General features: G+C 41.6%; 1 protein-coding gene and 1 long non-coding RNA gene across 13 annotated transcripts; both read left to right on the top strand.

Moving 5' to 3' along the window:
- The first annotated feature begins 148,457 nt into the window (after positions 1 to 148,457).
- Positions 148,458 to 150,111, top strand: LOC120400164. Of its 2 annotated transcripts, none has more exons than XR_005595573.1 (4): positions 148,458 to 148,579; positions 149,034 to 149,126; positions 149,801 to 149,841; positions 150,041 to 150,111. It is a non-coding gene; the product is annotated as an uncharacterized LOC120400164 (long non-coding RNA). The 2 variants fall into 2 exon arrangements; XR_005595574.1 differs by lacking the exon at positions 148,458 to 148,579 and adding an exon at positions 148,851 to 148,932.
- Positions 150,112 to 164,155: 14,044 nt separating this feature from the next.
- On the top strand, positions 164,156 to 288,098 carry PRDM1 (PR/SET domain 1). Of its 11 annotated transcripts, none has more exons than XM_039532884.1 (9): positions 164,156 to 164,205; positions 164,662 to 164,754; positions 165,431 to 165,471; positions 260,221 to 260,469; positions 267,701 to 267,820; positions 272,609 to 272,858; positions 282,978 to 284,056; positions 284,659 to 284,787; positions 285,060 to 288,098. In XM_039532884.1, the coding sequence occupies exons 4-9, from the start codon at positions 260,287 to 260,289 to the stop codon at positions 285,633 to 285,635; spliced, it is 2,337 nt and encodes a 778-aa protein (XP_039388818.1). In that variant the 5' UTR covers positions 164,156 to 164,205; positions 164,662 to 164,754; positions 165,431 to 165,471; positions 260,221 to 260,286; the 3' UTR covers positions 285,636 to 288,098. The 11 variants fall into 11 exon arrangements, with proteins under 11 accessions (XP_039388818.1, XP_039388817.1, XP_039388822.1 ...); XM_039532883.1 differs by lacking the exon at positions 164,156 to 164,205 and adding an exon at positions 164,479 to 164,560; XM_039532888.1 differs by lacking the exons at positions 164,156 to 164,205; positions 164,662 to 164,754 and adding an exon at positions 165,233 to 165,338.
- The last annotated feature ends 260 nt before the right edge of the window (positions 288,099 to 288,358 follow it).

Here is a 288,358-nt window from a genome sequence, read left to right as displayed (position 1 = left end):
GGCCCCGGTGCCAGGTTAGGATGCAGCCCAGAGATCACAGGGGGAGGTACCATGCAGCTCACAGGCTCCCATCACCCCTGCTCTCTGTGGAAAGCCACAGCATTTATGTTGTTGACCCCCTCCCCCTTACTGTCCTCGTAGGACAGGGGCCTCAAGAAAGGGCCAGATCCTCCCCTCTCAGCCCACAGTGCTGGGACTCCCACCTTGGGTGGATGCAGGCATCCCAGCATGTTACCTCCTGTGCAGGAGGTGGGTCCCTGGCCAAGGGGCTGCTGTCTTAGTCATGGCCAGGAGGGGAGGTGGCAGCTGTGTCTCTGCTCAGAGCCAGCCAAGGTGTGAGCCCTGGGCCTCTACCTCTGCCCCCCACAGTATTCCTTATGGAAGCATGGTTAGTGCAATTCTGTTCCTCACTGACACCTTTCAGTCTGCAACCCTCCATAACCAAAACAAGGCCCTATGAAGTGAGAAATATTGTGCTAATTCCAGTTCCATGAGTACTTTCTCCAAGCAAATGGAGCACAGTAGGAAGTTGGAGTCCTTGGGGATTATGAAATAAAAATTATACAAAGGAAAGAAGGTCACATATCCATTCATTTACTGGGCATTACAGCACTGAGTACAATAATAAGCACTGGCAGACAAACAGAGGGCCAAATTCATGGGTGATGTAAATGGTGATAAATTACATACCAGTAAATTCTTGGGAGTTCAAGTTGATATAATTTACTGTGGGGGCGGAACAGCAAGGTTACAATAAGAAAAGCAACCAACAAAGGGGGTAGAAGAAAGTGTATGAGAAAGCAAGGCCTTCTGTTTTACGTTCTTACACCTTCCTATTATTTGCTTTTCCTACTACAACCCTAATCTTTTCTCCCTCAGTATGTAAGTGACACTCACAGTGACTTTCTGGGATTCTGTGTACACCACACCTGAATTTGCTCCAAAGGTTCCATTAGTGCCTAATGATCAAATCAAACAAAGCATTTTACAGGTTTAGGCAAGCAGCTAATGCAGCAGAACAAATCATATTTTGAAAAGTATTTTAAATATATTATAAACAATTTAATTGTTAATGATTTAGCAATTTTAAAACATCTTAGAGACATCATCTAAAAAAACCTCTCACCTGTAAACATCTTAACTGGCACATGGGCTCGCATAAATGCTTGTTGTAGTTCACAAAGTTAAATGTAACCAAACTGTATGCCACTGGAACCTGCTTCACACAGCATAGACTGAATAAAATATTCTTTTAAAAGAGAATCAGGAAGAAAAGTTGTTGCACGTGCCAGACCCTGGCACTTTCTCTTGTGGAAATCTGGGTGGTAACACGCTAGCACGGTGGCTTTTACACTAGCACCCGCTTCCAGCCCCTGTCACAATGGGCATGTCAAGGAAAGGGGAATGGCTGAAGTGGTCTCTATGCCCTGAAAATCCCTGACTACTGAAATGTCTCTTTAGGGCTATGGGCTGTTGATATTAGTTAGAGCAGTGTCTAATTTACAGTCTGGCTGGCCCCAGGATCAGAGACCTGCAAAACTGGTTTAATTGATTTTTGCCCCACACCCCTTCTGCTGTGCCAAGCACAACTCAGATGCAAGCCTTCAACCTCTGTACCTATGGCAAAAGAAGTGGAGTTGTTGTGTGGCTGGAGTTTATAGTATGTGAAAAATAGGGAAAATTATGGAGTTGCACTGTGGGTTAGATTACATCTCTCACTAATCTAATATTTTACGGAACAGGCACAAATACCAATATCCAAAAAACTCAATTCATCTGACAAACTGTACCAAACTACTGGCTCCAGCCATTTCTATAGCAGGCCTTATTCAGGCAAAACTACCACTGCATTGAACTCAGAGTTCTGCATGAATTAAGACTGCAGGTTCCATTTAGTTTAAGAAAACAGGACTGTATTTTTTAAAGCTTTTTTACTACATTGTCTTCAAATGTGTCACTTTCCAGCCTTGGCCATAAAACCTAGCACGCATGCCTTAATGAAAAAAGCATAAAGAGCCATTGTTATTAAATATGTCATGTTACAAACACACATACATTGGACAAGATTCTGGTTTGCATTCTAGTCCCTTTGTACTTGGGTGGTACAAAGGAGCTAGAATCTGGTTGCAGCCTGTCAGCAGGGAGTTTCTCTGGCATAGAAGAACTTTCCACTAGCATAAAGCCATCACAGCCAACTCCTGTGCCAACTGCCTTTTACTCCCAGTATGGAGGGGCGTGTCAGAGCTATCCTATACCAATGCTTGATTGGGGTAAGTCAGAGAAACCCTTAGATTGCTCCATTTCACATGAGGGCCAGCACATATTGGCTCTCTGGTGGGCCCTCCCTCTTCCCTGTAACAGTAAGTTGAGACAGAGCGAGTGAATCTGGCACATTATATGTACCTGTATAATGGATAGCAAAGGTTTGGATCCACCTACACAAAACTGCAGTACACAGGACCAACAGGTATTTTCCACCCAGTAAAACTTTAATTATGAAACTAAAAGTACAAGTTACACAACTAATTTTCAACATCATCTGACTTTCCTGCTCTGCTTACTTTAGTCTTTAGTTCCCTCTTTTTAAAGGGAAAATTTCTTTGGTAAGCAGAATAGACAACTACATAAAATCTTTCAAAAGTACAATGGTATTTGACCTACTCTCAACTGTGTTTAAATGGACCAAATGTAAAAGAGTGGTTTTAAACGTTGCAGATTTTTATGATTACTTCTGCACAATACTCACCTTGCCTTGTTACTCCTGGGTTCAACTCCTAATACCTTTAACTGTGCACACACTGCGATCAGGGATGGGCAAATGAGTTTGGGATAAAGTAATCTAACCCCTCTCCCAAGAAAATTGTTTCAATTCAGATGAGAAGACAAATATGCTAGGCCAAATCTTGCTCACCTTGCCATGCGACCAATCTCACTGATTTCAGTGGTAATGCCCAGATGAATAAAGTGAGCAGACTGAGATCCCTGCTATTTAACAATCCTGCTTGACTCCAGCAATTATCCTTTTCATCCTATAATAAGGACTGGACCCATTAGCCAAAGGAATCAACTTCTTACAACACAGCCTTTGCCATCGGACTTACATCTAGCTTTCTTTTCCTCCCCCAAATCCCAGTCCTGACCACCTCCTTTGATCCTTTGATAAAAATACTTTGCTGCCCTGGGGACAGCTGTTGTTCCAGGCCAAAAATCCCCTTCTACCATGTCTTCAGGTAGCAAAGCACTATGACTTACTCTATAAAATAAGGGAAACTTCCAGCTTTACAGACCATCTTTACTTGTATAAACTGTTTGTTCAGATCCAAATTTAGTTCCTTTCCGCACCTTGCCAAAACTCTGAACTTTCAATTTTTGACCTAAGGGATGTTATGCCAACTCACCACCTCCTGCTCCTGCCCTAGCTGGGTGGGATGAAAGCATGCCTGCAAATGCAGTGTTCAATTGACTATCAAGCTCCACCCTCGATGTTTTCCAATTTCAGTCATTAAGAGACTCTGCCTACCTGGGGAAGGTAGGTGACAGAATCCCTCTCTTTCTCTGACTCAGACACACACGTGCATGCACTTAAAGCTCTAAATAGTGGAGTGGGGAAGGTTCCCATGTGGGGCTTCTAGAACATTAAATTTAAAATGTGTCACAACATCAGCTCAATGCAACACTACAAATGAGATCTCTTGTTATTGGTTGGAGTTTTCAGTGCTACAGATGGTCAAATAAATTTGAATTTTCAAAATTTCAGTTAAAATATTTGCACAAAAATTATCACTTTTTATCTAACCTATATCCTCATTTCCTGCTTTACACAATAACAGAACCAGAGGCTGCAGAAAGTCTCAATCAATGCAGGCCCTTCCATTTTAATGAGGTTATGTGAGGTTTATTTTTAGTTTATAAAATGTGTTTTGTTTTGTGGAGGAAAAAAAGTGCTTCTCACACTCTGAATATTTTACAAATGTCCCTCATCATGATACCTGAGAATTGCGCACTGCCATCATCAAACTGTGTGAGGAGCATTTCTTTGACATGTAGACTCATCAATATTTATTCATTCATATCATACTGGTTACCCAATACACTGCATAGTCTATCATTGCTGATAATTGGTTTCCACATAAGATCAGTAGCACAGTCACATACATCATACACTGAATGAAGTTGTTGTACATGAATGTGGAGGCCCTCTGCTGAGGCAAATCGTCTTTTATATACTTAGCATTAAATTCATTGGTACCTTCCATTTTCCCAGGACTGTGTCTGCATCACCAGCCTAGAAACTCTCTCTAGTCGTCAAACTGAAGAGAGCAGTTGAATTCTGGTTGTTCTTGTCACAGGGTATTATTTATTTTCCATGTGATGACTTTTTACTAGAGCTGAGAGAATAACTAGTGTTTTCAATTCAGTGGCCGAAAAGAAAATTCCAGGGAAAAAATTGAAACTGGATTTTTTTTGTTTTTTCTTGTCAAAATAAAAAAACCCAAGACATTTTGTTTGGGTCAAATGAAATGTTTTGAATGTTGATTTGAAATGACATTTTTTAAAGGAAACGTCAAAACAGTTCATTTTTTAAAAAGTCAAAACAAAACATTTTCACATTCTGATTTTTTTCGTTATTTTTTCAGCTGAAACTATTTGACCTAAATTCACAAATAGTTTCAGTGCCCCCCCTCCATACGCATTTTTCAGCAAATTTACTAATAGCCGGGAAAAAAAATATCCTACTCTATTTTTAACATGAAAAGACCAGAGTCAGATTTTTACAAAATCCTAGAAATTGGAATGAAACTACACCTCCATTATCAGGTCATTCAGATCCTCCTCCTGACAATGCAAGATTGTTCCCCAAAGTATAGTCTCGAGTGCTGTGTCCAGTTAAATTTTAAATTATTGTATTAATAAAGTTTCCACTTCCCTTTGGAAAATATCCTACAGTATAATAGATTTCACTATTAAGAAATTTGCCTTGATTAATCATCCTAAACTTCCTTGTGCTTAATTTTGTCACATTATTCCCAATTTGTTTTGCTTAGGCAAAGGCCTCTTTGTTAAGTTTGCAGAATTTGTTTGATGATTAGGGTGTTGCTGCTCCACCTTTAACAAAACTGAATGAGACTGTCCCAGTGGTGTGCTGTGCTGCCACATACGGTATCAAAATGAGACATTATGGGTGTGTCTACACTGCAATGACACACCTGCGGCTGGCCTGTGTCAGCTAACTCGGGTTCATGGGGCTCAGGCTGGGGAGCATAAAATTGCAGCAGAGATGTCCAGACTTAGTCTGGAGTCTGGGCTCTAGGACCTCATAAGGGAGGAAGGTCCCAGAATCCAGGCTCCAGCCCAAGCTTGGATGTCTACGCTGCAATTTTATAATTCCGCAGACTGAGCCCCCCGGGACGGAGTCAGCTGACACAGGCAGGCCATGAGTATTTTACTGCAGTACAGACATTCCCTAAGGGTCCACACCCATTGAAATCAATGGGAGAAAGATAGGGCCTTACCCCCATAAATCATACTTGCTCATTATCCTAAGACAACTAACCCTAACTAACCCTTACTGCTCTGTTGTTAAGCATCTGAACTGTGAAATATCCTGTTGTTCTGCTGCCAATACAATGTACTACCTCCCTTCCACCACACACACACACACACACACACACACACACACACACACACACACACACACACACACACACTTCTCCTTATGTAACCTTACTAAATAAAAACTTGAAAGACTTAAGAATCCTAAACTGCACAAGTAAAAACAAGCCAAGGATTTAAAGCAGGGGTGGGTGATATGGTTCTGTCAAACAAGTCTTCCCTCACTAGAATCTCAGGGGCTTTATTAAACAGAAGAACCTTCTGTCCTTATTGTTTCAGCACAGCGTTCCCAGTAATAAGCACTTTCATCTGTAAGTGTCAAAATCTTAATATATGACAAATAAAACAAACTCTGCAGCATTCTTCAATGAGAGATTTGTTCATTTTGGTTTTGAGAACATTGTGTAATACTCATTATATTGCAGCTTATTCCATTACATCTTCACACACTCTTCCCTCTCCCACAAGAAACACAGTGCTGTGACATGTCCCCATGGAGATACATCAGACACATCAGCAGCACCTGTGACATGATAGACCTGAACTGTACAGCTGAATAAATGGTGTAGGTAATAATCCAAACCTAACTGAACATGTGGTAGTCACTCCTACTGGACTCAACCCTCTATATCAGTGGTGGGGAACCTGCAGCCCGCGGGCTGCATGCAGCCCGTCAGGGTGATCTGCTGGTGGGCCACCAGTTTGTTTACATTTGCATGGCTGCCTGCAGCTCCCAGTGGCCCTGGTTCACCATTCCCAGCCAACGGGAGTAGGCCGCAGGTTGCCCATCACTGATCTGTATGTTGAGGTTGGTCAGATATCCTCATACCATCCCATTTTACATGCTGCAGGACCTCAGTGCCCTGCAGAAGGAATTATCTCCTGAGAGGAGGGAAGCAGACTGCAGGTATGTGAAGGACACAGACCATGTTCTGGCTATCCCTCTTCAATGTGCAGTCAGACAGCAGATACTGGCCTCAGGAAGCATTAGCCAGAGGACTCCATGCTCTGATGTGCAGGCAGAAGGAAGAGTCAATGTTTGGGTTCAAGTTCTGAAACTGTCGTTTTGTTAGTGTATTGTGGTCAGCAGTAGAACCCGAATTAGTAATTGATTCTCATTTACAGTGAAGCCCTCCTACTGGGTTTTATAATGGGTGTAAATGTACCCACATTAAGCACCCTTTGCACTGCCAGAGTGGTGTAAAGAAGCCTTAGTGTAAAAGAGAATCAGGCCCTTTAGAGAGGTAATACGTCAACCATAATATTTTGAACTCAGAGCATATAGCTCTTCTCATATTTAAAGCACTTTGCAGATGCTTAATCAGCCTCACAACACTCTGAGATGTTGACATGGATGTGCTGTTATACACCTGGTTTACAGAAAGAGAAACCAAGGTAGAATTTGTTATGTGACTTTCCCTAGGCCGCTGGAGGTATGTCTATGCTACAATGTAAGCCTGAGCTCAGATTCAGGCTCAAGCCTAACTCCCCCTTCTGACCACACACAAATCACGCTAACCCAGGTCCTGGAAATCCTTCAAAAAGTATCCCACAATCCCATGGGCCATCTTCCTTTGTCCCCTCTAGTGCAAAAAACTTGATTCTACTCTATTGAAAATGGAAGCAACAACCCTGGTGTTGCAGCAGCTCTGTGAATCAGCGTTATCTGCTCTATTGTCTTCTGAACACCGAGCTGCATACATCCCATCTGAGAGCTTTTTGTCTCTGCAATGAAGACTGAACCGAACAAGCCTTTTCCAGAGCTTCATGGTCACAGAAGCACAGCCAGATTTTGGTGAATCTCTGATGTGAGGCCAACAATACTGTGGACTTTAGTAAGAAGACCAGGAATGACCATGTGTACCAGCAAATAGTGAAGAACCTGGCAGCTTTGCAAATTTACTGGACTGGTGACCAGTGCAAGGAGCAGATTCAGCATCTCAAGAATAAGTACCAGAAAAACAGGAACCAGAACTGCTTCTTGGGCAATTCACTGACATCATGCCTATTTTACAAGGAATTTGATCAGGTGCTGGGCACTGTGCCCAGCCCAAAGCTAACCATGGTACATGATGACCTGGTCAGGCAGGATGGTGCCCTGCTGGTTCCAGAATCCAGCACAGGGACTGATGGGAGCTGGCAGCAGGAGGGACAATGAAGTCACTCAGTTGCTGAAACTGGTTCCAGAGCAGACTTTGGAGCAGGAACAACAGCAGCAAGTTCTGGGTCCAGATGCAGAAGAACTGATGCTTCCCCCGAGGAACAGCCTGCTGCGTAGCCTGCAGCACTCACAAATGGGGCAGAAGCCACCCCTAAATCCAGTAAGTTTCTGGCTCCATTTTAATTTTTATTAATACAGGAATTAGAGGGATTTCTGCTCTATGAACCGTGCAAAAGTTATGAGAAGCTACAGCTAGTAGGGTGTATCCACTAATGGCGGATTGTATTCCAGCAGTGTGACTACTCCACACACAAACACCTGGGGTTTAAAGTGGTGACTGGGAAATACAAACAGTAAAGAACACCTTTCAAGGGTTTTTTTGCTGGAAAGGCACAGATTTGTGTTGGGCCATTCCTGTTTCTTAAAAATAATAACCTTTTATTGCCATCTCTCTAAGTATGCCTCTCTGTAACCATTCTACATCTATTGAGCTACCTGGAAACAGTGAACTGTGTGTGTCTGGGAAGGGGCAATGCGTTCCATTCACAAATCTAGTCCATTTCAGTTAGAGGTAGTCCATAGGTGACAAAAATCATTTGTCCCAAATATGAATGTGGTTTGAAATTTTGTGCAGAAATGTGCCAGGGTGGGGAGGAAGAAGGCTGTGGATTTTTGTGTGTTTGCATGAAGCCATAATGAAGCTAAGCCAGGTGAAAACTAACAAAGCATCCTGTTGATTCCATCATGAATTCTGACCTAATCCTGAGTGCTGATACTTTCAAACTTTTCCTGAAGCAGGAACTCCAGATAGGTAGTCACATTGCAGGGAAGGGCATATTTTCCAGAGCCAGCTCAATAGCTGACAAGCCCATGCCAGTCACAGATGTGCTATTCATTCACTATATGTTTGAATATTTCTGTTGAACACTCTGCAGGTTTCCCACCAGCAGCTTGGAATAACATCTCCCTTTGCCAGTCAGGCTGCACACAAGAACTGTTATGTCCTCCAGAATGTGGAAGGCCTGAAACAATAAAAAATCCTTTTGCCGCACAGCCACTGATGGCAGCGCCCTCCTCCCCGCAAACCCAAGTAGTTTTTCAATTTTCTAAAATCAAAATTTTAATTGTTAAAATTCTTTGATTCTTTCACTGCAATGAACCAAGCGGTGTCCAGGGAGCTTCTGTGGTCTGAGGTTCAGATTGTAAAAGTAACATTTTATGTCCTTGAAATGCGGCAGGGATTTTTTCTGTGCTCCTGCACTGAGCTCTTTGAGACAATAACCTCTGTGTCTTGTCCTGTTCCAGGCCGCACAACCTCTACTGGCTGCAATACCTCCACAGCTTGCCCACACTGCAGCACAAGCCTGGCTCATTGTAACTTCACTGGCAGTTCCAAGAGGAAGCAAACCATGATGAACTTATGTTTGAGGTTATGGACAAGGCCTACAAGCAAATCCAGTACCACAGACAGAGGGACGTGTGGCTAGAGGAAAGGCATGGCCAGAGGCAAGAGGAAAGGCTCAGGCTGGCTGCACAGCTTGAGGACATTTTGAGGACACGCTGTACAACTTGAGTGCAGGAGAAGGTGCTTGCTATGCAGTTCCAGGAAGAGGAACAGAGGCTAAGGGAGGAGGACAGAGCTCAGCAGAGAGAACTGTCTGAGTAGTTGATATCACTAGTGACTACAAGAATAGTGGCTCTTGCTCCTGCATCACCCACACTGCAGCCTGAATCCTCTGCGCACAACCCTGTGCTGCAGTCCAAATGCAGCGTGGAAGACTCCTTGGCAGGGTGGCCCATGCAATCAGGCCCCATTATCGGCTGAGCAGGGCAACCTTGGCCCCATGCAGCCCTCCATATTTACCCCCCTACCCTATGAATGCCTCCACCTCCCTCCTACAGCACCGCATGCATGGCAAACCGAGAACGAAAGAAAAGGAGAATGGGTGCCCAGTGGATATGCCATGGTAGGGGGCTTCTGTCTTGTGCATGGTCTCACTGTTTGCATGAGTTTATATATATTGCTTTTATTGTTGTTGGTTTTTTTCCCCTGTAAGATTCTGATGTTATTAGTATGTTGGTGTGGCAATGGCCGCTGGTCTGCTTGGGAATGGATGAATGTTGTACTTTTCTAATACAGGTTTATAAATATTTTTTTTATTTCATCAAGAATATTTCTCTCTATCACTTTTCACACCATATGACATGGATTCAAAATAATAAAGGTAAACACGTGATCAGTGACAATTAGGAATTCGCATGCAAAGACTATTCCTCAGTATAGTTATCTATAGCAATTACATCCTTACACCATCCACACTGTGATAACCGCCTTTCCACCCTCTCCATTTCATAAGTGGTCATGGCATTTATAAGTACACTGTATGGCCCTAAAACTCCACACCCCTTCCAACAATCAGCGAGTCCCCATACCACCCCACAAGCATATTCATAAAGGTACTATTTCCCTGGGGCCATTCAAGTCCATAATGTGACAGGACAAAGCATCCCTAACTTCTGTTACTTGGGTGCATCCAGCTTCAGCAGTGGTAGGTGCACTTTCTGGCTGAGTATACTGATTCAGTGGCCTCTCGTGGTCATAAGCCCATTCAGGGGGAAATGGCTCACCTCTGGCTTCACAAAGGTTGTGAAGAGCACAGCAGGCCACAGTACTGCAATCAGCACTGATGACACTGGCATCCAAACGAGTCTCCAATGGGATTTCCATCTGCCAAAAGCACAGCAACCATTCTACACCTGGTGAGAGTGTAATTGAAGCATCTTTTTCCGGGGCCTCTGAAATCAGGGTATGGTTTCAAAAGCCAAGGCAAAAAGAGGTATGCAGGGTCCTCCAGAATAACCGTGGGGACAGTAACTCCATTTATGATGTCATTTGGTGGGAGTAGTGTTTCAGCCTGTCCATGAATGTAGACTTCTGATTGATGGAAAACATCATGAACTTTCCCAGTACAACCCACATTGACATTCATAAATCATCTTCTGTGGTCCACAAGGGTCTGCATAACAATGGAGTAGTACCCTTTGAGATTTATCTGCTCCTTGAGGAGGGCAAACTATGGGCACATGAGTCCCATCAATGGCCCTTGCCACTTTTGGTAAGTCACACACCTGATTATCTCAGAAACCTCAATACCACTTTACTCACCATTGACTTTCCAACACCAAACTGATTTGCAATGGACCAGTAGCCGTCTGGGCTAGCCAGCTTCCAGACAGCTATAGCAACCCTCTTCTGGACTGGCAGGGGTGCCCCCATGTGTGTGTCTTTATGCTGGAGGGTCAGGGAAAGCTGCTCACAACACTCTAGAAATGTAGCTTTCTTCAGGTGAACATTTAGGCCCACTGTTGGTCATCCCAGGTCTACATGATGATGTGATCCCACTAGTGTTTGCTTGTGGTCCTGTTCCAGAACACCAGTCTACAGATGGGGCATCAGAAGCTGAACCAAGTGTACTGAGAAGCATCAGCCAGTTTATCTGCCATGCCTGGGTACTCCTCATCCTCCTCCATCATAAGCTGTGTCAGGCTTTTGGTGGGTAAGAAAATGCCGCTGAAATGTCTGCCAGCACCCTCACGGAAGCTCGCCCATTTCCTGATGCAGGAGTGAAAGTGCAAGCAAGAGAAGTTCTTCAAAAAGTGTCTCCTCCATATAGCTGGCTCCAGTAGCTGGGAGTGCACAGACCAAAATGACTGCTGGGCAGGATGTGTTGGTGGTTGTTCAAACTGCCTGTAATGTTCACGATGGACAGACAAGTTTTCCCACAGTGCATCACACTCAAAGGACTAAAGCAGACATTTCAGGTGGGTACTAGGAGTCTGAGATATGATTAGTTTGACTCAGGTCTGCTTGCTGCAATGTGGATGCCAGAGGCCCAGTTTAGGAAAAATTTTAATCTAGGGTGTACAATCAGTGTAGATGCTCAAGCCCCAAGTTCTCTAATGCAGGGTCAGCTGATTCAAGTCCCACTAACCCAGGCTCACATTGTAGTGTAGATATATCCAGAGGGAATCCATAGGGGAGTCAAGATTAAATTTCAGGAATTCTTTGCTCCCAGTCTTATGCTTACACAATACTAAAGCATGCCTTTGTGTAAGAGCACCTTGAAAATTTCCTTCATCTTCAGAGCACAGCAAAGAAAACTTCAGGCCCATGACTAATATTCCAACAAAATGGATGTCAAATCAGGCACCTGCATGCTAAATATAGGGAAGAGGTATACTTCTGTGTCTTTGAACTGTTTTTGGTTATCACTGCATCCTAACAGGCAGGCTTTGACATCTGCAGGGCATTAGGATATCTTGCAACATTCATGAGCAATGTAGTGGAGTGGTGAAAAGCTGTGAATAGTTACCTCGAGACGTGGGAATGATTTCATAATTATCTGTGACGTGCTAGCCAGAATGAAATGGCAAAATGCCCATGGAGAGGACCAAAAGTAATGTGTGTTCCTCTTCATTCATCCCAGCTTCTCTCATTCCTGCCAGCTGTCCTGGTTTCAGAGTCATCCTCTCTCTTATGCCATTTTTCTACTCTATCACTCCAATTGCAGTTGATATAATCTAATCCATTTTAATGGGGTTCAAAGCAGAGCCAGATCAGTTCTCTAAATGATCCTAATAGCTTTCAAATGTTTGTATCTATGTTCTATGTCTTCAGTAACAAGAATGTAGAAGTATTTGTAGTCTGTAAAAATAAAAGGGAAAATTGGCTTCAGACACTAGGTTTATTGCCAATAAAACTGCATATAACCATTTCCTCATTTATTAACAAAGATTCTCAGTAATACAATATGAGACTTAAGTGTTAAAGAATCTTAGTTGTGTCCACTTGCCACCTTTGTTTCCTATCATGCTAAGGTGAAGACGATTGATGTTCTTCACTGACTACCGAGACCCACCTCTTTTGCTGTCCTCCTATTTCATTGAGAATCACATTCATCTCAGCATCACTTCTTGGTAAATCAGCCACAAGCCTTTTCACATGGTTAAAGAAAATGACAAGCACCAAACTCTGAATTTACTAGTCTTTCTCATTTTATAGACTAATCAGACTCATAGAATCATAGAATATCAGGGTTGGAAGGGACCTCAGGAGGTTATCTAGTCCAACCCCCTGCTCAAAGCAGGACCAATTCCCAACTAAATCATCCCAGCCAGGGCTTTGTCAAGCCTGACCTTAAAAACATCTAAGGAAGGAGATTCCACCACCTCCCTAGGTAACCCATTCCAGTGTTTCACCACCCTCCTAGTGAAAAAGTTTTTCTTAATATCCAACCTAAACCTCCCCCACTGCAACTTGAGACCATTACTCCTTGTTCTGTCATCGGGCACCACTGAGAACAGTCTAGATCCATCCTCTTTGGAACCCCCTTTCAGGTAGTTGAAAGCAGCTATCAAATCCCCCCCATCCTTCTCTTCTGCAGACTAAACAATCCCAGTTCCCTCAGCCTCTCCTCATAAGTCATGTGCTCCAGTCCCCTAATCATTTTTGTTGCCCTCTGCTGGACTCTTTTCAGTTTTTCCACATCCTTCTTGTGGTGTGGGGCCCAAAACTAGACAGTACTCCAGATGAGGCCTCACCAATGTTGAATAGAGGGGAATGATCACATCCCTCGATCTGCTGGCAATGCCTCTACTTATACAGCCCAAAATGCCATTAGCCTTCTTGGCAACAAGGGCACACTGTTGACTCATATCCAGCTTCTCGTCCACTGTAACCCCTAGGTCCTTTTCTGCAGAACTGCTTCCTAGCCATTTGATCCCTAGTCTGTAACAGTGAATGGGATTCTTCCGTCCTAAGTGCAGGACTCTGCACTTGTCCTTGTTGAACCTCATCAGGCTTCTTTTGGCCCAGTCCTCTAATTTGTCTAGGTCCCTCTGTATCCTATCCCTACCCTCCAACATATCTACCACTCCTCCAGGTTTAGTGTCACCTGCAAACTTTCCATCCTCCAGATCATTAATGAAGATATTGAACAAAACCGGCCCCAGGACCGACCATTGGGGCACTCCACTTGAAACCGGCTGCCAACTAGACATGGAGCCGTTGATCACTACCCGTTGAGCCCGACAATCTAGCCAGTTTTCTATCCACCTTATAGTCCAATCATCCAGCCCATACTTCTTTAACTTGCTGGCAAGAATACTGTGGGAGACGGTATCAAAAGCTTTGCTAAAGTCAAGGAATAACTCTTCTGAATCTGGATTAGAACCGAATCAATTTTTAATTCTGACTAATTTGTCTGATGGATTTAGCTTCTTTTTCTGATCACAGAACATCTACAGCCAAATAATGATGTCCTTGAATTTATTAAATATTCAAAATTATTTATTCAACTTTGTGGATGGATCACAAACAGCCCTGTGTGAGTATTCATTATACACCACTCAAGATTTGTGTTAGGGTATATCTACACAGCAAGGAAAGGTGTGACTGTAGCATAGGCAGGCATACCTGTGCTAGCTTTAATCTAACTAGCATGGGTAACAATAGTAGTTTAAATGTTGTGGCATAGGCTTCAGTGCAGGTTAGCCATCCAAGTAGGGTTACCAACTTTCTACTCGCATAAAACCAAACACCTTTGCCTCGCCCCTGCACTGCCCCTCCTCTGAAACCCCGCCCCTTCTCTGAGGCCCCGCCCCTGCTCACTCCATCCCTCCTTCCTCTGTTGCTCACTCTCCCCACTCTCACGCACTCACTCATTTTCACGGGGCTGGCTCAGGGGGTTGGCTTGCAGGAGGGGATGAGGGCTCTGGGATGGGGCCAGAGATGAGGGGTTTGGGGTGGAGGAGGGAGTTCTGGGCTGGGGGTAGAACTGAGGGGTTTGGAGTATAGGAAGGGGCTCTGGGCTGAGGCAGGGGGTTGGGGTGCACAGAGGGTGAGAGTTCTGGCTGAGGGTGCAGGCTCTGGTGTGGGGCCATGGATGAGGGATTTGGGGTACAGGAGGGGGCTCCAGGCTGGGGCAGGGGGTTGGAGTGAAGGGGGTGTGTGAGGGCTCCAGCTGGGGGGTGCAGAGTGCAGACTTTGGAGTGGGACTGGGGCTGAGGGGTTGGGGGACAGGAGGGTGCTCTGGGATTGGACCAAGTGAGTTGGAGGGAAGGAGGGGAATCAGGGCTGGGGCAGGGGGTTGGGGCGTGGGAAGGGATCAGGGATGCAGGCTCCAGGCTCCAGGCTGCACTTACATCAAGCAGCTCCCGGAAGCAGTGGCATGTCCCCTGTCTGGCTCCTACGTGGACACACAGCCAAGCGGCTCTGCGTGTTGCCCCGTCTGTAGGCATCGCCCCCGCAGCTCCCATTGGCTGTGGTCCCGAGCCAATGGAAACTGTGGAGCCAGCGCTTGGGGTGGGGGCAGTGTGCGGAGCCCTTTGGCTGCCCCTATGCATAGGAGCCAAAGGGGTGACATGCTGCTGCTTCTGGGAGCCATGCAGAGTCACAGTAAGCAGGAAACCTGCCTTAGCCCTGCTGGTCCACCGACTGGACTTTTAACGGCCTGGTCAGCGGTGCTGACAGGGTCCCTTTTTGACCAGGTGTTCTGATAGAAAACCGGACACCTGGCAACCCTACATCCAAGTCTATACCCAGGGTCCCTAGCAGGCTTGTACTCTGCTGGAGCGAGGGATTTGAACCTAGATCTCCCACTCCGGGATGAGAGCTCTAATCACTGAGATAAAGGTTATAATGATGCCACCAGCTCACGGGGGGTTGGGTTTTTTTGGTTGGTTGTTGTTGTTTTTTTGGCGGAGGGGGGGTGAGAAAGGGCTTAGTCACTTAACTCCAGCAGAGGGTTCATGGCTGTGCATCCCAAGCAGAGATAGATGCCTCCCTCCAACCCAGAATTGGGCACTTAGATCTTTTTGAGGGATGGGGCTGTTCCCATATCCCTCTCCTCGGTATTTCCAGTTGCCTAGCTTAGGCGGCTTACGGCTCAGTTTGCTGGCTTTTTTGGATCCATTCTTAGGCACCTAATTCTTCCCTTGTATTGTATAACTCAGGGCTGTGGATTACATTAGGCAGCAAGGTGATGTAGTTAAACCAACCTAAGTCCCCATTAGACAGCACTAAGTTGATGGATGAATTCTTCTGTATGACTTAGGGTATGTCTACACTACCAGAGTAGTTCGATTTTACTTAACTCAAATTTGTGGAACCGACCTTACAAAGTCGAACGTGTGTATCCACATTAAGGACAGTAATTCGACTTTGTGAGTCCACACTAACGGGGCAAGCGTCGACATTGGAAGCGGTGCACTGTGGGCAGCTATCCCACAGTTCCCGCAGTCCCCGCTGCCCATTGGAATTCTGGGTCGAGCCCCCAATGCCTGCTGGGGGAAAATATGTGTCGACTGTCATCATTCAACCGTCACTCCCGCCCTCCCTCCATGAAAGCGCCGGCGGGAAATCTGTTCGCGCACTTTTCTGGTCAGTGACAGCGCGGACGCCACAGCACTGCGAGCATGGAGCCCGCTGCGATCATCGCTGCAGTTATGGCCGTTGTCAACTCCTCGCACCTTATCATCCACCTTTTTCACAGTCAGATGCTGAGTAATCGGGCGAGGAGGCTCCGGCAGCGCAGTGAGGACATGAAGTGTGAGAGTGGCACAGACCTCTCACAAAGCACGGGACCCCGCGCCATGGACATCATGGTGGCAATGGGTCATGTTCATGCTGTGGAACGGTGATTCTGAGCCCGGGAAACAAGCACGGACTGGTGGAACAGCATAGTGCTGCAGGTCTGGGATGAATCACAGTGGCTGCGAAGCTTTCACATGCGTAAGGGCACTTTCCTTGAACTGTGTGAGTTGCTGTCCCCTCTCCTGAAGCGCAAGGACACCCGGATAGGAGCAGCCCTGACTGTGCAGAAGCGAGTGGCCATAGCTCTCTGGAAACTTGCAACGCCAGACAGCTACTGCTCAGTAGCCAACCACTTTGGTGTGAGCAAATCTACCATAGGGGTTGCTGTGATGCAAGTTGCCAACGCAATCGTTGAGCTACTGCTCTCAAAGGTAGTGACGCTGGGAAACGTTCAGGTCATCATAGATGGCTTCGCCGCGATGGGATTCCCAAACTGCGGTGGGGCTATAGATGGAACTCACATCCCTATCCTGGGACCGGACCACCAGGCCAGCCAGTATATTAACCGAAAGGGCTACTTTTCAATGGTGCTGCAAGCACTGGTGGACCATAGGGGACGTTTTACCAACATCAAAGTCGGATGGCCGGGCAAGGTTCATGACGCACATGTTTTCAGGAACTCTGGTCTGTTTAGACGCCTGCAGGAAGGTACTTTCTTCCCGGACCACAAAATAACTGTTGGGGATGTGGAGATGCCTACAGTGATCCTCGGGGACCCAGCCTACCCGCTAATGCCTTGGCTCATGAAGCCCTATACAGGTGCCCTGGACAGTGACAAAGAACTCTTCAACTACCGGCTGAGCAAGTGCAGAATGGTGGTGGAGTGTGCTTTCGGACGTCTCAAGGGGAGATGGCGAAGCTTACTGACTCGCTCAGATCTCAGTGAAACCAATATCCCCATTGTTATTGCAGCTTGCTGTGTGCTCCACAATCTCTGTGAGAGCAAGGGGGAGACCTTTATGGCAGGATGGGAGGTTGAGGCACATAGCCTGGCTGCTGATTATGCCCAGCCAGACAGCCGTGCGATTAGAAGAGCCCAGCGGGAAGCGCTGTGCATCCAGGAGGCTTTGAAAGCTAGGTTCCTCAGTGAGCAGGGTAATCTGTGACTATTAAGTTTGTTTACAGAGAAGCTGAACCTGCCCCCGTTTCTTTACCCAGTTAATGTTGACTATCCTCTGCAGTTACATACCCCGTTCACCCCGTTCCTCCCCTTCCAACACACGTTTAAAAATAAAATACATGGAACTTTGTTAATAAACACCGTTTTCTTTAGTACTGATTTCGCGGTAAAGGGTTAAAACTGGGACGCAGACTGTGGTGGGTAGGGTGTGTAGTGCTGCAAAGACCGCTTCTAAACTCGAGGAATGACAGGCTCCTGCTCCTAGAGCGGTGCGCGGTGGCGGACTGCTTGTTTCAACGGAGCCTGCCACCCCTCCTTCTCGGGACTCTGTGTGGGGGGGCTATGTGACTTTGTGGCGGGGGAGGACGATTACAGATCAGCTGCTACGTGGCTCTGTGATCCAGGATAAGGACTGCTGCATAAGATCTCTAACCACCCTCCCCTGCCACAAAGTCACATAGCACCCCCAAAACAGAACATGAAAACAACCTCCCAGACTGACCAGGGTGCCTAGAGACTGCACTGTGTGTGTGACCTGCTGCTGAACCTGCCCCCGTGTCTGTACCCTGGTAAAGGTGACTGACCTGTCCAATTACCAACCCCCTTCCCCCTTGAAACACAGTCTCCTCTAAAAGAACATGACAGAAACAGTAATTAACAGAAAACTCTTTTTTATTATCACCTAGATAGTTAGGGGATGAAACTGGGATGGGGGCTTGGGTGAGGCAGGAAGGAAAGGACTTCTCAAAATTTAGGGAATGAGAGCCTTCCTGTAATTGAGCACTGTGCAGGGGTGGAGTGACAGTTTTTACGGCCCCTGGCGCCCCTCCTTCTTGTTACTTTGGGTGAGGAGGGTATGGGACTTTGTGGCGGGGGCGGGCGGTTACAGATACACTGCAGTGGGGCTCTGTCCTCCTGCCTGCGGTCCTGCAGAACATCCACAAGGCGCCGGAGCGTGTCCGTTTGCTCCCCCATTAGTCTAAGCAGCGTTTGAATCGCCTGCTGGTCCTCCTGCCGCCACCTGTCCTCCCGTTCACTGTGTGAGCGCTGGTACTGAGACATGTTCTCCCTCCACTGGTCTGCTGTGCCGCCTCGGCTCGGGAGCAGCCCATAAGTTCTTTGAACATCTCGTCCTGTGTCCTTTTCTTTCGCCGCCTAATCTGCGCCAGCCTCTGTGAGGGGGATGCCGGGGCAGGTCGGGAAACAGTCGCAGCTGTGTGATGGGAAAAAGGGAGTGAATTCCTTACAAAGATACATTTTTGTGAATAATGAACATAGTCTAGTCTGTCTCTGTGAACAAGACCATGCACAGCACCTATCTCATGCGCACTCAGGACAAGTTCGAATTTTCAGCCTTCGCATTCATTGCCTGGGGTCTTGCACTGGAGATCAGACAAGCGGGGCAGGACAGCAGAATTCATGGAGCAGGCACACATGGTAAGCCACAGACTTTTGGCTGCTTAAACCTTAATGTATAGCAGTGCCCTCCTTTCACGCTCAAAGCAATGGTCATAGCGTTTGCAAGTTCCTGCTGCCGGCAATCCGGAAAGCATGAACTCTGCCCCTGTTCCACCCCCTCGCGGCTGTCCCCGGGAAAGATCTCTGTATGCTGCCCCTCTACCGCCTCCACCACGTGGCTGTAAACCGACGCTTATTGTAATGTAAAGGAACAGTCAAGCATTCCCAATACTAACATTCCCCTAATTCAAAGCAGGACGTCCTGAGCGAGATCACCCTGAGGAGGATCACTGACAGAGATAGAGACCGCATGCTGCGTGAAAGCCAGCACAAACCAGGGGCCTATGCCGCCATGCTCGTCGAGGCAATGCTCCCAGAGTACCTGCTCATAGCCTGGCATGGAAAAGTGTCCTACCAGGGAGGACCCAATAAGGCCGCTCTCCCCAGGAACCTCCTGCGGAGGCTTTTTGATTACCTCCAGGAGAGCTTCGTGGAGATCTCCCAAGAGGATTTCTGTTCTATCCCCATATATATTGACCTTCTTTTCACATAGTTAATATTCCTGCTCTGTTAAAAATAAATGTTTACATGTTTAAAGCACGTACCGACTGATCCTTCCCCTGATTCAGGGTCCGGGTTAACGGCTGGGGAGGGTTGGTAGGGGATCTCAGTGAGGGTGATGAAGAGATCCTGGCTGTCGGGGAAATCAGCGTTGTAAGCGCTGTCGACTGCCTCGTCCTCCTCATCTGCTTCCTCATCTTCCCCGTCCGCGAACATCTCCGAGGAACCGGCCGTCGACACTATCCCATCGTCAGAGTCCACGGTCAGTGGTCGGGTAGTGGTGGCGGCCGCACCTAGAATGGAATGCAGTGCCTCGTAGAAGCAGCATGTCTGGGGCTGGGATCCGGAGCGTCCGTTTGCCGCTTTGATCTTTTGGTAGCCTTGTCTCAGGTCCTCGATTTTCACGCAGCACTGCGTTGTATCCCGGCTGTATCCTCTCTCTGTCATGGCTTTGGAGACCTTCTCGTAGGTCTTTGCATTCCGTTTTTTGGAGCGCAGCTCCGAAAGCACAGACTCATCGCCCCACACAGCGATCAGATCCAAGACTTCCCGGTCAGACCATGCTGGGGCCCTCTTTCTATTCTGAGATTGCATGGACACCTCTGCTGGAGAGCTCTGCATTGCTGCCAGTGCTGCTGAGCTCGCCACGATGTCCAAACAGGAAATGAGATTCAAACTGGCCAGACAGGAAAAGGAATTCAAATTTTCCCGGGGCATTTCCTGTGTGGCTGGTCAGAGCATCCGAGCTCGGACTGCTGTCCAGAGCGTCAACAGAGTGGTGCACTGTGGGATAGCTCCCGGAGCTATTAACGTCGAATTCCATCCACACCTAGCCTAATTTGACATGGCCATGTCGAATTTAGCGCTACTCCCCTCGTCGGGGAGGAGTACAGAAATCGAACTAAAGAGACCTGTATGTCGAACTAAATAGCTTCGTTGTGTGGATGGGTGCAGGGTTAATTCGATTTAACGCTGCTAAATTCGACATAACCTCCTAGTGTAGACCAGGCCTTAGCTACTACCTCTCAGGGAGGTGGATTACCTATGCTGACAGGAGAATCCCTCCCGTTGGCATAGGAAGTGTCTACACTGAAGCACTACAGTGGCACAGATTTGTTGTTGTAGCATTTTAAGTATGGACAACCCCTATATCCCCTTTGTGGATCTAGCCATTGGTATTGTTTCTGTTTCCTGACTGAGTGAGCATGGAAGCACTTCTGGCATGAATTCTCACAAGTACAATGTTCTCATCTTCCTTTCTATGAATGCTTTCAAGGAATATCTATTCCAGGAAGGACTTGTCTAAACAGAAAGATTGAACTGATTTAACTACATCACTTCAGAATCTGATTTAGGTACATTGGTATAGACACCTTCTGTGAACATCCTTGTATTCTCATGATTGCCCTCTGTCAATGTGGATTAAATTGGGTTTTTTTAAAATGGTTTAAACTAAATTGAAATAAGGCACTCAGTTCTAAAAAGAGTGCCAGGTAAGGAGTTTGCACTGATTTAACAAAATCATGTTCTATACTGATTTCATTAAATATGTGCTCAAAGTATATGCATAAACCAGCCCTAAAATGTGATTGCTTTCCAGACACATTTAGCAAATACAAAAGGAATATGAATGTGGACAAAGCCAACTCATGATAAATATTTAAACAAATATTTGTGGAAAGTTTGTATATGATTTGCTCACCACCTATTTAGAAATAAGGCATTTTCAATCTCTTTTTAGAAAGAGGCTTGCTGTAGAGATAGTCCCAAGCTGCTGTGTTGGAATTTGACTCCAAGTCCAGTCTATCCCAAAGTTTAAGTTTGGATCCAGGGTTCTGATTGGGGCTCCTCTCCAATGTAAACAGGATATTGTCTTTGAATACACCAGCTGCAATGGGGCAAGAGTCAACCTCATAGAACATCATGCAATTTGTTGTTTCTCCTTAGTCTGTTAACAGAAGCTATTATCATTGCCCCTGATTAGCTCTGGCTAGCAATCACATTGGGATCTCAGAGCCATAGAAATGCCTGATTTATCTCAGTGAGGGCATTCCATTGTGCAAAGCTGAGATTTTCTGTTCGAAGTATAAAGTGTCAGAGGATAGAAAGAATGTAATGCCACCAATTAAATCCTATAAGAACAAGCATTCTTCACACTTTTGCTGGGAGAAGTCAAAGTGTCAAATACCACAGGACTGATTTTTCACTGAGATTCCACTGAAATTCAAATGGCAGCTCTACATACATTCCTGCCGTACACATACATAATCTGCACACACCAATGTCATTCACTCCGTGGACTAACTGAAACCACTCTTGAGACATGTGGATCTTTGCTGCTTTCCCAGCTAAACATCATCATTACAACATGATTAATACTGGCCTAATGGCACGTAAATTCTGCTTCCTAAGATTGGGATCAGACCACCAACCTGACTCTGTATTATAAATCAATGCTCCATAACAGTCAACAATTCCAGTGGAAACTACTTGGCTCCATTAGAGCACAGAACAGTTTAGATTAATTCAGGCTAGTTGTTCTTTATGTAGTTATTTTCCTTTCATCTGTGATTTTAAAATGAATAGACTACAGTATACTGTTTTGCTTATTTATTTTAGCAAAGACTCTTTCATAATCTGAACAAGCTGCTTTAGGAGCAGGGATTTGCCATTGTACCTTTAACAAAACCCAACAGGGATTGTGCTGGGGGTCAAAAGGTATTGTACTGCCCTACCAATGGAGGGATGGGAGACAGAGAGTGAGAATAGAAGATTAGAAACCATAAATCAGATGTGCTTATTATTCAAAGGCAGGTAAACCTAAATAACCCTCAGTGCTCTGTGTAAAGAGCCTAAACACTGACAGATCCTGTTCTAGCCCCAGGCCTACCTTGCTGCCTCCTCCCAACTTGTCCTTATACAACCTAGTAAAGAAGAAAAGACTTGAAAGACTAGAGCATCCCAAACTGATCTCCAGCAAAAGCAGGTGGTGAGTGTGAGCTGGCTTTAATAAATCATAACAGATTGTAACCTTCTGCTCTGATGAACAGGAGGATGAGGAGATAGCTATCTTGCCATAAACATTTGGGCTTTTAAACACCTTTTACCTGAACTTCATGTGTATTTATTATTTGTATTGCAGCAATGCCTAGGAGCCCTAGTCATCAACCAGGACCCCTCTGTGGTAGGTGTTGTACAAACACAGAACCAAAAGACAGTCCCTTCTCCCAAAAGCATACAGTCGAAGTATAAGCCAAGAGACAAGAGATGGCTACATTTTCAGCCTCCAGAGATTATTTTTTAAAATATTTCTTAAATAGTTGTTACATCTTTAAAACTTTAACTCCACTTTAACAAACCTTTTCCTGTGTGAAAATACATATTTGAGAACTGTGCCATTCTTCGGTGTCTGATTAGTTTAAAACTAGCTCGGCAACAATAGTGTTTTCTTCTTGACATTTGTTTTACTGTTAATGATAACATTGGAACCTGTGACATGCCCACATCCAGCTGCATCAGACACATCAAAATCAGTGACAGGATGGAACCAAATTACTAGGCCTTTTTGTGGCTGAGGAACCATGTGATGCACCACAATGCAAGATGACAACTGAAACATTTTCAAACTGCAATTTAACCACAGCAAAGAAAACCTCAGGACTCAAGATCAGAGAAAGAGAGAGGTGTTTGCAAACTGTAAAAGGGGAAGGGATTTGTTTTTTTGCCTCTTCACAGGTTCAACATCTGACTTTTTGCCAGTTGCAAAAGGGTTTTGACATCTGCAAGGTATTATAAAAATCTTGTAGCATTCAGGAGCAATGGAGGAAGGGAGCAAAGGGGTGGGGATTTAGTTCCAGTGGTTGGCAGAAATAACTAGCAGAGGAACAGAGAACTAGGAGTATGTCTACACTGGAGCCACATTTTTGGAGGGTGGTAGGAAGGCTGGGATATGGGTGGTTGGACTCAGACTTGCGTAATGCAGTGTAGACACTGGAGCCCAAATCGGGACCCAGGGTTCAATAATTCCTAATCTGAGATTACCAATGAGTTATAGGTTAACAAGCCCAGGATCTCCCAGCTTGTGTTCTACTAACCCTAGGCTTAAAGAGTAGTGTAGACATATGCTAAGGGAACACACTGAGATGTGCTTGTTGCAGACAAGAGAAAAGGAGTGTGAGGCTAATGTCATAGAAGAGGAGTTGAGCCCACTGGCCCCTGCATTGTCAGAACAATAAACAAGGATCAGGCATTGGTGTAAACTAGACCTTTAAAATATATGTTGTGACAAAATTCCTCCTCTTCCTTGGTGGGTCCTGCACTTATTGGCGGATTTGCTTATCTCAGAGATTCATGGCAGCCCTCAGTTTGGCCACTTTTGCTAGCGGCTCAAACCTGCTGTTCACTCAGCTAACCTCATCACTGGCCAGCATGGGGAAAGGGAGGAGAACAATCCCCACAGTATCTACTGGCCCACCTAATAGGTCGAGGGACAGACCAGAGACCTTCCCCTGTGGTGGGACCCACAGTCCAGGTCACCTCCTCTTGTCTCAAATAGAGAGTTGAGGGGATGGGGGGAACCCGGGCCTGCCCTCTACTCTGGGTTCCAGCCCAGGGCCCTGTGGATTGCAACTGTCCATAGTGTCTCTTGTAACAGCTGTGTGACAGCTACAACTCCCTGGGCTACTTCCCCATGGCCTCCTCCCAACACCTTCTGTGTCCTCACCACCAGACCTTCCTCCTGATGTCTGGTAACGCTTGTACTTCACAGTCCTCCAGCAGTAAGCCTACTCACTCTCAGCTTCTTGCACTTCTTACTCCCAGCTCCTCACACACGCCCCTCACTGACTGAAATGAAGTCCTTTTAAAACTAGGTGCCCTAATTAGCCTGCCTGTCTTAATTGATTCTAGCAGCTTCTTAATTGGCGCCATGTGTCCTAATTAGCCTGTCTGCCTTAATTGGTTCCAGCAAGTTCCTGATTGTTCTGGAACTGCCCCTGTTACCTTACCCAGGGAAAGGGGACCTGCTTAACCTGGAGCTAATATATCTGCCTTCTATCACTCTCCTGTAGCCATCTGGCCCGACCCTGTCACAATGTATAGACATACCCATTGTTTCCTTCCATGTTCCTCCCCAACCTCTCTGTTCCAAATAGAATTCCAGCCTTCATGTCCTCCCTCATATCTCCCTTCCTCCATGCTTTCGTCCATGCTGTCCCCTACACATGGAGAACTCTCCCTAAACCTCTTTACCAAACCACCTGTCTCACCTCATTCAACTCCTGTCTAAAAACTCACTTCTGGACTCATCTCCTTTGTGAAGGAAGCAAAATAAAACAACAGAACCATAAAGATGTGTTCATGCCTTTCTGAATGACTGTGTTAGCTCATTGTGACCCTTGACTTTTCATTTCTTTGTATTGCCTCGCTTATGTCAAATTTGGACCCCAAATCCTGCAAACACTTACTCACATACTTTACTTTACTACTGCATGCAGTCCCATTGATTTTGATCGAACTAAAAAGAGTAGTAAAGTTAAGCACATTGTGATGAGTTGGATCACAGAAACCACTTTGGGAACTGCCAACCGATGTGCCAAGACTATTTCTGCCCCTGCTTTCCTGCCCTGGCAGCTTAGGACTCCAGCTCCCTGTCTTGCTGAGCCAGACATGCCAGTCTGCTCCAACACAGACCTCAGGGTCTGAACCATGTGCCCCAAAGCCACAGACTTAACCTGAAAGCAGTTTACAGAAGTGTTCCTATTTTTAGCACTCAGATGCCCAACTCCCAATGGGGTCTAAACCCCAAATAAATCTGTTTTACCCTGTATAAAGCTTATACCGGGTAAATTCATAAATTGTTCACCCTCTATAGCACTGATAGAGAGATATGCACAGCTGTTTCCTCCCCTCCCCCCCCCCCGGTATTAATACATACTCTGGGTTAATTAATAAGTAAAAAGTGATTTTATTAAATACAGAAAGTAGGATTTAAGTGGTTCCAAGCAGTAACAAAATAAAGTGAATTACCAAGTAAAATAAAATAAAACACGCAAGTCTATGTCTAAGAAAACTGAATAAAATCTCACCCTCAGAGATGTTTCAATAAGTTTCTTTCACAGACTGGACGCCTTCCTAGTCTGGGCACAGTCCTTTCACCTGGTACAGCCCTTGTTCCATCTCAGGTGATAGCTAGGGGATTCCTTCATACTGGCTCCACTTTTTCTCTGTTCCACCCACTTATATATCTTTTGCATAAGGCGGGAATCCTTTGTCCCTCTGGGTTCCCACCCCCCCTTCTCAATAGAAAAGGTTAAAGATGGATTCCAGTTCAGGTGACATGATCACATGTCTCTGTAAGACTCCATTACCCACTTGCCAGCACGCAAGTATACAGGAAAACTTACAAGTAGAACAGAGCCATCTGTAGTCAATTGTCCTGGCTGATGGGAGCCATCAAGATTCCAAACCACCCTTAATGACCCACACTTTGCATAATTACAATAGGACCTCAGAATTATATTTTATATTTCTAGTTTCAGCTACAAGAGTGATACATTTATACAAATAGGATGATCACACTCAGTAGACTATAAGCTTTTCAATGATACCTTACAAGAGACCTTTTGCATGAAGCATATTCCAGTTACATTATATTCATAATCATCAGCATACTTTCATAAAATTATATAGAGTGCAACGTCACACACATAAATAAGTATTTTCAGGATTGGGGCCTTCCATTGCAAGTTTTTAGGGGGTGGATCTGTATCCTTACACTTTCTATGATGAACCTACCATACCTTTGGCTGATCAGAAATAATTACTAATAATAACAACTCTCTTCATACTCTTGTCTGAGTTACAACTGACCAAACTCATTGACTTTATATCATGCCCACCATTCCACCCCTGGAAACCCACTGTAACCATGGGCAAGCCAGGAGCCAAGGTTCAAGGTAGTCCCCAATCCAATATGTGCTTACGTGATTTGCTGGACTGAAGCCTTAATTAACAATTCTGATGTTGTGAGATCCAAAGGGAATCTATTTCATTCTCCCAGAGTCTCTTGGTTTTGCAGGGCTAACTGGAATAAAAAAAGTATGTTAATGTTTGTTCCTAGCAGAGATGATCCTGACAACACTTAGAGAGCAGGCCTATGGGCACAAAGGTGGGATTTCTTTTCATAGTCACTTTTTGGTGCAGAACCACAATTTAAAGTTTAATTTTGAATTTGCAACCATCTGTTTCAAGGACTAAGATCCATATAAATTATTATATAATCATTCTGAAGAAGAAAAAATAATAGTCTTGTTAGATAGTGTTGCTGACACAAAATGTTGCTGAGTTCCACCTCCGAAACAGTGATAAACAATTGAACCCAAATGTAGGCAGTGTGGCAGAGTTTGGGAGCTCTTACAATGCAGGATGTTATGTAAAGTTATTATTTTGGTCATTTTATTCACTCACGGGACAGAGAAGGATAATATGGTTCCCTTTTCTGACATCATGGCTGATATCTATGAGTTGCATGATTTCAAGGGTAGGAAGTGTGAATTCCCACACTTTTATGTATGTAATTTTCAGTTGATTTGCTGTCTGGCTTTGTGTTAATAGAGATGGAAGATGGCTTCGTGTGGGTGTAAGTGATTGGCTGGGTGAATTTAATGGGGAAAGCAGCTGAGCTAGCAAATTTGAAGTTCTCTCTTAAGCTGACTCTCCACTGGAGGTATAAGCCTTGGGGGTGCGCAAAAAGACACGTTGTTTTAGGCTCTTTTCCTGTTGAAGAAGGCAATCTAGTCCATTATTAATTTTCATCTCATTATTTTTGTAGCACCATAGGTACTACGTTCAGCATCCACCTTCATTACACTTTTTGTTTATTTTGCTCACTGTATTTCTCTGTATTTTTTTATCAAGATGAACATAGAACTTCAACAAACCCATAGTTCAATCTCCAGCCTGGAGGACCAGCGGACTGCTTTTCATCTGGTCCCTATTCTTTGATCCATCTGGCTTGGGTGGCCCTACCAGGAGTTTAAGCTCTCAGGGTCACTGAAACACACACGACTTCCCACCGCATCAATGTGCAGTCCCCAAGCAATGGTATACAGTAATACACACAAAACAAATAATAATAAATGGAAAAGCTGAATGTATCTTAATATTACTGTGTCTTTTAAGGTGAAATTTACTCCTGTGCAGAAGGTCAGCATCACATCTATGCGCCACTTAAGTTCTATTTTAAGAGCTTAAGTGGGCTGTGGGCTTTGTGCAGGCCCTCTGCACAGGGGTGAATATCACCTGTAAGAAATAAGCCCAAAGGGGGCCATTAGCTCATGTTGTTCACTGCAATGAAGTGATTTTTGTGCATACTGCATGTAGTCATAGATAGCAATCTTTGTTAAAAAAAATCAGCATGTCTGATTATGATCTCATTTACACCAATGTAAATCAGGAGTAATGCCACTGAAGTCTGGAGTTAAACTACAGTGAAAGCAGAGCTGGCCATAAAACATTTTTTTGGGCAAACACGTTTAAACTATAATAATGTTACTTGGTCATGGATGCTGGCAGATCTGAGCAATTCTTACTGTAAATCTTACCAAAGAAATTTGCTTGCTTGAGAAATACATCAGGTAGTTCCCGACAAGTTTGACGATATTGCAGATGATAAAGTCTTTCCATACAGTGGTTGTATTTTTTTTTTCTTCTGGCAATCAAATGAACTAAGGGATGGTTTTAATTCAGAGTCTGGAGCAGACACTGGGCTCACGCAGTGTCTTCAAGGGCCTCATCCAAAGCTCATTGAATTCAATGGGAAGACTCCTATTGACTTCAATGAACTGTGGATCAGACCCCAAACAAGCCCTTCTGATGCCAGACAGTAAATAAACAAAAAGCTTCAATATTTTGCTTGCATGCAAAATAGATCAAATAATCAACAACATGATCTCATGTGGGTGACTGGATGGGTCCTGCCAACACTTTATCTCTTGTCTCCCCTGTTTGTGTCCTACTTTTCACCAGCTGGGTCAAGCTTGACTGTCCCCTACTCTTCTCCCACAAGCAACTCCGCCCCTTTCCTTACCCCTATGGCTGGAATATCCTCCCAGATCCTATGTGCCATGCAACCTTGCTCTCTTCCAGCAACCCTCTTCTGATTCTCCTTTCAGGTAGCCTTTAAAGAGTGATTGAAACAACGCAGTTCCTCTGTGTAACAATAAATGATCTAACGTGACACTTATGTAGCATGAGTATATTTCATGATCTTTTACTGTTGCAAGAACCCTTGTCTTTCCCTCGCATAGACACCACACCCTTCGTTTATTGCCCTCCTTCGCTCTGTTATCTCTGCATTAGATAATGCAGGGGAGGGGCATGGCTAATCACTTGCTCTGTAAAGTGTCATGCACACCTATGCTGCTGTATTAATAATAAAGGAAAAGCTGCCAGTCAGCATATTACGCTACCAATCAGACTGAAAGGCCTCTGGCCTGTACGCTGTCATGTAACAGCCCTCAAGGAGTCCTTCTGAAAATTTCAAATCATTATGCTCCAGCAAAAGATGTTTGTCTGTATCGTTTAAGTATGGGACCCTACACAGCCAGACATCTAAAAGGTTCAGCCATCCATACCCGATCCCTCCTTAATGCCCACCAAAGGAGGATTTTAGGCCTAATGTTCTTATCTCCACTCTATTTTAACTCCTGTTACATTCCAGCTGCCAAGCATTTCCCAGGGCTTTGAATGTTATGTCGACCAATTTAAATATATGTGTATTTATGTATGTGTTTATACAGTTCCTAGTGCAATGGGGCCCTGATCCTTGACAGGGGCCCCTAGGTGCTACCATAATTCAAATAATAAATATGAATAATTATCAAACTACAATGTAAATAAGGGACCAGCTTCTCTTCTGCATTCTACCCTTTTGTGCCAGCTGATGGACTGGGGAGCTCTCATCAGGTACAGAGTCAGCACATCCAACACCTGCACCACTACTCCATCAGGCCCAGGGTAGGAGGCGGGGAAGGGGCATGGCCAGAGAGCTCTGCATTCCTATCCTTACAGACTGTTGCTACCGAGTGTAAAAGAAAGCAGCTTTAGGTTGTGTTAACCTGTTCTGGGGCCAGGCCAGTGCAGATGCTCCATGAGAATCAGTGAGTTGTTACCAGCCCCTGCACAGACCCTTTCCTTAGTACAAGAGAGAATTTGGATCACAATGTCCAAATATAAATCACATTTTAAGCTATAGCTGGTAAAGCAAATGGCAGACCACAAAATGTTAGTTATTTCCTTCCCCTACACTTTTATTGGCATATATGCAAATTAGTAAGCACTGAGTTAGTGAAAATACAGATAAAAAAATTATTCCTGCTCATTTGCATATATCCAAATAAGGATGTGATAGTTATTGCTCTATTTGTTTTAACTCTTTAACTTGTAAGAATGGCATGTTAAGTATATGCATGTTGTAGGAAAGAATTCGGAGAGGGACTTACTCATTTCATATTAAGAGGCCTTAATGTTGCAAAGTATTTTGAGATCATTGCATGAAAAGTCATACATAAGGGTAAAATTCCTGTGGTGGACCCAGAATGCAACAAGGTTTTGCAGGCTCCAGGTGTGGAGTAGGTAGGCAGCCATGAAACAGGCATAGCATTGGACTCCACACGTCCTGCATGCCATTGAGTGGGATTGAAAACTAGCTCTGTATAGGAGAGCATAGAATGAGGGGACAATAGGGAGCAGGGAGATTGTGCCTGTGTTGGAATTGTGTGGATAAAGTGCTAGGGATGGTTGAAAATTTTCTGTTGGAAATGACTTCTTTGACTAAAAAGAACGTTTTCCATTTCTGTTGAAAATGTTCCGTTTTTTGTTAAAATTAAAAAGCAAAATTCCCCAAAACAAAATTTTTAATCAGTTTAAAACTGGAAAAAAAAATAATGGTTTGGCAGGTTTTCAATAAAAACCTGAAAGTTTTCAAGGGGAAATGTTTTTTTTTCTTTCCCTTACCGCTGTATTGAATGCCCCCAAACCCTCCAGCAAGGGCTGGGATAATAGCTGTGGAGGACCTGCTCTACACCTTCTTTGCTGTTGTTGGATCCCATCACATTTTCCTGGGCTTTTTGTATGCAGGATATATGTCTTTCTAAGCATGATTATGACAAGCAGTTTGGATGGACCTTCAGGTTGGAGTCTGACTTTAGGTACAGCTATTGGCAGGTTGACTGTCACCCAAAGCAGAATCTAGTTTGACCTAATTTTGAGGAGGGAACAGAACTTCCCCACTGAAGTGCCAATGCTTTTGGTAACTACATGGTGTAATTTCAACCTATTTATGTAATTTCTAGCTGCAAAATTCACAGCACACCATCAAGACTCATAAAGTGACCTAAAATGATGATGTGGTTCAGCTCTCTGTTTTGATTTCCAAAGCGATGTTTTTTCAGCAAGGTCTCTGACAGGGACATGTTTTTTGCCGTCCCAAGCACGGCAGTCAGGCCACCTTTGGCAGTCAGACCGGCAAGCTGCGGGGGGCATCATGCCCTACCGTGAGGGTGGCAGTCAGGCCACCTTTGGTGGCAAGCCTGCAGGAGGTCCGCCAGTATCGCGCCTTTGGCTTACCCACCGCCAAATTGCAGCCGAAGCCGTGGGACAGGTGGATCTCCTGCAGGCACGCCGCCAAAGGCGGCCTGACTGCCGTTCTCACAGCGACCGGCACGCCGCCCCCGCAGCTTGCCACCCCAGGCACACACTTGTTGCGCTGGTGCATGGAGCCACCCCTGGTCTCTGAACAGAAATACCCAGCATTGCAGATGGTTACAATTATAGGCAACTGGAGCAAAAGGGCAGGCTTCATTTATCAGTTGGGATTTTGTTTTTGTTTTTGTTTGGTGCGATACCTGCTTGTGAGCCCTTCCATGCAGTTGCACAATAGCAGCTTTTTGAGATTATGTTTCATAGTCACGGAAGACCAAAAAAAATGTTTTAATAGGTTTTTCACAATCTTATTATCTACTTAACCTTCCAACATCATTACTCACTTAATTGCAAGTCCTCGCAAAAAAAAATCATAGGGTATGGTCTATGCTGTGAGTTCATTACAAAAAACTTTGTAATGATAACTGGGGTTACTCCAAAGCAAGCAGTAACCCTGATAATTCTAGCTGACTCCTGTCAAAAGATATCAAACTACAAAGACTTCTGCTTTTTTTTTTAATAAGAGGACTCTCCTCACATCCCATTTTTCCTCTTACATGTCTAGCATATAGGTTCCATCCTGCAAGATGATGAGTAACTCAAGAGGCAAAAGGCTCCCCTTGACTTCAGTGAGAGTTGAGGGTGCTTAGCAGCTCCTGGATTTGCTCAGCACCATGCAGGGTCAAGCCTTTCAGAGCAAAAAAAATTATTGATGAATTAAAAATGCACAGCAACCCAGGTAATCAGCTGGTGTAAATCAGTGTAGTTCCACTGAAGTCAAAAGGGTTGCACCAATTTACACCAGATGAAAATCTGGCCCTACCTGTGGAAATAGTTGTGACTGCACTAAAGCAGCAGTGCTTAGTGGTGCCAGGGTTGCTGTAATTTTTCCTTTAATCTGGGCACCTTTTTAAGGAGACTTCATCCCCTGGTGTCAAGATGTTTTTGTTATGATCCTGCCCCTAAGAGAGCCCTGGAGCTAACTGTCTCTCAAATCGAGATCTATAGAGGGGGCTTCTCCAGCCCTAGTGAGTGGAGTAAGTCCTCCATGCTGCACTGGTGCAGCACTGGGAGAAAACCAGGCTGAGACTAGGGAGCAGTGCCGCTTAAGAGGTGCGCTCCTTTTTCTTTATCAAGCTAGCCAAGGAAGGCTGCCTACCTGCAGAGTCAGGATGGTGACTAGGAGAGGGAGAGCACAAGCAGCCTCCTGAGACCTGTTACTGTTATAGTCCCTGCATTCAAAGGAGGATAGGAGTTGATTCCTTTGTGCAACTCCTGAGCACAGTGTCTCAAAGTGGGAACCGAAGGAGGAGGTAAAGCCATGGTTCCTCTCCCTACACTAGTTCATGGAGTAGCCCAGCTCACACTGGGAGAGCTGGCTTCTCTAAGGGTGAAGGGTGCTGCAGCCTGTGTGGTTACCATTGCACAATAGGTCACACCGGGAAAGACTGTGCCTTCTTGAAGTACAGCTCCTCTCCTAACTACCACAATTTGGACCCCTGTGTCCATGGATATCTAGTGCTTGCATAGTTCAGAAGACCTTAGGGCTTATCCTGCATCAATCCAATAAATCAGGAAGTAATTTTCAATGGGTTTGTGGAGAAACTTGCACTACCACTGCCTATGCGTCACCTATGGTTAGAGGGGTTCCGTCTCCAAGGCTTCTTTTACTTCGCATTTGTATTTAAATATATATATCTGTATTCCTAATTGTAAAATGTGAGAAAGAAGATGAAACAACCTTACAGAGTCAGGAGGGTGTGCTAAAGTCAAAAAGAAAATCAGGAAGGCAAAAAAAAAGTTGCCTTCCTTCTTTCCCCTAATACAGGAGGCAAGACATGCTTATCTGAACATTGATACATTTTTTAGTTATCTTTAGAAATAAACCCTAAACTCTTTATAAATCCCAATTAGCAGTTGAGGCAGAGCACAAATTAATCCTAGCTTGAGAACAATATAGAAAAAGTCAGAGCATGTTGGAATAATTACATTTTTCCATGTTGTCATCCTATCTGAAATGCACTACAAGGAGAACATGCAGTAGTAGGCAGTCTTCTTTCACGATGAACTGGGGCCATTTCAACGTTAAAAAATAAAAGGGTACCTTTTTCACCACGGAAGCAAAGGACCCAGGGCCCTGTTTATCGCACAAGTGAAAATGAGTTTGATTGGGCCTGATTCTACTTTCATTTACACCAGTATAAATCAGGAGTAACTTCACTGGAAGTGTTAGATGTGAGACCAGAGCCAGGTTTTAACATGGCATTCTCAAACCTAGTTTATAAATCAACTTGATAGGCAACTTCTGCTTAGGAGCTATCCATGGATCTTGCACGTTGGAACTGAAGTTCATTAGTACTGGATGGGTCAGATTTCACAGGGTCTGGCTACCTCCATTGGGTCACATGCTTTCCTGTGCCGGTGCAACCCACTGGTAAGTGTGTATTACAAGCCCCATTTGTGCCTGAGCCACAGAGGATGTGAGTCTGTTCCAACTCTTAGCAAGAGACTCTGGCTCCTCTAGCTCAAACTGTAGCTCCTGCTTTTAGCCCTGGAGGTCCCTGTTTCAAACCCTGCTATGTCAGTCAAGATGGCGGACAGCACACTGGCAGCAGCAGCACAGGGACAGGTGGCAAGCAGCTTTTTCAGGAGGTGTGCAAGGGGCCAGTGGAGCCTTTGGTGCAGACTGAGGGTTATGCTACCACGTGCCATTAGTGTAATGTCACATTTCTAACACAAATGTAAAGAGAGACACATTCTGATTCCATTGAAATGAATGACAAAACTCCCATTGACTTCAAAGGACCAGGATTTAACCAGTACTGTCTCTTAGTCTGGCCACAGAGTTGTTTGTTTGTTGAAAAAACTTAAAATAAAACAAGTTGTAAGCAATTTAAAAAAAAATTTCTCAGCTTGGTCAGAAATTGTGTGCTAAGAATTGATTAAACTATCAAATTCAACCTGACAGGACAGTGCTGGAAAAATCTGCATAAGAGAACTAGTAACTGTCTTCTGATAATAGGGAGATGAGGTACATGAGGTAATATCTTTTACTGGACCAACTTCACCCGCCTTGTCTCTCTAATATCCTGGGACTGACATGGCTACAACAACAACACTGCTTAAAATAGGAAATGTATAATGCATTCTGTGATGGGCTGGGTCACGGAAACCCCCTTGGGACCGTCACCTGATGTGCTGAAACTACCTCTGAGCCTGTTTTTCTGCCAGTTTGGGCCTCCAGAACCCTGTCTTGTTGAGCCAGACACGCCAGTCTGCTCCAACAGACCCCAGAGTTTGAACCATGCTCCGAAAGCTGCAGATTTAACTGAAAACAGCTTAAGAAGTGCTGCTGTCTCCAGTAACCAGACACCCAGCTCCCAATGGGATCCAAACCCAAATAAATCCATTTTACTCTGTATAAAGCTTATACATGGTAAACCCATAAATTGTCTGCCCTCTATAACACTGATAGAGAGATATGCTCAGCTGTTTGCTCCCCCAGGTGTTAATTACTTACGCTGGGTTAATTAATAAGCAAAGGTGATTTTATTAAGTATACAAAGTGGGATTTAAGTGACTCCAAGTAATAACAGACAGAACAAAGTAAGTTACAAAGCAAAATAAAACAAAACACACAAGTCTAGGCTTAGTACATTAAGAAAATGTTTACAGGTAAAAATCTCACTCTCAGAGATGTTCCAGTAAGCTTCTTTCACAGACTGGACACCTTCCTAGTCTGGGCCCAATCCTTTCCCCTGGTACCATTCTTGTTAGCTCCAGCTCAGGTAGTAACTAGGGGATTTCTCATGACTAGAACCTCCTTTGTTCTGTTCCACCCCCTTATATAGCTTTGGCACAAGGCAGGAATCTTTTGTCTCTCTGGATCCCCACCCCTCCTTCTAAATGGAAAAGAACCAGGTTTAAGATGGATTCCACTACCAGGTGACATGGTCACATGTCCTGTGAGACCCCCCAGCCTTCATTTTTCCTGGCCTGACTCACAGGAAGGCTTGCAAGTAAACAGAGCCATTTACAACCAATTTCCTAGTTGATGGGAGCCATCAAGATTCCAAACCACCATTAATGGCCCACACTTTGCATAATTACAATAGGATCTCAGAGTTATATTTCATATTTCTAGTTTCAGATACAAGAATGATACATTTATACAAATAGGATGACCGCACTCAGTAGATTATAAGCTTTGTAATCAGGGCCGGCTCCAGGCACCAGCTTATCAAGCAGGTGCTTGGGGCGGCCACTCCGGAGCTGGGCGGCACTTTTAGGTATTCAGCGGCAATTCGGCGGAGGGTCCCTCACTCCCGCTTGGAGTGAAGGACCTCCCACTGAATTGCCGCAGATCGCAATCGCGGCTTTTTTTTTTTTTTTTGGCTGCTTGGGGCGGCAAAACCCCTGGAGCTGGCCCTGTTTGTAATGATACCTTACAAGAGACCATTTGCATGAAGCATATTCCAGTTACATTATATTCACACTCATTAGCATATTTTCATAAAATCATATGGAGTGCAACATCACACATTCATTCACAGTGGCCCTGATCAGAAGTAAGAGTCAATAGTCAAAAATGAGGAAACTGTCATTTTAGGGTCTAAACGGAATTCACACTTCCTTCATTCTGCAGATTTCTTTCTTCTTCTTTTGTGATGATTCAGCCATCTCACAACCCTTCCAGCCAAACACCTGCAGGATCCCTTCCCCACCCTTTTCTCCTCAAGGAGATATGTGCTACAAACTTTAATAGAATCATTTAATAACTAACATTACCATACACAATACATTTATTTCTTTTTCTTCTCCCCTCTTCTCTTTTTCTTTATAAATAACCAAGAATATTAAATGTAAAACAGTGGGCTAGATTCACTCAGGCTGTAGGAGGTATAATATATAATTCCTTATCTAAGCTGTCTTGTAAGGCACCTATAACAATGCCGGCCATGCACCTGGTGACCACCCTGTTTCCCAATGGTATTTGCCCCAGGCACTGCAGTGCTATGAGTGCTCTCTCTTGGGCTTTTCTGCTGGCAGGAGGGAAATTTTAAGTTTTGCTAAGTATCAGAGGGGTAGCCGTGTTAGTCTGGATCTGTAAAAGCAACAAAGAATCCTGTGGCACCTTATAGACTAACAGACGTTCTGCAGCATGAGCTTTCGTGGGTGAATACCCACTTCTTCAGATGCAAGTGGTGGAAATATCCAGGGGCAGGTTTATATATGCAAGCAAGAAGCAAGCTAGAGATAACGAGGTTAGTTCAATCAGGGAGGATGAGGCCCTGTTCTAGCAGTTGAGGTGTGAAAACCAAGGGAGGAGAAACTGGTTCTGTAATTGGCAAGCCATTCACAGTCTTTGTTTAATCCTGAGCTGATGGTGTCAAATTTGCAGATGAACTGGAGCTCAGCAGTTTCTCTTTGAAGTCTGGTCCTGAAGTTTTTTTGCTGCAGGATGGCCACCTTAAGATCTGCTATTGTGTGGCCAGGGAGGTTGAAGTGTTCTCCTACAGGTTTTTGTATATTGCCATTCCTAATATCTGATTTGTGTCCATTTATCCTTTTCCTTAGAGACTGTCCAGTTTGGCCGATGTACATAGCATGCTCCTCTGCTATGTACATCGGCCAAACTGGACAGTCTCTAAGGAAAAGGATAAATGGACACAAATCAGATATTAGGAATGGCAATATACAAAAACCTGTAGGAGAACACTTCAACCTCCCTGGCCACACAATAGCAGATCTTAAGGTGGCCATCCTGCAGCAAAAAAACTTCAGGACCAGACTTCAAAGAGAAACTGCTGAGCTCCAGTTCATCTGCAAATTTGACACCATCAGCTCAGGATTAAACAAAGACTGTGAATGGCTTGCCAATTACAGAACCAGTTTCTCCTCCCTTGGTTTTCACACCTCAACTGCTAGAACAGGGCCTCATCCTCCCTGATTGAACTAACCTCGTTATCTCTAGCTTGCTTCTTGCTTGCATATATAAACCTGCCCCTGGATATTTCCACCACTTGCATCTGAAGAAGTGGGTATTCACCCACGAAAGCTCATGCTGCAGAACGTCTGTTAGTCTATAAGGTGCCACAGGATTCTAAGTTTTGCTAGGCATTCCACAGGAGTCCTCCCAATGGCAGCTGCTGAGAAGATGTGAGGAATCAGTTTGAGGATGTTCAGCAACACTCAGTTTTGGGGATAATCAAGATTTCTACAGACCTTCCATCTGAAAATGGTATAGCTCCTCTCCTATCTCCTAGTATACTAACATCCCTCACAATGATGGCATTGGGTAGGGATAGCTGGGTGGTTTGAGCATTGGTCTCCTAAACCCAGGGTTGTGAGTTCAATCCTTGAGGGGGCCATTTAGGGATTGGGGCAAAAATCTGTCTGGGGATTGGTCCTGCTTTGAGCAGGGGGTTGGACTAGATGACCTCCTGAGGTCCCTTCCAACCCTGATATTCTATCTCTGCCCGCCTCAAATATCTACAAGACAATGGACAACCCTCAGATATCTACCCCAAACACATTCTCAACAAACACTTTGTCCAAATCATCGGTACAGCTATGGGTACTAGGATGGCTCCCCAGTACACCAACCTCTCCACAGGCCACCTTGACAAAGAATTTCTGGACAAATGTACCACAAAACCAATGATATACCTGAGATAAATAATGGTATTTTCATCCTCCAGACCAGTGGTTCCCAAACTTGTTCCGCCGCTTGTTCAGGGAAAGCCCCTGGCAGGCCGGGCCGGTTTGTATACCTGCCGCGTCCGCAGGTTCAGCCGATCGCGGCTACGAGTGGCCGCGGTTTACTGCGCCAGGCTAACGGGAGCTGCTGGAAGCGGCGCAGGCTGAGGGATGGCAGAACAAGTTTGGGAACCATTGCTCCAGACAGATGACCTGAAGTTGCTTGTAGATTACAACTTCAACAACCACCACCCACCCATAAAACTCTTTAGAACTCTCCCCACACTAGCATCAACTTCCTAGGCACTGCAATGGGCTTCAGCAATAGAATCCTACAGACAATTATATACAAGGAACCCACAGATCACCACACCTATTTCACAGCTACAGGAACCACCCCAAACACACCAAGAAATCTATTATTGACAGCCAGGCACTCAGATACCACTGAATATGCTCTGAGGAGAAAGTGCTTTAACACACTTATAGCCACCTTCACTAAACAAGGCCATTCTACCAGAGAAGTAGATCGCATCATGGAACGGGCTGCCCAAATACCACAAGAGAATGTGATTCAATACAGAAATAAAAACCCTTCTGACTGCACACCCTTAGACAAGTTATCACCTACCACCCCACACTGGAACTCATACAGGATATCGTTAAGTAATTACAACCAATACTTGATGTGGACCACATCCTGAAAGAAATCTTTCCTGAACACCCTCTTCTGGCCTTCAAAACCCCAAACTCTCCAAGCTCATCATCAGAAGCAAGCTCCCCACAGATCACGACATGCCAACTGAAAGCGGCAACTGGCCCTGCCAGAACAACAGATGCAAAACCTGTAGACATATCTCCATCTCATTGCTACAATGATCAAAACACACTTTTCAAGATCCATGGGTTCTACACATGTCCATTATAACATGTGGTATACATCATTGTAGCAGGGTGGACCCTGCTCCTGCTGTGAAGAGGTTTAAAAAGTGGCCTGGCAGGGCTTGAGAGCAGTGGCTCTCAAGGCTGAGTTGATTGGGGAAGTGGCTGCAGCTGGGGGCCACGCCCCAAACAGAGCAACAGGGCCTTATAAGAAGGCAGGGAAGCCAGAAGCCAGACAGTCTCTCTCTGCCTTCAGAGAGAGAAGGGCCTGGCTGCAGGGAACTGAGACTGGATACCTGGGTGAAGCGGGGCTGGGGAAAGGCTGAGGAGCTGGGAAGCTCCAGCCTAGAAAACCCCAGGCTGTGGCCTAGCATAGGGTAAAAGGTACTGGGGGTTGCCGGGGGCAACCTAGGGGTAGGCCAAGGCAGCAGGTCCAAACCCCCTTTGCTGATGATGAGTACTGGATACTGCAGTCTGCCCCAGCGAACAAGGGCTAGATAGAGACTGGGCAGTAGCCACTACTGAGGCAAAGTGGGGATAGTGGGGTGGGGGTTCCCCTGGGAGGGGGAGACCCAGTCAAAGGGGCACCGGGGTCCTGGGAGGGACATGGGGGCCAATAGTAAACAGGTGGATCACCGGCCTGCAGAGGGCGCTCCGGGCTGGAACAGAGTTAATTCCCCAGAGTCACCAGCAGGAGGCGCCGCAGGGGTGAGTCGACCCGTTTACAATCATACAGTGCATCAACTGCCCCAATAACAACTAGGTGGGTGAAACCAGACAATCACAATCCTCTCCAGTGAACTCACAAAGAACAATGATAAAAGATAAAAGCACCATATGTCACTTGTGGATGAACATTTTTTGCAAAGTGATCACTCCATATCTGAACTTTTAGTCCTCATTCTGAAAGGAATTCTGCACAACATCTTCAAAAGATGAGCCTGAGAGCTTAAATTATTATCTTTACTAGGCATTGAAAATCATAGTCTAAGTAGAGACCCTGGATTTATGGTTTATTACAACAATCTGTAACCCACTAACAACCCCCCTGCTAGTTACCTCCCCTCCTCACCATCCCTTCCTTTCCTTCCCTCTGACTGAAGCGGTGTTAATGGGCCACTTCACCTTGAATGGTCCCTTAAACTATATGTTAACTACTTGTGCTAAACAATCCACCTTGTATTTAGCTATGACATGCTGAGTTTCCCAGACCTGAAGAAGAGCTTTGTGTAAGCTGGAAAGCTTGTCTTTCTCACCAGGAGAAGTTGATCCAATAAAAGATATTACCTCACCCACCTTGTCTGTCAGCCATATTCAGGCATTTCTCCTATGTACATGTTTTAAGTTGATATATTTGTAGTATGTAACTCAAGAAACAGTCAGGTATAATTAACTGATTTATCAATTGCTAGTGATTTATATAATAGGCACATATGATTATTTATTCCCTAGGAACAGTGAGTTCAGAACTCTCATTATGAAAGTGTCACAAAAGCCCTGGGAAAGCAGCCGGTGTGCAGACCGCAAAGGAGTTACTAATGGAACCATCAAGGTTGGAATAAAGTTAAAGACAATGAGCATTGAGAAAACTTCTGCTCTTTTTTAATTGTCCTGGTAGGAGGGGCAGTAAACATGTATCAACATCCAGCAATTCTTTTTTCTTTTCTTTTCTTTTCTTTTTATTAAGAAAAGCTGCTAACATGCCAGATTACCTCATTTTCACATACAGCATGCATATGTCTCTTACAAAAGTGTAAACACAGATGCAAGCCATGAGTTGTTTGGCTCTGCCCACTGGTAGTGACACCCATGCACTTACTGTAGCTAGAGAGAGTAGTTTTCTGAAGCAGGGGTAAAGGGTGTGTCAGAAGAAACTGTTTCCATTGGGAAGCAGAACTGAAACAATTCCGTATTTCTTATTTCTTTATGTATTTTGTGTACTGTAGACTGTGTAGGAGGTCAGGATAGATTGGTTCTTTCTGGACATATGCCAGCTTAAGCTGCCAGCAAGATTAATTGAGCCTGAGGTCAGTCATAGGCTTCTGTGTGTCTGTTAGTAAAAATTCAGACAATTACTATAGTTCTTCTGAGAACACATAAAACAAGCTTTTCTCCTCCTTCCTGTTCCCATTAGGTGCAAGAGTTGTGCCAAATACTTCACAGCACTGTCAAATCAAGATGAAAAAGTCACATTTTTGCCAAATTAAATATATGAAAACCATCTATTTGACAAATTAATGTTTAAAAAGTGAAAATATACTTTCACTTTACATTTCTCAGTATCGCAAAAGGGAGTTCTTGAAGGTAAACACTACTAATGATCCTCTTCTACAACTTTTAGAAGAGAAAAAAACTGCCACTGGCACTTGGAATCCTCCCGACTCTCTGCTGGTCTAGTGGGTTGTCCTGTGATGTGCTGCTCACTGATACTTTGCACAGGTTAAAGTTATACCTGATACACCCCGTTCCACAGCAGTCACCCCTGCTTCCTTTTTGCTTCAGTACGTGTTACTTTAAAAATCCTACTCAAGTATAAACTCAAACTTTCTGAAATAGAAGTAGGCTAATGGGGAGGTTTTCTGGTTGGTGTACTGCTGGAATGCAGTTGTATGGTAATGTGCTACAAATTCCGGCAGCTGCTGACGCTGACTTTACCTTCCACTTGTACTTGAATTATATAGCTCATGCATGCAAACCTGTTTACTTCAAATTTGGCCCCTGAGTGTTTAACTCAGAGCTCATATTGATTTAGCAAGTACAATGCTGGTAAAGCTTACTAGGAACTTTTAAAAAACTCTTGGCACCTCAATGGATGCTCCATTGATGTCTCCTACTATCTGAGGGGACAGCTTGTCTCCTTTCCTCTCCAACTAGCCTGTGCTGGCCTAGTTCTCAAATCCTTTCCCCACCTCTGCATTATCAGGCCACCACTCCACGCCTCCAGAGACAGCACAAATATCTTTGGGGAGCTTAATTGTTTCAAAACTAGAACTCCAATCTGGGTGGAGTGCTAATTGGAAGGACACTATAGATCACCACTCTAGCTGACTAGGTAGTCAGAGTGCTCCAAAAGTAGGTAATAATTACCTTTAGTTTTGCCTGTAGATGTTTTTACCAGTAGAAGTACAGTGTGCTGTTTGAGTTGATACGGTTTTCTTTTCTAGCTATTGCATATTTAAATTTCCAGAAGTCTGCCTTCTACTTCCAGCAGCTACCATTTTGTCTTCAGTTCAGGTACAGAGTGTTCTGGAGGAGATGTGGAGAGTTGATTTTAGTTCTTTAATGTTACACTGTTTTTTCTCAGTCTAAAATAAGTGGAAGTGCACAGTTGCTTTTTATGTGCAGAAAATATAACACAGGGCATTAGGAAACTGCAGGAGTAATTCAGTGAGACAGAGAAATGTGACTACTAATTGTCATATAATCATTAAGGATATGATTTGGTCACAGAAGTCACAGAATCCGTGAATCACTTTACTGGACCTCCGTGACTTCAGCTTCAGCTATCAGTAGTGGAAGTAGAGGGAGGGCTGTATGTCCCCGGCCTGTGGCTTCAGCTGGGGCTGTGTGCTCCCCCACCTCCCCCCAACGTCTTGAGCCAGGGCCAGAGCTCAAGCATGGGCTTACATTACAGTGTAGACATATCCTTCGACTGCTCTTGTGATAGAAATACTAAAACTAGCAGCTTTATCACATATGCACATATACCCCACAGGTTGCAGCTGTAGCCTAGTGGAGTGAAAGGGGTTCCAGAAGTTCCCAGCTGGTGAAGCAGGCTCTTGAAGATAAGGGCAGAGGTTATCTCAGCCTTTGGGCTGCTCTGTCTAACACTTGCTGCTGAGCCAGTCCTTGGAATCCCTGCCTTGTCCCTCCAACCACAGTGTGCACTAAGTTCAATTCCCCTTCATTCAAGAAATGGGACCTTTATCCTGTTTCTTTTTGATTGCACAGCAGCATTCCTCTCTAGAACAAAGTCCTGTGAGCTAAGCATTTCTAGTGTTTTAAAGCTGGACAGGTATAATAAGAAGTTTTGTCGTGGATTTCGGAGGCAGGGGAGAGTCCTAAGACAACCTTCTTCTGAAGAAGGTATCTTTTGTAAAGAAAAATCTTTGATGCTTACCTTCCTCAGTCCATCTTAACTGATTTCATTGTTTGATTTAAAGGTGGTGATTTCTCTTTAGAGCAGTTATCCTGGTTCATGCAGTACAAATATCTCCTAAAGCTTCCAAAACCAAAATATAATTCCAGACATAAGGACAATAAGGAAGAAAGAAACAGACATGCGTGCATTTACATGTAACGTATAGATTTCAGCCAATTAACATACACTGTATACATACCTAGACATTGGTGTCATGTAAACGTACGATATAAAGGAACACCCTAATTAAAGGACTACATCTGCAGTTATATTAATTCTATCCAACTTTTGCACTCATACTGTAATTTTATAGTCTTATGAAGCAATTCCATATGCACAATGAACCAATGCCCAACATTCTTCATATGCATATACAGATTTCCTAGCCCTTGATCTCAAGTCCTTCTTTCCTGTGCAGTGTGTAGGAAGGAAGCACCATAAGGAAGCAAAGGTAAACTTTAAGCTTATAGCCACCTTTGCAACATGTATCTAGCAATTTTAGGATGACAAGGTCTACTCTAAATTAGGTTTCAGCTGCTTGTTGCCCCCAGGGGACCATGGGCTGATGGAAATAGGCTCTCTGGCCATATTGCATCCCTCTTCATCCTACAACATGCCCTCTGTGCTATAGCTGTAACAGTGGCTGTGATGGTGCCTGATCCAAATCCAGTGAAGTCAAAGGAAAACTTCCCAGTGTCTTAAATAGGCTTTGGATCAGGCCCCAGGATACAGTTTTCTGCCAGCTCTGTGCCAGCAAGGGAACCCCCTTAAACCAGGGGTGTTCTGACCTGAGAGAGTCATAGTTTTTATTCCTCCCTGGTTGGCATAAATAGGGTGACCAGATGTCCCAATTTTATAGGGACAGTCCTGATATTCGGGGCTTTTTCTTATATTGGTGTCTATTACCCCCCACCCCATCCCAATCCCAATTTTTCACACTTTCCATCTGGTCACCCTAGGCATAAAGGGTCCTTAAAGCAATGGAGAATCAAGCCCTCTTTGTTTTCTCACTGGTATTCAGTTCAATCATACAAGAGAACAGTTTTATAAAAATGTTGGTCAAAAAATCTCCTGTCTCAGTTGGCAGCTGGTAATTTGGAAATGGGAAGAGTCTACAGCTGGGGGGGATATTGGCACTTTAACCAAACCATCCTCCCTTTCCAAACCTGCTGTGATAAAAGGGAGAAACAAGAGGAGGAGGGGCAACAGGGAAAAAGCAAAGACCTAAAGATTCCACAGGGCAGAAACAAACAGACAATGAAAGGGTGTGTTCCTGCTGCTGCAGAAATCCTTCACAGGGTGTTAACTCTTACAATAATAACACCAATACCTCCCCTTCAGATAATTGTTCATCTGGCTCTGTGCCTTATTAAAGTGTAAACTGAAAGAGCCAAACTCATGCCTGGAGTCGTTCCACACAAGTCCATGGAGTGACACCTGTGACGACAATGGCCCGGTATTCTTGATAGGCCAAAATACAGCGTACACTACAAAAATAGTCATGTTTACATACATTGTGAAATTTGATTATGGCCCAACCATGTTTTACTATGGTATTTCCTTGCGTGTGTGGAAAAAAAACGTTACAGCCAAATTAGGTATAATTGTGTATCAGTGTTAGAACAAGGTTCACTAATAAAGGGCAAGGTCACCCCTTCTGTGGAGAAACTTGAAGAAGGGATAGGTATATCTTGGTATCTTTTCCTTATGTGTCTGCTTTCTGTTGCTTCACTCTGGCTTTCTCCTTCCTTATACATGCACTACTTGGCAAGGAATTGGCCTGTATCTGGAAGGGAAACATCTCCAGTGAAAAGAAAGGCTGATGGGGATATGCCCTCTTTATTCCCTACACTAAGATGTTGCACCACAATTTTTCGTAAGGGCAGTTTCCCCAAATTGTATTTGAAATGCAGCCACCTTAAGGATTAGAAGCGATTTTCTGCTGTGTTAGTACTTAGTCCTTTGCCTGCGATGTAAAATGGAAAACAATGACTAGCCTGCATGCTCAGAGAGACATTTGGGGGAGGGAGGGCTGTATCTAAAGTAAAGTTGTAGTTTGTTTGAAGCTAACAAAATTTAATGGGAGAGTGCAGCTAGAATAAAAGACCATTGTACCAATAGTTAAAGTTGAAACAGGGCCAAAAGCAGCAGGTTGAGAATAGCTTATGCCCCTGGAGACATACTGATGTCTGAGAGTTTTTAGCAGGATACCTGCATCAAGTCCCAAACCACCCCCTTTGTTTCCAGAGAGAGAAAGAAGAAACTGGTTCTGTGCGTTGCTGGTTTTGGCTTCTGAGATCAGAACCAAATGCTGCCAAGGACTAGATGTTTAGAGTGGTGAATTGCTTGGAGAATTGTACTTGTTTGATGCTGTTCCATTTCTAATAGGTTTTTCATTGTTGTTCTTTTCACTTTTTTTTATTATTTTTATTTTATAAACAAAAGTTCAAGCTCGGCTGAAACTCTGGGAGTGGATGTCGTGTGGGGGTGGGACTTTCTCTGCAGTGTGTCCTAGATTTTCAGAGATGATTGCGTTCTGCAGACATGGAGCCAGCTCACACTTTCATGTCAGAATGCTGACTCATGTCCTTGCCTGCAGGGCAGCAGCAGGGGCGGCGGGGGGGGGGGGGCGGTGGTCTCTGGGCACTGACTTATGTAAATGAGTCTATGGGTTCTCATGGCTGTCACAGATCCCATCAACTTCTCCTATTTCTTTAAAGCCCTATGAAATGTTAATGTACCCTTGTCTGATTCTGCGTAAGACTGGTATTTTCCAATTCCCCTGGCTCCTGCAGATCTTTATAAAACGAGAATTTTTTCAACAGAATTCCCTGAAAGAAGCACCAAAGGGATTTATGTCTGAATTTTAGAGACAGTCAAAATGGGTTATGCAAAAAATGAATGACCCCCATGGCTAAAGAAATGTTGCCATATGTAATGATGTAACAATTATGATTTCATTTTCTCTGTAATGCACCTTTAAATTTCTACACAGTCCACTGCCATTTTATGAGGCACGATTGCTGCAGCTTGTGACAAATGAAATACTCACTGATTGCATACCTGCACACACATTGTCAAACACCAGCAACTTTGTTAGTCTCCACGGGGCCTGTCTAAGATTAGGAAAATGAAGTGCACTTAACAAATACCTTACCTAACATATGTTAATTAACATGTTTTGAAACATCACTTAAGCAAAAAGACATCAGTGTTTACAAAGACTTTGCACCTACTAAAAAGAACAGGAGTACTTGTGGCACCTTAGAGACTAACAAATTTATTTTAGCATGAGCTTTTGTGAGCTACAGCTCACTTCTTCGGATGCATAGAATGGAACACACAGACAGGAGATATTTATACATACAGAGAACATGAAAAGGTGGAAGTATGCATACCAACAGGAAAAGTCTGATCAATTGAGATGAGCTATCATCAGCAGGAGGAGAAAAAAAAAACCTTTTGAAGTGATAATTAAGATGACCCATAGAAGGTGTGAGGAGAACTTAACATAGGGAAATAGATTCAATTAGTGTAATGACCCAACCATTCCTAGTCTCTGTTTAGGCCAGAGTTAATTGTATCTAATTTGCATATTAATTTGAGTTCAGCAGTTTCTCTTTGGAGTCTGTTTTTGAAGTTTTTTTGTTGCAAAATTGCCACCTTCAAGTCTGTCACTGAGTGGTTAGAGAGGTTGAAGTGTTCTCCCACTGGTTTTTGAATGTTATGATTCCTGATGTCAGATTTGTGTCCATTTATTCTTTTGCGTAGAGACTGTCCGGTTTGGCCAATGTACATGGCAGAGGGGCATTGCTGGCACATGATGGCATATATCACGTTGGTAGATGTGCAGGTATACGAGCCCCTGATGGCATGTATGATGTGAGTAGGTCCTATGATGCACCTACTGTAGACACAGTTTAGAATCTTTAAAAATGTGTTAGCTGGTAATGGTCAACCCTAGACTCCTCTCTACAGCTGACCACACCCAGCTACCATGTTTTAAAGGTGTTAATCCCAGTCTATACTAAAACTCAATCTATAAGATCTACCCCACAGTGGCCTGCCATGGACTAACTGTCCACGTTCACTCTGGTAATACACTTTAACAGTTCATTAATGCACACACTTGGTGGTTCTAGTGAATACATTTTTTTAAAACCCACCTTTTTTTCTTAGCCTAGACAAAACTTTAAGGTGACAGGTTGCACTGTATTTTTCTGTCTTTGGCTCAGTCAGTTTTAAATAACCCTTGCCTTTCAGTAGCACTTAATGGAGTAAATGAGACAATAATCAATGAGATGTGCTTTTAGGAATTACGCATTATTGAAGGCCTTAATGATATCAGATTTTCATATCAAAGGGGTTTTGTTTATGTTTTACACCTATGGGTATGTCTATATTACAGAGACTATACCAGCACACAGTGATGTTGGTATAGCTATGCCAGCATAACTCTGCAGTGTAGACGCAGCCTTTTAAATTGACAGAAGGTTTTTTTCTGTTGATGTAGGAACAACACCTCCTCTGGGCCTGGCCTACACATAAAACTTAAATTGATGTAGCACTGTAGCTATGCCAACCTAACCCCCAATGTAGATGCAGCTAGGCTGATGGAAAAACACTTCTGTTACTCTAGCAATCATCCCTTGGGGAGGTGAAGTTGCTACAGTGATGGAAGAATCCTTCCATTGCTATAGGCTGCATCTACACTATGGGGTCACAGCAGCAAAGCTATGGCACCATAGCTAAGCCACTGTAGCACCCATACTGGAGCCATGGCCTGAATGAATTGACAGAAGCACTCTTCTGTTGACATAGCTGTGTCAGTCAGGGGGCTGGTTTTTTCACACCTGTGGCCAACGCAGCTATGCTGATGTAACTTTTCAGTATAGACCAGGCCTGTGTTTAAAACTAGAAACATGACTATGGCATTCTGTGATTTCTCACTGCCTTGTAGTCATGTAGAGCTGTGCAAAGTGGGCATAAAATCATACCAGATGAGAGGGATAGTGTTTTACATGCACTTTGCACCAGGGCTTTGGAGTGGAGTCCGGAGCTGGAGCGCAGAGCAGTAGGTTTGTGCCTGGAACTGGAGTGGAGCCGGAGCGGAGCAACTGAAAAATTTGATTGCTCCAAATCCCTGCTTTGCACAGATATTAGTGACTGCACAAGGTGTCAGGAGACATTGGTGAATTATGTCCTCTCTTTTTGCACATACAACACTAGCGTCAAGCACCTTTCAACTGAGTTGTACCTTATTCTTCAATTAATTTCATTTAAATCTGGCCCATAGTAATCTTAAAAATTTATATAAACCATAATCCTGCATTTCTGCAAAGGGAGTTTTGGGTGTGCCATAGTAATGAAATGCTGTTAAAGAATGGGCCTTACCTCTTTCTTGTACTCCTATCTCACAGAGGAATCTTTTGGCATCATTGCTTAATATTGTTGTATAATCCTGCCAGTGTCTTAGGGCTTTACGTGTTCTCAAAGGTCACGTCCTTTTTTCAATCGATTGTCATAGCCCTAAGTAACACAAGTTATTGAGCTCATTACAGTGGGAACTGGTCAAAATGTAGTGGTCTGTGATATATAGGAGGTCAAGCTAGATGATCTATTGGTCCCTTCTGCCCTTAAACTCTATGAATCTATAGTGTTAATTTACAAGTTAAGGGTTAATACTTCAAATCTTTCTCCAAGTGAACAGTCCTATTGGAGTCAAGAGTACCACTCAGTTGTATAAAGGCTATACACAGAAGTAAGTTTTTGTAAGATGCAAATGGTAAATCTTTAATATCTGAAATATTCTTTAGGCTTTTCCCCTTATATTTGGTAACGTTATTATTTTATGCTCTTTGGAAGTCCAAAGATATGACCTGAATGTTCATACAGCAACACTTGAAACAATATCTATCCATGCTACAGCGTTTTAAGTTTACAAAGCACTTCTCAACAACCCATGAGGTAGACTATTGTAAATATTATTTTTAGAACTGGAGAGTCTGAAGCAGAGAGATTAAGTGATGTGCCAAAGGCTACACAGTAAATCCATGCTAGAGCCAGGATTAGCACTCAGCAGTGTCTGACTTCTAGCCCAGTGCTCTAACTCCAAAATGCATGTCTACTTTTTTACATGTCCATTTTGCAACTGCCACAATGTGCACACACAATGACTATATGTACATATATAACCCAATTTACACACACAGAGCTGGAATTGTAAACCTTAATCGGACACATGCTAAAACATGTCCATTTGACAGTCTGGGTCTAACAGTCTATCGATCCATACAAAATGGGAACCATTCAGCCAACTCGTAAACACTTTATATGACTAAAGAACCACTTCAAACAGAATAGTACAGCCTTGAAGGCAAAATGCTTTGTGTTCTGCCAACACACATAAAGAAGGATATTTTTTTAATCAGTGTTTTCTTGTTCATAATTTGCTTTCTGAAGAAATACATAGACTGACATCTCTTCAAGAATAGACAAAACTCCTGATTATACTATGAGTTAAGAGAAATATCCTGGGAAGGGAGACAAGTTGCACCAGCCATTTAAAGAAACACAACTTTTAGGCATTCAGTGAACCAGGCTGAACACCTGTTGATGACACTGTTTATTTTTGATTGGTTTGGTTTTGGACAAGGTAAATAAAGTGACACCTTTAATTGATCCAGTGGCATTTGGGACTATTTTTTTCTCTGGGATTTGTTGAGTTCTCTTTTACTAGTTCTTCATTCAAAGCCCAAATCACAAGAGCCAATCACCTTCCACCACCTCATAGGGAAAGCACAGCTTCACTGTGGCTCTCCTGGCAGTACTTGCCAAAGAATTCCCCATAAAAGCCAATCCCAAGGATGTTTGTATTTATACAGGTGATATTTATTCTGTGCGTATTCATTCATTTTCAGTCACTAAACAGTGTTATGAGATCGATGTCTCGCCTACAGGAAATGAAATGTTTCATTTCCCTGTTTTCTTCAGATTTTGCACATAAGCTATTACAGGAGCACACTGAAAAAAGGCAAAGGTGAATGGAAGTGGCAGTGACAGGGAAGGCCTTGGACCATGTTTGCCTTCTTACTTTATAATTGGTTCTCCCTTTTCCTCTCTTCACTATCTCCCACGTAATCCTCTGTGACTTAAACTTCTATAACTTCCATCAGACCCTTTAGCCTCCTGCCTCCTCATTTGATTTCCAGCGCTGATTCTCTCTTCCCGCTCAGCAAAATGGCTACTTACTTACCCACATCTTAACTAACATAGGGCTGTTTCTCTGAGCTGTCAATATCCAAGTTCCCTCTGTCTCGGACCAGAGCTGTGTCTTCTTTAACATTGCCCACTTCCCTCTCACCCAGCTGTTCCGTGATTTGCAATTCATTATTTTCCAGTGGTATAAACACATGAAAAAAATGAGAGGTGGAATTGGGTACCAGAAGTGAGGAAATGGATGGGGATTGGTGGGGGGAACTTCTCTGGAAAACTTGGAAAAAGTAGAGGCAATTTTCTGCATTTCAGCTGATTTTAGGATATTTCAGAATATTTTGTACACAGTATATAAACATTTATCTACTAAAATAAGCTGTCATTGGCAAGTTATAAAGTTTTAAAAATAAAAAGTAGATTACACTCACCAAGCACCAGTGGCACTCGGGTATTTTCTGTCAGACACACAGGAGTATTGATACAAAAACATACAAAAGAAGGTTTTAAAAATTCAATATCATTTTTGCAAACACACATAAAAACATTTTATTTTAAGCCAATAATGACCCTTCTTTTCTTACTAAAGCAGGTTATCCTCACCAATAGCCATAATACTCAACCCAACTCATTGATTAGAACTATGTCTCTTGGCATCTTCTGAGAAAGTCAAATATTTACTTGTATTTTATTGTACATTTGAACACCACACACACTGTAAAACAACAGAACAACTTATTATGGTTTCTCTGCCTTATTTTTCCATTCTTCCTTCCCTTTCCTATTTACTTTCATTCACTCTGGGATTTCCTCTCTTTCTTCTTGCTGTATATCTTTTCTTCCTATCTTTTTCATTGTGTTTTCTGTTGCTTTCCAATCTGTAAAAATCTTGGGATATCCTGGCAGAAACAAAGCAAATTTTAGCAACAGAGCCCCTCATGAAGCCACATTGCATTTGACTAATAATCCTACTGAAAACACACTTTTTATGCAAAGTTTTCAATGGTAATCCATGTCTTTTTGTTTATTTGTTTGTTTTTGTTAAATGCACTGCTTAAGGCTGTGCCCTCAACCTGTTTCTGAGATGTATTGTCCATGTCTAATTTCAATTGTGAACTGTTTAAGGGCAGAAACTGCTTTTTCTTTGAAGTTTGTACAGAACAAAGCACACTATAAAACCTAATAAATAATACAGTCTAAGGTGTTTTAACACAGTCTAAAGTGTTTAGCTTGGGGAGATGGGATATCTGTTTTATATATATACATCCAAGTAAAAGCTAATCAGTTCTCAGAAGTCGCAAGTTATACTGCCCTGAAGATCTCTATTAGCCCATGACACTCGGCCCTGATAATTTACAGTAACATTAAGTTTTAGTGCACAGTGATCACCTGGTTAGATGGCATGGATCACAAATTAATTTCCAAAACCAGTCTCCAGCTGGTGCTGTTGCATTTGGCCTCCATCATACAGACTGGAGATGTAACCAATGGTAAGGATCACATGAAATAATTTATTTGATTTCCTCTGATGTTTTCAAAGATAAGAACCTCACACCTTTTTGAATGTCACTCATCAGAATGAGAAGAATGTTACAGTCTGTGGGAGTGCCAATTAAAGTTAATTATTACTTGACTGACCTGATTTGGCATTAAATGTCTGGTAGAACTTGCTCTCTTCTTGCGAAAGGGAGATTTTGCTTCTCTACACCTGTCTGATTTTGATTGATCGTCCAACTATAAGATTCAAAATCCAACACAGGGTATGTGTCCAAATCAATCCTTACAACAAAATACAACTTTCAAGGCTCTGCCCTGGTATGTCATTGGTTAGACATGTTACCAGAAGGTGGATCCCTTCTGGTGGATCTCTGGTGTCTTGAGTATCCTCATCAAAATAGTCTTTCGCTTTCCAGCCTGCTTTCTGGTTTCCATTAAGTTCTTTGGAATTGACTGCTCTGATTAAAGCAGTTATTTTTCTAACTTGCCTTCAAACACAATGAAAATAAGTCAGATTCTGAGTTGGGTGAGTGTGGGAAAATGGAGTAAGGAATGACGTCTTGGTGATAAGAAAAAGCACCAGAAGTAGTGATGGATTTCAAGAGAACCTAGGCCCTGTTCCCAAAAGCACTTTAGCAGTGCTGTGCTGAATGGAGATAGGATAGTCATGTGCTTAAAGTTAAGTGTGTGTTTAAAGGGCTTAGTTGAATCATACCTCTAAGCCTGGCAACTAGAAGATGGAAATAGAGACAAAATATAGTAGAAGTTATATATCCAAGAATAAAAGAAATGAATATGCCTGTGCCAAAGTTGTTTTGCACTGTCAAGACACAGTTTGCCAAAGTAGTGCCAGGTGAAAGTAGTAGTACTGTGAAAACCATAGGTGGTGCCAGTTCTCAGGGTGCGGCTGGTGCCCGCAGAGTCCATTGAAAGGAAATGTTATTTTACCATGCAGTCTTTTAAAAAAACAATCACCCACTTCTTTCTTTTGTACGGTTCATTGTACTGTCCCCACCTGGGCATCCTTGTCACTATCACTGTCCATCTTCCTTCTGCTGTCATTATTTTAGTACTTCACTCTTTATTTTGCTCATCAGTGTGGCTCTGGGAGGTAAGCCTCTGAGCATCCTTTCTCCGTCTCTTAGTTTATATTCCCAGAAATGCAAAAGAAAAAAGGAATGTTCCTTTCAAACATTTCTATGTAGTTCTGAAAGCAGCAAGGTCTGTGATCATTTTTGGTGGGAGTTCTGCAGGGGAGATCAGGTTCTTATGGAAGTTCCATCTCCTGCATTCTTGACCATGCCCATTATTCTCTTTTATGTGGCATCTCCATTACTGGAGGTTTGCAACCATGGTAGCCCATTCTGTACAATCTTCTGCTAACCTCTTTATGGATGAATAGTCCTTTCAATCCACCCACAATGCCACATCACTCATCCAAGATCTTCTTTTTTTGCCTCCTGTTCTTCTAGTATCAGCTTTCCCATAAACATGCATCGCTCACTGAAACTCTTAAACTGTGCCCTGCGAATCAAATCTTCCTTTTCATAGGATCCCTGACTAGTGATTGCTGAGTTCCAATCATCTCCAATACTTCTTTGTTGGTTACACAATCTATTCGTGATAGTTTCCAAATTATTTTATAATACCATAACTCAAAGAATTGTAGTTTCTTTATCAATTGTTTGAATGTCCATGTTTCACAACCATAATTTAACATAAACCAAATGTAAGTTTTTAGGCATCAGAAATTAGTCTTCAGATTTATGTCCTTTCTCATCAGATGTGTATTCTTCCACAGTGTCTCTTGTGCTCTTGATACTCTGGTGCTGTCTTCAGAATCTGGTCTTCCGTCTTCAGTAATGATGTTTCCTACTGTGATAAACTCAGGACAGACAGTTGCAAGGGCGGGGTAAGAGTCAGTCCCAGAGGGTTAAAAGGCCCTCCTCCTTATCAACTGAGAGACAACTACAGGTCAATCAGGTTCAGCTGAGAAAGGGTTACCAAGGTAGCAAATTAGAATCAGCTGAGGGGGAGCTACCTGAAGGTAATTAGGACCAGGTGATTCCAACTTGGGGCTACCTGAGACCTTTTTAAACCCCTTCCTGGGAGGAAGGAGGAGGGGAAGCAGAGAGAGAGAAGGAGCCTGGCTACCAGGAGTGTTGGAGCAGCAAGCCTCCCCAGGAGGAGTGGCAGTACGCTCTCCCACAAGGCAGGAAAAAATTACTTTAAATAAGGCTGGTGGGAAGACAGGGAACAGACTTCCCCTGAGTCCTAAGGGGGACTGCAATTGCCCAAGCCTGTCTCCCCAGGGCTAAAAACAGCAGAGGCTGGGGAGACTGAGAAGGCACTTTGCCACACTACACAGCAATGATTTCTCACTTGCTGTATGGCTGTGTCATTCATTGGAATCTTGCATGTGTATACCATCATGGTGTTTGTTTTGTCCACATTCAACTCTAAACCATATTCTTTGCCATATTCATATATAATCTCCACTAACTTCATCAGACCTTTTTTAGAATCAGCCAAAAGCACCGTGTCATCCGCATAGCGAATGTTATCACCCATTTTCCATGCATCTTAATATATTTTTCTGTTTCTTTAATTAATTTAATCAAACACCATAAATGTTGAATAAAGTTGGTGTCTGACTCCTCTCTTATCTCTGTTACATTTTCATTTTCATCTTCTATTATATCTCCTACTTATGTCAGTAGAATTGTGCAGAGTTCATACCCCTCAATCACTACAGATCTTAATATGCTGGCCAATTTGTAGTGGTAGATTCTATCAAATGCTTTTCGGAAGTCAATAAAACATCAACAAATATTGTTTGTCCCATTTCATCTGATATTTCCAATAGGAGTTTCAAGTTCATAATGGTGTTTATCATGCTTTTCCACGTTCAAACCATATTGTTGTTTGCTTATTTCCTTATCAATATTTCCCTGGTATTTGGTCTTGAACAACTCACAGAAGTATCTTAGAGGCATGCAATACTTTGCTGATTGTTCTGTAGTCTTTACAGTCAATTTTTTGGGGGGGAGAAGAAGGGGGAGCAGAATGGTGGATACATAGTGGGTTTATAAAGTCTTCTGGCAATTCTCCTGTCTGAAACATATTATTTATTATCTCCGACAGAGCTTTCAAGCCTTCATCCCCTATGCTTTGTAATAATTTAGCCAGTATTCCATCACAACCCAGTGCCTTCCTACCAGGAAGTCTTTTTATGTCTGCCATGATTTCCTTATCCATTATTGGTGGGCTTACTTGATTAATCTCTAATTGAGGTCTTCCAGGTATATCATCACTATATAGTTCCTTCATATATTCTCACCATCTCTCGTTGTTGTATTTAGGGTCTGCCAAATTTTATCCATTTTTGTCTTTAAGGCTCATATTGGTCACCTTTCATCAGTAATTGAAGGCTCCTATCTTTTGATACCTCTCACTTTCTTTGTTCTCCATGGTTAATTCATATAAAACTCAAGAACATATAAAAGAAATACAAGTCAGTAAAAAGTACTGCAGGGCATCATCACTTTGAAACCTCCAGCTGGCAGAGATTAAATGGGATATACCTAAAATACCCTCCCTCTTTTAGCTTTATTGTCATGCACCTTTTTGCCTTGAAAACATGATTAAGTTTCATAGAGTTTTCATAGAAAAACAATTCAAAGCATGGGCCCCGTAAAGTTTGTAGGCCTGGTCCTGAAGGAAAAAATCTTCTCTTAGTCCCCTTATATTCTCTAAGATGTCAAATATTTCCATCACCCATCTTTTACCTTGTCACATAATTCACTCTTTGTACCTTGTGAGGGTACAAAAGGTTCCTGCTAGGATTCCAATTTTCTTCAGATGGAGTGAGTATATTGCTTCCATTGAGGCTCAGGCACACTTACTGCTGGTTCAGGTCCCATATTATTGTAGCATCCAGGTACTTTCCTTAACCTACATAATACCCTTTGTAATTATGCTCTATTGCATCAATATCTCCCTCATTCAATCATCTTTACAACCATCTGAGTTCATGTTGTGCTAGACATACATGTTTCATCATTATCTAAACATGCTGATTTGGTTGGTCATCACTACAACCATTTAGTCCAGTGTGGAATTCTATGCTAAGAGAAATTGCCACTCGCTCCTCATATCCTAATGAGAGACTTGCCTATTATGCTTGCCACAGCACACTCTGTGTCATTAAATCATGGCACATGTTTTATGAAATGCTTTAAGTTGTCTTGGCATGATAATGAAACTCTTTGTAAGTTGAAGCTGCTGGTGGTGATGTCATTACAATCAAATAAAAATCCCCAAAGCGAACATTGAAAACCCTCTATCTACTATTCCCCAGTTTATTAATAACGTTATAAATAAGGAAATAGTAGTTGTCTCAGTTTCAGGGTAACAGCACCTGTATTCTCCCTTCATGGTCCCTATAAAGACCTTAAAGGTTTCCAGTTCCCAGCTGCCACCTCTCTTTGGCAGAGATCTGTGTCTCACTCCCTCCTGACCAGGGACAGCTAGCTAGATTTACACTGGATATCCCCAGCAAGCAAGACTGCCTAAACAGGCCAGCATCTGTGCTTTGCTTTCACTCCAAAGGCTGTGTATTGCCCACAGCTCCTTCTAAGCAAGCACATTTATTCTTAAGGTAAAAGCATTACAGAGAAAACATAAAACCAAAAAAAGTTCCTATACACATGATAAAAGCTGACTAGAAGCAACCCATCAGTATTATGAGGCTCTGGAAGTTGAAGTCCTTCCAACTTTTCTACAAGGATTGGGGCTCCCCCTTGACCAGAAAGAAGGTCAGTTTAAACTCAGGCTATTTATCCAAAAGTCCTTTCTTTGTCTATTGATCTCTGAAGACTCCAGTTTGAACTAGTATATGCATGCATTCCCAGGAGGTAGAACCTCTCTGGGATCATTACAACCTGGCCAATTTGTTTTAATCACCACCTACAATTTTTAGTTCCTGGAGGAGCTGTGATGGCCCTCCACCAAGGAGTAGACACAATCATACATAAACCATTCATTTAAAACAAAGAACTCCAAAGATATTGCAGGAAGTTGCCCTATCTATCACAGTAGTACATTAGAGAGTGCATTACTGCGAGACCCTGAGAATACCAGGCCTAAAGTGAAGTTGGTCCAACTTCTATTGATTTGTACTCAAATACTGGATTCCATTTTGGATACATGGACTGATAAATGTATTGAGTCAGATGCCTTTGCTTTATCTGCTCCCATAGTGTTATACTCAACATTAAAGGACTCAAAACAATATGACAGAGCAAGAGTGGCCAAAACTATTTCACAAAATCTTTCTTTTCCTATTATCTATATATAGTGTAACCCTGACAGCAATGTATATTCTGTAAAAATGGAGCTATGTGAAGACCGTGCTTGTGGTTATTATTTCTTGCCTTCCTAATTGCAAGAACATGCAGAGAGTAATGGCGGTGGCACAAGAACAACAATGAACGTTTGTCTGGGAACATTTTGACTGAGGAAGCAAAAATATTCCAGCCACAACATTAGCAGAAGGAGGAGAGTCTGGCTCATTGCAAGTCTGCTGATTACATGGTAAGTGGGCTGACTTCTGGAATAATGGAAAGATGACTGAAATTCTAGCCAAGTTTGGCCATGCAGATGTAGCCCTGGCTTCTACCTACTGGAATGTGATAGCCAGCTTCAATAAGGTCATTAGGGAAATTGGTTTTGATGATGCATCTTGAGGACAGGTGTTACAACATAACAGGTATCTACATCTTTTTCCAGAAGAAACAGTAAGCCACTAAGAAAACAATTACAGCATTACTGTGTAAGCATTACAAGAATACAAAATGACAGAGAAGAGTATTAACACAGCAATATCCAATAGATCACATTCTAACCTCCCCTCCAGTTACAAGCAAAAGTGCACAGAGACAGTCAGAAATTGTGCAGAATATGAGCCAGTTCCATGGAGCTGAGTCTAAAAACACACCAACAAATGAGAGAGAGGAGTACATATAACAGGGAAGTGCACTGGGCAAACTAGAAGGTTGCAAGTAGCCAGGGCAATATTTTCCACACAGACCAACCCTTCTCTCCCAATTCCTTTACCCCATAACCATCAAACTCTCTCTCCCATCCTATTCCCAGTAACTCCACACTTTTCCTTTCCTCCTTAAATCTCTCCAATATTTTCAGTCTCTCTCCACTTCCTCATTATTCACTCATTTCTTTCCTCAACTCTTATTCCACTAACTTTCTACCACTTCCCCATCTCATTCACTTACTTATTCATTCTCACCCTATTTCCTCACTTCTCCTTTCCTACCCCAGTCACTCACTCCTCCTGCCTCATCATTTGCTCACTAGTCCCTGCCCTCCAAACACTTAAACCCTTAGGGCCTGATCCAGACCAGCCCTCATCAAAGCTGCTCTACCTTGTGCCAGTGAATGGTAGCTCCCAAACAGCTGTTCCACAGACCAGGATCACTAGGGCACATACCAGTTTTACTCTGCCTCCTCCTGCCTCTGCCCCAGGCAGGCATGCCCTTTACACTTGTGGGGGATATTGGGCATAGGAATCCTCAGCTTCTGCCTTAAGAGAGCTGTGCAAAGGAGGACTTACCGGGGCTGATGATTTGACCCGTCATTTGGCAGGTGGGTAGAGATATGATGTTTTCCAACTCACGGAGAAACCACTGACGGTGTCATTTATGGGAGGGATGCATCCAAAAAATTTCTCCTATCCCACCCATTGAATGTGTGGTGAGCCATGACATGAGTTGAGAGAGAGTAAATGACTCTGGAAACTGCAGGAAGAGACCCCCATTATTCTTATTAAGAATAAGCATTGTCTCATGGCACAGGAGATGTGCCATTCTCCAAAAGGCGAGCGACAGCAGCAGATAGTGGGGGAAGTGGAAAAAGTAGTAAAATTCACATACATAGAAACACATCCTGGGTCCAAATTATATAGCACTGAATCCCATTACTTCTCAGGGCACCGAATATTCAAACTGTTACCTTATAGTCCCTTATAAATGGACAATATTCAAGAGTCTGTGCTTCCATATAGTCAATTTTATATAAGGAAAAGCTTCAAGGAAATATACAGTAATTTCATGAAAAGATCAAACAAAAGGACTTGCTTTCTTAAAATAACAGAAAAAAATTTCCTGATTATAAGTCACCAGATTTTCCCATCTATGGAAAGAATGAGCTGGAAGTTGACCACATTGCAAAAGCACTTGTAGAAGTCAAACTTCAATGAGTTAGTCTTTTACATATTCCTAAGCACATTGTGTGAATCAGTGAGGGGTGCAGTATATTTGTGTGCAGGTGTATTTCCCCAATAAACACTCCTCCTGAAGAAACTGGTGTATTGTGCATATGGAGGTGTGTGCTGATTCATCTGCGGTTACTGAGATATTGAAAAGAGTTTCTCTGAGGTAGATTAGGAGAGTGTCTAAATCCTTGTCCCACGTTCCCCATTCTGACTGGTAACTAAGACACACAACATCATTTGGTAAACAAATATATCAGTGTTGTTGCAGCATTGCACAGCCAAGTGGCAAGGTTAAAGTTAGAGACCAGAAGGCCAGGACTAGAATCTGCACTAAAGAGCCCAGCCTGAATGTGCTTCAGACTTTTTCAACTATGATTTCCCATGAGTGCAGCTTTACTGGTGCTAATGTAACACACTGATCAGTGTATATTAGGTATCCCCATCTGGTCCTGATCCACAGAGCATGTGAGTCTCTTTCAGCTCATTGCTATGGAATATGGCTTTTTTTCAGTTCAAGCTTTTAATTCTGGAGATCTTTAGTTCAGTCCCTGGTGTCAACCAAGATAGCAGCTGTTACAATTGCATGAGTCCTCATGAGTACTGGAAACAGGCTAGGCAGCGGAGAAAAGGAGAGGGTCGGGAAACTGAGTGTTGGGGAATACCTAACAATACACATTGGGTCTGAGAGCTGAGACTTCTGGGACCCTAGCAGCAGAAAGTTGGTCCATGAAACATGTAGCATGCTGCCTAAGGCCCTGATTCAGTGAAAGCACTTAAGCATGTGAGTTATCCTTTCCCTATTCGGGAAAGCACTTAATCATCTGCTGAAAGTTAAGCATGTGCTTAAGTATCTGATGAATTGGGGCTTATGTGTGTCATTTATCCCTCTCATAACAAGACCCCATAGAGCAGGCCTGCACAACTCGTAAAGCAGCGAGGGCCATATTACTCTAAAGAAAACAGCTCAGTGCCGAACCCCCCCGGCCCCGCCGAACCCCCCCCCCCAGCACCACCAAGCCCCCCCAAAACACAACACCCCCCCCCAGCGCCGCCCAGGCCCCCTGAAATACTCCCTCCCCCCCCCCCCCCAGCACCGCCTGCCCCACGGAAACAAATACTCCTTCCCCAGCGCTGCCCTGCCGAAACAGCGGTATTGAACCTTGGTAATATGTTATAGCGGGCCCCTAAGGTAGTATAATTAAGGTAAAAGAAAAATGTCTTTTTGCTATTAGTAGAACAAGCTCTTCCCCCCACTTTGTAATCAATTGCCCTGTTGAATGAATGAGGTGTGAATGAGGAAGGCATGGAAGGCAGGCACCTCAGGACAGCTACAACCCTTGGAGAGGGGATGGGAGCCAGATCAGATCAGTAGAACAGGTCAGCCACTGACTCCTCGCTCGCCTCCTCAGCCCTCTAACCCCCCCCCGGCTCGCCTACTCACCCCCTCCCCACTGCCCGCCCACTCGCCTCCTCAGCCCCCCACCTCCCCCCGGCTCGCCTACTCAGCCCCCGCCACTGCCCGCCCGCTCGCCTACTCAGCCCCCCACCTCCCCGGCTCGCCTCCTCATCCCCCGCCACTGCCCGCCCACCTCTTCAGCCCCCCCCCCGTCACCTGCCACTTGCCTACTCACCCCCCGCGGGCCGCACAGTGAGTCCACACGGGCCGCATGTTGTGCAGGTCTGCCATAGAGGATAAACACAGCGTAGCTTTAACTCAGGTCGTTGAGGCCTCTGACCCTGGTAGGGAAGACCTCAGGCTCTCTTCCTATAATTAACTCATGTTAGCTTGTTACAAAAGTTGGGAAATGTTAAGGCTTAATAAATTCCACAAGGGTTGTAAATATGAGGTTTTTTGTTTTGTTTTGTTTCAGTTTTTCATGCCACAACACATCATTTAATCTACAAATTTATCTTCAAATACATTCTGAATAACTGGATATTTGTCAAATAATTCTACACTTCATTAGCAAAAAGTCATTATTTCTCTGGGTGCTACTCCTTAGACAGCTCTAAGTTATTGTTTTATAGTGGGTTTAAAACTGTGAGAAACATTCTGTATTGACTTCACAGCTATAATTTATAAGAAACATAATGAGTCACTGTCACAGGCTGCTTGTCTTTGTTCTCTTCTACTTCCCTCTTTTCTAAAGGGAATTTTCTTAGAAAAAAATGTTCATTTTTATAGATAATTTTTGGACTGCTTTTGGAAAACAATATGAATCAAAAGACAGTTATATCAAAGAACAAGTATTTAATTGTATGCGGCCCTGTTCTTAACATACTAAATAAGATTGTTATAAAAGGGCACTTTACATTTCTTACAATCACAGCCCCCCACCCACACATACACAAATACCCATTGCCCAACAATAGCTTGATTATTCTAGCAGTGAAAGTAGCAAAATACTGCAGCTCACAGAAACCTTTGTACTTCTCGCAGTACTTGGAGTTTGACTATTAAATTCACCTTGAAGAACAATTCAGTAAGTGCGTTCATCTGTCTAAATAGGATTATTTTTCTCTTAATGCATTTCTGACTTTGTTTCCAAACATACAGATTATTGAGGGAAAACTGGATAATTAGGCTTGTGTTTGAAAAACAAGCAAGACAACATATAGGCAACCAGCTTCACAGTGGTAGTAACCTGGTAATTATTTAGATCACTTAAAGCCCATACAGTGACATGTAAACCTGTAGCCATACAATAAATATGGCATTTTTTTCTTTCTAATTTCATCAAGGGACAGATATTTTTACTTCTTTCTTTTCTGTCCTTTCCCTCAGGTGCTTTGTGAAAGAAACCAGAGTAATATCTTGGGGTCTGAACCTGGAAACTCTTCTTTATGCAGGTTCTACTCATATTTCCAGTGGGGCTACTCAAATGCTGGCCGATGGGACCATGGGCCCACACTGCAATTCACATGTTGCACTGGCACTGAGCCCCCTCAAAGTCAACTGCAGTGAGACTACCTGGAGGCAAAGTTCTGGAGTAATGAGCTGGGTCTGAACCAATGCCCATTGAAGTCAGTGGGATCTTTCTATTGAGTTCTATAGATCACATCTTTAGGCCCCAATTCAGGAAAGCACATAAGCACATTTCATTACTTTAATAAGACTTAAGCATATACTTAGATAACACATATTGATTAAGTACTTTCCTGAATCGCGACCTTGCAGAATAACTTGTATATGTGCACAGTAAACACCACATTCTTCCCTAATTCCCAGGACTGATTTTATATATGTGTGTGTATATATAGATATATATATTCAATGTGATCATGGGTTTATGGTTAGCTGTTGCTGACTATGTGACTGAAGATGACAGAAGAGTGAATCACTACCAGAGCATACCAGAGCACAAGCTGCTCAAGGTCAGACTTGTTTTTCATTTTCTTTTGCAATGATACTTCTGTTCAAGGTTATCCACTTAAAATATGAAGAAACAGAAATAACTTGGAAAATCATACAAGTGTTTAATTTGCATAAATGGAAAAGTAAATTTTCTTTTGCTGAGAAGAATTAATCAATATTATTTATTTGGAGACAATTTTACCTCTTCTTGTGTCATTCCAGCTCCCTTCTTAAGATGTACAACTTTATCATGTGACACAAAGAATTCTACAACATACGCCACTTAAATTGTAGACTTTCCTATTTAACATAAATGACATGTCAGACACACACTACATGACTTGCATGTCATATTATTTAGAAATCTGAAATACACAGCATGCAAAAGATGGCAGAATAAATCCCCATGAGGATGATTCTGACCTCATCTTGCTAGCATAAATCAGGAATACCTCTATGGAAGTCAATTTACACTAGCAAAAATGCTATGTAAATAAACCCAGAATCATGCCTCATATGTTCAGTAACATCTATGTTCTGAAGTACATGGTATGTACTTCAGATGTGACATGTGTAGTGGTACTAATTAAAAAAAAAACACTGCAAGCATAAATACTATCTTCACTGCTAAGACAGGGTAATGGGGGTTAATAGCAAGGGTTGTATATAGGAATAACATCCACTGAAGTCAATGGTACATCAGAAGCCCAGAAAATATGCCCTTACAATAACACCATATAGAAGTTTCTATAGACAGCTGATATCATTTACAAATATATCTCCAGTGGTTTCCTTAAAGAAAATGTATCCATAATCACTTGCGTAAAGGCACTGAATGCCCTGAAGTTAGACTAGACCTACATCCGCAGCTGAAAGTGATGAGGCTATTTAGCAAAAAAACAAAATGTTTGGTTTCCCGTCTTCTCAAAGCAATGACCTCTAGTATTTAAGGAACCAGCATCTCTTAAAAAATTTGGAGCTATTTTTCTCATGCAAGCCATGGCTGCTGGTCACCCTCAACTAGATGCGCTTCAATGGTTTGCTGAATTTGGGTTAAGGTGCTCAGAACTGTGCAGGATCAAGCAATCATGTTACCTTTCTTCATGGTACTAACACATTGTATACATTTATAGCTTTTAAAGGGCAAAGCGATAACAGTTTGCCATCAATTGACTTGTGCGGTTCATCTCATGGTAGTTATGCCCTGGATCTGAAGAGAAATATTGCTGTCAGGCAAAATTTCAGCTCAAATGGTTCTGTCTTTGTTGAATTTTCTCTAAATTCTCTAATGCATTATGACAAACCCATCAACACAACACAAACAATTAAATAAACCATAACTTCTGATGTCAGAAGGAATTAACTAAAAATGTACAGGCACTTCTGGTGTTCCATCTCCAGAAATATTTATAATGATCTTTCAATTCCAGTTTTTTTTAACTAAAATTGTTACCACCACAAGGAACCAAATAGTCATTGTTGACAGATTTGTTAAGACTGCCTTTGTTCCAAAATTTCTTTTAAATCAAGTGAAGCTGTTAAAAAATGTATTCTATTAAAAACTCATCAGATCAATCAAAACACACACACATAATGGCGAAGTTAAAAATGAGGTGTTTAATTCAGATTGAAAATAATTGTAAATTTTATCAGTTATAATTACAGTACAGATATATGTCCTGCAAAGACTTATGCAAGTAAGTAAGTTTACACAGATGAGTAATCCCATTGAAATTATTTTATCAATTATACTTTCTGATACAATCCAACGGTACTACTCAGATGCATAAAGTTATTCACATATGTGTAAGTCTTTGCAGAATTGGGGCCTTATCTTATATAGTATCTTTCATTCAGACTTTCTCAAAACAGGTTAAGGAGCCAAATAATGCAGCAAGCAAAGTTAAAATTGAAATAATAAAAATAATAGCAGAAGGAGAGAGAAAATAAATGGTAGATGGAAAAATGCAGAATTGACATAAATAATGGATTCAAGCCAGTTTTTCTCAGTCACTGGTCTGTGGACTGGCTCTGGTCCCTGTGATCTCCCTGACACAGATTAGGAAGGCAGCAAACCTGTCCCTGGTATTAAAAGGGTTGAGAAACATTGGCTTAAGCTATACCTCAGTAACTCAGAGTAAGCCAATGTCAGTGAGTGTAAACTAGCAAAATCCTGAACTCTGATCTCCCTCAGGAGACTGTTGTATAGTAAAACTATAATGTTAAGATTGGAAATCTCAAATTATGTAAAAATAAAGGAGCTCCAAGCCCGTGATGGGGGAATTCCAGACTGTAGAACTAGTAGCCTGGGGTAAGAAGGCTATTGCCAGGTTCTGATCTCACACTATTTTTATATGCAGTGCTGTTGTAGCCGTGTGGGTTCCAGGATATTAAAGCGACAAGGTGGGTGAGGTCATATCTTTTATTGAAGCAACTTCTGTTGGTGAGAAAGACAAGTTTTCGAGTTACACAGAGCTCTTCTTCAGGTTTGATACTCAGACAACTCTGTTGACTTAAGAAGTAACTCCTGAATTATACTGGGATGACTGAGATCAGAATTGCCTATGCCTATGATTTCCCTTGTAATCCTATTATAGGTTATAATGTGAGGACAAATACAAATCCTAGTGCAGTTTCCAGTAATGAGGGAATCATAAGATTCTAAAAGGTACTTTTAGGCCTTCATATTTTTTAACATGGCTCAGAGACAGGTCAGCAAATACAGCCTTTCCCTCTGGGAAAATGAGTGAAAAGAGCTTCTGTCAACCTTCATTAGGATATGGCTCTTAGCTAATTAGAGACCCAGAAGAAATACAATGCATGACTTCCAGTCATAACCAAGACTTCTAGTCATAACCAACTCTGCTTGAAACTCAACATGCCCTGTGAAGAGTTGTTCCAAAATGTGCTTAGGCATTCAGAGAATGAAATAATGTCTACGATCAACTTCAATGAAAGTTTCACAGAAGTTAAAAAAAAAAAAGATATCTAACTAACCCCTGCACATTTGCAAATGCAGCTCTGACTCCAGCAAAGAGTGACTTTTGAGTATCATGTAATTCACTTATTACAGCTGCCATGCCAGGATACCATCCAACAATCTTTAGTAAAGCTGTGCACCTGTCCAGGTGTTCTTTGTATAAGACAGTAACAACAAATATCACCTGCATAGCTAGAGAGCTGTTACAGTTCCACAAGATGCTTAATAAAAATACTTTGTGATCAACAAAATTATTTCGTCTTTGAAGAACTTGTTGAAAGTTTTCCTTGATATCAGATTAGGCACTAGTAGTTTGACAAGTGATGGCATTTGACATATTTTCATTTGGGTGTGTGTGATTCCTATTTTATAACCTTCCAGTCACCCTGAAGAAGCTGACATTTTCTCCCACGTTAGTTCGCTTGCTGCATGTTAATCTAAACATAAACCTCCAAGGACTTGTAAAGGTAGATACATTGCAATTATGTGGGAGGTCTGCATGTTAAAATGAGGTAGCTGCTTAACATAAAGAATAAGAACCCACCCAAACAAGAACAGGGTATGGCTGGAATCTTTCTCTTTGAAACAACAAGAGGAAGCACCTTTCTCCATGGTTGTTTCTTTTTGAGAAATGGGTTCAGTCCACTTTTAAAACTGAGTGACTTTAAACCATTTAATTATGTTTGTGGCCTACATTTGAATTTTTAAAATTGATCTAACTTACCCTGCCTTGGATAAGTGTTATTTTAAAGGAATGTGATTGAAATAAGTGAAAGATTATAGTTCTGGTTTCATTTAAGCATAATTACAGTAGGAATTTAAGCCCAGATGCTGCTGCCATTGACATCAATGAGAGTTTTGCCAGGACCAGGGGCGGCTCTAGCTTCTTTGCCACCCCAAGCATGGCAGGCAGGCTGCCTTTGGCAGCTTGCCTGCGGGAGGTCCCCAGTCCCACGGATTCGGCGAATCTGCGGGACTGGCGGACCTCTCGCAGGCAACCCGCCGAAGGCAGCCTGACTGCCGCCCTCACAGTGACCGGCAGGGGCCCCTCACAGTTTGCTGCCCCAGGCACGCGCTTGGAGCGCTGGTGCCTGGAGCCGCCACTGGCCAGAACTGTTACAGGATCAAGCATTTAAAAAGCTTCCACTAACTGTTCTGCTAGTGCTTCTAACTTGCGACACCCCTGCTACTCGAGTCCTAGATTTAATCACACACAGCAAACACATAATACAACAGACACATGACATGGAAAAATGTGTAGAATGAAACTATTAAAAGCTATTTTCTTGTTCTGAGTATGAACCAAGAATTCCAAAGGTGAAAGATCAACACATTGCACCATAGCCAAATCCACAAATTACAGTGTTATACTTCTAGCGATAGCTTATTTGGGATCAGGAGCCCTCCTATGAGCAGTGTTGATCCATACCTGGTGTGTTCTACATCCACTTGTCAGATCCTTGTTTTACCCCTAGGCTTTTTCTGGCAGAGTCTGAATCTTAAATTTTTTCAGTGAGTTTTTGTGAATGTATGTGACATAACATTATGCAATGATGAATGAACAACATTTCACAAGCACTACAGTGCAAAATCAAAGCACAGCAGCTACCACGCAGGGCAAATGGCAAAAAAGAGCGCTACAAAGAAACCAGAAAAAGCACATCTAAAGTCCACTAAGATACTTTCTCATTCCTCCTGAGCTGCACCTCCCAAGAACAATAAAGTAAAATTTAAAGAAAGAGAAAAAGGTCAGCTGTCAAAAAAAAATATTAAATCCTTTCCCACACACACACTTAATTTGTGCATATTGCATAAGGCTGTACGCCACCGAGTCTGGCTTACTTGTCTCTAATTCAACTCTGTGCCACCACTGACTCAACTAAAAAATCTACATTGCAAAAAGATATGCCACCATTGAAATCCAAAACAGTTATTTTCACACACTGCTTTTATTTAGCAAATTGTAACTTTTAAAAAATGATAATTCCTCACATTTCAAAGGAGCATCATCTCAGCCACTAAATTAGCACCCAAGTATGGGCTACACAAGCAATTTCTGTTTGCATGTCTAAATGCAAATGTTTGCCCACATGAAATAACTACTTGTGCTAAACAATAGATGGGAATGCAGAGGATGCCCTGTATGTGTATGTAAACACCTGTGTGATGGTGATCCAGAGTGTTCATGTACCTATCTTGCATATTCAGTACGGGATATTGCATTGGGTTTTATTCAGATCCAGTAGAGTACAGATGGGCCAACACTGAAGTTTAGATCTAGAATCAGATCCAAAATTCCTCAAAGTCTGATCCAGTGTGATTGTTTAAAGCCCATCTCTAATATGAACCATACAGATACAGGGCCTCTCATTTATGCTAGCTTTACAATGGTGTAACCCCACTGAAGTCAATAGAGCAGGGGTTCCCAAACTTGGTTCACGGCTTGTTCAGGGTAAGCCCCTGGCTGGCCGCGAGATGCTTTGTTTACCTAAGCGTCTGCAGATACGGCTGCTCACAGCTCCTAGTGGCCATGGTTCGCCATTCCTGGCTAATGGGAGCTGCAGGAAGCGGTGGCCCAGCCCGTGCTGCTTCCCGCAGCTCCCATTGGCCAGGAATGGCAAACCACAGCCACTGGGGGCTGCAAGCTGCCGTACCTGTGGACACCCAGGTAAACAAAGCGTCTCACGGCCAGCCAGGGGCTTACCCTGAACAAGCCGTGAACCAAGTTTGGGAACCTCTGCAATAGAGTAATTCCTGATTTATACTGGAGTGAGAGGAGGATTAAGTCCACAGAATTCCAAACAGCCTCAGAAAGCTCATAAAGAAAGAAAAATATTTCCTTCCTCAAAACTAACAACTAGAATCAATTAGCCAAATATAGCTATGACATTTAGGAGAGATTTTGAAGGCATGCAAGCTGGAAATAGGGCCATATGCTCTCTTTCACCAAGTTTATGCAAAGTGAAACCACCTACAACTTCCTGATTCTCTGCCCAGCCCTCAGAGAAGTTTGAGCAGCCTTGGGGCTGTTTTAACTTGGGCCAACTGGCCAGGGCCGGCTCCAGGTTTTCTGCCACCCCAAATGGCGAAAAAAACAAAAAGAAAGCCGATCGACGGCAGCTCAATCGCACCACTCCATTCTTCAGCGGCAGTTCAGCAGCAGGTCCTTCACTCCCTCTCTTCCTCTTCGGCCGCACTTTGGTGGCAGCTCAAAGAGGAAGAGAGGGACTGGGGGACCTGCCGCCCCTTTGTATTGGCCGCTCCAAGCACCTGCTTCCTTAGCTGGTGCTTGGAGCCAGCCCTGCAACTGGCAACAGCCCCCATGGGCCTTCCACTAGCTGCGAATAGCTGGAGCACACTGTGTTCATCCACTCATCCTCCTCCGCCTAAAGACACACCTCTCTGTGCCAACATGCGTCTAGGGCAGAGGTGGGCAAACTACGGCCCACAGGCCACATCCGGCCTGTGGGATCATCATGCCTGGCACCCGAGCTCCTGGCCTGGGAGGCTAGCCCCCAGCCCCTCTCCTGCTGTCTCCCCTCCCCTGCATCCTCAGCTCACTCGCTCCACCGCCGGCGCAGTGCTCTGGGTGGCGGGGCTGTGAGCTCCTGGGGCAGTGCAGCTGCAGAGCCCAGCCTGATCCAGTCTCTGTGATACATGGTGGCAGCGGTGGTGTGGCTTGACTCCAGCCGGGTGGTGCAGCTGTAGCGCCGCCAGCCACTGGTGCTCCAGGCAGCGTGGTAGGGGGGCAGGGAGCGGGGGGGTTGGATACAGGGCAAGGGAATTCAGGATGGTGGTCAGGAGGCAGGGGTGTGGATAAGGGTCGGGATGGTGGGGGGTACAGGGGGTTGAATGGGGGAGGGGTCCCAGGGGGCAGTCAGGAAGGAGGGGGGTTGGATGGGGCAGCAGGGGGCAGTCAGGGGCAGGGGTTCCTGGGGCAGACAGGCAGGGCCACCTTTAGGCCTATTCTACCAATTCCCTCCGAATCGGGCCCCGCGCCTAAGAGGGCTCTGCGCCCAGTGAGAATCCCTTCCCTGGCTAGAGGCGCCTTTTTAATTTTTACCGACCTGGCGGTGCTTCGGGTCTTCAGCGGCACTTCGGCAGCGGGTCCTTCAGTGCCACCGAAGACCTGGAGCGAGTGAAGGATCTGCCGCCAAAGATTCAGAGCACCACCGGGTGAGTACAAGCCCCACGTGTTTTTTTACATGTGTGTGGTTGGTTGTTTTTTTTTAGTCATCCCTGCTGGGGCCCCGTCGAAACTGTTCGAATTGGGCCCCGCACTTCCTAAAGCCGGCCCTGCAGTCAGGGGACAGGGAGAAGGGGTGGTTGGATGGGGCAGAGTCCCAGGGGGGCTGTCAGGAAATGGGGGGATTGGATGGGGCAGGAGTCCCGTGGGGGCAGATAGGAGGTGGGGGCCGGGCCACGACCCCCTCCCCTAACTGGCCCTCCATACAATTTATGAAAGCCGATGCGGCCCTCAGGCCAAAAAGTTTGCCCACCCCTGTGCTAGGGCCATCCTGTCTCTGCTCCATTTGTGGTACCTAGGAGTGCAAAGAGAGCAGAGTGGTACAGAAATTCTGCCCCTGTATTTTTAAGTTGAAATAATATCACACTGTATGGGAAAATTTTCACTGGAATTATTAGTATGAAAATTGTTGGCATTTGATTCATATTCAGGGTTTGTTCAGAAAAGAGCCCAAAACATACACCATATAGAAGGAGCATTCTGATATATGCAGCGGCGCTCCATATAAGGAATGTGCAGTTAACTGGAGAGAATGCGTGACTAAAAATGACTGCAAATAGCCTCCAAAAATCAAAGTATAAAATTAGTGTACAGTGAATTTACAATCACAACCATAACTAAGTCCACAAATAGATGTCATTATCTTCCAGATTAACTGCATGATGATGGCTTCAGTCTTGCAAAATGGAGCAACTTTTCTCATGCATTAATAGGCATGCAGATCACAAACACAATCTGGGGGGGGGGGAATGAAATCCATTTCAGATGTGCGTTATCCATTCTCTGTGTGAGGAAAATGTGCCTGATTTAAGATCCAAAAATATACTTTCAAGTTCCCTTTAGCACTTCTGCATTTTCAGACATTGTACTTTACTATTTCTACCCAGTGGAAAACTTCCTTGAAGAAACATTTTTGGTCACCTAATACTGATTTGTTTTACCTTAATTATTATTGGTATTAGATTAAAACTCAAACTTAGATATAGTCTTAAATATTCACCAGATACAAGGTCCTTCTTTAGGAGCACCTCAAATTTACTAACAGACAACTCAGCACATTGAAGAAACCTCTTCATATATAAATGATAATGAAATTATTGGTATTAAAAGAGCACTTTTAATCAGGTTAAAAATCCTATAATTTAAATAAATACATTTCCCCACCTGTGTTACTAACATTCCAAGTTGTTAAAAAAAACTAAATTTGATTTTCACCATTTATGCTGCTTATTTACTATTTGCCTTTCAATCAACTTAGATCATTATTATGATCAGTTATTCACAGTAGTTCCTACTATGTGCTTTCCAAACACTCAAGAAGAATGATTCCTCCCCCAAGAAGCTCACAACCTAAGGCCCAGTCTGCATGCAAAGTTGCATTGGTTTAACCAACTTAAGCTAAATTAATGTTACATCAAAACAAATTGTCAAAAGAATGTTAAAAATCTTAAAGTCTAGTACTCAAAATGTTAGGAATTGCCAGATTTAAGGTTGCCTGTTGCCTTAATTTAACCCCTTTCTGTGTATGTGTTTTGATACAGTCTTTACATCATCACATGCTATTTTTTTCCATAGGAACCTGCCTCATTCAGCGAATGGGTACTTATTCAATTTTTCCTTTTATCCTTCTCATTCATTGTGTGGCCTCATGACTTATTTACCACACACCACTCAAACTCTGAACTGTTACAAAATATTAATTTCCTCCTGGGGATTTTTCTGGTGGTCTCTGGCATAAATGAGCATTTTACAAATATTAATAGTTTTACCTTCAAAACATCCCTGTGAGATATGAGGGTGGTATTATCCCCATTTTATAGATGGGGAACAGAGGTATAGCGAAATTAAGACTAAAATTGTCTAAAGTGTCCACTAATTTTGGGTGCCCAACTTGAGAGACAAAGGCCCTGATTTTCCAGAGGACTTAGTAGTATGTGTTCAAAGCACAACTCCAATCAACTTCAGTTGCACTTGCGAGTGCTCAGCACTTCTGCGAATCTGGCCCCAGTTGTCTCAAGTTGGGCATCCAGAAAATGAGGAACAGACAATTGGAGGCTATCTATAAACCATTTGGTTTAAGTGACTTGTCCAGCATCACATAGGAAATCTGAAGCAGGGATATAATCCAATTCTCAAGGACAGGAATCAGGTGATCCTTTCTCTTCCTGCACTCTCTTTGTCTCGTTCATTACCACCTCAATCGCTACCACTACACCTTCCAACTTCTGCAACAGGTGAGGGAGGAGTGCTACAGACCACCTCCTCCCTCATGACATAACCCTGAGGCAGTCCCAGAGCAGGTTCAATCTGTGCACTGAATGAGGCAGGGGTTCTGTGGAAAAAATAGTCTGAGTCTAAGATCATGTAATTCAAGACTGTATAATAATGCAGACATACAAGGGGATGAATTAAGGTTATATAAGCAATATGAGAGCTTGATTTGCAACTTTAACATTATTTTAATGTAATTTCCTAATTTTTTTTTAAGAGAACCTAAAATATACATTCCATCACATGGGACTAAATTGACCCCCCATCTTGGGTCATCAGAATGGTTTGGACCTTTAGATCCACAGCACAAACCTCTAAATTACTTGAGCTAATGAAGTAAGTGGTAGCAGTAGGATGTTGAGTATGCAGATCAGGCACCAGAGAGGGTAGAGTCACACTCTTTGACAGTGGGTTTCATACATTTTTACTGGCAGCAGAAGAATATAGAGACTCTAGACTCTGGGGTTTTATTCCAGTTCTGGAAGATACTGTGTTCTACTGATTATAGGCCTTTCTGCCCCTTGTCTCCACCTCCCCCGTCCCTCCAGCCTGTATTTGTTCTGCTCTCTTCCTATTCTCCCTGCACTTCCCTGTAGGGTGACCAGACAGCAAATGTGAAAAATCAGGACAGGGCATGGGGCGTAATAGGAGCCTATATAAGAAAAAGACCCAAAAATCGGGACTGTCCCTATAAAATTGGGACATCTGGTCACCCTACTTCCCTGCCCCATATACAGTTCCCTGTTCCTGCCCCATCTCATTCTGCTCTTATCCTTCCCCCATCTGCACTCATATACTACCAGAATCCTCTTTCTGCTTCATCCAACCTCCTTCCCCCCTCAAATCCTGCCCCCTTCTGCTACCCCCACACCACCTCCTGTCTCTCTGACTGCTTTACCGCCACTTCTACTATCCCCTCTCAGCCTCTGCCTCTCCCAGTCCTCGGGCTCCCTTAACCCTTCCACCCCATATTCTCCTTCCCATTTCTCACCCCTCTGCATTTTATGTCAGGCTTCTTCCTCCTTCTTTCTGCCTGGGTGCCAGCAGCAGGGGAGCACTGAGAGCACAGGAAAGACAGTCTCCAGCTCTCAGTTCTGTGCTTGACACCGTTTGGCATGGAGCAACAATTGCAGGGAAAGTCCTGCCCAGCTGCTGCAGCCCAGGGAACTCAGTTGTTCTGTGTAGATGGCACATGTACAGTCTGGTCTCAGTAGGCCTGGAGCACGCTTAGTGCAGACAGAATGTCTAGAGAACTTAGCTACCAAATTCTAAGAAATCTCTACTGAGTAGGTGCAGAGATTTTTCAGAAGCTCATGACTCGGCCAAACTTGAGTGATTTTTTACAAAAAAAAAAACATCCCTAACACAAGAGTGACACCACCCCAACCCCAACCCCATGCTCAAATTTTAATTCCCTGCTCCAAAGCATGGAAGCCTTAATTCTTCTAAAAAAAATTTACAGCCCATTAATTTTCCCCAATTTCATTCTTGGAAAGGGCTGCACAATTCTTTGTTGGAACTTTCAAATCTTAGAGAAAAACTTAAATGTGGCCAGTATAATCTGGACTTGAATCTAGCCCAGTTACTTCATATATACAGCAGGGAAATGGAGATCAGAAATTGCTCTCTACCAGTGAAAGCTGCAAATAAACCCATTAATATTATTAATGCTTATGAGTGTGGTAGCTTTTTAACAGCTTACAGCCTTAGTCTTTCTGAGAAGCTGGATAAGTTCCAGAATGCAAAGAAAGTCTATTAGAAGAGATAGGTGAAGTGGATCAGATAAAATAAAAGGTGGCCTGATCCTGATTTATTCCTGGGGTTCAAAAAAGCTTTGCTGTGTCCCTTTATTCCCCTAGTTTTATCCAGCCCTTGTAGTGAGAGTACAAAAACCATGAGAGAAGCAATTTTCTCATTGCATCTCCTGTCAAACACAAGATATACTAGAAATCTTCTGGGAGACTTTGATCACAAGAGATTTCCACACCAAAGAGGTTGGGTAGGTTTAGATAAACTATAGAAAAGCATGTACATTTTTGCATAGGCTGAAAATGAAGATCCAGATATAGATTTTAATATCCCCGAAGATCAGGAAGTTTGAATCAAGGGGTTTGGTCCAGATGCATGTCTTCTGAACAAAACCAGATCTCCATGTCCTTCTCTTATTTGCCTGTCACTAGTAATTTTCATCCTCCTACAGCTTTTTCCATATTTAATAGGACCAAAGGAAAAATTTGAAGCAGACAAAGATTTGTTAGGTTCTTCTGTAGTTCCTGACAGTTTTCTCTATTTTTAATTAACCTAAATAATTTTTTTAACCTCACTGTAAACCGCTTTCTCAAATAGGAAATAAATATATTAAACAACATTGGTCCTTGTAACCTACAATCGAATCTAGTGCCCACATTGAAAACTGATCTTTTCTACATTTTGTTTTAGCCAGTTTCTTAAAGGCTTTAAAAGTCCAAATAAATGATATCTACAAGCTCTCCTTTATCAACTATTTTGCAGACATTCTCCAAGAATTCTTGTAGATTGGTGAGGCACAATTTTCCTTTATGAGAGATGTGCTGCCTTGTCCCTATCATAGCAAGATAATCTAAGTGTTATATAACTCTACCTTTAATTAGTGTTTCAACCAATATGACATGCTGCTAGCTAAGGGTGAAATTCACTCTTTGCAGAGGCCTGGCATGAAGCTTAAACACAACTTTAGTCCACTAAAACCCTCAAGATAGGGTTTAAGTGGTGCAAAAGATTTCTACAAGGGATGGATTTCATTCTAAAAGAAAGTATTTGCTCATGGGCAGTTATATGTTGCATTAAGATGTGTTCTTAATTAGATGGGCTAATATTGGGATGTTAGTGGCAAAACACTGGAATAGAGGAAATAGCCTCATCCCACATGCTATAAGTTGAGTACTTCTGCATTATTTAGTCAGGCACAAACAATAATGATTTTAAAATACTTATAACAACCTGTTTGCCATTTTGACAGGTTTTTTTACAATTACGGTGCAGTTATTTCACTCAATTTTGGTTTTACAAAACATCAGGTTGTTGTTAGGCTGAAAACCTGCATATCAACGCTATAGGTACAAAAATCCCTTTATTTAACTAAGGTTCCTGCCTTCAAACAGAACCAGATCATGTGGCAACATTGGAAGATCAGCACTAGATGAAGGTGAGTAATGATCCACAGGCACTGACGTTGATACAAACGTCTCACCATCGGGTGGACTTTCTATTGGTAGTAAATAACTTGGATGCAGCTTTGGTAAAATGTGGAGCTGGTAAAAGGAAAAGAAAAAGGAATCGAAAGCATTACTAAATAAAATGAGAGGGGTCACAAGTCTACGGCCACAAGCGTAACAATAACCATGGTAAGCTCTTGGGCAATCAGCCACATTGTTTCTTTACTCCCCTCCCTCCTTGACTGCTTTCTGCTTGGTGACAGCTGCTGGACTGTGGGAATACATTCTTTCTGGAACCTCCCCAGTTGTGTTTCTGAGCACTGAGATATTGTTGGTCTGCAAGCTAGTCATTGTCCCTCTGACACATATTTATTGTTTATTATACAGAAACACTGCTCTTACGTGCTTACCCTACACATATGCAAAGATGTCAGGGGCCAGGCCAGCTAGGAACAGCTGCAGGCCTGCTCCCTTGACTAACTTTGCTGCTAGGGAACCAATAAGCCCAGCTGCACTGCTTTGGAGCAAACAGAGTAGCCACAGCACCTGATTGGCTGCTGGATCAGCAGTCCTGCTTATAAGCCTGGCATCCATACCAAAAGAGCGGCTGCTCAACATGTACTACACCCACAGCTGCGCTCATCCTACTCCCGGTTCCAGCCTACTTCCAGTCCTAGCTCCCACTGCCGGTCCAGCCTGTACCTGTTCATGTCCCAGCCCCAAGCTCTGTGCTGGCTTTGGACTAGGGTGACCAGATAGCAAGTGTGAAAAATCGGGACAGGGTGAGGGGTAATAGGCGCCTGTTTAACACAAAGCCCTGGATATTGGGATTGTCCCTATAAAATTGAGACATCTGGTCAGCCTACTTTGGACTCCCAGCTCTAACCCTCAGCTTTGCCTCCTGACTATGACTCCAGTTAACCCTTTGGCTTTAGCTTCTGGCTCCTGACTTCAACTCTTGGCTATGCCTTCTGACTCCAACTCTGGTTTACTGGCTTCAGTCCCTCTGGCACTGACCCACCACTTGTTCCTGGACTCTCCCCTGCTAAATCCAGCTCCAAACAGCAGGCTGAACTCTTGTTTTAACCACTGGGTCTGACCACCCAGGCCTGGTACCCTACAGTTTGAGCATTCCATACAAAGGTTAGGGGCCAACCTCATCAGCATGGACCCCATTGAGGCAAGTTTTTCTTTGGCTGATGGGACGTGCAGAGTGGCAGGCACAGGTGTACATCCAGAAGGTGCAAAATGCAATTCTACAAGCCCAGGTGGCTTCCCTGGCAGCCGTGGCACCAGCCTCCTGGGAGCTGAAGGTCCCACTCCTAGACAAGTTTAATGGTCATTGTGGTCAGTTCCGAGGCTTCCTAAACCAATGCCAGCTCCTATCCTTGCTACATCTCCAATCATTCCCTAGAGACAGCGCCGTCCCTTGGGAATAGCGAATCGGGGCAACGACTCCAGGCCCCGTGCTTTGGGGGGACCCCATGGGCCACCGGTGCAATTGGCTGGTGCCGAGCACAGTCGATCCCAGAAGTGACGGTTCGGTCCTGGAAGTGAAGGATTTGTCACTTCCGCCCCAGACCCCACATCCCCCTTGGGATGGGCTGCCCACAGACCAGGCCCAAGAAGGTGTCATCATTAGTCTGCTCACTGGGGAGGCCTTAGCCTGGGCCTCCCCACTCTTAGAACAGTCTAGGCCCTCCTGGGCCAGTTGGAGCAGTTCATTCAGGCCATGTTGGTTATTTTCGGTCATCCCCACCAACCCAAACCTCTGAAGCTGCCCTACAAATGTGTTGGGAGGGATGTTGAATAGCTGCTAGGGTGACCAGACAGCAAATGTGAAAAACCGGGACATTATTATCATCACAGAACTTGTTGGGATAATACGCATGACAGGAATATTGGTATAGAAGGGAATAGCTTGCTCAGGAATGACAGACCGGGAAAAAAGGGAGGAGGTGTTGCCTTATATATTAACAATGTATGCACTTGGACTGAGGTTGAGATGGAAATAGGAGACAGACTTGTTGAAAATCTCTGAGTAAGGATAAAAGGGGTAAAAAACAAGGATGATGTAATGGTAGGGGTCTACTACAGCCAACCTAACCAGGAAGAAGAGGTGGATGAGGATTTTTTTAAACAATTAACAAAATAATCCAAAGCACAGGATTTGGTTGTGATGGGGGACTTCAACTACCCAGACATCTGTTGGGAAAATAACACAGCAAAGCACAGATTATCCAATAATTTCTTGGAATGTATTGGAGACCATTTTTTATTTCAGAAGGTGGAGAAAGCTACTAGGGGAGAGGCTGTTCTAGATTTGATTATGAGACATAGGGAGGAACGGGTTGAAAATTTGAAAGAGGAAGGTAACTTGGGTTAAAGTGATCATGAAATGGTAGAGTTGATGATTCTAAGGAATGGTAGGAGGGAGAACAGCAAAATAGAGACAATGGGTTTCAAGAAGGCAAACTTTAGCAAACTTAGGGAGTTGGTAGGTAATATCCCATTGGAAGCAGCAAAGAATCCTGTGGCACCTTATAGACTAACAGACGTTTTGCAGCATGAGCTTTCGTGGGTGAATACCCACTTCTTCGGATGCAAGTAGTGGAAATTTCCAGGGGCAGGTTTATATATGCAAGCAAGAAGCAAGCTAGAGAAACCTCATTTTTTCAAAGAGACATTATTAAAGGCACAAGAGCAAACTATCCCACCACGTAAGAAAGATAGGAAGCATGGCAAGAGACCACCCTGGCTTAACCAGGAGATCTTCAATGATCTAAAACTCAAAAAAAAGTCCTACAAAAAGTGGAAACTAGGTCAAATTACAAAGGATGAATATAAACAAATAACACAAGTATGTAGGGACAAAATTAGAAAGGCCAAGGCACAATATGAGATCAAACTAGCTAGAGACATAAAGGGTAACAAGAAAACATTCTACAAATATATTAGAAGCAAGAGGAAGGCCAAGGAAAGGGTAGGCCCGTTACTCAGTGGGGGAGGGTGGAAACAATAACAGAAAATTTGGAAATGGCAGAGGTGCTTAATGACTTCTTTGTTTCAGTTTTCACCAAGAAGGTTGGTGGTGACTGGACATGTAACAGTGAATGCCAGTGAAAATGAGGTAGGATCAGAGGCTAAAACAGGTAACAAAAAAGTAAAAAATTACTTAGACAAGTCATCAGGGCCTGATGAAATGCATCCTAGAATACTCAAGAAGCTTACTGAGGAGATATCTGATCCATTAGCAATTTTCTTTGAAAACTTATGGAAGACAAGAGAGATTCCAGAAGACTGGGAAAGGGCAAATATAGTGCTAATCTATAAAAAGGGAAATAAGGACAACCCGGGGAATTACATACCAGCCAGCTTAACTTTTGTACCCGGAAACATAATGGAGCAAATAATTAAGCAATCAATTTGCAAACATCTAGAAGATAATAAAGTGATAAGTAACAGTCAGCATGGATTTGTCAAGACCAAATAGTGTCAAACCAACCTGATAATTTTCTTTGACAGGGTAACAAGCCTTGTGGATAGGAGGGAAATGCTAGACATGATATATCTTAACTTTAGTAAAGCTTTTGATACTGTCTCACATGACCTTCTCATAAACGAAGTAGGGAAATGCAACCTAGATGATGCTACTGTAAGGTGGGTGCATAACTGGTTGGAAAATCATTCTCAGAGAGTAGTTATCAGTAGTTCATAGTCATGCTGGAAGGGCATAACGAGTGGGGTCCCGCAGGGACCAGTTCTGGGTCCGGTTCTGTTCAATATCTTCATCAATGATTTTGATAATGGCATAGAGAGTACACTTATAAAGTTTGCAGATGATACTAAAGTGGGAGGGGTTGCAAGTGCTTTGGAGGATAGGATTATAATTCAAAATTATCTGGACAAACTAGAGAAACAACCTGAAGTACATAGGATGAAATTCAATAAGAACAAATGCAAAGTCCTCCACTTAGGAAGGAAGAATTAGTTGCACACATACAAAATGGGAAATGACTAACTAGAAAGGAGTTCTGCGGAAAGGGATCTGGAGGTCATAGTGGACCATAAGCTAAATATGAGTTAATAATGTAACACCATTGCAAAAAAAGCAAATATCATTCTGGGATGTATTAGCAGGAGTGTTGTAAGCAAGACACAACAAATAATTCTTCCACTCTATTCCATGCTGAGTAGGCCTCAATTGGAGTATTGTGTCCAGTTCTGGGCACCACATTTCAGGAAAGATGTGAACAAAATGGAGAAAGTCCAGAGAAGAACAACAAAAATCATTAAAGGTCTAGAAAACATGACCTATGAGGGAAGATTGAAAAAATTGGGTTTGTTTAGTTAATGCAACTCTGAAAAGAGAAGACAGAGGGGACATGATAACAGTTTCAAGTACATAAAAGGTTGTTACAAGGAGGAGGGAGAAAAGTTGTTCTTCTTAACCACTGAGGCTAGGACAATGGGCTTAAACTGCAATAAGGGAGGTTTAGGTTGGATATCAGGAAAAACTTTGTTACTGTCAGCGTGGTTAAGCACTGGAATAAATTGCCTAGGGAGGCTGTGGAGATTTTTAAGAGCAAGTTAGACAAACACCTGTCAGGGATGGTCTAGATAATACTTAGTTCTTCTATGAGTGCAGGGGACTGAACTAGATGACCTCTCAAGGTCCCTTCCAGTGCTGTGATTCTATGATCTAAAAGATGAACTAGTGTGGGCCAAACTACACCACCTCGAAGAGCTAATCAACCTAAGTATTAGAATTGACAATCACCATACCAAGCAGCACCATGAATGTGGCCCAGCCCCTCTAGCTCCGATGCCCCAGTCTCTGACCCCTAAATTGCGCACTCCACTCCACTCCAGGACCCAGAACCCATGCACATTGACCATGCCCACCCACACCTGTCTGAGGCTGACAAACACCAACACGGAACTTCTAGGCTGTTTCTGTGTTACGGCGATATAAAGGGGCATGCCCTGACTCTAGTAGAGAGGAGGATAATGAGGTCTTCTGGACTCAGGCAGCATTAACGAGGTTCACCTGTAAAGCTTGTTATGCCTGGAGTGGGGGAGCTTAAAAGGGAGAAGCCTGACACTGGAAAAGGCAGTGAACAGGAACAAGACAGATTAACCTAGAGGGAAACTATCGCAGGCCTCATTGCCCTGAGACTGCATAGACCAGGTATCAAGTGGGGCACCACAAAGGGAGGGGCTGGAGGCAGACCCTAACTGAAGGCACTGTACCAGCTGCTAAGCCAAGCCCCAAAGGGGCAAGCCCAAAAGACTGCCTAAGTGACAGACCATCTTTGCCTTTCTTTTCTTTTACTCTGATTCTGCTCTCTCTCTCTCAAGAAAAAGAGAGAAAAGGACCTTTGTTTGTTTCCTTGGAGAACCCCTCACCTGGTGTGCTATGAAGAGGGACACTGTAAACAACTTGAGTAGTGGTCTGGCAGGGAATCAGGGATGTGCCAAACCCACCCACCTCCACCGGGGCCATGGACACTTTGCTTGACATGCCCCACAAAGGCCAGACCAGCTTTGGGATGGGGAAACGCTAAGCCTCATCCCTGATATGGGGGTCCACAATGGGCTGGTCTCATTCCTTGTCCAGAGACTCTCTACCTCCACGCACTTCTATCAGGATGGCAGCAACTGCAAGCCCACCGTTAATGCAACTCTGAGTGCAATTGCAGCTCCTATTCCTGATGAGGCCAGCGGTCCACCTGGAGGCTTTGATCAACTCGGGAGCCTCAGGTAATTTTATGAACCAGGATGTGGCTAAGACCCCTGGGAATCTCCGCTGTGTGTAAGAATTCCCCAGAGGTGGTGGAAATCATCGATGTGTCACTTCTGGCCTTGGGGCCTGTCACCCGCCAGCTCATCCCCTCAGGGGCACTGGGAAACCCTTCAGTTCAGATTGATTGAGGCCCCCAACTCTCCAATGATCCTGGGAATGCCCAGGTTTGCTGCCCATGAAACCCTATATCCACTGGCAAAAAGGGACAGTATGCTTTTTCTCTCAGTGCTGCCAATGATTTTGCCTTCCCAAGGCCACAGAGAAAATCGATATCTTCTGCAGCTCATGTCATCATCTGGGGAACCATTGCTGTGGGGGAATGGGCCCATGGCAGCTGGACACACCCCTGACTATCCCACCTGCCGCCACTGAAAAACCTTTCAAGCACAATGACCTTGCAGATGCATTCAGCAAGGGAAATGGTAATACCCTCCCTCTGCACTGCAGATACAACTGCTCAAATGACCTTCAGCCAGGCACCAAAATTCCCTTCAGCCACATATTCCAAAACAGAGCTTCAGGTCCTTCTACAGGAGAATCCACAGAAAGGGTTTATCTAGCTGTCTAGCAAGGGCTCCAATCTTCTTTGTTAAAAAGAAGGATGGTTCCCTGAGGCCCTGCATTGACTACCAGGCCCTCATCAAGGTGATGGTTAGGAACCATCACCCACTCCCCCTCATTCATGAACTCCTACATCAATTACACTCTTCCTGAATTTTACAAAGGCCTCTGCAGGGCCTATAACCTGGTGCTAGTGTGAGATGGAAATGAGCAGAAAACTGCCTTCTGCACCCAGTATTGATTCATTTAGTCTGTGCAGTGCTCCAGTGACCATTCAGCATTTTGACATCTTCTGGGACATGGTGAATTGGTTCATTATTAACTATCTTGATGACATTCTTACTTTTTCCAACAACTAGGCACAGCATGAACAGCACATATGGAGTGTCTTAGGAAGGCTTCAACAATATTGCCTGTATGCCAAGCCAGAGAAGTGCCAGTTTTACCAAGACACAGGAGAGTTTCTTTGCTACATCATCTCCCCTGAAGGACTGACCATGGACCCACACAAAGTGATAGTCTTCACCAACTGGACAGTGCTCAAGAATGTCCAAGGGATAAAACATTTTCTGGGCTTTGCCAGTCTCTAGAGATGGTTCATCCAGGGTTTCACAGGGTTGGTTGTCCCTCGATCCCCAGAGGCACAAGTGGCTTTTGAGCATCTAATGCAGAAATTTCTCACAGCCCCCATTTTGCCTCACCCCAGCCTGGGCCAGCCAGTCATGGTAGAAATGGATGCCTTGAACTTCATGCTGGAAGCAGTCCTCTCCCAAATAGCTGCCTCCAATGGTCTGCTTCACTCCTGTACCTTTTACATATGCAAACTCACCCCAGGAGAGCAAAACTACAACATCCTCAGTAAGGAGCTACTGGCCATCAAAGCAGCCTTGGAGGAATGGCAGCATCTCCTGGAGGGGGCTAAGTTCCCATTGCAAATCCTCACCAATCCCAAGAACCTGGAATTCCTTAATATGGCTCGGCAACAGGTCCACTGGTCCCTCTTCTTTATATGATTCAAGTTCATAGTGACCTACCACCCAGGGACCAGGAATGGTAAGGCAGATGCATTGTCTCAAACAGGGGTGTATTGGGAACCTGAACAAGAGACTCCATCCACGATCCTCAAGCCATCAAATTCATTTCAGGTACCACAGTCCGGGACTTGCTACCCTCCACACTTCCTTGCTGCCAATGATCCCTTCACCATTCAGAAACACCAAGCCCTAGATAATGACAATGCCCAGACTGCCTCGACCTTCACCCTTCATGATAGAAGCCTGTATCAGAAGGGGCACATACCCCCAGGCTGCAAGTCCTACAAATCTGCCATGAAGTTCCTCTAGCAGGTCACTTCAATCAATTCAAGACCCAGGCTGAGGTGTCAAGGGGTACATCTATACTTACCATCCGGGTCGGCGGCTAGTGTTCGACTTCTCGGAGTTCGATATATCGCGTCTAATCTAGACGCGATATATCAAACTTCGAACGCGCTCCCATCGACTCCGGAACTCCACCACCACGAACGGCGGTGGCAGAGTCGACGGGGGAGCCGCAGACTTCGATCCCGTGGTGTCTGGATGGGTGAATACTTCGAACTAAGGTAGTTCGAGTTCAGCTACGCTATTCACGTAGCTGAACTTGCGTACCTTAGTTCGACCGCCTCCCCCCTTAGTGTAGACCAGGCCAAGGCGTTTCTTTGGTGGCCAGCCCTGCATGCTTTGGTAGCAACTTACATCCAACCTGTGTCCTCTGTGCCTGGAGTAAGACCCCCTAGGAAAAACTGCTCTGTCTCCTCCAGTCCTTGCCCACTCCACCTCTGCCTTGGGCCATTGAGTCAATGGACTTCATTGTGGAGATACCAACCTCCCAAGTTTACACCATGAGTCTAGTGGTAGCTGATCACCTGACAAAGATGGCACATTTTATACAATATTGTGGCCTCCCCACTGCCCAGATCTGTTAGAAGACAGCATATTTTCAGCTTTATGGGTTTCCCACGAGCATAGTATCTTTATTGGGTTTCCCACGAGCATAGTATCTGAAGGTCAAATTCTGCACCTCCTAAATATTAAACCTCGTACCTCAACTACTTGCCAACCTAGTACCAACAGTCAGGAAGAGAAAGTCAATCAAGTCCTGGAGCAGTATCTATGCTGCTTCCCAAATTACTATCAAAATGATTGGCTGCAACACATTCCCCATCCTGAATTCACCTACAACAACTCCATACACACCATGACCCAACAGACCCCATTCTTCACAAATTATGAGTTCCACCCTCGGTATCACCTGGAAATTCCCCTCAGCTCATCAATGCCCACCATCGCTGACCTCGCCACACACATCCACCAAGTACATCAGGAACAGAGGTGACAGTTAGAAGTAGCTAATATAGAATGCAAGTTCCAGGCTGACCAATACCATCAGTCATCTGCCAACTTCACCTTAAGGGACAAGGTCTGGCTGTCCACCCAAAGTTTCCATTGTCCCGGAACACTGAACTGGAGCCGTGATCGGCCGAACCTGCGGACGCAGCAGGTACACAAACCAGCCAGGCCCGCCAGAGGCTTTGCCCAAACAAGCGGCGGAACAAGTTTGGGAACCACTGTTCTAGGATATCATTATTTTTATTGTGCAGCCTCCTTGATCCTGCAGAAGTTTGGATCACTCCAGAACGTAAAAGGTGAAAGAAAATCTGACTGCATGCAAGTATCTATTGCCTTAGGAGTGGAGAGGCCCAGCCTCAAATCAACTGGAAAATATACAATAAAACTGAAAATAAGATCTTCAATGTATGATAAAATAGCGATCTTAATTTTAATCAGTCATTCGGGTTTAAGTGAGGAATATTATCAACAGAAGGACCAATTCTAATACATAAGTGACTAAGTGCTATGTTACACATGGTCTTCAATGGAGTTACTTTAGGTGATTGAAACCTATGTAAGTAAGAGCAAAATTAGGCCCTAAATGAGCAATTGCGTTAATAAATCAGTGATCAGTAAGTTAAAAAAGGTGGAATTAGGAAGATATTTCTAACTGATCATGAAAAGACCAGAAAACTGAGACCATTCTAACAACTGATGTTTTAAAAGACACTCTTTCACAGGTAAAAGGTACAATTAATCCCTATGTTGTAATTATTTCATTGTTGGAAAATCTAGAGGTTCCAGTCTCAAGGATAAGGGTCCTATTATGCTAGGCACGGTACCCGCATGTAACAAAAAAGCATTCCCATCCATTCCCTATTCCAAAGACATTACAGTGTGAGACTGTCTATGCTCCAATGGGAGGTGTGACTACAGCTCATCTAGGTATACTCTCATTAAAGCTAACATGGGTATGCCCTCCTGAGCTGCTATCACACCTCTGATTGCAGTATAGATATACGCTTAATATAAAATGAAGCAACAGTTGAATATAACTAACAGTTGGGGGGAAGCACAAGGAATCAGCGAGATCATAAAGATTAATATAATAAACAACAAACACAACACATCAGGGGTCTAGCCACTGTCAAGTGTTTTCTAAGTATCACAGCATAGGTAAGTTGTAAGGAGAGATTTGAATCCAGAGGGCTACTCATAGGTGCAAAGTTAAGCAAGTGTCTATGTTTTTGCAGGATTTGGGGCCTTCTTACATCTTTCCATTGATTCATTTGATTAATTTAGCTATTAGTGACCATTTCTAGCTGTTTTATTATTGTTGTTATTATTATTTATTTATTATTATTAGGGAATTCATTATATGTTTTGAAAGGAAAGAAACCTTATTTTACAGTAAACACAAAAAAATTTCTGACAGAAAGTGTCCTTATTACATGTTTTTGTTTGTTTTTTTCCTTGGTCCCAAGCCAAATCTTTATCAGCTCATTTTTACTACAGCTAATGATGCATCAAGCAAAACGTAAGCAATCACAGAGTGTTCTTTAAACAGAAAAGAAAAATCAATATTCTTAGAATTGATAACAGATTGCTTCTCAGTTGAAAAAATTGTTTCATGTTGAGGATTGTTTTACAAGGAAAATAAGATTATGTTCGTCTGTAAAATGAGGAACTTTCACAAACAGTGAAAACCAAAAGTGCTGACACAAGAGAGGAAGAATGTCACCACAAGTGAGATACAAGGAAAAAAGTTAAACAAAAACAAAACAAAAAAATACACTTTCAACCCCATACACACACGCAAACCCTTACTCTCTCTCTCTTTCTTTTTCTGATGTGACTCAGGTTTTGCAAGAACAAACAAGAAATCTCTTCCTGCCCAGTTGGAATGAGCTGGTTCACACAGACCTTATTTTATATGTGCAAATAGTCAAAAATTCACTTTCTGGCTCATACTATTTCTGATCTTTGTTTCTGCATATTTGTTTCTATTAGCAATCAAACACCAACCTTGTACCTACAAACTGTGTACACAGTTAGTGTATGCAGAAATATTCATATTACTGTCTCCCTTTCTTCCTTCCCACCTTCTTTGTTTCACTCACCATTTGGATTTGTCTAAAATCAAGATTGGGAGCTCTTTGGGGCAGGTGCTATATTTTTCTATGTCTGTATAGCACCTAGAACCTGACTTGGTTGGGGACTTTAGGTGCTCCAGTAAGACAAATGAATAATAAAAAATAATGACAAGAGGGAAAGGCTTTTCCCAAAAATTCATCTCCCTTCCTACCCCCACCCCACCCTACTTAGAGAAAGTAACCTTTCCCTCCACCCGCCCCCCCAAAAGATGGACATTTAAAATAACTCCATGATATTCTTGAATAGGTCCTTTGTAGTAAAGAAATATTCAGCCATGGTTCTGAAAATCCTCACGAAAGAAACCAGTGCAGGTGGTACAAATTAAGATCTTGTGCAAGATGCAAACATTCCTCATTATTAGAAGTAATGGGTGAAAATGAAGTAGTGTGAAATAGTCTCTGTCATGTGAGACTTTTACTTAACAATTTAAAGAAGATGAGCAGCAGTACTCTCTGCTCCCCTGATCACTAGGATGCTTTTGAAGGATGCCTTTAAGCACAGTCACTGATTTGCCCTGCTGTTTCTTCAATAAATATACTGACACTTTTTCTGTTCTTCCTCCCTTCCTTTCTCAGAAAGATGCCTTCTTTAATTTGGCTTTATTTCTGCATTTATGGCTCAATTGTGCTCCCATTGACTTCAATGACAGTTTTACAATTAACTTCAACTGAAGCAAGATCACCCCTCAATGTCTTATTGTGACTTCCTCTACAAAATTTCAGTTCTGTTTGCATGCCTCCTTCCTGCAAAAAGAACAGACCTTTATATTCTCATGCCACCCACTGTACTGGGAGAAATGCAATCAGAGAGAGGACATCTGACTGGATGGTTAGATCATCAATAATAATCTGTCTCAAAGTAAACAATTACCCTAAATATCTGTGGAAAGCTAATTTTCAAAGGTATAAAGACCCCTGAAAGAAATCTCAAACACTTTCACACCAAAAATGTCCCTATTTTTGCATAGCTGTACTTCATACATGTTACATTGCCATATGCCCACAAATAGAGGAAACGTAGTGGAATTAGGAGCTCTGATACACATGGTAGAGGCCTGAGGAAATGGCAGTGCTGCAAAAGTTGGTTATGGGTCTATAATTGTGGCACATACCTCGTGCAGAGTATCTGAGTAGTTGACAAAGAGGAGATTAATTTAGGCCTCTTCATATAGTTAACTGTGTTAAATGAATGAAACAACTTTGGCCATTTGTGCATATGTCATAACCTCTGGTCATCAGTAGGGCTGGCTGGAAAGCAAGAATTATGTTTCAGGGGGAAAAATTGAGATTTAACATTTGGTTCTGTTCTGCCTCATTACAAAGCCAAGACCTTTTGCAATTTTCCAAGGGGGGTGGGGGAGGAAAAGAGAGATCCTCCCTAGAATAGTCAATAATATGGTGCCCTAAAATCTCTCCTGTTGGAACTGTTCCACTTTATATAATAATTCAAATATTCATTAGGCCAGAGAGAGACTGACTCTATATCATTCTGAATCAGTCAGAACCTTGAGATTTAAACAGCTCCCACAGCCCACAGCCCTAATCAGTGTCCTAACCACCCGGCTACTGGCTATTCTTGTGGGTTATTCTCTGATTTTGACCAAGATTTCATCCTGGATCTGAGAAACCTTCCTAACAAAAGTGTTGTCAGACTGATACATTTCTGCAAAAGGTTTTGATTTTAACTACCTGGCATTTTCTGTAGAAAAATTCCCAACCAGCTCTAGTCATGAGATATTAGTAAAAAGGGCGGTCAGATGAAATTGCTATGTAAATACTGGGACTTCACTGATAGTAAGGAGTCTTTCCACTGACTTATGTGGGTGTTAGTTCAAGCTGTTATATAAACACCATATAGAGACAGTTGGACAAACTCTTCTAGGTGATTTCAATGGGATCCTGATCCAACACCCAGTGAAGTCGATAGAAGCCCTTCCATTGACTTCAATGCATGTTAGATTATTATAACCCAGGGTATCCACTTTAAATTGTGATTCCAATGATACTCTTTTAAACAACACCAGGAGAGACACTACTTCTTCTCTAGATAATGAACTGTTGAAACACCAGTACCATGAGCTTTTATGGAGCCAGCCAGAACTAAAGAACATGCAGCTGGTGGTACAAGTCAGGCATAGAGTTCTCTGCTTTTGGGAATAAGAAGAAAAGAGAAGAAAATTAAACAGTGACTCAAGTAGGACAGGTGTTATTTTTTTAATAGTAGTAATAATAAATATTTATATTATCGCGGCACCCAAAGGATGCATTGATTTCAATGGGAGTTAGACTCCTAAATTCCTTTGAGGATCTGGGCCTTGGATGCCTAAGATTAAATATTTTATGTATTGCCCGGTTCCTTAGAGAAATCTGCATTAAATATGATAATAAGGTTAATAATATCTATCTCCTTCTTATGTCCTTCTTGCTCACCTTTTTGTTTTGAATGTCAAAAAAATGGGATAGTATGCAGAAAAGAGACACAAAACTGATTTGAGGGTGGAGAAAATGCCTTAGAGTGAAAGACTTAGAGCTCAGTTCAGGTAGTTTATCCAAAAGAAGATTGAGAGGTGCATTGATTACAGTGTGTAAGTATCTTCATAGGGAGAAAATATCAGGTACTCGTGGGATATTTCATCTCATGGAGAGAGGCATAACTAGACCCAATGGCTAAAAGTGAAAGACAAAGAAGTTCAAATTAGAAAGAAGACACAAATATTTAATTGTGCGGGAGATTAATCACTGGAACAAACTACCCAGGAAAGTTTTGGAGTCTCCACTTCTTGATGATTGCAAATCAAGACTGGATGTCTTTCTGGAAGATATGCTTTAGTCAAACACAAGTTATTGGGCTCAATACAGGGGTAACTGGGTGAAAATCTATGGCCTGGGTTAAACAAGAGGTCAGACTAGATGATCTAGAGGTCCTTTCTAGCCTTAAAATCTATGAATCTGTGACTGATCCCTCTCTGCTCAACTTGTGTGACTTGACTGGCCAATGTCCTGTCTACAAACCATACAACCATAAGAGCAGAGGCAGAGATGGTTCCTTAGTTACCTGTACATCTTCCATTTTCTCCACCCTAACCTGTGAAAAAATCTAGATCTCCAATGTAGCTGGGATTTCCTACATCCCTTTCTTACATACCATTAGTAGCTTGTGGAGTTTAATGTTGGTCAGGACTCTCTGTTGTCAACATATAGGATTCTCCATTAAACCTTCTAGATCTATATTGTGGTTGTAGTACCTGGAGACCATTTTTACCAGCAGTACCATTTTATGTTATGGTAAGCTGAGCTTCCATATGAATTTGTTCAAAGAATGGCTGTGGTTCTAGAAGCTGAATCACTAGAATCTCCCAAGAAGAACAGCCAAAGTAGAAGATGATTAGTAGCAGCAATGGCAGTAACTTCAGAAGCTTGAAGAGTCTGCAAAAAGTCATCAATGGGATTATTCTTTTGCAAGACTGTGTGTTATTAGACAGTACAAGTTTTCACCTCTGTGTCCATGTGAATATGCAGTTTCCTTAATTTGAAGTTACCTTATGACTGTATAAGACACACCTGGTAAAATGTGTACCATAATAAACATCACCTTGGGTAAAAATCACCCCAGTGAAGAGTGCCAGCACAAGACCTATGGCAATTTAAGCCTAATTTGAGAGGGTAAGTGGGACTCAAGTTATACATATTTTTTGTAGATGGGAGTAAAGTGCACCCTTGTGAACTTAGTGTAATTGGTCTTGCAAATTAAAACATAACAACTCATCTACAAGCATTAAAAAACTGCAAGGAGAATTAACTACACCTCTACCCTGATATAACGTGACCCGATATAACGTGAATTCAGATATAACGCGGTAAAGCAGTGCTCCAGGGCGGGGCTGCGCACTCCAGTGGATCAAAGCAAGTTTGATATAATGCGATTTCACCTATAATGCAATAAGATTTTTTGGCTCCCGAGGACAGCATTATATCGAGGTAGAGGTGTATATGCACATAAATTTAAAATGTCAAAAAACAGATCTAAATGGCTACACCTGTCTTGCAAAGCAAATCATAACCGCAGACAAGAATTACACTGGAACAGAGGTTTGGATGAATAGAACATATTATAAAAAAATTAGGCTTCCCGAACATGAACATAATTAATAACAGATTTTACTTTGACAGGAAACCACTTCTAAAATGCACCAGATTGCAATATTTTCCATGTCCGCTATTTAAAGTGTTCCCAAGGGAGCATGCCCTTTGCCTACCCTCCAAACTTCCTTCTCCCCATTGAGCGTGGAATGCCATTATAACTGATCAAATCCAATTTTTGCTTAAACAACTTACCCCACTGGCAGTCACTACCCAGTGATGAAGCCTCATATGAAATGATTTTGTGAAACTGACAAAAATGGAATTTGATCTCCCAAGCAGGTCCATGCTTTCCTACACATTCTGGTAAAGCGTAGAAGAGGGTGCATCATCATTAATTTTTTTCAACTCTACATTAGACTTTGCATACAGTAAGTTCATACACAGTACTGACTGAAGTTACTCTAAAAGTCCTGTTTCCTTCATCGTCGCAAGGTGGAATTAAAAACACTTGGCCAAGCTAGGCAGATAGACAGCTGCTTGCAATTAGATGAAGCATTACATCCATTCTCTTAACTAACTTCTCAACTGGATAACTACAGTATGAGCAACATACCATGACAACTTGCCAGCATGTTTAACTTATCTCCATTTCTAGTGGTTTCTAATACCTTCTCTGATTGCCCAACACTGTCTGGCTCGCAACATTCCCCTCCTGTTACAATATGGCTACTAATAATCCTACTTTGAGTCAAGTTGTTGCCACTCTACACAGAGGTGCAGCTCTATGGCAGATGGCTGTTTGCAAAAATGACGCAGTTAATCATTGAAAAAATAGCAGGAGCCTCTTCACAGAAATCCAGTGATTTTTTTTTTAACACTTCAATTCCATTTCCCTTATTAAACAGAGGCCAAATCCTACTAGTCTTACTCACACAAATAGTCTACTTGGCATGGCCTTTGGCTAAAACAATGAGAAACCATATTCTCATGGTTTATTCACAGTTCAGGAAAGGTGAGAGGGATGAGGGAGTGATATCATTTCAATGGGAAGTGGTAATACTAAATGGCTATGAAAGATTTCACAAACTAAAACAGCATTTACTAATAGAACAACACATTTGATACATGTTAGAACTAAGGTAATGGAAAATGCACCAGAGTTTATGTTCTTTATTCATGTTAAATAGTCCCTTACTACATGAGAGAATCAGGCTCTAAAATAGAGCCTATGAAATACCAAACCTATATAATTTCATTCTTATTTGCTTTTCTTGTTCTTACTTGTGTAGGGAAAAAAGATACAGCCCATGTCCTGAAGATTTTATAATAAAAAAAAGACACGCAGGCAAGTGGTCAAGATGAAGGTTGGCACACCTCTTGTTCATTCCATGCATCTGGGGGAAGCACCTTGGCCATGGTGTATCATGGGAGATGTAGTCCAACCCATAAAGACATACATTCTAGTAATACCTATAATGAACTACAAACATTGCTTATTTTGTTTAGCTGTATCTGAAAAGATTCGTCCTTACTTTAAACACACCAGTAAACTATTGGCAATTATTGAAGGTTTAATTTACTAGCCAAGTGGTCTGGCTTCAGGAAGATATCTATAGTGAGTATGAGGGAAGAAAAGAAGCAAAGCAGCCACTAGAGAGGACTGAGAGATTCAATGGGTCAGATCAGTTGCACTTGTGTAAATCCAGAGTCCCCACAGACTTAAATAGAATTATTCTGAACTTCCACCAGTTTAGCTGAGATCTGAATCTGGTCCATTTGGCATCTCTGTAGATTTCTTAGAACTCTGGACCTAGTTTTAAAACTGAAGTCACATGAAGGGGCTTTGAAGTCACCTTTGATACAATATTCTCTGTGTCAAGCATCAGACTTTTACCACAAAATGTGTGATGTCTGTCAGTGACAGGAAAGCTTTTATCTCCTCATGTGATGTGACACAAGCTTAGGCCCCAGACTTCAAACATACCATGTCAACACTTTCACCTTCCACTTTCTAAAATATTGCTGATGAGACCAAGTTTCATTTCACTGAAAAGGCCACTTTCCTTGAGAGTGGGGCTGAAGAGAGAACAACTCAAGAGGATCTAACTTTGAAATGTCAGTATAGGCTGAGGTTGCATCCTTGGCACATTTGAACTGAACACTTCCCTAAATCAAACAAGCCACAAGATAATATGCAAAGCAAAAGTGCAGACAACGCTCCACTTCAAAACTTGCCCTTGATGTTCAGGTGTCATTTCTAGTGCCATGATTAAATATTTTTAACCCTCTCACCTTTCCTAGTTTAGACCCAGTTTGTCAAAAAATATACTCATGAAAAGAACGGGAAAAGGAGGGGGGAAATGATTTGCAAGCCTTTTGATGAACTAAACATTGAATTTCAATATGCAATGTTCAGATTTCATGAATGTTCATGTGAGTAATATCATCCTTGTGCAAGGATTCTCGATAAACACATTTTTGGCCTGTATCGAAAACTGAGTTCTTGGCAGTGCTAGATTGTCTTTTAGGTTGTCTGTTTGCTAAGTACTGGCTTCCTGAGTACTGTTCTCTCTTATCCTATCAAAAGTATTTATGTGCCCCGCCCCTCATCATAACTCACACACTCTCTTTCTCTATGCACACACATGAATACACCCTCCGCTTATCAACTAAGTGAAGTCAGAAAGTTTCCAGAACAAACTTTCTCTGCTCCTCCATTTTCTGTTTTTTCCTGTTTTGATTCTCATATGCCTCCTTCTCTTTCTTGAGTTACTGGCACTGAGCTAGCATTGACTTGAGCCAGCACCATCTATGGTCTAAGTTCCTGTTCCAGCCCTCATGAAATCAATGGACAAACTCCAATGATCAAGCCTTAGGACGTAAACCATAGGAACAGTAAAACCTGAGAGAAGGATTGCACTGGAATCTATATTTAATGTGTTATTTTTATTTACCTTGTTAATAAAGCCAACCCCCCCGAAAGAAGGAGGTGAATTTGACCTTTTGCAGAATGTGCAGGTTTGTCTGGAGCAGGGTGAGAGAGCTACCTTTTCCCAGGTGCTTAGCTAGTTCAGTAGAATTGCACAACCGGATAGCAATATACATAACTCTTTGAAATATACTATGAGGAAAATCATTTGATTGTCAAAGAAAAAATGAAAAGGCCTCCTAGGATTCTTGTTATTTGCACAGTAATTCAGGGAATTTTTAGGAAACATCTATATCATGCTTTGCAGCTAAGAACAGCTTTTCAGGTTACTATTTTATAAAATTTATTTCTACACTTCTGTGGTCTCTCACTGAAAGAAAATTACTTGTGCTCAAAGGAAAGAGCAATAATGAATTACAAAAATAGACAGCAAGGGAGCATATTCATTAATTAAATCCTAAACACATGACAAACAGGTAGGACGTTGAATCAAGACACATGTTGGGGTCTACCTATTTATCTCTCATGCATTTTTCCATAGCTCCTCATCACTGTAGCATCTAAGGAAGGAACAGGTAAATTATATTTTGTATGTATATATTGCTTCTATTTAATGCTGTCCTTCTATGAGATCTTCATTAAATACAGTAGAACCAAAGTCAATAATGAGGGGAAGTAGTATGGATTTTTCAATTTTGCAAATTTGCAAGTCAGCAAACAACCAATAAATAAAGATCCAGGACACTGCATCACAATATGTGCTTTATTCATTTGTTTTGTCTAGTACAGTTTATTTGTAACTGCTCATGATATTCCTTCATAGTATACTAGTTAATGTGCTGAAGATTTATGTTTTGTTCTTACCCTAAAGAAGTCTTAATAATATGAGCCCTGCCCACTGCACTCTGGCCCTGCTTGCTCTCTCGTGTGGGGAAAATCCACAGAACAGACCCAAAGGGAGGAAATCTCAGTGAGATCCCCCTCATGGAGTTCCTTATGAATTGTTTTGTTGGGGAACCAGGGTTTCCCTCACACATCGTGGGATATACAAGCTATAGGTCTGTCCCACAAACCTCATGTATCTAAGGACGATCCAAGAGCAGACCATGTACCTCTGTACCAGCAATGGGTACCTGACCTTTCTTCTTCCTGGTAGCAGGGTCTCCACTGTTCTATCTGAACAGCTGTCCCTGGAATCCTCTTTAAAGTTGGGTTCCCTGCAGTGAAGTGGTGGCTATGGTGGTAATACAGCTTGGGCTTTGTTACCTTTCCATCAAGGACTCTGTAACGTCATCTCTTGCTCCATTCATTGAACACTTCTTCCCACTACATAAATCCCAGGCCTGCAGAAAGTTGAGTTTTGAGGATGCAGGGAATGCTGTCACAGAAGCAATTACGCCTCCTCTTTTCATGTAGCAGGGGTAAGACCAATGTACAGCTAGTCCCCTCCCCGTGCAGATTAAGGAGTAAAATTGGGCTCTCTACTGTTAAATCTTTGCTGAGAGGTGATGTGATGGCACTATTTTATTTTAGTAAGAGTCATCAGGAATGTAGACCAACAAAGTGAGATTTAGCAAGGCCCTGAAGCTGTAGGTAAGTGAACAGACAGACAGAACATCTATGGGTTATTGTAGCAGGGTGGTTACCCGCTCCTGCCCTGGGGGGCTTGAAATAGCCCAGGAGAGGGCTGTGGCTGAGGCAAGAAGCCTGGGCTGATTGGGGAAAGTAGGCTCAGCTGTGGCCATGCCCCAATCAGGCCCAGCTGGCCCCTATAAGAGGCTGTGAGCCAGGAGCCCAGTCAATTTCCCTCTGCTTGTACAGAGAGAAGGGCCTGGCTGCAGACACCTAGATTAGGAGTAGGGATGGGGAAGAGCCAGAAGAGCTGGGAGCTCTGGCCTGGAAAGCCCCAGGCTGTAGGCCTGACTACAGGCTGAATAGGTGCAGGGTTGCAATGGAGCAGCCCATGGGTAGGCAGAGGCAGCAAGTCCAAACCCCTTTGCCTGTGATGAGTGGCTTATACTGCAGTCTGCCCCAGTGAAGGGGGGCTAGTAGCCAAGACTGAGGCAAAGTGGGGATAGTAGGTGGGGGGGTTCCCTGGGAGGGAGAGACCCAGAACTGTGGGGTTACTGCCAGAGGGCAGCACCCAGTTAAAGGGGCATTGGGGTCCTGGGATGGACATGAGGGCCAGAGTGAGGTAAGGGGGATCACTGGCCTGCAAAGGGTGTGCCTGGCTGGAAAATGAGCTAATTCCTGAGGATGACCAGCAGGAGGTGCCACAGGGGTGAGTCTGTACCCTTAGTTATATATAATAGAGTGTAAATATTACCTCCTTCAAATGCTCTTAAAAGAGCAATACATAAATGACACTGTCTTTTCAAAGAGAAAATGCTGATTTCATTTAGTGCAAACTATAAAAAAAATTACTAATAACTTCAGAAACACAATGGAAAGTACATCCCATTATATCTCACAAATATCTAGAGCTCCTTTGCAAAATAAACAGTGATCTCCCCACATCCCTCCCCACAGTACTACTAAAATAACAGCGGTCTTGCTTCATTACAATGTTCAAGTCTAAAAAGTATTTATTTTGTATCATTTTTGGACATTATTTCCTATGATCATGTACCTGTGTGAGTGCTGGTGTAAAGCTTACCCCCAAAGCAATGGATATTCCTCTCCAAAAATGTGACCAAGCAGGCCTTTTCTAAGCAAAACACTAACTGTAAAATCTTCCCTAAGGACAGGGGAGGGAAGGCTTTCTTTGAAAGGGGGCTTCTTGGTAAAACTTAATTGAACAGAAAATAAAACTAACTCTAATTAAGGTCTAATGGCCCCTTGCTGGCCCTAGGAGAATTGTTTCAATTATAGTGTGACCAGTGTCACTGCATATCAATAGCTGGAGCCTCTAATAATGCCAATAAACTGTTTTCTTTGTTTCCTTTGTTAAATTGTTTGGTTTGAAGTTATAAATTAATCAGGATTGGAAACATCAGTTGTCATCCTAAATTTTGGGGCTATTATCATGAAAACATATGGTTCAGAGTTTTCCAAAGTCCATTTCCACTACCACGTTTTTAAATCCTTGAAGTACTGTCTACTATTTCTCCTGTTGTTTCAAATATTCACACTGTAAGAAGAAGCAGAATTAAAAGATTAGCAATTTCACATCTAAATTGAACACACTCCCTCAGTCATGTGGGTCTGACTTTGAATCCAGAGTCTAAGCATTAAATAGAATTTGTATGTTGGCTTTATTTTGTTAGTGACTAATTTATGAACAATGTTGCCAATCAAACATTTCTGGACCAGGTATCACATCTCAGCTGGACTGTTTTAAATGCTTCTCATTTGCAATGTTGATTTACAAATAATTAAAGTCCTGTGAAATCAGTAATTCTTGATCAACTATCAGAATGAATAAGGATAAACATACATTAGTAGTGCAACTTACACTTGTGTATAAGAATAACAGTCTGTTTTCTTATATTTCATTGTTCCACTATGAGTGTAAATGAATTAACACCTGCAGGTAGTATGAAAATAATATAACATCTTACCTGTAGCAGGATCTTCCTGATTTTAGCTTGCAGTGCTTATAGAGAAGAGTGAAAATATTGTGCTATTGCAAAATGTATGAGAAACTGCTGTAATTTCACAGACTTAAGAGGAGATACACCAGGACTGAATCTGATTTCTAGTAATAAAAAAGTGAGTTAAAACTTTGAAGAAGAACCACTTGTTAGTTTCTCTCTGTTTTCAAGAGTGAAATCATTTAGTCCACTATTAGAGCCTGTTGAAGAAGCCTTGTTCTTGTATTAATTGTCTTATGTCATGACACATTGCCCTGAAACTCTAAATGCCCTTTACATTACCAGGGTTCTTACTAATAGGAAAATCTTGGTTGACTCTGGTTCTGCTCTGATAATCTGGCTGAATTGATTAAATGAAAATGACATGTATTGAATGTTTGTAACCATGCCTTTAATTAAGAACACATTTGAACTTATAATGTACCTTACTACAAACATTCATTCATTCATTAATCTTCATAACACTCCTGTGAGGTACTGTTATATCCATTTTACAGAAGGGTAAACTGAGCTTTCCTGGATCAAGTACACTTTTTAAAAAAAAAAGATGTGTGGGTGTCTGTACTTTGTCCTGGCCTGTGTCAAGATTCCCTCTCACTGCCAGAACTTCTGAGGTTTGGCCTCTTAGAATTTGGCAGGTCTCTAGACAAGACTGGGGCAAGGGATCAGCTGCTTTTCATGTATATTCCCCTTCACCTTACTAATTTTATTATTGGAAATCTGATCAGGCATGAATCTACTGTGCAGACATGGGGTTATCAGTCAAAGATAGCCCGGTTCCTGAAGAGTCTGTGCTGCAGAGGGAGGAGTTGTCAGCTGTGCAGAGGCACAAGTTCTCCCTGGGTCTCCCAAGGAGATCTTTCTGGATACTCTGGTTATAGGTGCCTTAGAAACACCACAATCAATCAGTTTTGGAGGGACAGAACATCTGCCTATGCCACTGGAGGGGTAAACTCTCTATCTCCTCAGTGGATAGATGAGCAGAAAACATGCAGGGTGTTTTGATTACTATGAGGGACAAATCCCTGCTGCAGGGATATAGTCCCAATGTTAAGAAATAGCACACATGAAACTATTGCAGAGTAGAGTACCAGTCCATGTGAGTAAAGATGGAAGAATCAGGCCCACATTTCTATTTGTTCTGTACTTTAGTCTATTTGCTGAACCCTTAGTATAAAAACTTAAACCATTACAACTTTACTTTACCCAGTACTTCAAATACTAGAGTAGCAACAATACAACACAATGTGTTTGAATGGAGCACCTTGCCTACAAAAGAATCATAAAATGTCTTCCAGTTTACTACAGACCGTAAATGATTGTTACAGGTCCTAGGAACAGGCAGAACAGGTGTGCTGTATCTTAACTGGAACCCCACCCAATCTCCACCCCTTGTGTGGACCCTAGATCCCAGGAGAGGACTCCATCTTATCTATAGAAGTCAAAGAGACAGTGCCACAGAAGTGGCTGGCCTTCTCCCGATTTCTGAAAGAAAAATGGAGATTCAATTGTGGAGGATACCATCTGTATACAAGCCTCAGGTGAGGATGATCTGGACCATTAGTACCAATGGTGCTGCTCATCCAAGTCAAATAGGACCAGCCCAATTGAATTACTTGAGTGATCAATGATTGACTTCAAAGGAGTGAGGGTTTGCAGTATTGAGTCCTGTATCTGTGAGTTGTTTCTAACCTGAATTATTCAACCTAGTTTTTTTATTAGAATGGATTACGCAAGCAAGCATTCACTTCCTCCACAAAGATTCGCCTCATTTAAAATTCATTTGAAGAAGAGGTGATTAAAATGAGGATTAAAAGTGACTTCATTTTTCCAAGAAAATCTGAACCAAGGTTTGAAACTTTGCATGTTCTTCACAGTTAGGTTTTTACAAGCACTCAGATACTGCAGTGATTTTTTTTCTTCATGTTCCTCGTGATTTATTAACAAACAAACCCAGCAACCAGCAAAGGGTGCTGACAGGGACAGTTAAAATGGCCGAGCGGCTGATGGTGCCCAGGGGGAGGCCCAAGGCAGAGGCCAGGGCATCCTGAGGGGAGGGTGGGGACCAAAGTCCCCAGGCCCTGACCATGGCATTGGGGGGGGCAGGAGCATGGGCCCCCCCCCCAGCAGTCTCCCCGTTATAGCCACAAGGCAGCCTTGCACCCTGGGCCAGGAGGGGTGGGCAAAGCTACCCCCATGCCTGGCACTGCCACCACTTCAGCTCTGGGAGGGCCTGAGCGGCTTCTCGGCCAAGCTGAGGCGCCAGGAGAAACCAGCGAGGGTGGAGACGCCCTTGGGGGAGGCCGTGGGGGAGACAGGGCCAGCCTACCCTTCAGCCCCCAGGGAGGGGGCCTTCTTACGGAAGAGGCTGGGGAAAGGGCGGGAGGGTGAGGTGTCGAGGGAGCAGCCCACGGCCTTTGGCGAGGCCCCAGGGGACGGGAGCCGTTCAGGGAGCCAGGACATGAGGCCCCCTTTCATAGAATCATAGAATCTCAGGGTTGGAAGGGACCTCAGGAGGTCATCTAGTCCAACCCCCTGCTCAAAGCAGGACCAAACCCAACTAAATCATCCCAGCCAGGGCTTTGTCAAGCCTGACCTTAAAAACCTCTAAGGAAGGAGTTTCCACCACCTCCCTAGGTAACCCATTCCAGTGCTTCACCACCCTACTAGTTAAAAAGTTTTTCCTAATGTCCAACCTAAACCTCCCCCTCTGCAACTTGAGACCATTACTCCTTGTTCTGTCATCTTCTACCACTGAGAACAGTCTAGATCCATCCTCTTTGGAACCCCCTTACAGGTAGTTGAAAGCAGCTATCAAATCCCCCTCATTCTTCTCTTCTGCAGGCTAAACAATCTCAGTTCCCTCAGCCTCTCCTCATAAGTCATGTGCTCCAGCCCCCTAATCATTTTTGTTGCCCTCTGCTGGACTCTCTCCAATTAATCCACATCCTTCTTGTAGTGTGGGGCCCAAAACTGGACACAGTACTCCAAATGAGGCCTCGCCAGTGCTGAATAGGGGTGGCAGAGGGCCCTGGCAGGGGGACAGGCGCTGGGCCCAGGGAGTCCTGGGGCTCGGGGTGGGCTGGGAGGATGGCGAGCGTGTGGCGCCGGCATACACACTTGGATTGGGAAACAATCTGATTTGAAATTAAATGTCACTTTCCATAAATGTAATTTCAATAATGATAATTAAAGGTCTACTCCAAGACATGTTTATAATAAAACAAGACCGTGTAAAAGCGTTAATTAGGGCTCTCAAATTTCTCTTTGTCCTTTCAGTGAGGTGTTTTCTTCTCTGAAATTACAAATGTAGCTCCCATGATTATTAAGGTTAATAGGAAGGTATGCATATGTATTGTGCAGAGAACTTACTCTATGTATATCTTTATAAAAACACGTATAAAGCATTAAAATACTATTTTGGGTCCTCTTCTCCTTTCTTCCTCAGTCTCTCGGATGATTTGAAGAGGGAAAAATATCACTTATAGGAACTGTTTCCACCAGGCCTCTCTCTGGTCTTTATGTTGACTCTTTGAATGCAAAGAAAGAAAGATTTATTGTAACCTAGCAGCTCTGTGTTCTTGGGGAACCAGGGTGCAGTATCCATCCTGTCTGTCTCTCGAAAGACCTTCCCCCCAACTCAGCCTCTGCTTGAACCAAAGCGGATCAAAAGAAAGACTTACAAAAAGCAATGAAAAGGCAGTGGAAGACCCACCTAAACCCCTCCAGAAAAGGGTGACAGGATTAAGGAAGCCTCATTTGCCTCAAATATGGGACAGGGAGGCATCTCCATTAGCATACAGAATGGAGAACAGAGATTCCAAGGCAGGAACCGCACTGAACTCTGGGACCAGAAAAGCAGGAAAGCACTGCATGATGGGGGAGCTCTGCTCCAGATGTTAATGAACCAATGCCTGCACACACCCAGATCAGTAGTTATCAGACCAACTTTAGTAATGAATCCTTCATTGGTATCCAAAATATTGAAGCTGCCTAATTGCTTTGTGAGCTCCCTCTGAAGGAACACCACTCATAGCCAGAAATGATCATATGTTCTTTCCCTACAAAAACCCCTGCCCACACCAAGTGTTCTAATGCCTAAATCCAAAATCTGCATCAGTTCCATCAGGACCAGGGGCGGCTCTAGACCCCAGCGCGCCAAGCAGGCGCTTGGGGCGGCCGTTTCCCGGGGGGGCGGCATTTGGCTCCGGTTGAGCTCCCGCCGGCATGCCTGCGGCAGGTCCACCGGAGCCCGGAACGAGCGGACCTGCCGCAGGCATGACTGCGCGGGTCCCGCTTCCCGGCTCGGTTGAGCTCCCGCAGGCATGACTGCGCAGGTCCGCTCGTCCCGGGCTCCAGTGGACCTGCCGCAGGCATGCCGGCAGGAGCTCAACCGGAGCCGCGGGAAGAGGGGACCCGCCGCGGGACCGGAGAAGGGCGGCGCAGCGCTCCGCGCTGCTTGGGGCAGCGTCATTTCTAGAGCCGCCCCTGATCAGGACTTTATCTTCTCCTGACTGATCGTGCTGGGGGCTCTGCCTGACCCTCACTCCAGACCCTCAGCTACCACCTCCACCTGGGAACCCCGATCAATTCAAGCTTCATGGAACCCAGCTCTCTCTCTCAGTATCACCTTCTGACCCTGACTTGTGTGATCAGTTAATTTTCTAAACCTGACTTTTATAATCAATTTCAGTTAGATTTAATATTATAACTGTTTTGTTTGTTTGGCTCCCCTTGTATGGTTATTACCTGGCAATAAATAACTTTCATGGTTAAGCAGGTTGCTTCTCTCTCTCGCTCTCCCCACCCTTCGTGGGTGTTTTTTGTCTTCCCCATTCGCTCTGCATCAATGCTCCTTGTACCTAAGCTAAAGATCCCTGCAGCACCCAAAAATCCTGTGGGGTTTGCTCATCAAATGGGTTACTACCAGAACAATTGTAACATGAAAGTGGGGATAGGGATGTGCTGAACCTGGCACATATGAGGGTGGCAGCTTGGAAGTGCTGCTCGATCTAACCTGCTCAGGCGTACTCTATTCCAGTGCGGTGCCCATGGCATATGAGGGTGGCAACTCAGAAATGCTGTTCGACCCAGTCTGCTGAGTCCAAAGGGCATATAAGGGTGACAGCTTGGGAGTGCTGATTAACGTGGTCCTCTCACACTCTGTTGATGTGTGTCTGTGTGTTCATCTAATTTTGGGGCTGGAGGACCACAGCCCTGGGGAACCTAGGTCCTGCAGGACAGCTCCATTGGGAGGGAACTTGCAGAAGGGAGAAGTAGAGCTCCGCATGAGAACACAAGTGACACAAGCAGTACATTGATAGAATTACAGAACCCCCACCCCAGAAGAGTAACCCTAAGAAATGAGCGTACCCCAAAGTAACAGGCAAATCTGGTAACACTATCTATCAATTGATTAGTATGTCTACTACAGGGAGACAGTCTCATGCTAGTGAGGCTCAAGCTAGCACACTAAAAACAGCAGTGTAGATTTTGAGGCTTGGGATTTCAAGCACAGGGGCAAGGGTGGGCTTGAGCCTGAGTCGCAGTGTCCACATTGCTATTTTTAATGTTCTAACTCAAGCTTCATTAGGGTGAGTCTGTCTACCCAAGCTGCTCCCAGCTGCAGTATAGATATACCCTTAGGGTTTTATATTGCCACCTTTTGCCATAGTATCTGAGTGCTTTCCACTTAAAATTATCAGTAATAGTTAAGTCCCCAGTGGACTCCATGGATAGTCTGGCTTGTCTCCGTTTTCAGGGTCAGCTCTGCTTGGAATGAGATTTTTTTGAGATTTTATTAATTTTTGCTTGCTTGCTTGGGTTAATTGGGGAGACGAGACTGTCAGTATTGTGAGTCAAGGTGGGTGAGGTAATATCTTTTATTGGACCAACTTCTGTTGGAGTGTTGTGTAGTATCCATGTGTTAGGTCCTGGTGCCATGATTTCTCCTGGAGTTGTTGCTCTGTGGGTTGTGGAGTTGTTCTACTTGGTTCCACTTTTTGTTTTTCTGTTGTGTGGCTGTTATCAGGTTTTTTTGATAGTTGTTTGGGATTCCTTGCATGATTTCCAGATTGGTTTCCTGATTTTTTTTTTCTTCCAGAGTATGGGAGCACATGATGGTTTCTTGTTTGAGATGGTCCCTTCTGGAGTACGTATGGTGCAGTAAGTGGTTCTTCAGTTTTTCTGAAGTCCTTCTGCAGAACTGTTCACCATATTTAGAGTTGTATGTAGTGGTCAGAGAGGTATAGATGGGGATTATGTTTTGTTTCTTGCACTTGCTTAGTAAGCACATATTGTTAAGTTTTGCTTCCTTTTTCCTCATATTGTGGAGTTTCCATTTCACATGGCAAAATTCAATATCTTCTATTGTTGTATGCAGTGTTGTTGTAGCCATGTTGGTCCTAGGATATTAAAAAAGACAAGATGGATGATGGAACATCATTTATTGGACCAACTTCTGCATAGTATTGTGAGTGACATTCTTAGGGTGGGAACGCTTTTTTTGAAGAGTAAAGGTTTGCAGCATTTTCTAAAAATTGTTCAGACTCTGAATTCTCCTGATCTCCCCTACAAGTTTTCTGCTTATCTGTCCATTGAGGGGAGAAGGAGTTTACTGTCTCCCTCCAATGGCATAGGCAAGTGTTCAGTCTTTCACACACTGATTGTTTGTGGTATTACTAAGGCGCCTATAACCAGAGTATCTAGAAGGATGTCCTTGGGAGACCCAGGGAGAGCCTGTGCCTCTACACAGCTAGCCACTCCTCCCTCTGCAGTACAAACTTTTCAGAAGCCAGGCTACCTTTGGCTGACAACCCCATGGCTGCACAGTAGATTCATGCATAATCAGATTTCCAATAATCAATCAGTAGAGTGGGGAGGAATATACATCCCATGAAAAGCAGCTGTTCCTGAGCCCCTCTCTTGCCCAAAGACCCACCAAATTCTCATACAGGCCAAACCTAATAATAAGCTCTGGTAGCAAGAGGGAAGCATGCGGCTGAGCCAGTGCTCCTTGCCTTACATGAGGGGACTTATTTTCAAACTTGTAAGATAGCATCAGTAAATACTCACGTGAAAGAATGTTTTTTTAAAAAGATGTGTGGGTGTCCTTACTTCCAGCCTCTGACTCAACAATAACGCATGCACATTTCTCACTGCAGAGGATTCTTTCCAGGAACTTGGGGTCCGGAATGAGCATATTATAAAACGTGGGACAACGTTCACTTGAAACAAAAGAACAGTTTTGTTAGTCTCTGCACTGGTTCAACTTTTCAGTTCCAGCACCGTTCAGCACAATGACCACTCATTCCACTGGACTGTTTGTTGCCTGGTGATCATGGAGCAAATTGTCTTCAGTTGGGCAATATGTCTTGAACAAACATTTTGTACTTCTAAAAACCCAAATGCTGTGATGGATTAAATGAAAAACCAGGACTTTGCATGTGTCCCAAAAAAGAAGTTCCTGGGACATCATATGGAAAACATGACATATGAGGCAAAAATCCAGGCCCCACTGAAGTCAATGAATGGCAAAAGAAGAAATTCACTCACAATCACTATACCCTCATATCGCCTCCCTATACATAAACACACACACTCTCTCTCTCTCTCACTCACTCTTCCGATTTGGCTTATTTTGTGTCTCCTCCACTCAAAGAGACAGAGAGGAGAATATTGTCCTTTGTCTACACTGCGTCCGTGGAATATGAAGTGCTGCTGTGAAATGTACCAGAAATACAGATGCATTCCCTTACAGAGATTCAAACCTTCTCTGAAAGCAAAGCTGCAGAAGATTAAGTCCATGACAGTCCTACCAAGTGATCTGTATTATACGCAGCCTCTAAGTTTTCAAGGCTTTCTGGGCTATCTTGACTATGCCCGTAATACTATGAATCCATCCTCGAGTCATAGAAACTAGTAGATAATCACTTTTTTAATTATGAAGGCCCTACCTTTTTCATTGCTATATATATTTAAGAGTATAGTTACATCAGTTATTTCATAACTTCTAGAACTTTGTCTACATAATGATAGTCCTTCAATAAATGTGTATCAGAAAGTTCAAACTTATCAATCAGGGTGACTAAATCACTCACGGTAGGGCAAGCAAAATACAGATGAAAGTAACCACCTACCTCAGAAATGTGTTCCTCAAAATTATACTTGTTTAGTAACTCACTTTGGATCATATGATGCAATCACTCTGGAGTAGATCAGAATGGAAAAGGGCTATGTATGGCAAACCTTACACTGAGTGAACAAAACCTGCTTCAGCATGCTCATAAAAAGAGAACAGTACTTATCATTGGAGAGAGCACTGGGCCTGGTTTTGTAAAGCCATGGAGGTATCCCTCCCAAAGGTCATCAGGATCACAGACTGTCTGTCTGTAAATCAGCAGTCAGTTCCTGCCAATTTCCTTGGATGCTCATATTTCTTGATACCTTATAACTCAGGATTCGATTTTCTTCTGGTGAATAAATGAGAAATGAAAGAGAATGAGTGAACAGCAGTGGTGTTTGTTATGATCCTAGAAATGAAGGTATCTAGGGTAAAATGATGACCTTGTTGAAGTCAGTAGGAGTTTAGCAATTGACTTCTCAGGGCCAGGATTTCACCCTTTATCTGTACAAGTTGATAAAGAATGTGACATTTGTATTGATCTTGAAAGTTTTATTGTTGTTCAGAATATTTTCAGTCATTTTTAAAAACCATAAAAGGTTGGTGGGTTTAAACTGCAGAAAATAGGACACAGATACCCTATATAACAATGTCATGAACCTACAAATTCCCTATGATTCTGCTGTTCAAAGTCTACACAACCAACCATCAAGGTAGATCTGCAATGAAGGAATTGTACGAACCCACCACTGGAATTTGCAAAGTAATCAAGAGACAAAGAGAAGCATAGACCAGTCATAAGCAAGATCTGCTGGTTAAGCAGCCAATTTGTTATTGCATTACCCCTCATCCCCTGCACTCCTTTCATATCATATCTAAAGATAGGCTTGCTTGGACCAGCAGTAATTTGCATTTTCCCCTCTGTTTTTACATGGATTTTAGGACGTATTATATAGCTCAACTTTTTCATTCCCATCTGACTATGCTCCCCTATTGTGGCATTTCTGTCTGTCTATCTGTGCTATTTATATTGCACCATCCCCACAGTACATACTATGGACACACTGTGACGGGATCCAGGGGCGGCTCCAGGCACCAGCACACCAAGTGCGTGCTTGGGGCGGCAAGCCACGGTGGGCGCTCTGTCGGTCGCCGCGAGGGTGGCAGGCAGGCTGCCTTCGGCGGCTTGCCTGCGGAGGGTCCACTGGTCCCCTGGCTTCGCAGACTTCCCGCAGGCATGCCTGCGGGAGGTCCACCGAAGCCGCGGGACCAGCGGACCCTCCGCAGGCATGCCATGCTTGGGGCGGCAAAATGCCTAGAGCCGCCCCTGACGGGATCCCCGACACACACACCCCGGGGTGCAGCCTGGGACTGTGGGACCACCGTGCCCCCTTAACTCTCTGTAGCCTGGGCTGTCTCTCACAATGCCTTGCTAGTGACAAGCAGCAAGCCCCTCCAGGTGCTGTGATCACTCAGCACAACAGCATGTGAAGCACCACACCCAGTTATATTGCATGAATGCTCCCAGAGCCACTTATAAATCACCCTGAGAAAGGCACCAGCCAAATCCCCCAGCTCCCAGCACTGCACTTCAAGAATATACCATCTTGCACTGCTCAAGATGGGCAGCACAAATTTATTAAATGGTTCACCACTTCAACAATGGAAAGTTGATATACACCTGCCTTTGTCAAACCTGAGTAGATTTGCCCCACACTTCATACAAATTCACTGGTAAAGATAAACAATTAAACAAATTTCATCATCATCATCATGTTCCTATTACGCTTCTGGCCTTTAGGGCAGTGACAAAGCTCCTCCACTCCTGTCTGTTTCTGGCAAGTCTTTCAGTGGTTCTCCAGCTGTGCCCCAGGTTTTTCAGCTTGGCTTCCACAGCTCTTCGCCATGTTGTTTTCGGGCAGCCTCCTTTTCGCTTGCCTTCAGGTGTCCATCTTATTGCTGCTCTGGTGATGGAATCAGTTTCATCCAAAACACATTGACTGATCCATCTCCAATGCTTCCTGGCAATGATGGTGCTGTCTTCATTCCAATTAACCTGCCTCAGAAAAATCCTCCGTATCTTTTGGCCTAGAACAATCTCAAACCACGATCTATTCACACAGTGCAGCCAAGAGGATCTAAACAAATTTATTGACCATAAAAGGTAGATTTTAAGTGATAGGCAAAGTCAGAGTTAGTTACCAAATGAAATAAAATATAAGCATGCAGTCTAAATTCTCAACTCTATTAGACTGGGCAACATCTAGATAAAGCAGTTTTTCTCACTGCAGTGGATATTGCAGTCCATAGTATACAGATTTCACCTTTGAAATCTGGGCCAGTCCCCTCGGTTGGAATCTCAAGTCTTCAGCATGCTTGTTGCTTGCAGTGTAGGTGGGTGAAGGAGAAAGGCCAAGCTTGCGACCCCTGTGTTCAGTTTTATACCCTCAGTCCATGTGCTTGTAGAACACAAGTCCAGGCATGTCTGGGGGGCATTGCTGAGTGTTCAGGCAAAGTTGAGCAATTCCCCTGGTGTGGCCTCATGCAGGTGAGTCACTGAATCGTAGCTCCCGTGCTGGAAAATGGCTGTTGATTGGTTGTTTCACACCCCACCCAGGCATTGGTTACTTTCCTTGCTGGTGCCTCTGGGGAGCTAATATCTGACTGATTCCCCAACTTGAAGCATGTTTTAGTGACAACCATACAACACAATTCTCATAACTTCACATGCATTAATGATATACATATATGGATAGAGAAATGACTTTCAGCAGATTGTAACCTTTCCCCGATACCTTACAAGGCATGCTTTATATGTAATATCACAATTATATACAGATGAGGAATATGTGGGCGTTTCAGAGTGCTTCCCCAAGGCACAGAATGTCTCACACACATTTTAAGAACTCTTGGGGATGTTATATGCTGTTACCTTACTGCATTGGAAACATGGCAGCATTGTCACTTAGACACATGCAGTCTCTTTGGGCAGTAATTTATAATGTCTTTCTTCATTCTTCATATGGCCTCTCTTGTCAGTAAAGAACAAGTATTTTATGCAGGTAACATTTCTTTCTGTGTAAGAGTTTAAAGAGTTAAGACAGGTATTTCCTAACTTATAGAATATTGTCTACATAATGATAGTCCTGATTTGGGGATCTAATCCTTCAAGCATTCCACTCCTGCCACTCCCATTGTCTTGCCTATTTCTGTAGGTAGAACACTTAGAAGAGAAGCCCCTTTCAACTGTTCAGCCTACTTTTAATACAATTCCTCCCTCTCCTATCTCTTCATACATACCCAAAACACCTGATCCTGCTTCCATTGAGCTCAATGGCTAAGATCCTATTGACTTCAGCGAAAGCAATAGCAGACCCAAAAAGGGAACTTCCAAAATAGCTTGCTCTCTAAAATATTGTTTCCATTTTTTAAAAGTATTCATTATGTGCCAGCACTTAGTGTGAGTGCCTTTTTATTATTTAAATTACCATAAACATTGAACAAAAATATTTACAAGCTGAAATATAAAGAAACTAAGTGGGGGATCTCAGAGATTGATGTGCAATTCCAGGTGACCTGGGAATCCCCTATTAATTTTATCAGCTTGGAAACAACAGGTTAACAGTTTTCAAAATAGCTGAACAATATAAACAAACATTTGCTTTGACTGAGCTGAGACCCTCCATTGCCCTGGGATCAGCTCCAGGACATTTTCAGAAAGGCTTTCTTTATCTTCTGCCAGTGTGAAAGACTTTACCTGCAAATTGACTTGTGTGTAAAAGGAAGCCATCATTCATGCTAATGGACCCCATCAGCTTGCTTTCACTGTACCATGATACCCTGGAGCAGAAATGTGAAGCCTGTTAAGCCCAGGGCTTAGCGAAAGGATTTAACAACTCTAAAATGCCTACCTTCCCCTGCACACGTGCTATCCCACACATTTCTCTCACAGCTGGTCAGTGTAAACCAGCTCTTAAAAGATTTTGTGTTGATTTTTATGCCTTATGAGCTGTTTGTTTAAAATGAATCTTAAAACCAAAAAGCAAAAGCACAAGAAGGCAATACAGAGTGTGAGACGAGAATTGCCCTACAGATATTTCTGCAGAGTAGCACTTTTCATTATGAAAGTTACTCCTGTGCAAAAAACGAAATGTGACACCCGTGAATCATTTTCTTTCTTCATTGAACTTATGCTATAAATTCTGGGTAGTTACATTCTAAAAGAATTAGAGGAAGTATAAAATGTATGGAATTTGAAGGCTGGGAAAGGGTTAATCTATGCCCAAGGACAGACAACACGTGGAGTAGCTGGACCCAACTGCAGCTATAGAAGGACTTTGATCAGGACACTCAGATGAATAAAGACACAGTGCACAAAAGATGGGTTTAAGTGATGCGATGCAATTGCATTAAAGATAATTTAACAGCCAGGGTTCACAGTTTCCCAGTGCGGCCAGACAATGAATGGGTTCAGTGTGGGCAAATGGCAAGTCAGACACCCCTCAGCCTTGTCTCCTGAAGTCTGGATTCAGTCCCACTTCTAAGATCTCACACACCCAACCTCATGCAAGAGAATGAGGGTAAAGATCTGGGTTTGTTGATATGCACTGAACCAAAGACCTTTCACCCTCTACCCATAAGCACTGGCTATAAGCCTCTGGGTATCCTGGTCAGATTTACCCCAGAGCTTGTGCCCGTCATCTTCCTATCCCACACAGGACATAGACCAAACCTATGATACCACTAGCCTTCCCCTAGCCAAATCAAGCTTGCATGGTGCTGTGGGAAAATCAAAAACCTTTCAGGGCATCAGTCAGTTTTTTACTTGAGAGAAAATTCCTTCCCAACTCTGCCGGGGAGGGGGGCCACGGATCTGGCCCAGGGTGAGTGGACAGCACTTACAGAGCTGCCCAAGAGGGGGGCTTATGAGCTGGAAAGGAGGACAAGTAAACGAATCAGGTCCACTACCTTCTTCAAACTGGACAATGGCAAACGAGAGGGTGGGAACAACATCCTGCTGTTACCCGTACAAAATTATCTGTTACACACACTCTAAAGCATCCAACTTTACCCTAAATTTGTTGCCAGCACACTCTAGGACAGGGGTCGGCAATCTTTCAGAAGTGGGTGCTGAGTCTTCATTTATTCACTCCAGTCATACATTTTAACGTTTTTAGAAGGTCTCTTTCTATAAGACTGTAACATATAACTAAACTACTGTTGTATGTAAAGTAAATAAGATTTTTAAAACGTTTAAAAAGCTTCATTTAAAAAATTAAATTAAAATGCAGAGCCCCCCGGACTGGTGGCCAAGACCAGGGCAGTGTGAGTGCCACTGAAAATCAGCTCACGTGCCGCCTTCGGCATGTGTGCCATAGGTTGCCTACCCCTGATCTAGGACATCCCACCTCTACCTAGTTCCTAGGGCTCAAGGCATAACCTGATTGATTTAGGTCAGGGGCAGCTCTAGGGATTTTGCCGCCCCAAGCACGGCAGGCAGGCTGCCTCCGGCGGTTTGCCTGTGGAGGGTCCGCTGGTCCCGCAGCTTCGGCGGACCTCCCTCGCGGCGCCAGCAGAGCGCCCCCCGCGGCTTGCCGCCTCAAGCACGCGCTTGGCGTGCTGGGGCCTGGAGCCGCCCCTGATTTAGATACCCACACCCATTCCCAGTTCCTAGGGCTCCAGGCGAAAGGCACCTAACTTTACTCCACTGTGGGTTCCAGACTCCACTCCTCTGTGTGCTCTGAACTCCACTCCTCTGTTGGCTCTGGGCAAACACCCTTTCCCTGTGGACTCAGAGCAAACACCCATTACTTGTGGATTCAGGGCATAATCTTTTGAGGGTTTATGGGGTCTTTTTACCAGTGAAAGAGCCTTACACAGTAATATCCTACTTAACCTCTATTTATTATCAAACACCAAAACGAAATGCACACTCTATGCATACAGTGCTCACTGCTCCCAATAAAGCAAATGAACTTTTCTTGATGGCCAGTCAGGAGCAGGTCATCTGGGGGATTCCAGCTTCTGCACGGTGTGGTTGGCAGGGTGTTGAGGTCTGGCAGCTCTGACCTTGGGGCTGTGTCCTGGAGTTGGTTCCGAAGAACTTGCTTTTGGACCCCAGTTTATGTACTGAAACTTGAGTCTTGCTTAGCCAGACCTTAACCAACCATTTTACTAAAATATTGCTAAACAATTTTCTAACCAATACTAACAGATTGTAAAACAATTCTTTAACCAATCATATCCCCACACCTTAATTGATTTACACCTAGCAAAATGAGTTATGTAACAGACAGAAACAATCAAAGGACCAGAAAGAGACCATACACATAAACAATAGAGAAGTGGGGACCATAAAGACAAAACAATAAAAAGCAGGAATTTCACAACCACAACTGTTAAGTGATTCCTTGCCAGACAGAATGCCATCACACAAAGTCTTCTTTAACCATTTTAAGATCTGTTTCTCTATCTGGTGATGGTGGGTACTATTAGGACAGGATCGCCTTCTTAACATGCCAATATTACATTGTTTTAATATAATTTAGGTGGAATGTGAGGATGTGACCTTCTGCTTCTTGGCTCATGGCTGCTGCTCTCCTAATATTGCTGCAGACAAAGGCCTCAGACCTTACAATATGGCTACAGGAAAAGGCCTTATCCTTATCCTTACACTGCCTTCAGCGCTCCTCCACTTTCCACCCAGGCCATATAGGAGCATGGTAAGGAGAGGCACAGCCTGCTACAGGAGGACAAAGGGTCTATCTGTTCCTTACAGGTCTGATCAACTTCCCTTATCAAGATGAGGCATTTGTTTTCAGGGAATAAGGAAGGCTGAGGGGATGAAGGATGGTCTCGCTCAGAGTCCTAAGGAAAAGGCTCAGGACACCACAAGCTAAAGGAACCTGCTAGTGGCCACGTAGAAGGAAGCAATGTTCTTGGTAGACAAAAAACATCTCTAGCAGGTAGCTGGTGTGGGCAAGAGAAAGCCACCCCATTATCATTTTTTTGGACAGGGCTGCAAAAAGTTTCTAAAGGACCTGTTACTCTGAACTGTTGAGACTAAAGGAAATTGGGTGGTGGTGAAGTATTAAGTGGATGAACTGCCCAGGAACCACAACCAAGGGAAGTAAATCCACCCTGTGTGAGCTTTGGCTTAAAAGTGTGTGGTTTTTTAAAAGGGAGGCAACCTCCCCTTGAGATGGCACCAGAAGTGGAGTCATGGTCACATTCTAGTCAAATGGCCAACAGAAGAAGGGCAGCCATGGAGGACTTTGTGCACTGTACATTAGGCTATGGCCCAAAAGCAGCAAACAAGACCAGCAGAAGCAAGCCCAAGCCCTGACGTGTTAGCTGCTGCAGGCCCAGCACTGGCGCAGGGGGTGTGGCTGGCCTCCCAGCCATGCAAACAGGAAGCACAGCAGGATGCACAGAAGCAGCAACAACTTCATCAACAACAACTGCATGACCAGGTAAAAGAAGCAGGTGGCAAGGTAAGGCATTTCAGCAAACGTTTTTAATAAAGGGCCTGTGTTCTGAATGTTTTTTCCCCTGAAACACTCACCCAACTGCTTCGCCCTCAAGATGAAAATTCAGCAACTTTTAGCTGAAAAAAACAAAACACAAAACAAAATAAAACAGTCAGAGCCCTAGAATCTGGTCAATGATTAATTACAATTAAATTAGAAATAAAAACCAAATGAAAAGTGATTAAAACCATTACAACCCCTCCATTAAAATCTGTCAGTTATCGTCTGGTGTGCAATGAAATAAAGATGTTCCACATTTCAGCCATTCATCACATATTTTGATGGCTCATATTTCAGACTGGCAGATTTGAAAGTTGAGAGGAAAGGTAAAAGACTCTTATTTCCTTTAAGGTTTGGCAACAGCAGCCATTTCTAACTAAAATTTTATTTATTGTACATAAAACTATGCAGTAAACTAATGTTGATAACTCTGTTATTTCTCTCCCACCCCACTGCTTGGTCACTTGGTAGAACACATTGAGTGCCAGGAGACCGTGGTTCTGCTCTTAGTGCTCATATTCAGGGCCAGTGCAAGGATGTTTCACGCTGTCATAAACAGATATTTAAGGGTTAATGTCTCTTTTACCTGTAAAGGGTTAAGAAGCTCAGTAAACCTGGCTGACACCTGACCAGAGGACCAATGAGGGGACAAGATATTTTCAAATCTTGGTGGAGGGAAGTCTTTGTTTGTGCTCTTTGTTTTGTTGTTGTTCGTTCTCGGGACTGAGAGGGACCAGACATCAATCCAGGCTCTCCAAATCTTTCTGAATCAGTCTCTTATGTTTCAAACTTGTAAGTAACTAGCCAGGCAAGGCGTGTTAGTCTTATGTTTGTTTTCTCAACCTGTAAATGTTTCTTTTGCTGGAAGGATTTTTACCTCTGTTTGCTGTAACTTTGAATCTAAGGCTGGCGGGGTGTCCCTCTGGTCTCTATGAATCTGGGTACCCTGTAAAGCATTTTCCATCCTGATTTTTCAGAGATAATTTTTACTTTTTCTTTCTTTAATTAAAAGTTTTCTTTTTAATAACCTGATTGATTTTTCCTTGTTTTAAGACCCAAGGGGATTGGGTCTGAACTCACCAGGGATTGGTAGGGGGAAAAAGGAGAGGGGATGGTTAATTCCTCTTTGTTTTAAGATCCAAGGAATTTGGATCTGTGTGAAGCCTCTCAAGGCAACCCAGGGAGGGGAAAGTCTGGGGGGAAAGGAGGGAGGATGGTTAATTTATCCTTGTTTTAAGATCCAAGGAGTTTGGATCTGTGTTCCCCAGGGAAGGTTTTGGGGAAACAGGAAGTGTGCCAGACACTGATCTCTGGCTGGTGGCAGTGTTACCAGATCTAAGCTAGGAATTAAGCTTAGAAGGGTCCATGCAGGTCCCCACATCTGTACCCTAAAGTTCAGAGTGGGGGAGGAAACCTTGACACACGCCCTAGGCGAAACTTCCACCTTGCGCCCTCCCCCGTCCCCGAGCTCCTGCCCTGAGGTGCCTCCCCCCAGTGGCAGCTCCCCACCCTCCGCCCTGAGGCACACCCCCCTTCGGCAGCTCCTCATCCCCCACCCTCCACCCTGAGGCACCGTCCCGCCCCAACTCACCGCTGCCCTGCCTCCTCCCCGAGCATGCCGTGGCTGCTTCACTTCTCCCGCCTCCCAGGCTTGCGGTGCCTAAGCTGATTGGCGCTGCAAGCCTGGGAGGTGGGAGAAGTGAAGCAGCCATTGCGTGCTCGGGGAGGAGGCGGGACTGGGAGAGCTGGGGCGGGGAGTTCCCCTGCATGCTGCCCCTCCCTTACTTGCTGCAGACGGCCCTCCCTGCGCTCCCCTGCCCCAGCTCCCTCTGCCTAAATGCCGGCAGTGACCGGGACGGCTGAAGATCCGGCTGCCGTGGTTGATGCCAAAGAAAATGCTGCCCCCCAAATCCTAGCACCCTAGGCGACCGCCTAGGTCACCTAAATGGTTGCACTGGCCCTGCTCATATTTATTGTTAATCACATTTCCCTGAAGATCTGGAATAGTTCCACCAGTCTGGAATACAAGCCTTGCTTCTCAGCTGCAAATTGAGAGTTGCACCCACTCCCCATCTCCATCTGCAATGACCTAGTTCTGAATATTGTGGTTTGATTGTGCACGTAGGATTATTCACATGTGGATACCGTACTATGTTTGGGTGGCCTAATCACTTCTTAACCAGATCCATGGACTGATTCTTTGTGCACTGATTCATCTGGGTCTCTCTTCATTTGATCTGATCTAAATTCATCTGATGCCACAAAGTCTTTGGCACCAGTATTCAGTTCCTCGTAGACACTGACTCCTTCTGTTCTCCACAGTGCAGTCTTCCTCCAGTCCTCACTTCTTGTTCCATGTCTGTATTTCAATGCATGCTGCGCCAAAGGACCGTGATGTTAGATCAGCATTTAAAAGGGGGGATATAAGTGCTTGATGAAGGATACAGGGGTCCTACCAGGAAAGAAAATAAGTCTTTTTAAAATGCAATTCTTTGCATTCTGTTATACCATAAAAATACACTACAGACTATAGATTGTCTGGATTTACAAATGATTTCCCAATGTTTAATCCCTCTGAATTTCTTTCTTGTGGTTTCTTACATCACTGGAACCCTTCACTAAACATTTTTCAACCATTAGCTCAGGACTATATATTTTTCATGATTAAACAGTCTTTGTGTTTTCATTTTATCTGCATGTCACTTTTTACTTAGTGATATATCAGTGGGATCAACTCTCTCTCTCATTACAACATTTGAATTCTTCTTCTAAGAGAAATACAGATATTTCAAATAAACAAAGGACACCTTAAAGCAAAACTATCACTTGGGGCCACATTCTGCTTTCTCCACTGACTTAAAAAGAAGCACCACAGGTTCATTTTGATTCAGCCAGTGTTATGGCTGTCCAGAGAGTACACTGAATAATTTGACAATTATTTTTATTAGTATTAGGACAACTTTTAAATGTATTATTAATTTATTATTTGTTTATTAATTTATATTACAGTAATGCCTGTGGCCCCCAACCAAGTAGTAGGGGTTAGACATATCTATAGGAAGAGAGAGTTCCTGCCCAGAAGAGGTACAATTTAAAAATACAAAATAAACAAAAGGCGAAGGAAAGAAGTGTTGTTGCCCCAGCTTATAGATGATGGCATGTAGAGTAAAGACACTACACGCCCAACTAGCACGAGTATAAATAGCAGCATAGACAGTGAGGTTCTCCTTAAGTGAGTAAAGTGCCCTGAACCCCCAGGGTATATGTCCTATACAGAGGGGTCTACTTAAATCACAGTGAAATCACACATTTTTTGCAGGTTGGTCATGGCATAAATAGCAAATAGCAAATTTTGCGAATGTGTTCATACAGTATAGACACAAGTATTGTACTGTACTGCTGTTATGTTTGTAAGTTGCCCTGGATATATTTCAGGCAGAAGAAAGGGTGGCATTGTATGGGTGGGAGGGTCATCGCTTTTGGGGGTGGGGTCATTACAGCTTGAAATATTTTCTAAAGGTGGTCTTAGAAAACAAAAAGTTTGAGAACTCCTGAGTTCAGGGCACTTTCCTCGACTTGCCTAAAGCAGAGCCTCACTGTCCATGCTGCTGTTTATACACATGCTAGTTGAACATGTAGTGTCTGTACTCTACATGCCACTGTAAGTGTAGATGTACATACAGAGTGATTAAGTGACTTGCCCATGGTAGCACAGGAAATTTGTGTCAAGGCTGAGAATTAAACTCAGATTTCCTGATTTCCCATTCAGTGCTTTAACCACAAGTCCCTTCTTCCTGTCTTTTCCAACCCTGCCCATAATGCATCTAGCCAGTTGTAAAATGCTGCATTTCCACAGGCCACCTTACATCTGAAAGTATGATATTTGATTTCTGTTTCCATGACATCACCCTTGTTTTTTTATCCCTTTTATCCTTACCCAGAGACTTTCAACAAGTCTGTTTCCTATTTCCATCTCAACCTCAGTGCAAGTGTATACATCTTTGCCATACAAAGCAATATCTCCTCCCTTTTTCCCCTGCCTGTCCTTCCGGAGCAAGCTGTTCCCTTCTATACCAAGATTTCAGTCACATGTATTATCCCACCAAGTCTCTGTGATGCCAACTATGTCATAGTTGTGAATATTCACTAGTGTTTCTAGTTCTTCCTGTTTATTCCCCATACTTATTGCATTAGTATACAGACATCTAAGATAATTATTTGACATCCCCTCTATGTTCCCTCTTGTCTCTCCTTTGGCCTTGATATAATTGCTCATGCGCCCCACAGATTCCAACCCTTCACCCAAGTCTCCATGTTTCTGACTTACTTGTGGGCTTTTGTTCCTGTCCCCACTGAACCTAGTTTAAAGCCCACCTCACTAGGTTAGCTAATCTACGTCCAGAGAGACTCTTCCCTCCCTCGATAGATGGGCCCCATCTCTGCTCATGGTAGGGGTCTACTACAGACAGCCTAACCAGGAAGAATTGGTGGATGAGGCTTTTTTTAAACAACTAACAAAATCATCTAAAGCACAGGACTTGGTGGTAATGCAGGACTTCAACTACCCAGACATCTGTTGGGAAAATAACACAGCAGGGCACAGATTATCCAACAAATTCTTGGAATGTATTGGAGACCATTTTTTATTTCAGAAGTTGAAGAAAACCACTGGGGAGAGGCTGTTCTAGATTTGATTTTGACAAATAGGAAGGAACTGGTTGAGAATTTGAAAGGGGAAGGCAGCTTGGGTTAAAGTGATCATGAAGCGGCAGAATTCATGATTCTAGGGAATGGTAGAAGGGAAAACAGCACAATAAAGATAATGGGTTTCAAGAAAGCAGACTTTAGCAAACTCAGGGAGTTGGTAGGTAAGAAGCAAGTGCAAGGGGAAAAGCAGTTTGAGAGAGCTGGCCATTTTTCAAAGAGACATTATTAAGGGCACAAGAGCACACTATCCCACTGGGTAGAAAAGATAGGAAGTATGTCAAGAGATCACCCTGGCTTAACCAGGAGATCTTCAGTGATCTAAAACTCAAAAAAGAGTCCTACAAAAAGTGGAAAATGGGTCAAATTATGAAAGGTGAATATTTAAAAAAAAAAAGCATGTAGGGACAAAATTAAAAAGGCCAAGGCACAAAATGAGATTAAATTAGCTAGAGACATAAAGGGTAATAAGAAAATATTCTATAAATACATTAGAAGCAAGAGGAAGACCAAGGACTGGTAGGCCTGTTGGTCAATGAAGGGGACAAGACAATAACAGAAAATGTGGAAATGGCAAAAGTGCTTGTCATGGGATCTCACCCCCACTTTGAGCTTGTGGGTTCAAAGATGGGGACCCGCAGGTATTCTCCCCCCACCCTAACCCTTAGGGTAGGATTCCTTCTCGCTGCCACCAGTCAGGTTAACGTGTCTGACGCACGGCCTGTCCCCCAAGCTTCCCCTGGGGAACCCAGATTCAAATCCCTTGAATCTCTACACACAGGGAAGCAGCCCACTTCCCCCCTCCCTCTCCTGCTCTCTCTCTGCTTGGAGACAACTCTTGTCTCCACAGAGTGGCGCCTAGCTTCCTTCCCCTGAATCCACAGGTAAGGAACTTAACCAAGTCCTGAACTTAAAAGAGTTTATTAAAAGAATAAAAGAAAGAAGAGAAAAAATACACAATCTCTATGAATCCAAGATAGACATTCATAGGGTCTAATCTTATTAATCCCTGGAGAAATTTCTCCCTTTTCCTCAGTACAAACAATACAGGCAAAATTACGAATAATCAATGCAAACACACAGAATTGCAGACACAGGATTCTTACATGCAATTACCCAGTTCTTCTAATACTCACTAGCTTGAGTAGAAGAAATTAGTTCAGAAAGATGAGCAGACTTGGTTAAGCGTCTGGTCTGGTGTAGGTCCAGACGGCTAAGAACTCAGAACAAAGAACACAGAGACCCAAGTTCCCGCTCTCTGGGATTTTCAAATTCTCTTCCCTGATTGGTCCTTTGGTCAGGTGTTTCACCAGGTCTGTGTTAACCCTTTACAGGTAGACCTTAACCCTTAACTAACTACTTATGACACGCCCCCCAAATCACCAACAGTGGGAGCACTGGCGGTGATTTCCTCCTAAACTGCAAAACCAACAGAGTAATAAACACATGCACTATTACATATACTACTAAGCATATAACATGTAAAGAACACTTTTTAGCCACTAGATTCTGGGAAACTGTCACGAGAGAGTGCATCAGCAACTTTGTTGGAAGCTCCTGAAATGTGTTGAATGTCAAAGTCAAAGTCTTGGAGAGCTAAACTCCATCTGATAAGTTTTTTGTTGTTTCCCTTGTTAGTATGAAGCCACTTTAGTGCAGCATGATCGGTTTGTAGCTGGAACTGCCGTCCCCAAAGGTATGGGCGTAGCTTTTCCAAGGCATACACAATGGCGTAACACTCTTTTTCACTGACGGACCAGTGGCTTTCCCTCTCAGACAGCTTCTTGCTGAGAAACACGACAGGATGGAAGTTGTGATCCGGTCCTTCCTGCATTAGTACCGCTCCTACCCCACGTTCAGATGCATCAGTGGTAACTAGGAAGGGTTTGTCAAAGTCCGGGGCCCTTAATACAGGGTCAGACATGAGCATCACCTTAAGCTGGGTAAAGGCTTTCTGACACTCATCAGTCCACTTAACTGCATTTGGCTGGGTTTTCCTGGTCAGATCAGTTAGTGGAGCAGCGATTTGGCTGTAGTGTGGTACAAATCGCCTGTAATATCCGGCCAAACCTAAGAAGGATTGGACCTGTTTCTTTGACCTTGGGACAGGCCACTGTTGGATAGCCTCCACCTTGGCCTGTAGGGGGTTGATGGTTCCTTGACCCACCTGGTGTCCTAGGTAAGTCACTCTGTTTTGGCCTATTTGACACTTTTTGGCCTTAACAGTTAGTCCTGCCTGCCTGATGCGCTCAAAAACCATTTTCAAATGTTCTAGGTGTTCAGGCCATGAATCAGAGAAAATGGCCACATCATCGAGGTATGCAACTGCACAGTCTTCCAATCCTGCTAGTAGACCATCCACCAGCCTTTGGAAGGTGGCAGGTGCATTCCGCAGTCCAAATGGAAGCACAGTAAACTCATACACCCCTGCATGGGTGATGAAGGCAGATTTTTCTCTGGCGGGTTCATCTAGTGGTACCTGCCAGTATCCCTTGGTTAAATCAATGGTAGAGATGAACTGGGCACGTCCCAACTTTTCCAATAGCTCATCAGTGCGTGGCATTGGATAGTTGTCTGGACGAGTTACAGCATTGAGCTTACGGTAGTCCACACAAAAGCGTATTTCCCCATCTGGTTTGGGAACCAGAACCACTGGAGATGCCCATGCACTGGTAGAAGGGCGGATGATACCCATCTCCAACATGTTGTCAATCTCCTGTTTAATAGCAACTTTGGCATGAGGTGACACCCTGTAGGGTGGAGTCCTAATCGGGTGAGCATTACCTGTGTCAATGGAGTGGCAGGTTTGCTCAGTCCGTCCTGGGTTGGCTGAGAACAAGGGCGCGAAGTGAGTGCACAGCTCCTTGATCTGTTGCCGCTGCAGACGTTGCAGGGTTGTGGTGAGGGTCACCTCTTCCACACCACCATTTCTTTTACCTTCGTAGTAGACACCTTCAGGCCACTCGGTGTCATCTCCTTCCTGAACTGTAAAGTGACAGACCTGTAATTCTCTGGGATAAAAGGGCTTTAGAGAGTTAACATGAAACACTTTAGGCTTTAAAGAGGAATCAGGGAATGTTATGAGGTAGTTAACAGCTCCCAGGCGCTCCTGGACCATGTATGGTCCTTCCCAGGACGCTTCCATCTTATGGGCCTGTTGCGCCTTCAAGACCATGACCTGGTCTCCTACCGTGAAGGACCGCTCCTTGGCATGTCGATCATACCAGACCTTTTGCTCCGCTTGAGCATCTCTTAAGTTCTCTCGAGCAAGGGCCCAAGAGTCTCGGAGGGTGTTTTGAAGGTTGCTTACAAAGTCCAGAATGTTAGTCCCTGGAGGAGGTGTAAACCCCTCCCATTGCTGCTTTACCAGCTGTAATGGCCCCTTAACCTCATGGCCATATACCAGCTCAAATGGTGAGAATCCTAAACTGGGATGTGGAACAGCCCTGTAGGCAAACAGCAACTGTTGTAACACTAGATCCCAAGTATTGGAGTGTTCATTGACGAATTTGCGGATCATGGCCCCCAATGTTCCATTAAACCTTTCCACTAGGCCATTAGTTTGGTGGTGGTACGGGGTGGCAACCAAATGATGCACCCCATGAGTTTCCCACAGGTCTTTCATGGTCCCTGATAGGAAATTTGTTCCCGAATCTGTTAGAATCTCAAAGGGCCAACCCACCCTGGTAAAAATGTCAGTTAAGGCCTGGCACACAGTTTGAGCCCTGGTGTTGCCTAGAGCTACTGCTTCCGGCCATCTGGTAGCAAAGTCCACAAAAGTCAGTATGTACTGCTTTCCTCTGGGGGTCTTTTTTGGGAAAGGACCCATAATATCCACAGCTACTCGCTGAAATGGGACCTCAATTATGGGAAGTGGCTGGAGAGGGGCCTTGACCTGGTCTTGAGGTTTTCCTACCTTTTGGCATACCTCACAAGACCGGACATACTTGGCAACGTCCTTGCCCATTCCCTCCCAGTGGAAGGAATGTTTTTAACTTGTTTTTGCTTTGTTGACCCCAGAATGCCTGTGTTAACCCTTTACAGGTAGACCTTAACCCTTAACTAACTACTTATGACAGTGCTAAATGACTTTTTGATGAAAATGGAAACAGAAAAACATTAGTAGTGATTGGACGCCTAACATAGTTAACACCAGTGAAAATGAGGTAGGATCTGAGGCTAAAATAGGGAAAGAAAAAGTTAAAAATTACTTAGACAAGTTAGATGTCTTGGCAGGACCTGATGAAATACAACCTAGAATACTCAAGGAGCTGACTGAGGAGATATCTGAACCATTAGCAATTTTCTTTCAAAACTTATGGAAGACCGGAGAGATCCCAGAGGACTGGAAGAAGTCAAATATAAGGACAACCCAGGGAATTACAGACCACTCAGCTTCAGTACCCAGAAAGATAATGGAGCAACTAATCAAGCAATAAGTTTGAAAACATGTAGAAGATAATAAAGTGATAAGTAACAGTCAGTATGGATTTGTCAAGAACATATCATGTCAAACCAACCTAATAGCTTTCTTTGACAGGGTAACAAGCTTTGAGGATATGGGGACGTGGTAGATATTGTATATGTTGACTTTAGTAAGGCTTTTGATACTGGCTCGCATGACTTTCTCATAAACAAACTAGGGAAATACAACTTATATGGAGTTACGATAAAGTGAGTGCACAACTGGTTGGAAAACCGTTCCCAGAGAGTAGTTCTCAGTGGTTCACACTCAGTCATATTGAGTGGGGTCCCATAGGAATTGGTTCTGGATCTGGCTCTGTTTAATATCTTCATCAATGATTTAGATAATGGCATAGAGAGTACACTTTTATAAAGTTTGCGGACAATACCAAGCTAGAAGGGGCTGCAAGAGCTTTGGAGGGTAGGATTAAAATTTAAAATGATCTGGACAACCTGGAGAATGGTCTGAAGCAAATAAGATGAAATTCAATAAGGACAAATGCAAAGTACTCCATTTAGGAAGGAACAATCAATTGCACATATACAAAATGAGAAATGACTGCCTAGGATGGGATACTCCGGAAAGAGAACTGGGGGTCATAGTGGATCACAAGCTAAATATGAGTCAACAGTGTAGCATTGTTGCAAAAAAAGCAAACATCATTCTGGGATGTATTAGCAGGAGTGTTGTAAGCAAGACACAAGAAATAATTCTTCTGCTCTACTCCATGCTGATTAAGCCTCAACTGGAGTATTGTGTCTAGTTCTGGGCACCACATTTCAGGAAGGATGTGGACAAATTGGAGAGAACCCAGAGAAGAGCGAGAAAAATGATTAAAAGTCTAGAAAAAATTACTTATGATGGAAGATTGAAAAAATTGGGTTTGTTTAGTCTGGAACAGAGAAGACTGAGTGGGGACAAGATAACCGTTTTCAAGTTCTTAGAAGGTTGTTACAAGGAGGAGGGAGAAAAATTGTAAGCTGGGGCAACAACACTTAACCACTGAGGATAGGACAAGAAGCAATGGGCTTAAATTGCAGCAAGGGAGGTTTAGGTTGGACATTAGGAAAACCTTCTTAATTGTCATGGCAGTTAAATACTGGAACAAATTGCCTAGGGGGGTTGTGGAATCTCTGCCATTGGAGATTTTTAAGAACAGGTTAGAGAAACACGTGTCAGGAACAGTCTAATTCAGTCATTATCAAACTCTTTTTTTCACGGACCACTTGAAAATAGCTGAGGGCCTCTGCAGACCACTTAATGATCTTTCCAAATGTTGTTTGTACTGTTAGCTAACTATTGTAAAGTGCTTTGGAGAAAAGTGCTATATATAAAAAAACCTTAATAATAAACTTTTTTTGTTCTACAAATAAAATCACACAACTCATATTGTTAATATCAGTAGTCTTAACTTTCTAGTGCAATGGATGTTCCCTCTCTCCCACACTGCGGCAGCCCCCGAGCTGGGGCTGGGAAGGAGCGAGGTCTTTCCCCTGCCACAGCAGCCACAGAGCTGGGGCTGGCAAGGAGGGCCATCTCTCCCCGGCAGCTGCAGCCCTGAAGCTGGGGAAAGTCGCTTCTTTCTTTGGCCGCTGCAGCCCTGCATGTCCCAAATTTCCCCCACCCCCTCTTCTCAACCCACTGCCCCTCCCACCTGCCCCTATTCCTCCCAAGGCCACCACCTCACCTTACATGTCCATCTTCTCCAGGGTCTAGGCACCTAATTAGGTAGGTGGCCCTTCATTCTCTTGTGTGCGGCCGCCCAAGTGCGCACCTTAGAGGGAACTATCCATGGACCACCTGAATGGAGCTCACAGATCACTGGTGGTTCATGGACCACAGTTTGAGAACCTCTGGTCTAATTATTACTTAGTCCTGCCCTGACTTCAGAGGGCTGGACTACATGACCTCTTGAGTTCTCTTCCAGTACTGTGATTCTGTGATTCAATTATTGTATTCAATTTGGCAGCCACAGAGGCTGAGAAATTGCATTTCCCTGCTCTCTAGCCCAGAGGTCCCCAAATTGTGGGGCGCGCCCCCCTTGGGGGCATGGAGGAATGTTCCAGGGGGCATGGCTGGTGCCCAGGCCAGCCCCCACAGGGGGCGGGGAAGGAGTGCCACCCAGGTCCACTCATGGGCCCAGCCCTGGCTGCTGGCTCCAGCTCCACTCCTGGCCCTGGCTCCAGCCCCGGCTCTGGGAGGGATGTGGACAGAGGTAAGGGGGAGCGCAAGGTAAAAAGTTTGGGGACCACTGCTGTAGCTCATTATATGGCTCTTAGTTTAATTGTTCTCCCATGCAGTTTGCTCCTTGTTTTCCAGCATGCTTATTTCTCTTATGTAGAGCTCATCTTAGCTTCTGGTACAGCTGCTGTCTCATACAGTCCGCCTCATGTCACTCAGTTCGAGTTCGTGAATTTATGCTGCAGCTGCTTTCTTTCTCAGTCTGTCGGTAGTGATGTGACTATTTGTGTCTATGTAGAGAGAAATCAGAGGCTTCAGAGCCTCACGGACATGAAATGGAGGGAACAGGTCACAGGCAGGAGGCAGCTAAGGAGAGGAGGAGGGTCATGGCCATAAAGACTCTGAATTGGACCCTCACCTCACCATCTTGCTTTTATAGGGGCCTGCTTTTACAGGGCTGGCCCTGTAATACATGTGGGGATTCTAGGATGCACCAGATTTAAAAAATAATGAGATAGAAGTGAGCATAGAGTAGATGAGATGATGTCTTTGTTCTTTAAAAATAAGGAAGGAAAAGAGACAGAAAAGATTGTTTTCTCCTGGTGAAGGAGAGCCAACTATGAAGACATCTACCAGCAAGGGGACAAGGGCTTGTATCTGTATCTATTGGGTTTCCGGGAAACTGGGTGGGCAGAAGCCCGCCCAATGCTAAAGGATCCCCCCCCAGCCTAAGGGGAGGATCTACAGGACCTCAGAAACCCACTAATTTTGGGGGACAACTAGCTAGATAGACACCAACTCCTCTGAAGACTATAATATTCCAGGAACTCAGGACATAAGGAAGAATTGATAAGACACATTGTGTAAGTGAAGGCAGACATTATTCAAGTGAATGCAGGAGACAAAGCAACCAGAAAACACCACAAATATATTTTTAAAGCAATATAATTATATAACCCTGCAGAGCGCCATAATTTGCTGAAAAAGAACAGTCAGTTCCACCTATAAAAAAAAAAGAACATGGCTCCTTACTTAAGGGTCTGTAGAGAGATTTAATGCAGGTTTCCAACTAAGAAAATGTACATGGATGTAATAAAGATCAGCTTTTGATGGACAGTTTTTCCTATAGAAGAAGCTTCAAACTCATTTTCAAGTTTAAAAAAACAGGGACATATGGCTGGATGGTAATGCTGGGCTGAACCCTATTTAATATCAGCATTAACTCTATAGAAACTGTTGCTATAGTAGTGACATCTGGAAGAAACCTTCAAATAGATTATTCTCTAACCTGGGTGAAGGATTTTGCCAGTGTATTCACCAAACAGAGCCTTCAGAGCAAAACAACAACAAAGATGTTGTTACCTGAATTCAGAAGTTTGTGGCTAGCAGACCTGACAACATTAGAAATACACAATTAGAAGAGAAGAAAAAAAGAGATGGAAACCAGGATTTGTGAATAAGCAACAAGCAGGAAGGCAGTAATGAGTCTAGCAACACAAGCAGAAACTCAGACTTTTATATGTTACTATCCACTGAACTAAATCGGTAAAATCACACCTTCAGCCTAAACAGTTCCCTATCTAGTGTACCTCCTGTTCATGGGCTGCAGTCAGAAAGCAATTACATTGACAACAGATAGTATTATGACTAAAGATGAGATCTGCATGCACAAAATACTGCTAATTGCCAGGGCACCATTGGATGTGGTGTCCCACCTTTGCTTAATGTCGGTTCAATACTTGTTTATCTTTGTCTGAGTCAGGAGGTTTCTCTTGCCTAACTAAAAAGAGCCTACTAGGTAGAGTCACCCAGAAATGTAATTCTTCCTTGGAACTAGCATCTCCAGACCATCTGGCTAAAACATTTCATTGAAAATGTCACTAGAAAGAAGTTTTTAAATTGTACGAGCAATGATAATTTATTTGTGAACACAGTTTTTGTACTGTCCACACCAGTATGAACCCAAGCACTTGTCACTACATGGATAGTTTGTTAGCCAAACCCACTTTGGACATGAATTTTCCTCACTTACATTGATGTAAACCAAGAGTAGATCCACTGAAGTCGATGGGCCTGTTGCTCCACAATGCCTTGCCCATTGTGTAGTCACTTAAGCCCATACAAAGTGAGTGCATGGTGAGTGTAAAATGCCTGGTAGAGTTTTCCACTCACTGTATACAGATTTACATGACTACGGAGTTTCCGGCCCAGTAATCTTAGAGCAATTCAGGGTGAATGTAACCAGACCCTGCAGATCATGTGAAAGGGTGATTAGACATTTTTGGAGGGAATGGATGTGGGGAGAGAGTTTAAATCGAGAGCTGATTGGAAAATGTGAAACCATTTTTCAGGGACATTTTAAATCTTTTTTTCCCCATTTGTTGTCAGAAAACATTGATGATAACCAGCTGCAGTTAAGTCTAACACATCTATTTGTTTTTTGCAATGAACAAAGCCATTTGTTCACTGTATATGTATTAAGAAAGATTATATCCTGCTCCCACTGAAGACTGCTGGGGTGAAATTCTGGACTCATGAAAGTCAGTGGGAGTTTTGCCATTGATTGCAATAGGAGCAGGCCCTTGTAAAGTTTCTCAAATGTATCTAACATTCCAGCTGCAGATGCTTCAACAACAAACAAGTGTTTATATATTTCATGGTATCTGGTGTATTTGAAGACATAGCTATGTTGGTGGTTGTATATGAGTTGGATACTCTATTCATATCAGAGTTGAACACCAGATGTGTTATTCTGAATGTCCAACATCTCTCATGCAAGATGCAATACCTTTTATTACCCTATTATTCATTAAGGAGAAAAAAAAATATCCAGCAATGTAAAAGGGACAAAAATAAAGACAATCCCTGCCCCAAGACTATATGGTCTTTTGTCTTGTTTATCTGTTTGATATAAATATGAATGAACAGAGAAATATGTAAAAGGAAAGTAGTGTTTGTTTCTGAGAGAGGCACTCATATAATCTGGCAGCGTGGAAGCCATAAAGAGAGTACAAAATGGATGGAGTAAGAAAAAAAATTAGGGACTCTAGTTCCAGTTCAAAGAGAGTGGCTAAGAATTCCCATCGATGCCTGCTCCTGAAGTCCTTGCTCTGGCAAAACTCCCATTGACTTTAATTGAAGTTCACGCTGCAGGACTGGACTCCTAATCAACTAAGCACTTTTCATTTCAAGGTAATAAGTAGGTGTGCTGAAAATGCCATCATATCTCCAGTCATCTTCAAAGCCTAGGATGCCTTCACACCGTTTCATGGGTTTCCTCTTTCCAGTACTAAAAAAGGATGCTATAAAAGTCATGATTTAAATGATATATTGCAATTTTATGGACTTGGAAGCTAATTTTGCTTAGAAGCATTTTTATGGACTTTTGGGGGGAAGCCAGGCTCATAAGATCAAAAAACTTTCCTTTTGTAGAGAGAGGGTTAAGAGGTTTTTCCCGCCATCTCTACATCAGCCTCCTGAGTCCTCAATAATGAAAGGTATTAGCTGAAATATACATGTAATGAAGGAAGTCATTTTACCATCCTCCCAAATGAAAGAGATTATTTTCAGTTTCTATTTACAAGGGAGGCGTGTGCAGAACTCTTTCCCCTGCAAAGCAGTAAGATGTTTTGCCTAATTAGTTTAATTACAAAATGTACTAAGACTATTAGGTGAACATTAGGCTGCTTCCAGGTTTGAAATAGACAGATGTTAGCAGGATTAAATCACAATATTTTACACTTCTTTTATACTCAAGGAACTCAACACTTTGTTTTTACTTACTTTTTAAGACTACATAGTATGTAATATTATTATATGTCTTTTCATTTCTCCTTTGGGGTCAAGTGCTGTTCACCTTAATGTTACAAGTGTACCCACTGCCCTTATTATCAAGGCAAGCAAGATTTTAGGCCTTGGTATCATGTTACTGGAGTTTTGATGATTTCTTTTTTATTCAGCCACTCTTCCTGCTAAATTCCAATCAGATTCTAATTTTACCCAAATTATGGCTATTGTCTAAACACTGGAGTGACATATTTGATGTACTCTAGGGAGGGAAAAGCAGGTGATAATTGCTGAAAAAACAGGAATCATATAAAGTAATGAGGGTTTGTTTTGATACTTTTTAGAGAGATGAAAATGACAGGGATGGGGGAAATCCTAGAAACTCAACAGATGAAAATAGAGGGTATCAACTGCAGAGTTTAAGATAAATTTGTGTTTCTGCGGCAGTTTCTTAAGCTTCTTTGTGACTGCATCTATTACAATCATTATATCTTACTAATACTTTCTAATCATAATAATAATTCTTAGTACTGCTTCCCCAAATATTTACAATGCATCTCTCATCAGTTATATTATGAGGCATCAAAAGAGTGGGTAACGACAGAGTCAGACTTGTTCAAAATTTGAATTCTCCAAATAAAATAAATAGAAGTTAATGGCAGATAAAATACTGGATACAAAATACAGCATGCATGCTGTAGTATTGATAGCAGTAGGCAAAATTACTGTCAATTCACTGCTACATAACAGGTAATTGTATATTGAGATCCGAAAGCAATTCATATTAAGCAAGTGAGATGGCAAAGAACAAAGGGACAACAAAGTATTTATTTACTGTACACACATTCACAATATTTCAGTTAAGCCACTGGAATAATACCAAAGAATAATTTAGAGCACTACCCTTTTCAGGCACAAAAACCCACATTACCATTCTACCATGATGTAGTCTGAGTGAAAATCTAGTGTCTAGACATAAATGCATTTAAGGGCATTAATGTCATCAACAATGAATTAAAATAGTTCTTTGAAAAGTAACATAAAAGGCAATAAACTTTTTTCTCAGAAAAAGAAGGAGCTTCTAGTGCAGTTTGTAGCAGCTATATATTTACCATGCATTTTTTCCTTTTAATCTCTAAAATATACTTCTAAGAACCACACCAAAGATTGCCTCCCACATACCCCTCCAAGGAACACACACACAATCAAATGAAAGGCTGTGAAACATTCTTGCATACCAATAGAAGCCATTTTCCAAAATTCTTCAGATGGCTAACTTGTATATTTTACTGAATTACCCCCCTGCTCACCCCAATAAGCTGAAAATGCAGGTGTTTTTCTGAGCATTTGGTTTTCAAAAGAAGTTTTGGTCCTGTGGTCCCATTGGCAGCTTCTTGCCAAGTTGCCTTCAGGACTGTTCTAAGAGTGTAAGCGTAAGCATCCGTTCAAATTACGGTATTTTCTCTCAACCTATCTCCATTGACATCTGCTGAGTAAACAATAAGAACAAACCCCAACCGACATACTGATTAGGAATTGTGAAAATCATGAGCAATCCATAAAATACAACCATCCACGCTATGGAAAAGCAGCAAAGTTATCAACGTATCGCAGGGTATTATTCTAATATGGAAAAAAGTGTGGTTTATATGTACATGCATGGTATGTGTGCAGACAAATGATCCAACACCCATTCACAAGCTTCCTTAAAGAAAAGTTTGATGAAAGAATATCCGTGAAAGACATTCCCCCTCTGTACACAAACTGTGCTGTTCTTGTTACTTCCGCTGAAACTTTACAGCTAAAAAAGAACTGAAGAATCTGGATGTTTTTCTAAAATATGTGCTCTAGGATTAATTTTGGGGGAGTTCTATGGCCTGTGTTATACAGGAGGTCAGACTAGATGATCACAATGGTCCCTTCTGGCCCTGGAATCTACGAATCTATTGTCTAGTATACAGTGTAATGCAATGACCATCTGATTTTGTTAAATGACTAAATCTATTAAATGATTAAATCTTTGGACGCACCAATTCATGCCAAGTGTAAACATACAGTGAAACACTTTTAAATCAATTACCTGATGATAAAGGAATAATCTTCTTACTTAAATGAAAGCAGTTACTGTATGCCAAGGCTATGCATTTAAGAGGTTTCTAGGATCAGAACCATCTCTTTTGAGGTGTCTGAACTCACACTTTCAATAGTTAGAGTAAATAGTAGTAGTTGTTGTTGTGGTGTAGTGCCTGAACACCATGAAGTGGGAAATTGCAAAATAATAATAGAATAATAATTTTAAAAATATCAATTTTCAACAGCACATTTAATCCCACAGGATCTATGCACTGTATACTTAATGCAGCCACTTTCCTACATTTTGCTCTTTTTTTTTTTTAACGAGTGCTACACAAGCAGAGAGGATATGGGATTTAAGAGCAGAAGTGCTGCTACTGTTACTGTTACCTTTTGGGAGTGGAGGTATAGGGACAGGCATTACTAGCAGTGGGTGAGTAGTATGAAATGGAGAAGGAAGAGGGGTGAAAGAGTCAGAAAGCATGCCACTGCTCATCTCCTCACCCACACATGCAGATGACAATATTATATCGGCACTGGGCATTGTGCATAGAGTGCTAGCCTGGCTGCTTAATCTGTTTGCTTTGAAGCTCGTTGTCCATAATAAATGTGAGGATTTGCAGTGGCCATGACCCCACACAGAGCCAGCTGTCAAGTGACAGTACACTACCCCAACCACAAGACTGTGCATACAGAGACCTGGACTAGTATTAGGACCCAGTTCTTAGTATTTGCCACTGCCTTGTTCCCCTATAATAGGACAAGCTGCTGCTGCTGCTGACTGTTGTTAGCACGCCCCGGCCCTGCTCTTGCCTATGATGGCACAAGCAGGACCAGCTCCAGGGTTTTTACCACCCCAAGCAGCAAAACGGGAAAAAAAAAGAAGAAGAAGAAGAAGAAGCCGCCGCGATCACGATCTGCAGCTCTACCACTGTTGCTTCAGTCTTCGGCGGCAATTTGGCAGCTGGTCCTTCACTCTGAGAGGGAATTAGGGACCCACCGCCAAATTGCCGCCAAAGACCCGGACGTGCCACCCCTCACCGTTGTCCGCCCCAAGCAGCTGCTTGCTGGGCTGGTGCCTGGAGCCGGCCCTGGGCACAAGGATTACTGAACAGCAGCTGGGATTGCCTTCCTTTTTCATTTTCCTAGCAAAGGATCAGTATTTTATGGAGGCTGACAGCCCACCAGTTCTTTTCTTTTAGCCTTCCCATTGCCCTTCCTATAGACAACATTGTTGTTTTCCCTCACCCCTGGTTTCCTGCAGTATTGTGTCATTTCACAGAATGCACTGGTGAAGAGACATATGGTATTCTCCATGTTCCATGTTCCTTCCCTTCCACTTCTGTCTTCTCCTCATGGGCCTAAATAATAGCAGGAACGCCAGTGGCACCAGGAGAGGGATAGTGGTGGTAGAAACATGGGTTCTGTAAGTGTCACAACAAAAGGAGTGGCAAAGAAAATACAGTGTAAGTCAGGGGCAGCTCTAGACATTTCGCCGCCCCAAGCAGGGCGGCATGCCGCAGGAGGCGCTCTGCCGGTCGCCAGTCCCGCGGCTCTGGTGGACCTCCCGCAGGCGTGCCTGCGGAGGGTCCACTGTTCCCGCGGCTTCGACCAGTGGACCCTCTGCAGGCACGTCTGCGGGAGGTCCACCGGAGCCACCTGCCACCCTCCCGGCGACCAGCAGAGCGCCCCCCGCGGCATGCCGCCCCAAGCACGCGCTTGGCGTGCTGGGGTCTGGACCCGCCCCTGGTGTAAGCAGCAGTAATTACTAGAGTACTGCTTGTCTTTTAATTATTGGAGGTGCAACTGCTGCTGGTGCCTGTACGCCTAAGAAATTAAAGATTATTCTGAGTTAAAGAGCTCTAATGTCTCCTCAGACATCCTGAACATATGCTGCTGTCCTGCAACTGCTGTGTTGAAAAGAGATGTGAGGAAAGTGAAGACCAAGACTTCCATATGGATTCTTTAGACAGAAAATTACCCCAGTGGAGCTACCCCACCCCCCCATGCCCTCCTCCCACCCTCACCGTGCAGCATCCCTTCCCGGGACACTAAGTCTTATATAGGCTTGGGGAAGGGAGAAACTCCAAAACCAAGGGCAGTCCAGGGCCCAGAGACTTAAAGCTGTCAGGAGCAGCTATAGAAGCAGTTACAAAATCCACTTGCAAATGGAGACAATGTCTCAGACTATGCCTTCTTCAGTTTTTTACTGTGGACATTCTTTCCCCTCTGTTGATTGGCTGGGGACTCCAGCAGGGGCGGCTTTAGGTATTTTGCCGCCCCAAGCACGGCAGGCAGGCTGCCTTCGACGGCTTGCCTGCAGGAGTTCCCCAGTCCCGCGGATTCGGCGGCACGCCTGCGGGAGGTCCGCCGAAGCCACGGGACCAGTGGACCCTCCACAGGCAAGCCGATGAAGGCAGCCTGCCTGCCGCCCTTGCGGTGACCGGCAGAGCTCCCCCCCCCCCTCCCCATTGGGCGCTTGGCGTGCTGATGCCTGAAGCCGCCCCTGGACTCCAGACCCCTCCCACAAGCTTTTTCATTTGACACCTTTGTTCTATGTTTTTCCTAATGCCTTCCTGCATGCCCTCCTCACCTTACCATATAATACATATATATTTGTATATAATAAAGTAGGGGGGGGGACCAAAAACTCACCCAAAAATATTTCTCCCACTCCATGTCTATGTTGACTATTTATGTCCAGGGCAGCAACCATGCAGAGCCAGTTGCAGGATCGGGGCCGTAGACTGTAAACTCTTTGAAGCAGAGACTGTTTCTTACTCTATGGCCTTGAGCCCACTTTGAGAAGCATTCTTAGTACAGATGCCAAAGGCCCTTAAATTTGTATAGTGACTATCACAATGGGGCCCTGATTTTGGCTGATGTCTATAGGCACAACTGAAATACAAATAATACAGAACAACAAAAGACATTTCCTGTCCCAAATTATTACATAGCACTATTGTGCACTATTGGTTACCATATCCTGCCCCATAGGTTTCCTTGGGAGGTGAAAGGATTCCAGTATATACCGCGGGGGTGGCCAAATTTACTGACCCTCTGAGCTGCATACGACAATCTTCAGACGTTTGAGATTCAGGGCACACCTGCCAGGGCCCAGGGCTTAAGCCCCAAGGCCTGGCAGGCATCTCCCATGGGGCTGAAGCCCCAAGACACCCCTCCCCATTGGGCAGAAGCCAGAGGCAATGCATGGTGGGGGTATGTGCCCCCCAGATTTTTGCCAGGGTTTGCTGGCCCCACTCAGTCACATGGTACCACTGGGTCCCCTCCCTGTGTGGCAGCTGCTGGAGCTGGCAAGATGGGAGCTGAGGCAACAGCTAACAGCTGGGAGCTTCAGAGAGAGCCCAATGGAGCGAAAGCAGCTGTCCCTCCCTGCAGCTCCCAGCTGTTAGGTCCGTATGGAGAGGCAGCTGCAAACAGCTGGGAGCTGCAGGGAGGGACCGAAAAGGGAGGGTGAGCTTGGGGCATGAGTCAAGCTGTTGTGGGGGTGGGGAACATTTAAATTGTGCCCCCCCCACTCTTAGCAAACACCAGTGGTCTCTGGCAGAAACCCCTAGCCCCATCACCCCACTACAGGAAAGAAGCCTTGAGCTTCCCCCCCTCCCCAGTCCATTAGGCAAAGAATAGGGGGTGGGAGGAGGGGCTCCACGAGCCGCACTTTAACTGTAAAAGAGCCACATGTGGTTCACGAGCCACAGTTTGGCCACCTCGATAGACAGTATGTAAAAGCTCTTTGGGGCCTTAGGAATGTAATATATTGTAAAAATATAACTTGTTAGAGCCTTGATCCTCATATAAAACTCTCAGTCTTGCTGTCTTTTGCCCACAAACTCACATTGGCTTCAGATGGAATCACAAATATGGATTATTCACAAGATATGACCTGCACAGAAACTTTAAATGTTAAAAATCAGTATAGGCCTCATCTTGCTCCTCTTGAAATCTGTCAGTTCCCCATTAATTTAATGGTGCAGCACCAGGCCCTATAATATTTTCATGTGTAGAAACTCATCTGTAAAACCAAATAAAAGATTGGGAGTTTTTTAATCACCTAAAGTGATCCAAAATGTCCTTTACAAATGGGCCATTTTAAAGTTTTTAAGCCAGGAAAATATATATTAAACAAACCTCTTCTGTTTCCTGTATGCTCTTACAAATCCAAATAATTGGCTGAATTATTTAATTTTGAAAGCTTTCTGGGGGAAGAATGTCCTAGCTGAGACTTTGCCTGCCAAGTTTAAACCACAAATACATTTGTCTATGATCATATAAAACAGTGAAATTTGTGGTATGTAGTGGAAATGATTATATAACCTTAATTTTGGAGGTACAGCTATACAGTTAGGAGTAGTGAGTACCCAATGGTTTAGCCAGCTTTGATTTTATATATGTAATTATATGTATATTTGTCACCTTTTACTGCCATATTTCACAAAGTCATGACACTCAACAAGCCAGAATGGGTTTTATTTCAGAATTAGTGCTGACAATTTACACTTCTACCAAAAAGTTAACTAAAACTAGCAAGACTAAGTATCTGTGTCTCTTGATACATAAATCCACAGGCACATACACCTAGTCTGTCTAGTTTTAGTTAACTTTTTGGCAGAAGTGTAAATTGTAAGCACTAATTCTGAAATAAAAATGATTCTGGCTTGTTGAGTGCTATGACTTGGTGGAATATGGCAGTAAAAGGTGACCAAAAAAAAGTTCAATTGAGTTTCCCTGTTGTTATTATAGTAGGCCTAGAAGCCCCAAACAGGGAACAATTATCAAATTGAATATGGCAAACCCCACATCAAACAATGCCTTCTGTATATTTATTCACATATTTCTGATCTTCTGTTATTTCTTGGTTAAATCAAAGATTTTATGGAATGGAAAACCATCGGGGAATCAGAAGTGTTTAAAAGCCAATTCTAAATCAGAACAAAAAAGTCCATTTAAACCTTTATAGATGAGTCTCTCTCTTGGCATTCTGTTTATTAGTAGATCAGTTCTCTTCAATAAGGCTGGAAGGAAAAACTCCTTTTTAAAGCGATGAAATGAAGAGATTCGCAAGTGCTGAAACCCCCTGATCTGCCCAACTCTCTCATCACTTGACATAGGCTTAACGTTTGGTTTGTACAATTCAATGGGGAAATTTCTAGCGCCAATTACACACGACATTGGCCGATTTAATAAATACCTGAAAAGAGAAGCAGCTGGTCAAGGGGCCAGTAACCTTTCACCTGCTGCAAGGCCCCTCTAGCCTGTCCCGCTAACAAGGAGGCAGGACTGAGGACACAGTGACACATTGTATTCCCTGAATAGCTGAATCAGCCGCGCTGAGGTTGCTTATCTGAGCAATATAGCTGCTGAACTTCCCTAAATCTTACTGTAAACCCGAACGGAACCTGGAAGGAGGTGGCGAACTTCAGCGGCAGGTTGCAGCCATAAAACGTGGGGGAGGAGGGAGGTTTGGTTTCCAGTTACTGGAAGCGACTCTCTCTTTCGGACTCTTTCTCATGGGGAAAGCATGGGATCAGCGTCTGGGGACTTGGGGGAAATCCAGCCAAAAGCTGGGCTACTTCTCTTTTAAACTAACCCCCAGCACCGCTGTTCCTAGTGACCTTAAGGCTTCGCCTCCCCCACCCCCAGCGCCCGTGTTCAAGTTTGTCAATGTTTCCTCTGTACCGGGCTGCGCTTTGCGCTCCGGGAGCTCAGGTTCAGCCCCGGCAGGAGAGCTCAGCGGCTCTGCTGTCTGCACCTGCTCTGCTCTGCCCCGGGCCCCCTGAGCCAGGCGGTGGCATTCAGTCGGGAACGCTTTTCCCTGGCCAGCTCCTCGCACCCTTCGGGGCGTCGCCGCCTGCAAAATGCACCGCCTGGCTGGCCCGCTGCTCATGGAGGTGAAACCTCCCCCCTCCTCACACGTGCAGGGCATCCTTCCTCGTGAGAACTAGAGCGGCGCACAAGCAGCAGCCTCCGTCCCACTTAAATCATTCCCCCACCAGCCCCCTCCAAGCACACACCTAAGGCAGTGCCGAGTCTCCCCAAGGTGGGCCAGGGCTAATGACTCCTCTGGCTCGCACACAGCTGGGTTAACGTCCCGCGGTCTTTCCCTAGCGGGCTGTGTGTGGGGAGGAGCCGCGGGGAGTGGGACTGCGGGCGCGGATACCGATTACGGGTCCATCTGTTCGTACTGTAACAAGAGGGGGAAGGAAACTCCCGGCACCTAGTTAGATTCGGGATGATCTCCCCTGCGGGTTCCCTCCCTATATAAAAATGCCGTTGGATCGGATATTTCCCTCGAGTGTTTTTAACTTTGTCAATTTCTTTTTAACCGGCTTCGGCTGTCAGCTGAGACTGAGATTTCTCCCTTCCCTTGCCCCTCCCCCCCCCAGGGTTTATCGAGCAGGGCTGGAAGGTGGTTTTGCGTATTGACCACCAGATGTGTAATAACTCCGCTAGTGTACGTGCCTTTGCTTTCCCCACGGCTCTCGGGGGCCGAGGAGAAGGGGGGCGGGGGGGAATGGGAAATTCTTCTCCCAAATCTTCAACAATACGTGGTCAGAGCTCAGTTGTAAATAATGGTTGGCAAAAGCTCAGGCAGCGTCTCGTTACAATAAAACGGACTCAACATACTGTTGCTTAAAGTAACTTCGGCAAGGAGACATCAGTCTATAGAAAAACGCTTTGGATGCAAAATCCTCCCTAGCAAGAAATATCCCCATCTCATCCGCTTCACCAGCCTGAGACATATGCGGACCCAGGAGTCACGTACTTGTGGCCACATTTTGTCTTGTCCGTTTGTAGGGTTAAAATGTTTGTATCTTGTTTCGCAGCTGGATCAAGTGAACATTTTGTTCTTCTGCTCAGTCTTTGCAGAATTATTTCACTTGAATTAAGAAACACTGAGCATTGCTGATCTGATTTCTCGTTTTGCTTCGTTGGTTATTAAAATATTTATTAAAAGTTGGCGTTCGTTGCTTTTAATTAGCAACTCTGTCAGGTTGTTTTTAAAGATGCCGGAAAGACAATCCCATTATCCATCAGATGCAAAAACTATTTTACAATAAATTAATCTTATCCTCCTTATTTTGTCGATGTGTCACCATGGTGGGAAAATCCCGGGAGATAATCTCTTTATTTTTTCTTCTCTCCCCTCACCCCGACTATTTATTTATTTAATTATGAAGCTTGTGAATTGGTTTCTTTCTTTCCTGACAATTCTATAGTAAAATATTTAGGCAAACAGTTACACAAGAGCCAAGGACGACGATTTTGGTTTGTTCAGATTAAAATGAATGTGCTTGAAGAACTGTAGCGCTTCAACTATTCTAGGGTTTACATTTGAATCATACTATTAGTATTAGTGCTCTGTGTGTATGTAAAAAGGTGGGAGAAAGTTGTACAATAAAATTACACACTGTAATATACGAGTCTGGATTGTCACTAATGCACGAAAGCCTGCCACGGGCTTATTACATGGTTTTGTTCGTAGTATCGATCGCTATTTGCTGCCACAGGTAACATTCCGATGCCTGATATCTCACAAATATTTCCTGTAAACGATACGTGTTTCAGGGAAGGTGCGGATCAAACTTTCCAGCCGCATGATGGATCAGAGAGGAACAGTTGTTTATCTTTTCCTAGAAATCAAAGGCAAAAATTCACATTCGAATTGTTGCTGCACGTTGCCCTCGGAGGCTGGCGACCTTCGGGTTTGCTCTGAGAGCTGCTCGGGGGGGAAGGAAAGAGACTGGGGAGGAGCAGAAGGAGGTAGAGGAGCAGGTGTGTGGGGAGCCCAGGAAGGGAAATAAGAAAGGCCATGAGACAGCAAAGGAGGGAAAGAAACATAAACCAGCGCAGTATCCATTGTTAACCAGATCTCATGTCAGCTTCTGCATACAACTGTTCATAAATAATTAAGGGTCTTTCATATGATTCATACTGGGGGAATATCAATTATGCAAAAGCAGGCTTTCTCTCCATGCTGTTTATTCTTTCATCGGTGGTGTGGCTGCTTCCCCGCCCCACCACCTTCAGTCTGCCCTGCGATGACCAGGGTCCACTCCTCTGCAGATGGCACCGGGTCAGCATCATAACTTCACCAGCACCAACCAGCAGAAGGGGAAGACTGGCGGCCGGGGAATAGGACACACAGTTTTATTAAACATCCCTTGCAACATAGAAAAGAAAACATATGGGCGGTGCAAAGGTAAAATATAAACGTATTGTATCAGTGGGGTAGGTGTGAGAGATTTGTCCAGCAGTAAGGGTTCTTGAAGGTTCATTGTTCCGTTTAGGGGTTCCCTATAGCTTTGGCACCTGGACCGCTTGATGGAATTAAAGCCTTGCTCTGTAGAGATGAGAGCTACAGTATTACTCTTGCTAATGATCTGTGAGGTAGTTAGATCCCTATACAGATGAAGGTAAGGATCTTACTTTCCCACTCAGAGGATTCTTTTCGCCGGAGCTACTATCTGTGAACGCGTCTCTTCTACGGAGTCTGAATAGGCTGCCGCTCCAGTGCAAAATGTTCACAGCGGTTGTAAAAGATAAACTGTAACTGGCGCCGATTCCCCATCATAAAGCCTGGCATCATGGGCTCCCCCCTCCCCTTTTTTCCGCACACTAAATTACTGGTGGAGTAGCGCAGCTAACCAGCAAAGTTTTATGCTTTTATGGCTCTGAAAAGGCATGCTACAAAGGCACTTCTTCGTGGTTTTTTGTCCTGGATGGTGAATCAGTCACTGACACGGGGTTAGTTTCTATTGCCAAGGAAATACATAACGGCTGGTGTCGGGAACAAAAGTCTAGTAGGAATCTTTTTTTTTCCCCTGAGGTTTTGCATGAAAAAAAATCCCTTTAAAGTTCTTGTTGTGTTTTGAACATGTGCATGACTATATTTTAAAACAGGAAGTCCCTCCGAAAACGAGTTAGGGTCAGTCTGAGAGTTATCTCGTTACACAGCTTTGGTTTTGCTCTAGGCAGCAGGGCTGCGCAGTGGAACCCCGCGAAATGGGAGTAGGAAGAGAAGTTCCCGGCATTTGGATTAATCCACAAAGGTTGCTTGAAATGTATTGCTTCGTAACATGGTTTATAAAACCCGTACCCATCTGTAGGGCAGCTTCTCCGAAGCTAAATACCGCGTTATTATCGCCTGGTTGAGTTTACCGCTGGCCTCTGGGATAAAGGGTCAGTAATCTTCTAACAACAGACTCACCTTTGGGGCAGAAGTTTGAGATCATCATTTCAGATTGCGGGGGATTGTTGATGACTTGCTAGGTTTCTCCCAAGGGTGACATGTTGTGTATTCCCCAGTATCTTTCTAATAAATAAAACCTCACTGGAATATTGCTGAGGGTTCAGCTGAGAAACCGCCCCTCCACACACACGCACCTGGAGTTTGGGGGGCGGGAAGCACTAATGATAATGTAGTGGAGGGCAACAGTTTCCCTAAACTTCCGCGGGCTTTAAAACCCCTTTAACACGTCGGTGTGAGAGCTTGACAGCCAAGCCTTAAAAAGGAAGAAATTTAAGGCAGCTTTGCTCAGCACTAACAAGTTTAAAAAGTGAATGTATTACTTTAAGGACAATAGAAAAGACATAATCAATTAAACCTACCAGACACGGACCCATAACAGGTAAAGCCAGCACACATTTATAATGCACTGTCTCTTTTTCCATGTTATGCCCTGATCTGACTTTTCAACATGCTGAGCACCTCCAGCATCTATTGACTTAAGAGGGAGAGTTATAGGTGTTCAGTAACTCTGCAAATCAGGACATTAATGTGCCTTTCCCCGGGATCATAGAGACCAGGGCCTCCCTCTCACTCCTGTAAATACAATCATCGTAGCAATAAACCCTAAAGGAAGTGTGAAACAACAAGTGTTTTTTCCTTCGAGTGGCCTTTGAGTTACAGACTTTAAAATGCCATTACGGTAAAGCTAGGCAACCTTTATTGTAACCATTTCCTTACAGAATTAAGTGTGAATCAGCAAAGGTTCTTCCTCGGGTCTAATGCAGTGAGTTTTGGGTTACATATTTACTTGCCATTAGGTTAAAGGAAGCTGTTTAACAAACTCGTCAATACATGAATGGTTCTGTCAGATTCACATAAGGCTTTCCAGGCTGTCACAGCTTAACTGTTGTGCTCTTCCAAAGCGAGTTCCTCTGGAAGTTACGCAATGGCTCCCTTAAGATGTGGGGCTGGGCTGGTGTTGGGAGGGTCGGGTTAGGAGGGAAGGTAAAATGTCTGTTTTATTTTATGTCACCAGATGGGAAAACGGCACCAGAGATTTTGAGAGAAACATTTCCTGTCTTCTTTTACAACAATATATTTTATGACCATTTAGTTGCTCATACTCTTCCTCTCTGGACACTGAGCACGGTAAGGCGACACCTCAAGCTGTGGAGCAGATATCTCCATTAGCCGCGATTTCTTTATCTCAACCTATTCCTCCACTCTTCTTCCTCTTCAGCGAAAACTTGCCTTTTACAAGCTGTCAAACAGAACGCTAGCAGCTGAGCATTCTCTGGAGCCGGGGGGGGGGTATATTTACTTAAAATCACTTAGTATTTATGCCTCGTTGATTTTTTATTATGCTTTTAACAATGTCCTTCACTTTAACACTAATTCCCAGGGAAGGCGGACTCCTCTGTCTATTTGTCAGAAAATCCAAATGGGGGAAAGGAGGATAATTTCATCAACTCAAATCCCCCTTCAAAGCCGTTTTGGAATAAATAAATAACCCACCACAACGTGCCCCCAGCTACAACTGCGGGGGGACAATTTAACGTAATTACTAAGCAACATGTACTATCCAGTAATAAACAGGATTAACACACAGCGAAAAAGTGAGCACAATCCGCAGGTACCAGTGTAGATGGGCTTTTCCACTGTGGAAATTCCACAGCCGCAGAACTCCAGTTTCCTCACTGGGGAATGCAATCACAGGCGAAAGGTGGGATTCTGTGAAAAACCTATTCAGGTGACTGTCCAGAGACATCAACGGACTTCTCTGCAGCTCGGGATTTTCCCTCCTGCCCCAACACACTCCTTCCCAAACCCAGACATACCCCCAGCATGCCCCTGCACCGTACAGCTGCAGAAGGGAATTAGCTGTAAAGTAGCATAATTTACAAGTGGCACGTTTATTTATGTTAGTCAAGACTAGAGAAGGCTTGGACAAACTTCAGAGAGGTGTAACTAAGCAAGGTGAATGGGGCAACAGGATGGCAAATGCAAAACACTGCAGGCAGGAAGGAATCATTTGAACTGCACATACTGGGTTCTAAAGTAATAGTGACAGAGAAAAAACATGGGCATGATTGTGGACAGCTCAGTGAAAAACTCTGCTCAGTGTGCAGCAACAGTCAAAAAGCCAACTAAACGATAGAATGCATAAGGAATAGGAAGAAGAAACATGCTGAAGGTATTATAATGCCATTATACAAATCAATGGTAAGCCCCCACCTGGAACACTCTGCCCCCATTCTGGTCATTCTAACTCACAAAGGAACTAGAAATAAAGGAGGTTCAGAGATAAGCAAAGGGAATGATTAGAGGCATGGAAATACTCTCATATAAAGAGAGATTGAAAAGACTGTGATTTACCTTAGAGAGTAGGGGCCTGCTCCTGCTCTCATTGAAGTCAATGGCAACACTGCCTTTGATATCAGCTGGGTAGAATGGGGATTAGATGAACAAGAGAGAGGTATAAGAAAGGTATTAAAAGCCACCAGTGGTAGAGAGCAGGTATACAGGAACCTGTAATGCTCTCTCTCATAATACAATAACAAGAGGACATTGAAAGGTGGCAAACTGGGAACTGATAAAAGGAATTTTTTGCACAATGTGCAGTTAACCCGTGGAACTCATTGAGACAAGATAACATTGAGGCCAAGGTCTTCCACATTTATGGGAATAACACGAATGGGTGCCCAGTTTTATAACAAGAAGAATTTAAAAAATCAATAATAGCTTTAGAAGGAATACAAACAAATTTGACTTCTCCATAACTACCTGTTCCAGGGGCTTCTTGCACCTTCCTCTGAAGCAGCACATACTGACCACTGTTTGAGATTATATAGATCCCTGGTGTGATCCACTACGGCAATTCCTATGTTCCTATTTAACCCCTGCAATCTGCATATTCCTGGAGGTCTTTCTAGGCTGCCTTTATTGCTTTGGAGTCTGGAAATGGACCCATAGTAGCTAAGTGCCAAATATTCCATTAAAAATACAAAATGAAAAAAAAAACCTCCCTTCTAGTAACTTAGCAGCCTAAGTCCCATTTTGAAAGGTGACTTTGGCACTTAGAAACATAAGTTCCATTGACTGTCAGTGAAGCTTATTTTTTGAAGTGCTTAGGCCACTTTTGGAAATGAGTCTTAGATGCTTTTGAAACTTTTACCCATTCCCCAGTAGCATATATAAACACAAACCACCTTCCTCATCAAACTGTTTTAAGTAGGCAATTGCAATGGTTCTTCACTTGCGGCAGAATCATTTTAACTTTCTCTTTCTTCCCACATAATTGCTACAGTTATATAACTTCTACAATATTAGAATTTTCTACTATTACTGATTTGGGGTTTAGTAATTTTAAATGAAAGTACAAAGATTACAACAATGCAGCACCAGGTAAAATCTTCTTGAAATTTCCATCATGCATATAAAAAGGGGGAAAGAAGTTGTAATGACACCCCAATATTTTTCTTGATTTTAATAATAATTCCTTGCATGTCTCTATTTTTATTTGGATTTTTACAAACTATAAAGGAACACCTATCCAATACTCTGGGTGCCCTTGACAAATTTTTAAAAAGATCCTAAAAACATACATAAACACCTACCCAGTTCAATTTCCCCAGATTGAACTAATCCAGGTATAACATCAATATAATAAACATTAATCATTTCACACACACAATCCCCAGAGTTCCACACCTCTGCTCTATCCAGCACCCACACTTGTTCATAGGCAAGGCGGGCGGGGGGGTTGCAGCATGCCCTGAAGGCTAATAAACTGGAGCTGTTACAGATCTGGGGAGCATGTGGGTTACAAATGTCTAGAGCTCTAACACAGAACAATCTGCAAACCTCTCCCCACTTATAGGAATGAGGCTAGAGCTCAGGTGCTTCTGCTGACTGCAACTGTATCACTATGTCACAGGGAGAGAAGTGGTATCTTACATAGGTAGGTCCCCAGCCATTTAGAACTGCTGAAACAGGGTGGAAAATATTACAAAGTGTTATTTACATTATACAGACAGGGAAACTGAGGCAGTGACTTACACAAGGATACAGGACGTCTGTGTCTTTTTCAGGAATAGAAAATTGATCTAACTCCCATTCCTTTGTTTTAACCCACAAGTTTACTTTTCCCCACTCCTTTTAATGATGAAACACCTATGCATGTCTAAAATAGTACTATATATTGCAACATATTTTTTAAATCCAAGGATTGCATACCCGGAATATTATAGATCTCTGGTGGCATTATAATCTTTTTGAAGATTAAATCTGAATTAGTTGGCCCAGCTGCATAAAGAATGGGGACATCTGTACTCCATATTCAGGCATTTGGTCAGTGTTCCAATATTCATTAGACAAAATACTGGGGTTAGCTTTAAAAGTTTCTGCATGGTATTAACTTTATTTTAAATGATATTGTAACTGCTTAGGGGTCAGGATCATCTGATAGGCTGTAGGGGAGAATCTGGTCCTTGCAGTGATATGGAAATGTACCTTACTGTCCTCCATCCACTGGTAGAGTTCTGGTGAATCTAAAGCAGTACAAGACATTGACATTGCAGAAACAGGAGCTGCTACAAAATATATTTAATAAAGAGGTTTTATTATTGGTGTCAGCAGTATGCTAAGGCCATATATTACCCTAGATCAATTAATGGAATTACACTGGCCTCAATGAGAGTTCTGCATAACATAATGGATACATGTTCCTTGCCACAAAATTTAATCAAATCTAAGTTTCCAGAGGACACAGATCTCATTAAAACAATAGATTTCTGAGATGGGCTGTTTGATGATTTGATGTGGCTAGGGAGACTGACTAAGGGAGACTGGAAAAAAGGGAGGTAGAATTAATCTTGTCCCAGAGCATTTACCAGTACATTTCCTGTTCACTTCAGAACAAAATGTTACTGGGAATGATGCAGTCCACAGGCATACATCAAGCAGAAGCAAGGATTGTGAGCATTTCAGGGTGGAAATACATTTCATACATTTGTTTGGACTTGTCTTCTGTTTTTCTAATGCTGTTAAATGGCAGTATTGCTAAACAGAAGTCACAGATCAGCACATCAGACCCAGCCTGTTCATCCTGAGCATGCTGGCTCAGTCACACAGTGCACCTAGATTGGCAAATGCAGGCCATTTCACCTTGGATTCCAATCCACTCTTTTTTTGATATGGAGTATTAAAAATACTTTCCCATCATGCATAAACAACATTATAAGTGTCAGAACTCTGTATTTCTGAGGGGCAGAAATTCCTTAGTCAGATAATGACACACTTCTTTGAGACCACTTTTCCTAATGTTAAAGTAAAACAAACAAACACAAATAAATGATGTAATGTCATACATCTTAGGCCCAAGTTTATCCTCATACCAAGTAAAAAAATGTTATTTTTAAATATTTAATATAAAAGCTCTGTCAAGAAAATAAGGTTACACACAGATGGGTTGTTTTCTTTTTTTAAGCTACACCAAAAATTTTAAAGCTCCTTCCCCTCACTTTCTATTGTGTTCTCCGTTTTCTTTGCAGTCTTCTATGCAACTGAAGGCGGAAAGGTATGACACAAGTGCAGTTGGGGGAAAACATAATGCTCTTCCTAAAATCACCATGGCTCTAGTGATATTTGGCTAGGATTATTTTAATCTTTTCACAAAATCAGATGACAGACTGCCTGAGTCATCTATTCACTCTCCTTGCAAGGTGCTTTATGTGGGTTGCTCTTGACCACCTTCACTGATGATGTTTCAGTGTTCTCATTTGGTAAATTACATTAACAGTGTTTCAATTACAGGAACTCCTCACTTAAAGTTGTCCCTGTTAACGTTGTTTTAATGTTACATTGCTGATCAATTAGGAAACATGCTCGTTTAAAGTTGTGAAATGCTCCCTTCTAACGTCCTTTGGCAGCAGCCTGTTTTGTCCACTGCTTGCAGGAAAAGCAGCCCATTTCAGCTAGCTGGTGGGTGGTTGGAACCAGGGTGGACCAGCAGCCCCCCATCAGCTCCCCACTCCCCTAAGTTCCCTGTGCAGCAGCTGTCTCTCCTCCCACTGCCATGTGCTGCTCCTGCCCTCTGCCTTGGAGCTGCTCCCAGAGACTCCTGCTTGCTGTACGCGGGGGAGGAGGGCTAATGTCAGTGTGTCTCCCCATCCCCGCTGCTCCTGCACCCCACTTACACCATCTTCCATAGAGCAGGGGAGATACAGGACAGAAGGAGGGAGCTGCCATCTCAGGGCTCAGCAAGCTGATTTAATTAACAAGGCAGTGTACTTAAGCCTGGGGTCAGCTACTTAAAGGGGAAATGCACATTTTTTTCTCTCACACACAGGGTGTGTGTCTCTGTCTGCCCTCCCTCCTTTCCTGCTGCCTTGTAGAGTGTTGTGAGAGTTAACCCTTGAGGGCTCAGTCAATTGCTAGTTCATTTAGCAGTAAGGCATTCCCTGGGAAATATCCTACCCTCTGACTCCTCCACCTCAACCAAGCTTCACAGTCATCATCACTATGTACCAGTATTAAATTGTTTGTTTAAAACTTATACTGTGTGTGTGAGTGTGAGTATATATATATATATATATATATATATATATATATATACAGAGAGAGAGAGTCTTTTGTCTGGTGAAAAAAATTTCCCTAGAACCTAACCCCCCCATTTACATTAATTCTTATGGGGAAATTGGATTCGCTTAACATGGTTTCGCTTAAAGTCGCATTTTTCAGAAACATAACTACAACATTAAGTGAGGAGTTCCTGTATTGTTAAAATGTTTTCTTTCCCCAACTCAAGCCATTAGTCCTGTTTAATGAGTATGTTATGGTTACAGATGGAGAGAGATGGGGGAACCATATAATTAGAGCGAAAGTCTGTCAGATACTCAGTGAGTAGTATCTTACTCTGAATGAGCCTATTGATTTCATTGGGATGTCTGGCACAGTAAGGAGCTGCTCAATGTGAGGAAAGGTGGCAGAATTTGGCCCCATGCGTGAAATGGGAAGATTAAGGGACTATCTGATGGAATTATGAATGGTATGGAGTAGCACTATTGTGTACTCCTAATGAAAGTTCCACATATTAAAAGGACATTGGAGAATACTAAAATTAACAAGGACTCAGTTTAAAACAGTTTAAAGGTAATATTTGTTTACACAAAGCATAATTAATGAGTGGAACTCACTGCAACAGAATACTGTCAAGGCACTACTATATAGTCAAACAAGAGAGAAACATTTATGAACAAGTTTCATTTTCAGTTACAGTAACTAAGACAAACATGACAAAAACTATCACATTTAATGGTTCCAGGCATAAACTGGGTCAGAGGAAAAGTCTCCTATGGTAAAATATTATAATATTATCTGAGATTTTACACATTCTTCTGAAGCCGGTGTAATTGACCATGGTTGTAGACAGGAATCTATATTATATAGCTTTTATTCTTTTCCTGGCAGTAGTATACCCAAAACCATGATCCCAGGTATATTTTGCCTATTCATGGAACTTACAAGTTGTCAGAAATTGCTCTTTCTCAAGTAGTCTTATATGATATGGAGCAAAATTTTAGTGCACTCCAGTGTCTTACAGCATGCACGTGCCACTGCTCATCAACTTTACAGCTGTGTTTATGACCAGGTCCCAGGGGAATATGGATGAAGATTACTTCATTAAAGGTGATGAAGGTGAGATGTTCCATGTTTGGCGACTGCTGATAAAATGACAGAAAGCAAGAACTTAAATAAAAGCATTAATAAACCAATGCCAACTGACTCACACAAGGCATCATGTTCTCTCTGAACATGTTGCATCTGAGATAATAATTAACAAAGTAAGTGCTATCACATCTTTGTGTAATTGTTGAGAATTATCCACTCTGTTATGTGGTCGCTGACCTGACCACCTCCCATTATCAATTTAAGTGTAGTGCAGGCAATCATAATTTCAGAGGAAGTGCAAGAACTCTTGAATGGAGGAGGAATACCCCTCCCAGTGGCTCCTACCATTTGAATTATGCCAATAGTTTAACAAAGGGCTTCCTGAAAAAATTCCCCCCTTACCAGTTGATAAGCTCAGTATACCAGAAATATAGTCAGGATGGGCAGGGATGGTGTCCCTAGCCTCTGTTTGCCAGAAGCTGGGAATGGTCTAGAGGAGATGAATCACTTGATGTTTATCTGTTCTGTTCATTCCCTCTGGGGCACCTGGCATTGGCCACTGTCGAAAGACAGGATACTGGGCTAGATGGACCTATGGTCTGACCCAGTATGGCCGTTCTTATGAGGTTGCTTGTAGTGAAAAGAGGGGGAATCTAATCATTCCTTTTCCCATTTAAACAAAGCCACTACATCATAACCAAGGAGGGAGGAGAAAACATCTGACATACTTGTATTAAAGTGCACATGCTGGAAATGTTTACACTTAGCTCTCAAAATGTATGGTGGGCCAGCTTCATCCCTAGTATAAACATGAGTCACTGAGAGAATTGTTAGAGTAGTATCCTGTTGGATCTGAGTAATCTTGGGTGTGCAGATCATTTCAAATGGGGGTGGGGGGAGAGATGGGGAAGACCTTGAAAAGGGACCTAAGGTACTCTTGCATGGGAAACCTTTTGAAAATACTTCATGCGATTTGCTATTCAGAAGGCAGAACACTTGCTCTGAAGCTGGATTGTTATCAGCCCTTAAAATAAACCCTCGCTGGCAGAGATGATTAAGTAGTTTCCAGAGTGGGTGTGAGTTTCATCAGAAAGCAAGGAAATCATTCCAATCCAGCCTTCAGTTTGGTACTGGAATATGAACGAAGGCCCCCCGCAAATCCCCTCCAGCGCACCACTGGGAAGCTTCCCACAAACAGGCTCCTATAAGTCTCCACGCCCCGTCCACCCATCTTCCTTTTTTCTTTCTATTTAAAGTAAGAAAATGTGCTTTACTGCAAGAGCTCCCAGCCCCAGGGCTGTAATCTCTGCGGGGGCAGCACAGCTAAGTCAGTGCCACACGCAACCGGACTGTTCGCCTGCCCCTGCTGGGACTGGGGCTCGGGGAGGGCGAGAGTGTGTCTTACTGCGTGTGCTTTGAGCTGTACTGACACAGCAGGAAGCCAGCTGGGGAGTGAGGAGAGTTTTCAGGGCTCATCAATCACCTCTATCTTTTGGGGGAAACCTTTCTCCCCCCCCCCCCCCAGACATCCCCTTGCTGTCCCAGTCCCATTACACCCGGCCTCCTGCCCCCTCTCCAGGAGACACTGTCACTTTCCCAGACACCCCCCTCCCAAAGGCTGTCACCCCCCCCCTCCCGTCGCAACCACCCGCCCTCACTCCCCCTGGATCCCTCGCTGCGGGACCGAAGTGAAAGTGAAGCAGCTCCTGAGGGGGAGTGTCACGTGACAGATGGGAAGCTGCCCAATCACAGGGGGCTGGGCAGGGTGAAGGGGGAGATTTGGGGAGCTGGCTATACCCCCCCCCCGCGCACACACACATACACCGCCACCATGTCAATGAAGTAGCCGGGGCAGGAGCGCGGCGGGTGACTGGGGCGGCGGCGGCTACTGCTGCTAGGTGCAGCCAGTGCTACTCCCGCGCGGCACCCCCAGCCCCCAGAGTAAACCCACCGCCACCCCGCGGCAGAGCAACAGGCCGGTGAACGCCCCCCGGCCCGGCCCGCCGCGGGGAGACCACGGGAGCGCGAGGCCCCCCGGGCAGCTGCCCCCCGCTGTGAGGCGGTGGCGGAGGAGGGGCGGGGCCGCCCGCGGGGATTTATAAGCTTTCTGGGGGCTGTGTCCCTCCTGGGGTGGCGCCTGCTTCCCCGCGGCTCGGTGCGGCGGCCGCCCCGCTTCCTTTTGTGCTCGGGGAGCGATGAGGCAGGGGGCTCCCTGCTCCCGGCAGCCGCAGCCTCCGCCTGCCCCCCGCGCCCCGCGGGCACCGCAGGTAAGTTCGGCGCGGAGGCCAGTGGCCAAGCAAGCGTGCGGGTGGGGCTGGTGGCACTGGAGCCCAGCCCCCCTCCTTCCCCAACCACACCCCCCTCTCCCTGGCCAGGGGAAAGTCTCCCTCTCTCTCACGAGCTCTTTAAAACTTTCTGGAGCATCTGCCCTTCCCAGCTTGTTCCTATTGTTTTAATACCCCCCACCCCCCGCCTGCCGCCACGGCCAAGCAATGAAGCTGCCCGGGGCCTGCTCCCCTGGGGGTCTTTCCCCCTCCAGATACACACACACACGCCAAACAACACCCCCCTTTGCGTTTATTTTTGGTTTCTAAGGGATTTCTCTCCAACCTGTCTGTAGGTATGTTTGTGTAACCAGACACCGAGAATAGCTGTCTGCGGGAGAATTAACTCAGTCCCCCAAAGCTTCGTTTGCATTCAATAGAGGTGTTTGTTTTTCAGGTTTAGACCTCCAGACGGGTTGAAGAAATCGCCCGAAAGGAACCACTTGGAAGATTTTGTTTCCTCCTGTGAAATCCCACTAGACTTGAGCAGGTGGGGGATCTGTAGGGGATATTTGTGGGGGGCTGTCTGGGGGGGGCAGGCGAAGGGAACTGGTCAGAGTGGGGAGATTCTGGGGTGGTTTTCCTGCTTTCTTCTGAATGCAGGGAAGATAGATCGAGACTCTTACTGTTGGTTTTTAAAAACAAATAATACAGATGCTGGCAGATCTCTTAGTTTTAGAGAAGTGGATTATCTCCAGGATTAACGTAAAATGTTGATGTTTGAGGAACTGCTGTTGCTCAACCCGTAAATAAAGTGGAGATGTTGACAGATTGTCTAGCCTCTGGTAAAAGAGAACAAAAACAGTCCATTTCTTAAAGGACATCAGCACTTGGGAGGGTGGAGGAGAGAGGAAGGAGTTTAACTATTAACTTTTATCTGGATTTATAAATGAGTTGAAACTCTTGTCACCGATGCTCTTTTATGTCTTTGCCTTTCCATTTCCCCCCTCGCACAAGATGGTGAAAGGCACATGAAAACGCTGATGCGCACATTAATTGGACAACGGGGTGATTTTATTGCTCACTAGTAAAAATAAATGTCACGGGAAAGTTGCTGTTTGTAGTTCAAACGGTGAGGAACTAGTCTGGACAAAAACTAGCAAAGTGGATGGTTGGATTCAAATTCTGCCCTGTTACATCTGGAGTTTGTTTTTATTTTTCTAGATCAGTCACTTGAAGACGCTGGAGGACGATTTGCAAAAAAGGTAAGACACGTTTTCACCAAAGATTAAAATTCAAGGTCATATCGTGTATTTGTCATGCAGCTGAGGCCCATTGTCTCAGCAAAACTCATATTTGTTCAACTGAACTGCTGATGAATGGGGTAATGCTGACCCGTTACTAGGCACTATTTGAACAATTGGGGTAATATAAAGTATTTAACAAACATGTCGTTTGTTTCAGTTATATACCGGGATGTATGTTAGAGCTGAGGAATTCTTCCTGTCCAAAGAGAATACACGTTTTCTTTAACAGGGACTCAAGAAGATGATGATGAAAACATGTTTTCATAGTTAGTTTTTCCATGTATGAAATTGAAGTCTAACTTCACACAATACTCAAGGTGTCTCAAATATAAACTTAATTTGAGTTTTGGTATAAACTGAAAGGAAATGGTTGTGCATAAAATACCTTCTTGATCGCAGCTTTACAATGGTCAAGACAACACTTTCTATAACTGTTGTAAATTGCGTGGTAACATCAATCTTGTCTTGATTTAAATTAAAATAGAAACAAATGTGTTATTTCTTTTGAGGCAACTTAATATAAACTTTTTTAAAGTAATAAACTGTAACAAAATAATTGGATTCACCAGGAGTTTTCTACTTTTCATAGGTTAGTCATTGAAAGCAAGAAGGTTTTTTTTTTGAGGGGGGGGAATTGACAAAGCAACTGTTTGTTTATAATTGCAACATTAACATAAACGAAACGTAGGACTACTATGTACACATGAATTTCAAAATGAGAGCCCCATCTTTATGGTTTCCCATTTTTTACTATTTAGGAAGATGGTTTCTTTTTTTTTTTTTTTACTGTGATAGTTTTGTCTTTCTCCTCTCTGCCAAACGGAAACATAAGCAGTGAGCAGGACAGTTCATTCTCATCGTTTATTTTGAAAGAGAAGTTTGTATGGTATTTTCAGATCTGAGGGAGTTCCTCTCTTTCTTTGCCAGCAACAAGTGCGTTGATATACTGAGCTGAAGAACTTGGGCATAATGCCAACTCAAGCAATTTAAACGGCATGGTTATTAGTATCTATCCTATCCTTATCACACAGTAGTTGTCTTTAATAAACTGCATGTCCTTCCAAGTGATAATCGTGGCTGACAAATTAGTTCAAGTTTTAACTCTCTATTCCAAGTGAATTCTGTTTTAATCGATAAATGCTAAATCTTAATTCCACCAGAGCTATAAAACTTTGCAGAATACAGAGAGGATTTTGAGATTTTCTTACAAATAAGACATTGTGTTAATTTTCTTTTAAATTATACCATATTTACAATGCTTTGCCTCTAAACAATTTGTATTTCTACATTTGCAAGAGGTAGTTGTTACTGAATCCACAAATTAATACTTAAAAAAGAAAATTAAAAGAGCAAATAATTTTGTTTAGAAAAATTATTTAAGCAGGTGTGATACCCCAAAACGTGAAACAAAATCTATAACTTTTGTAAAGTGTTTGTAGCTGGAAGTGATAATGAGTACAATCTACTATAGCAGCTTCACTTTGAATAACACAATTGCACAATCCATATTTAAAAAAAAAAACCCAGGGTTTATTTTCCTCATCAATCAGCTGGAAATGTCTTGTGTAAGAAACTATTAAATTTTCTAACTGAAAAAATAGTGAATTTATTTCTAGAAAGCAATTAATAAAATTTAAGATAAATATATATTTTCTTTGTATGATTCTAACCAATAATAAGCATTTTTTAAAACTCTAAAAGACTTAAGTGAGCTGTAATTTTTCATTACGCCTCATGTTACCTAGTAATTCCACAAGGAAAAATTACACATTAACATTACAATCCAATGTAAAAATATGTGAAAGGAGATGTATTAATACAATTAACTGTAAAATACAGAAATAACTGAGCATACCCTTAGGATATGAACATTTTATGAAGAGATTTATTACAGAAGAGCCACACTCTCAATTTGCTGATTCACGAACCTGCTAAATCTTGCCAAAAGCTTCAGTATCACTCATGTTCTCAGCAAACTGATAATAGCAGAGTGCTGTAGTAAGGTCTCATGTTTCTAAGTCTTCCTTACTTTTTCAAAATACAGCACAGTTACTATTATGCTTGGAAAGAGTCATAAATAGACAACTATTTTTCAACATTAATGAACAAAACTACATTTCAGTAATGCTGTATACTTGATTTCATGTTTTATTAATTTGCAAAATTCACACCAGCGGCTAGAAGACAAATGCAACTTAGCAGCAATGGTCAATTAATAAAATTCATCAATTACTTCTCTACTAACTGTGTATTGATGAAAGACTCTTTACCATTATTTTACATTTTATTTTAAGCTGATCAATCATACATAGCCACAACAAATGGTACCATTCTAAATGTTAACTTTTTAAAAAGTGTAAATACAAAATATTAAGTAGTTGTTGTTGAAGTATTTTACACTGAAACACCTGGACCCCAGAAAATAGTGCAGAAAAAAGTAACTGGCATTGTGTAGCAGATATATGTATTTATTTATTTCTGTCATTAATGCTACTGATTCAGTTGTTCCAAATGATATTTAGAAAGATAATGGAAAATATTTAGGTACTGCATTTCCAGCTGAAACTTTGGATATTATGAGAAGTTGCTATTATTTTTTCACTAGAAGCATTAAAATTATGACAATGGTTTCTAGCCTTTTGGTGCTTAAGTAAATATTGTAGTAAATAACTATCACGGATATTTGGCTTCATTTTTTTGCAAACCTCTGGCAGCTAATTTAGTTTCATAGTTGGCATCCTTTTCTATTTTTTGCCTTGAATATTGGACAAAATGTTTGTTTCTATAGTTATTATACTTTTCAGTGCACGGGATGTATGCTTAACCATGAAACCATGTGGGAACTGCAATTAAGAATTTTTGCACTATTGTTAATTCCTTCACCTTATTCAAGTCACTCTTAGGGCACATCTTCACTAACTGGGTCATATTAGAATCCATGTTCCATTCATGTTCACAGTCATATTCTAACATGATAAAAATGTCCAAAGACAAGGCTTTAAAGATCCTCTTCTGCAACGTCCTGTATGAAAAATGTGTCGTAAGTCCACAGAATCACACACACAATGAATTTTGATCCACAAAAATATATGTATGCATGCCTAAACTGAGTAATCACATTGCCATATCTCCATAAGTTGTGTTTTTTCTGTTTTCGGTCTTCTCCCTTGTTTTCCAAGTCCATCACTTGCTACAGCTTACTATATGAACCATAGTTCTTGCTACTGTGAGGCAGTCCACTGAAGTCATTGGGACAATTTTTAATAATAAACAATACACTTGGTAGGGTTTGTAGAATGATTGGTCCTTATACTGTAAGATCTGCAGGGCAGAAATCTGTTTTTGATGTCTTTTCTGTAAAGTGCCTGGCACTCCTGAAGATGCTATGAAATGACAAACCTGAGCACATTATCAAGGTTTATATCTTTTATTAGTGCATATGCCTACAAAGCTATTTAAAGCAAAAAGAAAAATACTGTGACAAAGTGGCTCTAGCTAGGGCAAGATTTGCTTTAATTGCCATGGAATCCTTGATTCTAAATGAATCACAATTTTAATAGACAGTACCTTCTGTAAAGCTAGTGGGCTAGATCCTCAGCTGGTGTAAATCAGCATAGATACATTGAAGTCAGCAGAACTATGCCAATTTACACCAGATGATGTTAGTGTCCTTCTTGGCTTTAACAGTTTTCCTTTAATCTTCTTGCCACTTAAAGTTTTACTATGATCTACCCACATTCCAGAAGCATGGAAGAATGAAGACAGAATAACATTTTCCTTATTTCCCTCCTCCATTCAGCCTTTGGTGGCTTTTCTCTTATAATAGAATTTATGTTTTATTAATCATATATGTTGTAATCCATCTCAGAGCTCTTAAATGTACTTGTCCTCCTTAAAATCAGACCTTTTTAATAACACCTGAACAGAAGTGTTATATTTAGAAACATTCCAGTCTTGTCTAGCTTACCAGATGTAGGTGTGTTATAAATAGCTTCCTGATGATACTGCATTTGTGATTAAAGGTTCCTAAACACTGTTATTGGCAACCCTCTTATTAACTGTTTGTTTGATGTAAAGGAGTTTAGAAAGGGTGCCCCCCCCAAATGACTTTACTCTGTTTGCCAAATTCTTGACACTTTTCTTAACCAGGCTGTAGTATCAGTACTAATAAGTTACAAATTTGAATCTGTACATCTTATGCATTAAGAATAGTAAGGACTACTTGGTCAGTAAAGTGGAGAAATAATTGTTTCTCTTTATCAGCTGGCTAATGAGCATTTGTGAGGGCACTGTTACTAAAATAGCTCATTTGCAACGGGTTAGGCTAAAGTTTTCTTTCCCTTTGAAAGTATAATATAATTTGGCAGATGGCTGCCTACATTCTTTTAACAGTTCTGTAAACAAAAATGTTCATTTTCTTAGCAAAATGAAGTATTACTACATGAAGTAGGTATTGTCTTTATACGGTTGTCAGAATTCATGGTTTTGGAGAGCAGAGTGAGTTTTGAGGATTTTGTGTGTGTGTGTGTATGTGAAAAGAGGGCTGGGGGTAATAAAAAAATCTTCCCTTTTTGAACATTTTTTCCACCAACAGTTGGTGAAGGGCACTGCATAAATATATATTTTAATCAGCCCCCAGTTATTCCTGGGGTTTATAAACCATAATAACTTCAAGGGGAAAAAGTGTAACAAGATTAAGATATGGCCCAGATACAATGGTGATGAAGAGCTATATAAGTACTGTATAGATAGATAGATAAAGAGTTTGCATAATAGTAGATAGTAGATGCTCCGAGCAGATATGAGTGTACTTAGTGAGTTTCCTTTTTTAATTGACTAGCAATTTACTTTACCCATTCCAACTTTCCTATTCCATCAGAATTATAAAATATTAAAACTATTTACTATAATAAATGTTTAGCAAAATAATTTAATTTCACTAATATTTTATTGAAGCAAGAAATGTATGAAACTACAAAATTTCAACTGGCTTCCAATGGAAATACAAATAACCAATACTATGTGCAGGATTTATTTTCCCTCAGTCAAGTGTGATATGACACAGGCACAAGTACAGATTTCCCTTTTCATTCTTAGTGTTTTTTTTTTTACTAACTGAGTAGAAACTGTGCTGCAAAAGGCCACAAGAAGTTGCCTTTTTTTTTTTTTTAAACTTTTCACTGCATGTCTAGATTCAATGTTCTCCTGGTAATGTGGATTGCCTGTGAGATGAAATGTTCTGACTAAATTCTAAATTTAAGGGCAATGCTGTCAAATTGATCTTGAGTGGGACAGTTTAATGAATGTCTTCTTTTCAATCCATTGTACTTAATATCTGCTGAGGGGGGAGGCTTTCAGTCTTTCTTGCCTATTTTTTCATTCAGTAAACACTTTGTGTGTTACTTTTACCTCACTTATTCTTAAGGGGCATTCGCTTCAATAGAACTATGACAGTTTACACCAGCTGAGGACCTGCCTCAAGATGTGGTACTTCATGGCTAAGGGTCCAATCCTGCTAACATTCACTTCCAATCAGGGGTGCTGGAACACTTTTTGTAGTGGGGTGCTAAGAGCCATTGAACCAAACTCTAAACCCTGGATATAATGGAAACTACTTCAAGTCAGGGGTGCTGCAGCACCCCTGCACCCCTAGTTCCAGCACCTGTGCTTCCAATGAAATGATGCATGGGTAGAAAACATTTTATTGTAGGCCGAATTTGGCCCTTAGATTTTAGTCCAACAAAATTTCTAGACATCACAAAGGTGTAAGAAATAATTTGATATGAAAGCTTTGGTTATTTCATTATGTTCATGATTCTCTTGAACTTCTGTATGTTGTTTGGCATCCTCTAGCTAAAAGAGATCATGCTAATTATATAATTAAGGGGCATAAACTTGCATCATAAGTTTCTGTGCTGACAATGTGTCTTTTGGCTGTAAAAGGTTGCCTTGGGATTTAATATGTATACTGATAAGATAAACCACATCTTTGTTCAGTCCTTAAGAGTGTAACAGTAAGAAAACCGTAGTTGATGCAATGGAGAATAATTTCTATAACAATGATATGAATGCAACATTTTATGTAATTTGTGAAACTGCATGAATATAGAAAGATGTGGGAGACGTAGACATTTTGTGATTAATAGTGAAATTTCAAAACTAAAACAGAATTTTTGCAGAAAAATAGTATTTATTAAACTTAGAAATGATTAGGCATTTATGTAAATTTTGCCCACAGTCAAGCAGAATACTTCTGAAAGTTTTTTTTTTTAATTTTTGAAAGAACTTTTGAAGCTTCTTTTTAAAAGTGACAGAAGAAATTATACATATAATCCTAGATTGCTTTTTTTTCTGCAATTATTTATTTAGGGATTGATCTTGTAGGCCTATATCATTTTACAAGCTAAGGGCATGACTCTGTAACACCTCCTACCCAGACAGTCATTCCTACATATTTAGCCTGTGCAAGGCCTACTCACATGCTTCTGTCTTGTAAATACTCAAGAATGAAATCCTGGCCCCATTGTAATCAATAGCAAAACTCTCATTGACTTCAGCAGGGTCAGAATTGCACTCTTAGTGCCTCATTCTGCAATCAGATCTGCATAAGGGGAAGGGTGCAGTCACATGGATCCATTCTTCTTCTTTCCCAGGACATTATGGAGATAACCAAACTTCTCAAAGACTTGCTTTTCTTCTTCTTCAGTCTTCTTCATTGCCTTATTTTCTTCTTCTGCAATTAAAGCTTTAATTTCCAAGGCTATGTCTATACTACCAGTTATGTTTGTATAACTTATGTCGCTCGGGGGGTGGTTTATTCACACCCCTGAGCGACATAAGTTACATCAACATAAGCACTGGTGTGGATAACACTATGTCAGTGGGAGAGCTTCTCCCACCGACATAGCTACCGCCACTCATTGGGGGTGGATTAATTACATTCACGGGACCATCAGCGTAGAATGGCTACACTAGAAGGTTTACAGTGGCTCAGCTGCATTGGTACAGCTGCACCATTGTAAGCTTGCTGGTGTAGACATACACCAAGAATTTACTTCTCTGAAAACCCATATTTCGGGCAGTTGTCTCCCTGGCTTATCTTTGCTGCATCCTCACTTCATCCAATGCCTGAGAAGCTTTTTCACCCTGATTATACAGCTCTGTCAGTCTGTTCTTCAGATGTGACTCCTTTTCTGGCCTCCTGCACCAGGTGGCTGGTGGTGCATGGCTTGTGGCTGGCCAGGCAGATGCAGCAGATGTGACTGATGTGCTCCCGGCAGTAGAACTCTAGGAGCTTGTTGTGCTCCAGGCCCTTCCTCTGCTGAAAGTCCATCATGGGCAGGTGCAGCCGGTGACCCCTGAAAGCCAGACTCTTAGTGAAGCTTCAGGTGCTCCAGGCAGAAGGAGGCCATGAAGGTGAGGTAGGCCTTGGCAGCCACTGTCCCCAGACAGCTATTATAGGCTCAAGTCGCAGCCTTTCTTCTCCGTCTGACCACCAGCCTTGGAGCTGTAGAACTGCTCCAACACTTGGCACGGCATCATGTTCTTTAGATCCAGTAGTGGGATGAGGGCCCAACTTCTGTGATTTGAACCCAGTGGGACTATGCACAACCATAAAGTTATTTGGATGTGTGCTTGCAGGATCAGAGCCTTGCCTTGTAACTCCTTCCTTACTATTTCCAAGTGAAAGCACATCAGCTGCGTATGCTCCTGGCCCTAAAATAGCAGTTTTAAAAAAAAAACTTTAACTTTAGCGCCCTCATGACCAAGATAGAGTCTGCTCTGCAGGCAGCTCTGGCCAAGAGATGGCGCGCACAGGAATGCAGCAGGAAAAATCCCTTCCACCCCAGGGGCACCTGTTCCAAACCCCCCAGAGTGAACACCCACACCCACAGGAAAAGTACAATGGATATAACAAAGGGAGGTATTTATTTACAGAGGGAGGAGAGAGAAAAATGACAAGGGAGATATAGGTGGAGCAGTAGAACAGCATTGCAGCCAAACCAAGGCCCCACAGGCCCAGTGGTAGCACAGTTTGAAAGGGCAGACACCGAGCAATGTGTCTGCACACAGAGTTCAGGAGTCCTGGCCAAAGTTCCAGTCCAGTGGTGAGTCTTGAATGCTCCTGGTCATCTTCGGCGCCAACAAATCCCTCCGGTGTCCTCTTCTACTGCTCTCTGCAAAGCCACACAGACCGACCACCTCCCCACTTAACTAGCCAGCAGCCTCCCTCCTTATTCCCACTGCAGAGTCACAAGCCCCAGTATTCACAGCAGCTCTGGGCAGCAGTGATACTGGGTCCAGCTCTGGCCTGTCCTTCTTGAGCGATTCCTCCTGAGAACAGAGCTCCTCCTGGCTCCTGTCCTGGGGTGTCCCCAATCAGCCACCCTGTCCTCAGGCTTCAGGCAGGTTCTCTGCTGCTTCACTTTGTGAGGGCCTGTGGGCTGCAGCCCTTCTCTCCCCCAGAGCTCCAGAGCCACACCCTGAGTTTCCCTCCTTTTTCACTGCTCCCCTCACCCCTAGGAAAAATATTTAAAGGGGCCATGCTCTCTAAACCCCAGAAGGGGTTACATTTAGATCAGAAGTCAGCAACCTTTCAGAAGTGTTGTGCCGAGTCTTCATTTATTCACTCTAATTTAAGGTTTCGCATGCCAGTAATACATTTTAACATTTTTAGAAGGTCTCTTTCTATAAGTCTATATAATATATGACTAAACTATTTTTGTATGTAAAGTAAATAAGGTTTTTAAAATGTTTAAGAAGCTTCATTTAAAATTAAATTGAAATGCAGAGCCCCCTGGACCAGTGGCCAGGACCCAGGCAGTGTGAGTGCCACTGAAAATCAGCTCGCGTGCCGCCTTTGGCACGCGTGCCATAGGTTGCCTACCCCTGCTTTAGATCAATCTGTCCTGTCTTTGACAGAATCCTAAAACATGCTACTTGGGTGTTTCCCTGCTGTTACTTGTTTTTAATATATCTTCTATGGAATTTATTAATACAATAAAAGGAAAGACCAGAATGTCTGACCAATTGCTGGAAAGAACATTGTTCTATAAGATCACCTAATTTAAAAAAAAAATGAATTGGGATTTTACTGAGGTAAAAACCAGTAATATCTTTCTTCTTCCCTTTTGTAATTCAAAGGGGGGGGAAAGGAACAATAGGTGCTGTTTAGAGTTAGGAGCTACCCTTCTAACCTTTGCAGCTCTTAAAATGCCTGCAGGTTTTTAGATGATGGCTTTTATACTTCAACTTTTGTGTATTTTTTTTTTTAAAAGAGTAATGGTAGGAGTACAATACCAAACTGCTGATAAACATGGAATAAAATTGGTGGAGAGGAAAGTTGGCTATTGACTCCTCTTAGTGGTCTCTCTTTTCTCTCCTCTCCTATATTGACACTTATTATTTATGAGGTTTTTAAAAAAGAGGGGAAAGTACTGCCTGAACTATAAAGCACTCAAACAGCCAATTGACCTTTAAAAGGTAGGCACACTGTCTATGGCTTTTTTTTTAAAACGTCCACCTCCCAAAAGAGCAGTAGTTTCTACATGAGTCTTGGAAAATATGTTCCATGCTGTTTTCTAAACCGTTCTTGAAGTAGTATTTTTCTTCCCACGCCATTTTTTAGAGAAGGGAGTCGGAGTATCCATTTCCAAAATCCTTTCCAGCTGAAAGAGATGGGGACAGCATATTGTACAACTAGGCCAGCTTGAGATAGTTGCTTTTTAGTTACTCTTTGAAATATTCCTTTCAAATATACTCATGCACAGTATAAAAAAACTGAGGCATGTCAGAAGCACGTATAGAGCACTTTTTGACACAGCAGAAATAATAATTTTCTTCTGTGTTTATACTCTTGACGTTTATATAGTGTTTAATCTTTTCAGAGCCCTGTAAAACACTAATGTACAAACACATCAATAGATGGATATGAATATTCTTAACACTCACACAATATATTAAGGTATTTAAAAAAGGCTGGGGAGGCAAAGTGACTCTTTTACCCCACTGTCTGTTGAAAACTAGGAATTGTGGTGCCTAAAAGGGTATTTTCACATATGCTAAAGCACTCATCCCCCATTGCCAACTCTTACTGAACAGACGTGGACATGTCAAGTTAGCCTTGAGCCCAGGACTCCTCAACAGTAGGCTGGCCCAGGAGCAGATTCTTTTCTCATGCTTTTCACTATATTAGTCTGTGAGTAGTCCCAGACTATCTGCAAAGTAAGCTACTACTCAATGTGAGTAAAAGTAGCAAAACAGACTAGTCCTATCCTTGTACATGATGCTTTATTCAGTGTAATATCAGGCAGGGTGTATGTGTTTAGAATACAATACTTACACTGATAACTTTGTTTTCTGATACTGGTATGATCTAAGGAGAGAAGGGGGTCACTTTTTTTGAAGTACTGATTTTCAGTGCAGATAAAGGTAGTGGAATGTAACAGTTTTAGGAATGTACACCTGTGAGTATAATAGGAAAGTATCTGTTTGTGTATTTTCACCACTGACATTTAGATCAAAGGTCCTCAAGGTGTTGCTGTAGTGAGAAAAGGGAAAGGGGCCATGCAGCTTACCCACCCTGACCTTTCAACTTGCTCATTGTTAGCAAGTTTTCACTAGAAAACCAGTCGCAACTCTGCTTGGTTTGGGATGACTTTTTTCAGGGATTTGCTTATTATGTATGTGTATTCAATTCAGGATGTGGCAGATTGAGGGCTGGTAAGTAATTAAAAGAGAAAAACTAGCAACAAAAACCTCTAGTCAAATATTGAAACTGATGCCTAATCTTTCAACGGAGTTCATTGACCTATTGTCAGAAGGACTTAAAACCATTTTGTTCAGAGGCAATGAACGTTACCACGGGACTAATGATGTTAGAAAGGCTGGTGAGTAACCTTTCACAAATATATGCAAGTTAAAACAAAATAGCTAAGGAGGAAAGAAACTAGCTTCTTGTATTCCAGTTTACTTACAACTTAAAAAAAACTATGCCAAAAAGGAAGAGGATTTTTTAGTTCCTTGCAGTTTAATTAAGCACAACTTTCAAACCTGGTCTTTGCATAGCTTCCTTTTCTTTTTCTTTTCTTGGATAATGGAGAAAGATGATCATGTGAGAGACATGGTGACACTCATCAAAACGTCTCTTTCCATTCTTTGAGTCATTGTACAGTATTTTAAAAATCAGATTAAATTAGAGTTAGGACAATATGGTTATAACCCTATTTAGTTTCTTTTGTTTTTATATCTAAACTATATTGGATTTGTGCTATTTAAATCTTTAAATGTTTGACCAATACTTCTCTCTGTCCTACTCAAACTTACTTTTTTAAAGCAGAGGCTTTACATATTTGTTTGTTATAATTTTATTATTTAGACACAGCTAATGTTTTACACTTCACTGTCAAATGTTTGCTTGCTATGATGGTATGTCTGAATGGATTTCTATAAGACATGAATATCTTACATTAGAATTGAGGTTGCCCTTGTCACAGTCATGAGTGATTTCCTTTTGGCATTACATCAGAGTCATTTGGCCATTTTGATCATGATGGACTTCTTGGCAGCTTTTGATATGATTTGACCAGGGTTTGTTGGATCAGCACTAGGGCCTTATCAACACTAGGAAATTTTAGGAAAAAATTCCTACTAAGTTTAACTGAACTAGTGGCAAAATTGTAGAAATCTTAGAAAATAAATCCTAGAGTAGACATGGCCTAAGGAAAACAGCTTGTGTGTCTGGAATTGTCTTCAAATGATTCAAGAAATACCTGGAAGGAAGGAGTCAAATAGTGGTGTAACACCACTATGTGTGTCATCACTCAGATATTTGAATTGCTGTTCTCAACCAGGATCTGCCCTACTTTCCATGCTCAATATATCTGAGATCTTTTGACACCTTTTCTAATCCATGTGTCTTTCCCCATGGACCTGCAAGTTCAGTCTCTGCTCTGATGAATTCCTGGACAATATTGCCTGCTGGATGCATTCAAGCCCAGAAAATCTGGAGTCTTGGGTAGGGACCAATGTTAAGATGCTTTTACTGAGGGGACTCTTTCAGAAATTGTGACTCAAATTAAGCATTTTAGTCTTACTTGTTCATACCCTTCCCATGGAAAGACATGTGTTGGACATGATTAGCAAGTGTTTGTTTCAGCTGTGCAGTGTGCACAGTGTGTGCCCCTATCTCATGACAACCTTGCAACAGCAACACGTGCTGGTGTGATCACGAGGCTGGATTATTGTAATTCCCATTTCAGGGCTTCTCCATTGTTCAGAAAGCAACAGCATGTATGCTCACTGGCTTGAGCTACTGTAATCTTATTATGCCAGCATTGGCTGCCTATGAAGTGGTGGGTTGACTTTAAGCTGGCACTACTGAGTGAATTTGTTTGTAGCCTTTAATATTGTAGGCCCTGGCTACAGTATATTCAAGAACAGCTTCTTGAGCCTTGGTCTGGTGGACATTTCTGTTAAGATACCACCCTGTTTAATGTATCTGAGGATAGGAGATCAGCCTTTGCTGTGCTAGGCCCTAGGGTGCTCATTCCACCCCAGAAATCCATCAGCTCATTCCATCTTTTTCCTTCCACCCCAGAAATCCATCAGCTCATTCCATCTTTTTCCATTACTCAGAACCTTGTTACTCCAAAGTTGAATTCCAGTTTAATCACTTCTGGCACTAATATACCTTTTCCTCCCCCTTTTGACCTTTTTCTTTTAGAACCTCTCCCGCATCTTTACTGTTTTTACCTACATTTTTAAAGGGTGGTGTTTTAATGTTCTATTATGTGTATGTAATAAAGCACGCACATTGAGGCACTTTGTAAGTTACTCCCAGGCAAACAAAGTCCTTTAAAAAAGCTTCTGTAAAAACAAAACAACTCTTGACTTCTCAAATGTTTTCCTAAAATTTCTTATGACTGCTAGTGACCAAGGCCTTGTACCACTATAGAACTATGTTGATTTGGGGGTGGGGGGATGGTTTTTTGTTTGTTTCTTTTAACCAAAATGGTTATACTAGTACATCCCCTTATGTGGACACAGTTATGTCACTATAAAGGTGTCTCATGCTTTATTCCTCTTTCCTTACGGCTTAACCTTTATACCAGTATAATTGCATCCACACTAGATGGCTTGTACCACTATGGTTAAAACAGTGTAATTTTGTTAGACAAGCCCTAAGAACTAACTTTTAGTTAGCCTAGCTGTACACTTCTGCAATTTCCAGTTACTGTGAGAGACTTGGCAATACCAGGGACTGCCAGGGCTACCACAACACTGCTATAACAGAGCAGGCATTTTAGATGAAGCAAGACCTCTTTTTGCACTATTTACATACAGTGACATTTTTCTTTCAGAGGAATGTGCCACTTATTATGTTTCATTCTTATGGTAATCAGCAAAAGGAAAAAACATGGCGGGGGGGGGGGGGTTGTGCCTTTTTCAACTTGTTTATTAGCTAAAGAAGGTCTAAACGTTTATGCTTGTGTGTTCCTTTTAAATAACAAAACAGTAAAGTTTTGTCTTCCTTGGTTTTGCTGAGGTGTTAGTGGAGGACCAGAGAACTAAAGTGGGAGATTTCTAAGCCTGTAACTGCAGGGTGAGAATTTTTAATCTTTTAATAATGAGATTTTATTATTTTGATCAGGAGTTTGAGTTAAATAAGTGACCAAAAAATCCAGACAAATGAAAACCAGAGTTTAAACAGTTTTATTATGAGTTTCTTCCTCTCTCAATTGCTCAGGTTTCACTTCCTTGATACCTGTGATGTCAAAAAGCAACAAAATATCCATTTATTCAGAGAGTCTTCCAGGGACAAAAAGATGGGCAATCCTAAATTTCTAATATGAAACTAAACCAGGAGAAAATACTCTTAAAAAGTATAAAGATGATTCAGGAGCGCGGCGGGTGACTGGGGCGGCGGCGGCTACTGCTGCTAGGTGCAGCCAGTGCTACTCCCGCGCGGCACCCCCAGCCCCCAGAGTAAACCCACCGCCACCCCGCGGCAGAGCAACAGGCCGGTGAACGCCCCCCGGCCCGGCCCGCCGCGGGGAGACCACGGGAGCGCGAGGCCCCCCGGGCAGCTGCCCCCCGCTGTGAGGCGGTGGCGGAGGAGGGGCGGGGCCGCCCGCGGGGATTTATAAGCTTTCTGGGGGCTGTGTCCCTCCTGGGGTGGCGCCTGCTTCCCCCCCCCCCCCCGCGGCTCGGTGCGGCGGCCGCCCCGCTTCCTTTTGTGCTCGGGGAGCGATGAGGCAAGGGGCTCCCTGCTCCCGGCAGCCGCAGCCTCCGCCTGCCCCCCGCGCCCCGCGGGCACCGCAGGTAAGTTCGGCGCGGAGGCCAGTGGCCAAGCAAGCGTGCGGGTGGGGCTGGTGGCACTGGAGCCCAGCCCCCCTCCTTCCCCCAACCACACCCCCCTCTCCCTGGCCAGGGGAAAGTCTCCCTCTCTCTCACGAGCTCTTTAAAACTTTCTGGAGCATCTGCCCCTTCCCAGCTTGTTCCTATTGTTTTAATACCCCCCACCCCCCTCCTGCCTCCTCGTCCTAGCATTGAAGCTGCCCGGGGCATGCTCCCCTGGGGGTCTTTCCCCCTCCAGATACACACACACACGCCAAACAACACCCCCCTTTGCGTTTATTTTTGGTTTCTAAGGGATTTCTCTCCAACCTGTCTGTAGGTATGTTTGTGTAACCAGACACCGAGAATAGCTGTCTGCGGGAGAATTAACTCAGTCCCCCAAAGCTTCGTTTGCATTCAATAGAGGTGTTTGTTTTTCAGGTTTAGACCTCCAGACGGGTTGAAGAAATCGCCCGAAAGGAACCACTTGGAAGATTTTGTTTCCTCCTGTGAAATCCCACTAGACTTGAGCAGGTGGGGGATCTGTAGGGGATATTTTTGTGGGGGGCTGTCTGGGGGGGGCAGGCGAAGGGAACTGGTCAGAGTGGGGAGATTCTGGGGTGGTTTTCCTGCTTTCTTCTGAATGCAGGGAAGATAGATCGAGACTCTTACTGTTGGTTTTTAAAAACAAATAATACAGATGCTGGCAGATCTCTTAGTTTTAGAGAAGTGGATTATCTCCAGGATTAACGTAAAATGTTGATGTTTGAGGAACTGCTGTTGCTCAACCCGTAAATAAAGTGGAGATGTTGACAGATTGTCTAGCCTCTGGTAAAAGAGAACAAAAACAGTCCATTTCTTAAAGGACATCAGCACTTGGGAGGGTGGAGGAGAGAGGAAGGAGTTTAACTATTAACTTTTATCTGGATTTATAAATGAGTTGAAACTCTTGTCACCGATGCTCTTTTATGTCTTTGCCTTTCCATTTCCCCCCTCGCACAAGATGGTGAAAGGCACATGAAAACGCTGATGCGCACATTAATTGGACAACGGGGTGATTTTATTGCTCACTAGTAAAAATAAATGTCACGGGAAAGTTGCTGTTTGTAGTTCAAACGGTGAGGAACTAGTCTGGACAAAAACTAGCAAAGTGGATGGTTGGATTCAAATTCTGCCCTGTTACATCTGGAGTTTGTTTTTATTTTTCTAGATCAGTCACTTGAAGACGCTGGAGGACGATTTGCAAAAAAGGTAAGACACGTTTTCACCAAAGATTAAAATTCAAGGTCATATCGTGTATTTGTCATGCAGCTGAGGCCCATTGTCTCAGCAAAACTCATATTTGTTCAACTGAACTGCTGATGAATGGGGTAATGCTGACCCGTTACTAGGCACTATTTGAACAATTGGGGTAATATAAAGTATTTAACAAACATGTCGTTTGTTTCAGTTATATACCGGGATGTATGTTAGAGCTGAGGAATTCTTCCTGTCCAAAGAGAATACACGTTTTCTTTAACAGGGACTCAAGAAGATGATGATGAAAACATGTTTTCATAGTTAGTTTTTCCATGTATGAAATTGAAGTCTAACTTCACACAATACTCAAGGTGTCTCAAATATAAACTTAATTTGAGTTTTGGTATAAACTGAAAGGAAATGGTTGTGCATAAAATACCTTCTTGATCGCAGCTTTACAATGGTCAAGACAACACTTTCTATAACTGTTGTAAATTGCGTGGTAACATCAATCTTGTCTTGATTTAAATTAAAATAGAAACAAATGTGTTATTTCTTTTGAGGCAACTTAATATAAACTTTTTTAAAGTAATAAACTGTAACAAAATAATTGGATTCACCAGGAGTTTTCTACTTTTCATAGGTTAGTCATTGAAAGCAAGAAGGTTTTTTTTTTGAGGGGGGGGAATTGACAAAGCAACTGTTTGTTTATAATTGCAACATTAACATAAACGAAACGTAGGACTACTATGTACACATGAATTTCAAAATGAGAGCCCCATCTTTATGGTTTCCCATTTTTTACTATTTAGGAAGATGGTTTCTTTTTTTTTTTTTTTTTTTACTGTGGTAGTTTTGTCTTTCTCCTCTCTGCCAAACGGAAACATAAGCAGTGAGCAGGACAGTTCATTCTCATCGTTTATTTTGAAAGAGAAGTTTGTATGGTATTTTCAGATCTGAGGGAGTTCCTCTCTTTCTTTGCCAGCAACAAGTGCGTTGATATACTGAGCTGAAGAACTTGGGCATAATGCCAACTCAAGCAATTTAAACGGCATGGTTATTAGTATCTATCCTATCCTTATCACACAGTAGTTGTCTTTAATAAACTGCATGTCCTTCCAAGTGATAATCGTGGCTGACAAATTAGTTCAAGTTTTAACTCTCTATTCCAAGTGAATTCTGTTTTAATCGATAAATGCTAAATCTTAATTCCACCAGAGCTATAAAACTTTGCAGAATACAGAGAGGATTTTGAGATTTTCTTACAAATAAGACATTGTGTTAATTTTCTTTTAAATTATACCATATTTACAATGCTTTGCCTCTAAACAATTTGTATTTCTACATTTGCAAGAGGTAGTTGTTACTGAATCCCACAAATTAATACTTAAAAAAGAAAATTAAAAGAGCAAATAATTTTGTTTAGAAAAATTATTTAAGCAGGTGTGATACCCCAAAACGTGAAACAAAATCTATAACTTTTGTAAAGTGTTTGTAGCTGGAAGTGATAATGAGTACAATCTACTATAGCAGCTTCACTTTGAATAACACAATTGCACAATCCATATTTAAAAAAAAAAAAACCCAGGGTTTATTTTCCTCATCAATCAGCTGGAAATGTCTTGTGTAAGAAACTATTAAATTTTCTAACTGAAAAAATAGTGAATTTATTTCTAGAAAGCAATTAATAAAATTTAAGATAAATATATATTTTCTTTGTATGATTCTAACCAATAATAAGCATTTTTTAAAACTCTAAAAGACTTAAGTGAGCTGTAATTTTTCATTACGCCTCATGTTACCTAGTAATTCCACAAGGAAAAATTACACATTAACATTACAATCCAATGTAAAAATATGTGAAAGGAGATGTATTAATACAATTAACTGTAAAATACAGAAATAACTGAGCATACCCTTAGGATATGAACATTTTATGAAGAGATTTATTACAGAAGAGCCACACTCTCAATTTGCTGATTCACGAACCTGCTAAATCTTGCCAAAAGCTTCAGTATCACTCATGTTCTCAGCAAACTGATAATAGCAGAGTGCTGTAGTAAGGTCTCATGTTTCTAAGTCTTCCTTACTTTTTCAAAATACAGCACAGTTACTATTATGCTTGGAAAGAGTCATAAATAGACAACTATTTTTTCAACATTAATGAACAAAACTACATTTCAGTAATGCTGTATACTTGATTTCATGTTTTATTAATTTGCAAAATTCACACCAGCGGCTAGAAGACAAATGCAACTTAGCAGCAATGGTCAATTAATAAAATTCATCAATTACTTCTCTACTAACTGTGTATTGATGAAAGACTCTTTACCATTATTTTACATTTTATTTTAAGCTGATCAATCATACATAGCCACAACAAATGGTACCATTCTAAATGTTAACTTTTTAAAAAGTGTAAATACAAAATATTAAGTAGTTGTTGTTGAAGTATTTTACACTGAAACACCTGGACCCCAGAAAATAGTGCAGAAAAAAGTAACTGGCATTGTGTAGCAGATATATGTATTTATTTATTTCTGTCATTAATGCTACTGATTCAGTTGTTCCAAATGATATTTAGAAAGATAATGGAAAATATTTAGGTACTGCATTTCCAGCTGAAACTTTGGATATTATGAGAAGTTGCTATTATTTTTTCACTAGAAGCATTAAAATTATGACAATGGTTTCTAGCCTTTTGGTGCTTAAGTAAATATTGTAGTAAATAACTATCACGGATATTTGGCTTCATTTTTTTGCAAACCTCTGGCAGCTAATTTAGTTTCATAGTTGGCATCCTTTTCTATTTTTTGCCTTGAATATTGGACAAAATGTTTGTTTCTATAGTTATTATACTTTTCAGTGCACGGATGTATGCTTAACCATGAAACCATGTGGGAACTGCAATTAAGAATTTTTGCACTATTGTTAATTCCTTCACCTTATTCAAGTCACTCTTAGGGCACATCTTCACTAACTGGGTCATATTAGAATCCATGTTCCATTCATGTTCACAGTCATATTCTAACATGATAAAAATGTCCAAAGACAAGGCTTTAAAGATCCTCTTCTGCAACGTCCTGTATGAAAAATGTGTCGTAAGTCCACAGAATCACACACACAATGAATTTTGATCCACAAAAATATATGTATGCATGCCTAAACTGAGTAATCACATTGCCATATCTCCATAAGTTGTGTTTTTCTGTTTTCGGTCTTCTCCCTTGTTTTCCAAGTCCATCACTTGCTACAGCTTACTATATGAACCATAGTTCTTGCTACTGTGAGGCAGTCCACTGAAGTCATTGGGACAATTTTTAATAATAAACAATACACTTGGTAGGGTTTGTAGAATGATTGGTCCTTATACTGTAAGATCTGCAGGGCAGAAATCTGTTTTTGATGTCTTTTCTGTAAAGTGCCTGGCACTCCTGAAGATGCTATGAAATGACAAACCTGAGCACATTATCAAGGTTTATATCTTTTATTAGTGCATATGCCTACAAAGCTATTTAAAGCAAAAAGAAAAATACTGTGACAAAGTGGCTCTAGCTAGGGCAAGATTTGCTTTAATTGCCATGGAATCCTTGATTCTAAATGAATCACAATTTTAATAGACAGTACCTTCTGTAAAGCTAGTGGGCTAGATCCTCAGCTGGTGTAAATCAGCATAGATACATTGAAGTCAGCAGAACTATGCCAATTTACACCAGATGATGTTAGTGTCCTTCTTGGCTTTAACAGTTTTCCTTTAATCTTCTTGCCACTTAAAGTTTTACTATGATCTACCCACATTCCAGAAGCATGGAAGAATGAAGACAGAATAACATTTTCCTTATTTCCCTCCTCCATTCAGCCTTTGGTGGCTTTTCTCTTATAATAGAATTTATGTTTTATTAATCATATATGTTGTAATCCATCTCAGAGCTCTTAAATGTACTTGTCCTCCTTAAAATCAGACCTTTTTAATAACACCTGAACAGAAGTGTTATATTTAGAAACATTCCAGTCTTGTCTAGCTTACCAGATGTAGGTGTGTTATAAATAGCTTCCTGATGATACTGCATTTGTGATTAAAGGTTCCTAAACACTGTTATTGGCAACCCTCTTATTAACTGTTTGTTTGATGTAAAGGAGTTTAGAAAGGGTGCCCCCCCCCAAATGACTTTACTCTGTTTGCCAAATTCTTGACACTTTTCTTAACCAGGCTGTAGTATCAGTACTAATAAGTTACAAATTTGAATCTGTACATCTTATGCATTAAGAATAGTAAGGACTACTTGGTCAGTAAAGTGGAGAAATAATTGTTTCTCTTTATCAGCTGGCTAATGAGCATTTGTGAGGGCACTGTTACTAAAATAGCTCATTTGCAACGGGTTAGGCTAAAGTTTTCTTTCCCTTTGAAAGTATAATATAATTTGGCAGATGGCTGCCTACATTCTTTTAACAGTTCTGTAAACAAAAATGTTCATTTTCTTAGCAAAATGAAGTATTACTACATGAAGTAGGTATTGTCTTTATACGGTTGTCAGAATTCATGGTTTTGGAGAGCAGAGTGAGTTTTGAGGATTTTGTGTGTGTGTGTGTATGTGAAAAAGAGGGCTGGGGGTAATAAAAAAAAATCTTCCCTTTTTTGAACATTTTTTTTTCCACCAACAGTTGGTGAAGGGGCACTGCATAAATATATATTTTTAATCAGCCCCCAGTTATTCCTGGGGTTTATAAACCATAATAACTTCAAGGGGAAAAAGTGTAACAAGATTAAGATATGGCCCAGATACAATGGTGATGAAGAGCTATATAAGTACTGTATAGATAGATAGATAAAGAGTTTGCATAATAGTAGATAGTAGATGCTCCGAGCAGATATGAGTGTACTTAGTGAGTTTCCTTTTTTAATTGACTAGCAATTTACTTTACCCATTCCAACTTTCCTATTCCATCAGAATTATAAAATATTAAAACTATTTACTATAATAAATGTTTAGCAAAATAATTTAATTTCACTAATATTTTATTGAAGCAAGAAATGTATGAAACTACAAAATTTCAACTGGCTTCCAATGGAAATACAAATAACCAATACTATGTGCAGGATTTATTTTCCCTCAGTCAAGTGTGATATGACACAGGCACAAGTACAGATTTCCCTTTTCATTCTTAGTGTTTTTTTTTTTACTAACTGAGTAGAAACTGTGCTGCAAAAGGCCACAAGAAGTTGCCTTTTTTTTTTTTTTAAACTTTTCACTGCATGTCTAGATTCAATGTTCTCCTGGTAATGTGGATTGCCTGTGAGATGAAATGTTCTGACTAAATTCTAAATTTAAGGGCAATGCTGTCAAATTGATCTTGAGTGGGACAGTTTAATGAATGTCTTCTTTTCAATCCATTGTACTTAATATCTGCTGAGGGGGGAGGCTTTCAGTCTTTCTTGCCTATTTTTTTCATTCAGTAAACACTTTGTGTGTTACTTTTTACCTCACTTATTCTTAAGGGGGCATTCGCTTCAATAGAACTATGACAGTTTACACCAGCTGAGGACCTGCCTCAAGATGTGGTACTTCATGGCTAAGGGTCCAATCCTGCTAACATTCACTTCCAATCAGGGGTGCTGGAACACTTTTTGTAGTGGGGGTGCTAAGAGCCATTGAACCAAACTCTAAACCCTGGATATAATGGAAACTACTTCAAGTCAGGGGTGCTGCAGCACCCCTGCACCCCTAGTTCCAGCACCTGTGCTTCCAATGAAATGATGCATGGGTAGAAAACATTTTATTGTAGGCCGAATTTGGCCCTTAGATTTTAGTCCAACAAAATTTCTAGACATCACAAAGGTGTAAGAAATAATTTGATATGAAAGTTTTGGTTATTTCATTATGTTCATGATTCTCTTGAACTTCTGTATGTTGTTTGGCATCCTCTAGCTAAAAGAGATCATGCTAATTATATAATTAAGGGGCATAAACTTGCATCATAAGTTTCTGTGCTGACAATGTGTCTTTTGGCTGTAAAAGGTTGCCTTGGGATTTAATATGTATACTGATAAGATAAACCACATCTTTGTTCAGTCCTTAAGAGTGTAACAGTAAGAAAACCGTAGTTGATGCAATGGAGAATAATTTCTATAACAATGATATGAATGCAACATTTTATGTAATTTGTGAAACTGCATGAATATAGAAAGATGTGGGAGACGTAGACATTTTGTGATTAATAGTGAAATTTCAAAACTAAAACAGAATTTTTGCAGAAAAATAGTATTTATTAAACTTAGAAATGATTAGGCATTTATGTAAATTTTGCCCACAGTCAAGCAGAATACTTCTGAAAGTTTTTTTAATTTTTGAAAGAACTTTTGAAGCTTCTTTTTAAAAGTGACAGAAGAAATTATACATATAATCCTAGATTGCTTTTTTTCTGCAATTATTTATTTAGGGATTGATCTTGTAGGCCTATATCATTTTACAAGCTAAGGGCATGACTCTGTAACACCTCCTACCCAGACAGTCATTCCTACATATTTAGCCTGTGCAAGGCCTACTCACATGCTTCTGTCTTGTAAATACTCAAGAATGAAATCCTGGCCCCATTGTAATCAATAGCAAAACTCTCATTGACTTCAGCAGGGTCAGAATTGCACTCTTAGTGCCTCATTCTGCAATCAGATCTGCATAAGGGGAAGGGTGCAGTCACATGGATCCATTCTTCTTCTTTCCCAGGACATTATGGAGATAACCAAACTTCTCAAAGACTTGCTTTTCTTCTTCTTCAGTCTTCTTCATTGCCTTATTTTCTTCTTCTGCAATTAAAGCTTTAATTTCCAAGGCTATGTCTATACTACCAGTTATGTTTGTATAACTTATGTCACTCGGGGGGTGGTTTATTCACACCCCTGAGCGACATAAGTTACATCAACATAAGCACTGGTGTGGATAACGCTATGTCAGTGGGAGAGCTTCTCCCACCGACATAGCTACCGCCACTCATTGGGAGTGGATTAATTACATTCACGGGACCATCAGCGTAGAATGGCTACACTAGAAGGTTCACAGTGGCTCAGCTGCATTGGTACAGCTGCACCATTGTAAGCTTGCTGGTGTAGACATACACCAAGAATTTACTTCTCTGAAAACCCATATTTCGGGCAGTTGTCTCCCTGGCTTATCTTTGCTGCATCCTCACTTCATCCAATGCCTGAGAAGCTTTTTCACCCTGATTATACAGCTCTGTCAGTCTGTTCTTCAGATGTGACTCCTTTTCTGGCCTCCTGCACCAGGTGGCTGGTGGTGCATGGCTTGTGGCTGGCCAGGCAGATGCAGCAGATGTGGCTGATGTGCTCCCGGCAGTAGAACTCTAGGAGCTTGTTGTGCTCCAGGCCCTTCCTCTGCTGAAAGTCCATCATGGGCAGGTGCAGCCGGTGACCCCTGAAAGCCAGACTCTCTTAGTGAAGCTTCAGGTGCTCCAGGCAGAAGGAGGCCATGAAGGTGAGGTAGGCCTTGGCAGCCACTGTCCCCAGACAGCTATTATAGGCTTAAGTCGCAGCCTTTCTTCTCCGTCTGACCACCAGCCTTGGAGCTGTAGAACTGCTCCAACACTTGGCACGGCATCATGTTCTTTAGATCCAGTAGTGGGATGAGGGCCCAACTTCTGTGATTTGAACCCAGTGGGACTATGCACAACCATAAAGTTATTTGGATGTGTGCTTGCAGGATCAGAGCCTTGCCTTGTAACTCCTTCCTTACTATTTCCAAGTGAAAGCACATCAGCTGCGTATGCTCCTGGCCCTAAAATAGCAGTTTTAAAAAAAAAACTTTAACTTTAGCGCCCTCATGACCAAGATAGAGTCTGCTCTGCAGGCAGCTCTGGCCAAGAGATGGCGCGCACAGGAATGCAGCAGGAAAAATCCCTTCCACCCCAGGGGCACCTGTTCCAAACCCCCCAGAGTGAACACCCACACCCACAGGAAAAGTACAATGGATATAACAAAGGGAGGTATTTATTTACAGAGGGAGGAGAGGAGAAAAATGACAAGGGGAGATATAGGTGGAGCAGTAGAACAGCATTGCAGCCAAACCAAGGCCCCACAGGCCCAGTGGTAGCACAGTTTGAAAGGGCAGACACCGAGCAATGTGTCTGCACACAGAGTTCAGGAGTCCTGGCCAAAGTTCCAGTCCAGTGGTGAGTCTTGAATGCTCCTGGTCATCTTCGGCGCCAACAAATCCCTCCGGTGTCCTCTTCTACTGCTCTCTGCAAAGCCACACAGACCGACCACCTCCCCACTTAACTAGCCAGCAGCCTCCCTCCTTATTCCCACTGCAGAGTCACAAGCCCCAGTATTCACAGCAGCTCTGGGCAGCAGTGATACTGGGTCCAGCTCTGGCCTGTCCTTCTTGAGCGATTCCTCCTGAGAACAGAGCTCCTCCTGGCTCCTGTCCTGGGGTGTCCCCAATCAGCCACCCTGTCCTCAGGCTTCAGGCAGGTTCTCTGCTGCTTCACTTTGTGAGGGCCTGTGGGCTGCAGCCCTTCTCTCCCCCAGAGCTCCAGAGCCACACCCCTGAGTTTCCCTCCTTTTTTTCACTGCTCCCCCTCACCCCTAGGAAAAATATTTAAAGGGGCCATGCTCTCTAAACCCCAGAAGGGGTTACATTTAGATCAGAAGTCAGCAACCTTTCAGAAGTGTTGTGCCGAGTCTTCATTTATTCACTCTAATTTAAGGTTTCGCATGCCAGTAATACATTTTAACATTTTTAGAAGGTCTCTTTCTATAAGTCTATATAATATATGACTAAACTATTTTTGTATGTAAAGTAAATAAGGTTTTTAAAATGTTTAAGAAGCTTCATTTAAAATTAAATTGAAATGCAGAGCCCCCTGGACCAGTGGCCAGGACCCAGGCAGTGTGAGTGCCACTGAAAATCAGCTCGCGTGCCGCCTTTGGCACGCGTGCCATAGGTTGCCTACCCCTGCTTTAGATCAATCTGTCCTGTCTTTGACAGAATCCTAAAACATGCTACTTGGGTGTTTCCCTGCTGTTACTTGTTTTTAATATATCTTCTATGGAATTTATTAATACAATAAAAGGAAAGACCAGAATGTCTGACCAATTGCTGGAAAGAACATTGTTCTATAAGATCACCTAATTTAAAAAAAAAATGAATTGGGATTTTACTGAGGTAAAAACCAGTAATATCTTTCTTCTTCCCTTTTGTAATTCAAAGGGGGGAAAAAGGAACAATAGGTGCTGTTTAGAGTTAGGAGCTACCCTTCTAACCTTTGCAGCTCTTAAAATGCCTGCAGGTTTTTAGATGATGGCTTTTATACTTCAACTTTTGTGTATTTTTTTTTTAAAGAGTAATGGTAGGAGTACAATACCAAACTGCTGATAAACATGGAATAAAATTGGTGGAGAGGAAAGTTGGCTATTGACTCCTCTTAGTGGTCTCTCTTTTCTCTCCTCTCCTATATTGACATTTATTATTTATGAGGTTTTTAAAAAAGAGGGGAAAGTACTGCCTGAATTATAAAGCACTCAAACAGCCAATTGACCTTTAAAAGGTAGGCACACTGTCTATGGCTTTTTTTTTTTTTAAAACGTCCACCTCCCAAAAGAGCAGTAGTTTCTACATGAGTCTTGGAAAATATGTTCCATGCTGTTTTCTAAACCGTTCTTGAAGTAGTATTTTTCTTCCCACGCCATTTTTTAGAGAAGGGAGTCTGAGTATCCATTTCCAAAATCCTTTCCAGCTGAAAGAGATGGGGACAGCATATTGTACAACTAGGCCAGCTTGAGATAGTTGCTTTTTAGTTACTCTTTGAAATATTCCTTTCAAATATACTCATGCACAGTATAAAAAAACTGAGGCATGTCAGAAGCACGTATAGAGCACTTTTTGACACAGCAGAAATAATAATTTTCTTCTGTGTTTATACTCTTGACGTTTATATAGTGTTTAATCTTTTCAGAGCCCTATAAAACACTAATGTACAAACACATCAATAGATGGATATGAATATTCTTAACACTCACACAATATATTAAGGTATTTTAAAAAAGGCTGGGGAGGCAAAGTGACTCTTTTACCCCACTGTCTGTTGAAAACTAGGAATTGTGGTGCCTAAAAGGGTATTTTCACATATGCTAAAGCACTCATCCCCCATTGCCAACTCTTACTGAACAGACGTGGACATGTCAAGTTAGCCTTGAGCCCAGGACTCCTCAACAGTAGGCTGGCCCAGGAGCAGATTCTTTTCTCATGCTTTTCACTATATTAGTCTGTGAGTAGTCCCAGACTATCTGCAAAGTAAGCTACTACTCAATGTGAGTAAAAGTAGCAAAACAGACTAGTCCTATCCTTGTACATGATGCTTTATTCAGTGTAATATCAGGCAGGGTGTATGTGTTTAGAATACAATACTTACACTGATAACTTTGTTTTCTGATACTGGTATGATCTAAGGAGAGAAGGGGGTCACTTTTTTTGAAGTACTGATTTTCAGTGCAGATAAAGGTAGTGGAATGTAACAGTTTTAGGAATGTACACCTGTGAGTATAATAGGAAAGTATCTGTTTGTGTATTTTCACCACTGACATTTAGATCAAAGGTCCTCAAGGTGTTGCTGTAGTGAGAAAAGGGAAAGGGGCCATGCAGCTTACCCACCCTGACCTTTCAACTTGCTCATTGTTAGCAAGTTTTCACTAGAAAACCAGTCGCAACTCTGCTTGGTTTGGGATGACTTTTTTCAGGGATTTGCTTATTATGTATGTGTATTCAATTCAGGATGTGGCAGATTGAGGGCTGGTAAGTAATTAAAAGAGAAAAACTAGCAACAAAAACCTCTAGTCAAATATTGAAACTGATGCCTAATCTTTCAACGGAGTTCATTGACCTATTGTCAGAAGGACTTAAAACCATTTTGTTCAGAGGCAATGAACGTTACCACGGGACTAATGATGTTAGAAAGGCTGGTGAGTAACCTTTCACAAATATATGCAAGTTAAAACAAAATAGCTAAGGAGGAAAGAAACTAGCTTCTTGTATTCCAGTTTACTTACAACTTAAAAAAAACTATGCCAAAAAGGAAGAGGATTTTTTAGTTCCTTGCAGTTTAATTAAGCACAACTTTCAAACCTGGTCTTTGCATAGCTTCCTTTTCTTTTTCTTTTCTTGGATAATGGAGAAAGATGATCATGTGAGAGACATGGTGACACTCATCAAAACGTCTCTTTCCATTCTTTGAGTCATTGTACAGTATTTTAAAAATCAGATTAAATTAGAGTTAGGACAATATGGTTATAACCCTATTTAGTTTCTTTTGTTTTTATATCTAAACTATATTGGATTTGTGCTATTTAAATCTTTAAATGTTTGACCAATACTTCTCTCTGTCCTACTCAAACTTACTTTTTTAAAGCAGAGGCTTTACATATTTGTTTGTTATAATTTTATTATTTAGACACAGCTAATGTTTTACACTTCACTGTCAAATGTTTGCTTGCTATGATGGTATGTCTGAATGGATTTCTATAAGACATGAATATCTTACATTAGAATTGAGGTTGCCCTTGTCACAGTCATGAGTGATTTCCTTTTGGCATTACATCAGAGTCATTTGGCCATTTTGATCATGATGGACTTCTTGGCAGCTTTTGATATGATTTGACCAGGGTTTGTTGGATCAGCACTAGGGCCTTATCAACACTAGGAAATTTTAGGAAAAAATTCCTACTAAGTTTAACTGAACTAGTGGCAAAATTGTAGAAATCTTAGAAAATAAATCCTAGAGTAGACATGGCCTAAGGAAAACAGCTTGTGTGTCTGGAATTGTCTTCAAATGATTCAAGAAATACCTGGAAGGAAGGAGTCAAATAGTGGTGTAACACCACTATGTGTGTCATCACTCAGATATTTGAATTGCTGTTCTCAACCAGGATCTGCCCTACTTTCCATGCTCAATATATCTGAGATCTTTTGACACCTTTTCTAATCCATGTGTCTTTCCCCATGGACCTGCAAGTTCAGTCTCTGCTCTGATGAATTCCTGGACAATATTGCCTGCTGGATGCATTCAAGCCCAGAAAATCTGGAGTCTTGGGTAGGGACCAATGTTAAGATGCTTTTACTGAGGGGACTCTTTCAGAAATTGTGACTCAAATTAAGCATTTTAGTCTTACTTGTTCATACCCTTCCCATGGAAAGACATGTGTTGGACATGATTAGCAAGTGTTTGTTTCAGCTGTGCAGTGTGCACAGTGTGTGCCCCTATCTCATGACAACCTTGCAACAGCAACACGTGCTGGTGTGATCACGAGGCTGGATTATTGTAATTCCCATTTCAGGGGCTTCTCCATTGTTCAGAAAGCAACAGCATGTATGCTCACTGGCTTGAGCTACTGTAATCTTATTATGCCAGCATTGGCTGCCTATGAAGTGGTGGGTTGACTTTAAGCTGGCACTACTGAGTGAATTTGTTTGTAGCCTTTAATATTGTAGGCCCTGGCTACAGTATATTCAAGAACAGCTTCTTGAGCCTTGGTCTGGTGGACATTTCTGTTAAGATACCACCCTGTTTAATGTATCTGAGGATAGGAGATCAGCCTTTGCTGTGCTAGGCCCTAGGGTGCTCATTCCACCCCAGAAATCCATCAGCTCATTCCATCTTTTTCCTTCCACCCCAGAAATCCATCAGCTCATTCCATCTTTTTCCATTACTCAGAACCTTGTTACTCCAAAGTTGAATTCCAGTTTAATCACTTCTGGCACTAATATACCTTTTCCTCCCCCTTTTGACCTTTTTCTTTTAGAACCTCTCCCGCATCTTTACTGTTTTTACCTACATTTTTAAAGGGTGGTGTTTTAATGTTCTATTATGTGTATGTAATAAAGCACGCACATTGAGGCACTTTGTAAGTTACTCCCAGGCAAACAAAGTCCTTTAAAAAAGCTTCTGTAAAAACAAAACAACTCTTGACTTCTCAAATGTTTTCCTAAAATTTCTTATGACTGCTAGTGACCAAGGCCTTGTACCACTATAGAACTATGTTGATTTGGGGGTGGGGGGATGGTTTTTTGTTTGTTTCTTTTAACCAAAATGGTTATACTAGTACATCCCCTTATGTGGACACAGTTATGTCACTATAAAGGTGTCTTATACTTTATTCCTCTTTCCTTACGGCTTAACCTTTATACCAGTATAATTGCATCCACACTAGATGGCTTGTACCACTATGGTTAAAACAGTATAATTTTGTTAGACAAGCCCTAAGAACAAACTTTTAGTTAGCCTAGCTGTACACTTCTGCAATTTCCAGTTACTGTGAGAGACTTGGCAATACCAGGGACTGCCAGGGCTACCACAACACTGCTATAACAGAGCAGGCATTTTAGATGAAGCAAGACCTCTTTTTGCACTATTTACATACAGTGACATTTTTCTTTCAGAGGAATGTGCCACTTATTATGTTTCATTCTTATGGTAATCAGCAAAAGGAAAAAACATGGCGGGGGGGGGGGGGGTTGTGCCTTTTTCAACTTGTTTATGAGCTAAAGAAGGTCTAAACGTTTCTGCTTGTGTGTTCCTTTTAAATAACAAAACTGTCAAGTTTTGTCTTCCTTGGTTTTGCTGAGGTGTTAGTGGAGGACCAGAGAACTAAAGTGGGAGATTTCTAAGCCTGTAACTGCAGGGTGAGAATTTTTAATCTTTTAATAATGAGATTTTATTATTTTGATCAGGAGTTTGAGTTAAATAAGTGACCAAAAAATCCAGACAAATGAAAACCAGAGTTTAAACAGTTTTATTATGAGTTTCTTCCTCTCTCAATTGCTCAGGTTTCACTTCCTTGATACCTGTGATGTCAAAAAGCAACAAAATATCCATTTATTCAGAGAGTCTTCCAGGGACAAAAAGATGGGCAATCCTAAATTTCTAATATGAAACTAAACCAGGAGAAAATACTCTTAAAAAGTATAAAGATGATTCAAGACAAGAGAATGATGCTAAACCCAAACCCATTTTATCCATTTCATGGACTTTGCTATATTCTAAAGGAGTGCACAATAAAAGTTATTTTTAGACTTAAATACATACAGTTGGATTTTTCTCATTAAACAATAAGAGTAGAGTGACACACATTCAAGAAATGTCTCTGCCTCATTTAAACACCCTACCTTATCAAAACTCCATTTCCATGAATGATGGATCTTGGCTCTTGATGGGAGAGTGAAGTATTAAATTACCTTATTTTCATGTGCTAATGAAGTAGAATGTGGCTTTAGGGGGTTTCTTTTCAGTGAGGTAGCCTGTTTGGTTATGCACATGTCGCCTTCTTATGTTTCCTTCCATGTCTCTGTCTACACTCAAATGGTGGTCTTAATGGGTAACAGTGGCTAATCAGTCTGCTTGACAACAAACCTTGGCCCTCTTCAGCTCAGCAGGAGAAGCACTGGCCTGTAATTAGTGGAGTCATCAAACCAACTGCTTGGCTCAAAGTGATTTCTTCTGGCACCTCTTACAACAACAACTTTATATGCAGAAAATCTGACGTTTTTGCTTAATTTTTTTACATACCACAGAGCTAATGTAGACTGTTAAATCCACAGCATAAATGGCAGGCTTACTATACAATACATCTGAATAGCTGCACTAGGAAGTGGAAATATAAGGCTTAAGTGTTGGCAAACATTGATATTGAAAGTGCATGTGTATTTCTGACTGAGGCTCAAATGATAAAATCAAGAGTTTTAAAATTCTTGTAACACTGACTTCAATCCAGATGAGGTGAGTACTGTAGTCCTGTTGAGTAGTAAGACTCAGATCCTGTAAAAACTTAAGAATCTACCTAAGTACCTTTACTTCCATGAGTAGTGCCAGTGAAATCTATGGGACTACTCAAATACTTAAAGCTAAGTATGTATTTAAGTACTTTGCTGGAACAAGACTGAGTGCAGCAACTTTCAGGATTGAGGCCTAAGCCCAGTGGCAAGTTCTGATAGTACTCTATAACAAAGGTTAACATAGTTACTGAGGAAAACAGTGGGGTTTTCTTAGCAACTGTATGCTAGGAACTGTTATGTCAGTCTTTACCACAAGGGATGATGGGGGGGGGGGGGAATAACTACTCTGGAATTACTCATTGCCAGTTATGAAGGTGAATTGGCAGAAAGTGATGAATTTCCCTTTCCTCCTTCACAAGAAAAAAAAAAGGGAACAGGGAAAACTTTAGAAAGTACATGGCAACCAATATCCAAGTCTGGATTTTACTCATTTGAGTTCTAAAGAAAGTGAGGAACTCGATAGCTGAGCTACTGACAAAATAGGTAATATAATTAGTAACATACAGTAGAACCTCAGAGTTACAAACACTTCAGGAATGGAGATTGTTTGTAACTCTGAACTAAATGTTATGGTTCTTACAAGTTTACAACTAAACATTGACTTAGTATAGCTTTGAAACTTTACTATGCAGAATAAAAATGCTACTTTTAACCATCTTAATTTAAATGAAACGAGCACAGAAACAGTTTCCTTATCTTGTCAAATCTTTTTAACTTTCTCTCTTTGTTTTTTAGTAGTTTACATGTAACACAGTACTGTAGTGTATTTGCTTTTTGTTGTTGTTTTGTCTCTGCTGCTGCATGATTGTGTACTTCCAGTTCCAAATGAGATGTGTGGTTGACCGGTCAGTTCGTAACTCTGATGTTTGTAACTCTGAGGTTCTACTGTACACCTTTTTGAAGATTTGCTAAAGATTATACTGTAGCTGACTGAGTCTCCAATACCAATAATTAAAGATAGCTAGTAAGTAGAAAGATGGAATGTAATAGTAGGGACAGATGAGCATTTCTGTAAGAGCAAATCATGCCCCTAATATGTTGGGATTCTTTAAAAGGACAAACAAAAAGAAAAGGGGAACAATAATATAATTTGAGACTTTCAGAGATCTGTTGATAGTGTTATGAAGGACTACTAAATAAATGTAGTAACTATAGGATCAGCAGAAAATACCTGTAATGGATTAAAAACAGGTTAAGGGATAGGAAGCAAGTAGTAACAGTTATCCTATTCTCAGCATTGAAGGAGGTAACTATAGAGAGTGCTGTAAGGATCTGTACTAAGAATGGTGATCAGTATGTTGAAGCAGATGCATCAGTGAAGAGCACCTTAGATAACTCATGTTGGAAGGAACCATTTACATTATTTTTTCCCCTTTCACAAACAGAACAAATTCTGTGTTCCACTATGACTTCTTTGCACCACTTTTAAGTGCAAAAGGCCATAAACCCAGGAGAATGGTCCCCGGAATCTGATATAGGGGAGATTCCCACCTTCCTCCTATTCCCCTCTACAGGGGGAATTCCCAAGTGGTATAGAACCTGCGTATCAGTTCTGTGCTACCCCATAGGAGCATTCCTGGTAAAATGGGATGTCTCTAGAGCCCTGCTGAACTCTGGCTATCAGAATGACCTTGTTGGGTCAGAAGCAGCTGGGCACAAGCTAGAGTAACCCTACCATCCCCTGCATAGCTACTTTTGCCCACCCTTTCCTGCACTGAGTGGAACTCAGCCAGAACAGGGTATCTGGTCTAATATCTTAGCATGGACTCAGATTATTCTATATCAAACTGTTTGAGAGTACTTGTGATACACTAGGTGAAAACAAAGACAAATGTCTAAGTGGACTATCTCCTGACTTGAAAAAAAAATAAACTATTTCTGGACACTACTGGGTTCTGATTAGTTATAATGACTCAAGAGAGAATTATCATTAAAGACAGCTTACTGAAAACATATCAATATGTAACAAGATCTTGTATTAAATTAAAAGGACACTGTCAATATAAAATCTGCATCCTTAGCTTTCATGCACTTACCTGTTTTACAGATAACACCTTATTTTACAAAAACTGAAATTTAAAAAAATTAATTTACTGCTGCTGTTCAGGCTGTTTAATTTACCTTTTGCATTTTTCTCAATTTGGATAAAATTCTGCTAAAGTATACATTTTGCTCCTGTCAGTTTCACTTTCTGGTCCTCAGACACTTAGCACAATGCTTCAGTATTTGGGTTGCATACACTGCAGGGATTGTTTACTTTACAAATGATTCTACTGGAATTAAAAAAAATATGACCTTTTACAGAATATGAAATGGATTGAAAGTTTTAACACAAAATCTAAACTTTCCACCAATTGTCACCACAACATTCATTTTTAAAAAAGGGGGATAGGTCCAGATCCACAGAATCCCAGTTTTGGCTTCCCTGTGATCCACAGAACTCCTGCTCTGAACCCTGTAGGTGCCTAGACTCACTCAGTGCCTAAGTTTTCAAAGTAAAAGTTTCCTCGATGCTTATGTTTCTGCCTCTGAGCATGCACACTGCTGCCTCCCTCTAGGCATCTAGATGCCTCTTTCTTGCCTCAGCCCCAGAATGATTTACAAACTGGGAAAGATAGGCAATCAGTCACCTAAGGGCATGTCTTCACTAGTAACGTGGCAGCGCTATAACATGGCTGTATAGTCACGGCACCAGCAGTGGGGAAGAGCTCTCCCAGTGCTATTTAAAAAAACAAAACAAAAAAACACTTCCACGAAGGGAATAGCTCCCAGCACCGGTGCACTGTCTACACTGGCACTTTACAGCGCTGAAACTTGCAGTGCTCAAGGGGGTGTTTTTTCACACCCCTGAGCGAGAAAGTTGCAGCACGGTAAAGTGCCAGTGTAGACAAGCCTTAAGTCATGTGTGCGGCCTGATCCAGTAGGTGTGCTCAGAAGACACCTAGCGGGTCAGTCCCCATTCAAAATCTGGCCAGAGGCGGCTCTAGGAATTGCGCCGCCCCAAGCAGGATGGCACGCCACGGGGAGCACTCTGGCGGTCGCCGGTCCCGCGGCTCCGGTGGACCTCCCGCAGGCACGCCTGCGGATGCTCCACCGAAGCCGCGGGACCAGCGGACCCTCCGCAGGCATGCCTGCGGGAGGTCCACCGGAGCCGCCTGCCGCCCTCCCGCAGCACGCCGCCCAAAGCACGCGCTCTGCGCGCTGGGGTCTCGAGCCGGCCCTGGAGGTGGCAGTGGGGCCCATCTTGCACCTTTAAGCCAAGTGATTAGAGCACTTGCCTGAGATGTGAGAGATCCAGGTTCAATTTCCTGCTCCCTGCCAGAGCAGGAGAAAAGGTATCTGAACTAGCCCCCCCCCCCCATCTCAGCCCCCCTGTCTCAGGAGAGTGCTTTAACTATAGGGCAATGGACTATTCTGGTGTGGGGCTCTCTTGGTCTCTCCTCTTGCATCCGTTCCACTGTGGATGAATAACGAAAGAGTGATGTGAGGAGAAGGACTGGATCCTGGGTCTTCCACGTCCTGGGTGGGTGCCCTAACCATTGGGCCATAGTCTCTCCCTCTTTCTCTCTTCTCTGTTATTAGCCCAGAGATTGAGGGTGAGGAGAAGAGAAAGAGAGATTGATAATGACTGACTCTGTAGCCCAGTGTTTAGGGCACCCACCTAGGATGTGGGAGATACCAAATCAAATCTTTTCCCCCCTTCTCTGAGAAGCAGGAATTGAATATGGGTCTCCCATATCCCAGGCCAGTGCTCTAATCAGTGGGCTAAAAGTTATAAAGTGGGTGCCTTCTCCTCAGACATCCAGTGTGAAGCAAGGCAGGTGCCTAAGATGACTGACTTTAGGCAGCAGGTGCCAATTTGTGGATCACTATAGTGAGCTAGGCCACTTCCCTGCAGTATTGACTGAGGTGCCTATCTTTGAGAGGGGGAGGGGCTTAGCATACACCCTTCTGGTTAGCATTTCCCATTGGCTAGCTTAGGTAATGTGGTGTTTAGATGTTGCTTGTAATTTATTAGAACTGGGAGCACTGGCTGTTGGGAGTCTGAAAGGATAGGAAGGAGGGGGGCGGAGGCTGAGTGAGAGTTACAGAGGGTGCAGCAGCAGCTTGATACAGAGGTTTCCACTGTAAAAAAAAAAAAAATGTCCTGATGAAGTTGTTAGTAACTTGCCTGGTTGATACAACATTTTGGCGACGAGGATGGATCTTCTGTCTGTGAACCCACCTGCACCCTTTCTGCAAAGCCCAGGTGAGCCTCCAATTGCTTTTACTGTCTGGATCCATATGTTTGAGACTTATCTGCTTGCAATCAGTACTACAGAGATTTCTGAAGTAAGAAAGCGTGCTCTGCTAATCCACTGCCTTGGAGCAGAAGGGCAGCATATATTTTACACTTTTCCCCTTGCAGATGAGAAATATGAGACTGCACTCACTGCATTAAAGAACTTTTTTGTGCCAAAAGTGAATGTAGTAGCTAATTGCTACAGATTTCACCAGCATGAGCAGAAACCAGGGGAGACTATAATGCAGTATATTGCTTCCCTGAGGAGTCTGATTGTAACTTGTGACTTTGGGAATACAGCAGATGAGATGATTAGAGACCAGCTCATTAAGAAAACAACCATGCTTCGTGTAAGAGAACACTTACTTCTAGAACCACAACTTACAGTAGAAAAAGCAATAACCATTGCTACTCAGATTGAGTCAGCTACAGCTGAAGCTAAAATAATGAGCAGATACAGAAAGCACAGTCCAGTCTGTGACTCCTTTGCAGAAAAGTTCACTATTGCTGCAGACAAGCAATTGCAAAGGAAAACTAATAAAAAGCCACTGAATCAGCAAATGCAAAATACAGTAAAAGCATGCTTCGCTGTGGATCCTCACAACACTTTGCCAGCTACACAGGATGTCCAGCAAAAGTAGGTCAGTGCAATCATTGCAAAAAGATTGGGCATTTTCCTAAAGTATGTCGCGGTAGCCAGTTCAATCAACAGGTGCATGCAGTTACAATACCAGATGATACTGTGCTGAGTGTGGACAAAATCACTACTGCACATATTCCAGAACCGATAAAAGTGCACTGTAAATGTTTCCGCCATATCCTCAGGCAAATCACTCTATTCAGCTAATGTTGGACACTGGCTCAGCAGTATCTATACTACCTGATTCCATCTATTTGCATTACTTTAAAGATGTGCCTCTTACTGAACCCAAACTTCAGTTGGTGTGCTATTTGAAAAACCATATTCCAGTAAATGGCTGCCTGCCAGCAATAGTTACTTTTGATGTTTGCTGTGTAACTGCAGAGTTCTACATTGTCCACAAAGGCACTCCTATCCTTGGCAGAGATTTATTGGCTGCTTTAAATCTCAGGGTAGTTAATGGACGAATTGATCTTCCTCAGCAAAGCACTCTTGCAGTACACACACCAGTTTCAGCTGGGACCCAACACCAGGTTGAGGAGAAACTCAGCCGTGTTTATGGGTTTCTGCATAAAGTTAAAATGCGGAATAATCTGATGCCTGTACGACAGAAATTACAGCACTTACCATTTTCAGTCAGGGAAGCTGTTTCAGAGGAACTTAGAAAACTTGTTCAAAATGACATTATTGAAGAGATTAACTCCTCGGAATGGGTTTCACCTATAGCGGTGACACAGAAGAAGGGTGGAGGCATTTCCCTTTGTGTGGACTTAAGGGAGCCAACTTAAGCTATTGTGATTGACAGCCATCCTCTTCCTCACATAGAAGTAGTATTTGCAGAACTCTGTGGAGCAAAGATGTTTTCTACTCTTGATTTGCAGAGTGCATACCACCAGGTTATGTTGTATGAAGACAGCAGAGACCTCACAGCATTTATTACACAAGAGGGACTATTTCATTTTAAACGTGTTCCATACGGTCTCTCATCAGCCCCAGGTTCCGTCCAAAAAATGTCATTGATTCTGAAGAATCAACAGGGAGTTCAGTGCGATTTGGATGATATTATCGTGTTTAGAAATACTACTGAGGAGCATGACAATAACCCGCAGTCTGTACTAAACTGCAACAGCAAAGCAGGCCTCAAGCTCAATAGGTCCAAATGCAAATTTAGACAAACTGAACTCTTCTTTCACAGGCTGGACTAAAACCTGATCCAGATCATATTCTGGCAATTTCAAATGCTCCTCCAACAGATGTGCCAACCTTATGTTCCTTCTTGGGTTTTACCTCCTGGTATGCAAAATTCATTCCCAATTATGCTTCTGTCACTGAACAAGAATTACTACGGAGAAGTTCAACCTTAGCGTGGACAACGGATGCACAAGCTAGTTTCGAAACAGTGAAAGACTTGATTATACATAGTCCAGTACTTGCACTATTCAGTCCTGCGTTGCCCACAATTGTAACTGCTGATGCTTCTGATTATGGACTTGGGGCTGTCCTCACACAACTTCATGAGGCCAACACAGAGAGGACTATTGCATTTGCTTCAAGGACACTGAGTAATACTGAGAGAAAATATTCTACAGTCGAAAAAGAAGCAGTTGCTTGTGTCTGGGCTACTGAAAAATGGAGAACTTACCTATGGTGCTGCACGCTCAAGTTGCGCACAGACCACAGCCCTTTGACGACGTTGCTCACCACAAAAGGACTAGGAAGAGCAGGATATTGTATTGCTAGATGGTCTACAAGACTACTCTCTCTCAATTATGACCTGGAATATAAGCCTGGAAACAAAAATGTGGTAGCTGATTGCCTTTCTCACCTGCCTGTGCCTTCACCAGATGGTCCACCAGAGGATGAGGATGTAGTAGTTGCACTTATTACAAGCACTCTTGCTGCAGTTACAAGAGAACAATTTCAAGCTGCTTGTTCAGCATGTTCAATTCAACAAAAACTATGGGAATTTCTGACAAAGAAATGGCCCAGTAACCCTAAAAACCTTGACCCAGTTTTGCTGCCTTATTTTAGAGTTCGGGATGAACTTTCTTTGCTCAGTGGCTGTGTGTACTACGAGGTACACACCGGCTACTTGTGCCAGAAGAATTACAGTCGAAACTCATACACCTGGCACATGATACTCATCAAGGAATTGTCAGAACCAAACAACTACTACAGGATCTGCATTGGTGGCCAGGGATGGACTCTCAAACTGAAGGACTCATAAAATCCTGTGTCACTTGCCAAATGCATGATAAGACAGCAGTGACATGTACCCCTCCATTACAGCCTGTTCCTCTTCCTGAATCTGCATGGGGGAAAAAGTGGCGATTTGACATTGTAGGACCCTTTGATACTGCTCCAATTGACTGTTATGGCATCACTTTAATAGACTACCTCAGGCCATTTACTGAAATAGCATTTACATCGCAAATCTCTTCTGCTACAGTAATTAAGTTCCTCTCTTCAGCTTTTAGTAGGGAAGGTAACACCAAAGAACTGGTTTCCGATAATGGTAGTCAATTTACTTCCCTGGAGTTTGAAACCTTTCTAGCAGAGAGGAACATGTTACACAGAAGGTCATCCCTGTATTATCCTTAAGCCAATGGGGAAATCGAACAGTTTAACAGAAGTTTTGAAAGAGTTTGCAAACAGCTAAACTGGAAGGGCAATTGTGGATACTCTTCACAACCGATTTCTTGCAACCATACTGAGTTACACGACATGCCACAATGCAGAGATCATCCACAGAGTTACTGCATGGGGAAACAGATGAATACTAAACTGAACATTGCTGGATTGTAAAAGGCACAACCTGATGCCCCAAACGAGGATGATGTGAGAAAAACAGTTGAACAGAACCAAGGAAAGTATAAGGCTTTCACAGACAAGTGGCGGGATGCTAAGGAACCAAAGTTTGAGTGTGGTTCCTTCGTTAGAATACGAAAACCTGGAATTTTATGCAAAGGGAACCATAAATTCACAGCTCCTCTTAAAATCATAGAGAAGAAGAGACCTTACACCTATCGACTTTCTGATGGGCGGGTATGGAATGCTTCTTATCTTGCACCTTCCTGTGCACCAAGAGGAGATTATGCCAATACCCAGTCTGCATTGGATGACTTCACCATAGAACCAACACAACAAGACACTTGCACTGGAACCAGGGCTTGAGAGATGGCCCGTCAGACCCAGATGACCACCTGTCTGGACTAAAGACTATGTCATGTAGTATCTACAGTGTTTCCAGTGTAATATTTCTGCCAGTAGTATAGTGTCTTGTTTCCTACTTGTTCCTGTGGTTAGAACAATGTTTGTTTTAATTGGGAGAGTTTCTTAAGAGAGGAGGGAATGTGGTGTTTAGATGTGCTTGTAATTATTGGGAGTCTGAAAGGACAGGAAGGAGGCGGGAGGAGTTACAGAGGGTGCAGCAGTAGCTTGGTACAGAGGTTTCCACTGTAAAAATAAAGTCCTGTTGAGGTTGTTAGTAACTTGCCTGGTTGATACAACAGGTAGCTCCCCCGCAGTGTGCTGGCTTTTGTGTGTCACATGCTTAAGCACCTATCTCTTCCCCATTCATTGTATAGGGAGCCTAGGTGCCTAACTTGGCTTTGTGGATCAGTGTTGTTCCTGTGATTTTTCTAGGCACCTAAACGTTATGCGCTGCAATGCTCAGCATTGCAACACCTAAGTCCTTTTGTGGATCCCATCCATAAAATATAAGGTAGAAAATATTGTATGATTATATAAATGGTACTTCTCATCTTGATTCTTGAGTTAAGTGCTGGGTCAACTTATTTCCAGGAGTGAAGTTAAGTTTATTTTACAGTGGAGTGTAGTATTTTTGCTAAGATTTACCCTTGTATATTTGAATTAACTACATCTGTTGGTGGACTTCAAGGTTGGAAGCAGTTATGTTACTGCATCTGTACAACACTAGTAAAGTACAAGTTGTATCCTTCTACAATATTACAATTTTATATGTATTTGCAATGTTCAATGTCTGTTTTTTAACTTTTTTTTATATGGGTCTTGTGTGTATTTTTACTTCATTATTAAACAGACAGGCAAGCAGCCTGTCATCTGCCTGCTTATGTTGCCTGTAAAACTTTCATATTAAAAACATTAAAAAATACAAAACAGATACCTCTCACAGACAAACCAGAAATAGAAACAGTCCAGAGAACAGCATTAAAAATAGAGGCATGTTGGGGATGGAAGAGCTTCCACAGGTGCAGTGATTATCAAGGTAGAATTAAGGCCTTGATTGTGCAAACATTTACATATGAATAACCTCATATAGGTGTGTAGTGCCATTGAACTCTTTGTGGCAGTATGACACGGAAAAACAGTCTCTCTCATGTACCCCAAACCATTTAAAACTTGATTTCTACTTGGAAGCACTTAGGCAATATAAGCATAAAGCGCCATTTAATAAGAAGAGTGACACATTTTAGATTTTGCTTCAGCTTCTGAATGGTCTTAAGGTATAGCCCAAGCACAACATATGACCGTATCCTAATCCTGAGGTGTCAATACCATGGTTAAGTGTAGCAAATCCACATCTGAAACCCAAGGTTGGTCACGCACTTTACCAAGCACAGATAATTGCATCAAAGAGAGAGTTTTTTTTCTATCTGTATATCCAGTAGCTTCAGGCCTAATAAGAACTCTATAGTGCAATCTGAATTCATGTATAATGGTTACATCATCAACCAATAGTGCTGATATAATACCTCCCTGTTGCTTTCCCCCATACAATAGTATTGTCTCTATGGTGAGTGGCTCAAGCCTTAGACAGCTAGCCATCATTCAAGCCCCAATCACCATCGAACAATGGGTAATACCATTGTAGTGTCCTAACCACAGAAGGTGATAAACAGTTGGGTGGCATCCAGATTGTTTGCTAATCCTCATAGTGGCCTCACATACACATTGAACAAGAATGGAGAAGCAGCATAACTCTGCACTGTGCCACATGAGAGCCCTTCAGGTGGATAAACAATAGCTGATAATCACCCTTTGGTTCCAGTGTGTATATACATTAAAAGTAAAGCCACTTCAAAGCAGTTCCTTTTACTCCTTCTTTCTCAAGCTTCACCCCCTAGAAACCTCAACACTCTCCTCTCCTATAACAGGAACTCTGCCTTTTCCCTACTCCTTACAATGAGCTACCATAACCAGCACCTCCTCACCTTTGCAGAAAATTCTGCCCTTTCATAGCCCCAGCACTGCCTCCAACCCAGTCCCTACCAGCTTCTGTTCTTCCCGTACTAGCTGCATACCAGGACCTCTACTCCTTTCCTTACAATGAATCAGGAAAAAGATCTTGGAGTCATCATGGATAGTTCTCTGAAGACATCCACGCAGTGTGCAGAGGCAGTCAAAAAACCAAGCAGGATGTTAGGAATCATTAAAAAGGGTATAGAGAATAAGACGGAGAATATATTATTGCCCTTATATAAATCGATGGTACACGCACATCTTGAATACTGCGTACAGATGTGGTCTCATCTCAAAGAAGATATACTGGCACTAGAAAAGGTTCAGAGAAGGGCAACTAAAATGATTAGGGGTTTGGAATGGGTCCCATATAAGGAGAGATTAAAGAGGCTAGGACTTTTCAGCTTGGAAAAGAGGAGACTAAGGGGGGATATGATAGAGGTATATAAAATCATGAGTGATATGGAGAAAGTAGATAAGGAAAAGCTATTTACTTATTCCCATAATACAAGAACTAGAGGCCACCAAATGAAATTAATGGGTGGCAGGTTTAAAACAAATAAAAGGAAGTTCTTCTTCAGACAGCGCACAATCAACTTGTGGAACTCCTTGCCTGAGGAGGTTGTGAAGGCTAGGACTATAACAGCCTTTAAAAGAGAACTGGATAAATTCATGGAGGTTAAGTCCATTAATGGCTATTAGCCAGGATGGGTAAGAATGGTGTCCCTAACCTCTGTTTGTCAGAGGGTGGAGATAGATGGTAAGAGAGAGATCACTTGATCATTACCTGTTAGGTTCACTCCCTCTGGGGCACCTGGCATTACCCACTGTCAGAAGACAGGATACTGGGCTAGATGGACCTTTGGTCTGACCCAGTAGGGCCGTTCTTGTGTTATGTTCACCGTACACAACCCTGCTTTCCACAGAGCCCCCTCTGCTCCTTGTAAGCTTTCTTTAAGGTAAATTACTGTTTCTTTGTTTGGTTGTTTTTGGCCTATCTAATTTGACAACTTATGCCTTGACCATTTTTATTGTAAAACTTTTTCAGGAGGTTATAATTAAAGAGCTTTAATATACACTAAAATAAAACTTGGCGTGAAAGCCCAAGTGCAATTTTTTTATAGGCAGCATGTTATATGGTGGATCAGTGATGGGGAGGTTCATTAGAGGCTTTAGCATGGGCAACTCTCTTAAAAACAAGGTATGTGGCCTATCTGGCTAGTTTTCACTCTCCTCTCCATTACTCCTTCTTTTGTACTTCTCCTCAACTTTTGCCCTTCACCTATACTTTCTCCCCACTCTTCTCCAGGTAGTTGTATCACTTAGGACGGGGTTCTCAACCTTTTTCTTTCTGAGTCCTCCTCTTTCCCCCCCCCCCCATCAAACATGCTATAAAAACTCCATGGCCCACCAGTGCCACAACAACTGTTTTACTGCATGTAAAAGCTAGGGAATAGCAAGCAGGGCAACTGCCCAAGGCCCCATGGGGCATCACAAAGCTAAGTTGCTCAGGCTTCAGCTTTAACCCCAGGTAGTGGCGCTTGAGGCCCCGAACTGCAGTCCTGCATGGCGGGGCTTTGGCTTTCTGCCCTGGGTCCTAGCGAGTCTAACACCAGCCATGCTTGGCAGAACCCCTGAAACCTGCTCGCAGCACCCCTAGGGGCTCCAAACCCCTGGCCGAGAAAACACTGCCTTAGGAAAATAGTTCACTAAGATTCTAAAAGCAGGTTAGCTATTTATAGGTCTAACAACTATCCTAGCAGTTATGCCAGCTCGGCTAAACAGTTACACGGACTATCAATCCTTATGCTTCAGGCAAGAAGCAGAGTGCCAGCTGGTGTTGAGAAGGAACAACCCATTCATAGACACCATTGTGCAACTGGCCAGGTGAAGTATGAGTTTCCCATTTGCCTCTAAGGGCTCAACCACACAATAGTGACAACTGCAGTTTTGTAAACAGAGACTTGGTCAACTTAACTAATTACAAATAGCATGGTCCTGTTTGGGTCCATAGAGCAGCTTTCTGAGCCCATAATTGTTTGTATATCCATATTCACCATGCTTTGCCATTGTCTTTTTATCACTGCTTTCTAGTAAAATTTGGGCAGCTATCCCATAGTGCCGCAGCAGAGGACAGAGTGTCCAAGGAATATGCACACAGAGCAATAAAGGAACACATGGTACAATACATTATGAGATTGCCTACTGGACAGACAGCTGGAAAGAAGGAGGGCCAATCAGACTGTATTATACTCTTCTGTACTTCTTTACAAATCAAATTTAGTTGTAAGAAATTATTCAACATAACAGACTGCCTAACCCCTAACATAGGGACCCAGTGACACAGTCAGAAGACAGTCATCTGGCTCTATTAAGGCAACAAACTGCAACACTTGGACCTCAGCAGAGGAAGTGAACTTATAACTGCTAGCTTTTGCACCCCTTGGAGAATGACATGCTGAAAAAGGAGCAGCAAGGAGGTGGGCTTTTGGCCCTTCTCCCATATCCCCATCCCCTGGCTCATGGAGCAAGGCAGCACACCAGGCAGCAGGGCAATATGCAGATGCTGTACTGAGGTCTCATGGTATTAACATTATTATATTTTTCAAAATGTACCCCAGACTACTTACAATCATATAAAATGCAGTCTGAATAATTATTATAAATAATAACTACAGCTTTCACAATGAATAAAGTCCGTTTTGTGAGGCATTTAGTAAGGTATTTTGCTTTTTTTGGTGTTTAATCATTCATTTGCTAATTGACACAACTCAGTAATTTGCAGTGGATCTCCCAGTCATTAGTGTGAATTAGTGAAGGCTCAGGGTTTTAGGTGGACTTTTCTTATGTTTTTGTTTGTCTTCACTCAATTAAGTGTGAACTTAAAGATGTTGATGCTACCAAGAACCAAAGAGCTCTGTTTCAACCTGGGTAGATTAAAGGCCTCTCTCCCTCCTGTCCTCTTGACTGTGAGAACAAAGTAACAGTCAAATGGTAGCATGCCTGACTTCCGGTCTTGGCTGGTATGTTGGCAACAGGTGTGCTTTGACTTAGTCACTTTCCACAGCTGAGGCTGTAAACGATTTAGAAACCAAAATAGGAAAAAGGTTCAGGGAGTTCAAAAGACAGCCTCCTGATCTATGTGCAGTGGATTCCTCCTAACCCTTAACGAGGTCTGCATTAAGCAAAACAGAACTCTGTTCTAGTCTTAGATGTCACTTGTCAACCAGTTGTTTTCCCAAGTGTTCCTCTCACTGCAACAGATAACACAAGCGGAGGGAGGCTGCAATTCTTCTTTTCTTTTACAAGGTAATAATTGTGTGGCTGCTGATGGAAATGATGCCCTGTTGCAAAAGGAGATTCACACATTGTTGCACTATTCCATAAACTCTTGAAATCTTTTCTTTTTGATGTTTTTTTAAATTTGTGTGTGTACAGTAGAATGTTATCCCTGTAATATACCTATTTAAATCCAATGCTTACACCCACACAAGTCCCTATTCACCATAGGCTAAAACTAATGTGAAGTAGTGACAGATAGATCTGGGTTTTGTCTCGTCTCTCTTTAAAGGACGTATGAGAAGCTGAGGGAGCTAGTTCAGCTCTGTCAGCTTTTGAAGCAGCACTGACCTTGTTTGTTTAGAACAAGTTTTCAGATCAAGAAAGCATCAACATTTCTTACCTCTCTTTTTAGATTGATGTGTGTACATTGTCCCTGGGATTTTGCTATTTTCAAAACAAAATATTTGAGCTGAAAGGTAAAATGGCTGCCAGCTAATAGAAAACACTCCTGCCGTGTGTGTGTGTGTGTGTGTGTGTGTGTACATGCACCGCACGCACACAGTTTGAGCACATAGTAACTCCCTTCTGGGTTTGACCTGTAATCACTATGGCTTCACTGACATCACCTTTTATCCTTTTTCCCACCAAAATTAATCATTTCAAGAAAGCACTAAAGTTTAGAACAAGGGGAAGCTGGGTGCAGGGAAATTCATGGCAGGCCCTTGCCATTCTGACCTTGGGCAAATGTCCCCTCATTCTACAGTGATGGATGGTGCAGCAGTTCAGCTCGTCTCAATTTGAACTTTGAAGGTCATCCACAGGAACTTATTCTACCTTTAGAAAGAGATCCCAAAGGGAATGTTGATTTAGTGACATCTAGCAAGGACTGACCCTGTCAATCAGTGTGATAATGTAGCAAGGGATGACATTAGCATTGGGTCACTAGATCTAAAGCAGGAGAAAATAGTGGTTTGACTCCATAAAACCACTTCTCCTGGGGATACTGACTGGGCCTAGCTGGTGGGAAGGGGTTATTTTCGAGTAGACATCTGGTAGAAGAGAGCAACTTCAATTTCCTTCACACCTCCACTCTACTGTACTAGCAAGTTGTGCAACTAAGTCAGAACTTTCAAATTTGGTTCCAAATGTGTTCACAAACTTTTTCTTTGGGGAAAAAGCATTGGTGTGCCTTGAAATGCCTAACATGGCTAGCTAGCTAGAAATAGTTTGCATGAATCTGCAGGCCTTGAACTTCAGAAGGCTTTGGGTTTGAACAAACTTAATTTTCCAGTGTTTAAATCTCATTGTAAATCTATAGATGTGGTTTGATTTATGGATTTGCAGGAGCCACAAGTGAGACTGGTGAACTTATTGGATTTTAGGGTGGAGGCAGGAGAGGTGTTTTTGGGGAGAACACCTTAAAAAGAAATTCTCATACTATTAAAAATAAATGTGGAGGGGAGCAGGAGAGTGGTAGAGGAGGTGGAATGATACCTACAACAATTGCTTCTGGAGGCAGATGGAACAAATATAGGCTAAAACAAAGACCATTCTGATTTCTTTCCACCATTCCCCAAAATGGGATCAGAGGTCTTCCATAAAACAGCCGTTACCTGAGAAAATAGGTGCTGTGGTTTTTGCTACCCATAGATTTAGGCTCCTTAAATATAGAAGTGTGTGTGACTTTTCCCCAGCAAAAATTATAAATTTACCAAGGAACAGTGGCCTCAAAATGATCAGATACCTCAACACAGGAAAAAAAAATTGGCATTTCACAAACATTGCAGGATGCTAATAAAGGTCAGATGAGCCACTACTGGCTCACAAATCCACGTCAAAGTCTACTCAAGTTTGATTTTGAATAAGTTTACATTGAATAGTTACTAAAGCTCTATTTGGACTGGCAGTGGTGGGCCTTTACTGCAGTAACTGCAGACTTGTTCAGCAGAAGGTTATTTACATTAAATATGATCTGTCTTGGTACAGTGGGGAAAATTGTCAACAGAAGTTTCATTTATTAGCTTTTCTGACAAATTTATGGATTCATGGTAATATTTTAAGAAATCTGCTAGAGAAATCAAGGATTTTTTCACACTGAAGAACCATTCTTTTGTGCCTGCTGCATTTTTGAATTCGGTATCCAAACTAAAATAAATGCTACTCTTTTACCTGTCTTCTCACGGATACAACTGATATGAAGATTTCTCTCCTCCTTTACCTCTTCACCAGGGGATTATTATAATCTCTACTCTTTCTTGTAACTCTTCTTTTCTGCAAAGAAAATATAATAAAACATGGAAATTTTACTTACTAACTAAATGTACTGACCTTCACTTTGTCTTCTTTAAATTTCACTCCTTTTTTCATGTCTTCCTTTGCCACCTTCCATCTCAATTTTTCATTCTCTTTCCTGTTGTTCTCATTTCCTTTTCCTTCTTTCTGTCTAGTGTTCTCTTATCTCTCTCCTGTTCCTCTCTTCTATTCTTGAAAATAATTGTTTTCTTCAGTTCTCATTCTTTGTGAGCTTTTTCCACTCCTTGTTCTTTCTTTCCTGTTTCCTCTATGTTCTAACATGTCTTCCCTTCCTTGGCCTCTATTTTTCAACTTTTCCCTGACCATCTCCTATTCCTTCTCCCTAGTTTCTTACCTACCCATGCTCCATGTTTTCTCAGTCTTCTCCCCTCAATTTAAAGGATTTTGGTGTTTGGTCAAGTTGCCTCTATTAGGCCCCAGTGCTATTGGTGTGTTGTCTGCAGACTGCCAACACATCCTCACCCTCTCATCCCTTTCTTTGGATCCAGCCAAGAACAAACTCATTGTTTTCCTCTGTGGTGGCCAACTCTTCCTCTTTCAATTGGACTTCAGTGTTGCTGTGTACATTATGGGACATCCCAGATTAACTCCCATGGAATAGCCTGGGGAGAGTCAGGGGATTTTGCAATGGAACAGAAGATGGGAGGGAGTGGAGAGAAACAGTTTCACAGCCTTTATGGAAATGCCTGGACTGTTCTGCACAGTGAAAGAGCAGGCTACCCAAAAGGCGCACACCATGTGAGCAGGAGAAGGAGGGAATAAGTGACAGAATGCTTTACTGATGCATAGTGATTCAGTTTGAGCCCTTATGTAATTGTGCCTGAAACTTTTGGAGTTTGCAGGTGATGAATGAGGGGTCTGTGCTGTGGTGAGTGGCTATTCATGTTTAAGGTTATTGTGGGTACTGGTTGTGTTGTGAGATTCATGTTTATTTGTGCAAGTTGCAACTGGGCATATGGTTGAGGCAGTTGGGCCATACAACCTTATACAACCAATACAATTTTCATGCAAATTAGTTGTAAAGTAAAAGCAGTGATTGGTTGATTTATCTTTGATATCACAATGGTCTAGGACTTTGGGCATTATATAGATACATGCCTTACTGTAATTCATAGAGTCAAGATGTCTGATAACTTAAAAATTGGACAGTAACAGATTGTGAAATTCAGCAATGATTCAACCTGGTAATATTCTGAATAAAAAAATGCCAAAAAAGCATATAGCTGCTTCCATTGCTTTATGCTGACTCCACAGACATTTTAGGCTTCAGAGTGATGCACAGAGTGACATTCCTGGAATCTTATTACATAGATGAGAGAAGAGATTTATTTATAAAAATAGCGGAAAGGGAAAAGTACACTCTTACAGATGCTTGAGTCTTTAAACAAACGTGGCAAGCTATTCCCTAAAGTCAGAAAACTGCATGTTTCCTGTAATACTACTTTATGTTTATAAGGGGATCCTTACTTTTCTATTTCTGCTGCTGTAAAGTGTTTGAGCAATACAAAATACTGGAAATCACAGTCAGACTTCTGAAAGTCTCCTATCTTTAAAATTTTCTCAAATTTTGCCATGCATTTCCTGTGTTTCATTGTCATCACACTGTCGTGATGAAGCCTTTCTTTACAATTGCTAATTATGTCTAAATCTTTTATTGTTCTTTCTTTTAAATTGTATCTAGTAGAGACATTCTCAACTGCAACAAAGTTTTCCTCAAATTGCCACTTTACTTATTACTGTATTTTTCCACCTCATTAACATTCTTTATTACTGTGGTGCCAGATGAGATTGGTGACCATTATGCTAGAGCAGGGGTCGGCAACCGGTGGCTCGCGGCTCGCCAGGGTAAGCACCCTGGCGGGCCGGCCCGGTTTGTTTATCTGCCGCGTCGGCAAGTTCGGCCGATCGCGGCTCCCACTGGCCGCGGTTCGCGGTCCCAGGCCAATGCGGGAGGCAGGAAGCGGCGCGAGCCGAGGGATGTTCTGGCCGCAGCTTCCTGCCTCCCGCATTGGCCTGGGACCGCGAACCGCAGCCAGTGGGAGCCACGATCGGCCGAACTTGCCGACACGGCAGATAAACAAACTGGGCCGGCCCGCCAGGGTGCTTACCCTGGCGAGCCGCGAGCCACCGGTTGCCGACCCCTGTGCTAGACACTGTCCAAACAGTCCCTGTCCCAAGAAGCTCACAGTCTGAGTAAAGGCATGTCTTCACTAGCAATGTGAAAGTGCTGCCACGGCAGCACTTTAACATGGCTTGTGTAGTCGTGGCACCAGCACTGGGAGAGAGCTCTCCCAGCACTCTAAAAACACCACTTCCACGAGGGGAATAGCTTCCAGCGCTGGTGCACTGTCTGCACTGGCACTTTACAGCACTGAAACTTGCAGTGCTCAGGGGGGTGTTTTTCACACCCCGAGCGAGAAAGTTGCAGCGCTGTAAAGTGCCAGTGTAGACAAATCCTAAACAAGACATGCAAAGGATGCCTTTTGCAGGGAGAGAGGTGTTCTATTTTACAGTTGTGACACTGAGGGATAGAGACAAAAGTCCCAGTTCACAGCTCAGATGTAGTGGAGAGTGGCACTGCCTGATATAAGTTAAATCAGGAGGAGTCCTGCTCTAAGTTATCGTGAGAATCATAGACTTACTCCTGGGATCTGGTCAGGCTTTTAGATAGAGTGATTGCCTGGTACTTACCTCAGACCCTTAAAGGTTGTTTATTGAAAGAAATGTGAGTTGGTACCAGTGTTAAGTTTATAGATTTTATTAACACTTTTAAACAAAAGAAAAGAAAATATATTCTCTGAGCTAAGTCTAATAAGGTGACTATTTGGTTATAAATTCCCACTAAAGAATTTTACAAAGGTCAATCAAATGTATAATTTGAATCTAGTGAAGTAGCTTACTACTGAATTTGAATTGTTTGATATCTGAACCACAACCTCAGAGCTAATTATAACAACAACAACAAAAATAGAAAAGGAAAAATAAGATACTTAAAAGGATAGGGAGTTCATAAATTCTTCAGCTTTTGCAATCTTCTGAAGTCTCATAGAGTAGGAACTGGAACTTACAAACAGTCAGCCAGATATCAGTGATCTGCTAGCACAACATTTCTTTATAGCAGGCCTCCTTTGGGCGCACGGAGAGATTGGTCAGAGCCAGGAGTGGCCTGGTTGTTCATTTCATTACCTCCTTTTCCCTCAAATGGCTTGTTGACTGAAAGGCATTACCATTGAAAATGTAGTTTATGAATTCGCTTTGCAGTACCTTCCTCCAAGGTCTTAGGCCTCACACTTGATTTGTCCAATCTTGGAGCCATGCAACTCAGTCCAATCAAATTGGAATTAAGTCATCATTAGCAAACATCAACTTGAAAGAGTTCCCCTTAATCTAGCCATTTGTTATTTTCCATATCATAGAGACTGGGGCCCATATTTTTAAAGGTAACTCAGCGTTGCAATGCCTAAGTCTAATTTTCAAAATGTATTTAGAAACTTAGGAGTAAATTCCATTAACAAGAGCAAGGTCTAAATACATTTAATAAATCTGGGCCTTGGTCTGTGCCCACCCCCCCCCACCCCCCGGAACCCAGAAAAATAAAACCACTTTTGAGGAAGCTGGCATGGTCTCATCTGGGTCAAATGTTTTTTAGAAAAAAAGACATTATGTAACCAGTTTCTCAGTATAAAATTTTCACCAGAAAATTCAGTATAACTCCCTGAAAAAATAACTAATGAAAATATCCTAGCACAAGAAAACCAGGTGCTCAAATATTCATTCATCAGCAAAATAAAAATAAATTCAGACACAATCAATCAATTTCATCATCTCCATTTTCTCCTCTGCTAATCTAACAGACAAATATTTTTCTTTGTTTTGCGAACAAGGTAATTCCAGTAACCTTCCTATTTTGGAATTTGGCTATTCCAGACAGTTTATTCTCTGAAATCTAAATCTTGATAGAGAACAGTTACCTTAAAGTCATCAAGATGATACCTGTTTAAAAAAATAAATTTTAAATAAATCTGTATAGTCCCGCAAGCTCTTCTCACATTATGCTGCTGGTGTAAAGTCTCTTATGCCAGCAGAGGATAAGGCATAGTAGAGTTAAATTCTGCCATATCCCTAGCTTCCCCTCATATGATGAGTGGCTGACATAAGAAGTGGCTACTTCAACAGAGACTATGCCTACACCAGGGCAATCTTCCAGCCGGTTTAAGACCCCTTTTTGCTGTGTAAGGCTATGTCTACTCTACCACTTTCAGCGCTAAAACTTTAGTCGTTCAGGGGTGTGAAAAAACACAACGCTGAGTGACAAAAGTTTTAGCGCTGAAAAGCGGCAGTATAGACAGCGCTTTAACACCAGGAGCCGTGTGCCCAGTGATAAAGCTAGCACCGCTCGCTCAGGGTGGGGTTTTTTATCACCAGGAGAGCTTTCCCCCCAGTGATAAAGCATGACTGCACTGCCCACGTCACAGCGCTACCACAACCGCGCTATAACGTGGGCAGTGTAGACATACCCGGAGACTCTGGCCCTAAGCATCTTGCTCAAGGTGACACAGGAAGTCTGGAAATTAAACCCAGATCTCCCAAGTCCAGTCCAGTGCCTTAACCACAGAGCCATGTCATTTCAAATCTCAGTTGAAAAGAAAGTCAAAAGTTTGCTTTTCATGGGTATACAAGTATGTCACTTAGTTTTGAGCTGTGTGGATTTGTGACATGCCCCAACCTTACCAAGCTTTGTTCTGAGTTCAGGAGGTCTAAAAAATACAAAATCTCAAAGCAGAACTGTAAAGTTTTAACCGGGATTTGTGTTGAAATCATGAATTCCATGTGATTTCAGGACAAAACCATATATTAGCCCAAGGTTTGTTTGAAAGAGTCACCAGCTTTATCAAATCTTTTCTTCAAACATGATCAAAGCTTGGACTTTGTGACAAAACCCCAAAGAAGCCAAGTTTTACGAGGGTCCATGTTTAATTATACACCCTCACAGTAGTTCAGCACATGTACCAAAAATTTGTATATATTCTCACTTTGCTCTGCTCTGTTGTATCTAGTTAAACATAGAATTTATTTATTAAGTACAACTAAGGAAAGAAATACAGCTTTAATTTGCATAGTAACAGCCACGGTATAGGCAGCCAACTCAGTGGCATCTGCTGGGCTGGGATCGAAGGCAAGCGTCAGAACTAGTTACCAAGCGAAGTCAGGAGATGGGTATCAAGGTCAAGTAGGGCAGAGTCAAAGGTAGGAGTCAGGAGCAGAACAGGCAAGGTCTATGGCAATAGCGAGCCAGAACCTGCATTGTTGCTCATGCAGCTTCCTGGGCCAAGTTCTTGGATTAAATAATTGGTGTGGACCAATCAAGTGTCTGCAGGATTCTGTTGTTCTGGCCTCTTTGGGTGATACTTCCTGAGGTGCTTAACCCTCCAATAGTTACTGGGTGCTACTCCACATAGCAGCATTGTGGAGGCACTAGTTACTCAGGATTTCTCAACTCTGGGTTCTAGACCCACAGCTCCTTACATCAGTGGGGCAATAACAGAATTTGTATGAATAATGCATTGGGTGGGGGAGCGGGTTTATGAACTGCATATCTTAGAGCAGCACTGTGTTCTTTTATCCAGGTTAAAATGTTACTTTTAGTTAAACATAACTGTTCACAGGATTGGGGTCTACCTTAATGCAGTTACTCATGGTAGCAAAGTTAAGCATATTGGTGTTTGCAGGCCTGGGGCATTAGTGTAATAGATGGCATCATTCATAACTGTTTCTTTTTTGCCCCCAAATGGTATATTTTGGGTTCTCTGATTCTGTGTTGGACATACATTGATGCCACTAACCTATGTTCTGAGATAAGAACAGTTTGGTTACACTTTTAAAAACATGGCTTGTATTTTGTTTTTGGCTTGAAATTATTAATTGGCACAAATTGTATTTGGTCTAACTTGTTTTGTATTTACACCATGATCAATAATGTGTTAATTTCAAAATCATCTTCAGCAAGTATAACCTTCTGGGTGTGGTGTTCTGTCCCATCTAGTGGCACTGAGACCACTTAGAGAGAGAGACAGAGGTGAAAGTAAGCCGGTATGGTACGGTACGGAGTACCGGCAAGAGCCCGTACGCCGTGCCGGACTGCACCGGCTTCCGTGGCCGGGATTAAAAGGGCTCTGGGCTCCCCGCAGCGGCGGGAAGCTCCAAGCCCTTTAAATCCCGCCCGCAGCTCCGGCGGCCAGGCTGGGGCCGGGATTTAAAGGGCTCGGAGCTCCCTGCCGCTGCAGAGAGCCCAGAGCCCTTTAAATCCCACCCGCAGCTTCAGCAGCTGGGCTGGAGCTGGGATTTAAAGGGCTCGGCTGAGCTCTAGGCCCTTTAAATCCCGGCCCCGGCTCCGGGCTTCCTGCAGCCGCGTGAGCCCTGAGCCCTTTAAATCCCAGCTAGAGCTGCGGTGGGGATTTAAAGGGCCCGGAGCTCCGCGGCGGCCGGAGCCCTGGGCCCTTTAATTTGCCTGTGAGCCCCGGGGGCTCCCAGCCACCTCTGCAGTTGGGAGCCCCAGATTGATTTAAAGGCCCTGGGGCTCCCAGCCACAGCCAGTGCTCCAGGGCCTTTAAATCTTGAGAGGTCCTGCCTCTTCTGGTTTAGGCCAGGCCTTTTCCGGATGAGGTGACGCCCCCCTCAGGACTCCGGCAGTACCAGTAAGTCCTGTAAGTTACTTTCACCCCGGAGAGAGATAAAATGAGTCTGCTCTACAGCCTTAGCTAACAGCCATATAGCTTTTAGCTCATGCAGTAGAGGTTCATGCACTAAGCTCCAGAGGTCCCCAGTTCAGTCCCACCTGCTGACAACCAGGGTCTGTCGACGTTACACAAGCACGTAGGGGTTTGTCTTTGACTTGGTTATTAAATTTGGGCTAGTTTCCTTTTTTTGGTTTGTAAATATCCATAAAAATTCATGCTAAGGATTTCAAGTATCACCTAATTATTCTCTTTTCTTGCAGCTATTGATATATTTATGGCACCCATCCTGCAAACACTTATGCACATGCTTAACTTCCCTACCGACTTTGGCTCCACTGAAATTGATGGGACTGCTCACAGTAGCAAAGTTAAGCAAGTGTGTAAGTATTTCCATGATTGAGGCCTACCATAAGAAACCATTATTCTAGAGTTTGTTTGGGTACTCTTGCAGCATAGTTTCAGAATGCCTCAATGTTCTGCTTGTTAGCATACATTTTACAAATAAAATACCTTCCATGTTTCCTGTTAGTTTAATATTCCTGTCAGAAAACTATAGAAATTAGGGATGGAAAATAACTATTAGATAATCTAGTGCATTCCTTCCTTGTGCAAATTGTTTCCTTTATTCCTGACTTTTGAATATTTCATAGTATTTGCTTTTGTATATTTTATAATTTTATAGCTTATCAGTTATCTGTCATCAAATAGATAATTAGAAAAGGAGCTTATTTGGGAAGAATAGTCACAAAAATTCTTCAGTTCCCTTAATCTTAAACTGTTAGCAATACAACTAAGTTCACAAAGTGCTGTTTTTCCTGTAGAAAGAGACTGTTAGCTATGCTGTTTTATTAACTACCAAGGAGGCGTAAAACCCCATACAGTTCTGACTGTTCCTCCGTACATGGAAAGTACAAAATAATTTAAGAACTGCATTTCTCTTTTTTACTCAGTTGATCTTCCAAATATGATTTCAGCTTTATTCTTGTGACAAAGCAAAAAATAACTGAGAACTCTGCCTTTTTTTTTTCTTCACATAGGCATTGGAGTTACTAAATTAGTCTCCGTAAATTCTACATTTCTTTGGATATTATTTGTCTGTCTGGATAGGGACTAGGGAAAGTAGTGAGCTTTCTGAACATACAGTACAAATTAGGTCTTTAAAAACCAAAGTGTCTCTTACGAAGGGTTGTATTTTAGTTCTGACAAAAGAAGGGCAAACACAAGTGTGCATACTAAATCAAGTAGTCAAATGTGTGTAATCTGATGCCAAGTGTAAACATGTATGGACTTTACAGGCTTGCTGACACTAGATACTCTGATTTTCTTTATTTTTAAAATGTACTTTGACTTCACAGAAGTGGTTACAAGGGGTAGTCAGAATCCACAAATGAATGAGAGCAGATGTATGCAATCTGCTCATCTTGAACCTAGGTAATTTTTCTTAAAAAGAGCACACTAGTTTAAACTTGATGGTGGGGCAAATCTAGCTTGAGTCTGCTGTGGTTCTTTTCCCTTTGACTTCTTAGAAAAGAGTTGCTTAAATACATGTAGTACACTTAAATACACTGTAAAAAGTTACTAAAGAGTAAAAATATAGTAAACTAATAAAACGAGACAGACCTTTTCCTTGTTCACTAAAGAAAAACTGGATTGTAGAGGTTAAAAATGTAAAAAATTAAAAAGCTGTCTTGTCTTCACTGGTAGAGTATTAGATTACTATACCAAATCATAGAATTACTGCATCTGGGCAAAAGTACTTCTGAAAAACTGTACATTCTCAGACTGCATAACATTTGGACTAATTTGTTTGAGCTATGTAAATTGCTGTAGCAGCCATGAAATTGAATACTGGCTGGGGTAGGTCCCAGAGGATTATAAAGGAATTCTTGACACAACTGTAGCATCATCTATGTATCTAGGTACTTATTTTGCCCACATCACTGTGGTAGATGAGTGTTAAAAGAAATACATTCAAAGTTCAGTGAGAGGAACTTGTATTCTTCAATCCTCCCTCTAATTATGCCACATGAATGTAAAAGGAAAGAATGTTTCATTTTTGCTTTCTTTCTCTAGAGGAATGTCACCAGATCATTCTGATGATGATGATATTATTTTGAGGAGGCAAGTACACTGAGATTGTCAGTGATTGACATAAACTTTATATAGACTCCTTAAGCACTTTACCAAAGAGCAATCTGGGTGGCATTCAATTTGCAAGGAGGCCACATCCCTTTGGATTTGTCATGATGATGATGAAATGCAATGAGATGTCTACATTTTCTTTGAAGGTGGTGAGACCTGGGATTGTCTTTCTCTCTGGTGCAGTGGTATATAACCAAAATGCAACAATACAGTACTAATTTTTCTATGCACTCATACAAAATATTACAGGATGGATCCCCTGGTGCTCCAGAGCTCCGCCTGATGCACCAAAAGCAGGAGTGAGGCAGAGATGATATTACCCAGTCTTTACAACTGCCACACTGGGAACTAGTTAAGTCCTCTGTGCAAGTTAGAGCAGCCACAGGGTGGTTCCAAATTTATACCAACGGGAACAGTCCCTTTTTAACTTAATTTTCAGAAGTGCTGAGCATCCACATCTTCAAATGACGTCAATAGGAGAAGCAAGCACTCATCAACTCTAAAAATCAGGTCCTGTTTCAATGGCACAAGATTGTTGGCATGCTCTAGCTACACTCTTGAGATACCCCTTATGTGGAAGCAGGAAGAAAAGGACTGGCTATGCTGGTTTTGTATCATAAAAGAAATTTCTGTAGGGCAGGGAAATTCCCACCTGCCACTTTGGGGTAGCTGTGCCATCAGAGTGATGCAAAGTAGACTTAATACTTATCTGGGCCTCTGTATGACACTTGGATGGTGAAAGCTACTAGTATCTTCTCACTCAGTTTGTGTATGCACACACCCAAACTCATGCACTATGGGTTAGTAGGTCAGTAGACTTTCTCAAGAAAATGACAACCAGCTGAGAGGAGCTAGGACTTTTTCATAAGAGGGGTGGTTGGCTGTTATGTTGCTGACCCTTCTTGCTTATTTCCTGAGAGCTGGGGAGGGGAAAAGGTCATGGCAAATTCTGAAAGATCGGAGAAAATTACTTGGAGAATCTCAGGGAATTTTCTCTCCCCCCGCCCCCTCCAGCTTCTTCCATGTGAAAAGGGGAGAGCTAGTTACTAAAGGTCATCAGAATGCACATACACACCTGAGAGGGTCACTTAGCCCCAGGAATACCAGCTTATTTGGAAAACTGCTCCTTAAAAAAATGTACAAACATTTGGCCTGATCCAGAGCCAACTGAGAGAATTTCTTTGACTTGTGAGCTTTGAATCAGGCCCATACTGATAAATAACAAAATGCTGGATCTGGCACAGCAAACTTTTTTTAAAGTCCTGTTTCAAAATCTGCTTGTAAGCTTTCAGGTCTTGGTGAGGATAGGGAGGAGAGGAAGGGGAAGCCAATAAAAGCTACATTTGAACCTTCAGTTGCATTTGTAGTGAAAGCTCTCCCCTTCTCCAAAGTGTATGATATTACAGCACTCTGTCTAAAACTGGTTAGTGTTGTAATTTCACCTTGAATGCCAAGTACTTTTTTTTTTCTGTTACAAATATTGTAGATATTTGTAGCCACTTAGAATAAGAGTAGTGAGTAACTATGCCAAGGACTTCTGATGCTTTTCATTTTCGTCTTTGATTATCTCAGTTACTCTGGACCTCTGAGCTCTCTAGGTCTTCACAGTCAGTATAAACTTACCAAATTCAAGGAGAAGGTGTATATGCAATGTGAAGCTTGCTTAATGAAATTGTTTAATGTGTTAATCTTAAGAGATCAAGTCTTCTAACACAGTAGTGCAATATAGAAATTTGATATTATTTACTTAACACCTTGCAGCCAAATTTTTACAAAATATAATAAATACATACTACACTTGGTTTGTTCCAAAACCAGAGCCATCTCTGAGATGGAGTAGGGCAGCAGACAACTAGCACTTAGCATGGTCACAAAAGTTTTGAGGAGGGAAATCATTCTGAGCTAAGGTATCTGAATAAACCACTGTCCTAACAAAAATGTCACAAGAGTTTTAAAGTCAAAGTGGAGGAAACAGGACGTTTGTTTTTAGAAGCTCATCTGCTGTATCACCTCCCCCAAACATTTAAAAATTCTAAGTCAGTTCTCCAGTCATGAGACTGGCTTAAAAATCATAAACTTTGGGTTCTTTTTATTAGCTTTCCATTTTTGGAGCATTAGAGATCACGTTTTCAAGCTTTTCTCCACAGCCATGAGGAAAGGCTAGAAACTTACTTTTTTAATGGAAGCTGAAATTCCCAAATAATGACGTCTCTAGGAACCGTGGACTTTGCAAAAAACACCAAAAATCATAAAGATTTGCAAACTCTTGATTTTATTGTAACACTGGATTTGTATAAAGCACTGCCAAATGGTGGCAGGGGCTGTGGTTTGGGGTGTATCCAGCTTTTCCCAAACTCCCAAAATAACATTTGATAAATTCTGTTTTCCCCCTAGTATCAAATGTGCCAGACCACAGTACCACATCAGTCTTACACCTGCCTCGTGCGTGTGCGTGTGTATTGCAGGGATCGGCAATCTTTGGCAGGCGGCTTGTCAGGGTAAGCCCCCTGGTGGGCCGGGCCGGTTTGTTTACCTGCTGTGTCCGCAGGTTTGGCCAATTGTGGTTCCCACTGGCCGCGGTTCACCGCTCCAGGCCAATGGGGGCTGCAAGAAGCCACGGCCAGCAGAATCCCTTGTCCCATGCCGCTTCCCGCCAGTGGGGCCGCAATCGGCCAAACCTGTGGACGAGGCAGGTAAACAAACCGGCCCGGCCTGCCAGGGAGCTTATCCTGGCGAGCTGCCTGCCATAGGTTGCCGATCCCTGACCCTGATATATTGGCTCGTATACTGCTCCTATCACCATGGTAACTAAGCATGACATCTGGAGTGATTTCCCTGCCTCTTGCAATGATTGTGAATCCATTCCTGATTAATGGCAAATGTGTTTTTAAAAAGGTCTTTTTGCCTCTAGATGTTGGATAGTAGCTTGCTATGTTACAGTGATATTAACATCAATTCCTTAAAACTTCAGCTTCCTCAAAACATGGGATCATTTGCCCTCCCCATTGTTTCTATAAAGCAGGAGTCTGTATTTGTGTGTAGTTAGTGATACTAAATGCAGGCACATGGGAGGCCTAAGAAGGGTAAATGAAGATCAAGATAATCATGTAAGAGATAAGTTGTGAGAATGGGTAAACAGAAAACTCTCCACTTCTGTGGGAAAACATGGAGGAGCAAAACCATAAACAGGAAAGAAAATGATGAATCTAAACAATGAGTCGCAGCAGTGATTTGCAGTAAATGTGATTATAAAGAACACAGTGTTCACAGCAGATGTGCATCACAGCTGAACATTAAATACACCAATATTGCTTCCCCATTTCCCCTCACCCCATCCCTTCTTCCAAAGCCCAACTTCTGTTTTCTCCACTGGATTTGTTCAGCAATGGACTTCATACGATTGATTCAGTTCTCATTAAACTGATTTACTGGGATCGCTGGCTCTGCTCAGTTTCAGTTTATTCCTACTTTGTTTAAAATTCGGGAAGTGCTGGGGGAGGGGACAGGACACTAATGGCTGCACTTGTGCAAACGGAGTGGCAGCTGATTTATTGCAAAGGTTATAAAGGAAAAGTATTAAGTGTGTTCCATTCTGCTTGGCAAAGCCATCCTGCACAATGTCCAACAAAACCCTGAGAGCACTGTTTTGCAAAAAGAAGGGGGGTGGAAAGCTCCACCAAAGATGTGCTCTTCTTCTTTGGAGCATTAATTAAGACTGTAAATCACAGGCAACATGAAACAACTGTATCCCACAGAATGTGGACAGTTGTGGAGTTCTGCTGCGCTTATGTGATCAGCTTGAATACCTACACTGAAGCACTAATGGGAGGGCAAACTTCAAAGAGAAATTTTGGCATGAGGGAGAGGTCTGCAGGATCATTACATGGATAAAGTTGTAAAATAGACTTCTCCATGCAAATTGAGGGGTGGGAGAAGCAATGAAAGTTTGAAAGGTTTATAAGAACTTGGACTTTTTTTCTTTAAAGCACAGAATAAGTTCCATATTGATTTATCATTATACAATCTTTAGATATGTTTATTTATATTTTGATTATACAAGCAGGGGGAGGAGAGAATCTGTATATGATAATTAGAAACTATATTGATAGTCTCTAAAAATAAGGTGCTTTTCCACTTACATTAATTAGATAAGCATCTTCCACTGTTTTGGCACATTGTGGGCACAGTGGTTCAAAGTCTTATTCCTTTTCATAGATTTATAGATTTTTAAGGCCAGAAGGAATCATTAGGGTCATCTAGTCTGATCTCCTGCATAATGCAGGCCATATAATTTCACCCCGTAATTCCTGCAACAAGATCATGTCTTGTGATCGAGCCAGAGCTTATCTTTTAGAAAGACATCCAGTCTTCATTTAAAGACTTCAAGTGATATAGAACCCACATATCCTTTAGTAAGTTAATTACCCTCATGATTAAAAATTTGCCACTTTATTTCTAGTCTGAGTTTATCTAGCTTCAACTTCTAGTCATTAGACTTCAGCAGAATTGCTCCAGTGTAACGGCGAAGAGAATTTGGGCCATTCCATCATTTACTGTTCATTTTACTTTGGAGTATAGTAATTCATTATATGTATATGCAGTAATGATTAATGGCATGTCCTTAATAATTAAGTTACAAGTAACATATTTACCAGTACAACATATTTTCATCATTATTAGTAAACTGTTGTCCAACTAATTGGTGTCTTTAATTCCTCAGAGCATTCTTGGTCTGCTAAATGTGGTTTTCTATAGATAATTTTCCTTCTAATAGAACATTCCATTATAACAGAGATGCTTTCCTTAATTATATAGGATATATGGAAAATAATGTAAAAACAACTAACTCTGGAGGGGAAAAAAACAGAACTATTTAGTATATGGCATTCAGGAGACCTCTTATTGAGTATCCAGTTGTTTGCAGTGTAGCTGTCATTCCCATTGAGCTTGGTAGTTTCCTACCACTCATAGGACAACACACTCTGACACCATAACAATACCCGAGGAATATCCATTTGAAAATATATAATTCTTATAATTGTTTATGTGTAATGAGGAAAAACAAAGATTTTCCCTATTATAGGAATGTCTGTACTAGAAGATTTAAGGAGTGGGAATGAGAATATGAGTCTCAGTTCAAAAGTAGGATTCATAGTAATTGGATTTGTTGTAACTTACTGAAAAAAAGCCAATCTATCTGTGTACCATTTATGTTGTCACAGAAAGTACTCCTTGAGACAGAAAGCACTGCATGTCCTTTCCTTTAGCACTATGGGGGTGTACTGCAAAGCAAAATCCACATTGTATGCCTCGCCTTAATGGTAGAAAAGGACACTACTTACCTTTTTACATTTAAAACAGCATCCTCCTTATTATTTGGGAACCAGAGTATTAGTAGAGTAGTGTATTATGCCTTCATAAGAGGTATTTTAATATTAATAGTCCAGTTCCCAGACTAACACACAAGAATATTTTTATTCTAAAGAGTAGAATCCTCTCCTACTACTACTGAGTTCAAAAAGGCCTGTGCTTTGATGGCCAGCTGTAAATATTTTAAAGGATACCCACTGTCTCGTATTGTACCCATCCTGGAGGAAACTTTGTACAGCAGATTAGAACCATTTATGAGTTTTGTTATTTTCCTCCTTTCTTGCCCCAAAGTTTTGAAAACCTCTTTTTGCAGAAAAGCGATATACAGTGTCCTCAACAGTGTGCTGTATTCATAAAAAAAAGTTTCAACAGCCACGTGAAGTTTGTAATAATACCCAGCCCTGCTATAGCCCTTTTCATCTGTAGATTTGAAAACACTGTACAAGAGGTCAGTATCACTAGCCCTGTTTTACAGAGGGGGAAACTGAGGTACAGAGAGGCAAAGTGACTTGTACAAGGTGACCTAATGGCAAAACCAGGTATAGAAACCAGGTTTTCTGAGTCCCAAGTCAGTGTTTTGCCTACTAGGCCACACTATAAATGGCTTGACACTAAACTAGGGTTGCCAGGTGTCTGTTTTTTTTTACCGGAAAATCCAGTTCGAAAGGGGACCTGATAGCAGTGCTGACCAGGCACTAAAAGTCCAGTTACCAGAGTAACCACGATCAGCCTCCCTGCTGAGAGGGCAGGAAGACCAGCAGCTGCTGAGCTGCTGATGGAGAGCCTCTGCGGTGGCTACAGGGGGCCTCTCATAGCACGGGGAAGTGGCTCTGGCTGAGAAGGGGGCCAGCCTGGGACTGGGGAAGAGGAGCGCCCACAGGTTCACACTGACACTGCGGGCAGAGCGGGCAAGGGGAGGGCAAGCTCTGAGCATGCTGGAGAGGCCGTGGGAAAGAAGGGGTCAGCCTGCTACGTGTGGGGCACAAATGTTGGGTGAGGAGCTGTTTGGAGAGCAGCCTCTGGTCCCGCTCTGCTTGCCAGAGACCCAGAAACTAATATTTCTGTGTAAGTTTTCTGGAGCCAGACAGAGCGAGCAGGTCACGGCTGCCGGGGGAGGAAGGGGGAGTGGCTACAAACAATGGGGTGAGTTCCATATGGAAGCAAGCAACTCTCTTCCCCCAGTTCCACAGACCCAAATGAGGTGTTTGGGACTGTCCCTTGCTTTGGTGTTGGGTGCCTGGAGGAGCTGGCGGGTGGAGCTGGGAGTCTAGACTCCTAGGTTCTCTCCCTGGCTCTGGGAGGGGAGTAGGGGCTAGTGGTTAGAGCAAAGGGGCTGGAAGCCAGGACTCCTGGGCTCCATCCTCTGCTCTGGGAGTGGAATGGGGGCTCGTGGGTTAGGGCGGGTGGGAAGACTTAGGGCTCCTGAGCTCTATTCCTGGCTCAGAGAGAAGAATGGTGTTTTGTGATTAGAGCGGCAGGGGTGGGGATAGGGGAAGGCTGGGAATTACTATGGTCCACTCAGATGTGAGATGGAAACAAGTCTCAATGGAAAAACCTTCAACTCCTTTTTCACATAAGTCTTGATTAAAAAAAATTTAAATTAAATTAACATTTCTGTTGGTCATGGGTGCTTTAATTTACTATTGCCTTATAAAAACTGAGTGCACTAGTTTCCTTTTCTCTGTCCTATCATGCTTCTGGCTTTCATATCTATATAATTAATTTCTTCAAATATTAGATATTGCATACTGAGCTGGCTATAGTAAATACATAAATTTACTAAGGCTATGTCTATACTACAAAATTAAGGTGACCTAACTTATGTCAGCATAATGCCTCTGCAGTCATTACATCACTTGTGAGTGTCTACACTTTACTCCTTATGTTGGCAGTGCATGCCCTCACCAGGAGTGCTTTCATCAATTGTACTGTCAGCATGGAGCATTGTGGGACAGCTCCTGAAAACCAGTAACAGTCAACGTTAGCAATGCAGTGTCTACACCAGGGATTGGCAACCTTTGGCACGCAGCCCGCCAGGGTAAGCATCCTGGTGGGCTGGGCCGGTTTGTTTACCTGCCGCATCCGTAGGTTCGGCCAATGGGGGCTGCAGGAAGCGGCAGCCAGCACATCCCTCGGCCCGCGCCGCTTCCTACAGCCCCCATTGGCCTGGAGCGGCAAACTGCGGTCAGTGGGAGCCATGATTGGCCAGCAGGTAAACAAACTGGCCTGGCCCACCAGCGTACTTACCCAGGCAGGCTGTGTGCCAAAGGTTGCCAATCCCTGGTCTACACTGACACTGTATTGACCTATCTACATCGACCTTAACTCAATGCTGCTTGTGGAGGGGGAGTGATTAAGTTGGCATAGCAGGGCAGTTACATCGGTGGCAACCAAATTTAAGTGTAGCCACTTCCATAGTTAGGTTAACATAAGCTGCCTTGCATCGACCTAACTCTGTAGTGTAGATTAGGGCTAAGAAATAGCCTCATAATCTTAATTTATTTTCAGCTCTACAGCCATAGCATTTTGGGAGTGTGAGGAGCCCTGCCAAACCATATGTCATTGTTCTCCCAAGTATTGTGGGTTCTAAGGCCATGGTTTCTATTGACTGCAAAGGCCACCCTGAACAGGGGAAAGTGTTAATAACCTGTGATCTTTGCAAACCAATGACATGTTTTCACTGCAATCTATTTTGTTTGCTTTGGTTTACATTTTCAAGGCTCTCTTCCCAGGAAACGGGCTTAAAAAACTGACTAGTATTTTAAAAAGAAAAACAGCGAGTCATCCTTACGTGTCCCCCAAAGCAAGGAGGATGTGGAATTGGCAGGCTCCAACAGCTACTTCTGGGCTTTGTCCTGCACAGAGAACTACTTGAGATAAAAGACGGGATTCTAGAAAATGCAGGTATTTCCAAACACCAGTTAACAAAATTTAAAGTGGATGCCTTGAAAATGCCACTGCCAACTAGAGATTGCTTGAGTAGTTCAGAATATTGGCCTCAGTGAGCCCTGGAACAAAAGCTCTCCCTAAAACTCCAGGCCTGTCCTTACTCTGATGATAATCCTACTGATGCCCAGGGGAGTTTTTCAAGATGAAATATTACAGGATAGGGTCCCACCTTTGTAACACGTACTGCCAGCAACTATTTTGTAACTTTCTGTATGACTCTTAAGACTGTGTACATTCCGAGTGGGATTTTCAAAAGGACACCCTGCTCGGCTACCTGTGCTCCCACTGCATTCAGTAGAGTTTTATTACTGACTTCAATGGTAGCAGAATTGGGTCAATGATGAATGCTTTTGAAAAAATCCCTCTAGATTTAGAATGGAAAAGTGCCCCCCAAAAATGTTGCTTGTGGATGACAGCACCGGAGAGGTCTTCAACTTATAAATAGAAGCAGCAAAAACAATCAAGTTTTCCATACATACACACTATCCTGTGACTGTGAGGCAAACAGTGCTTAATTTGTGCCAGGGCTTGCAAGGACTGAGTCCCAGTACCTCTAGGCTTGGCAGTTCATAGCTCCAACACCTTTGGGCTTGCTGCATCAGTTATTAATGTAAAAAAATTGCTTGAACCCCAGCACCTTTTTAATTACAAATTAAGCACTGGAGGCAAGTCAGACGTGGATGGGTTGTTTTTATGCAAAGCATTACGTCCTGGTGCAGTTCTCAGACTACAATTGTTCCCTATATTGAACACTATATTGTGGGGAGACGGATAGCTCAGTGGTTTGCGCATTGGCCTGCTAAACCCAGGGTTGTGAATTCAATCCTTGAGATAGCCACTTAGGGATCTAGGACAAAAATCAGTACTTGGTCCTGCTAGTGAAGTCAGGGAACTGGACTCAATGACTTTTCAAGGTCCTTTCCAGTTCTAGGAGATAGGTATATCTCCAATTATTTATTAATTAATTAAAAAAAACTTGGCTCTATTTCTTGGCATGCCAGAGTAGGATAGATCACATCACTATTTTCTATGATTCTGTGATTACTCATGATTATTTGTATTACCAAAACAGGTCAGATGTTACAGTATCTGCCTTCTAAAACACACCTCTCTTGGTATGTCCTACAGTTTCTATTTTCTTGCATAAGAGTTCAAGGCAACCATTAGGACCAGTGATTTGGCCTCATTTCATCACCTGGAAGTTGACTGGTTAAAATCTAACCAGTAACTTCACACCTGATATATTTAGTAACACATGACAAGAACTGTGAGCTAAATCAGTTTCTAAAGGCTGTAAGAAGATAAAAATTCCCTGCTCTGTCATAGAATGGAAATGAGTATACTTCAACTGCCATCCCTCCTAATCTGTTAGCCAGTCTTAGCAGCTTACCAAGCCTGTATTTAACCTATTTCCCTAATGGCAATTAAGAAATGTTTTCATTTCACAGAGAGAGGATTGCCAGTGAAATCCCCTTGTCCGTCCCCCCCGCTCATGCTTGCTCTCTCCATCCCTCTACCCCTTCCTCTACTCTACCCCTTAGCTCAAAGCATCCAAAGCATTCCCTGTATGTTTGGGCAGCATGCAGTGAGGAAGAAATGATTAAGCAGCTGAATGTTTGAAATCCAGCTAAATGCACTGATTATTATCTACTTAGGGCTTTCTTATCTTGAACTGTGTAGTGCTTAATGGCAGGCCCATTGTTTTCAGCTCAAAGGTATTAATGAAAGAATCAGGGCAGCGGGCTGATGTCATAGGTGGCTGAAAGGTGACCTGTTGGACTGATTTCTCTGACTCCACCCCTTTCTAAGACCGTTCCCACTAGTTCAGTAGAAGGGTTAGTATTTTTAGAGATTTAAAAAAAAAAAGTCAGTTTGTGTGTCTGGTAAAAGGATTGAAGAAGCTCCTAAATATCCTTCTTAAAAGATGTACTCATAGCTTCTGCTCTACTTTCTCACTTGATAAAGACTCTCACAGGCTTGCATGGGGCTCTGTGTGAAAGCGATCTGCCCCTGTTCACAACTGTAGTAGAAACTGTCCAGTAGACTGCAGTGCGTGGCCTGTGCTATGTTGTTGAAGGTGAGGTTTACAGTTTGTTTTCACTTTGAAGAAAAAGCTGTAAGAAAGTAGATGTTACCAAGAATTACTTTTTGACAAAGAAAGTTTTGCTTTTAGACAGTCCCTTTCCCTTTAGTAAATGATAGGATTAAAAAATTGTGTTTTACGTAACCAAGTGTCAATTTTACTTTTTACAATGTCCGAAGGCTAAAACTGCATTTGTTTAAAAATGTACACAGTTTATTAAAAACATCCACAATATACTGAAATTTGATCAGATTCCTCCATTTGTATTTGAGGTTGTTATATTGTTCGGTATATGCTGTTCACCATTATATAACATGACCAGTGAAAGCGAGAAAGATTTGAAGTATCTTACAATTCATCCTGGATGGCTTTGTTTGTACTTTTACAAACACTTTGATCTTTGTAACTGTGTATGTGACACACCATAACAAATCTTACCCTCTTCCATTTATATTTTTCTGTGGCCTAGCAGAACACTTCTGCTTTTCTGTTTTGAACCAAATTAATCCATGCTGCTTATTCTTACCTTTTTTACTTTGTGCAATAGTGCCTTATTGAAAGTGATAAATGTGAGTAAGAAGACATTATTAGATCAAATATTTTTTCTATGTACTCAGTTAAGAATTAACAAAAAAAAAATGCATTACCAAAAGCAGACATCTAAGTTCTTGTGGTTTGGAATGGGAACAAATAAAGAACAAAATTGTTTTTAAGTTGTAGTGTCGTAAGGTAGCAGATCAAGACCTTGTGTGTGTATCCAAGTGAGCCTCAGACCAGAATGAAAAACACGCGTCTTTCTTTTTTTGCCTTTTAATGAGACAGCCTTCTTCTGTAACACATACTTTAATCTGTATCTTTGTAACTACACTTTAAATTAATGTATGTGCTGGTGTCTGATTAGTGATTTAAGGCTTTTGTCTTACATAAATGAATGAGTGAAGAATCTACTCTCTTTTGGTTCTTCCATTTCAGTTGAGTTTCAGCCTGTTGAGGGTTTGACCACCCATCACAAAACTTAGTGCTCATTTGAAGGACCCCTCTGAGTAGCTCATTAGCAAACACTAGATAGCAGAAGAGAAAGTGGAGGCAGAAAAAGAGAGTGGCACTGAATATTAATAGGTGAGTAAAAGCTGGCCAGATGAATACGATCTGTTTAATAGTAGCTTTGCAAAATAGTCCAGTGGAATCATTTGGGTTTTTTTTATCACAAGGAAATTAAAGAACTGGTTTACACTATATTTAACTCATCTTGTTTATAATCATTTCTTGCATTTGTTTGCAGCCTGTCTACAAAGAGAATCTTCTATCTGTTAACATTTTAAGTTAGACAAATTGAAAGAGGGAGGATTTTAAAAAATGAGTCATGGATTACAATCTATTAAAAACATTATTTTAGGCCAAACTAATAACTGATCAAAATCTGCAATATTCCTTGTGTCTCTCATTTAATCCTATAGCTTCCTAAGAATCTGCGGTAAAAAGCTATTGAAATGTAAGATTACCAAACTGAAGCAATCAGAATGAAGTAATTAAGGAAGGGGACCAGTGTTTTTCTGAGATGACCAAAAGTCATCTTAGTCAGAGTTTCTTATCTTGAAACAGTTATTTCACAACTGGGTTTTTAAAACTACAACCAAAAACCTGTTTTTCTTGTTAATTAAAATCTGAGAAAGCACATATGATGCAAAATATGCTATTACCTTCCCATCTAAAATATTGAATCAGTCTTTCCTCACAAAATTGCATTGGGATTTTCAAAGGAAAAAGTGCTTCATTGCTTATTCAGTAGTTTAACTGATTATGTATCAAACTCATTGGTGAAATTTTTGTTTTCTGAATTTATCTTAAACCTAAAAATTTGGGGGAAGATGGGGAGGTTCAGTTTAAAGGTCAGAATGTTTCAGGATTTGAATCCTATGACATTTTTACTTCTTTGCCCTACCCTACCCAAGAATTGAGACTTACAAGCTTTTGAAATGTTTTACATTCTATCTAGTTTGGATTAAAATACTTTAAACTGTCAAATGTTAAATCCCAGATTAATTAAATATCAAAGTAAATTTTACAACATCCTATGTACAAAAATTTCACTCTAGGAAGATATATAGCAATTGGGGTGGAGGGGAATTGCAGAGCTGGCAAAATTCAGTAAAGTGATAATTAATGTATATAGTGTCAAACATGGGTGGAAGATCCCTTACAGATAGTTAAGACCCTGTTTCTGCTTCAAAGACTTTACAGTCCAAGGCTCTGACTCTGCAAGCATTTATACATCAGTAGTCCCACTGAATTCAGTTAGACTACTTGTGTGTGTAAAGTTACTCACATGCATAAGTGTATGCAGGATCCAGCCCTTAAGGAGTGTTCATATACAGTACACAGACTCAACTACATTAATTTTTAATTTATTTGAGATGCAGTAATCTTTTTTGTTTATATTTAAGAAATGTTATGATTTGGGGTTTGAAATTAAAATACAGTAGCTTCTCTTCCTTAAGCAAGTTGAGGACCGTGTGATGTTTTTTAGCTTGACAGTCTGCAGGCAGACTACTTCTGGTGATTTTCTTTTGTGTCTGGAATAACTGTCAAGCTGATTTAGCTTATCTGAAATTACATTTATTTGCTTATCATTCAAGCTAGGAAGAAAATAGTGATGATCAAATTATTTGATAATGTGAAGGGAAAAGTGTTATCTTCTTCCTAATTTGTCATGATGCTGATGATCTTGGGTTAAATTGAGAGCATTGCCACTGATATTACTTTCAAGTCTGGAAAATTTAATCAGCAAAGGCCTTGGTAGCTATAAATTTGTGGCAGCAGTCCCTAATACATCTTGTAATTCTATGACAGGCTCCAAATTGCCCGTATTTGGACAGAGATCACCTCAGTGAACAGTTAATGAAAGAGTAGAGGGAACATGAAGGTCAATCATACTGAATTCTTCTCCCTAACCCTCAATTTTTATTGTAACAGATATTGATTTAATATCATTCATTTAACAGAGCTCTTTTTGTTTCCTACATACTGAAAGGTGAACCATTTTGCTCTTGGTTTATGTCTCTCTTCTTTTCTCCCAGTATACACAAAATATTCCAGACTAGAAGCTCCCTATAGTCAAAATATGACCCTAGAAGTAGCTAACCAAGTAGCTAGCCTGATAGCTTTAAATTCCTATCTTTATTTAGGTATAAGAATAAAACTTTCACTGCTGCATTGGCTTCTGCACATGTACATGTATCTGACAGCAGAATTTGGCCTAACATGCATGCATCTGAAAACCAGCTACATTCATCAGCTGCACAAACCCACAAACCTCAAAAAAATACTTTTTAGCTCCTTGTGTAACTTAAACTACATGGTAAAAATTCTAAGTGATGAACCCCCCATTTGAGTAAAAGTAAACCAGGAGATTCTGTTCAAACTAACAGCATAAAATAGCATTAGGAAATACTATTTATTGGTCAATCGCCGGGTCAACTTTTGTTTATGAGCCACATCACAAGTATCCTCCACAACTAATGGCTGCTGACCAGACAAAATGCAAGATTTTCTAGTGACCTTTAAAACATAGTGATTCAATTTAATAGTGGGTTATTAACAACAGTTGGGTAAATAATAATGTCAGGTAACAATGTCTCTTTCCTACAATATATCACCTTCTTGCTTTCCTAGTTTGGGTGTTTAAAAAATGTTTGTTAATTCTACTTTCTTTTTTTCAGGATCCCTTGTTTCTCTGGAAAGCAACAGACTTACCTCTTCTTCTCCCTCATTAACTCTTCTCCCCCAAACCCTCTTCTCTCTTATTCTTCTCTCCTTGGCTTCTTGCTCTCCTCTTTCCTTTCCTCACTCCCTGCTTTTCTTCTTTCAGCCTCCTCTTATTGCTTCTTCTCTTCTTCCATTTGTCTTTCACTTCTTCCTAGAAGGCTCTTTAGTTTGATTTTTTTTCTTTTTTTTCTGTTAGAAGTACAGTAGAAGCTGTTTGCCAGAAGCTGGGAATGAGCGAAGGGGATGGATCACTTGATGGTTACCTCTTCTGTTCATTCCCTCTGGGGCACCTGGCACTGGCCACTGTCTGAAGACAGGATACTGGGCTAGATGGACCTTTGGTCTGACCCAGTAGGGCCATTCTTATGTTCTTACTAGTGACCAGAAGGAAGAGAAATGTTGGAAAGGTAAAAGCAGTGGTCATTCAGTGCATAACTCCCAGTATCACTTCAGTTGCAGCAGGAAGCCCTGCTACTTCTGATTAAACTAGATCAGGACTCTCATACAACTTCAGGGTCAAGTATCAGAGGGGTAGCCGTGTTAGTCTGGATCTGTAAAAGTAACAAAGAATCCTGTGGCACCTTATAGACTAACAGACGTTCTGCAGCATGAGCTTTCGTGGGTGAATACCCACTTCTTCAGATGCATCTGAAGAAGTGGGTATTCACCCACGAAAGCTCATGCTGCAGAACGTCTGTTAGTCTATAAGGTGCCACAGGATTCTTTGTTACAACTTCAGGGTCAGCTCCCTTCCTATCAAATTAAAACTAAAAGCTATTTTGCAGGGGAAAGATGGGAGGTGAGAGAAGCTAAAAAGCTTGGAGAAGAAAGATGGGGTGTGCAATGAGATCATAAGGATAACAATTCTAAGCTCTGGCAGACCCAGGGGAGAATGAATTCCTAAGTCAATGACCCCTCATAGAGAACTCCCAACCAGCATTTGCCACCTCATTTGTATAAGAGGAGCTCCAGCTGAAGCACTTTTGTGGATCACAGACAGCAGTGTGGCATGGGAAGAAAGGTGGTCTCTTGGGACCAATCCTACAATTTAATCTGCACTGGTGAAGCTTTGTGCCTGCATGGAGCCCTTTAGAAGTTGATGGGTCTCTGCACAGGTACAGAGGTCCACCCACATGAACTCAGGTGCAAGACTGTGGCTTTAGGCAGTGCTTAATTTGTAATGAAAGAGGTGCTGGGACTCAAGCAATTTTTTTTACACTCATAAATGATGCAGCAAGGCCAGAGGTGCTGGGGCTATGACTGCCAAACCTAAAGGTGCTGATGCTTAGCCCTGATAAGCTTTGGCACAAATTAAGCACTGACCTTAGGTAGTAAGGATATGCTGCCCTTAGTTCAGACATGCAACCCTCAAGAGCTGCATAGACTTAGGGGTGTCTATGGCCCTAAAATAGCCAGAACATTATATCAAATCCTTGTTGATCACAAATTATTTTTGCTCTGCTTCAGATGAACGAGAGGAAAGTGAAATGTTATTGCCAGCTCACCTTCTTACAGTGTTAAAACATAGCATTATTCACTGATAACATGTGTTTTCAATTGTGTATCTCCTGAATTTTCACAAGAAGCCAGTCTGAGAAAGTTGGAAAACCTGACTGGAAGTGACCAGGATCTGTGCAACTTGTTCTTGCATATTTTGTGTGCGCACATAGCTTACAGCATTAGATCTTTTATATAAAGTTGGTATGAAGGAAGTAATTTCAAAGTAGAAAAATTGCTTACAGAAAATCTTGGAAATGTTTGTGTTTGTTTGTTTGTTTAAGGCTATAGTTACTGGGTGCTAAAACAATCTTGTGCCTAAATATCAGTCATTTATAAAATAATGATTCATAATAAAAAATAATAAATATTCCTCATTGTGAGAAGAGGAAAAGTATTAGGGCTGATCCTGCTGGCAGGATTTCTTTTTACAACTGATTCCTCTGTGGAATGCTAATCAAGTCCATTCAGAAAAGACTTAATTAATTTAATTAAAATCTGTCAGATCAAACTGATTAGCCTGACATCTAGGCCTGGATGGAGGAAGCAGGCTTCTGGATGGTGCTTCTGTTGCTTCTGCTGTAGAAGTGGGCTTGCTTTCAGCAGTTAAAGATGGATAGTCGCTAAAGTGATCAAAGCACTCTGTCTTTCATTACCATTGGAATAAATGTTATGGTTCCCCCAGGCCAGTGATCCAGTTTCTTTTTGTTAGAGAATATTCTATAATTCAACAGGACCAACATTTCAGGTAGTGGCAGGTACCCAGCTCTGATTATGATAGAAGGAAAGAGTGAGGTGACCTTTCTTAACCCTTTGACAGCTGGAATACAGATTAAACATTTTTCATCCCTTTGCGATCCCCTGTCTTAATCATTGGCCATGACCACTGCCACACTTGCAGGAAAGAGACAAAGGCCATGTCATGTGACCCCTCCAGCGATTACTATTGACACAGAAGGCTTTGAGATCCACATTTTAAAGTGGCAGAGCAGTGAGTGGCCTCTGCTGTGAAGAGGGAAAGCATTGCTCAAGTGCAGGTCTCTCCTGAATGCTCTAGGATCAAATACTATTAGAAGCTTCTTGAGGGGAAAAGTGAGTATACATTTGACAGTGGCAATGTTCTTTTTCCATCAATGATAAAGGGCAAGTAGGAGGGAGGAGAGTGAATTATCTATTTATTGAAGGGGGTAATCCAGACTAACAACTTTCTGCTGTATCCTGACTGATTTCTGTAATCCACTATTGTAGTGAAACCTTTTATACCCCTAATGTTAAAAATCAAGCAGTACCAAATCAGTACATGTGAGCTTGAGAATTTTCTTTTCTTTCTAGTAGATCAGAAATACATTATGGAGTTTGAGTAAGTAGGGAACACTGGGTAAGTAGGGAAGTTAAATGCTGAAAAAATCAGTTTTTCCCCCCCTAAAAATACATGCTTCCATATAACAGTCTGTCTGATTGAGATGTCTATATTTGCTAAAATGCATAATGCTGAAAATGTTAGGACAACTAGAGTATGAACAAAATTAGGATGTATTTGGGATTATTGCTAGTTTGTTCTGCTTTAAAGACATTTAAAGTATTTAATCTGGTTAGATAAATCCACCATTCTTAAAGTATACCAGGGAAAGTTTAATTCTAAACTGTTATTTTATTTACTTATTTAATGTATTGATGGGGAGGATGGGAGATATTACAATTATGCAAAATGGAGAAATAATTTACCAGTTTAAGGAACACCTGTTGTGCTTCTCAGGTTTTTTCATATGCAAGTTGTTGCAAGTTCAGAGCTGTCCACCACTGGAAATACTTCATGCATATGGGGAATTGTTTATCTTAATTTCAGAGACTAAACTGAGGTTGAGGAGTTGCTTCCTTTAATATTGGATTGAGTTTGTCTACTGAATGTCAGATGCTTCCTAAAATACACAAAGCTTCACAATCCTACAGCTGCTAATAGTGAGTTGTAGTTTCCATGGCAAACATCAGGCCAGTCAATACAGTCAGTTTTTCTACCCTTCTCTCCTTCCACTCCCCTTGTCCAACATCCACACTTATGCACTTACATTACATTTTTCATCTTCAAAGTAGTTTGTAAACATTTTATATCCACAGTTATTGGCTAGCTTCATCAAAAGGATATGGCTAGTAGCTGTTCAGATTTGGGGCCCTGATTCTACCAGGACTTGCACTTCTGTTTTAACTTTATGTACTGTAAGTAATGCCATCAGCTTCAATGGAACTACGCATAGCTCATAAAATTAAGCACGTGTTAGCCTTTGCAGGATGGGAGTTGTAGCTAAATAGTATTCCAATTAAGTAAAAAATCAAAAGCATACATGAAATCATTCTCCTGAGTACCAATTTACTCATTTTATAGAAAACCAGCCCTTTCTGACAAGGGTAAGAATGGTAGAAGTTGATATTTAGGAAATGCCAATAATCTATAAATGTATGGAAATTATTTGTTGAAATGACTTTTAGAACTTTAATTACCGGAAATGCCATTTGTGTGAAAGTGGAAGCCATCCAGTCCAATGCATCCAAGGCATGTAGTATAGTGAAATGATGCTCAAGTGTTTGATAGAAACATGAATAACTTTAGTTCTTGCGTTTTAAACAAGGCTCTTCTCAATATAATTCTACAGCTGCATTGTTGGCAAAAAAGCAGAAACATGTCTACATTTCACCTGCAGCTATAGTCCCTGACGCCTAACTTTCCAGCTTTATGGCAGTGGCCATCCAATTGGTATGGATATCCTTGAAACAGGCAAGGTAGCTTTAATTTGAACAGTGAACCCTGCAGTAAAGAGAGTATGTTTGGTCAGGGTAAGGTCTTATCACTGGGGAAACATGTTTTATTGAACACATGAGGGTCAGAAGGGTAGGGCAGACAAATGCCAGAGAAAGTAAAGAAATTGGCAAATGTATTTATAGTTCTTAAAATATTTGTATTATTTTTCCTTCTCTACTATATAATATTGTCTTTCTGCCATGCTGGGAAATCTTGGAGTCTCTCTGAGGGTTTCTTAGGCCCTGATCCTGCAATGAGCTCTGTTTGGGCACAGGGATCCACCCACTAGGAACTCATTACACAATAGGAGATTTAGTAGACTGATGTCTCCTGATGATGGCTATGCCATGGCACGAGGAGCTTGTTCTCATTGGACCCCCTTTGCACCAGCTATTGCAGGCACCCTTCCAAAGTCCTGAAGTATGGTATGCTCACTGCACGCTAATTTTTTACTGTATATTCTCTTTCCTGAAAGTCTCCCCACTTCTCTATTAATTTTTGCCTTAAGATGATCTACAATTAAATTATAGTTTAGTTTACTTATCAAATATTTTCTTTTACATTGTCAAATTTAATCTTTCAAGTACCTATATTGAGAAAGCCGAAGGCTTCCCCAAGGCCTGGAAAATACCACTCCACATAACAGAGAATGAATCCTTGGCCCTGAACACGGGTATGGGTGTGTTGGGAGAAGAGACTTATTTTTGTTAGTATAATTGATATCTTTATTTTATTGGTCCTATTCTCAAAAAGTCATTGCAAATTACGAATTAAAATAGTGTTCCATTTTCCCTTTTTGTGTCTTAAACTAAAATCTGTGGGGAAACTGCACTGGAAATCATATAGCTCTAATTTTTTCCCCTTGGTCCTAGGCCCCAGTTTAGACCCCACTTAAGCAAAGGGCTTAACTTTAAGCACATGTTCATGTCTCATTCAATTAAATAAGAATTAAGCACATAATTAAGTACTTTGCTGAGCAGGGATGGACTTAAGTATGTGCTGTAAGTCAGTGGTTCTCAAAGCCAGTCCGCCGCTTGTTCAGGGAAAGCCTTGGTAGGCCGGGCTGGTTTGTTTACCTGCCGCGTCCACAAGTTTGGCCAATCACAGCATCCATTGGCCACGGTTCACCGCTCCAGGCCAATGGGAGCTGCGGGAAGCGGCACTGGAGGCCAGTGGGAGCCGTGATCGGCCGAACCTGTGGACACGGCAGGTAAACCAACTGGACCGGCCTGCCAGGGGCTTTCCCAGAACAAGCAGTGGACTGGCTTTGAGAACCACTGCTCTAAGATAAGCACATGCTTAAGTGCTTTGCTGAATCAGGGCCCTAAAATGAAGAAATTTCCGTGCTAGAAAGATGCAAAAGCTAAGGGCCTGATTTTGATCTTACAGTGAAATAAATGAGTACAGTAACTCCACTGACATGAATGGAGTTACATGGATGTAAAAATGGTGTAAAAGGAAGCATAGGCTTGTGGTAAAGAGACTGGAGGTTATATGCTCTCAATTCCTGGCTCTGTTTTAGACTTACTGAATGACTTTTGGCAAGTCACCTATGTTCCAATACTGAACCTGTCTCTGCACAAGTGAACGTTAGTACCCACAAAAAGTCTCAATGAAGTTTAAAAATTGTTTTGCTAAATCCAGAATTGTAGGATTGGGGAAGGTGCCCATGCCTGCCTGCCTCTCTCTCTCTCTATCTATATATATCTATAGATATATATAGACACAATAACATTTCCATTCTTTCACCCTTTATCTTCTCTTTGTAGACCAGGAGTTGGCAACCTCTGGCACGCGGCTCACCAGGGTAAGCACCCTGGCGGGTTGGTCCAGTTTGTTTACCTGCTGCATCTGCAGGTTTGGCTGATTGCAGCTCCTACTGGCCGCGGTTTGCCGCTCCAGGCCAATGGGGGCGGTGGGAAGCCGTGGCCAGCCCATCCCTTGTCCCGTGCCACTTCCTGCAGCCCCCATTGGCCTGGAACAGTGAACCGCGGCCTGTGGGAGCCGCAATCAGCCGAACTTGCCGACGCGGCAGGTAAACAAACTTGCCCGGCCCGCCAGGGTGCTTACCCTGACGAGCCACGCGCCAGAGGTCGCCGACCTCTGTTGTAGACTGTAAGCACCTTGAGACAGATTAGTGAGCCCAAAGAGGGTTGTTAGAACAATTTTGTTTCATTGCAAAGCCTTTTTGCTAGCATTGAGTCCATGGTTGTCTACAAGTTTGGACTTGGCAAAGTAATTTTTGTGATATGACTACAAATCACTTACAACTAAAGACTTATTCATATTTTTGCATTGAAACAAAATAATGGCAGCATCAAATAGTTTTGTTTCTTGTTGAGAACATGTTTCAGTTCTGAGTAATTTTTATAAGACTACAAAAAGTTGTAAAAATGTAGAACTTGTAGAAATGTGGTATGCTTACAGTTTATAAATTGACTGCTGCTACTTCAGACTATGAAAATTAGACTTTCCTGAATATCAATATGCTCTTCAGCAAATTTAATCTGAGGAGGGGAGAATGACCCCTTTATACTGACTGTGCTTATAGGGTCTTTGTTAAAATATACATACCTCTGGGTTTAATTTTTAATGTTTGTCTATGTAGTTGTGATCAGTTTTCAATATAGGTAACAAAAACAAGATGAGTGATGTAATATCTTTTATTGGACCAACTTCTGTTGGTGAAAGAGACAAGCCTTTGATCTTACACTGAGCTCTTCTTCAGAATTTAGGTTTAACTAACTACCACATGCACAAACAAGAAGCTGGTGTCCAAGCTTAGTGTAGTGTGTGTTGTTTGTAGTGTTGTTTGTGATTTTTCACTTTTAGGCACTTGTGATTTTCTGTTGTGTTGTGCCAATTTGTTTAGGTGCTGCCATTCTGAGTAACAAAAGTGGTTGCCCTAAACTGCACATGAGTGTAAATATATGTTAATAAGCACCCATGGTGAGTGTAATTTGATCTCTCTGGGGTTTCGTTAATGGTTAGCTGTCCCTACTGAACCTGAGCTCCTTAAACAAACACTGCTCCTGTGGGATGAGCCCCCCTCCACCTGCATCCCAGACAGAGCTTAGCAAGGCTGTGAGACTCGGGCTTCCCTCTTAAGCGAGTAAGAGAAGACAGTAGGAGGGCTTTCACTGTCTCTTCAAACAGGAAGGGAAGGCATCATGTGTCTAGAACTGCTATTTTCAAATGAAGACTGGAGGGATGGGTGTGCCAGGGTCTCCTATATGTCCTGAAGTTCACAGGGTAGCTGACCTCACTCAGCTGTTGTTTTGCTTATTAACTGACTGGTGTCCAAACAGGTGCCCAATGCAGTAGAAGACTGATTTGGATAGCTGGCATAACTTTGCTTTCACACTTCAAGAAAAGGGGAAAGAAAAAAAGCAAAAACATGCTTTGCACAGGAAGTGACTGTGTGGAGATATTCTGCACGGTGATTGAAGGGGCAATTTAGTGATGAAGCTCATATATATATAAAAATATGAGAGAGAGAGAGTGTGTTCAGGAAAGTGGAAGGTCTGTAGAACTTAAAGCTGTACTCTGCTGTGAAAACAAAGAGAGGCTTTGTGCTGAGCCTCAGATAACAATCATGTTTCTTGAACTTACTATAGATGATGGCAAAACTTTAGAACTCTGCCGCAAGAGAGACTTACCACAAGAAGTCGTCTCCACATTTTTGAACAGCAATAGCATTGCATTTCCAGCTTGCTCAGTGTAAGAGGTTTAGATTAAGGGTGGGTCTGCACTGAAACTCCAGTCTGAACAACCCTCAAACTTTGGGGAAACTTTGGATCTGGATCTAATTGTTACAGTTCTGGGCTATCTTGTATTTAAACTTATTTTTAAAATAGAGTAGTAAATCAATTTTACACACATGAAATAAGTAATTGTGGTTCTTGCTTAGTTTCCAAACTCTTTCTTTCTACATATAGATGGCTGAAATTCAATGCAGAATATCAGAATATGTTGGTTTTAAATCATGTCTAGGCTAGAACCAGTATATTTTAGTCTTTTTTAATTATAGCCACTTGGTATTCCAGGTTTGTGACCTTGGGTAGTGGTATAGGATAGAGATCAGCTAGCCTGCAAACGAGCCCTCTTTACTTATGACTTCCTGACTTTAGGCAATATAGCTCTTTTTTTCTTTGATGACATCTGCAAATATTTGCCCCACAAACAAATGAGATTGCTTAGCTCTGAATAAAGTAATAAAATTATAACTATATAGCCTCTACAACTGACAACAGAAGCAGCTGTTAAGAAGAAGAAAAATTTAAAATGTAAATGGAATTTGACAAGTTAAAACCATTTTTACTATCAAGATAAATATTCCTTGTTGTTAGTATGCTATAGTCTTTTCTCATTAAATTACTGATATAACTATATTTAATTCAATGGAGTTACTCCTGACTGTTGTTAGTGAGAAAATGATCAAGTCCTAAGAGAATAAAAAAAAGCTTACTTTTCACAATTTATGCTGTTTGTTTACAGTATACTTCATTTCACTCAGGTTGCACAATGAAACTACACTGGTTGGTTTCACTATTGTTAATAGTTTTACTCTCTAGTTGTCATTTGTTGAAGCTTCAGTTCTCACAGTGAATGTCTAAACAACTTTTCACTGAATTTAAAAGGAAATGTATTGGGACAATTGTGTACCTATTATGTTTTTTAAGATCACTTTTAGAAAGCAAAACCTAAATTTGGGCTCCAAAATTATGGTAATATCGTGTTATCTTGACAGACTATTCACACATGACTATTATTTAATACAAGCGTCGGCAACCTATGGCATGTGGCCTGCCAGGGTAAGCACCCTGCGGGCCGGGCCGGTTTGTTTACTTGCTGCATCCACAGGTTCGGCTGATCGCGGCTCCCACTGGCCGCTGTTCGCCGCTCCATGCCAATGGGGGCTGCGGGAAGCGGTGGCCAGCAAATCCCTCGGCCCACGCCACTTCCCGCAGGCCCCATTGGCCTGGAGCAGTGAACCGTGGACAGTGGGAGCCACAATTGGCCGAACCTGCGGATGCGGCAGGTAAACAAACCAGCCCGAACCGCCAGGGTGCTTACCCTGGTGGGCCGCATGCCAAAGGTTGCCAATCCCGGATTTAATATTATGATTAAAAGCATTGAATTGATGTAAAATAGAGAATGAAATAAAAGCAAATGTGTGTATTTGAAATGGATCAAACAAGAATTTTGCTAGTCCTAAAACACGACTGATTTTTGTTTTGTAAATTCCAAGTGATTTTTTTATTAATTTAGGAGGAAGACACACTACATTCAGGAAATACAGTCACACACTGGCTACTGTGATGTATTATTTTATGAGTTTCAGATTTAGTTGAAGTGAATTTGTATAGAAAGGGTAAGGTGTGAAATCAAACTATCTAAAGCAAGTCTGAGGTTAAGAATCTGAAATAAGAGAAGGTCTTTGGACTAAATATTTATTCTATTTGTTTATTAAACAAAAATCTATCCTGAATCCAGATCCTATTTTTTGCTATTTTGCTTGGAAGTGCATCTTATTAAGCACAGCTATCTTGAATGCTGTTCTGTGTTAGGCCATCTTACTTTGATTAAAAAGAATAAAGTTTAAGATTCTTATGGAAAAATACTTTTTGAATATAAGAGTCTTTACTAACATTTGTTTTATGGCAATTTTATCAGGTGCAGTGTACCTGCCAAATATTTATAATGCTTTCCCTGGGTGGAAAGTTTATCTGAAATCTTTAACCTTCACAGATCAGAGTGTAGGTCCTAAAGACAGTCTGGAGTACAAAGGTTATGTACTGCTTGTAAAATATCTCCAGAATAAAAGCCCATTTGAGCCATCACAGCAAAAGAACATCACTACTGGGTTTGGGCTCTCCCCCACACCTTACCCCGAATGAGTTTGCATGTGCTGAAGTACCTTGCTGGGTGTAAAAGAACAAGAATAAATATGAGATGGCTGATGATATTGATCTATAATACAGCATCCCTTTACAACATTTTCTTTATTGGGCTTAACACCATAAATACATATATGGGCCTCATCCAGTGCCCGTGAGTCAGTGGAAAGACTTCCGTTGATATGAATTAGATTTAGATGGGGCGTAAGGCCCAGATTTTTGAAGGCATTTAGGCGTTGCTCTGTTTACCATTACAAGACCTAATAGTGGGATTTCCAAAAATGCCTACGCACTTTTTCCACTGTCAGGGATTTAGACGCTGAGTTCCACTTTCAAAAGCGCCTTGGATGCCATTGATTTCAATGGGAGTTAAGCACCTAACTACCTTTGAGGACCTGGTCCCTAGGCATCTTTAAAAGCAGCAAAGAGTCCTGTGGCACCTTATAGACTAGCAGACGTATTGGAGCATGAGCTTTCATGGGTGAATACCCACTTCATTGGATGCATGTAGTGGAAATTTCCAGAGGCAGGTGTGTGTATATATATGCAAGCAAGAATCAGGCTGAAGATAACGAGATTAGTTCAATCAGGGAGGATGAGGCCCTCTTCTAGCAGTTGAGGTGTGAACACCAAGGGAGGAGAAACTGCTTTTGTAGTTGGCTAGCCATTCACAGTCTTTGTTTAATCCTGAGCTGATGGTGTCAAATTTGCAGATGAACTGAAGCTCAGCAGTTTCTCTTTGAAGTCTGGTCCTGAAGTTTTTTTGCTGCTTTAAATCTGCTATTGTGTGTCCAGGGAGACTGAAGTGTTCTCCTACAGGTTTTTGTATATTGCCATTCCTAATATCTGATTTGTGTCCATTTATCCTTTTACATAGGCATCTTTGAACATCCTGTTAGGCAGCTATCTGCATCCTTGGGTGACTAAACATGTTTTTAAAAATCTAGGCTTAAGTGTATATCTATTTGGAAAGCCCTCTTTCAAAGGAGCTTTTTGACCCAGCGAGAGTAATCAGTTTCCTTAGTTCTGTATAAAAAGTTTTATGAGTGCATTTGCTGTTTGCCACAAGCATTCAAACTTCTGTAACATATCATCTTCTGCACCCATTTTTTTAATGCTACAGAACTTATGTCTGGTAAAATTTTATAAAGAAAACCTGAGTGGAGGAACAGCATATCCTTTCAGTTTATAGCATAATACATATTATTCATCTCCTTTTTCTGTTTTGTTGGGGTGGAGGAGGAGGGAAGTTAACTGAAATTGTTTTAGAGCTTTATATTAAATTAATCTGTTTGACAACAGCAATATCTGTACAGCAGCTAACAATTTTTAACAGTCAGTAATTAATCACATGGTGTTTGTAACATAATATGGCCCTGATCCAAAGCCCACTGAAGTCATTGTCTTCAACGGGCTTTGGAAAAAGGCCTTGAGTGACCAACTATTAAATCTGTCCCTTAGTAGTAAACGAACATACATCTCAATCCTTGAAGGTCCTGAGTACCCTCACCAAAAATGATTCCTAGGATTGGGCTCATTTATATTAAATTAAAGATTTATTTTGTGGAACATACAATTCCCAGATATGACCACTGAGCAGTATAAATTGGAATCTGAGAGACAGTTTGTGTGTAAATCTAGTTTTGTTGCAGTTGGGGAGCTTAATTTGCAGCATGTCTTAACCAAACATGGAAAATTGCTTAAGAAGGAGGTTTTTGATAATACTTAGCTCTCATTATTTTAACACCATTTTGAAACACAAGCATTAATGGATCATTAGCTCTTACAGAGACTCTTAAACACCAGTTTCTGACATACCTCTAATCTATAGTTATTCATTCAATTCTGTGAATACAAGTCCTGCAAAAAGCAAGCAGAATGGCACATCAGCACTACTAATTCTTAAAGGACCTTGTGTCCCCCAGTGCTCGCCAATATCTGTTTGTTGAGTGATGCAACAGTTTGCTAATTAAACAGCTCACAGTGGTGTATGGAGCAGAACTTGTGGACATTTAACCAATTGAACAATTTATTGCTGTAATTGAAGGGGTTAGTTGGTGTTTATTAACTAGCCTTCCTGTCATGTTTACTGATGAATCATGGGAATAACCCTTGGCCCCTGACTTTTGTTTTTAAATGTTCCATAGGTATTATTGACATTTCTGTTGTCGGAATTCAAAGTTGTTACTCCAAGGTCAGAACTTTACTTAATCACATTTTGCAAATTCAGCGAAGTTATTGGCTTGTTCTTGCTGGGGTGGAGGTATTGTATTATAGAGGGGGTGAGTATCCTTTGTAGCACAAAAAGAAGATTTTATTTAGAAAAACAGTGAAAATCCCTTTTGCTGATCTGGAAATTGGTGGGGTTTCTTTTAGAAAAAGCTGAAACTGCTTATTGTTGGAAAATTAGTTTTAGTCCACATAGTTGTCATGCAGCAGTTTATTTTTCTTATTCAAGCATTGTCGCTTCTGCGATCTCCATCATCATTAAAGCAGACTCATAGGTAGGAGAATGACTTTATTGCTGTGCCATACAGCAGGGATTCCAATGAAATGTCTGAGGGACATGCAGTTTTGAACACAGCTCTGTTCAGTGGAACAGTGAGTCCTGATGATGACAACAGGCTGCTTCTCCCCCTTCCAAATGAAAGCTGTTTAGCTAGAACTAATTGGCCGTTCCTAACGTGCAATTAGCAAGGATATTAATCTAGCCTTGACAAGTGTGAAAATTAGTTTCTTCTAGCCCACTCAATAGACACCGTATCTGCTTCAGGCTCCCCCATGGCTGATCAATTGTGATTATAAACTTGCTTGGGGTTTAATGTGTCAGAACTGAAGAATAGCCCATTTTTATCAATCACATTTGACTCACACAACATAACACAAGAGAAGTTGATGAGAAGGAAGTAGGCTTAATACATCCAGAATACTTGCTGTCAGTTCCACAGTCAGTAAAGGAAATGTTTGCTTCCTTCTTTGTTTTTTTTAATTAGAAGGATGGGTCAGAACTATTGTGAATTACATTCAATTACAGCTTGAATTTTAACTGATTTTCTATTCATTCTATAGTCAGCACTATGACCCACTCTCTTCCCCAGCTTTCATTGCTTGTTTGTTTTTGCATTTAATTTTTCTTCATCCCACCTCATGCTGGGCACACTGCTGAGTATAATGGGGCCCTGATCCCTGATTGGGCCTTCTAGGCTCAGCCACAATACAACTATTAAATAGTGACAATTAATAGGCATCTGATATTTGGATTCAAGAAGTGATTGAGAAACTTGGGCCAGATCCTCATCTGCTGTAACTCAGTACAGCTCCTTTGCAGCATATGTAGCTCAATGGATCTGAACCCTTGAGTTCAGCAAAACATTCATTATGAATTGCTAAAGGAGTTCCATCTGAATCTGCAGACAGCTGCGCTAAGTGATCTTTATCCTTAGAACTAGACAAGGAAATTTGTATTTCCTGTTTTAATTAGAAAGGACTTTCACAATACAAGAATAAAAGACAAAACCTACCTCAAAGACATGCATCTGTTTTACATAAAATGAATGTAGTATAAGTGTGAGAAATTGCTTGAAGATGGTCTTGATATTGAGAATATTCAGTGTATGTACTTCATAGTCAGCTGAGGTTTTCTTTGCCAATAAGGTTAGGAACCTCTATAATTTTTATTCTTCTCTGAGAAGCATGTTAATGATACTTCCAGAAGGATGAAAAAAAGTCTAGACTACTGTGATATTTCTTACAAGTGTGGGAAGGTGGATGAATAAAGGAAAGAGAGTAACTCCACAGTACGGCCAGCCTGGCTGCAGTGAGTATACTCTATGGCTGTTTGTTGTTGTCCATCTTAGAAGGCAGGGTCCAGAAGTGAATGTTTGCCTTAATGTTTTTTCTCTTACTACTTTAAAAAGTATTAATAATGATGGGGGGGAGGGAATCCTTTCCTGCTCTTACTCATTAACAGTATGCTCTGGATTCTGCCATCTGAGCAGAAAATCATTGATCAAAATAAAATGTTATCTAAATAGTAACATAGTAGTGATGGAAAGCAACAGCTCCTTGCAGTGCAACTGCAAAGAAGCAAGAGAATGAATAATAGCTACCACTGTCCTGAGTTTGAAAAGTCAGAGGAAATGGCAACAAGGAAAAGCAAATGAAGATAGATGAAACCCCAAAAGGGTGAAGGAGATCTCCTCCACAGTGGACAAGGATGGACGACTAACTCCTGGGGCACCTCAGCTGTTGCTTTTCATAGTGGTGTTTTGAAAGGGCAATGTTTCAGAAGAGTGCTTCCTGACTGTGACCGCTGCACAGCACTTACAAATGCTGTGTCGGTCAGTCAGAGGTCACTGCAAGTTGACTCAACACCTCAGATGGAGAGAGAACTCTAGGGAATAAACCATTTAATATCACTATGTCTCAAAGGCACTCTAATAGTTCAGATCCAGTTATTTGAATGCTTTTCAAAATAAAGGTTTTTTTTAACAGTAGGGGCCTGTGGTCTAGTGATTTTTGGTTCTCCTTCTGCCAAAAAGGCTGATCCAAAATTGATTTGGTTTCTCCCAACTTCATGTTTTGTTTTTCTCTCTTAAATCTAGAGTAGATTTCTTTTCTTTAGTTTGTCCCTTTGAAACTCTGGGGCCAGTTCTGGCCTCCACTGCAGTCCCTAGTGGCTTTCGTGATGATACAAGGGCGTAGAGCCCTGGGAAGGACTTTTTTTAATCCCGCTCAGGTCTCACATTGTTTCTTGCATTTTTTATCCTGGTCCGCCCTGCGAAAACCTTAGAACCTGCAAATCCCCCAAGAGAGACAGATTTCACCATGCTACTTAAAAAAAAAATTAATATATGTATAAATGGAATTCAGACACAATTTTTAGCACTAAAAGAATAAAACCAATCTTGCTTAAACCATGTAAAAAAAACTTCAACTCTTTTGCAATAGACATCAAATCTCTCCCATACCTTGCTTAAATTTAAGTATTAAAACCTTTATTTATAAAAAGAGAAACTTGCTTTACGTTGCTGAAATTCTATTTATGAGAAACTATCATGTGTATATCACACGGAATGCCAAAACAAATTGCACCACAATTTTGCTTTAAAAGGTGCTGGGTTTTTTTTAACTGATTATAAAAAGTAAGGTTTTTTTTGTTTGTTTTGTTTTTGTTTTTAAACTGGAATTTTAAAAACTGCTTAAGCACCGTTTTTAGAACTTTGAAATATACCATTCAAGTTATTTATATGTCAGGATTATTATTGCTTTTTGAAAAACATTTAACAGAAAAACTGCTCACAGCACTAGGTTCTTGATAGAAATAAATTTTAAAAAGAGGCTCAAACTAAGTGATCAATAATAAGGTCAATTTAAACAGCAGGTGTAGCTAAATTTGCATTCCTCCCCTCCGCGCCCCCACAAATTACTGCAGTATGTTGGGGTTTTTTGCCCATCCAATCCCGCCCAGCACCCACAATAAAGTACATTTTACCAGCTCCTGCTATTATGGCAGTGGGTCCTGCAGAACCCACAGGATCAAAGTCTGGCTGTAGAGCTCTGAATGGAGGCAGAGTTGCACAGGGGTAGGGAGGAGTAGAAGCAGCATCAGGGCCGCCCAGAGGATTCCGGGGGCCCGGGGTCTTCGGCGGCAGGGGGCCCTTCCGTTCCGGGACCCGCCACCGAAGTGCCCCGAAGACCCGCGGCCGCCCCCCCCCCTCGCCGCCGAATTACCGCCGAAGCCGGACCCACCGCCGAAGTGCAGCCTGGTCTTCGGCGGTAATTCGGCGGAGGGGGGCCCCTGCTGCGGGTCTTCGGGGCACTTCGGCGGCGGGTCCCGGAAGGGAAGGGCCCCCCGCCGCCGAATTACCGCCGAAGACCGAGCTGAACTTCGGCGGTGGGTCCCGCTCCGTCTTCGGCGGTAATTCGCCAGCGGGGGGTCCTTCCGCCCCGGAGCGGAAGGACCCCCCCACCGGCGAAGACCGGGAGCAGAAGAAGCTCCTGCGCCCGGCCCCGCAAGAGTTTTCCGGGCCCCCCGGAGCGAGTGAAGGACCCTGCTCCAGGGGCCCCGAAGAACTCTGGTGGGGGCCCCTGTGGGGCTCGGGGCCTGGGGCAAATTGCCCCTCTTGCCCCCCCACCCCCGGGCAGCCCTGAGCAGCATATCCTGCACCCTTGCAACCCCAGCCTAGGCAGCATGCCAGGCCAGAGTGTATCAATGGCAGCATATAGTGCCTAATGCTAGAGATATTCTGAGCAGCTGTGCAAGGCCATAGACAGCCTTGAAGAGGTTGCCATAATCCCTATAGCTGTCTAGAATGTGTAAAGGAGATGAATCACACGCTACATTGTGCTGTCAGCAGAAAATATAGATAGTTAAAATGTAGAGTGTAAAACTGTGACATCAAGATTGGAAATTACTTGTGGTGTGTCTGATGCCTGTGTATATAATGAAAATCACATCTATGTATTGTGTGGCAAACCAGACCCAGCTCTCTTGTTGCAAGAAAAAAAGTAAAATTCAAATAAAAATAAATAAATATGAAAATGAATCTAGAAACAGTATTCCCTTACTTTTTATGTTGATTTCCGTTTACTTAACACTGCTCCCATATTTTTGCTTTTCAATATGTTGAAGACCTCTGCCCAAATGGGGGCCGAAGGTGGATATCGCTGTGTTGGTTTGCTCTTGTGTCGCATTCCACAACCAGGAAGGCTAAAAACCTAACTTGTTACAATATAAACTTGGATTCTAAACAACAGAATTGGAAAAGTTTAGATTCTGAAGCACCAGGTTTGAAATCTACAGCAAATTCTGCTGTTCACAGACTACTCTGTCCCTGTGAGCAACACTTTTTGGCATGTGTATGTATTGTATATGTGAACAGATCAATAGACACTTTCAAAAATATTGTCTTGTGTTTCCAATAAAAGTATTCCATTAACTAAACTTTTTCAGATAAAAGCTTATAAAATCTTAAACTTCATATATCATTGGCAAATTATTTATGAGGGGAAGTAAGAGGGCCTGACAAGGTTATGGTGTTGATTCTGTACATTTCCTTTATTCTTGTGGTTAAAAGGAAATTATAACATGTCAAGTCAAAGCGTTGCCTGTGGAGTTGAACTAAAAAGAACCTTTAAATGGACTTTTGATAAAAGAGGAAAATACGCAGTGGCAACATAGGATTTCTTTAATTTAAAAAGTTGGTTTAGGTATATTAATTTGAGTTCAAAGCGTCTCTCAAAGGATATGATGCCCACATTTTTAATTTTACCTAATACTGAGCATCTGGTGTGGACTGGTTTGTGGTACTGAGACGAAAAGGAAATATATTACTCAGAGATGAAAGGAGTGAGAGAATCACTGTCCTGACTAAAAATAGTCTTTTTCCACCAGTTTAATATCAGCTGGAGGTTTGATTAAACAGTAATTGTCTAAAAAGACACAATAATTAAGTGTGACTGTTTCCTCTCGGAGGCCAGGCCCAGTGGTGAAAGTTAAGTATTGTCCTTCAGATAAGGTCCTGAAAGCAGTTTTCCTGGATGTCCACTCAGCACTTCTGTAAAATGTCCTCTCTGGGTGCTGAGCTGCAGACAGACATAATCCAGGCCTATTCACGGGCCAGCAGGAGCTTTCTGGAGATGTAGCACTGAAGGATCTTATGACTTCATATCGGATACAAGCTGCCTCACCTCTTTGGCTAAAACTCTAACCCAGTGGCTCAGAGATTCCATGAGACAAATGGGTTTAAATTAAGAAATGGAGTGAAGTCTATAAAAGTCAGAACATGTCAAGTAGGCAACATGTGTAATAAGACTGTAATGTTATATATAATGGGGATATTGAAAAGCCTCTCTAGCAATCCCTCTTCAGGTGTGGATCTGCAGAATTAAAATCCAGGGAAAGATAAATTAGTTAAACAAGCATTTTCCATTTTCTAGTTAAGACTCTTAGATATTTTTTTTTAAATGTATATTTTGCTTTCAGTACAAATACTGCTCTTTTCTTTGTATGTCTCCCAGTATTCTAGCACACAGGTAACTGGCACAGACTTTTTTATATACAGTGATTACACTACTTAGGCTTTCTGTAGTGCTTTCTCTCTAAAGGACATCCTAGTGCTTTATAAACATTAATAGGTCACACTTGCAAAGCACTTTTCATATTAGAAGTATTTAAATATTACCTGATTAATCTTTGCAACCACCCTCTGAGGCAAGGAAGTATAAATACTCCTATTTTATAGATGGATACACTGGATCATAGTGAGATTACGTAATTTCCTCAAAAGTCACAGAAAAAATCAATGTTGGTACTCAGATTAAAAATTAGGATTCCTAGGTCTGGTTTTAAACCACTAGACCACACTGCTCCCACAACACTTTTTTGAGTTAGGTAAGATTATTCCCATTTTATATGTGAGGAAGCTGAGGCATGGGAAGGTTAGGTGACACAACAAAAACCACACTGGAATCTTGTGACAGAGCTGAGCACAGATCCCAGATCTGCTGACTCCATGGCCAATGATTTAAACACAAGACTCTGCTCCCTCCTGTTTTATTTTAAAATATGTACAGCAGGGTGCCCATTAAATGCAAAAGTAAAGACCCATTGTTACTTATGTGAGTGATTTTACACTTTCTCATTAAACCTGAAGAAAAGCTGCACTAGAACTCTCATTTGTACCTCTACAGCCTTGTGCTAATTTTTTCAAAACAGTTGGGCTTGACTGTAAATACCAGTTTGGCACCTACCTCTGCTGGGAAACTGCCAGCCTTCTGCTATCCGCAGATTGGAAGGATAAAATCTGAGAATGCCCACTGAGAATATAATCCATGTCTGCAGGGGGTTCAGAGATTTCTTCACCTCAAGGAGGCTGCTGGGTGTTTAGAACCTTTGGAACCTGGGACTCTCAATTTAGGTTCAACACAGTATGCTGTACATACCTAAATTAACAAGTACTGAACCCTTTTAAAGGGGGTTGGGGAAAGAGGCTGTTAGCTAACAGTGGAAAGGTGATTAGGTTGTCAGTTTCTTTAATGTTTGTCATCCTATTATATATCATAAGGTCCTATTAGATGTTGAAACAATTTTTGAAATGAATCTTTTTAATTACTCATGAAAATCAAATATTTTACTGGGTTTCTCACCCAATAATCTCTTCTCATCCAATAATTCATTTATTTTTGTGTGTGTGAGTGTGTGTGTGTATGTATGTATGTGTGTATATATATATATATATATATATATATATAAAATAAAAACTGGGTCAATAAAACCCTTGGATAAGAGGTTAAAATAAAGGAAGATTGAGAGTCAATTGCTTCCATATTTTGAGCCTATGACTTCCAAAATCAAAGGCCTGCCCTAGTAATCCTAATGGATTGACTTCCAAAATTCCTTGGATTTGTACTGCTGGACTTGCCTCTCTCCAGGGCTTAGCTGGATCCCTGCAGATAGATTTTTCAGGTTTATATGCTGTAATACCACTTAGTCCAGCTGTAAATTTGTGGCGGCTAAATTAATACAACATTATAGGAAAGACCCTGTATACCTATGAAAGTCCTAGCCTGTATTTCAAATACTCAGGAAAAAAATGGCTTTTTCAATTAGTTGGTTGTGTGGCCTGATTGAAGAACAGCCCCCTGGCTAACAAAGCTTTTTCTATAGTATCAGCTTGCTCTTCAGCCAACAGGACAAATAGTAATTCTTGGTCATTAACGGGCTAGCCATCGGGTGGGGGTTTTGTTCTTAAATGGGGACTTTGTATTATCCCTGCTGTTTAAGCCCCCTCCAAGCACTCCTCACCTGTCATATCTGTCATACATTTAATTCATCACGCTCTCTGGTCAAAAGCTACACTGATAGTATCAAAAGGAGAGGAGGGGGCTTCTTATAACTTTAGTGATCAAAGGAGATTACCAAGAAAATAAGATTTTAATGAAGAAGGCAGGTTTGTGAAAGAGAATTTAATGCATTGTGATTCATTGACATATAAAGGTTCATTTTATCCCCTGGCATTGCAGAATGGTATACCAAACTACAACAAAATAGGGGTGTCTGGATTTTGTTTGTGACTTTTAACTGAAAACTGAGTTGGACGAGATACAGAAAAGGTTTGTTTCTACTACTAAAAACTCAATTTTTTTTCTGTAAAAGTGCAAGCAAACAGTTTAAAAATAACAAGTTTGTTACAATGATGACAAATGCACCAAGCAATCATTTGCCACCAGACCCCCACACATCAGCATGTTAGTACTCCATTTGCTCTTTGGATTAGCTTTCTGGAATAGTAGTCACAGTATCTATGTAAACTTGGCAACACTGTTTCAGAAACAAACCAAATAGGCAATTTCCAGTTCCAGATTTGGACACTACGATATTTCTGTGATGAGTACAGAAGAAGCAAGGCCAAAGATGAAGAAATGGACCTTCTGTATTCACCAATATTTTGTCAGGAAATTAATCCTATATGGAGTCGGGGGAGTGGGGCAGGGATCGCTTACATGTTTACAATGAAAAATACCAACAGCATTCTTGCTATTTTGTGTGCTTTTTAGTAAGTTTCAAGTATGTAATATTCACTGTACAATACACTGATTCAGGCTTCATTTCAACTGAAATGTTATTCTTTCCAGAGTGTGCCTACCTAAGTCTAGATTATACTCAAGAACAGATAACCCACCAATAGCTGGTTTTAAATTATGAGAAAATGGAGTTATCTTATAACTACCTGAGGGCAGTGCTAGAGTACTGATTGGTCAGTCATTCAAAAATTCAATTAACTGCAAAGATACTAAACTGAAAATGTAAAGCAGAGATTCAGTAACTATTTAATCTCACTACAGTATATTGCCAAACTTGCATGTCAACAGCAGAGTTACTTAATTTATTTGAAAGTTTTTTGCATAGTGATAAACAAATTCTCTAAATACTAACTGTAAATAAAGGAAAGAACAGTTACTTGTATTACCACAAAGGTTACCATCGTTTATGGAAAGATGGGAAAACTTATCAAATAGCCTTTATATAGAATTAAAAATATGCAGTCCAGATTCTCAGACCCTGAAATCAACAGAGCTATGCCAATTTACACCAGTCGAGGAGCTGGCCCATGTAGTTTTTTTTTAAATGTAGTATTGTCTGAATCTAGTTACATGTGTGAGGAACATGGAGGAGGAGATAACGAAATCCTGGTTGGGCTTGTCATTGGAGGGGTGGAAACTTTGATTCTCACTTTCCATCCAAAGACACACCTGGCAATACTTTAACCTGAATGTGGATTACATTATTTATTTAAGAATTTAAACATTGTGGACCAAGGGCTAAACTTTTAAAGGCTAAGTGTCTAATAAATACTTCTAAAAATCTGGCCTCATAGCCTCAGCTCATGTTAACTGGAGTAGCTTCAATAAAATCAACAGAACGATGCTGATTTACCCCACCAGAGGATCTGGACTTAAATATCTTGCTAGATTTGGTACTGACTTTGTATAAGTTTCCTGAAACTGAAACCTAACTTGAGTTAACTGCTGTGTTAATTTTCAGTAGCCCCTGGTAAGGCCCTTTTACACTATAAATGAAACCAGGTCTCATTGTAGCTGCTATAAAAGGTCTGGAAAACTGTACTGTAGCCTGAGTATCTGAGCCCTTGCCTGCACTAGGGAATTTTATCCATAGGTGACAACAGGCACAGCTGAATCAGAAGTGAAAGTAGTTTTATGTATACGTGTTTACAGGATCAAACTATGTTCAGCACCATTTCAGAAACAATGGTTGAACCTTACTTAAATAAGGTACACTGGGTCTTCCTGTAATGTCACACTCACTCAGATGCCACAAGCTTATGGATGAACTAAGTGGAATTATAGTTGGGAGCAAGGCATGTTTTGGTCATATCTACTCTTGCAGCTAAACTGTTTCCAGAAATGGTTTAGCTAAACCCATTGCTATTAATAATGTAGTGATTGGAGGGCTCAGGGTTTTTTACCACCATGTCAACCAGATTTGCTTAGAGTTAGAGTAAGGTCTTGTCTCCATGAGAACTCTGTGAATTAAACTAAATCAGTTTAGATGAAGTTCAGAAACTGACTTGATCTAAATAAGAGTGTTCACACAAAGGGGTTGCACCAATTGTAGTCATATAGCTTCTAAACCAATTTAGTTAATAAAAAAAAGTGTGCAGACAAAGGCTAAGCTTAACTATCACAAAGATAAAACCACCAGAAGCTGCCAGAGATCTGCCTCCACTAGGTTCCTCCCCAGCAACGACACCAATTTAAATGAATTGGTATTAGCACCAATGAGAATTGTTTGGTAAAATTCTCTGATGTAAACATAACCAGTGTGTGTGCCAGACACACATACAATATATTTAATTAAATGCAGTTGAAAGAATTTCCAGCTTTAATTCACAAGGAAACTCTTATTTTCTTTTTCTACATATGTTATGGCACCAGCGGTTAAATTATAACATAGACACCCCTCTTCTCAAATTAGGAGTGCAGTTGAGTTGCATGGTACTTAATCTTAAACTCTGTTAGTCTTTGTTAGATTTTGTTCTGATTGTTAGTCTTAATAGATATTGGCAGGACTGAACTATTTACGCTAGGAAGTGCTTTCTAAAATAATGAAAGTCCACATGTCAACATATAGAAATCAAATGGCAAAATGATCTACTTTGCTTATCTCTGCAAAGCCAGTTTTATTCAGTAAGTTCCTAAAATGTTCTGTGATTGGAGATTTATTTTTAAATCCCTTTCTCTCCAAGTTAAATCTGCCTACAGAAAACTTACCCTGTGTGTTTTTAAAATCCAAAAAGAAAAATATACCTGTTCAAAAGATTAATTTCAAACTACTGGTATGTACCTGGGTGGGGGGAAAAATGATCATCTGAAATTAGGCAAAAGTTTTCTTCTTCAGCAGAAGAAAATCACTGTGCCAACACTTAGTAATGCAACCCATCAACTGTTCTTATAGGTCATACTTTATTCTCTGTAGCAAAGCTTTGATGGTGGTGGGGAAAAGAGAGCGAGACAAGCTCTTCAGAGCCCAATGACACGTGCCAAACACGTGGAAGGTAAATCCCCTAATTCAGTCTATTCTTCCAGCATTCCCTGGCAGGCAGCCAAGCTAAATATTTCTGCTGGATAAAAATTCACTCTTGTATGCAGCACTCTCTTAACAGGGTGGCTGTCTACTGTAGCAGAAGGGGCTTCTCCACAGGGTAAGCACCGCGAGAGCTGACATGTGTGTTCTCTTATCTATCTATTTATTTATTTATTTTATTAAAAAGGTCTTTATGGGCTGTGATTGGATTAACTTAGTGAACCCTGGAGGAAGAGGAAAAAAACAAATTGGGAAACTGGTTTAGCGCCCCCACCTTTTTTGTCATCTTCTTTTGGGATTTCCTGGCTGGCTGCCACCTTGAGTCTGAATGTTCTTTAGATAAATCAATTAAAAAGGCTTTAATATTTGGATGATTGGAACACAACATATGGACTGCTGATGCTGGTGTCATGTGGTGCTTGCAGTTAATTGAAATGATTAATAGAGGTGTTAGTTTCTTTAAGACTAATTGAAGAAAAGAATATAATTGGAAGCATGGACTTTAATACTATTGTTGCTGAAGCATCTTTAATAAATGTGCCCCTTGAAGCTATTATGCTTTTGTAAAAAGTTACTAGACACAGTGACTTGCAGAATATTCTGTGCCATAAATTGGGGGGGAGTACAGAGTTTTTATGTAAGTTCATCTGAAAAATTACTTTTTGGAGAGGGTGGGGGAGAGGATTGTATTTCAGCAACCAGCATATACTCGGAGTTCGATATGCAGTTGCCTTTAGATCCTTTTACAGTGATTGGACTTAATAATGAGGTTGGTAAACCAGTTCACTTTACTGCATACACCACTGGGAAACCTAGCTCCAGACCCCAGTCTGGATTCTCTTACAGCCTGTAGGGCTGGAGACTCAGCTAATGTCGTTTGAAGCCAATGGAGCTGTGCCCTTTTACGCCAGCGGAGGATCTGACCCACTAGTGTCTAAGCACACCTCAAAGTTAGCAAATACAGACATTTAAGAGAAAATGCTAACAAGGCCACATTAGTGCACATGTTGTCAGGACGCCCATGGTTTGATTGATAACCACTGCTACTGCCATCTTTTCCAGAAGGAGCCAGTTGTCTAGACTTGTGGCTGGAAACGTAGTGAATTTTACTGTCAGAAACAAACATAACATGGGAGAAATTCAGACGATTAGCGTGAAAGCATGTCTTCGCTTAGGACTGATCTACACACACATTTTTGTATCGATTTAACTATCTTGATAAGGGGTATGATTTTTGCAAAACTGGTTAAATCAGTTCAACCCCTAGTGTGTATACAGATATATTAGTAGAAAGGTGCTTTATATTGGTACAGCTAATTCACCTTCCCTTGTGGAAGAAGAACCTTTACCCTGGAAAACTGCATCCACACTAGGTAAGTTGTACTGGTTTAAAGATACCAATATCATTTTGTATTTAGACAAGCTCTACATGCCAGTTAGTTGTTTTGCCAGTTTTAAATACTTTCCTCTGTGTCTACTGTATTGATAATGACTGGTGAAACTCAACCTTCAGCTGAACCACCAAAGTAGTTTGTTAGTTTTAAACAAGCATTTGAAGTTTGTTTTAATTCTTCCTTTCGCTTTGTATCTTGATCGAGAGAGAAAGAGATCCACAAAGTTTCCTTTCTCCAGCTCTCTCCACTTGCCTTGCCTCTCCCTCTTTCTGTCAATCCATATCAAGCAGATCTCATTGGCTTTTAACCCTTCCATCATAAAATCTAGTAATGTGGCAGATTGGCATAAAACTAGCTCCCTTTATATCTTGCATTGGAAGGGCTTCCCAATCACAAGTGTCCTGGAGTTCATTGTGTCTGTTAGGTATGTACCTATCTGTATATCTGTGGTCAGACAGTGCCATTCTTCACATCCGCATTCTAGGTGCTAAACCTGTCAATTAGGCCTGTGTGATGATAGTCCATAGTGGATTCTGCATTCCACTCTTTCCAAATTCTAGAAAGCTCTCTGCTTGTTCTCCCCCCCCCCACCCGCCCCCCAAGTCATTATTTTGTCTATTATGGGAGAGATTTAGCAAATGATGAATATTGCAGCATGCTGTAAAAGCAATTAGCCTTGGGTGAGTGTAGTTCTCCTCTATGGCCTCATCCAGATTAGATTTGGAAGGTGTTAACGAACAGGTGTTAACACTATGACCGGTTTAACACATGTAAAAGGCGCCTTGTCTACAGTAGGTTGTTAACATGTGTGAGCCAACACCTTCCAAATCCTAGTCTAGACAAGGCTTGATAGCCCATTTCACAAGTTAACCTACTTAACTGAGAGTGCTGAATTTTCAGATTTCACATGCTTTGCCCTTGGTTTTGCTAACCTGTCTGGTCCAAGAAGACAGCAGCTTCTTGGCTAACCAAGGATGGAGAGCCATCCTCTGATATTGCTGGCTTGTGATCTGTTGATGGCCTTGAATTGGGATCAGAAAGGAACTGGCAGCTAATGGATGGTACAAAGCAGTGGTGCTCTGTGACTAACTCTGCTGAGGAGGTGGATGAGCATGGACCTAACTAGAGAAGGTCAGAGTGTGTGACACTCACATGAGGGGTATAAAGGCAAGAACCAGCAAACACTGTCTGATCTGCTGGACCCCATAATAGGAAGGATAGGGCACAGTTACTACAGTGATGGGCAGTATAGAAAATATTTAGCTCTGGATTATTTAAAGAGTAAATTATTACTTGAATAAAGGGGTGTGGACCTGTTTGAAGTTGTACAGGTAAGAAAGGAAGACAAGGCTGGAGGTGGGGTCTTCATACAAAGAAAACCAAAGAAATTCAGATTTGGGAAAACACCTAAAGTTTGATCTTTATTCTCCTGGGGACTTATTGCCTTGTTTTCTCCTTTGCCCTCCCTGTCTCCAAGTTCTAAAGTAGGAGAAGCATATTTAATCTAAAATATCACATTTTGGGTCAGAACTGTCCTCTTGGGAGGCACTCGCAGATCACCTTATTGTTTTTGTTTTGTATTTGTGGTTCTGCTTATATTTATGCATCTATTTCAAGAGTCAAAAAGGTTATGTTAACCCAAAATAAATGAGAACAGAGATGTTGCAGGGCAAATTTAGGATTTTTAAAAAAAAATAGGATGGTTTTAATATTTCATAAGTTTCCCACACTGATTCTTAGTGATGCTCTGCATGTAAAGACTTGAGCTTGCCCAGAAGATGTGTCCTGTTTTGTGTACAGATTTGACTGAAATGGATTGTGGATAGGAAGTGGCCATCTTGTGGCGGTAGGCTAAGAGGGAAGAACGATATGAGCACTGGATGCTAGCTTTCCTTACTCCCACTTCTTTGATTTGTGGGAAAAGAATACTGAGAATTTTGTAGGAGGAATATTCAGTATAAACTATCTCAGACTAAAACTTTTGAAACTCTTTTTAATCATTTTAATGGCAAAATTGGGTATTTTAGGACACTGGTTTACCAAAACATATGTGCGCTACTGGATTTTCATTCATTTCAAGAAATGTATTATCTTACTTTACTAACACTTTGCACCTCCTTCCTCTGTGATCAGTTCAGGGACACTGATTTTTCTAAATATTACTGGTGTTAGGTGTATTTGGGGAATCCTCTGGCATGCACAGAAGAAACTTTTTAAAATTAATATTTAAACATTTTTGGTTAAACAAAGCAGAAATTAGTGCATGAGTACACTTTATGACTCTTAACAGAAGATTGAATTACTAAGGCCTCAATTCTGCAATTTGATTCATGCAAGTTGGTTCTTATGCCCATGCTGAGCAATGGGGCTGTGCACGAGTCCACAATAGTCATTACAGGATTGTAAGGCTAAATTGCAAACTCCTTGGGGCGGAGAGCTTCATCTACTATATCTGTGTATGGAACCATGCAGTACTTTAAATTTAATTCTAATCTAATTCTAGTGTGTTTAAGTGGAACTATAGAAAGAAGAATAGCAGCCTGAGGAAACTAGATTTGTATATATCCAAGTTCTTATATGTGATCTATATATTCTGCTCACATTATCATTCATATAAAAAATGCTATGTTGTAGACAGGACTGGTAGAAGCACCTATTAAGATTTCCCAGCACTTCCCATTGTAAGACCCTGCTTTCAGCTGTTTATAACTTTGTTAATTTTTAACCATTTTGTCTGAAAGTTTCTATGCTGGGAGTCTGCCTCAAGCTGATGGGCTTTTGGGGGGAATATTTCAGCCAAACTGGTTCAGTCATTTCTCAGAGCTAAAGAAAAGCACATTGTATCCATGCTTTGGAGCAGGTACTTGACAGGGAGGTGGCCGTTGTATCAGGGATGTGCCTTTTGACATCCCCTTGAAAATCCACCCAAATTTGGCCAAGTTATAAGCCTTTGAAAAATTGCAGTTCACTCATGCCCAGTAGCAACTTCTTAGATTTTAGCAGCTAAATTCCTCAAAGATTCTATCTGCACCAGGTATGCTCCAGCCCAGGGCTGACTAGGACTTTCCCTGCAATTGCACCTCTGTGCTGCTATGGACCATGTTGGGTCTGATCCGGGCACCTGAACAGAGAGCAGGGAGACTGTTCTGTCCTGTCAGTGACTCTCACTAGGCCCAGGCCGAGTAGAGAAGGAGGAAGCTGCCTGATTCAAATGAAGAGAGGAAAAGAGCCAGATGTGGAGGGGAGAATACACTGGGACAAGGAGCCAGGGGGTTGGAGAGATGGAAATTGGGACTGGAGATAGGCAGGCTCGGGGAGAGCGATCTGGGAGTTGGGAAGAGACTGAGTTTGGGTGGGCATGGGGACTGGGACCAAGCACTGGGGACAGAATCTGGGACCAGAAGCCAGGAGGAGAACTACTGGCTGGGCAAGGAGACTGAAACTAGGAGCTGGGGGCACTGAAAGCCAGTAGTGAGGCAAGAAGGGGGGCAGGGAAAGACTGAGATTGCATGAGGTGCCAGGGGAGACATGGACTGGCTGGGTGAGGAGACTGAGAGCCAATGGAGCAGGGGAAAGGAGGTGAGGGAGAGGGAGAGGGAAGACAAATCTGAGAGAGAGCCAGGATGTGAAGGGAGGAACTGGGACTGTCCGAACAAAAAGACTGAGGCAATGAGCTGAAAGGGAGGGATCATTGGGATTGGATGAAGAGCCCCAGGGAGGAAGCTTGGGATTGGGAGTCTGGAGGGATGCAGAATGTGAGTGGGGAGGACAGGTGGAGGTCAGCATGCAGTAGAGAAATTTATTAAATGAGGAGCTGGGGGGCAGGTGGGGGGGACTTGGGAGTGGCCAGGCAAGAAGACAGGGGACAAGGAGCTTGTTGGTGGGAAACTGGGAATGGTGTCTGGTTTGCTGAAGTGCTGAGCACTCTCAGCTGCTCATGGAGTGAGTGGGAGCTGTGCTTTGAGCATACGAAGTGTTACATATTGCTAAGTACTCTAAAAAATCAGCTTTTAGGGATCTCCGCTTGAGCACCCAAAGTTAGTGGATACTTTTTACCTTTATTTCTGCATCCTTGCTCAATTAATAATGAATAATATTCCCTCATTTTACTAGGATGTTGCAAAAATAAATTCATTGATTTTTTTTGATGCACTCAACCACTATAGTGACAAGTGTCATAAAAAAGCTCAGAAGGAAATTTATAATTCTATCTTCATAGCATGGTTTGAATAGTGTGCAGTTAAAAAAGGCCATACATTGAGTAGCAAGGAGAAAACAAAATTTTGAAAAGCTGCTGATTAATTGAGCACTATCATATACATATATGCAAAAAATTAAGGTTACACATGCAGCTGAATATCTGGCATTTCCTAACTTTTCAGAGCTTAGCAACCTTAATAATGTTCTTTTAATGTAGTTTTTTTGTGTTATCTTATTATATAACATGGCTTTTTATATTAAGCTATTGTTTTACAAATCTGATGGCTCATTCAATGTCTTTATATAACATTGAGTCAAGGCAAGAAGGCGGATGAAGGAGAAAAATTAACTTCTGGAAGTTGAAACGTTCTTCCTCTGTGTTTGTGCAATGTGCTCTATTTTGAAACCTTTTGAAATCACATTTGTTACATCCGACGAAGCGGGTATTCACCCACAAAAGCTCATGCTCCAATACATCTGTTAGTCTATAAGGTGCCACAGGACTCTTTGCTGCTTTTACATTTGTTGATGTCTTTCTGCTCAGAAAAATACCCTTGTGCAAATAATGTTGACTTCCAATGGAAATTAAATCAGTGAACTAGAGATTCCTACCATATTAGAATGTACAGTTGCAGCAATGAGTGTAGTAATAAATCCTTTATAAAAGGAATTTAGCTTTGTTCTTTTTTTAATTTATCTCAGTTGTTGCTGTAGTTTAAATAATTGGTGAGATTGCATCTGAAAAGAGAGCTACTTCATTCAGTTTATATATAATTGGAATCTAGAATATTCATTCAGTTTATATAAAATTGGAGTTGAGAAAATGTCACATAACAGACCACTTATTCTGGTCTTTCTTTCCGCTCATGAATTTTACTTTTGCAGATTACAGATTTCACACATTTATTCAAAAATGTAGCTAAATAACTTTAACAATAATTCATTTGGTCTGCTCGTATTTGTGAACAGTTTGTTGCATGTACTGTATTAAAAATCTGAACTGTGTTAGTTAGTTTTGGCTGGACACACTGATATGTTGTTTCTGTTCCCTGATTGCATTAGCGTCACTTCTAGAATTTTATTTTAATTCAAATACACATTTACCAATTCAAGATTTGTTCTGGGCAAATATTTTCTATGAGCCTGATCCAGAACCCAAGGAAATCAAAGGAGGGGTTTTCATCAATTTCACTGGGCATTAGATCAGTCCCTATTTGATGTTTTTGTGACATTCCTGACAGTCAACTCATTCAACTAAAGTGTTGGTGGAAAGTGAATGGAAAGCGGAGCAAACCCAGCACAACAATTTTTGAGGCACAGTCAGTGCTGTGCCATAGGTCAACAGGTAGGGAAAAGGACAGCTACTCAAACTGCAACCCGTATTTTACATCTCACGTTATATTCTTTGGGTCACCAGATAGTTCAATACAGAAAAAATATGTAGCATATGTGTATTAGTGTGCATAATAGTCAAGGCAACTGTACACTAATATATCAGTGAAAACAATAGTATGAGACAGTTGAGCCAACAAAGGCATTTTTAAGCTTTACATTCAGAGTAGATATTTTAAAGTGTGAAATAAGACCTATTGTTCATATAAAACAATGGGCGCAATTAGGTGCCAAAAGGGTATTGTGCAATGTTTTAATTTACCTTCATTTTAAACCATCTTGCATATCTTAAAACATTATGACAATCAAAATTATCAGGCCACCGGGATGAGAGGAGTTTGTTTTGTTAATTGCTCTTGCTAAGCCTAATTACTGCATGGGGTGGAGTAGATGTGAAGGGGAGGAGAAATCTGCTAGCAAGAGGAAATTCTAAAGTCCTAGGAGCTGTTTCAGGGAGGGCTAGATGAGAATGCGTGTGCGAGAGTGAGAGCGTGGATGTGGTGTGTATGTGGGTATGCATGTGAGTGGGTGACAGACATTCCATAGGGACTAAAATCCTGGGATGTATGAACTGGAGACTGGGAACCTGTTCCAGGTAGATACATGGGGGTACTGCTAAACAAGGAAATGTGCTGTATTTGAGTTTGTGCGTTAACTAATATTGTGTAGCAGTATGACTACCTATTTTAATGTTAGTTTCTTAGTTTCATGATTAGTTTCGTGTTAGAAAGGCCTATTAAATGATGTGCTGTGATATTAACTCTTGATATTACTGAGTTGTTAGGGTTAGTTTGATTTATATGTAGCTATTGATCTATATTGGCATTGCATATTTCCTTTACCCATTTTTCCTTATCACCGTTACTGTAGCAAAGAGACACTTCATTACATAATTGTAATAGTTTAGAATGAGTTATAATGAAAAATAACTTCCAAAAAGTCTGTAGTGCTTGATATTGTATTGATTAGTTTGAATGTCCTGGATTACACTGTTAGAGGAGTTCTGAAGTATGCTTGAATAGTATTGTAGGACTACTTTTTCCCCTGGGGCCTTCATGGGTAAAAGCACTGTATCTGATAAGGCTGTCCCAGTGAGCAAAACTGTAAGTAGACTATTATATAACAATTATATGTTCTTCTTAGGGTATGTTACTCTACTTGTTTGCTGCCAGGCGGCATTATTGGGTGAAGGAAGGAGACTAGAACAGCAGAGGAGTCACACTCTTGTTTTGTTTAATCATAATGTATGCTTTCAATACACTCTTTTAGTGACATGAATTAAATGGTGGTATAGTACAGGAGAAGAAAATGCTGCTGTTGCAGCTATGACAGTTAGTGGTTGAGTGACTGGAGTAGGTTTGGAACTCAGAGGCTTTTCTTTGCTTGCTGGAGATACTGGTGGGCAAATGTGTTTACTTTTTCCTTAGTATTTATACTAGTTAATGTGTTGCATCAGATAAATCTATTTCCTGAGTCCATCTTTCAGCTTGCTCCCCTCCCTCCCTGGTTGACAAATGGCTTGTGTTTGACACAGTTTTATCAGTTGAGCCCCTGCTGGGTGCTGCATGCTTGCCTGTTATGCTTTATCATGAAAAGTGAATTATCTGTAATATTTTGTTTCCATTCTAGCAGTTGGCAGGCCCCTAGTATAAGGACTGATTTAGTCCTCCATAAGAAGAGTCTGTCATCTTTCTTTGCAAAGCCAAATTGTTATTGTACTGGGCAACAAAAGATTGAGAGCTTTCTGTATTGCAATCTGTTACTGTCCTGCTTTTTGGTGGGGTGTTTTGTTGTTTGTTAACAGCTACATATGCTAAAATGAAAAACTGAGTGGACATGTGCAATATCCTAAACTGCAATCTCAAAGGCTTTCTTTGTTTAGGATGACATAAATTATTTTACGGGGGGCCTCTGGTATGTTTTGAACTAGGTATAAGTTTACAAGCAAAAGGGAAAGTATCAGCATCTTAAAAGTAGAAATTGTCTAAGGAAGGGCTGTCAGGAGAGGGACTCTACTGACTTATTTCAAGTTGTCTCCAAATACTTTAGGAATTAATTAATATTACTGAAGTAGCTGTTTCCTGCATTCAGCTGATACAATCCACACTCTAGGTTTTGTTTTGTTTTGTAAAGGGTAACCTGGACTCCAGTTTTAACACTTACTTGCATTAATGCAAGGATGATAAACTAAAGTTAAACAGACAGAGACCCCTGAATGGGTGAGGTCGGCCTCTAAGAGTTCTGGAATTTAGTGTTATATATTTTACATATAGAATGTGGAAAACTCTTGAATGAGGCCTTCAGGGCAGTTTGTGAAGAGGTAAGAGAGGATCTGCTAGATATTTTAACAGATGAAATTGTTGTGAGGTAGAAACCAGCTCTGTGTGGGTGAGTGAAAGATCATTATCAAAATGATTTTAAGGGATGTTAACTTTGAATGTTCTAAAGACAGAAATAATATTGCCAACTTTGAGTGTTCAAAAACCATGTCAGGGCCTAAAAGAACTCCTGAGATTGGCTGAAAACTCATGAGGGTTGGGGTTTTTTGTTTTTGTTTTGATGTGGTGTGTTTCAACATTGCTCTTTGAATCATTAGCATTCACATTTTAAAACTTTTCTCTGCCACAGGAGGGCTAGAATCATACTTAAAAAATATCTAAGAGTCTCATGTAATAACATGACATGGGGCTTTAAGCAAAACGCCAAATATCATAAGACTCATGATTAAATTGTGAGAGTTGGCAACACCGTGAAAGGACCATTCCGATCACATAGTCCGACCTCCTGCAGAATGCAGGATGTAGATTTTATTCAGTCATTCCAGCATCTACTCCAACAAGACCTTTCTTTTTTTTTTTTTAAGAAACTTAGACAGGAGTTGTACCATCTATGAGGAAAAGAATAATCTAGGCAAGGCATTCAGTCTGGTAATGACAACAAAATAAGCAAGATAGTAGATACAAGTTGCATCTCTGAAGCCCACATAAATACCCACAAGTTTGGCAGCTAAGATTGATATAGTGATTTGAATTGTCAGTGTGCGTCTGCTCCGCTTGTTGAGCCTAATGAAAAGTAGAGTTTAATCATGGGTGTGCCAAATTGAGCATGATTAGCTGTTATTGCAGATTAGTTCATTGTCTGGAGCTTCAGAATTATTGATCTGGGTGCTGTGTTCTGATGTTTTCCTTGCCCTCTACACTAACCCTCCTCAGTGTTTAGAGGAGGGGAAGTGGAGGAGGAAAGAGGTCCAGATGGGAAGAAAACAGGTCCTGAAAAGACCACATAGGAACTAGGTCAGGTACTCTGGAGATTAAAGAAGCATGCTTCATCCCTGTGCGCAGGAGGCTGGGACAAGTAGCATACAATTACGAGGAATTAGAACAGCAACAAGTAGTGCAGATTTATCGGCTTTAATTGTCTATTGTCAGGACAGAGCCCTTCTTGTAGATCAGGCCGCAGCCAATGCCTTAATACCTCTAATGGACTCTCTATTGTGGGATTATCTCTCCTAAGGACAATGTCTTTCTTTAAAACTAGTTGTGTTTTTGTTGTTGTTGTTGTTTTTAAATAGCTTCAGCCCTTGTTTTTTCTCTTTGATTTGTTGCATTCTGCAGGAAATAGCTGAGAGCCTAGTGTTGCTGTTCTGTCAGCAGCAGTATTCCTTTAGGGGAACTGAGAGATACCTATTGAACATTAACCCCCTTGTTCCACCTACTTCGAAGAGTCTCATCAGGAAACAATAGCCTGTTGATAAAGAGCAGATAAGCAAGGACACATGGCTTAAGAGTCTCTCTGCTCTCTCTATTCTAAAAGCTTTCCTGGGTTTTGCAAAGTAAACATTACAACATCTAAAGAAGGATAAGGTGTCAACTATTTGTTGTGTTTAATAGCAGATGAATTCTTCTTCCCTCCCCACCCTGCACACATCAAGTACACAAGAATGAAGACTCACTTTACCACTGTTGAATATGAAGAGGCAACTATATGCTTTATAGTGAATAGCAAGTGCAAGTCCATCTTTTTTAGAACCCTTGTTGCCATTCAATGTTAAGCATATAGTTGCAACTTCAGATCCCTTCAGCCATAAATGAGTTTATTTCTACTTTAAGCTCCTTTACGGTGTGTATTTTTTGTGTTGTTAACCTGTTTTGAATCACACTCTGGGGACCAGATCCACAGCTGGTATAAACTAGCATAGCTCCATTCACTGCAAGAAGAATGGATCTGTCTCTTTTTCTCCAATGTGTCCGTCCCCACAGTATCTGGCTGCCTAAGCACTAGCTCGGTGGTTCTCAAACTTTTGTATAGTGACCCCTCTCACACAGCAAGCCTCTGAGTGTGACCCCCCCCCAATAAATTAAAAACACTTTTTTATATATTCAACACCGTTATAAATGCTGGAGGCAAAGCACAGTTTGGGTTGGAGGCTGACAGCTCGTGACTCCCCCATGTAATAACCTCACGACCCCCTCAGGGGTTCCAACCCCCAGTTTGAGAACCCCTGCACTAGTTCAAATAAAAGCAAAATTGAACAGGAAGGAAAACTAGGCTCTGCCACACTGTGGTTTAAGTCACTGTTACTTACTTACTGGGGGCTGTGTGGAATGGATCCTGAAAAAAATCATAAGCTTAAAGTTAGGAAAAAAGCCTTGCTGGGTTTAGCATATGCCTTATGCCTACTCTCCCAAGACAGTCATCCCCCAGTATATGTGCTCCCTCTGAGAAGCTCCCACATGTAGGGTGACCAGATGTCCCAATTCTATAAGGACAGTCCTGATTTTGGGGACTTTTTCTTATATAGGCACCTATTACCCCTCACCTTGTCCTGATTTTTTTTTACTCTTGCTATCTGCTCACCCCACATGTATGATACCTCCCCTGTGATACATCTTCCCTCCCTTATGGGATATGGACATTGGTCCTTTTATTCAATCCTTTTTCTCCTCCTTCTCTCCCTCACCACTCAGAACTCTATTTCCTTCTCCCAACCCTAAAACTAAAAGAGAAGTCATATGGCATGGTCTCCTCTGAGATTTCTTCCCCAACACCCTCACCCTAGTCTGCAGAAGGGAAAACTACAGAGGGATAGCCTCTTCCAGCCCATCTTCTTGCCCTTCCAGTGCAACCACACCAGACAGACACAACGGGGATGCCTTTCACAGCTAATTCTTGCCCTCCACTAGGAGAGAGATATACAAAAGTAGCCCCATTGAGGCTGATCTCTTTTCCCCCACTGAAAGTCTCTGAGGCATTGATTCTGGCTTCTTTCTGCTTCAAGAGAGGAACCTTTTCCCATAAGTGGTTGACAAGGATTATTTTGACTTGATCCTAAGTAATCTGCACAATATTTGGTTTTAATAAAGCCCAAGTGAGAACAAGAAGTAATAAAATATTTTAATTTGAATTTTTTTAAAGGGTGATTTTTTTAAAACAGGTGGAAGAACACTGAAATAAAGAAAGAGATTCAATCTTGCACCAAGCTATAACTGAGAGCATACCCAATAGTGCTTCTCTTGCTAGTGCACTGAAGAGTCAGAAATAAAAGGGCAGGAATTTGGACGTCTTACAAGGTAATGACCAAGGTCCTCTGTAATTAAAGGCCATCCCTGAAAGCTGTATATATTAATTCAAAAGCCTCCCAGCTACAATACACACCACCCTAAACTTCCTGGCAAAAACACTCTATGTAGATTTAAATTAAATTTAATTTCTATCCTTGTAGGCAGCATCACACTAAAGTAGTCTAGGATGTAGAAAGAGCCTCTTTTAGATCATATTTTAAGCCTATAAGTGTGCTTCTGCAAGGTCAGGATAGTATGCAGTGAGAGTACCAGGTTTTAATTTTAACAACTGCAAATTTCACTGCATGGTGACCACTTCTCTTTCCTTTGTATCAGCTTCTGGTCAGGTTTTCAAAAATGCAGGTAAAACTGAGTGGGAAAACTAAGAGGAACAGCAACTTGGATATGGAAAAAAATCCTTCTTTGGGCCTTACTTCTAAAGCAACTTACAAGAAATGTGTAGTGGTCCAAAGACCCCAGTTATTTTCTTCAGAGTAATGACCACAGTTGGTCCCCAAATGTTTACCGGTGTGAAGATGTCTACATACAGGAAGTGGGAAATGGGGTTGGGTCTGGTTATTACTATTGATGTGGTCAATCTGCCCCTGACCTTGTTTTGGTAAGGAAGGGGAAGATGTGAAAATGACTGTGCTTTAATCTCTTGTGTGCATTTTTATCTCCCCTTCAACTTTCTAAAGAAGTTTATTCCACTGGAGCCAGCTTCTTAGACTCACTCTCCCTCCCTCCTTCTTTCCTCTATACTTACACAATCTCACAGACATAGAGAAAATAACGCAGCAGCTGAAGCTGAGTAGCATCAGTTTGTTGTTGAGCTGAAGTGGTGATAGCATCAAAGGAAATGGATGGGGATTTCTGAGATCAGAGCTGTTAGGGCCATTCATGATTTGTTGCCAGGCTGAGAGCTGCTGCAAGAGAGATCTGCCTGAGAAATGCTGATTAATAAGGTAATTGAGGTTTTCTATGAGCGAGAGGGGAAAAAATGAAAATATGACTAAAAATGTTCTTTTTGAAATGAACATTTTGAGATTGCAAATTCCAGACAATAGCAGCAGCTACTGCTATGAACGATTTCTATACAAAAGCAGCAAACTGCCAGTCGAGTAAGATGTCTTTTTATGTGTCTCTGTAGGGAGGAAGGTCAGAAGGTCAATGTCTATTTTTTTTTTCATGGTAAAGTTTCCTCATGCTTGTTACTTTAATACAAAATCTTTACTGTTCGTCTTTATGTCCATCTCTGTTTTCCTTAACATGAGAAGCGCATTTAGTTTTATTCCCAATCATTAGAACAAGACCTACATGAAAGTGAAATCCCATCTCCTAAACCACTGTAGTTCTGCTCTCAGGCCTTTCTTAGTTTTGCTAAAACACCTGGAGCTAATTTCAGGGTTGCTTTGCTCAGTGCCACAAAACTATTTGAAGTGCGTATGCTCCATAAATTCCAGCCTGCTCCATCATCTCTGAAGGTGGATTAAAACTGATTTGGATTGGTGGCATCCTCCTGTCATCCAAATAAATATTTGATTTGATTCAATCTCTCTTCTTCCTCTTCCTCACTGAAAAAGTAACCTCATTTCCTTGAGGCAGACTTACCTGTCCCTAGTTTTCTTTTACTTTAAGTTGATCAGCCCTTGAATTGTGTGTGGGTTACCTTAGCACACACAGGGTTTTTTTTTATGCTGATAAGGAAGTGAAAACACTGAAACATCTGCATCTCAGAGTGAGACTATTTTGTGTGCGTGTGTGTGCGTGTGCAAAGAACCACTTCAGTATGACTACATTGTTTTTCTGCTCTATGTGGTGTGACTCAGCATCAGTTAATTAACCCAATCAAGTAGGCCGGATTTCTCCTCTTCCCATTTCAGAGCTTTCCTAGACCTCATTTTGGATGTGCCTTGGTTATACCCTATATATCCAATTACATTTATACCCATCAGCACCAGTGCCCTTGCCACTTCTCTTGTGGAATTACACACTGGTAGCAGTTAAGTCAGGACACTCGCTCACAGCAGTTGCCCTACTTACATCCAGTGGCATGAGTTCTTCTGCATTAGAACATGCGGAAGGTCTTTACACAGATATACTATTCTGAGCATTGCAAAACCTAGAGAGGCAAATAATCCTTTCCACCCTTCTTTTTATCAGCAGAACTGGGGGGGTGGGGTGACGGTTAGAGGGAGGTGTGTACACACGTGAGTTTTCACAAAATAGTATTTTTCTGAAAAGAAATATGAAACATCCGCATAGGCCTAAACATATAAATATGTGTTTGTGGGGGGCGGGGGAAGTAAAACATGCTGCATCCTTAGTAAGAGGAAAGAAATTATAAACATGTCTGCAGATATGAGGCAAGAAGGAAAAGTAGGAGACTTGCCCTTCAGTGAGCCAACTGGTGTTTGTAATAGGGTGGCTGACTATAAATGGAATTGTGCATCATTGTTTCTCCAATCTGGAGGATTCCTCACTGAAGAGACAGGACCACTTGAAGGAAGTAAGGCATCTGGTTGTTTTGTAATGAGAAGCAGGAATGCTCTTAATAATAAACAAACAGGACATTGTATGCCATCATCACAGGATGTCCTTCCTTCAGTCACACACTGACTTGGAGAGAAGGAAAAAATTGACAAGGGCTCAGGGCCCACTAATTACTATACCAATCCTCCTTCCACTAGCAGCACACTCCACTTGAATACTTAGGGCTGAATTTTTCTTTTACATATTGTACTTAAAATTTGGTGCATGAATTTTTTTTTACTATGTTTTGTTTTGTAGCTATTTAATAAGCTTCCCAATTTATTACTTAGAATGGAGGAAGCGGCTATCTTTCTTTTTTAAAATTTATGTATTTTTCCAACTTCCTTACTAAATATCAGTGTAAAGAGATTTAAATGTAGAATTAACTTGTAGCCCTCATGTTTTGTAAGAAATAATTTAAATTGTGAGACTCCTGAATTGTATCAAGTAAAATACCACAGTTGTTTAGATTTATTTGTTGGAAGCTTTAAATGATATTTTTATATTCTCTAACCTGGAAAGGACTTTTTTTTTTAATTGCTAGTTTAATGGCACCTCTTTAATTAATCTAGATGGGAAAATTAGCTGTGTCCTTCAGACCTCACAGTTCAAAATAGTGGGGTAAATTTCTAGTAGAAACTAGATGAGAGAGCCATAATAATACTAAAGTCATATGTGTGCTTCATGTGGAAGTAAGGCTGGCTCCAACGGAATGCTAATATCCATATGCAGTAAGAGGAAAAACTCTGTGAAATGTTGTCAGAAAGAAAAAAAAATTCCCCTTGGCTAATGTCCATATGAGTTACACAGGTATAGCCCCACCCCCTGCTTTTGGCAGCCCTGACTGTGAGTAAATCAAATGAGTGGATAGGAAATCTGAAACAGGGAGGGGAAAGGAACAGGCTGCCTAGTTAACACAGAGACTGAAAGTATTGTAACACTCAGCCCTCCAGTGTTTCTGAGAGGCAAAAGCAGTAAGTGCAGCAGCACCTGTCTGACAGAAGAAGAGAGAGAGGCACCAGCAAAAGGAGTTAACTCTCTAGGTGTGAGTGAGTCTTCCTCTAACATACCCAGTGGAAGGAAGAAGAAATGTTTACTCGGTAGATATGAGCGAGACTTATCTTAAACGTGGAGCTTCTCTTTGGAAACATTTGTGGACTCTACCTTGGTAAGGAACTTGATTCCTTTTTTCCCCCTGGATCTATTATTGACCTTTTTAGTGCTGTGTTAATCAATATATTAATCTAAACACTTAGAATAAATAGCAAACATTTCTTGTTAACTTTTTCTGCATTGATTTGGAAGACCTAGATATTAACCCTTTCACTTCTAGATGTAACTGTCAGTTCACTGGAGTTTCGATATTAGTCTTTATTTTCATCTTGATATTCACAGTCAGTAAATATTTAGCTGATGATTCGATTTGGCTATAAATTAGACCAAAACTTAAAGAACCAGTTTCTTGCACTCTATAAAGCTAGTGGGAGGCATTATTGTAAAAATATGTCAAAATTAAATATTGTGATGCAGCATAAATGGGGTAAACTTTGTAAAGAACATTTTTTTAAATGAATCTACATTATCCAGAAAGAAAGTCTTGGTGTGGTTACTGGATGTTTTATTTTAACTAGGAGTCAGAGATTGACAGGGATAAGTTCTCTGTCCTTTCCCCTCAAAATGTTTCTTTTTATCTTGTAATCTATTTTTTTAATTTTGTGTTGGGGGAAGGAGGTAGAGTGAAGGGAGGAAATTCCATAATAGTTGATTATTTTTAAAGGGAAAATTTGAGTTTTTGATCCTGGATTTGAAAACCATTTACAACTACCAGTTTAAACAGCGACTGCATTCTTTAGTTCTACTTATCTTGCAGAAAGATGATGTTGTAATACCTATCTGACAATTTGATATTGTGTCTGTCCTAAATAGAAATAGGCAGTCGAGGATTTGATCGAGTTTTCTCACAAGGACTCCATCTAGTGCCTTACGCATATAATTCTGTGAGATGTCATCAAGACAAAGAAACATAAGGATTTTTTTAAATTTATTTTTATTTATTTATTGGTCCAAGTGAATGTGTTCCAGTGAGTTGTGAAAAGCTGTTGCTGCAACACTGTTGGCAGGATGTCGGCTTTTTCAGCCTTCCATGCCAAAGGATAAGAGGACGTCAGAAGGGAGCCAGGTTGTTTTGAGAGTTGTTTGTGTGTTGGAAGCCGGTGGGAAAGTTCAGGCTTCTCCATTTGGAAAAGGCTAGGGTGGGTTCCGCTCTTCCAACATGCGCTTTCCATTTTTAGCTTCGCTCAGACGCAGACAGCAGCTCCTTCCTCTTCCTCTCCTTGTTTGTGACACTTTTTCTGAGGCAGCTTTTCCACAGGCACTGAGTGGTCTCGCGGCCATGACCCCAGATATTCTTGGGTACAGTATTGGCCTTGCAGAATTTCTGCTGTGAGGTGTTAAGAAAAGGATCTGAGAAAGGTAATGCAGATGCTGATCTTAGGGATTTCCCCTCATTCTTTTGGTTCCCTTATTATTATTAATTATTATTAATTATTATTATTACCAAGGCTGGCATTTTAAGACATTTGTTTCAGTAAAGGCAACATAGTTTTATGCTGCTTTTTTTTTTTGGCTATTACTCAACTGTACCAACTGTACTGCATACGCTTTTAAAGTGCCACAGACTGCTGTATTAGTCACACTGTCTCAAAGGAAACCACAGAAACTGAAGGACAATGAGGATTAAAATATTTTTTTCTTCTTTTCCAGGCTGCCGCACAGTGTAGCTTGGACATTGTGAGTTCCCAAACGCTGGTGAAAGGGACAGAGTGGGCAATGAAAATGGACATGGAGGATGCTGACATGACTTTGTGGACAGAGGCTGATTTTGAAGAGAAGTGCACATACATTGTAAATGATCACCCCTGGGATCCCAGCGATGATGGAAGCACCATAACTCAGGCAGAGGCGTCCTTGCCAAGGAACTTGACTTTCAAATATACATTGAACTGCAAAGAGGTAAGCAGCAGTCTGCTGGGGAAGGTTGGAGCCTGACAGCCAAATCACAGTGCTTTGGAAAGTGACCAGTTCATTACGCTTCCACACTCTAACCACCTTAAAAAAATGCCACTGGCATTTTAGACAAATCCTTATAATTCTTTAAGGAACTGTAAACAAATAATCCATCACTTCCATGGCTAAGTCACACATTCCTAAAATTGGTTCTGTACCAATTAGCAAACAGTTAAATCTTCAGGCAACTACATAAGCATGTTTAAAGTGTGGGTCATCCTGTGTGCCAGTTTCTAGACTGCTGTTGGCCAGTCCATCCATTGCCTCTGGCCTAGAGATTAAAGTGCCTCAGTTGTACAATAGCTTTGAAAAGGAAAAAATATATAATTCCTGGAAATGTTTAATCATTTTTCTCTTCTTTTTATGAAATTGCTTTATTCTTTTAAAAAGTGACAGAGTCCTGTGGCACCTTATAGACTAACAGCCACAGGACTCTTTGTCACTTTTTACAGATTCAGACTAACACGGCTACCCCTCTGATACTTTATTCTTCTAATGAACTTGCTTTATTTGCAACTTCCTAAATTCTCAAAACGCTGGCCTACCTATTAATGAAGTGATGGTAAAACTATTGCAAGATTCACATAATACTATCCTGTGTCTGCATGCCTTGAATTAACTATTGTTTATCTGGGGCAATAGCTTTACTTGTAGCTAGACATGCAAGTATCCTTATCTCTGGAGCGGGTACATTCTTTGTTGTTGTTGTTTCAGAAGGGCTGGAAAAAAATGAGCCTGGATGAGCAATTGGTCGTGTGTTTACTCCATATACACTAGCTATTATAGCTAGGTGTGATGTTCAACAGGGTAATAATCCTAGGAACAACCCTTAATTTCAACTTGTCCTGCGATTTGTGGTGGAGCAGCTATTACCTGTGTTACTACTATGGCTAAATATACTGACCACAGAGCTAAAAAGGGGTGTAAATTCATTATTGTCTAACTATCAAACGTGTCCTCCCAAAATAAGTACCATGAAGATGCATTCGCTTGTTTAATCCTGTTTATAGAAATAGGGCCAGATCCTCAACTGAAATAAACCGATGCAGCAGAATTCGGCCCTACAGGGCAGGCTAGAATGCATAGTGGTTTGGCAACAGGTTAAGGCTAAACATCAAGGTGGGGGGAGAAAGGTTATCCTCTAGAAATCTGAAGGGGAAAAGGAAGCTTAAAAAACCAGAAAAGCAAAAAACAAAAATTGCTCCTTGTTTGTGGGTTTTTTAGTTAAATATTTTTGTGGTTTGGGAGATGAAGCTGTAACTCTGTGATTAACATATTTCCATATTCATTCTGGGTTGCTGACATGAATATGCAGTTTGGGATCGTTCTGATTTGTAACTTTTTTTTAATTTGTTGAAAAGTTTTCCCAATTCTTTCTTATAAAATATGTCCAGTTGGGATCCTTTTACTAGAGGGGGTCTGAATACAGAACATCCTTTTTTTGTTTATCAAAGTTCCCCATTGTACTTGGCTTGTGTTGAGCAGCACATAGAGTAAGAAACAAAAGGAACTTTTGATTCCTCTGATTTTATTCCGCAGCTCTGAATGAGCCAATCTGATGATCCCCATCTATTAAAGCTATAGTACTCCATTTATAGGCTTGTGATCCACTAGTCACTTGTCAACATAGTAAAATAGTTGCAGATCGTATTGGTCACTTTCATCACAGTATCTTTATTAATTGGCTCTAAACATTTCTTTTTCTGACTGATTTTAAGGTTTTGTTTTGCTCTTTTGCCCTCAATTTTAGTAACCTGTTTTTTGGGCATAAGTGTTTGAAGGATCAGACCCTTATGGGGGAGGGAGAAGGGAAGATAAAGGGAGCTTGAATCTGATCTTACACTGATGAGGCACCCGGGCTAACTCTAATGACTCTAATAGTTATGCCGGATTTGCAAACGGTGGAGGTAAGAATTGGGCTCTGTGTGTGCGTGCATGTGAACATGGACCTATGGATTTTGCAACTGAGTTGTCTTCACTGTTAACTTTGGAAAATGATTGCACCTTTATCTTGAGGAAAGATGTGAGCACTGAGCAAATTTTATTGACAAAAACATACAGTACATGGTTTATGAAATATTAAAGCTCTCATGGTTAGATCTGTATTTTTTTAACCTGTGTCCTAATGGACTAGGAATACTACGGTGTTGTATGTGCAGACTTGAGTGGGGGTTTTTTGTTTGTTTGTTTGGTTAGTTGGTTAGTTTATTTGGGGGTGAGGAGGTTGTTTTTTGTGGGTTATTTTTCCTTTTCATGCATCTCGTAGCTCTGCTAATTCAGTAATTCCTCCTTAAAGACTTTATTGAAATGGCAAGAGATTCCATGACACATCATACTTTTGTTTATTCTTGGACCTTGCCCAGGGATTTTTTTTATGTGTTTTTTTTTTTGAAGGACACATTTTTCACTATGAACTCACGATATACATCAGTATCTTTTTTAAATAAAATGCTTCTGCTCTTAACATTTGGAGTTTAGATTTACATGAAGACAGCTGTATATTTTTATGTGGCAGCTAGCTCTTTTCTCCATTTTAGCAATTAATGAAAAATGTATGAAAAATAAACTGATATACACCTCTACCCCAATATAATGCTGTCCTCGGGAGCCAAAAAATCTTACTGCATTATAGGTGAAACCGCGTTATATCGAACTTGCTTTGATCTGCTGGAGTGTGCAGCTCCCCTCCCCCCGCGGAGCTCTGCTTTACCGCGTTATATCTGAATTCATGTTATATTGGGTTGCGTTATATCGAGGTAGAGGTGTATTTTCCAATATTACATGTAACTAATCTTTTTTAAGATAACAATTTTTAAAACAGTTTTTCAGGAAATTTCCTTCTACCTCAATCTTATTAACACCCCCCCACACACACTTCTTAGTATAAAATATCAGTTAGACGTTTGGGACCATCAACACACAATTTATCCTGTTGTTTTTACTGAATCTGGAAAAAGATAAATTATGAGGAGTTCACTGATTCCATTACCTGTGGCATAAGCTCCTTCTGCAGTACCTTCTATAATAAGGCTACTCTTCAAAGGGGATTAGTACTGGATTCCGAGCTGTTTTGACCAAGTCTATTATAAACTGCTTTAAATGTACACCTCGCTAACCTCATGCACTTGCCCTTTTACAGATAATTCACTGACGCTGTGTTTTAGTTCTATCTTAGATAATTAAGGACGATATAATCGCAAAGCATTTCCTCTCACTTTACCACTTTTAAAAAATAAATCGCAAGCTGCAGGTCTTGGTTCAGCTGCAGTTTTCTTCCAGTCAATTTCATAAAAGTGTTTGTATGTTTCAAAACAAAATGCTAAGTGAACCACCATTCCAGATTTACATTTACAATTATTATGAAAATATGCTGTAATACATTGAATCACGGGTGAAAAAAGCATACAATTTATTAGATTTATTTAAGGGCATCCCCTTTTCTCACAACCAATATGTTATTGGTTTCCTCACTGCCTCCACCCCAAACAAAGGAGTGTAAATGCTCCTCAATTTTTTTTTAAATATCAAAATGAGAATCTAAGGAATACTGGTTTTTGTCTGGGAGCCATGACTTGTCAGGATGTGCTCTGTGACCCAGTCCATTGACAAAGATGGATATGCTGAAATGGCAGAGAGGTCGGTGCTGCCCATAAAGTATCTCGTGGAATGGCTTCTGTGGGGGTAGATGAAGCATGAAAGTGTTGACGCTTTTCAACTTCTCACGGATGTGTTTATAGAAGGCATACAGCAGCCTGCCCCAGCAGTAATTCATTAGGACCCTGGTCAGTTCCAATGGTGTTTCCTTCCTGGGTTAGGTGAACACTGTCATTTAAATCGCCTTTTGAACAAACTTGAGTTCAAGCAGAGTATAAAAAGCAATTCTTTAACATCTACATATAATGCACCAATCAAAACACAGCAGTGCTTTCCTTGCAGACAATATCGGACAGGACCATTGAAGATTCTGCAGCTTGTTGTTTGCAAGGAGGCAGCTGTCTGTTCTTCTAAATGCTGGCACCTGGTTAGCTTAGCACGGCAAGCATTGTGTTCATCCTATCACACACTAAGTGGGGTGAAAGTGTCTTAATTCACTTTAACTCACTGAAGGAGCATGGCTTATATATATCACATAGAAGATATTTCAAATCACAAGTCTAACATGAGAAACTGGTTTTTATTGTAGAAATATTGTTTTTCTGATAATGGAATTAAAGATAAGTGTTTGTGGCAGTATTAAGAGATTTGAAGTGGCTATAGCTTTAAAAGAGAGAAACATATTTCAAAAAAAATTTTGAAGACAGATTTTTGTTTTGTCGCAAAGTTTTAAATTTTAGATCCAAAGATTTTTTTTTTAAATCCTTAACATTTTTAGTTGTAGCTTACTTGTGAGAGGAGAGCTCATTATCAGACTCATGTTCATCCACATGATGTGATAGCTTCAGACAGTATCCTCACAGTTCACAAGGAGTGTGCTGAAGGACACCTTGTGGACAGAAGTTTGAAATGTTTGTTCTGTGTCTGATTTTTGGCAACTTAGGCCCAACTTCCTTTCTGCTTTTGATCTGTAGCATTTTTTCTGATTTGTTTACAGTCCTTGGCAACCTTGATTACTAACAAACAACAAAGTACAGTAACTAAATCCCACTACACTATATGGCATGGCAAGAGTCTCTTTGATCTTGATTATGGCACAGGACCAGCCTCCTGTCTGGCATGAGATCTAGAACCCAGAGTTGTCTTAGTGTCATCAATGTTCCTCTGCTGGCTTGTGATTTTGAGTTTAATGCTACTTGTTCATAACAGTTGAGCCTTTAGAGACATAATTTATACTATACACTCTGATCAGAAACCAAAGGTGGCAAAAAATAGTTAAAAAAACAAAAAAGTGTGTTCAGACACACACGTGTGCGCACACACTTCTAAAATATGATGCTAAAATGTCTTCCATTAATATTGGATGATAAACCATATTAATGCTTTATATATTGGGAAAGAATCAAATGTTGTGTATAGTACATATAAAAAAAAAAGCATCTGCTGTGTCAGAGAAGCCAATATAGTAAATGTTTCAAGTTGACTAGTTCAAGCAGTAGTGATTTCTAGACATTCTGAGAATTTCATTAGATATTTTAATTAAGACCAAGACATTTTAAAACTGTGAAAGAGCTAAAATATACTTTACAGTTACACTACTATGAACTTTTCTAGAAAGGGCAGATGGATGTAAATGAAGGTAGATGGGGAAGATGAGAAAGAACATCTGCCTTTTTCAGCTCTCTACGAGAAATGTACAAGGATAAAAATAAAACTGGGCCACTGAACATGTTTCAACTTGTGGTAGGTGTAGGAAAATTTCTGGAAGTCCCTTTTTCTCTCTCTCTCCAGTCCAGATGCACAGATCTGTGTGTGTGTGTGTGTGCACGCGCACACTAAAACACATGCAAAACACTTGCAAGACAGCATTATCATCTACCACATAATCACCAATCCTCTTCCCAATGGACTATATGCTTGATTCCTCAGTATTTCTTGTTCATTTCTGTTTACCATTTCACATAAAACTTTGCTAAGAGTTAATTATTTGTCTGCATTTCCAGTCAAGAAATCAAATGAGCTGTCTTTGGAATATTTATCCATAGACAATGTACAAGAGAACCTAACTAATCTCATTTCACTTAATACACTCTCTCTCTCTCACACACACACTTTTCAGCAAAGATTTAACAGCAGAAACTGTGGTTGGGTTTCATGTTACAAGGCATAGTTATTTTTACAAAAAACCACGTACAATGCAGAATATTTGTTAGAGCAGTATGAAGTGCTTCAAGTAAACCTACATGCTTACCCATATGAACAAAGTACATAATGGTGATAATCCTTAATTTATTTGGCTAACTGTGTTTGTTTATTTGTGAATTTGCAGAATTCAGGAACCAAAAATTGGCACTAATAATTGGAAGCCCATCAGCAAGGCTCTGCTGTAGTTCTATGGTTTCATGAGTTCAGCTGGCATAATGAGAATTATTACCCAGTAAGGTGTATGAGAGGAATATGTTTAATTGGCTTTACTATGAAAATTCAGTAAGGTTACCAAACCAACAGCTTGTTTATTTCCCCTCCCTGCTTTTTAAGCAGTCTTGTAAAGTCCTGATTTTTGGTTTACAAATTTATTCTGCTTATAACACATTGTTTAAATGCACAAAAATTCAGAGGACTGGTGGAGAACAGGGAAGGACAAAACCAAGAACTCAGCAGTGTGTTGTAAAGGGTTACTCAAAGGCACGTTCTTCTGAATAATGATGAATTGCTTCCTGATTTGTGGTCAGTGACTTTTTTAGTATAATTACTGTCAAGGAGGAAGCTGAACAGCTAGTATATGTGTCTTAAACTTGGTACAGCAGAGCATTTTCACCAAAAACCTACACTTCCTTGACCAGACCCACGTAACACATATTACAGGAACCGCTGTCTCTTTTAAAGACAGTAATCTGTGAGTACACTTTCCCAAAGTCAGTTCATATTGATTGTTGATTTTCACTGTATGGTAACGGAAGAGTTGTAGGTTTTGGATGGCCTTCCCTGTCCGTGTCCTCCCTGCCATTCAGCAAGGTACCAGAGCAATACAAGGGGTTAATTTTTATCTAGAAATAGAGACTGCTATTTACTAGAAAACTACAAGAGGGGTGGCTTCAGCACACTGAAGTGCTTACTATTGAATATTACTGGTTTCTGAGACTAAAATTTTGACATTCACCTTTTATAAGAAAAGCTACATCTGTAAGTGGTTGGAAGTGGTATTTGTATCAGTAGGTTAGAATTCTTTAACTTGCTGATCTTTTCTTAACTCTGAAACACCTAACCCTCTTGTTTTAAGAGAAGAAATTGCTTTCAGTGATTCTTTCTGTTTCTGCTTACAAATGCAAACACATTTCCATAAGGCAGTTTTTCATTATTTATGCACCTGAAGCTCTATTCACTACTGGCCTCCATATTTTTCAGCAAGAAACTGTAAGTTAACAGAGTTTTTCATATCAGATGTCAATGTGGCTGTTAGTTTATTTCTGCTTTGCTGGCCTCTCATCAAAAATATATTGGGCTTGGGGTTTTTAGTAAGAACAGGAGTGACTTTTTTGTTTTCTTTTGAAGATGGGCTGATCATTTGCTCTTCTGCTTGCAGGTTACTGGAGTTGTAAGTAAAGAGTACATCCCAAAAGGAACACGTTTTGGACCCCTGGTAGGAGAGATCTATACCAACGATACAGTTCCCAAGAATGCAAACAGAAAATACTTTTGGCGGGTAAGCAGGAAAAAAACAGCTCCATGTTGATGCAGTAATCAGATCACTAAATGAGTACAGCTGAAAAGCTGGGTCACTTCCTGTTTCAGACCTGTGTGAGTGCAGGGGGCAACTTCTTTACTCTGCCATATATGAACAGAATTCTGAGTGAACAGTGGTGAACCAAGCTGAGTAAACCTCTGGCCCCCTTGGAAACGAGGACGGTGTGGGTGGAGAGTGAGGGAAATGCACGACAGCTCTTGGCTCTGTCTTCTGCAACACATCAGTGCTTGATCATATAAAGAATTAGCTCTGCAGCTTGCTGCCAGGGTAGGTTGATTTGCATTTCTACACAAGGAAATAGTAATAAGTCATTCTTTAAGACTAAAAATGTCATGTATTCTTGATTTCTAGCTAATACATACTTGAGAGTGAGTGGGACGTATTATATAATTTATTTAATTTTTTATTCAGATTTTAATAATTCCAGCATAACTTTTTAAGCATGTTTCAAATTCAACTATTGTAAAACAATGTTTATCTCTTCAATATGTGTATTTTAAATTAACAGACATTTCTAGGACCAGTTGAGAAAATGTTGCCAAACTGGCTGCCTCATCATGTCCATGTACCCCACTAATGGCAGGCAAAAATGTTAATGTGATGTTTACTGCTCATAAGGTAGTGCAGCTTGGTATGGAGTAGGAGTCTCTGTGTGCTAACTGAGCACTCTGTGTTGATAACTTAGGCACGCTGGGGGAATAAGGATAGTCTCCTTCCCTTCCCCCCCTCCATTTATCTCCCGCCAGCCCTTCCATTCATCCCTTCCTTCCTTCCTTCTGTTAATTGGGAAACCTCAGTGAACTAATCTCCCCAACTTCCTCCACAAATACTTTACCAATTCTGTATACATCATCCATTCTGCTCCATCCCCTTCTTTGGAACTGAACTTGTTGCCCTCAGATCTCTAAGCCGGTCTGTCACAGGTTTTGATGTAAATGTGGGTTAGTGGGAAGAGCTTTTTACTCTGTATCTGAGCCTTGCCACTGGGAGCTTAATCAAATGGCTTCATAGTAGGCCTCAGGTTTGCTCTAATTGTCCTGGCACTTGCATTCATTCTTTATATAGAAAGACTACTGCTTCACTATGTGTGCATAAAAGTATAACTTGACTTTTAGGCCTTGTCTACACCGGCAGTGGTGTACATGCTATGTGTAGCTACACACTTCAGTAGAAAGTGGGCTACCTCCACACTGTGGTTGCGTAGCTACATGCGACAGTGTACGACTCTATCTGGGAGAAGGCAGTGTAGACATGGGAGGCATGACTTGGGCAAGTAGGGAGGCATGCATGGTACATATCCTCATGTTCTGGTGTGTCTTTACTCACCTAAGCAGTGCCTTGTCAACTACATTGCTGTTTATACCTGTACTGAGGGGCATGCATGGTAGATACTCTACATGTAGACATAGCCTTAGTGATCTTTTCTATAGCTCTTTTTGAGGCCTCTTAGGAAAAAATAAGTTAAGTAATTACCCTATTTTGGGTTTTCTTATGCTTTCTCCCACACAATTTTACTCATTGGCACATGGATAATAATTAACATGAACATTTACACAAGGTGCAGGAGTGTTTTTACACTTGTGAGACCAAGATCTTGTACTTAATTTCCAGAGTCTAGGTCCCAAAAGGGACTTAGGTGTAGCAATGCTAAGTGTTGCAACAGCTAACTTTTAGATGTCCTGCTGCCCAGTGGAATCCTCTCAACCCTGAGTTAGGTGGCCAGGCTCCTTGTGCAATCCATGGGAAGAGTTAGATGCTAAAACAGTGGTTTCACAGATGCAAACAAGTTGAATGAGGAGTTGCCTAAACTAGCCCATAGGAAATGCTGAGGAGAGGGAAGGTATTTTTAGGTGTCTATCTCCACTCAGGCTTCTTCTGGAGTTGGACACCTAAGCCAGGTAAGACCTTTCTCACGAAAAGAATAGAGATAGAGACAGTAACACCCCCCCCCCCATTTCATTATAGCCAATAGTCCAGTAGTTAGAGCACTCACCTGGGCCATGGGCCTGTTTGCAGATACCTGCTGTGCCTGGTTTGGAGCAGGGACTTGAAAAAGGCCTATGGAGTAAATTTTGCTCTCTTTCTGAACTGAATATTTAATTATTTTATACCAAGTGGAACAGCTCCAAGAGGAGAGAGATTGAGCACCCCTTACTCCAGAAGAGCCAACAGTCTGGTGGTCAGGGTACACACCTGGAATATGGGAGACCTGGAGTCATGTCTCTGCTCAAATTGGGCAGCATGAGAATTTGAAAACAGGTCTCCCACATCCCAGGTAAGTACTCTAACCACCAAACTATTGGGCATTCTAGGACATCCGCACTCCAGCCAGCCACAAAACTTCCCCATCTGGTCACTGCTGGCTGCTGATCTGAAAATGCCTATCTGGCCCCACAGATGGGGAAGTGCCTGGTTTTTGACTTAGGCATGAGGTAGGGTGCCAAGCAGCTCAGCAGTATCAGGCTTTAAGCAATTTTACAGCAGCAGGAACTTAGGTGCCATAAGACATTGCCAGCAGAAAGTCAGGCACATGAGGAATTTGGGTGCCTATAAGTTTACGTGGTAGCTGACTGGGTGATTTGAGGATCTAAGTTTTGGACTTAGATGCCTTTGTGGGGCTAAGTCCAACACCAGGAGAAAGGAATAATAACTTGTGTAACATTACCCATGAGGAATAATTCAGCAAATATTCAGAAAAGTCTTTAACTATTTTCCAGGATTTTAGTCATATTGCTGTAAGAAAAATGACCCCATTTTTGTGATGTTACTTTGCTTTAATGTAAAGCTTCTTGGAAATAATATAGCAGTCTTCTAAGGGTCATTACACTTACTATTATAATCTCTTGATTCAGTACAGACACACTGCTGTAACTCAAATGAATTCCTTCCTCAGGGACTGAAACAGTCTTGCACATGCAAAGGAAGCTGTGGGAGATAACTTCCCACATGCTATAAAAGGCATCCTGATTTTGCTGGCAGGAACAGGAACATCTGCTCTGTGTGAACATAAATGTTCCATGCAAATTACACATACAGATAGGAGAAGGGGGACGTGAGGGCTGTGCAAACCTCAGAGTGACATCATTTCTTGTAACTGTACTATGAGTCAGCACATTTTTAATCTTCTTGATAATATATGGAAATCTGGTGAGATGGCAGAATAAGGTTTTGTGGGGGTGTGTATGTGACCTCACGATACTGATATTTCTTTTTTTAAAAGAAGTACAGTAAATTGTACTATCTATGGAAGGGTAACTGGAAGACCTTCAGTGTAGCTTTAGAAAGCAGCTTCCGTCTCTAGTAGAAGTGCACAGCAATGGAACCCCAAGTTCCTGGAAGTTTGCAAATCGGAGTAAACAAAGAAACTTGAAAACTCCTCTTGATAGCAGAATTCACCCGGCTCTGTTCCATTTTCTCATAACAAACACACCGCAAAATCTCTCACTAGCTTCTTTGATGAAGCCACATGTATTTCCCCCTTCTCATTTTACAGGAAGTTACTCTTAAAAGAAAGTGATTCTGGTGTTTACTGCCTGCATTAAAGGGCCAGCCTGTCTTTTTCCTTTTTTCTTTTTTTTTTCTCAGTTGATTCTTGCAGTTATTGTTCAAATGAAAAAGAAAGTAGTATGAACATAGAGACAGAGATGTATTTCACTGATGAGATCAAATATATTAGGTCTGTTCTTTAGAAAGAGAGAGTTCCTGCCTCAAAGAGATTCCAGTCTAAAATCCAAATGGCTCACAGTCTAAGACTAACTTTTACCCGATAACTTATTGTGAAACTCAGGCGTTCTTAAAGGGCTTATTTCATCAAGTAGTGCCTGAATTAATTATTTCCACAAATAAGCGATCTTAATTCTAAAGGACATATTTGTTGAGGTCATTAGATTTTTCAGTTAATTTTCATATTCTCTCATAACTTTGACAAATGACATCTTCACTCATTGAATTGGGTTTTTTCCTTGTGCATGTTACCAAGCAGTTTTATATGTTCTTTTTTTTTTAAAAAAGAACATGTCTAAACATGTCTATTGAGAGGAAAAGTGACTTTCATAGACTGTCAAATGCTGGCCTCTTGCCAGCTCTTCAGTTATGGCAGGTGAAGTGCACCTTAGCCCCACCCAGCTTTTCCAGAAAAGGGCTACATTCCAAGTGTGAGCAAGTGTTACTTTAGGACTGTTGCGGGGGGAAGGGTGGGGAGGAGGAGGATGTTTGCATAGTTTAAACCTTTGGGCGGAGGTGGTAGGAAACTGCAAGTACAGAGGCCATAGAAAAAAACGGAGCAAGAGACTGCGTTTGACGTAGCCTAGCTAGTCAGTCTTATACACAGGTGACTCAAAGCATTAATGCCAGCACACAGTCAAACCTGAAGTCAACAGTATCACACACTTGTTGGATCATAGCAGCAGAAAAAGACCTCTAAGGTAGACTTACTTCAGACAACTCTTCATGTTCTGTGGCTTTCATGTGTGCATATTAATAGAGCAACACATTGACTAAACATAAATGGAAAAGGTAACTGGGAGAGCGTACCTAATCTAGAGTGAGCTTTATTACTCTTGATGCCGAGAATGTCTTACTTGGAAAGGGAACACCCATTTCTCTCTTTATTTGGTTGTTTATTTGGTTGACCATGGGTTTTTGTTTTTGTTTGTTTGTTTTTTAAACCCCTCTTATTTACCATATGTACTCTGTGTATGTGTATACACTATAGATATATATTCATAATATTCTGCTCTCATCTAGATCTATTCCAGTGGTGAACTTCACCACTTCATTGACGGATTTAATGAGGACAAGAGCAATTGGATGCGCTATGTGAACCCAGCCCATTCTGTTCAGGAACAGAATTTGGCAGCTTGTCAGAATGGAATGAACATCTATTTCTACACTATCAAGCCCATCCCTGCCAACCAAGAACTACTTGTGTGGTATTGTCCGGACTTTGCAGAGAGACTGCACTATCCTTCCTCCAGAGAGCTGATGATGAATCTCAGTAAGTGGATTACAGTATAAACAAAGAATGCTAGTAATGTCTCTTCTGCCTATGTGATCTAATAATATGTTGTATAATTATATAGCTGAATCATCTGTTGTGTCACAGTAGGTGGTTTGGAGTAGAAAGAAGGAATTTAAAAACAGAGTTTCTTGTGCTGTTTAAATACAAACAGATTATTAAACATTTAAAGTTATTGGTTTATAATCTGAGAATTATCTGAAATCCTACATAGACAATTCCTCTTCTTCCCCCATCCCTCCAAATAATAATTGACATTGCTGCATGCTGAGACTTTAGAAATTTCAGGTTTCATGGGTCTATTTAAAAAAAACTCTGCTGTGAAAATGTACACAAAGGGATGTCTATTTGAGTTCCAAATGGACTGTCCTTACTGTGCAAGGAACTGGACCAGGCCATGTGCATATCTTCCAAACTGTATGTTGAACTGATAGTTTTTTCTAACCTTTGTGTCTGACTTCATTTCTGATAACAACAAAACTCAGTTCTGTCTCAAATCGGTTATAGTGTAATTACTTAACATTTAATGCTAGAAAGATTTTTTTTATTTATTTATTTCCTTGTGTGTCAAAATTGCTAATGGTGTGAAGATGCATTCAATGTTATTTATTTATATATTTTTAAAAGCTGTGTGTTCTGACATGGTTTCTGACCATCTCCAACTTTAGTCTTTTACCCCTAGATTTGGTACACTATTAGGGTCTCATCCAGAGTTAACTGAAAGCATCAGAAAGACTCCAAATGGCTTTAATCAGACCCTTAGTAGATTTAATTTTCTGTTAGACATAGGCATATTATGTAGGTTAAGTAGGAGTTAGAAACAAAAATTGTAATGCATTTATTTTTATATGAAATGAGGTCCGCTGCTATCTGGTGATGGAGAATGGGTTATAAAATGTCATCATTAGTTTAGAGGTGGACCAAGATAAAAATGCAGTCCCCATCTTTGTATACAGCACAGACTGGTCAGAAATTGCCAATACACATTTCTCCTCCTTTGTACTTTCATTAATTGCTTTCCAACCCCTTAGTGATTACAAAACATATTTACTCTTTTGAAACACTAGAAATGCTTATTTAGGTACTAAGGATCTGAAGTTCCTATGTTCCTTACTCAAACAACATTAATTTGCTCACTATAACCTTATCTCAAATGTCATTTAATTAGTTACCATGCAATTTGGCCTCCTGTTCTGCTGAACTGTGCAGGCCTATCCATGTGACTTGAGTGGGACATGTCAACAACATTAGAGGTTCATTGGTTCACATGTACAAGTAGTTTGCAAACACATAATTAGTCACATTTCGGAAAAAAATGGATGCAGAGATAAATTCTCTCTCTGCTGGCTTTTTATGTTACATGTACTCCCCACTGATACAGCAAGATATTTGTAAAGTGCTGACAGATACTCTGTTGACTATTGACGAGATCACTGTGTGTGTCTGGAAGCATTCAGCATCTGTATCTTTATGAAACTATTCTGTAAAAGTAGGTTTCAGCCAGTGCCTTCCAATCCAGGTCTGAGTCAGGAAGTGTACTGTTGCCTAACAGTTCTGTGTACTTGAAAATAGACTACAGAGAACAATCCTATATTGGCTTGTGGATGGACATAGAGACTTCCGATTTTTGACATTCTTATAAACTCTCTATCATTTTTATTAATTATATTTAAATTAGAGATTTTCCTTGCCTTGCACATCTACAGTTTTAGCAATACTGAGAAATGAGCACAAGTCTTTTAGTTTTTTTAATTGGCTTCCTTCCACTGTTAGCACTGGCCCTCCCCTGTTGAATCAAATCTTGTCCACACTCTTTCCCCCATCCCTGTGACAAGTATGTTTGGGCATGGAGGCCTACACTTAGGCAGTAAAACCTGCACAATAGGTATAGAGCTGTCATTGGAAGCTTCAACAGCTTTTCTCACAAACTCTTAAAAAAATTCCATTGGACCATAGATGTTTGTGGTCTGTTCATTGAAGGTATAATGTAGCATTGCGAATGATACAGTGGTTGCTGGAACAATTTTTGTAGTGAGGGTGCTGAAGGCAGAAACCATGTATTTGAGGGGTTGTTACTACTTCAAACCAGAGGGTGCGGTAGCACCCCAAGTTCCAGCACTGATATTTCTCCAGATTTAATATTAGAGATAGTGCTGGTATAATAGTATCTTGAAACTCACCTAATTCTAACAGGTGCTTTAGCTTTCCTCTTCCCCTTCCTCAGCTGCCAGCTCTTGCAAGTTAAAATTAGCAGAGACCCACCAATTTCTCCAGCCTTCCAGAGACACTTCAGTGTCAGTCTCCAAGCTAGGAAAAAATCTAGAAGGCCTTGTCCTGGACTGTTCGGACACTGCACAAGCTGTAGATTTTAGACTTTCAGCATCTCCAGTGATAAAATAATCAAAGAATTTCCTCTAGTTTAACTGAAGCCCTTAATTGAAGGAAGTTATCAGAACCACCACATAGAACACACACACATAGACACACCCACTTGCCTCCATGAGGACAAATTTTTAACTTTAAATATAACCTCCCAAGTTAGTTCATTTAGGCTCCAATTCAGGAAAGCGTAGGTATTCAGGATAGCATTTAAGCACATGCTTGATTATGTGCTTTAGTGCTTTTCTGAATCAAGCCTGAGGGCCCCGTTCTGCAAACATTTATGCACAGTGGGACTACTCATTGTAGTAAAGTTGATCATATGCATAAGTGTTTGAAAGAAGATATGAGGTGCTCGTAGGATTAGGGCCCTGATTTGTCTTAGGGGGAGGAAGTATAATCTTACCATTTACATATTTCCGTCTTCCTTTTTTCTTAATCTATTGATATTGTTTTGAATCAAGATATGAGTAATAACAAAGAAAATCACCTTCAAATAGTGCCTTTATTACCCATTGTGCAATACATGTTTTAGGTGTGGTGACACATGATTTCTACATTCTGTGGACCAAGAAAATAATTTCCACTATTTCATCAAACCTACTGTACTTACTAAATAATGATTCCAAATGAATACTGACAGTCACTAATAGTCTAAAGCCTGTCATGCTTTAATATAACTGGCATAGATTCTGTGGAGCATCTCAATGTTAGAGTTGTTGAGGTTGTTTGTTTGTGCTGTTGTTGTTGATGACTTCTCCCAAAATAGAATCACATTGAATCAGGACATGACTGTGATACAATGTTCTTCATTGCATCATAAGATGATGCAACAGCCTGCTGTCCTGACAAGTTTGTCCCATTAGACAAACACCGGAAGGTGGCACCCTATTTTGGTAAACCTGTCTGAAAGGTTTGGGGATATAATTTGCAGACCTAACAAAAGCCTTTTTAACAGAGAAAGAAATGTTAAAAGGACACTGGCTGAGTTAAAAAGAAATCCATACCTGTGCTATGTTAATTTTGGAACAAAACGTTTTTTAAAAATCTAATCTCATTTTCATTCTTTATTCTGGCTTTTACATTTTGTACTTCTCTTTGCTTAAAACAGTTAAAATAGGCTAGTTATTTTCCCATTTGTTTATGGTCAGTTTCACTTTCTGGTTTTAATGTACTAGGACAATGCTACAATGTTTGGGTTGGCAGGAAATAGTTAACAAAATGGAATCTTAAAAAGGTCATGGAAAGATTTTATATAGGTTTTAGGTTTTGTGAGAGACCTAAATTTTGGGCTAAATTTGACTTTATAGTGCCACTTTAAAATGTTGAGAATTAAGTTAAGGCTTCTTTCAAAGACCTTCCTTATGCAAAACATTTTTTAAAAAATCAAGTCACACAGTCTTGGACCCATTTAGAAAACAGATGATCAAATTATATACTTGTAAATGTTGGTCTCCATTCTCGGTTTGAGTAGAAACGTTCTTTGTTTTGCCTACTTCAGAACTTCTAGGTTCTCTTTCTACTAGCAAAGGAGGTTCTTAATTTAGATCGAAAATGTGAATCGGCATAATTAAACTTCACCACTCGAAGTGTTGAGTAGCATTTTACTCTTGAAATGACTCTACCCGCCTACAACGGTTTTTCAAGTTTTTAGAAAAAACAGATCTTTTGTTTTTATTAAATCTATCTGAAGCTACAGCTAGGAGAGGCATAAATGAGAAAAAAAAAACCTGACAGCTATTCAGCAAGTTGTGAAAATAGGCCCCCAAACACACAAACTGGAGGGGGCTGAGGCCGTTAGACATAGCCTTTTTTAAACATTGTATTAAAACTTTTGAGGAACAAGAGTTTTGCCTCTGTCTCATACTGTTCTAAGGCCTGATCCAATATCCATTGAAGTAGGTTGGAGTCTTTCCACTGACTTCAGTGGGAGCTAGCTCAGGCCCCTGTGAGAGGAGCATCTTTTTGTCAGTTCAGTAACTTAATGATGCAGTCCTATGGTTCCTGTTTGTCACAAACCTATCAATTATTTTGTCTCAGACCAGAGCTCTGGATAGATGTGTGATAGCGTATGTGTACAATAGGTGTTATCACCAATGCTTAAAGGAAAAAAAACCCACTGTGGTAAAGAATAATTCAATTTATGGGTACTTCCAAGAATAAAAATTACAAACCTCCAAATGAACTTCAACCCTGGTTTCAATCCAGCTTGCCCAGTATGACATAGGAGCCTTTCTGTAGGGGAATACTACCACCCACCTGACCAGGCTGGTGATAGTGACTGTGAAATGCTCAGGGAGATTAGAGAGGCTATAAATCAATAATAATGGAGGATTTCAACTATCCCCCTATTGACTGGATACACGTCGCCTCAGGACAGGATGCAGAGATCAAGTTTATTGACATCTTAAATGACTGCTTCTTGGAGCAGCTAGTCCTGGAACCCACAAGAGGAGAGGCAATTCTTGATTTAGTCCTAAGTGGTGCACAGGATCTGGCCCAAGAGGTGAATATAGCTGAACTGCTTGGTAATAGTGACCATAACAGAATAAAATTTTAAATGGGGGATGGGGGGGAGAAGAGGAAACACACCAAAGCAGCCCAGCCTGGTACCATTTAATTTCAGAAGGGCAAACACACAAGAAAGAGGAAGTTAGGTAAACAGAAATTAAGAGGTACAGCGCCAAAAGTGAAATCCCTGCAAGCTGCACGGAAACTTTTTAAAGACATCTTAATATAGACTCAATTTAAATGTATACCTCAAATTAAAAAACCTAGTAAGAGGACTCAAAAAACGCGACCATGGCTAAACAACAAAGTAAAAGAAGCCGTTAGAGGCAAAAAAGCATCTTTAAAAAGTGGAAGTTAAATCCTACTGGGAAAATAAAAAGGAGCATAAACTCTGGCAAGTGACATGTAAAAATATAATTAGGAAGGCCAAAAAAGAATTTGAAGAACAGCTAGCTAAAGACTCAAAAAGTAACAGCAAAAATTTTGTTTGGAGTACATCAGAAGCAGGAAGCCTGCTAAGCAACCAGTGTGGCTCCTGCACAATAGAGATGCTATAGGAGCACTCAAGAATAATAAGGCCATTGCAGAGAAACTAAATAAATTCTTTGCATCGGTCTTCACAGCAGAGGATGTGAGGGAGATTCCCAAACCTTAGCCATTTTTTTTTAAGGTGACAAATCTCTGGAACTGTCCCAGATTGAGGTGTCATTAGAGGAGGTTTTGGAACAAACTGATAAGTTAAATAGTAATAAATTACCAGGACCAGATGGTATTTACCCAGGAGTTCTGAAGGAACTCAAATGTGAAATTGTAGAACTACTAACTGTGGAATATAATCTATCATTTAAATCAGCTTCTGTACCAGATGACTAAAGGATACCTAACATGATGTGAATTTTAAAAAAAGATTCCAGAGGTGTTCTCGGCAATTACAGGCTGGTAAGCCTAACATCAGTATCAGGAAAATTGCTTGAAACTGTAGTATAGAACAGAATTATCTGACACATAGATGAACACGATTTGTTGGGGAAGAGTCAACATGGTTTTTGTGAAGGGAAATCATGCCTCATCAATCTATTAGAATTCTTAAGTGAAGTAAGTTGTCATGGGATAAGAGTGAAGGTCCACTTGGATCAGTAACTGGTTAAAAGATAGGAAACAAAGGGTAGGAATAAATGTTCAGTTTTCAGAATGGAGAGAGGTAAATAGTGGTGTCTCTCAGGGGTCTGTTCTGGGACCAGTACTGTTCAACATATCCACAAATGATCTGGAAAAAGGAGTAAAAAGTGAGGTGGCAAAATTTGCAGACGATACAAAACTTCTCAAGATTGTTACTCTTCACAGTCTGCTTTGGATTTAACTAAGATCTCACAAAACCAGGTGATGGGACAACAAAATAGCAGATGAAATTCAGTGTTGATAAAGGCAAAGTAATGCACATTGGAAAACATAATCCCAACTATACATATAAAATGATGGGGTTTAAATTAGCTGTTACCACTCAAGAGAGATCTTGGAGTCATTGTGGACAGTTCTTTGAAAACATCCACTCAATGTGCAGCGACAGTCAAAAAAACCCCTAACAGAATGTTGGGAATCAAGAAAGGGATAGATAATAAGACAGAAAATATCATATTGCCTCTATATAAATCCATGGTACGCCCACTCTTGAATAGTGCATGCAGATGTGGTCGCCCCATCTCAAAAAAAAAATTGGAATTGGAAAAGGTACACAAAAGGACAACAAAAATGATTAGGGTTATGGAATGGCTGCCATATGAGGAGAGATTAGTAAGACTGGGACTTTTCAGCTTGGAAAAGAGATGACTAAGGGGAGATATGATAGAGGTCTATAAAATCATGACTGGTGTGGAGAAAGTAAATAAGGAAGTGTTGTTTACTCCTCCTCATAACACAAGAAGTAGGGGTCACCAAACGAAATTAATAGGCAGGAGGTTTAAAACAAACAAAAGGAAGTATATTTTCACACAACGCACAGTCAACCCATGGAACTTGTTGCCTGAGGATGTTGTGAAGGAAAATACTTTAACAGAGTTCAAAAAAGAACTAGATAAATTCATGGAAGATAGGTCCATCAATGGCTAGTAGCCAGGAAGGGCAGGGATGCAAAGCCATGCTCTGAAGTGTCCCTAGCCTCAGTTTGCCAGAAGCTGGGAATGGGTGACAGGGGATGAATCACTTGACGATTACCAGTTTTGTTAATTCCCTCTGAATCACCTGGCACTGGCCACTGTCTGAATGGGTTAGATGGACCATTAGTGTGATTCTGTATGGCCATTTTTATGTAGTTCCCTACATTACACTCATTTTACACTCTACTGATATACTTATTTATGTGTTTCATCTGTCCGATATCTCCCACTGCAGAGGTATGTTCAGGTGAGATTAGCATATACAAGGAGAAAAGGCAAATAAGAATTTGAGAGAAAGGCAACATGCAAATTCAAGAGGTCTGGCATGATTATACTTAAAAATACTCCTTAAATAGTTGAGGCTTCTGTCTACACACTGAAATTAGTAGGAGGGAAAGTATTATTGAGATCCCTGAAGGGAAATGGCAATTAAGTTCAATCTGTCAAGTGACAATGTTGGACTATTGTGCAAAGAAAATTACATTCCCTGAATAGTCTTTCTTGTAGCTCACTCCTACACATAACAAACGTACCTTACACATCCTAATTTTTTAATCTCATCACACAGGAAGATTCATTCCTTCAGCTGAGACAGTCTGGGTTCCTATGTCATTTTTCCAGCAGGGCTGTCTCTTCTTCTTCCTCTACCTTTTTTCTTTAAAAAACAGAAGTGACAATTTTAACTTCCTGCTTGACAGGCCTTACTGATGTGGGCCTGATAAGCTGATATTTATTTTTTGTCTAGTGTCTTCACAAGCCCTTCTCCTTTACCAGCTTTCAATAACCTCTGATCAGTATCTTTTCTGATAGTGTCACTCTGAATGTTTGCTCTGTGCTGCTGGCTCAGCAAGGAGCAACTGATAATAAGACAGAGATAACATCTCCTAGAACTCCACTAGGGAGACATGGGAGCTCTTGAACCCAGCAAACTAATATATTGATATTAAGACTTAACATTCTGGTGAGGCGGGGGGAGGTTTTATAACTGATCACTAGTTCACCAAGACAGACAACATTTCAAGTAAAACAGATTTTGTGACTTTAAAAATAAATAAATAAAGCTGTCTCTAGATCATTATTTTCTTTCTCCTATTTTAGTAGGATGACTGATATTTTACAGGGATAAACCAGACTCTTAGTTGCCTGAGGCATTTGTTGGCCAAGGAGAAAAAGGAAAATTCATGCTGTTATGAAAAGTGGCCTGGGCTGTTAAAAGTCTTCACATAATAATTTTTTTTAAGGGTCTCATCAAAGATCCACTAACTCTCACAACTGCAAGGTACACCTTTAAAGAGTGAAGTGTTGAGAGTTCCTTGTTTATTATATTATTATTAAGGAAGTTGAGACATTGAATAATTATACTGGTATCTAGAAAGGCAATTGGGAAGTAGGTTGATCGTAAAGTACTCTCTGTACTTCTGTTTGTGTTTTCTAGATAGTATTCCAATTTAAAGCATTTGATGCTTAAGCATATGGACATCTGTATACTTTCAATACATTTTTAAGGTATAAAAGCTGCTCATATTTTTGACTTGTCATTGAAAACCACATATGTGCCTGATGCTAGTCTCTTGCCTCTTGATGAAGATTCAGCTTTGAGAGTTAATTGTTCTAAGTGCAATAAGACTTTGAAAGGTCCTTTTTTTAACCCCAGTATTTTTAAGTAAAGGATCATTTTTTGCCTCAGTGTAATTCTGCAAATTACAGATTCACTGAATGATGCTCAGTGTTCAGACAACAAACCTATGACAACAGGGGCAATGCTTACTGGCTCTTAGTATATTGCCTATTGGTTTTAGCTGATCCACCAAAAATAAGTAAAGTTTTTTACTGACCAGATCAGTGAAGAAAAAAGTCAATAAGTAGAAACTTTGCAATACTATCAAATAGCACTGCTTCCTAGTGTCAATTGATAGCAGTTTACCATTGGATATGCAAAAACATAGACACAAACAGTTGTGAATATATTCTCATTATTATTTGTATTACCATAGTACATAGTACCTTTAGTCATGATTGTATAAAGCTTCTCTTATGGTTTATCCTGTAATAAAACATCTTACAACAATCACTGTATGGTTATATAACTACTAACTATAGGAGATTAGCTAAAGCCAAATTCTTTCTACTAAAGATATCTTTTATGGTAACTTTTATATATCATATGTCTGGAAAGGTATAAAGAGATTCTAAGAGTAGATAACCTAAAATGGCTGTTCCAAACAGATTTAAATGGACACTAGCAAGTATTTTGTTTCAAAATGTAGATTTCAAGAGGGAAAAAAATTGACTTAGGCTGGAGCCATGAATCTTGCTTTCCTTTGCTCTACTTTGGTGTAGTCTTTATAAAGTACAGCTGGAAGTAAAGGAGTTTTGCACACACTGAATGCCATAGAAAATCTGCAGTAAATAGCCTGCTTTGTTGTAGATGTTACTAGGCAGTATATTGAATGACTAATGGTCTGTTTACTGATGTAGAATACCTTCTTTCATCCTAGCCAGTCCCATATTTTTTGGTACTGTAAGTAATTGAACTGGCTGGTGAAATGGCTGTTGTGGTTTGGCAAAGGTTGATTTGCCATGTCTTGCTATTCCAAGGGGAAGCCTTTCTGAGAGCTCGAGGTCTCCAAAGGCTTTCTGTTAAATCTGTAATAACAAATGCTTGTTAATCCCAGTTATTAGAAATCTATTGTACGAATTTATAGTGGATCTACTCAAATTCATGCGGAGGGGGGATAAATCAGTTTGAACATTGACAACTGCCACTCTCAGAACAAATCATCATCAGACTGCTCTAGCTATGTGTATACTTGTGGATATCCCTTATATTAACAGTGTATATCTGTCCTGCTTTCTGTTAACTCTTTACATCCCAAAGTAGTCCTCCTTTGCACAGAAGCTAACTTTTTGGATGAGTTAAAAGATTGTACTGACAAGAGTCATCTGTTCTTCTGACCTTCTGATTAAGCTTGTAGAGGTAGATTGTACTTAAAAATGAGGAATGTTGTTCCATAATGACTTGTTAAATAATCATTGCCTTGTCTTTGTCTTTCAGCACAAAGCCACGTTAATCCAAAGCAGCAAAGCACTGATAAAAATGAGCTTTATCAGAAAAGTATCCCAAAGAGAGAGCATAGTGTGAAAGAAATCCTGAAAACTGAACCCAACCATTCAAAAGGAAAGGACTTATTCCAGACTAACATTTCACCAATTACTCCAGAAAAACACTTTGATGACTTGAGAAAAAACTATAGCCCAGAAAGGTCTTTCTTTCCTCGTGTTGTCTATCCAATCCGACCTCACATTCCAGAAGATTATTTGAAAACTTCCCTAGTTTATGGGATGGAAAGACCTAGCTACATTACTCACTCACCCATCCAGTCTTCTACCACACCAAGTCCTTCAGCAAGGAGCAGCCCAGACCAAAGCTTAAAAAGCTCAAGCCCTCACAGCAGTCCAGGGGTTACAGTTTCACCTCTGGCACCTACTTCTCAAGAACATAGAGAATCTCACCCATACTTGAATGGACCCTATGGTTCAGAAGGATTGGGGTCTTATCCTGGATATGCACCCCCTAGCCATCTCTCACCATTTTTATCCTCTTATAATTCCCACTTTCAAAAATTCCTGTTATCGCCGTACAGTATGAGCTGTAATAATCTGAGCGCTTTGAACAGTATCAATGGCATCAACAATTTCAATCTGTTCCCAAGGATGTATCCTCTCTATAGCAACCTACTCAACGGAGGAAGCCTTTCCCATCACATGCTGAACCCAGCTCCTCTGCCAAGTTCATTGCCACAACCCGATCATCCAAGAGACTTTCTCATACCAGCACCTAACAGTGCCTTTTCCATCACAAGCGCTGCTGCCAGCATGAAAGACAAACCATGTAGCCCCACCAGTGGGTCCCCCACAGCTGGCACAGCAGCCACTTCAGAACACATAATGCAACCTAAACCTACCTCAGCAGTATTGGCTGCCACCAGTGAAGAAGCCATGAATCTCATTAAAAGTAAGAGGAATGTGACTGGTTACAAAACCCTTCCATATCCACTGAAGAAGCAGAATGGGAAGATCAAGTATGAATGCAATGTTTGCTCCAAGACCTTTGGCCAGCTCTCCAATCTGAAGGTAGGCATTAAGGCAACAGCCTAATTACACCTCTACCCCGATATAACACTGTCCTTGGGAGCCAAAAAATCTTACCGTGTTTAGGTGAAACCACATTATATCAAACTTGCTTTGATCCGCCGGAGTGCACCGCCCCTCCACCCCCCCGGAGCGCTGCTTTACCGCATTATATTATATTATATCCGAATTCGTGTTATATTGGGTTGTGTTATCTGGGGGTAGAGATGTATAATGAAAACATTCCCATCTTTAACAAAATATATTACATTTTCATCATGGTTGGAAAGCTTATTTTTTTTTACCTATAACTTACCAAGCACCCATGCTTTCCTCCTTTTAAGAGACAACCAGTTCATCTAGGTTTCATGCTATACTTATCACCATGGTATCATGGTAGTAAACGTGATGGTTTTCATTTTTGTTTAAATAATTTTTTTTTAACGTTGAAGTGGCCTAAAAAAACGTAACTTGATGTTTTCCATGCAATGTGTTCTGCCTGTGGGATGCTGCTAGTAACTTTGCAAATGTTAGCGGGTTTTTGTTTTTAAAGTACTATGTTTGTAGTTACTGGAAACTACAGTAAATATTTTGTTTCTCATTAGGTCCACCTCAGAGTACATAGCGGAGAGAGACCATTCAAATGTCAGACTTGCAATAAAGGGTTCACTCAGCTGGCTCATCTCCAGAAGCACTATCTGGTACACACAGGAGAAAAGCCTCATGAGTGTCAGGTATGTAGTGTTCCATGCACGGCGAGATCATCAGCTTCACTTTTTGCCTGCTACAGCATCTGCCAGACAAGCTGTAGGCCAAATGCTACTCAACAAGATTAAAAAGTTAATTTGGGGGTGTTTGTTTTAAATGTGAAAGTCTAAAGATGCAGTGGTGGCAAGCGGCTTTTTCAACACACCAGGCTTTCCTATTTACCTGCAATTACAAACAAACAAAAACAACCCTCCCACTCACTCACTGTTGTTTTTTTTCCTGTTGCCTCCAAAATTAGGTTTGCCATAAACGATTCAGCAGCACTAGCAATCTAAAGACCCATCTGCGACTCCACTCTGGAGAAAAGCCTTATCAGTGCAAGCTGTGCCCTGCTAAATTCACCCAGTTTGTGCACCTGAAGCTGCACAAGCGTCTCCATACTAGGGAACGGCCACACAAGTGTGTCCACTGCCACAAGAGCTATATTCACCTCTGCAGCCTCAAAGTCCATCTGAAAGGCAATTGCCCTGTAGCCCCTGCCGCTGGCCTCTCAATGGAGGACCTGAATCGTATCAATGAAGAGATTGAGAAGTTCGACATCAGTGACAGTGCTGACAGGTTGGAAGATGTGGAGGACAATATCGATATGGCATCTGTTGTCGAAAAAGAAATACTGACCATGCTCAGAAGAGAGATAGAAGGAGCTAGTCTTAAAGTATCTTTGCAGAGGAACATGGGAAATGGACTTATCTCCTCAGGATGTAACCTTTACGAATCTTCAGACATGTCAATTATGAAGTTGCCTCATGGTCATCCACTACCTCTGTTACCTATAAAGGTCAAGAAAGAAACAGTTGAACCAATGGACCCTTAAGACCTTCCCCCCCCCCCAAAGAAGTGATTTTTATTTATGACTTGGCGAGTCAGGGTGCCTGTAGCAATTGCTTGTACATAGTTTCTATGCTGCAAAGCAATCTTGGCTTACAGTAGTTTCCCTCATCCTCCAGTTGAAAGAAGGAACTCCAAAGTTACTGTATTCTCAGGGCATGAAAAGAGGCAAGGACTATGTATTGCCTCCCCACTTACTAAAAGACAAGCATCAATCCATAATTATCTTTTCAATGACAGTACTTAATAATTTATTATGCAATTTACCATTCTAAAAGCAATAATTAGCAAACGTTTACAATGACCAGAAAATTCGTTGTAATTTTGAATATAAATCTTTATATTTTTGTCTTGTGGCCATTCTTTGTAGATAATTTTTTTTCTCTGCACATCTGTTTTAAAAACCTAAGATTAGGGGGGAAAACATTACTTCAGTAAATGTGTCTATGTACCAGTGTTTTTGAAAATGAGGTTTTTTAATTGCCAAAGGTGGGTATTTGACATGTTGCATGGTTTGAAAAGTGCTGTGTACTTTCATGGAGCAGGTAGATGTGCAAAATAATCCCCCCCCCCCCCCCAAAATGTGACTAGCAGTAAACCGGGGAAAGAATACCATACCTGCCTATCTGTGAGTTGGAGAGAGATTCTTCTACCTGCAGCACTACTCATAACAGATGTGGAATAACAAATACCCAGCCTCGCATAAATAATACAACAGACAGGCTTTTAGAAAACAATAGCAGACACATTACATTCTGTGACTTTGTAACCCAAAGCAATGCATGAATGTGAAAAAGTGGCTGTTTTTAAAAATGACTATTTTTGCAAAAGCAGTTTTTAAAAGTCAAACATATAGATATCCCAAATGTGCTGCCTACAAGGAGCATTTGGCTGAGATTTTATTGCCAGTCTTCTGGGGATCAAAAGATGGTCAGATTCCTTGAGAAATAAGGTTTTTTTTGTTTTTATTTCCCTCCTACTTTCCTTAGGCAGAAGGAGATAATGAAGTCCTTTCCTGGCACCTTTTTTTTTTTGCTTCCTGTACGATTCAGAGTTTCCTCAGTATTTGTGTTTGTACATTTTGTGGTTAATTTAATTAAAGATGAAAAGGGCATTGGCAAAGTTGTTGAACAACAATTACCTCATTGCGTGTGTCCAGTGGTGCAGAAAATGCTGTTTTATCTAATGCTTTGCTACTTTAGAGAAGAAACCAAATGTTCACAGAAAAGATAGAATGCACGTTCTCTTATCTTTTTGTTTTGCTAAGCCCAAAGATATCATGTTGGCATTGGAGGTGTAGCAAAGAACACATGTATATTTATAGATATATTTATGTCACTATACCATATATGTATATAGATATATATTTATACCACTTAAGTTGTGAGCCAAACCATGTAATAAAACCTATTTTTCATCTAAGTGTGAAGATCAAATGTTATCCAACTTCGCATATTATCTGATGACCCCAACATCAGAATGCTGCGTTAGGCATTTATCACTTGCTAGTACACATGCACAGTTGCTCATTTGGGGCCTGATCTTGCCAAACACTTACATTAATAACTTTACTGATGTGCAGTCTCACAGAATTCAGTGGGATTATACACTTCGTAGTGTTTGCAGGACTGGGTCTTGGATCTCCTCATATCTTTGTTGGATTGCTGGTTTTTTGAATAACCAAACAACAAGAAAAAATTAACTGGACCTCCCCCCCTGAAAATAAATCAAAAGAAATCAAAATCTCAACCATGTATGGTATAAATATAATACACAATGGTGAAGAGTGGAATGAACTATTTAAAGTAATTTGCGTTATTTAGGATGACCCTAACGTCTCATTTTTCTCTGCCCCGTAAGAGTGATATGGTCACATGCAACTTGCAGAAAAATAAATAGCATTATTACACCCTATACCACTGTATACATTCTATCTTTCTATCTACTATTCTTATAAATTATAGATTTAAATAGACCACTTCATAAAGCCAGGGTTTAGGGATTTTTTAAAAAAATGTCATTCTAATGCCTTCTACTAATAAATAAATAAACCCCAAACCTAAGAAAATCCAAGGAAGTCTCTAAATATAGCTTTTGAAGGATTACAGTTGTACGTTCATTACATTTCTGTTCCTGTAAATCGTGAGGCTGACATCTTTTAATGTAGCAATGGTTCTCAAAAATAGTACTTAACTGTAGGAAAAACCAAAGTATCACTACTGTCACTGGGCACACACTTCTCCTTTTATTTGCCTGTAGTGCTTTCTTTGTATTTGTTACAAATTTTACAAAGATTTATGTGCATCAGCTTTAAGAATTGTTACTCCTCTTTACTGTTTTTTCCACTTCCCTTAGAACTTTTACATGTGAATGTAGCAACAATCAACAGTGTTTTTTCTCTTTTAAGAAAGACTCTGACCAAAGTTAACAAGCTTTTTACTTTGCTAGAACAACAAACTATCTTATGTTTACGTACTGGTTTACATCGTTATTTATGTGCGAATTGTCAAAATGTAAATTAAATATAAATATTCATTGCTTTATTAATGCTTCACTTGTCTTCGATGTCTTACACTGTCTGCGCACGCAACTGATTTTCAGACTACATTCCCACCCTTAGCCACAAACACATTGCATACTGACAACTACCATGTCATGAATAATACTGACTTCTGCCTTTTGTGAGAGTTTTTCTTTCTATAATTCAAA

Source organism: Mauremys reevesii, linkage group 3 (genome assembly GCF_016161935.1).
Source record: "Mauremys reevesii isolate NIE-2019 linkage group 3, ASM1616193v1, whole genome shotgun sequence".
NCBI classification, from domain to species: domain Eukaryota; kingdom Metazoa; phylum Chordata; order Testudines; family Geoemydidae; genus Mauremys; species Mauremys reevesii.
Note: the sequence above shows the minus strand (reverse complement) of the source record. Positions and strands in the feature narration are given on the sequence as shown.

Excerpts from the sequence above, each read along its gene's own strand:
- PRDM1 (XM_039532882.1), top strand. Across the intron at positions 260,470-267,700 it reads ATACATTGAACTGCAAAGAG|GTTACTGGAGTTGTAAGTAA; the intron begins GTAAGCAGCAGT and ends TTCTGCTTGCAG. Across the intron at positions 284,788-285,059 it reads AAAAGCCTCATGAGTGTCAG|GTTTGCCATAAACGATTCAG; the intron begins GTATGTAGTGTT and ends CTCCAAAATTAG.